Source organism: Podarcis melisellensis, assembly GCF_964234715.1.
Source record: "Podarcis melisellensis genome assembly, chromosome: 14".
Taxonomy (NCBI): domain Eukaryota; kingdom Metazoa; phylum Chordata; class Lepidosauria; order Squamata; family Lacertidae; genus Podarcis; species Podarcis melisellensis.
In genome coordinates this window covers 4889380-5135979 of record NC_138546.1, presented here as the reverse complement: position 1 = coordinate 5135979, position 246600 = coordinate 4889380, and the positions used below count along the sequence as shown (strand labels likewise).

The 246600-nt window shown below is 42.8% G+C and overlaps 5 protein-coding genes and 2 long non-coding RNA genes across 15 annotated transcripts; 3 read left to right on the top strand and 4 right to left on the bottom strand.

Annotated features, from left to right (window-relative positions):
- Nucleotides 1-9606: 9606 nt before the first annotated feature.
- Nucleotides 9607-26843, bottom strand: LOC309357189 (cytochrome P450 2W1-like). Its single transcript, XM_081889239.1, has 9 exons — nt 26558-26843; nt 21962-22124; nt 19448-19597; nt 19185-19342; nt 17365-17541; nt 14758-14899; nt 13800-13984; nt 12684-12825; nt 9607-10752 (listed from the first exon to the last, which is right to left on the bottom strand). The coding sequence occupies exons 1-9, from the start codon at nt 26756-26758 to the stop codon at nt 10571-10573; spliced, it is 1500 nt and encodes a 499-aa protein (XP_081745365.1). The 5' UTR covers nt 26759-26843; the 3' UTR covers nt 9607-10570.
- Nucleotides 26844-32749: 5906 nt separating this feature from the next.
- Nucleotides 32750-46526, top strand: LOC309357307. The gene is made up of 2 exons (XR_014163071.1): nt 32750-32880; nt 45524-46526. It is a non-coding gene; the product is annotated as an uncharacterized lncRNA (long non-coding RNA).
- LOC309357300 lies at nt 39051-45517 on the bottom strand. Its single transcript, XR_014163064.1, has 3 exons — nt 44898-45517; nt 40297-40625; nt 39051-40171 (listed from the first exon to the last, which is right to left on the bottom strand). It is a non-coding gene; the product is annotated as an uncharacterized lncRNA (long non-coding RNA).
- On the bottom strand, nt 45676-187324 carry CHLSN (cholesin). Of its 3 annotated transcripts, none has more exons than XM_081889403.1 (6): nt 187173-187324; nt 183365-183488; nt 147987-148034; nt 75622-75809; nt 48061-48142; nt 45676-46840 (listed from the first exon to the last, which is right to left on the bottom strand). In XM_081889403.1, the coding sequence occupies exons 2-6, from the start codon at nt 183485-183487 to the stop codon at nt 46658-46660; spliced, it is 624 nt and encodes a 207-aa protein (XP_081745529.1). In that variant the 5' UTR covers nt 183488; nt 187173-187324; the 3' UTR covers nt 45676-46657. The 3 variants fall into 3 exon arrangements, with proteins under 3 accessions (XP_081745529.1, XP_081745530.1, XP_081745531.1); XM_081889404.1 differs by lacking the exon at nt 187173-187324 and adding an exon at nt 186926-187135; XM_081889405.1 differs by lacking the exon at nt 147987-148034 and having other exon boundaries at nt 187173-187321.
- On the top strand, nt 90089-156070 carry GPR146 (G protein-coupled receptor 146). Of its 4 annotated transcripts, none has more exons than XR_014163052.1 (3): nt 90089-90853; nt 118982-119105; nt 153445-156070. XR_014163052.1 is itself a non-coding variant. In XM_081889332.1 (3 exons), the coding sequence occupies exon 3, from the start codon at nt 133709-133711 to the stop codon at nt 134708-134710; it is 1002 nt and encodes a 333-aa protein (XP_081745458.1). In that variant the 5' UTR covers nt 90122-90853; nt 118982-119105; nt 133665-133708; the 3' UTR covers nt 134711-135109. The 4 variants fall into 4 exon arrangements, 3 of the variants coding, with proteins under 3 accessions (XP_081745458.1, XP_081745460.1, XP_081745459.1); XM_081889332.1 differs by lacking the exon at nt 153445-156070 and adding an exon at nt 133665-135109 and having other exon boundaries at nt 90122-90853; XM_081889334.1 differs by lacking the exons at nt 90089-90853; nt 118982-119105; nt 153445-156070 and adding exons at nt 129099-129522; nt 133665-135109.
- GPER1 (G protein-coupled estrogen receptor 1) lies at nt 162492-168704 on the top strand. The gene is made up of 2 exons (XM_081889321.1): nt 162492-162939; nt 165607-168704. Exon 2 carries the CDS (start codon nt 165940-165942, stop codon nt 167008-167010), a length of 1071 nt encoding a protein of 356 aa, XP_081745447.1. The 5' UTR covers nt 162492-162939; nt 165607-165939; the 3' UTR covers nt 167011-168704.
- Nucleotides 187325-189756: 2432 nt separating the features above from the next.
- On the bottom strand, nt 189757-198592 carry ZFAND2A (zinc finger AN1-type containing 2A). 4 transcript variants are annotated; one of them, XM_081889417.1, is made up of 7 exons: nt 198435-198592; nt 196413-196509; nt 195229-195323; nt 194858-194989; nt 192714-192865; nt 191715-191783; nt 189757-189911 (listed from the first exon to the last, which is right to left on the bottom strand). In XM_081889417.1, exons 2-7 carry the CDS (start codon nt 196465-196467, stop codon nt 189893-189895), a joined length of 522 nt encoding a protein of 173 aa, XP_081745543.1. In that variant the 5' UTR covers nt 196468-196509; nt 198435-198592; the 3' UTR covers nt 189757-189892. The 4 variants fall into 4 exon arrangements, with proteins under 4 accessions (XP_081745543.1, XP_081745544.1, XP_081745546.1 ...); XM_081889418.1 differs by having other exon boundaries at nt 196413-196559; nt 198435-198553; XM_081889420.1 differs by lacking the exon at nt 194858-194989.
- Between the last annotated feature and the right edge of the window lie 48008 nt (nt 198593-246600).

Here is a 246600-nt window from a genome sequence, read left to right as displayed (position 1 = left end):
GGGACATCGACTCACTGATCTGCCGTGAGTATTTGCACCAGCAGCTGTCTGTGGCAAAGGTCAGGCAGCATGGAGGTGATGTGGCATTGGGTGAGTTTGACGTTTATCGAGCAGCTCTTCATTCATTCATTCATTCATTCATTCATTCATTCATGGGTGTTGCTAGGTGATCCCAACTCCCATCAGCTTCAGCCAGCCTGATTCATGATCAGGCAGGATGGGAGTTTGAGTCCAACAGCAACCAGTGTGTTGTGTCACAGTTAGAGTGTCGTCAGACTGGGACCTTTGAGACCAGGGTTCAAACGCCCCCCCCCAAAGCCATGAAGCTCACAGGGTGACTTTGGGGGCCAGTCTCTGCCTCTCAGGGTAACCTACCTCACAGGGTTGTTGTGAGGATCAAACAGAAGAGAAGGAGGGCCTGAGCTGTTTTGGGGGGAGCGTTGTATATAAAATGTAATAAACGAACATACATACATCGGAATAGCTCCAGTTTTGTCTTGTTTATTAAATTTGTACACTGCCCTTCATCCAAAGATCTCGGGCTGTTTGTGGCATAAAAATACAAAGTACATATATACATTTGTAAAGAAACCAGAGACCTTTCTTCTAGGAATTACGGGGAATGAAATTAGAAGAAAAGACTGTAAACTTTTCCAATATGCAGCCACAGCAGCAAGAATTCTACTGGCCCAGAAATGGAAACAAGAGGAGATACCGACAATAGAAGACTGGAGATTGAAGCTGACTGACTATGCAGAATTGGACAGATTAACCGGAAAAATTAGATATCTTCAAGACCAAAAGTTCATCGAGGACTGGGGGAAATTTGTTGAATATCTGAAAAGAACATGTGATGTGCAAACAACACTGGTGGGATTTCAAGAAGCACTGTGAAAACAGAGATATATTGTTAAAAAAAACAAACAGGAGTGGGAGGCAAGTTTAATGGCAATATAAACAGAGAAATGCGTAAACTGAGAAGTAATTATGGATGATTGTCAGAGAAGCCGAAGGAAGTCTAAAAAGTATCAAATTTGTGAAAATTTGTGAAAATTTGACATAATTGTATTTTTGTATTGGAAAATAATAAAAATTATTTAAAAAAAAATACAAAGTACATAATAAGAGCAATTACGAAACAAGACAATAGTTCCCTTCCACTGTCTTAACGGCAGCGTCTTTAAAGCAGTGCCTGCTTGATGAAGGATTGGATCCTATTGGAGAACACCGATGTCCTTGACCTGGAGGGATTTGATAATGCTTTTGGGTGGCATGCATATTTGTGGTATGACAAGGTTAAAGTTCATAAATTGTTCAAAAACCATATTGTCAGAAGGGCAATTTTCATGGTCTGGTCAAAATATAAAGACTTATTGGAGAGTAAAACTCCGAGGTGGCTCTCACCGATGGAGGCCAAAGCACGTAAAAGACTCAATATGGAGGCCCACTGGCCTAAATATTGGGAAATAATTGAAAAAATTGGAGATAAATGGAGGTTACAGAGTATGGAAAAGTTAAAAAACAAGGTGCGAGATTGGTTGCATTATGCTCAAATCCAGGAAGTTTTTAAAGCAGACAAAAAAGTGGGTTTTCAGGAGGAAAAATCGAAACTAGAAACAGAGTTGCTTGAGCCAAAATCCAAGCTAATTTCGAGAATGAATAACTTGCTGCTTAAATGGAACACACAGGATGAGATTGTCAAATCCTCTATGATAAAGTGGGCACAGGATTTGGGGCATAACATTATGTTTGAAGACTGGGAAAGGTTATGGAACACCGGAATGAAATTCACGGCATGTACTGCCTTGAAGGAAAACATTATGAAAATGATATACCGGTGGTACATGACCCCAGTCAAGCTTGCAAAGATATATCACCTGTCTGATAATAAATGCTGGAAATGCAAGGAAGAGGAAGGGACATTTTTACACCTCTGGTGGACCTGCCCGAAAGTGAAGGCCTTCTGGGAAATGATACATAATGAACTAAAAAAGGTGCTGAGATTCACCTTACCTAAGAAACCGGAGGCCTTCCTTCTGGGCATGGTAGACCAGAGGATGGTCAAGAAAGATAGAACTTTCTTTATGTACGCTACTACAGCAGCGAGGATTCTGTTGGCAAAGCACTGGAAGACACAAAATCTACCCACATTGGAAGAATGGCAGACGCAGCTGATGGACTATATGGAGTTGGCTGAAATGACTGGCAGAATTCGAGACTCGGGAGAAGAAGAAACGGAGGAAGTTTGGAAAAATTTTAAGGACTATTTGAAAAAGCATTATAAGTTGTATGAATGTTAAAAAATGCTCCTTTCTAGGAAGGTATAGCTTCAGTATCGGCAAATTTCTGAATTGATAAATAAGACACTATAAGACAGAAGTGAGGTAACGAAATATTTTTATTGTGTGGAAATTAAAAATTAATGCAATTGTATCGAAATGTTTACATCAGATAACACGATAAAATGGAAGATATATTGTTATGTACAAAACAAGTCAACAAATTGCTGAGGTTTTGGTTACACAGGGAATGCAGTGCTCGGGAGATGGGGGAAGTCCATTGGATTCATGGAAGTATGTATTTGAAAGTGGAAATTTGTTTATTAAAAACCTAATAAAATATTTATAAAAAAAAAAAAAAAAATAAAGCAGTGCCTGCTTGAGAATATACACATACAAACATCTCTGCCCTTCTTTGCCAGCAATTGTGGCCCCGATCTGGTGGAACGCTCCGTCACAAGAGACTAGGGCCCTGCGGGACTTGACATCTTGCCGCAGGGCCTGCAAGACAGAGCTGTTCCACCAGGCCTTTGGCCAGGGCATAGCCTGACCCCCTCCTTTGGTAATCCTCATAGAACTCTAGCCCAATGGTTGCCATTAATTTGACTTTGAATTGATTTTAGAATGAATTGATTTTAGAATGTATTTCAATTAATTGATTGTGACTTTTACTGTTGTTAGCCGCTCTGAGCCCGGCTTTGCCTGGGGAGGGTGGGATATAAATAAAATTATTATTATTATTATTATTATTATTATTATTATTATTATTATTATTATTATTATTACATTGGTACCTCAGGTTAGGTACTTAATTTGTTCCGGAGGTCCATACTTAACCTGAAACTGTTCTTAACTTGAAGCACCACTTTAGCTAATGGGCCCTTCCGTGGCTGCCGCGCCACCGGAGCACGATTTCTGTTCTCATCCTGAAGCAAAGTTCTTAACCTGAAGCACTATTTCTGGGTTAGCAGAGTCTGTAACCTGAAGCGTATGTAACCTGAAGCATATGTAACTCGAGGTACCACTGTATTATTATTATTATTACCACTCATAGAACTGTAGAATTGGAAGGGACCCTAGGGGTCTTCTAGTCCAACCCTCTGCAAATGCAGACATCGTAGCTAAAGTATCCCTGACATGATAGTTATATACAAACAAGTTCTTCTTCACATGCATATTCCACCATTCCTCCAAGAAGCTTTGGGAGGCCGGAATGCACTCATTCAAAGCTCAGACTAATTGTCGTACAGGCAGGAAATGGACTTTGACTGTGTTCGGTTATCATTAACCCCCTGCTGTTTGGAAATGGGGCATCTCTGATGCCAGTAGCCACGGGCAGCAGTTTCTCGAGAAATCATGATATCACTGAATTTGCAGCTACCGTCTAACTTACGTCAAACACAGGGTGGGAAAGGTTATCTATTTTTTCTTGCTGTTGCGTGTCACAAGAAGCAGGAGGGGTTACAGAGACCCATATGCAAAGAAGGAAAGGGAGAGGCCTTTGTGACATTTTCCTGTTCTGGAAACCTCTGGTCGCCCAGCCAGGCTGTCGTGAAAAATATGAAAGCCAATGTGGTGGAGTGGTTAGAGCAGTGTTTCTCAAACTTGGGTTTCTGGCTGTTGTTGGACTACAAATCCCATCAGTGGTCAGGGATTATGGGAGTTGTAGTCCAACAACAACTGGAGACTTAAGTTTGAGAAACACTGCATTAGATAGAGCATCGGGCTGGGACCTGGGAGAGACCAGAGTTCAAATCCCCACCCAGTTGTAAAGCTCTCTGTGTGAACATAGGCCAGTCACTGCCTCTCAGCCTAACCTACCTCAAAGGGCTGTTGTGGAGATTAAATGAGGGAGGGGAGAATCACGTACGCCACCTTGAGGTCCTTGGAGGAAAAGGTGGAATGTGCTTGCAATAAGCAAACAAACCATCAAGTAATTGGATTCTGTTACAAGCGGAAGACTGGCATATGTAAAGAGAAATCAACAGGGGTTTTCCCCACCTACAGGAGGGGTGGGGGACATTTCTCAGCTTGAGGGCCACCTTCCCTTCTGTGACGCCTTCCGGGGGCCACAGGCAAAAGTGAGCAGAGCAACAAATGTATATAGTATGCTGTTTTCCACAGACACCTTTCTCACTCTTCCAAGCAAGAGGCACGATTGGCGTTTAAGGACCAATTCCAGGCAAAATCACTCCAGAAGAGGGAAAATCGGGGTTGGTGTGGAGCATGGTTGAGAAAAGACGATGTGGCTGAGCAGGGGCTGAACCCAGGGGGCAGTCCTGAGGGCCAGAGAGATGCCTGGAGGGCCACACTTCACCCCCAAACCTGAGGTTTTCCCCTAAAGCAGGAGCACTACTTTGTCCCAGCTTTGCAGTTTACACAACAGACATACTGCCCATCACGTCAAATCCCAGGTCAGTTATCGGTGTTGCGTCCTCTTACCCCTACACTTCAGGTGAACTTTCTGACTACCTTTTTTAAAGAACAAAGACCGGGTGCCACATGGGCATTAATGCACAGGGTCCAGAGGAAGGCGCATTTGTTCTGAAGGCACCCCTAAACCAACACAGATGTTGCAGCGTCTCTTTATACAAAATTTTTATTATCAGATGAGATGCTCGCTGGCAGGGATATAATTCAGCCAATGCAGTTCCAGGTGTCTAATGTCATTTTAAAAAAACTCTGCCCAGCACTTTTTTGCCCTAGTGGATTACAGGAGTGCCCAGGGCTATGGGTGCCATGCAGCGTGCATGGCCCTGGCACCAAAATTTGTGGGTGCCTGGCCCCTTCATGGGGAAATGTGTGTGTGCGAAAGCACCCAGGTCCACAGTGAGTTTGCATCTAAGGTGGATAATATTGGGAGCAACCTGAAGCTGGAACAGGTAAAATATGTTTTGAGAAAATGTAAGAACAGGCATGCAAAATTTTCATAGACTGTCTCCAATTTTTTTTGGGGGGGGGTAGGGGTTCTTTGTGGAGGAGAGAACATTTGAAGGCTGCAGAATAAGCACATGCAATTAAAGAAAATGCAAAACAGCTGCATCCCTCAGGTGAATGGTGCTTTGCAACCACTTGAGCACTGGGGAAAAGGTGGCAGAGCCACCCTAGGGCACAGAAGCTACTCCCAATGAACTCACCGGGCCATGAATCATTCCCATTTAAGCATCACATGCCCGAGCGATGCTAAAAGCTGCTGAGCTAAGACTTGGCCTCTGCAGCCAGACTTTTGCTATAGGGCTGCTGCCACCGCCAGCCGTATTAAAACACACCCTTCTGTGCACAATGGCTGATGGCGAAAGGACACATTGCAGGTGCCTTGTAGCAACCTGAGAGAAGGGAACGAAATCGCTGCAGAAAGCAGCAGGACCAGCCTGTTCTGCATCTTGCAGAGTTGTGCATTTGCATGTGAGGTTCCAGCAAGTCTCGCATCTTTGTGACAAAAGACGATTCCTCTGTTTGGGCTAACGAGACGAGAGACTGGGGACCCGAGCCTGAGAGCCTGAGTTCAATGCTGGTCTTTGAGATTCACGAAGCAGGACCAATCAGAAGGTAGACTGGGATATACTGGGAGATGTCTCAGTGGCTTGCAGCAGGTCAGTGGTGGGGAGCCTCTCCCACCCGTGGACCTAATTAAGTCTGGCAGGGTCCTCAATAGGACTGTGAGGCTGTTTTATCCAAAGCACGTCCACTTGCCCCACATCTGAGGTCAGAGTAGGGGCCCCTACTCAGTTCCTGCCTCCTAAACCCCAGATCCAGCCTGATCCAAGGTCTAGTGCAATGGCAGGGCCTCCAAGTAATCCTCAGCTGAGACGTGCGTGGCTTGCAGGCCCTGTTCTAGGCAGATGTTTACATGGACATCCTTTTCCTCCCAGTAAACCCATATGATGGGTAGCCTCATGGGGCAAGCTGAGTCCTTTGCCTGTGGATCTGAAGCTGTCATCTTTCCCTGGGAGTGATGGGAGCCGGGTTGGGGGAATCCAGTTAGGAGCGTAGACACCCAATGTGGAGGCCTCTGAGGATCATCTAATCCAACCCCCTGGAATACAGGAATATGCAGCTTTTTCATATGAGGATCGAACCTTTCTGCAGGAAGGGAGCCTCTGATCTGGTGACGCACTCATGCATGATAACTTGCATTTTGCAGAGGTATGTTCCTGCTTGCTGGCTTGCTTGCTTCTATCCATGATCTCCCCTTTTTTACAGCAAACCGTTTGGGAGAAATGATAATAATAATAATAATAATAATAATAATAATAATAATAATAATAATAATATCATCTTTATTGTCATTGCCCCCTCTCAGGGACAACGAAATTACTTGGCTGCTCCATCCACCCAGATAGGGCACTCCACTCAAAATCAGAAGAGTGGAGTGCTCCTGTTGAATGAATAAGTCAATAGGTGGAAGCTCCTGTTGAAATGAGCTCCTGTTGAATGAATAAGTCAATAGGTGGAAGCAGAGAGTAGACAAGGAACTGGATGGCTGTAACCTAAGGTGGGCACAAGGTGGCAGCAGAGTGAAACAGGCAAGGAATGACCAGCTATACAAAGAAGATTGTGGCAGGAACATTTATAATCAGTGGTAGGGTTGGAAAGGACCAGCAAGGACTGTCTATTTCTCCCCCACCCCCAATGTTATGATGTTACAGATTATGGTCATGCAATAAATGACACACAATCATCACGGTGCATGCACAAACATAAAGGGTATACAGTGCTTTGCACAGAAAAATTTAAATGTGTACTTAAAATGCAACTGTTGCTCCACTTAATATCGTGAGTGTGTCTTGAATTATTAAAACCATTGCATAAAACAATATTATAAAACCCTCCAGCAGATGTCTATAATCTCCTCTTGGAAACTTTGGATCTTATTTAGTTATGAAAATATTTGTACAGTGGACACTCGGGTTGCGAACGTTATCTTTGCGGGATGCATGTTCACAACCCGCAGCATTCGCAACCCGAAGCGGCGTGTCTGCGCACGCACGGGTTGTGATTCGGCGCTTCTGCGCATGAGCCACTGCCGAAACCCGGACGTAACCCGTTCCAGTGCTTCCGGGTTTTGGCGGTCCGTAACCCGAAAAAGCACAACCTGCAGCTGCTGTAACCTGAGGTATGACTGTATTCCACTATTCATTTAAGAAAATATGGAGCAGTTTACAACAATTATACATGAAACCATACAATAAAAACTGGATTAAAAGCCACATTTACAAATCAGCTAACTGTTATGGAAAGATGTATTAAAAGTTGGCACAGAAGGTGCCCGCTGAATCTCTATTGGCAAGGAGTTCCACCAAACTGGAGCGATGACACAAAAGGTTCAGTTTTTCTTTGTGGTCAATTGAGCCTCACCAACTTGGGGAAGAAAAGGAGATGCTCCTGCAGATGACCTCAGTGATCGAGCTGAGATATAAGGGTTCAAGTGATCACTAAGGTAGCCTGGACTTAAGCTGTTCAGAGCTTTGTAAATGAATAAAGGACTCTGAATCTGGTTCAATAGCAGATGCACAACCAGTGTAGATGCTTCAGATTTTCTGACGAGGCCCCACTCCTAATCCAAACTGATATCTGTGGACCCTTAAGGCCGTGAACACACTATATATTTAAAGCACATTCAGCGCACTTTCCACTTTCAAAAGGATTCTGGGAACTGCAGTTCATTGAGGATTGCTGGGTATTGTAACTCTGAGCATGGTAAAATATAGGGCCTGGGATTCTTGGAGGAGAAGAATGTCCCAGGTATGTGGTAAAACAATCCATAAAACAATAACAATCAATACAATTAATTTTCATTAGAAAAAACCCCAGAATTCTTTCTCCTAGGTATCATGTCAGAGGAAATAAAAAGAACGGTCAGACCAATATTTATGTATGCGACTACGCCGGCAAGGTTATTAATTGCCAAAAATTGGAAAAGCAGCAGCGTCCCAACTAAAACAGACTGGCTATCATACTTTCATATTGCCGAATTAACAGGGAGAATAAGAGAAGATATGGTACAAAAAGTGAATAAGGAGTGGGCTATCTTTAAGGAATACATCAAAATCTATGTGGAAAAAGTAGAACCTTTGACAGATATTGAGTGAATCCAGAAAATGATTACAGTGAAAGGAAAGTAAAATTAAGATAGAAGAGATTAAAGAAATTAATGAAATGCGTTTAAACTAATTGGAAAAATAAAGTAGAGTAACAAGAATGGCTGGAAGTCAAGTCACTTGGTGGGTGTCCATGTGGGGTAGGTGTGTAGATATGTTGATATGTCTAGTATAGGTAGGTATTATATAGATATGTTTTATGCTATGAAAATAAGATAGTGTATTGTGTATATGTATTGTGTAAATGTGTTTTATATGTTAATTTTTTAAAAAGGAATGTGGTTTCCATGTACAGTCATACCTTGGGTTACAGACACTTTGAGTTGCGTGTTTTTGGTTTGTGCACTGTGCCGAACCCGGAAGTACCAGAACAGGTTACTTCTGGGTTTCGGCGCTCGCGCAGAAGCACTAAATTGCATTTTGTGCATGCACAGAAGAGCCGAATCGCAACCCGCACGTGCGCAGACGCGACACTGCGGGTTGCGAATGCTGCAGGTTGTGAATGTGCCTCCCACACGGATCACATTCGCAACCCGAGCATCCACTGTATAGTGTGCACACACAGCCCTTTTCTCACTTTCCCCAGGCAAGGCGGAAGGTCCATGGCATTCCGGTCTCAGGTCGAGCCCTGAGGACCACCAGTCACAAAGAGTGATGTAGCAGCCTGAAGAGGTGGAGCGCAGGTGCAGTTTTAGCATCAATGGGAAATAACCCTCAGAGGTTAGGTTGAAGGCTGCACAGAAAAGGAGGCTTAGAGCAGGAGTTTGAAGAGAACAGGAGGTGGGCAGGAAGGCTCTGGGCATGAGGAACAAAGAATGGATGTCCCCTCTGTGGTTGGAGTTCATCACTCCATAAAGGAAAAGAAAGCTGTGACCTGTAATCCAAGAGAGCCGGTATGTTTCTGAAGCACCAATTCCAAGAATCCCCTCTCTGTACAGACAAGGGTTATTGTCTCAGGATAATGACTTCTGTGTCAGGAAGGAAATTTATTAATCCCTGTGGACCCACTGTGTGGGTGAACAACTAAAGAATCAGCTATGTGCCTGGATTCGAAACAAAAGGCCTGCACACAAGAGAGCCCCCAGTAGGAAGAATATTAAACTCACAAAAGTTAAGGAGCACTGTGAAGCATTAGGAATATAGTTTGTTTGACCCTTCTTATCCCGTTTACAATGCTCTCTTCTTTCTATCCCTTTTTCAAGGAACAAACCACACACTACTAAGCGAGTTTAGAATGCTTTACTTACATATTCATATGCCTGATACATGCGTTGTTTCATGCAGCGGCAAGGAAAAGCACAAGCAGAACACTCTTGGATATAAAGTACAGAATATAATTCCAAGCAGAAGGTAACTAAAACTATTAACAGAACTGTACGAAACAACCTTACATTTACAGAGCAAAATATCCCCTTGAATGATATACCTAGCACATGGAACCTTACAAAAGGACAATATGAGTGGTCTCTCTGTGCCCTTACCACAACAAAAAGACTGATCCTGATGAACTGGAAAAATGAAAATGCAGCTCCCTTCTACAATTGGATTGAAGACTTATACAAACTCTCAACATATGAACAACTTGCATATAAATGCAGACTTGCTATGGAGAAATTCAATGATATTTAGAATCCATTCTTACAAATATTATAATAGGTTAAGAGCTGACAAAGTACATTAACAACCTTATAAAGTACACAGTTTTGGGTTTCCCCCTCCCCCCTTCATTTCCCCTTCTACACGGGTTCTGTTTCTCTTTCTCTCTCTTTTATTTACGTCTCAGCGTGTTTAGTGCACATATAATACTTTCAATAAAGATTTTTTTTAAAAAAGCAAGTGTAGAATGTTTTACTTACATATTCATAGGCCTGATACATGTGTTGTTCCATGCAGCTGCGGGGGGAAGCATAAGCAGAACACTCTTGGACAGAAAGTACAGAATATAATTCTAAGCATGTGCTGTAAGCTTGGGAGCAAGCTCACACCTGTCTGTCTCGTTACATGGTACACACACATACACAGAGAAAGGAAGTAGAAAGGCTTCACTTCCTCCCTCTCTATCTAGCAATATAACTCTGTAGTCCTTAGCATCGTCATGCACTAACTAGCAGATGTGCATATTGTAATCTGAACATTCACCTGGGCAAATGAGACAAAAGAACACTTCCACTGGGACAAGCTGTTCTCCTTTTAGTGCACAGCGCAGGTAGAGTAAGCTTGGGGCCTCAGTGTGAAGGTGACTTCGGGGGCGAGGTCCAAATCTGAAACGGTCTTTCCAGGAGGAGGACAAAACGTAAACCTTTGGAGCAACCCAACAAAGAACAAGAAGATCTCCATCAAGGCCAGGCTTTCTCCGGGACAATTCCTACGGCCTGCAACAAACCAGTGGTTTGGACTTTCAATGAAAACAGCAAATAGAAGCAAGAGTCCAACAGTTTGCAAGATTATTTTTGTAAGTTCTTTTGCGGGGCGGGGCAGTGGTAGTCCGGATGATACCCATGGGTCAGTTCCAAACCTGTGAAGCAACCTGGTCAATCAGTCAACCTGGTTGCTTTGTTACTGTAGTGGTCTTAGTCCGCCAGTTAAGTGCCACCATTCACATGCCCATTCACAAGAGGTTGTCATAGAGACAAATGAGTGGAGCTTTTCCCACATCACCTGGCTGGATGGCACTCTCATCCAAGGATGGAGAACGACAAGGCCAAGGCAGGGGAGGTGCTGTGTATGGGAGAGTTGTGAGTGTGTGTGACTTGGGCTGATGCTGGAAGCCAAAGAAACAGAGGCACATCTTGCTCTGTGCTGAATCCAAACCTGAGTTGGGGGAATCCCCTGGACCGCCTGGTGTGTTAATGCTGCAAGACCCTTCATCCATTGCTCAGGTTACATATATGTGTAAATAAAACCATCAATTCTTCGGCTGATCGCCGAAGAATTGATGCTTTTGAATTATGGTGCTGGAGGAGACTCTTGAGAGTCCCATGGACTGCAAGAAGATCAAACCTATTCCTTCTGAAGGAAATCAGCCCTGAGTGCTCACTGGAAGGACAGATCCTGAAGTTGAGGCTCCAATACTCTGGCCACCTCATGAGAAGAGAAGACTCCCTGGAAAAGACCCTGATGTTGGGAAAGATGGAAGGCACAAGGAGAAGGGAACGACAGAGGACGAGATGGCTGGACAGTGTTCTCGAAGCTACAAACATGAGCCTGACCAAACTGCGGGAGGCAGTGGAAGACAGGAGTGCCTGGCGTGCTCTGGTCCATGGGGTCATGAAGAGTCGGACACGACTAAATGACTAAACAACAACAAAACCATACGTCCTAAAGACACCACAGTCTTCATGGACTTTAGTTTCCAGGAAACTGAACCCTAGGAGACTAGGGTTGTGCACAACATTATCAATTATTTGGTGAGTGCATGCCCTGTCTTAACACTCCAAGGGAGTGTTGCTGGGACCCTGGGCTATTCGCAGTGACTGGAGCACTGATAATAAGAAGGTGCCCTAAGTCCTGGGGAGCCAAGAGGGGCTGTGATGTGGGAAGTGGCACAGACTCTGACACTGAGGCAGGACCTAGCAGCCTCCAGCTCCAAGCCAGTCACCCCTGGCAGGGAAGCTTCAGAGGAACCACTGAGAGACTCTCGTTCTCCATCCCTGTCTGGCAACGCACACAGGTACCCTTAGCAGAGTGGCGATGTGGCCCAAAGCTGCAGGTGTGCAGACTGCCCCTTTAAAGACCTTGACAAGAGGGGACAGAGCTCTGGGTGGATAGTCAGGCCCAGGGGAGGATATGAGTGCAGGTCAACTCCACTGCCATCCTTGGAGCTTTCTGAGGTTCAGCCACTCAGACCAAATCAGCCACTTGCTCTCCTAGCTAGCTGTGGTCCTGTTGGTCCTCAAGGGCTGTATCTGGGGCTACAAGAAGCTGATCTCTCCCTATGGCCTCATCTCATGCGCATAATAAAGTCAGGTCACATACACGGCACTCCCAGGTGGTCTCCACATCTCACGCCTAGAACTTCCAAGAACTGACTCAGTGGAGGGGAATCTGCCTGTTGTGTAAGAACACCAAGCCATGGCCCATCTGGTCCAGCAACCTGTTCTTGCAGCAGCCAACCAGATGCCCCAGGTGGAAGCCTGAGATCTGGATAGGAGCACAACAGCGCTCTGCCCACTTGCGATTCCCAGCAATGGGTAGTCAGAGACACAAGGCCTCTGACAGTGGAGGCAGAACATAGCTATACCCTTGGAAGATAGGGTGGTCGTCATCAAGCACCTTCTTTGCCTGCAGGAAGAATTTGTGTTACCTATAGTGAAGGGCAGGAAGGCATCCTTCTTCACAAAGTTCCCCTCGGCATCCAGAAAGTGGTTGGGGTTAAACTGGGTGGGGGTTTCCCACTGGGTCTTGTCATACAGCACGGAGGTGAGAGAGGGGATCACGGGTGTGCCCTGGGAGGCAAGCAGAGTTTACATTGTTAATTGGGGGGGGGTATCGGAGGGAAGGCATTCCATTGCCCACAGATGATGATGATGATGATGATGATGATGATGATGATGATCGGAGGGAAGGCATTCCATTGCCCGCAGCTGCTGCTGCTGCTGCTTCTTCTTCTTCCTCTTCCTCTTCTTCTTCTTCTTCTTCTTCTCATCATCATCATCATTTATTCCATTTATAATCCCACCATTCCGCCAAATAGTTCAAGGTGGCATACCTGGTTGTCTCCGTTTTATCCTCACAACAACCCTGTGAGGGAGCTTCAGCTGAGAAATAATGACTGCCTCAAAGCCTCTTATTGATCTTCAAGGCCAAGTGAGGATTTGAAGTCTGGTCTCCCAGGTCTTATCCTGACACTCTAACCACACTGCCTCTCAAGTTCTCAAGGAAGGAAAAGTCACAGCAGGAACGCAGGGAAGGCCTTAGACAACTTCCTTTTTCAGCCTGCATTCAGACATGCAGTTTATTGCACTACTTCTCCGAGTTATAATGCTAGCGCTTCTGTAGTAAGTTCCAACATCCCTTTTACTCTGCAGTTCCTGCTGCATTACGGAACTGGGCCTTTTTGACTGATATACTACCATGCTGCACTAAAGCTTAAATGTTGGGAAATTCCAGTTACGTGAGATTCCAACACAAACAAGCACACCTCAGGATTTTCTGAGCTAATGGGTTGCAACTGGATTTTTCCCCTGGACACCATTATTGTGGTAATTAGTGCTAAGCTTCTGCTAGACCCCACTTTACATTGTGTGAATAATCACATGAAACATGGAAATTGACAGGTCAGGGAAGATCAGGAAAGAGGAACATGCTGTGTGAATGCAGCCTCAGAGGTCAGCTTTGACGCCAGACGTCCTCTTTCAGACACGGCGCACTCCCAGCCTACCTTGCCCACTTGGCTGTGCCAGCAGGGCAAGCTTCCTACCTTGGGAATAAAGTAGCCGCGGAAGCAAGTGTCCACTGCGGTGCAGCGGGGAAACTGCTGGAGGATACTGGCAAACCTCTGCACCTCGTGGACTATGGCGTTGTTGAAGGGCAGCTGCTTCCTGTCTTCATAAGTGGGCAGGCGTTCCAGCCCAATGACCCTTTCGATTTCCTCTCGTGCCTGCCCTGAAACGGGAGTTCTCTGACAGTTATTATAAAAAAAGAGGTGGAACCAAGGTATGAACACAACAACTTAACACAGGCTTTTATACTTGCATTGGCTGCTTTATCACTCATTCACATAGTTTGGAGAGGCCCCCTTGGAGCTCTTTGCAATTTCATTTTGGTTTAATGACCCTCAACAATTTAGTATCGTCAGCAAACTTGGCCACTTCACAGATCCCCCCTAACTCTAGATCAGGGGTCAGCAAAGTTTTTGTGGCTTGGGCCGGTTCATTGTCCCACAGACGCCGCGGTGGGCCGGAGACTCTGTGTGTGTGTGTGTGTGTGTGTGTGTGTGTGAGAGAGAGAGAGAGAGAGAGACTGCACACATGAGCGAACGCTATTTCCGGTGCTCCTTCTGGCTTCCCATTGGCTGCAGGAGTGGGCAGCAGGGGTCCATGGGCCGGTTAAACGACCCCCATGGGCCGCTTGTGGCCCATGGGCCTTAGGTTGCTGACCCCTGCTCTAGATAGTTCATGAACAAGTTAAAAACCACAGGTCCCAATACTGATCCTTCGGGGACTCGACTTTCCACATCTTCCCATTTGGAGATGTTTCCATTTATTCCTACTCTTTTCTTCCTGCGATCTACTCAAACCGTGATCCATAAGAGGAACTCTCCTTTTATTCATCCCTCCCAGTGCATCTTTGTCACCACGACGAGAGTTTGGCTGGTTCATAGTAAAAATCAGAATGCAACGCGCTGTCCAACTTTGAAACACAAAAGAATGGCTTACGTTGAATATCGGGGTATTTCATCATCAGCAAGATAGCCCACTGCAGTGTGGTGCCTGTGGTCTCTGTCCCAGCCAGGACCAGGTCAAAGACTGCTGCCACAATGTTGGTATCATGGAACAAGTTCCTGTCTTTGCTCATTTCCTTAGAGTAAGAAGAGCAAGGTGCAAATGTTGTGGTTTATTTATATTTAAACAAAACAAAACAACAACAGCAAGAAATTTGTATACTGACCTTCACCCAAAGATCCCTGGGCGGTTTCCAGCAGAAAAATACAAAATGAGAACATAATAAAACAAAAACAAACAAGTAACACGCACACATACACACCGACACATTTAAAAAGCCACCGAATGTTAATCAGTCAAATTCCTGGTTGAAGAGAAATGTTTTTGCCTGGCACCTAAAGATAAATAACAAAGGTGCGGGCCTTCTCCTTCATTACGTTACAGACAAGCAATCAGTTCCTGGGGAGGGTCTCAGCAGTGCAGTCTCTCAGTGCTCTGCTGTGTTCCTTCCTCCATCTCCCTGGCTGCGCTGCCCCTGAGTCACATGCCGGCTTTGGTGCCAGCTGCTGCTGCGCTGAAGTTGTGCCTGCCCCATTCCCATAGAACAGGAGGCATGGTTCTTTGTTGGATCAAGCTTGCTTAGCCTTTTCGGTAGTGGCGCCCTCCCTGTGGAATGCCCTCCTTTCAGATGTCAAGGAGATAAAGAATTGCACAACTTTTAGAAGACACCTGAAGGCAGCCCGCTATTGGGAGGTTTTTAATGCTTGGTGTTTTATGTTTTTAGAAATGCTGTAAACCGCCCAGATAGGCGGTGTATAAATTAAATTATTATTATTATTATTATTATTATTATTATTAGCCATGCACAGCACTTAAATTTGAATCTTACTCTGCCTACGTATCATGCTGAAAAGCATTAAATATTATGGAACAAACCATGCTCCAAGCTTGAGTTTTTCATCCAGGGTGAGACCCAGGACACAAAGCTCAAAGTGGCTAACAGGAAAATACTGTTATGAGTTTGTGGGTGTTAGACACCCTAAATTTCTGGGTCTAGCAGGAGTTAGAATTTCATCAGGGCTTGGTGTTAAGACTAAGTGCCAGACCCGTATAGATTAAGCCAGGGTGCATTAAGCTGTGTGCTAGACACTTCTAATGCTTTAATTAAGCCAAGTGTTAAGAGCTAATTAAGCCAGGTTAACTTCCTCATGAGGTGATACCCTGGCTAATGAGCCATTAGGAAGAACAAAGGATCCAGGGACTCTATCTGAGATGGCAAACAGAAGGGGCCCCTCTCTCCCTCAACATATACAGCCAGAGTTTAGAGAGAATTAGGGTTGCTATGATGTGAATGAGACAGAAAAAGATGCCTCACTGCCAGAAGGAAACACGAACCCTGGGTAAGTGTGCCTGGAACCCCTGGAAACTTGCAATGTTCAGAGATTGGGGTGATGTGCAACAATATCACAACACGGTAAAACAGCAGAACCGATGAACCACAGAATGGCAAAATCTGCTTCCCAAGGCAAGGAATGGAAAATAAGCCAAAAGGTTATCTTATAATAATAATAATAATAATTTTTATTTATACCCCGCCCTCCCCAGCCAAGGCCGGGCTCAGGGCAGCTAACAAGCAATAATAAAAACAAGTTGAATGAATACAACTTAAAAACAAGATTAAAATACAACATAAAAATATTGAAACATTAAAATGTTAAAATGCAGCCTCATCACAGGAGGAGAAAGGGAAAAGGAAAAAGAAAGGGGGGGAGGGAATCAAATTGGTTCCAAGCCAAAGGCCAGGCGGAACAACTCTGTCTTACAGGCCCTGCGGAAAGAAATCAGATCCTGCAGGGCCCTGGTCTCATGAGACCGCGCTTTCCACCAGGCTGGAGCCAGTGTTGAAAAGGCCCTGGCTGAAGCTAATCTAACTTCCTTAGGGCCCGGGACCACTAGGGTGGTCATCTTAGCTGATGAATTTGCTGCTAATATATGTCCTTGACCAACAACTGCCCTGGGAAAATGAATACTGAATCTTCTCAACAAGCAAATAAACAATTTCTCATTTGTCACTCTAGCCATTCTCTCATTGGCCCACTGACTAACCTTGGCAGGCTGTTCTGAGACTTACTCAGCATCATGGTTGGGATTGCCCACTTCTGTCCCTTTCCCTGAATTTTGTACCACTTTCAAACTCAGCTCATGCACTGTTTAGGGACACGCTTTATCCTCTGAACATAACTTACTGGGGAACAGACATGCAGATACACACAAACACCCCACCAAGCACCAAATAAGCACTGGAAAAGTTGGCTTTATATCTAGATAGATGATATAAATAGATAGATAGATGGTAGATAGAGATGATAGATAGATAGATAGATAGATAGATAGATAGATGATAGATAGATAGATAGATAGATAGATAGATGGATGATAGATGGATATAGATGATAGATAGATGATAGATAGATAGATAGATGATAGATAGATAGATGATAGATAGATGATAGATGATGATAGATAGATAGATAGATAGATAGATAGATGATAGATAGATAGATAGATAGATAGATAGATAGATAGATAGATGATAGATACCTCTGACTGTTGCTTGGTTAGCATATAGTCATAGTAGTTTTGTAAGAGGTTCTCATTGATACTCTTCTTGCCTGCTGCAAGGTATTCCCTCAGAATGACACGGGTCTTTTCCATTGTGTCCAAGATCATCTTGTGGGGTTTTAAAAAGAATCCAAGGAACGGGTAGACATTATATACCTAGAGCAGAACCCAAAAAGAGAAGTAAATGAAAAGTCAAGTAAAGATTGAATGCAAGAAAGATGTCACAGTAATTCTGTGCCAGACAGTGTGCTCTTGCACAACTTCCATTTCTTCCCGCTGGGTTTGTGCAAGGGGCCTTTGAGTCATCTTGGTGGTGTTCCTGAAAGTGGCATGCTATGCGATAGAGACTGAATTAGGGGAATCGTTTGAAAGGCTATGGGAATGCCTCATTGGAATCTGACATTTTGGAGAGATAGCGTGAGCTTGGCACCACAGATTTGCCTTCTGTCCTCCATCCCTTTCCCAGTGACCCAAAGCGTTTTAGTGCCCCTTGAAGGGAGGGATAGGGCAGGGCAAGTGGGGGGGGGGGAATGGTGAGGAGAACCCACACAAAGACTTTCAGATTTGGGGCTTGAAAGGTTATTGATGGGTGGAGCAACAGTGGCTTAATCCCAGCCTAAAAAGGCTTCGCTCCGTTTACATGTGGTTTTAATTTAAACACCAGCTACGCACTGTGCAACAGGATCTGCGTGGGAGAGCTGTGAAGACGTCCAGGACAAACTGGTGTTTGTAGATGAGTTGGCGGGACCCTACAGGCTAGGCCCCCGCTCAGTAAGGAGAGCGGGGAGAGAGAGATGACAGGAGCCCAAACTCATTTTGGCTTCAAATAAAAACATTTCTTTCCAGCCTGACTCAAGGACAGTTCCAGTTTTCCACTTGGAGAGTAAAGCCAGCTTCGTACAGCTGCTCTGCAGGGGGCACTGTGGTCTAAACCACCAAGCGTTTTGGGCTTGCCGATCGTAAGGTTGGCAGTTCGAATCCCCGTGACAGTGTGAGCTCCGTTGCTCTGTTGCAGCTCCTGCCAACCTAGCAGTTCGAAAGCACGCCAGCGCAAGTAGATAAATAGGTATCACTGCGGCAGGAAGGTAAACAGCATTTGCACGCACACTGGCACTCATCACATTGTTCCATGCGCCAGAAGCAGTTCATTCATGCTTGTTTTAATGCTATTTGAATTTCATTACTTTTTAATGGTTGTCTTTTAAATGTCATTAGCTTTTTGTATTTTATCAGTGATCTTTTAATTTGGTTGTGAGCCACCTTGAGTCCCAGTCTGGGGGAAAGGCAGGAAGTCAACATATATAATAATAAAAGTTGTTGGTATCTAAGTGCCCATCACATTGTTGCTTTGCCTGTGGTGTGTTTACAAAGCACAATTGGTTGTGGTTTTACTGCTACAAAATGATTAGTGTACACAGTGGTACCTCGGGTTACATATGCTTCAGGTTACATACGCTACAGACTCCGCTAACCCAGAAATATTACCTCAGGTTAAGAACTTTGCTTCAGGATGAGAACAGAAATCGTGCTCCGGCGGCGCGGCGACAGCAGGAGGTCCCATTAGCTAAAGTGGTGCTTCAGGTTAAGAACAGCTTCAGGTTAAGTACAGACCTCTGGAACGAATTAAGTGCTTAACCTGAGGTACCACTGTACCTGACAAATCTCCGGGATTCTAGACTGCATCAAACCAGTTTCTAAGGCACGGCACCCATTTCCACTGGCCAGCATGTGGAGTTTCTAAAACCACCAGCCAAGTCTGGATTATTTTTGAAATGGAAGATGCAGGAAGGATCGCCTACCTGCAGCTGTGGTTCTCCCAGGTGGACCACCACTTCATCAATGTGTTTTAACAGAGTGAGAAAAGTCTCGTCGGCATAGTCAAACCTGTCTCCAAACACCATGCCATAGGCGATGTTTGTTGTAGCTAAAGTTAATGTCTTCAGCGGAAAGGGTTCACCTTTAAAACATAAAAGAAGAAGAAAAGAAGGGAGAATAAACACAGTGGCACTTGCCAGATGGCAGGCATAGAAAAGGAGCAATAAAAGTGAAAAAAATGCATCACCTTTAAAAGACTCGATCAGCTCAACCAGGAACTGCAGCTCTTCTTGAATCTTTCCTTCTATCCGTTTTTTGCCCATCCCGAGATCCCGCAAGCTCGCCAAGGTGTATCGACGTGTGGCTTTCCAAAGTTCCCCATCAGAGAAAATTACACCTGAGGAACACAACCCAGAAAACACAAGGATGACGTTTTCTTCCACAAGAAGCTGTGTGGACTGGGATCCTAACCCACCTGTCTGGAAACTTTCTTACCTCTGGCTCTAGCACATATGGGGAGGGGGACGTTGAATGTATGGCATATCCTGCAGGACCCCTGGAAGCTCCCACTTTGGAAAAGACCTTTCTCAGCCAGGCTGCAGGTGCCACTGCCTAGTTGCCACGGCCTAGTTGACCTTCCACACTCATCCCTCAGCAGCAGGCGCAGTACCAAGCCTAAGCTGAACCGCAGAGCTGCAGCAGCCCCGACACACACCTAGCAGAAGTGCTGGATGGTGCCTAATGCGACTAGTAGGGTGGAGGACAGCAGAGGTAGTTTTAGGGTAGAGTGACTGGTGCAGCCACACTGGGCACCACAACAATGCTGTAGAACAGAGTGCAAGAGGCAGGGGTCACTGAATTTTAGTGTCGCACAGGGAGCCGCTGAAATGTGAGAGCCCAAAGTCTGACCCTGAAGGCAGGGAGGCTAACATCACCAGAGCTGATGACTGGCAGAGTCAACTAATTCAAATTTTGTCCCCATCTTCCTCCCTGCTGAGTTCTGTAAGGGCAACACCGAGACTGAAGAGGAGGAGGAGAAAGATGACCGGCAGTGACACCTCCTGGGCTGGATGCAAGTGGAGGCTGGCTGAGGTTGGTAGGGCAGTGCCCCATCTTTCCAAATGGACCAGCCTCCACTGCCCAGCAGCACAAAGCCTTTTGTCGGTGAAAAAATACTCAGGAGCAGGGAGCAATAACTGAGGCATGCTCTTCATCAAGTCCTACCAAGGCACCAGGAAGGGCCACAGAAGCCGTAAGACTGATGAATTGTCTCTTTCTACCCAGCTCCTTCTGCTCTGCTGCAGCCTTTGCCAATATGGCGCTCTTTTAGAGGTTTTGGACTACATCTCCCATCAGCCCGAGCCAATACACCCACAAGCAAGCCAGGGAGGTGTGCTGCTGGGTAAGCAGGAAAATGAGATCTCCGTATGCAAGGTTGAACCAGAAACATCCTTTTTGATAGGTTAGAGGGGAGTTGTTGATTTTAAGGGGGGAAATGTATTGTTTTAGGGTATTAATAAACGAAAGACACAAAGCAGAATTTTCGAGGGAGTTATCCAATCCAAGTAATATATAAATTAGTTCTGTGGGGGCTTACGTGATCAGAACATGAAGACCTAAGAGAGTCTTGCTGGATGAGATTGAAGGATCCATCTAGTCCGGCAAGCGGCTTTCTAGAGGATCCCATCAGATGCCCCTGGGAACAAGCATACAAGTGTGTGTGTGTGTGTGTAAATATACACACATGCACACAGACCCACAGCTCTTTCTCACATAAACACATGCAAGGCACCTCCCTTGCTCTCTCACACACACTTATGTGCACATCTGCGAAAGCAAGTGAGTTAATCGGGAAGGGATAAGAGCCTCTTGCTCCCCACTCTCCGCCCCTCTCTTCACTTGGCTTCTTCTTCCTTCACCCCACCCCCGCAAATGCTAGCAAAGTAGAACATGTCTGGAGAGAAAATTCCACAAGAGGCGTGCCTGCAGAGAAGACCTTCTCCCAAGTAGCCAGCTACCTCACACTGGAGCGCACAGACGCATGGAGAAGGGCTTTGGCAAAGGATCTGAAAAATTAGGCAGGTTTCGGTACTCCTTCAGATATGGGACATGAGCTGCATATACGCCATACATTCAAAGCACATTTCCACCACCCCTAAAGAATCCTGGGAAATGTAGCTCTTTAAGGGTGCTGGGAATTGCAGCTCTGTGGGGGCCAACTCTGTGGTGTTGTTGTTTAGTCGTTTAGTTGTGTCCGACTCTTCGTGACCCCATGGACCAGAGCACGCCAGGCACTCCTGTCTTCCACTGCCTCCCGCAGCTTGGCCAGGCTCATGTTTGTAGCTTCGAGAACACTGTCCCGCCATCTCGTCCTCTGTCGTCCCCTTCTCCTTGTGCCCTCCATCTTTCCCAACATCAGAGTCTTTTCCAGGGAGTCTTCTCTTCTCATGAGGTGGACAAAGGATTGGAGCCTCAGCTTCACAATCTGTCCTTCCAGTGAGCACTCAGGGCTGATTTCCCTCAGAATGGAGAGGTTTGATCTTCTTGTAGTCCATGGGACTCTCAAGAGTCTCCTCCAGCACCATAATTCAAAAGCATAATTCAAACTCTGTGATACAACTAGTTAAAAGGAACAGACTCGAGTTCTCAGTTTTAACAGCACCCAAATTCTAGTGCTTCTCCCTGTCTTCCTTCAGCTGCCCTTGCAGCCCCGTTTCGGAACAATATGCATCAGAAAATATTATTCCCATGTTGCTCTTACCGTGTCCATTCTGCATCTGTTGGAATATTGGGAGTGGAGGCCTGTTTATGAATTCATTGCCTTTGCTCGTAAGCGCCTCTTTCACAGCCTCGTAGCCAGTCAGCACCAAAAACCTCTGGAAACCTAAATAGACCGTGAAGACTGGGCCATATTTTTCTGAAAGCTGGAAGAGAAGATGAGCTTGCTGTTACGTTTTTCCTGATTATAATTTAAGTAATGATTTATTGCAATTGTTGAGAGTGAATTTCTGTTTGTCGATGTTTCAAGAGTTAATTCTATAGCATGCTATTACACTCTAACAGATCGTTGCATATTCCTTTCTTTTATATAAGTTGTTTATTTTAAGTCATCAGGAATAATTTTCTTATAGTAAGAGCTGTTCAACAGTGGGACAGACTCCTTTGGGAGGGAGCTGCAAGTACTTGGCAATCGTTTTTAATTATTTCTATGCAATCTCACACACATTTTACTTACTAAGGGAAACTAAAGTATTTTAATTTAACCAAAATATCTTTTGAATTCCCAAGTCACGTTACAACTTTTCAGCACTCCTCAATTTTGGAATTTGAAAGCTGAAAAATTCAACATGCAGTGCTGCAGGCTGCCAGAGGAGGATGCAAGAGCTAAGCTCTTCAACCTTTCCAAGTGGTGAAAAGCATTCTGTTGTGCAACAGTTCTGCAGTTGTGTGGCTCTTGGGGAATGGCAGCGGTGGAGTTGCAATAGTCCATTCTTGCCCACCCCCCTCCGCCATTCCAGTGTGGGGGAAGAGGATCCACTGCCTTGTCAGAGGATGAGAAAATCAATACGACAAGATGAATGACTTGGAGAAGCAGGAAGCTTCCTGTGAAGATGAAATAAAGTTTATCTCCTTTCATAATCATTCTTTGGTGCCACTTTGGTGGGGTGGGGGAGAAAGAAGCCCAAGCAAATATAAAACACCATACTTTAATGCCACTGTTGTAACAACTTAAGGTCTCAAATATATAAATTAAATGTTCATGAATTTACAAGGGAAGCATATACATAAGTATGTAAACCACATGTCTGAAATAGTACAGGAGAGCAATCCTGAAACCGTTTTGACTCTCCCAAATTGACCTCAAATGTTTCTCTGCAAGGAGGAAGGAAATGGAAAAGCCTCTCTATTGTCATTTGCTTACCTGTCTTTAGGGCATCTTTGTGTATGAATAGGGTGAGCCTGGTGACCTCGATTCAGGAATTGAAGTATTTACCATCACAAAAGAATGGCCAGGCTGGCCAAGTAAGCAATCACTGGCCATTGTCAGGTATCCTGGCAGACAGGATTTCTGTTATAGACCGCCTCCTTCTGTGATGTATGTATGATGTTTCGGGGGGGGGGTGTTCTTGAGCTACAGGGTGGGCAATTTCAAAAGTCAATATAAGGGCTTGCGCACCATTGTTCTGGGTCCCTCCTCCCTCCTGTGTGTGGTGAGTGAGGACCCTGTTGCAATAGATCAATAAAGATCAGGCTTACTAGCTGCTTGGCTTCTCAATATTCTCTGGCTGGCCTCTGTTATTTTCTCCTACTGAGCCTCCTGTACAGGCTCTTGGATACCCCATAAGCCAAAAGGAGCAGATTTTGTTTACATCACCACACAACTGTTCTTTGCCTTTGTGTTGAACTTTACAACGAGGCAGGGCATCTTGATGGTTTGCTTTCCATCTTTCATCTCTTTTTTAGTCTAGCCAAAGCACAGCAATGCTACAAGAGTGGTGGTGGTGGTGGAAATTCAGAGAAGGGGAGAGCTCTGGGAATTGTAGTTCTGTGAGGGGAACATGGGTGTGAAGGAGCAATGGTCACAGGCAGGGCTCAATTGGAAAAGTAGGATCAAAAGCAGCTACATTTGCACCGTACATTTAAAGCACTTTGATACCACTTTAAACAGTCATGGCTCCCCCTCCCCCAAAGAATTATGGGGGCTGTAGTTTGTTAAGGGTCCTGAGAGTTGCTAGGAGACCCCCTATTCCCCTCACAGGACTACAGTTTCCAGTGTTCCCTGGGAAGGTGGATTGATTGTTAAACCACTCTGGGAAGTTTGATCCTTCAAATTTCAGCAGCACCCTGTGCAAGGCCAAAATTTTGGGACCCCTTTGCCTCTTGCCCTCCATTCTGCTAAATTCACTACATCATGGTTGCAACACCCTGCGGCGCCCGCTAGGCTCAGTGCCCGTTCCAGCGGAACTGGTCATGCAGTCCTAAATCTGCTTCTGGCTTTGTACATGCTAGACCTTTAAAAACACATTCAAAGCACATCTTTTCCTTCAAAGAAATCTGGGCACTGTAGTTTGTTAAGAGTCGCTGGGAATTGGAACTCTGAGAGGGGTAAACTAAAGTGCCCCAAATTTTTTGGGGGGGAGAAAGAATCTGCTTCCAATCTGCTTTAAGATGTTCCCACTGCAAACAGTGGTGCGGCCCAAACTGAAACGGATCCTACGGATCCTAAAAAAGAACAAATTTCAGTTTGTGCTGGAGACTCCAATACTTTTTAAGTAGTTCCACTGAATCATTTAGGTGAAATAAGAGGGCTGTTTATGTCTACAACAGATCTTCTTTTCTTTCTTTTTTACAAACAATACCTTATGTGCTAAAGTGCTCATTCTCCGATATTCAGAACCTCTTGAAATTTCAAAGCAATAAGAGAAAATAGTTCGCCAGGTTAAAAGAGGCAGGAGAGTTCCTTCAACTCTTAAAAAAGACAAAAACACAGCTGTGCTGATTGCCAGTTTGTTTCCAGGAAATTTTAGGAGCTGAGAATGCACCTTATTTATCTTCTGGATAATAAGTAATTGATAAACAATGTGAATTTCTGTGTGCATAATGTGATTTATTGTGTGTGTGCAACCTTCAGTGGGTCAGTGATTTCTCCTCCCCTGCCCCCCATGAACAGCAAGTGATCAGAGATAGCCTGACTGCTGCTGGAAACCTTGAGGCTGGATTACTGCAATACACCCTATGTGTGGGTGCCCTTGGAGCTTGTTCAGAAGCTCCAATGGGTGTAGAATCGTTGTTTTGAATAACTTTTTAATGGGTTTCATGAACAAAGCTCATAGGAATAATAAATGACAGAAATATGTATACCAAACCATGTCATTTCTGCATCAGAAAAACAGCATAATAAATTTGCAGTAATATCTACATCATATGGTTCATTATTAGTGGCCATGTGACTCCATGATTAAAGCATCTGTCACCTGCTACTGAGCCAGGTTCAAGTCCTTGCATTAAAGCCCTGGGCAACTTGGGTCTAAGGTACCTCTGGGTCTGCCTGGACCTTTATATTCCAGCTTGATCACAGAAATCATCTGCAAGAGCGTCTCTTTTCATTCCCCGAGTTTGTGAGGCTCACTTGACAACAACATGAAACCGAGCCACTGTCATCAGCCCAGCCCTGTGCAACTCTCTGCCAATAGAGATTCAGAAGGCACCTTCTGTTTCAACCTTTTAAACGCCTGCTGAAAACAAATGCGGGCAATGAAGAAGATATCTTTCCGCCATAGTCAGCTGATATCTAATTTTAAGTTTTTAAATATGGCTTCTATTGTATGATTTTATTGTTCCAATTGTGAATTGCCCTGGTATCTTTTTTTGTTTTTTATGAATAGCGGTGTATGAATATTTTCAGTCAAATAAACCAGTGAAAAAGAGGGGACTTTATCTCACCTGCCCCACAGCTGGAAAAAAAGGCCTTGTTGGTGGCAGCAGAGAAACAAGTACAGTACGCATCTTCCCTGGCCACTTTAGATCCTTGTGACCTGTCACCTCTCCAAAAACTGCACTCTCAGCTGTCAAGAGGGCCAAGGTGTCGGCGAGGGGAGGGGGGACAACCTCACTGGACAACTCATCAGATGCTGATCACAGCACTGGGTCAGGATGGATGAAGCTGCAAAATACCCCAGAAAACTTGCGTAACTGATTTGCTTCTGCTCTGCAAATCAGGTGCTGCTGCAGGCAGTCATGCCCCAGGGTTAGGGTTAGGTTCTCTTCATGCCACTGCCAAAATTAGTAGGTGGTCTCTGAGGTGGGGGTAAAACCTCAGCGCCTAGGACTTGCCGATCGCATGGTCAGCAGTTCGAATCCCCGCGGCGGGGTGAGCTCCCGTCGTTCGGTCCCAGCTCCTGCCCACCTAGCAGTTCGAAAGCACCCTTAAGTGCAAGTAGATAAATAGGTACCACTTTATAGCGGGAAGGTAAACAGCGTTCCGTGTGCTGCTCTGGTTCCGGTTCGCCAGAGCAGCTTCATCACGCTGGCCACGTGACCCGGAAGTGTCTGCGGACAGCGCTGGCTCCTGGCCTCTTAAGTGAGATGAGCGCACAACCCTAGAGTCTGTCAAGACTGGCCCATACGGGCAGGGGTACCTTTACATTTACCTATGTAGGACTACAGCCTTGGACCTCGAATATTATTTAAGGAGTTTAACATTTTCACCATCAAAATCGCAAGTGATCTGCTCTGAAAATCACGCTGTGAAACGATACTCAGGGATTTACGTTGGTTGCACTGAAATGGGAAGGTTTAAAAACAGAACCAACGTCTCCCTCCCTCCCTCCCACCACAAGCCATCACCACATCTCACCTTCATATATGATAAATCTTGTCTTCTGATATCTATCAAATGCAAATTGCCAATGACTGGGAGTGGACGAGGACCTGGAGGCAGGGGCAGAGGTGGTTTCCCATGGCTGCTGCTCAGAAACCAGAATGTCGTTAGGAAGATCAGCGCAAGCAGCAAGAAAACTGAGACTGGGTCAAGGAGGACTAACGTCCACAGAGCCATGTTGAGGCTGACTTGGAAGGAAGAGAGTGAGAGCAAGAATTGATGGAGCAACTCTCAAATACTGCTTATCTGCTCAGCGTTTTGTTTTGCATGGGGGTGGGGGCACGTTACATAACATCTAAGATCTGCACTCCACTTTACTGGTCCACTTGGCTGCCCTGGGCAAAGTCTTCCCATCTGCTGAAAGCCAAACATTATGAGGCAATATTGAAAGAGGCCTATGTCATCCATGAGGATTTCACCAATTGCCATTTAGAGCTTCCAAGATATGGACTGTTCCAGTGCATTCTTCCACCTTATTATCCTTGGCACATCAACGTTCTTAGCATCTGGGTAGGTGTGCCTAAACAATAATGTTTTGGGTTTTCTTTAGGAGCTGACAAAAAGAATACAGTAAAGATGCCTGCTTGCTATCAACAGGGAGGGCGTTCCAAAGCGTAGGTGATGCCACACAAAATGAGTTCTTACAAATGTCAATTCTACCAGTCTTAGTAGATGAGTGGGCACATGAGGGGAAAGGAAATCTCACAGGTAAACTGGTCCCAAGTTGTTAAGGGCTTTATATACCAAGAGTAGCTCCTTGAACCTGGCCTGGTAGCAACCAGCAACCAGTGTAGACCTCTAGAGCAAAGGTTTTATATGGTGATGAGGCCTGTTAGCAATCGTGCTGCAGCATTCTACACTCACTGCAGCATCCAGATCAAGCGCAAGGGAAGCCCCACAAAAAGCGCATTGCAGTAATTCAGTCTCAAAGTAACCAGGACATATAGCAGGGTCTCCCAAACTTGAATCTCCAGCTGTTTTTGGACTACAATTCCCATCATCCCTGACTACAGGTCTTGCTAGCTAGCTAGGGATGATGGGAGTTGTAAGCCCAAAACAGCTGGAGACCTAAGTTTTGGAAACCCTGGCATAAAGTACTGTGGCAAGGCTTTCGTGGTCCAGGAATGTTGGCCTTTGACCAGATGTGAGGCAGTCTGGGCATGTATCTTGATTAACCAGATGGGCTGGGGAAAATAATAATAAAATTATTATGATGATGGTCATAACTGTACATGTCAATTTGGTGTGGGCATTGCACACATCAAATTATAGGAAATGAGTTGGCTGGCAGATATATAGTAGGTTTGAAATGCCTGTGTAAAGGGAAAGGGAAAGGGAAAGGGACCATTAGGTCCAGTCGTGACCGACTCTGGGGTTGCAGTGCTCATCTCGCTTTATTGGCTGAGGGAGCCGGCGTACAGCTTCCGGGCCATGTGGCCAGCATGACTAAGCCGCTTCTGGTGAACCACAGCAGCGCATAAAAATGCCATTTACCTTCCCGCCGGAAAATGTCATTTACCTATTTCTCACACACGAAAACAAAGATCACCACAGCCAATCACAAGCAAACAATCACACCCTAGGCCAACCCCAACCTCTCTCACCACCAAAGGAACACAAGTGAACAACACAAGCAACGCTGACACCAAACTCTACATACATTAAACATAATAGAAACACCGCCACCCGACCCCACCCCCATCCATCTTCCCTCTCTCCACCCCCTTTCTTTTTTCTTCTCCCCCTAATGCCTCAACAAATGAAACGGATTTGTAAAAACGTTACATGGAAGAAGGAAAAAAAAAATACGAGGCACTACACTTCTGTAAAACAAGAAAATCCTTAATAAAAAATATTTTTTAAAAAATGCCATTTACCTATTTCTCTACTTGCATTTTGATGTGCTTTTGAACTGCTAGGTTGGCAGGAACAGGGGCCGATCAACGGGAGCTCACCCCATCGGGGGGATTCAAACCGCCGACCTTCTGATTGGCAAGTCCTAGGCTCTGTGGTTTAACCCACAGTGCCACCCACGTCCCGAAGTGCCTGTAAAGGTTGGTTAAATCAATAAATCAAGTCTAAAACTCCATGTCTGCTGTCCAGAGCACCTCAGAGGAAGAGCAAAGTTGTATTGTTCTTTTTTGTGTGTAATAAATTAGTAATAAATTCACCATGACATGCATATGAGTATATCTCTCTGTCTCTCTATCTATATCTGAAGCAACTAAATACTGACTAAAGGTCCACCTACAAGCCAGAACTGTGTGTTTGGACTGGCAGTTGTTCTTCATGGTCTACATCTCAGGTCTTTCTTAGTCCTGCTACTGAAAACCCATACCTTCCAAGATTTCTCCAATGATTAGGGATGTTCTATTTTTCATATTATTATTATTATTATTATTATTATTATTATTATTACTTATGCCCCACAGATCTGACTGGGTTGCCCCAGTCACTCTAGGTGGCTTCCAACACATATAAAAACATAATATTTTTTTTAAAAAACTTCCCTATACAGAGCTGCCTTCAGATGTCTTCTAAAGGTTGTATAGATACTTATCTCTGGTGGTCACGTAACTCCATACCACCCCCATAAATTAGGGACGTCCTACCATACCCTCCAACATTTCTCCCTTGAAAATAGGGGCATCCTAAGGAAAAGCAGGACTATTCTGGGATCAAGTCAGAAACTGGGATGGCTTCTGTAAATCCAGAACTGTCTCTGGAAAATAGGGACATTTGAGGGGTCTGGAAACCCTTTTCAGACGGTTAAAACCTAAAGAATGAATCTTGGGCCTTGTGTAAAAAAAACGGACTAGTGGACTTATGGCTCTCCTACTGTTGCGAAACCTCACTCTAATCACTCCAAACCATGTTCCACGCTGTCTGGGGCTGATGCCCAGAAATATTGGGGGGGCCACAAGTTCACCCCCCCCCCCGATATGAAGCAAGTTCACAACCACAGAGCCAGAGGTCCTCCCCACTTACAACAACAGCAAACTGGCCTATAGATATGTAATATTATGGGATGCAGAACTGGATGATGTAAGCGAGGTCTGTCCAAAGAACTTCACCAAACCAATCACTTATGTTCACTTCTGGAACAGATGGGAACTGTCAATAGAAAGTGAATTTCTAACTAGCACACATGGCCTTGAGGCAGTTCCAACAGGGGCACTGCTGACTCTTCAATAATTTGGCTGACCTACATAAAATAAACCAAAGTGGATGCCCCTGGTTAAATATTAAAACAGAGAGAAGTAACCTTGAAGCCAATAGCCCTTGCAAAAAAAATTAACTGCTGCAACAGCAGTGAACTTGGCATTGACATGATGGACTTGGCGCTGTGTAGTGGGGAATGTTCTCAGTGCCCATAATGCACCTGTAAAAGGAGGGGCGTCCAAATGGACTACCTCACACGCTTGTTGTGAGGACCGCTAAAATAAAGTGCCACAAGTACGAAGGTAGAGGGATTCTGTAAAATAAAATTTAGACAGAAGTTTATTCCAGCTGGAAAGTATGTAACTTCACAAGAACAGTCATATGGCCAATGAGACATAGAAATGCAATCAATAACGTGTAGCTTCACATCAATAAAATACAACGAATGTATATAATCACACAAAGTACAGTGGTACCTTGGTTTACAACCATAATTTGTTCCGGAGGTCCGTTTGTAAACCAAAACAGGTTGTAACCCAAGGCTTGCGTTTGCCAATGGGGCCTCCAAAAAAATTGGGTTGTAATCCAAAAAAAGGTTGCAAACCGGGACACACACTTCTGGGTTTGACGTGTTTGTAATCCAAAATGTATGCAAACCAAGGTACCACTGTAATGTGTTCTGTGCAAACATATGTGTTTATTTTATATGAAGCTGTAAACGATTGTTTGCATTTGTACATCTCATTGGCCAATTGCTATATGACTGTTTGTATAAAGTTATTTTTATCCCTATATATGGCATAGGAATATACTGTGTCCATGGAGTACCCTGACTTCATTTTTTTGCATTTGCCAAGTGGTCTGGGAATATATTTGCCAAGTTTGTTTTCTTAGTCCAGCTGGGCCCAAGAGGACTGATATGGAAGCTTGCCAGTTCCCTTCCACCCTCCATCTCACCACTGCAAAAATGCATATTGGAGAGGATTCTCCAGAGGAACTCAATACTCACCAAAGGCCATGACGCAGGGAAGGAGAGTTGGAGCGAAGCTTGCTCGAGTTGAGATGCAAATGGAGTGTGAAAAATAATGCCTCAAAAGGGGAATGAATTCCCAGGCCAAGAGACTGTGGGTGGTCCTCTAGAAGCTCTCGTCTTGACAGCATCACAGTGCTTGATGGTTAGGCCAACTGCCTAACCACAGAAACCACAGCATCTGAAAAGTTTCCAAATTAAATGCGTGAGGCGATTTGCAGGTTTTCTCTTTCTCCCTCACCCACACATATTCCAGGAAAAACATTGTTCAAAGCACCAAAATCACCAGATTTTCAACCTCGCACTAGTCTGGAAAATAAGCAGTTAAAATTGGGATTAAAGCAAATTCCACAGTGAAATTCAAACTGCAGTTTTTTTCTTAACAAAGGGGGATGGACAATGCAGGACATTTTCTTACTACAAGCAGTGCATGCATTCCAATCCTTACCTTTTGAAAGGCTGCAGTTTCTGGGCCACAGACAGATGCTTTTTCTCTTGAGATGGCTTGGTAGTCAGGTTTCGGTGCATGCAAAAACTAAAACCACATGCACCAAAACTTTGGTCTTCATTTTACATAATGTATTTATTTTAGTGTCTTGGGATTGTAAACTGCCTTAGTGCCTAGGCAGAAAGGCAGTATATACATATTACCAATAAAAAAAAGAATAATATATTTTCAAAGTTGAGTCAAAGCAAATTATCATCATATCATAATGTAAGCTATTCAGCTGTAATAGCAATCCAGCAACTGGGGTGGGGGGACTTGTAGAGGTTCTTGGAATGCAGTTGTGGACAGTTAAATGTTAAATGAAAAATGGTGATGACTTTTACCAAAGAACTCTAAGAAGAACAGAGGTTGGTATAATTAATATACTTTGCAACTAAGGGGGAAAGGACTAGAAAAACAAACTTCAAAAATACCGTATTTTTCGCTCTATAAGATGCACCAGACCACAAGACGCACCTAGTTTTTGGAGGAGGAAAACAATAAAAATATATATTCTGAATCTCAGAAGCCAGAACAGCAAGAGGGATTGCTGCACAATGAAAGCAGCAATCCCTCTTGCTGTTCTGGCTTCTGGGATAGCTGCGCAGCCTGCATTCGCTCCATAAGACGCACACACATTTCCCCTTACTTTTTAGGAGGGAAAAAGTGAGTCTTATAGAGCAAAAAATACGGTACTTAGTTCTAACTTCTTTGTTAGAGTCTTAGTGCCACCAGATGTCACTGCCACATCACGACAAGCAGTCAAGAGATGTACCCAGGGACACAAACTGTTCAGCCGCAGGAGTTTCTGTATTCCTTTCGCTCACTCAAGCAATGAGCAAGTGACTGAACAGGCCTCCCTTTCTTCCCAGAGGCAATAGATCCCCAGTCCCATCATGTTTTACAGATTTTAACATGCTCTGGAAAGCTGTCCTATTTTGTCAGTCGAAAGCGTTATTTAACTACTAATAAACAACAGTAAAATGAAGATCATATACAGGTTTCGATTTGTTTAGTCGTTTAGTCGTGTCCGACTCTTCGTGACCCCATGGACCAGAGCACGCCAGGCACTTCTGTCTTCCACTGCCTCCCGCAGTTTGGTCAGACTCATGTTCGTAGCTTCGAAGACACTATCCAACCATCTCGTCCTCTGTCGTCCCCTTCTCCTTGTGCCCTCCATCTTTCCCAACATCAGGGTCTTTTCCAGGGAGTCTTCTCTTCTCATGAGGTGGCCAAAGTATTGGAGTCTCAGCTTCAGGATCTGTCCTTCCAGTGAGCACTCAGGGCTGATTTCCTTCAGAATGGATAGGTTTGATCTTCTTGCAGTCCATGGGACTCTCAAGAGTCTCCTCCAGCACCATAATTCAAAAGCATCAATTCTTCGACGGTCAGCCTTCTTTATGGTCCAGCTCTCACTTCCATACATCACTACTGGGAAAACCATAGCTTTTACTATACGGACTTTTGTTGGCAAGGTGATGTCTCAAATAACTAAAAGGCTGTCAGATGGGAAATGGAACAAACGTGTGGTTTTTTCCTGCTTCGGAGGGTAGGACTCAGACCAATGGCTTCAAGTTACAAGAAAGGAGATTCCGACTCAACATCAATAATTTTCTGATGGTAAGAGCTGTTTGGCAGTAGAATGAACTCTCCTTCCATGGAGGTTTTTAAGCAGAGGTTGGGAGGTCATCTGTCATGGATGCTTTAGTTGAGATTTCTGCAGTGCAAGGGGGCTGGACTAGATGACCCTCAGAGTTCCTCTCAACTCTACAATTCTATAAGTCTTAAGCAATTAATTTTCTGAAGCAGGAAATGTTAATTTCTTCCTGCATCTAGTAAGCTAGCAGATATGGAGAGCTAGTGCTTCAGCAAATGCTGTAGCTACTACATGCAAGGAGTTTGCTAAAACGTGCTGCCTCTGTATTGCAGTTTGAACTGGGAAAGGCCTGATTTCTACCATCTCAGCCTACCAACTACCAAAATTTGCTTTAAATTGGATTAAGAGGGGGTTAGACAAATGCAGAGGTAAGGGGTCTAGCAATGGCTATTAGCCACGATGGTGACATGGAACCACCAGGATGCTGCTGAAAACTATTTGCTGGAGAGCAAGAATGGGAGAAGGCTGTTCCCTTTGTGATTGAGGGTTTCCCACTGAGATATCTGTTTGGTCAGCACAGGAAGCAGAATGCTGGACTACAAGGACCTTTGGTCTGAGCCAGCAAGACTCTTCTGATGTTCTTATGAGACTGAATCTACCAGTTGCTACTAGCCATATAATAGCTAAATGGAGCCATAGCAGTTTCATGTCGCAAGGAAGCACACCTCCGAATGGCAGCTCCTTAGTGAAAAGACCATCATCTCCAGGTAAAGCCTGCCCATTCATGAGGCAAGTTGAGGTGACCGCCTCAAGCAGCAGGATTCACAGGGGCGGCAGATCTGGCCTCCAGGGAATATATCGCTCAATGCTGCTGCTGTGGTAGCAGTGACAGGTTTGGTGCGCTCATTGGGAGCTGGATCTTCTGCCTCCTTAGCAGCAGCCCCAGTGCTGCCTCTGCAGTTGTCTTTTGGTGAATAGGAGGCATTGCGGGTCTCCCACCCTTGTTCTTAATGTAGATATTTATTTCTTTTTCCTGATGCAGATCTTCACTCACCCCTTGGAGGCACCAATGTGTGGTTTGCCTCAGGTGCCAAAATGCCTTGGGCTGGTCCCAACTGCCAGAAGCAAGATGGACTAGATGAGCTTTGGTTGGATCTATCAGGGTTCCTCCAACACAGAGGGATCCCATGGCAGATTGAGCAATCTGGAAAGGGCTTCCTGTAGGTAACAAGTTTGAAAAGCACTGATCTAGAGCAGGCACATCCAACTCCCAAGAGACTGTGATCTACTCCCAGTATAAAAATATCGGCTGTGATCTACCCATTGTCATTGCCAGGAGTTGTTGAGCTGCTTTTTTTAGGGGAGGGTTGACCAAAGTTGTTGAGTTTTTATTAGGGGGGGAATATGGAACACTACAGGAATCCAAAGTCAGTCAGTATTTTAGGCATGCACTTCCCTTTACCACAAGGTATTCTTTGGAGCTATCAAAACTTTTAATTATGTTGGATGTGAAACAATCTCTCCGAACTGTGGATAATCCAGATTGAATAGAATCTAGTAAAATCACCCATGAATTCCTACTTTGACAGCAATGGGAATTTAAGGGAAAGGGCTTGCTCTAGAATGCTCCAGCCATGCAAAACTACTGTTATAAAAAAATTGCCATGATGTTGGAGGATGTAATATTTGTGAATACCAGTTGCTGGAAACCACAGGAGGGGCGAGTGCATTTTCACCTGGGTTCTGTTCATGGGTTTCCCAAAAGAGGCATCTGGTTGGCCACTGTGAGAACAGGGTGCTGGACTAGATGGGCCACTGGCTTGATCCAGCAAGTTCTTCTTGCCTTCTGCTTAATATTTTGGCATTTCAAAGATAGTAATCACAAAGCAGATTTTGAAAAACAGCCCAGAACTGCTAGATGCACTTCAGCATTGATGGAGAAGCAGCTCACTCTCCCACTCACCCCATGTTCCTCTGGCCTTTATTCTTTCTCCTCTAGTATTGTGTCAGTGCAATCACCACTACATTCCAAGTTGTTGTTTTTTTAAAAAAAAATATTTGCACAGAGAGAGAGAGAGAGAGAGAGAGAGAGAAAGCACAGATGGAAAGTTTATCTCCTTGTAGACCATTCTGCTACTAGTGCTAGGTGACCATTTTATGCTAAAGGGTTGTCCCAGGTCTCAGAACATCAGACCCCATAGCACATAACCTACTTCCCAACACTGCTGTTTTTTTGCATTGTCATGGAACACACATTTGACTCTGCTACTTATGGGATACATTCTCCCTTAATGCTTTTATATATGGAATTCTGCCCTTAAGAGTCTCTGTGCAGCCACCCCTCTCTTCAAATTCTTGCTCAGAAACCACAATTTCTGCAAAACTTACAGTGCAAAGGTTTTAGCTGTACCTGTGAATACTCATGCCCACCTAAGAATGTACGATTGTATTTGCATGCCGCCATCCTCAGAAATCCATTGGCCTCCAGGGGAAGGCCATCTTAATGGGTCCACCACTCATGTCCATAAATGGGGGATGGGGGGATGGGGACAACAACAATAACATCTGTGGCCTTCCAGAGGTTGTTGGGACTCCAACTGTTATCACCCCGACCACTGACTATATTGGCTAGGGCTGATGGGAGTCGGAATTATTATTACAATTTTAAGGTACACACACAGTATGCCACACTCCACATAAAACCAACCAGTCACCCTTCAAAATTAGGAAATATTCCCTGAAAAATAAATACACTTTATCTGAGTACACAGAGCAATCCTGAAGCCATCTTGACTCTCTTAAATGACTCCGAATATTTTCTCTGCAGTAGAAGTATCTTGGAAAAACTTTTCCCAATAGTTTTTTTCACTTACGCCCTCAATAATAATAATAATAATAATAATAATAATAATAATAATAATAAATTTTATTTATATCCCGCCCTCCCCAGCCGAAGCCGGGCTCAGGGCGGCTAACAACAATAAAACAGTACAAAAGTACAGCACAAACAACATTCTAAAATCATTCATTATAAAAGTAATTCAATTCAAGCCACTGGCCACCATTGGGCCAGAGCTCCGTGAAGATTGCCGAGGGAGGGAGTCAGGCTGTGCCCTGGCCAAAGGCCTGGCGGAAAAGCTTTGTCTTGCAGGCCCTGCGGAAAGATGTCAAGTCCCGCAGGGCCCTAGTCTCTTGTGACAGAGTGTTCCACCAGGTCGGAGCCACAGCTGAAAAAGCCCTGGCTCTAGTTGAGGCCAGCCTGTAAATGGATTAACTTCCAACTTCTTTCATTCTGGTTTCTTCCCCACCCTTGGTATTCTTTGGCTCCTATATGTTAACGTGGAAAAGCCAATAAAACTTTGTATTTTCTCATGTACTTTGTACTCTTGATCTTTGCATTTGTAGGTTTTTTGGTTTGCTTTGTTCAGAGACAGCTGAAATAATATTCAAATGGATTTAGAAAACAAAGACAGGGATGCCTTTGGAAAAGAAAAATCTGCCAGGCTGAGAATTTTATATAGTTTAGCCAGTTTCTGGAAACAATAGCAAAAATTACTGTACTTTTCATGTCATATATATGGTTTGCAACCACAACTTTTAAAAAAACACACTGAGCCACTATAATATAATGTAGAATACAACTTTGTTTCAAATTATTGCACAGATGGTCACTTTTAGCCTCAGTTATTTAAATACCACGAAGACTTGAAATCTAAACAGCACTCCAGGCTGTTTTGAAGCCAAAGCCAACTTCTGCCTTTAATGCCTAAGGATTATTCCATAACCTTGATAAAAAATTTCTTTCTGGTCTCACATGCAAATTTGCTTAGATACATTTTTTCACCTATTAATTAGGCTTAGCTTTAATTTGTTCAGGAAATTCTGGTACAGGAAGAAAGGAAAGGAGACTGGATACATTTTCGGTGCAGTCATCCGCTTGTCAAAGATTTATCCATTGTTATAAAACAAAAAACACATTGCATGTGATAAAACCTTGAGATAGGAACACACACGTTTTTCCTCCTTTTGTGTATTGCCCACAACCATTAACAGGCACCAAAACCAGCAAGGGAGGTGTTCCTTCCGGTTACTGGAAAAGCAACAACTGGCATTTGTACAGAGCTTATGCAGATTCAAAGCTCTCAATTCCTTTAGGAAGGGATCAGGAGAGGGCAACAGGACTATGTTGTCCTCTCCTGTGTGTATGAATTCCTAGCAACCCTCCGCATCATCAGGAAACCTAATGAACTGGCTGTGACTGACTCATTGCAAACTAGTCAGGACCAAAAAAATCTTAAAATTCATATACAGTTGTACCTTGGAAATCAAGCTGAATCCATTCTGGAAGTTCAACTTCCAAAACATTCAGAAACCAAAGAACAGCTTCCGATTGGCTGCAGGAAGCTCCTGCAGCCAATCGGAAGCCACACCAGATGTTCAGGTTCCAAATAACGTTCACAAACCAGATTACTCACTTCCAGGTTTGCAGCATTCAGGCTTCCAAGGTACAACTGGAAGGTAAACTCATGGGATCTGAACTGGCAGTGGCTGACTAGGAATGAGACCTTGAGGTCAAAATACATATCTCAATGATGATATTGATATTATTGGGGGGGGGAGTTCGCCAAAAAACCGACATTCCTGACATGTATTGCCAAATGCCTGGATTTTCCCAGACATTTTAAGCAATTTTTGAAAATTCCGCCCAGACGCTGTTTCCAATAGACAAATCCCAGATATGTCCGGGAAACTCCAGATGTATGGCAGTCCTACATTATACAAATCTATGGTGTGGCCGCATGTGGAATACTGTGTATGGTTCTGATTGCCTCACTTCAAAAGGGGTATTGTAGAATTGGAAAATGTTCAGAAAAAGGTAACCAAAATGATCAAGAGGGGTGGAGGAAGCTCTCCCATAAGGAAAGGGTACCATATTTGCAGGTTTTTGGCTTACAGGAAAGGCGATTATGAAGTGCATGATAAGAGGTAAAATTATGTGTGGCATGGAGAAAGTAAATAGAGATTTTGTTTTTCTTACTTTCTCATAACACTAGAACTTGTGGACACCCGAGGAAGCTCAGTGTGGGAAGATTCAGGATAGACAGAAAAGAAAGTACTTCTTCACACAGTGCATAAACTTTGGAACTTGTTCCAACAAGAAGCAGTGGTGGCCACCAATGAAAGATTAGACACATTCATGAAGGATAAGACTCCCAATGGCTACTAGCCATGATGGCTATGAGCTGCCTCCACAGTTGAAGGCACCAATGCTTCTGAATAGCAGTTGCAGGAAAAAGCAGGTGGGAAGGGTACTGTTGTGCTGATGTCCTGCTTGCTGGCTTCCCAAAGGCATCTGGTCAGCTACTGTGAGAAGAGGGTGCTGCAGAAGACTGGTCACTGGCTTGATCCAGCATGACTCTTATTTTGTCCTTAAAGCCAATCATGATTTGAAGCTGGTTTCAACTGGCACTGCGTTTGTGTCAACCAGGCAACCACTGTTAACTGTGGTGCTAATGTAAGACTTAACCACTGTTAAGTCAGGTTGTGAGAAGTCACATGCAAGGGAGGAAGGACTGGGGAGAAAGGGAAGGGACAGGAGGTAGTAAAGGACCACCTTCTCTTACCTGAGCCTGCCTATCAATTAAGCTCTTCTCTAGAGACCCTTCTCCAAGTATCCTCACCCTCTGTAGCCAGGTGGGAGGCTAGCAGAGAGAGGCTAGCAGAGAGGCCTCTTCTGTGGTGGAGCCCTAATAATGGATGTCAGCTCTGGTATTCTTTAGGCCAAAATTAAGTATATAATGTTATTATGGGCTTTTAACTGTATCTGGAAAGGGACATGGGTGGCGCTGTGGGTTAAACCACAGAGCCTAGGACTTGCCAATCAGAAGGTCAGCAGTTCGAATCCCTGCGACAGGGCGAGCTTGTGTTGCTCGGTCCCTGCTTCTGCCAACCTAGCAGTTCGAAAGCACACCAAAAAGTGCAAGTAGATAAATAGGTACCGCTCCGGCGGGAAGGTAAACGGCGTTTCCGTGCGCTGCTCTGGTTTGCCAGAAGTGGCTTAGTCGTGCTGGCCACATGACCTGGAAGCTGTACGCCGGCTCCTTCGGCCAATAAAGCGAGATGAGCGCCGCAACCCCAGAGTCGGCCATGACTGGACCTAATGGTCAGGGGTCCCTTTACCTTTACCTAACTGTATCTGAGCTGATCTGCAGTCAGCTGTCAGAGTAGAGCTAGGAGCTCTACCGGGGGTTCAGAGTTGGGAAGCAAAGCCAGGAGACAGAAAATCTAAAGACAGCAGAGCGAGGAAGACAGCAGTTATTCTGGCAAGGTTCCAGACAAATTGATTTACAATTATTTCTGCCTAGGAAGTCCCAAAGAGTAGCCCGTAACCTGAGGTTACTTCACTTAAGGTGGCCACAGGCAAAACAGCAGGTTTCTAGCACTATTTTAGCACTGATAGCTTGTAACAGAAAGCCTTTTCTTGCTGGTTTGCCTTTTTATTTTGTTTAATTAATCAGTTATTGCATTGTACTGTGCTTTATTATCGTAAGCCACCTTGAAGCATTACAATTTTTGCCATTAAATGCATACTTCCATAAAAGCTCTCTTCCAGCCATGGGTCAGGTTGGGGAGTGTTATGCCTGCATAGGCTTTATGATAGCAAGGACTGCAGGTGGATAATTTGTTGTTGTTGGCATCTGTCTGTCATGAGAGACAATGGAGTGCGCCTCTGGGGTGAGGTCAAACTGCTGTGTGAGCAAAACTGAAATGACCTCACTGGGGAGGTGGCTAATTAGCTGCAAGTGAAATGATAGCATTTCAAGACAGGGTTCATCTTCACTTCCATTTGTGCCGCAATTTTCTTACAGAAATGCACAGCTATGTATACAAATGTTACATTCATACAACTGACTAATAAATATAGGCCAAGAGCAATTGCTTTTCCTTCTGAAATACCTTCACTCTCAGCCTCCTGGCTCTCTCTCACCCAGAGCTCCACCCATCCATTCTGGCTCTCATCCAGCACCTAAACAAGCTCATAGCTCACCCACAAAATCTCACTAAGAAGAGGGGTCCTGTAAACTGCTGACCTCGCCCTGGTCTCTCACTCTAGGCTTGTCTTTTATGGGCAGGCACCAGTACCAAGATAAAGCAGATTTGGCAAGCTTCCTGGGGGGAGGGGGGGAATGACGGCAAATAAGACACCCTTCCACTCACCCTTGTTTCTCTGCCCTCTGCACACTTCTCCTCTTCCAGCTGCTTCTCATATTGCCATTGTGGGTTAAAATGTATTTGCCTCTCTTCAACACTGTACTGTGATAGAATGAAGAGGGAGAGAAATCAGTGATGGGACCTGAGTATTACACCTTCCTTTCCAAAAATTGACGAAACATTTTAAAATAGCATCCTGCCCAACACAGAACTGGGTAGAAGCTTACATGTGACTTTTGGAGAAGAGGATTGAAGAAACTGGTGAAGCAATGTTTAACGATCCTCTTCCTATCAGGAATCATCTCTGCTCTTGTAGCAAGAAGGCCATTATTCCTAATTTTGGAACCTGTGGTAGCCAAGGGTCTTGCCTGTGGCACTGTGTGGGGTCACGCTCCTTGCAGCCTTTCCAACCCTCAGGCTCATCATGGCATCTTGGCTGCCTCTAGCAAGCATAATACTCTTCACTGGAAGAGAGTTGCATCTTGAAAAACAAGATTTTTCTTTTCTTTACAAATAAAAGCGACCAACAATCAGCAACATGTAAAAGCCGCCTTTTCTACAGTGTGAGAGAGACAGGAGAAGCCATTTCCATAGCTATTTTCTTGACAGTGGGCTTTAGCTTCCAATATACCTACAGAAATAAATAAGACTGTAACAATTGGAGGCTTATATTTGCAGCCTCAGGTGGCAAGTGGGCAGCTGCAAACTTACTCACCTCGGCCGAGGGGGATGTGATGTAAGTGCACCAGCCCCATGCTGCTTTTGCGGGTAGTGCTGGGCCTGCAGGGTGCACAAGCTGCCACATCCCTCCTGGGTGCCTTCCACTTGGAGGATGGTTGAGCAGGGACGCAGTGGGTGTGCATTGCCGCTCCAAGCCTCCATGCCCCTCCTGGGTGCTCTCCAGTGCGTACCTTTTGCACCCTTCGTGGCCGCCAGAGGGAGGCTGGGAGGAGGGGGGGAGCAGCAGCTTGGGCAAGCTGCAAGCCGAGCCCCGCACTGGGATTTCGGGAAGCCCGGGCTTGCGTGCCACCTTCCACTCTGTGCCCGATGTGCTGCCCCAAAGGATAAGTGCCCCCTGAGGTGACCCACCTCCCTCTCTGCCCCTCTAGCTACGCCACTGGCATCATGTAAGGGCTGCCCATGCCTGTAACTGTTGTTGTCGTCAGGTTCTCAGGTTCTTTGAGTCTGGCCTGTGGTTGACACCTGGGTGGACTGTGTGAACCCCAGCCTCGGAGCCCTTTACAGGCAGAGAAGGGAACTTCAATAGGCAGCACTCAAACCTGTGCAGGCACCACAAATCCTCTGTATTGGTCTTGTCACATCATCATCAACCTTTTTATTCGACCGTCAGTCAGAAAAAAATACATTTGTCAATACACAGTTAAAACATCCAGGAAGATTTTAGAACTTAGCCAACACTAAAATGGGCTAAACACACAGCCCCATATCAATACAGTCAATTATAGTCTTGCGACGCTTAAAAGCTAAAAAAAGAAATTTGGCCACCAAGGAAGGTATAGCTCTAGTGACATTATTCAGCAAGTGTAAAACCTGGTTTTCTTCGGGTAGGAAGCTAAATTGACATAGGAGTGGGTCTATAAAATTTTGTCTAAGCTCTGCATAAGAAGGGCAAGTCAAGAGAATGTGTTCGGTGGACTCAGCCACACCCATGGCACAATGACAGGTTCTCTGGGCATATGGTACTCCCCTGTACCTTCCCGACAATATCGCAGAGTCAAGGACATTTAATCTAGCCACTGTAAGAAGTCCGCGGTATTCCACATAGTGGATTTCTGCAAGGTAGGGGGCTGGTGTGGTCCGATAAATCTGGTCCCCTAGGAACATCCCTGGTTTTACCTGGGCTATGTCCTCTTGTCTGGCAATGTCACTCAGTCTCCGGGAGATCACAGCTCTAGCTTGATTGTACGTCATAGACTCAAAGTAAAGGTGAGACAATCCGCAGGATTGAACCTCGTTAATGACCTCCCTTTCCCACGATGATTGGAAATCGTCCCTCAATATCAAGGGGGCAATACCCACTGGTTTAAAACAAAGCTTGAGCCATAGCCAGAGCTTTGTCTTGTCACATCAAAACCAGGCATTCTGCCATTGCCAGGTCAAAAGCTCAGGACTTGCTGCTCTTTCAAGACCCGCCTTACAGCCCCAGACTCAAAACGACTGACCTCAGGGACATTGTGCTGGAGAATATGCATTTTTAGATTTGTATTGAGTACAGCTGTGCATAGCTCTAGCCTGGTCCTGGCAGTGATCTATAATATCTTTCACATATGGGTGGCCAACTGGATGAGATAAACATTAGAATGACTGATTTATGCATATTATTTCACTCTAACAATTAACCATATGATTCTTCAACATCAACTTTGTTGGACTGGTCATGTTGTGCGGATGCCTGATTATCGTCTTCCAAAGCAATTACTCTATTCTGAACTTAAAAATGGAAAGCGTAATGCTGGTGGTCAACAAAGGAGGTTTAGAGACTCTCTCAAGGCAAATCTAAAAACTGAAGTATAAACACCATCAACTGGGAAACACTGGTCTGTGAGCGCTCCAATTGGAGGACAGCCTTTACCAAAGGTGTCATGGGCTTTGAAGATGCTCCAACTCAGGATGAAAGGGAGAAACATGCTAAGAGGAAAGTACATTTGGCAAACCGTCCACAGTCATTTACAGACCTACTGTTAAAACAATGTTCATGGAAGACAATCTTACTTGGTTATGAGTGATCGCCAAAGAAGATATCATCAACCTTGTAAAAAAATGAGCAGCTCCATAGCATACACTTTACACAAGTCCTAAGAAAATTCAATAGTGGGGTGCTTTGTTTTGTTTTTAAAATGCTTCAAAAATCAGAACTGGCGTTCAAACAATATCTCAGCTTTGTACGTTAGGAGAATGTGGGAGGTCTGTGTTCTTGCAACAACTATGGCAATAAGGAGATTTTGTTTAATTTTCTTGCTCATTTTCGATTATTATGCTAAGTTTATAAAACACTGAAGTATGACTGACAAAGTGTGAGGTCAATCTACTTTCACCTTTCTCTACAGTTCAACTAATGGCAATGGGCCAGACTTCTGAAGTGCTGGTTAAATAATACATACGCAATACATCTTTCCCAATTTAAGATGATGGATCTATTTCCCTAGTACAATTTTATTTATAAAGCAATGGTTTCAAATTAAAAATGAGAACAGACATCATAGATCTCTGAAATTTACAATGTGTGGCAAAGACCAGTCAAATTAAAGGGAAGACCACTACATTGACACTGCTTTTAGCAATTAGCACCATAATCAGAGGCAGATCTACTGGGTTCAGCAGTCCTCAGGAATGATTTGGTTTTATACTGCATCAATCCCTGACTTCAGCATTCTCTTACTACCACATATGAATTCTCCCAGACACACATACACAATGATTAACTCATCTGAGAGCCAATTAGAGTTGGCAAACGACCATTCAATTTTGTGCTCTGTGCATATACTCTTTGTCTTGGATTTTAGGTTTATTATTAACACAACAGGGTGATTTGACTCACATAATTTTGCTGAACCCTGCCCCCAGTTCTCGCTAGACCATGTTAAAAGAAATAACTGGAAGATATAAATGTGCAGGCAAACAGGCCAGATAACCCAAAGAGTTCCTGGATCTCCGCATGACTGAGCCTAAGGCTTCGGACATAGTGAAATCATGCTATTAAGGAATTGATGCCATCCACATTCCAACCATAAAGTGATACAGTGGTACAGAAAGATGGCTCAATTAATGACAATTAAAAGTCTTCTCACAGCAGAACATTATAATCACTTGGGTCATCCTGGGTGGTCTATACAGGTACATTTCCAATTCCAAAGGAAGACTCTGAATGTTGTAATATTTGCAGCTTTACCAACAAATAAACTCCAAACCTCAGTTTTGTTTTTAATAAAGATCTGCATTGCACATAGGAGACAAATCACCTGTTATTTTTGTGTTCTTTGATTTTTCTGCTTTAAGTGATCAACAGTACTTGGAATTATTTAGTTCAGTTGAACAAAGTTCACTTAACCAGTTCAAAAATCTGTGAATGCCATCCGAAAACCATTCCCATAACTTCTGCCTAAACTAAAGGTGAATTAAGTTCATTCTGGGGCAGAGGTTTCTGCTAGTTCACATTCACTTCCCCCATCCAACCACAGCTGGTCTGAACCATTAGTTTTCATTTTTTAAAAAGTCAGTTGCATATCTATAAAGGAAGTTAGAAAGCAAAACTCTGGGCAACATTCTAAAGCTAATTAGGCAGATATGGAGTAACCGCTGTTGCTACGGTCTTTTAAGTCACTTAATCACTGTAGCTAAGCAATCAGAAGGAAGCAATGTGAGGTGTTTCAGCATCTTCACTGCTGAAAGGATTCTCTGGCTTCTAACAAGAGTAGCTTGCAGGGACCAGTACAGGTTCAGGAACAAAGCAGATGACGCCTTGTGCCTTTAACAGCTGTGTAGAGGCAGGGTAATCTTTTTTCTAGTATGTAAGTACAATTATGAGAAAAGCAGTCTGTCATACATTTGATTACTTGTGTGTGGCCCTGATTTGCTTTTGAATCCTATACTTCAGCACAGCAACTGAATTCTTTTTCTGATTTTCTTTTTCTGCCAAGAATGAACTTTTTATGAACTAATGTTTGGATGACCTTGAACCAGTTCTTTTTGTGAAAGGATGAGCTTGATCCAGAACTAGTTCCTTTTTGGAGAGAATGAACTTGACTTAGAACTAGTTCCTTTTTAAAAATGAACTTTTGAAGAACTGGCAATCAATATACAGTAGTACCTTCGGTTACATAACCCTCTGGTTATGTAAACTTCAGGATGCGAAAACGGCAAAACCAGAAGTATGTGACCGGGTTTCACCGCACACGCATCCGCAGAAGCGGCTCTCAGGTTGCGGAAACCTCGGGATCCGACCAGATCTCCAGAACGGATCCCGTCCGCAACTGTACTGAGGAATATAAGACACCAGGAAATGAGAGAGAACAATAGAAAAGTTAGTCAGGTAGTCCAGAAAATGTATGCGATGGGTTTTGCTGCCTCCCACTGCTTTGTTTTCTGTCTCTCTCTTTTTCTCTGATTCATACATACCTTGGCTTGTTCCAGTATATTAAATTCCATTATAGTTACTGTATTAGCATAGCACATATTGATTCACTTAAGTATTTGGCTCTCAGATGAAGTTGTCTTAAAGGGAATGCAATATGTTAGCAACTTTCAGAATTCCTAATATCTTCCATGCTTTTTCCAAGAACTCTAGCAAGTCAAGCTGGTGATGGGTTGTCAAAAACCTAGACAAATGCTACAATTGAAAACAGTAAAAGGTTTCGAAAATCTGGTAACCAAAGTTAGACAACAGTTCAATTAGCACCTGTGACATTTTAGTAATAGATATGTTTGTCATTCCAGCTCCCTGAATTCACTATTCCTGCATGACTATTTGCAGAAGTCTTCTCTCTTATGATAAGGATGGACTGCCAGACAAAACAACTGAATGCAAGGTTTACTCATCAGGAAAACAATCACACAAGGACAGTATGAAGGCCCGGTATGCACCAAAATGGCAACAATGTATCCTTTTATTGATGATAACACATGAAAGAGTCCATAATTTTGTTATCTCACATGAACATGTAGGTAATTAAAATAAAAATCTGCCAGAATTTTGGACCCTTGAAGTGGTATTATCCTTTGGGAATCGAGTAACTTCTTGGAGAAAAAACATTCCTCAGGTCCTCCCAGTTGAAAACTGCAATCAGGGCCTTGAAATGTTTTTGAGGTGATTATCTATCATCTTCAAAACAGGACCTTATCTGGAAGCCTGTCTGCTGTCAGCTTAAAATAATGCTTGGAGCATTCTTCAATACAGTACAATTACTTTTGTGCTTTATGGTTCTTTGTAAGCCTTGCTGAAATGTACTTTGCAAGTGTGATGATATTTTGTCTACTTTACTGTAAACTTCTCATAATTGTTGTTCTTACAGTTGTGTGCATTTCAGAACTATTTTGTGGTTGCTGATTAAAAGAAACAAAAATAAAGGAAGACCAACATAAGCCAACAGCTTCCAGACCTTCAACTTTGACTACAAGTTGAGTAATGAAACCTGCAGTTAACAGACTAAAGACGCCTCAAGCAATTAAAGATTTCAGCTGCTTCAATGGAAGTTAATCATTTCAGTTGGGTTTAAAACCATTATTATGGAGGGAATTGCCACTAACAGATGCAAAACCCTTAATAATAATTATGTAGGAAAAAGCTAAAGGAAATAGTTCCCAAAAGAAGAGCAGAAAAATACTGGTAGCAATCAAAGTCTTGTTGCTGCTGCTGTTTTAATATGGATCAATTATTTTTCATCACCTTTGCAATACTGGAAGAAATTTGCTTAAAAAGAGGGAGGACAAAGATGGGGGGGGGGGAATACTGCTTTTGAAAGAGAGTTTGAATTTCACAGGGCTGCTTAAAGGCTAGGAACTATATTCAGCTCTGGTCCTGTAATAAAATGCAGATATATGGGTGTGGGAAGGCTTGATAGGATGGTGTTTTCATGATAACAACTGTAGAACTTTTCGGATCCGCTCACATTTCTCCAGTTGGCTTGAATCTTCTCTTTCAGAATTGTCATATTCCTTCATGATGGCTTCTGCTTTCTGCACAGTTACGTCTCGCGCACTACCTTGGAGTCCTTCAAGGTACCGCAGCAAAATGGAAAAATATTCATCAGGAACCTTCACGATGAAAAGGAAGAGAAAGTGAAGGATCCGTTATTCAATGACTTTGGGTTGAGACACCAGCAACACAGATAGAATGGTGTTTAAGTTAAACCATGCCTCCCACTGGGGGAAAAAATCTTTTTTACTGAAGACTTTTCATGGTGACTGCAGGCAACAGGACTGATTCTAAGATTTTCAATATTATCACCTTCATGAGGAGCAACCACCACCCCAAGAAAACATTTTTCAGAACCTTCCACATGGTCATACTGATGTGAGCTAAGTATTTAAAGGGGTATTAAAAGTTCACTCTATACTTAGCTGGATAATTTATTTATTTTTAATTTGCTCTTGTCTACACACAAAAAAAAACCTTATACAAGTATACAGCCATAAAATGTACTGCATGACTGAGGTCAGTCCAAATCTCTCAGCATACCCTGCCTCACATCTTGTTTTTAAAATGGAACAATGGCTTAAACTCCTTGGAGGAAGGGTGGGATAAAAATACAAAGTACACAATGGCGATTTCCTTAAAAACACCACTGCTGCCACACTGGACCAACAGTCTTCCAAGGAACTGAATACAGAGGGCTAGGAGAGTTCACATTAAGCCAACCCCCTCCTTCTTCTCCTGTTGATGAAATTCTTGGAAGTTGGATATAAAGGCACAGGACAGATCCCAGGCTTTTAATTTCCAACTATACCCATGCGGTGCCTTCTAAGAAACCGGTAGCCAGCTCGCCCCATGCCCAAACTGGAAACAGGGAGGGGTTAGGGGAAAGACGACATAGAACCACACACACAAAAAGGAGTGGAAACGTGACAACACAGACTGTGGGAAAAGTTCAAAATGAAGTGTCAGAATGAAGGGTAGATTGCAGATAAAACAGAGGGTGGGAGGCTTCACAAAAGGAAAGCCTCTAAAGAGAACTTTTTAGATCCAACTTCCTTTGACCGTAGGCTCACTCTGGAGCGCAGGATGCCTCCTCCCCTTGGAGAGGAGGTAAAAGGCTGTAAGTGACTCTGCTCAATCTGCACAGGAGGAGACGCCTTGCCATGGGTTAGGAATATACAGCATAATCTAACAAATTAATGATTAACTATGTGCTGGTAGTTTGTTTTATCATTTAACATGCAACAAGACTTTTGCTCAGCCCCGTGACTATATAAAGATGGACATTTTGCTACTGTTTAAAGGGCGGGGGGGGGGGGAAGAGGGCACCAGAACATACCTTGTCTTTTTCATACATGTGTAAAAGAAGCCAAGTTTGCCTTGTCTTCTGAAACTTCCACTCTTTGGGACTTTCAGACCAGCTGAAAGAAGAGAAATAAATTGAAGTAATTCAACATTATAATATAAAAAAAGAAAATGAACTTCTGTTTCTCATGCAACCTTAAATGAGAGCCTCAAACCTTCCAAAACCATACCTTGGTTCAAACACAGATTGCACGGGGGGGGGGGGGGACCACTGGAGAACACAGAGATTGGGAGGATAGAAGTATGTGAAAAGTACCTTTCCTTCAAGTAACCACAGATTCAGCAACAGCCTTGGGAGGAAAACTCCTCTGGTGCTGCCGGTGAGTGCAGAAACAGTTCAGAAGTTTCAGTCCCTTTCCAGCTGTGTGAAATTCAAGGAGTTCAATTGCCAACACAGTTTGATTGGCGCTTTGTGTTTCCAGGTGTATGTGTTTATTTCTTGCCCCAAAGAGATGTGGACCTTTTAGCTGTTTTATTTTACACACTGTACATATTAAACTATTTGCAATATCTGCAAATGCTTTCCCAAATATCTCACTGGCAAACTTTAAATATACAGAAATAGTTCAAGGTGTGAACATGAAGCTGCTTTCTGTGCAATTGTTACAGAGTAAACATGGCCTAAAAGCTAATGCATGTTGCTGGAAATTGAGGCTGTATCCATGCTAAGGCGTTAGCATTTAAGAAGAGCCTGCTGGAATTAGGCAATGGTCCATCAAGTCCAGAATCCTGCTCTCACAATAGCCAACCAGGTGCCTGTAGGAAACCCGCAAGCAGGATTTCAGCACAAGAGCACTGCCTCTTCCTGTGGTTTCCAACAACTGCTCTTGAGAAGCATTGCTGCAGTTGCAGAGGCAGAGCACAGCCATCATGGAGCCTTCTCCTCCACTGATTTGTCTGATCTTATTTTAAAGCCATCTCTGCCTCCTGTGTGAGTTTCACAGTTTAACCATGTGCTATGTACACGGATTGAACAGAACTGATTTTCCTGTATGCACTTTTGTTTAACTTTGCCCACATATGAGCACCTTCAGCCTTAAGCTTCCCAAATCTATCTTGACATTTCCCATTCACACTAGTGGGCAGTGCTTGATGGGCTATATTAGGATGGTAGACCCTTGTCCTCCCCCTCAATTACTGCTTTCTCTGTTAGAGAAACCTGAGGTCCTTTGAGGGCATGTGCACAGGTGGAAGGAGGTACCTTCACTCTCTAGACCAGGAGTCAGCAAACTTTTTCAGCAGGGGGCCGGTTCACTGTCCCTCAGACCTTGTGGGGGCCGGACTATATTCTGGGGGAAAAAATAATGCCCCACAAATAACCCAGAGATGCATTTTAAATAAAAGGACGCATTCTACTCATGTAAAAACGCTTTAATTCCCAGACCATCTGTGGGCCAGATTTAGAAGGTGATTGGGCCGGATCCGGCCCCTGGGCCTTAGTTTGCCTACCCATGCTCGAGACCCTTTCCTCCCCACACACAGAAAGCAGAGGGGATGGCTTAGAGGAGGTTGCCTTCAACAGCCATTGTAAATCTGCACAAAACCTACGGTATTACAAATAAAATAAGAAGCATGACACTCTCTCTCTCTCTCTCTCTCTCTCTCTCTCTCTCTCTCACACACACACACACACACACAGAGCCAAAACAGGATGGGATGACAAATAGATTTTTGTTTATGACCTGAAAGGCCAGTTTTGTGCAAAACAGCAGGATTAAAAATGAATATATGTGTGCATTTACTGAGAAAGTGGCTTCACCAACAGTAAGTGGAAGTAGGCACCCTGTTTCCTTTCCTTTTGGTTGACAAAATGAAAATGTCTAGGATGTACTCAGGTGAGAAGCAAATGGAAGCAGAGGGTGTGGTGATAGAGACCACCCAAAATGTGGTCTTATAATGTGCTTCAGCACATCTACATCCAGGTAACACGTTTTGGTTCCCTCTCTCCCCACATCGGACCATCTGTTGATTGGCAAAATCTGAATTGGGGAAAAGGTGCAGGCTGCCACTTGCATGAGGGGGGAATATTATGTTGGCACCAGAGGGAAAAGGCTGAGGCACATTAAACTCCCATGTGGACAAGCTCATAGAGAGAAGAAAAGAACTGAAGTTGAACTCTCATTACAAAATATTCTAGTATAGATTTTTTTTGTCTATATTATCGGTGTGTGAGAGAGGATGGTGAAATGTAAAACTTAAAGATGCGAAACTTTAAAACTGAATGTTCCTACAGCCTCAACCACTATTTTGTAGAGGTATGGGTGCAAGGAAGATCTAATGTATGATTCTTCACTTGACATAGTAATATTAAACTCAAAAATAAATTGGAAAGGGAATTCTGCAAGAGTGCTAATATAGTTCAAATGCTGTCAAGTCTGATACACTGAAACAGACCACAAATTAAATTTGTTCTACCCTAGTGAATAAATTGCTCAGTGAACTCAGTATAATCGCAAGATTTGGCCAGGAGGGCTTTGTGAGAACTAAATATAAAAATATCCGCTTCCTTTTCTAGACTCAAAAGTCCCTAAAATTATCAGAAAATGGGTTGATTGGGCTGCATTTTCAGCCAGAGCACTTACACAATACAATCAATGTATATCTATCTTAAATAACAATGGGAACAATGAGGAAAGAAATATATAATATAGCACAAAAAGTAGCTTCAGAACACTAACTGAATTCAAAGTTTGAAAAGTCTTTGGCATAGCCCCTTAGACACTATATCCTAATTAAGCCAAAGTATGTGTATCTGAAATAAATGCATATACTTCCCCAGCTTCCACCTTTCTGTCTTTTGCCTTGTGTACAGTGTGTACAGTGTACAGTGGTACCTTGGGTTACATATGCTTCAGGTTACAGACTCCACTAGCCCAGAAATAGTGCTTCAGGTTAAGAACTTTGCTTCAGGATAAGAACACAAATCGTGCTCCAGCGGTGCAGCGGCAGCGGGAGGCCCTATTAGCTAAAGTAGTGCTTCAGGTTAAGAACAGTTTCAGGTTAAGAACGGACCTCCAGAACGAATTAAGTTCCTAACCCAAGGTACCACTGTAGTTTCTACCTGACCATACCAGCTCACTACTGACTGGAACGAATTAAGTACTTAACCCGTGGTACCAGTGTACTGTAAGCTTATCGGGGTCTGTAAGGTGTCATACGCAACAAACTCTCTCTCTCCAACAGCAGCTCCAACAACAGCTCTACTACTGAATCAATAAGTTGCAAAAGCCACAATTTATTGGACATATGTAAGCCTCCAGTTGTGTCCAAAATAAATTTTCAAGCAGAGCAGTCTTGCAAATGTCAATCACTGCAACCCTTCATTTCAATATTGAGCTTGGAATTCAAAGCAAAGATTAACAGGGAACCTTTTTGGGCCCATGGGCGCATTTGAAATTTTGAAAAAGGGCCATCAGCGTTGGTCACAAAATGGCTGTTGCGGAACTGTGGCATAACACAAAATGGCAGTGACTTCTAAAAGAGCAGAATAAGAGACAGAACTACAAGGTGGTGCAGGTGGGCCCCCCTCCATCAGGAAAAGAGGCACGTACATCTCTGCACTTGCTCACAAAGTGAAAAGATTTGCTCCTACCCTCTGTTTAGAACAGAAGAAAAAGTGAGCATCCAATCTTGTTATGTTATGCCACCTTTCAGCCAAGAAGGCTGCCAAGAATAAACAGATCCATGAAAATACATACAAACGATACAATACAAATCTTGACATCCAACCAACGATGGACGTGTCTAAGCAAAGTGCCTCACACTGCAAATAGATTCTGGAGGCTTTCTGTTTCCTTCTGACCCCCCTGCAAATATAGCTCCTGGTAAGGTGGGAATGGGGATTCAGACTCTTGTTGTTACTGCAAAAAGAAGGGCATAAAGGGCATAAAAAAGGAAGAATGCTGAATATAAACCTTCTACCTTCTGTGATTAGTAACTGCAGCAGTAGCTACCGTACTAGGTCCAATCTTAAGAGAAAGACTCGGACACAGTAAACCAAGGAAATTTAACAGAGAAATGATTACATTACCATGTCAGCATGACTCCTAACACCCACCTCCTTCAACTGGAAGTCATTTAGCTTATAGGCTGCCCATGTGTGTGGCATTATTGTGCAAACACTGTGTAAACCCTACATGTGGGTTTGGGAGAAAGCCAGCTGCTCCATCAGACACCTATGCACTGAGCATCATGTCCAAACAGGGGCATGCAAAGGACTGATAAGGTTGCCATATGAGAGGTGTGCCCCAATCTCATTGCATGGATCAGTCCTGTGTTAATTTGTGTCCCCACTACATATGATACGATATGATAATCTTTCTTGTCATTGTCCCATACAGAACAACGAAATTGAAAAAAATCTACATCAGACATTCAAAAACCAACAAACCTGCTATCCCAGCCTGGCTGTGCAGAATTAGCCAAGCCATTATCTGCATAGCATTAAAATACTTATCAGACTACTTATTTTTATTCTGTGCTGACTATGAGACAATGCAGATGTGCTAATAGTTCTGTCCAGATGTCCATGTTATCTTACACCTAATTCTGGTCAGCTTCAGGGTTGAGGTCAGCACTGATTAGGCAACACTGCAACATGAAAGAGGAAAAGCAACTTATTTTCATTTCCCTCCCACAACGAACATCTTGGGGGGTAGCTGTGGAGGGGAAAGTGGGCCCCAACTGCTGGCACGAGTATCGCTCAAGCATGCGGGATCATTTACAAACAGGGTGGCTAATCCCTCTCATTTATACACATTTTTTAAAAACAACCACCAGGCGATGGATATGTTACCAGCCTCAGGGGAATGTAAAAAAGAGAGAGAGAGAGAGAGGCATAATACTGTCTCATTTTCTTCTTCCCCCGCAATACCACAATGTCACAAACTGTCTGATACATGCATTAAAAATATTCTTGGTGGGGAGCAGATCTGAGCTTGGCTAAGCCTGACAGCTTATTTTGGATGTTTCCAACGGATTAGAGGGTTTTCTGGTTGGTTTCATTTTTTATTTATTTTTCATTTGGAGAGGATTCCACCCTCCCCCCTTCTTCCTGGCCTCATTTGAGTTTTAAGAGGAAAAACAACATGGAAGAATATGGGAGGGGAAAGTGCTCTCATTAAAACACCCAAAACCAAACTATTTGCTCATGTCACATATTATGTATCTGAACAGCTTCTAAGGTCCCAAGTGCTGTAGTGTCCCCTCATTCGGCTTCACCATTTTCTCTTTGAAATCTCAAAAGATGACTTTTTAAACAAGCAAGTTAGTTTTTGCTTTTTTCATTTTACAATAATTTGCAGTGTCTAAGCAGTATGTAGGATATAATATGCAGCTGGATAATGATGATGACAGAAAAAGGCACAGGGAATACTTTGCACATCACAAAATCCTCACACAAAAGCTTCTTTTATGAAGGTGTTAATGTGCAATCTACACATAGCTCACCCCATGTAATGGTGTCACACACGAAAATGCCTCCCTCCCAGGTTAGAAGTTGCTTGTAACATGTGAACCAGCCCATTTCTGTAGTCTGTCCCATGACAGGCATCCCAAGGCAAGTCACTTCTTCTGCCTTGGCTCTTCCTGCCCCTACCCAACTGCAATATGGGATAATAGTGACCTAGCTTACAAGGTTGTTGTAAAGGACAACATAATATATGAAAAGTGCTTTGAACACTCACCCCAAAGCATTATATAAATGCTATTACAGATTGTTCCCTAAAATGCAGTGTCACAGGAGAAATTTGGCTTATATGTACAGTGGAAACTCGTGTTATGTACTGTCCTCCTTGCGAACACTGCGGGTTACGAGCTCCGCTAACCTGGAAGTAGATGCCCCTTGTTGCGAACTTTGCCCCAGGATGCGAGCGGAAGTCACACGCCGGCAGTGCAGCAGGCGGCATTAGTGAAAGCGCGCCTCATGTTATGAGTAGTTTTGGGTTACAAATGGACCTCCGGAATGGATTAAGTTCGTAACCAGAGGTACCACTGTACAGTATGTACTGGCTAAACATTCCCCCATTGGCTAGCAAGAGTAAACTTACACCTTAATAACTTTTAACATATTTTATTGTTGTACTGTGTATTTTGGGTCTATGGACTGCAATGAAGCGCTCTGTGTGTGTGTGTGTGTGTGTGTGTGTGTGTGTATTAGGTGCTCAAAATCACACCTTCAATCCATTGTCACAATGGTGAGACACAACAGCACCCTGTGCAATGTAAGCGCAGGAACACCTCCCAGAATCTTTCAGAACAAGGAGTTTGGCTGAAGAGCTTCTGAACTACTCCTTTCCAGCCATGCAGGAGGATGAGGAGAATGTGTGTTAGCCTGGAAGGTGGTTAGGCTTGTTCATGTCTTGCTAAACCTTTACATACAAATACAGCCAACAAATCCTAAGATAGATTTTGATACTAACCCAGGTAGTATCAAACTTGTCTACACACAATCTCTAGCAAAGATATTCTATCCAACAGAAACCTGCGGAAGAACGTTAATAATCTGTCTGATGTTGTCATTACAAGATCTAATGTAGCATTATAATATGAGCATCTTGCCATCAGTATGACATTACAGCAAAATTATTAAGATAACTTTCTGAAGTGTTTCTGCTGTATCATAAAAAACACCACTCAAGTTAAAACTGAGTACAAAGAACAGAGGAACTATAAAACAACTGGAGATCTGAAACTCTTCAGATGACTTTGGGCGTTGCTAGGATGCCAAAGACCAGATTACAACCAGGCACATTTCGTAAGGAACTTGTGCTGTTTACTCTCATGCTTGGTCTATTTTAAGAGATTTGAAACTGGGTAGCTGTTAGAAGGTGCATCAGCCTGATTAAGACTTACTGGTAATCAGGCATGGCCTAATATGAATGAACAGATGTTTCTAATAAAATTTTAGGCTGTGTATTCTTCTATTAGTCAGTCCTTCCTCCACCATAATGGACAAAGGGAAAACTAGGGATTATAATGGTAAAAAGAGAAAGCAGCCAGTTCTTGCATCTTCATGAAGGCAAATTTTGCAGAAATGCATTCAAGTGAAATACTTTAACAATGTCATTATCAACTCTAGTTCATATGGAAGATGGTAAATTTGCTGCAGGACCCTTATTTATAGCAAAACCCCAAGTATATTTACTCAGACTCCACAAAACTTACCCTATACAAGTGTAAACAAAAAAATTCCTTCCAGTAGCACCTTAAAGACCAACTAAGTTAGTTCTTGGTATGAGCTTTCGTGTGCATGCACACAGCCGATTCTTACAAATAAAACTGAGCCATATATAAAACAAAGAAATTAAAAACTAAGAGTGCAGGAAAACTTGGGTATACATAAAAGTTTTAAAGTATCATTTAATGGTCATTACTGTCTCTGCCTCACAAATTACCTGAAAGAGGGTGTTCTAGAGCAGTGTTCCCCAACCTTGGGCCTCCAGCTGTTTTTGGACTACAACTCCCATCAGCCCTCGCTAGCAAGACCAGTGGTCAAGGATGATGGGAATTGTAGTCCAAAAACAGCTGGATGCCCAAGGTTGGGGAACACTGTTCTAGAGGATTGAATGTATCAACACGAAGGCCTGCTTCTGTGTTGTCACCAAGTGATAATTTGTTGGTTGTGGTACAGCAGGGACGTCCAACTCCCAAGAGACTGCAATCTACTCCTGGAATTAAAAACCGGCAGTGATTGATCTACCCATGGGGTGGGGGGCAAAACTGTTGAGCTTCTTTTCGGGGGCCAGGCTACAATTGTTGAGCTTTTTTTGGGGGGGGGGGCGGGCCAAAATTGTTGGGCTTTTTTGGTGTGGGCACCACAGTTCTTCTGCTTTTAGTACACCATGGATCACTTCGGGTTACAGACGCTTCAGGTTACATATGCTTCAGGTTACAAACCCCACTAACCCAGAAACAGTACCTCGGGTTAAGAACTTTGCTCCAGGATGAGAACAGAAATCGTGCTCTGGCGGTGCAGCGGCAGCAGGAAGCCCCATTAGCTAAAGTGGTGCTTCAGGTTAAGAACAGTTTCAGGTTAAGAACGGACCTCTGGAACCAATTAAGTACATAACCAGAGGTACCACTGTACACTCCGCCGCTCTCATCTCACCTCTGATACAGCACTTAGGCATGCCTTTGGTAGGGCCATTGCCGGGAAGAGGAGGACGGGCACCAGGAACAGTCTACCAACGCCCGATCACATGGGTAGACCAGCATGCCCAGGGATCCGTGAAGCCTCCTGCTGGAGTGAAGCTGACGCAGCCTGCTGCCAGGGGCTTCATACACACCAGCATAGCAGGGCGCCAGCGCCGGTGGCTGAGCAATGAGAGGTCAAGATAGCGTGCACACAGATGCTCTTTCCCCCTGCATAGGAAAATGAGCCCGCAATCTACCACTATCACCTGAGGATCGACCTGTCGATCGAGGTTGACCGGTTGGACATCCCCGTGGTACAGCAGGGTCTCCTGAAACGATCTTAAAGGTGCAAACAACCTGGGACCAGGATAACTAGCAGGCCACCTTCCATGGTACAGATCAGACCAACCTTGAATTTTCAGCAACCCTGAATTTGGCTTGTTAGCTTTTGAGGCAACTTTTAAAACAGCTTTTAGCCACGGCAACTGATGGAAAGTTCTGAGTCGCTCAAAACTTGGTGCACTCCAGCATCAACAAAACATTGTTCAAAAACACAATGGCTCACCTATTTTGCATTTCTCTTTCACTTCCCAAGCAAAATGGGACAAACAAGGAACTTAGGCATGAATTCCAGAGAGCTTATGCTACATACGGATCTGGTCCTGCAATTATTTATTTAATGGAATTATGCACTGCCTTTCTGCCAAGGCACCCAATGTGATTTAGAATTCTGAAACACACACAAACACAAATTTAGAGTGACAGAGCTCTCTCAGGCCAACTGGGACCCTTTAGTATGTGTGCTCCCTGGTCTGTTGCAGCCCCAGGGATGGTGGAAGAGGAACTGCCTCAACATCTCTTTCAGGTCCTTGATGGTTCTTTCAGGAGCTGATGGTATGTGTGCTCCCTGGCCTAGGCTCCTTCACTTCTCAAATTCCAAAATGTTGAGGTACAAAGAAAGTAATGCAGCAGACATTCATAAGAAATTTTCAAGCCGCCTGAAAGTTTATCGAAGAATTTAAAGACAAAGATATTCCCGAACTGAAAAGAGAAATCTCATTTTTTCCCCATCTTTGTTCCTGTGGCAGTGGCAGATGAACTCAGAAGAAAAAGAAGGAACACTTTGTGCTAAGATATCTACATTTCTAAAACTAACTACACCTTTTCTGGCACCACCCCTTTAATGAAAAATGGAAGAAGTAATAATTGTATGAAAATTCTTCATGTATTTATAGATGTAATCTATTATTTGTACTCAGAAGTTGGGAAATTTTAATGACTCCCTAGAGCTGAATGATTAATAATCATGTTCAGCTGTTTTAAATTTTAATTTTATCTTTGGTTGACAAGCTTAAATGCTTCACTGGAACAAGGGTGGACTAGTGTATTTCACAGGGCTGGGCCATAAACGAGGAGCTTCCATGTTTCCCAGGAGTAAGTCAGAGCTATTAATTCTTTACAAGACGTAGTATAAAACTGTTCAACAAGGAAAATGTTAGTAAATCACACTAAGTCAACAAATATTTTTTCAGATAAATTTTTATTTCACCCAGTTGATTTGCCAACATAGTTTTAAAGTGTTTTACACCACTCCACACACTGAGCCTGTGTGCCACTTCCTGCAGAAAGTCGGCATGAGGAAAGGGTCGATGACTGGGGCAGCTCAGAGAAATATGTAAGCACCAGTGGCAAGACAGAGATCCCTCATTATTTAATAATTCACAATACATAACAATATGTACTGGAATGCAGAGAAAATACAGCTGGAACCAGTATCTGCAAAGGAACACTTGGACAAGGATCCAGAAAGAGAGATGCACTGGTTTTTTTGGGATCTCGGCAGTGGGCTTGTTGTTTTTGTTTATGAGCTCTCTATAAACTGGACAAATTACTCTTTTAAATACTTGACCAACATTTGATTTATTAAATGGACAGCTCTCTCTCTCTTCCTCACACGTGCACACACTCACACATAGACCCCATATGTCAGAGTGGTGCCTGTTCTTTAAAGACTATAAATTTTTAAAGTTTTTTAAAAATCCCACTGGGCAATCTAAACCAGCCCCTTGGATTCTTGCCCAAGTTAGGGTCAAAGCGCATGTGATGTGGGTGTTCTATAACTGGAACTCCCAGTATCTTTTTCTATTACAAAAATCTGCCAAGGGCAGTTGATGTGGGACACACCAGTTTGGATAAGGGCTACGTCTTTCCAGCTACTATTTGTAAATTAAAAAGCTGTTAAGAATCATAGCTATAGTATTCCCACATGAAGTGTGGTTTGACCCTCGAAAGAAAGAAAGAAAGAAAGAAAGAAAGAAAGAAAGAAAGAAAGAAAAGGAAAGAAAGAAATCACAGACTTGTAGAGTTGGAAGGGACCACAAGGATCATTCTAATTCAGGGGTAGGCAACCTAAGGCCTGGGGCCCGGATGCCGCCCAATCGCCGGATGGTCCGGGAATCAGCGTGTTTTTACATGAGTAGAATGTGTCCTTTTATTCAAAATGCATCTCTGGGTTATTTGTGGGGCCTCCCTAGTGTTTTTACATATCGTATTTTTTGCTCTATAAGACTCACTTTTTCCCTCCTAAAAAGTAAGGGGAAATGTGTGTGCGTCTTATGGAGCGAATGCAGGCTCCGCAGCTATCCCAGAAGCCAGAACAGCAAGAGGGGTTGCTGCTTTCACTGCACAGCGATCCCTCTTGCTGTTCTGGCTTCTGAGATTCAGAATATTTTTTTTCTTGTTTTCCTCCTCCAAAAACTAGGTGCGTCTTGTGGTCTGGTGCGTCTTATAGAGCGAAAAATACGGTAAATAGAATGTGTGCTTTTTATTTAAAATGCATCTCTGGGTTATTTGTGGGGCATAGGAATTCGTTCATATTTCCCCCCAAAATATAGTCTGGCCCACCACATGGTCTGAGGGACGGTGGAGCGGCCCACAGCTGAAAAAGACTGCTGACCCCTGTTCTAGTCCAACCCCCTGCAATGCAGGAGTCTTTAACCCAATGTGGGGCTCAAACCCACAACCCTGAGATTAAGAGTCTCATGCTCTACCAACTGAGCTATCCCTCCAGTAATCAAAGTTCAGTATTTCATGTGGTTATGCTATAGCACAGGACAGTGAGATTCTGCTCTATTTCTCACTAATAACAGATGAGATAAACTAATGTCAAGACTGCAGTATGACCCTCATAGATGGAATGCACCTCCATATAAAAAGAAAATTTGCATACAGATAAGTATGATAAGTATGATGCATACAGATAATGTGATGGAGCTGTTTGTATGAAGGGGAAGAGGAGTCTGATGCAAATACGAAATGGCCATTTGTTAAGTGTCCCTGATTATGTTAAGCGTGTGAACACTCAAACTGAAGGTCAGTTTCTAGATTTAGCCAGATGCTGATTCATTTCCCTTTTGCGACATTTTCAAGTTTAGTAAAGAACTGTTCAGAGACACAGAAAATTCACATCAAATATGCTTAGCAGTTTCAGAGCTTCTTGCATTGTGCATAGTGCAAATGTCAATTAAACTAACATAATTACTACATATCCTGAAGTTTAATGAATTGCTAAGAAAATTCACTTACACAACATTTTTTTTTTTTTTGCTGGAAATGAGAATCATTAAGAAGGAAAGTATTTTGTTGGAATTAAATTTGCAAATTAAACTGCTATTTTGCAGGAAGGATTCAGGCAGAGAAATATGAGCTTTGTACTCAGATATTTAACACCTGTTACGTACTTTTATGTGCTGGAGGAAGTGCTCACAGCAGGATGGCTAGCTTCAATATTAATTCAGTTTTACAGCTGTTATATTTTATCTGAGAATGTTTATGATTAGATAAACTCATGGACCAGACTGAAGCGGGGGGAGGAAATACCAGATTATTGTATTTTTTTTAAAAAATGAAGTCCTAATAAAGTAAGTTAATTTTGAAATGTCTAATAAAGAAACATGTAGTCACTTTTCAGACATCCTCAGAACCTCTTCTACTACAATTCATTTTCAATATAAGTTTATTCTTCTAGCCAAAGGCAATGACAAACCTGCAGCAAAAGTACCAATAAAGCAATACAGATCATACATCCATAATATGAACCAACAGCCATGAGGTAAGAGGGAGGTTACCAGAAACACCAACAAATTCAAATCCAGATTGATTTCAAATTAAACCTCCAAATCACTACTACTATTTATAGCAATTTTATTTCAATATTTTTTCCTGATTCCCCCCCCCCCCAGCTAGTTAATAGAGGGCCACTCTGTGTGCTATACAGCCATTACTGTCATTCAAATGAAACCAGACCACTTAAAAGTAAATGTAAAACTAAACATATATTATTATTTATTAAATTTATATATAGCCCTTCATCAAGAGACCCCAGGGCAGTTCACAGAATAAAATACAAGATAAAACACAAGTAAATAATTAAACCAAAACAACAGATCCACCTTGCCAGCATGTTGCAACTGACCTTAGAACTATTCAAAATAAAAACAAATTAAAACAGATCCCAGAGCTCAAGGACAAGCAACATTACACATCACCATCTTCACTCAGAATTCCTCTTTTACTACAGGAGAGCAAATGTAGCAAGATTGTGCCTTCTCCCTAACAGCCACAGGTGCCTTCAAGGAGGAAGAGCATTTGAGGAGTAGGGCTAGGAACAAGCTCTGAGTAAGACCTGCTTTTTTTAATCATGCAAAATTGTCTCATAACATGCTAAGGTTCTAATATAGTTTTGCTTGAAAGTCCCAACCCTGTGGAAGCATTTTTTTAATGGACATACAGAACTAGCACCTGCTATTAATCTGTTCTTATTTGCTTCTCTCTCCTGCTCATTTCTAATATGGCCTGCAGCATATTTATATCCTAAGGAAGGTCGCAAGATGATCTACAAATAAAGTCATCAGTTCTCTGGGAAAGAAGGTGCACTAGGGAGATGTGCCGTTTGTTCCTCACCAACAGGCCGTTAATTACACCCTTGTGCAATAAAGCCTTCAGTCCCTTCCCCCACCCCAGATGATCTCCGGTAAAGAACATGCTGTGCATGAATTGCTAGTTCTGTAGCTAGAAGGCTGTTGCTCCACTCTCAGGTTTAGGGGTCAAGGGGTTGTTCAACAGTGGGTCTGCAGGGTGGGGCAGCTTAGCCTCTCCCCTTGAGAGGAGGCAAAAGGCTTCAGGGGACTCTGCCTGGTCCTTCCTGTAGGTGGCATCATCCCTATCAAGAATATCCTTCAGCAGCATCTTCAAAGAGAAATTCACAGTGCAAATGGTAAAACTATTTTTTTTAACCAAAGGTAAGATTACCAAGCTCAAAATTTAATGCACTCTCTAATGACAAACCTAGACAGCATCTTAAAAAGTAGAGACATCACCTTGCCAACAAAGGTCCGTATAGTAAAAGCTATGGTTTTCCCAGTAGTGATGTATGGAACTGAGAGCTGGACCATCAAGAAGGCTGATCGCCAAAGAATTGATGCTTTTGAATTCTGGTGCTGGAGGAGACTCTCGAGAGTCCCATGGACTGCAAGAAGATCAAACCTCTCCATTCTGAAGGAAATCAGCCCTGAGTGCTCACTGGAAGGACAGATCCTGAAGCTGAGGCTCCAATACTTTGGCCACCTCATGAGAAGAGAAGACTCCCTGGAACAGACCCTGATGTTGGGAAAGATGGAGGGCCCAAGGAGAAGGGGATGACAGAGGATGAGATGGTGGGACAGTGTTCTCGAAGCTACAAACATGAGTCTGACCAAACTGCAGGAGGCAGTGGAAGACAGAAGTGCCTGGCGTGCTCTGGTCCACGGGGTCACGAAGAGTTGGACACGACTAAACGACTAAACAACTAAACAACAAAAAAATGGTCTTAGTGGCTCCAGTGTTCCTACTACTAATCATATCTGGGCAACTGCGGCACATAGGGTTGCCATATTCCCAAAAATGAGTTTCCGGACAAAAAATAAGTCCAGGTTTTCCCGGGTGGTGAGCTTCAGCATCTCTTTTTCTAGAAAATAGCACTGGGAATATGGAAATGGAAATGAAATGTAGGACACTGTCCTCAACTCTGGCATTACTAGCCTTACTGACTTAACCTGAGTAAATGATTTTTTGAGATCCAAGTCTTGATGGTGTTTTGCAAAACACATACTCTCTTGTACTTTGGCCCTCCTATTAGCAACAGAAACAACACCAGCTGACTCTGCAAGCAGCAGGTATTTTTCACGCAGAGACCTAAGGCGTTATTATTATTATTATTCATACCATTCACTATTGTATGCTGCAACCCCAAAGAGTGTGTTTGAACCGAAAAAACTGCATAAATATTGTGACAGCTTTGCTGTATGCAGACACGATGGTAGGAGAACAAGGTTGCAGACAATAAATAACTCAGCATCTCCAACAGTTAAACATGCATTCAGTTTGGTAATTTAATTTCCTGTGGCCCCATATTAATTGGATATCAGAAAATGGGAAACAAATCTGGTAACAAGTATAAAGAAAGATTAGTTTCTTATTTTTCTGGTTATTTTAAAAATGAGATACTACTTAAGCACAAAGAGCTATTTTAGGAGCACATAGTGGAATTTTTGAAGATAGCTTCTACAAGTACCATTGAAATGAATGGGGTGTGTGCAAGAACACTACTCTGCAGGAGAACTTTCAAGTGGACTACACCCTTTGATTATTTTTCTTTCAAAAGCAACCCACCACTCTATGCACATGAGGTGAGTCGCCAGCTTCTCAGATACAATAATAATAATAATAATAATAATAATAATAATTTTATTTATACCCCGCCCATTTGGCTGGATTTCCCCAGCCACTCTGGGCGGCCTCCAACAAAATATTAAAAATACATTAAAGCATCAGACATTAAAAACTTCCCTAAACAGGGTTGCCTTCAGATGTCTTCTAAAAGTCAGATAGTTGTTATTTCCTTGACATCTGATGGGAGGGCGTTCCACAGGGCGGGTGCCACTACCGAGAAGGCCCTCTGCCTGGTTCCCTGTAACTTTGTTTCTCGCAGTGAGGGAACAGCCAGAAGGCCCTTGGTGCTAGACCTCAGTGTGAATCTGCCCACTTAGGCTGGTCAATGGTTCTCCCTCATCAGAAAGGTTCAGGCTCAGTAAATAATCTGTGTAAGGAGAATCCATCCAGCTATTGGTAATCAGGACCCTTAGCTTTGTTTTGTTTCTTTACAAAAATGATTTATTTCAATAATCCAGTGGTGATACCAAATGAAAGGAAGTGTGTCCAAAATTACTGACTAGATTTTATAAAGTGTGTCTACTTCTCCAGTCCCTCCCTTCAAAGGAGTGTTAGGGTTGATTCAGATACAGCTTTACTGTTCATTGTATTGTACTACTTACATGAGGATTGCTAATCTGTTTGTAAAAGAAAAGCACCAGTACACAAAATTATTTTGCAGTGAACTTGAGACAAAATATACAGAAATTGGATACTAGGATTTACAGCAGATTACTAACTTCTTAGTTAAGAAAACACTAGTTTATCCTAACTTCTTAGACTAGAACGTAAGTTTTCTTGAAACAAATATTAAAGAAAATGTTGATAGATTCAAGTGTAATAAACTGACATCTTTTACAAGAAGCTCCTCACTGACGAACTTGAGTTGAAAAAGGTCAGTAGAACCAAAAAAATTATGTTCTCAGAGGCAGAGAAAGCAGTCCCACAGGGGCCCAAAATTTTGATAGAAGTATATTGTTAGACACACCTGCTGAGACTGAGTTAGCTTTACATAATTAAGTCCAGATTTTTCTCAGCATGGGCCTCTTGTCCGGTCATATAAACTGTTGACATGTTTTAAAATATGATGCATTATATAAATGTAACCACACAACATTAGATAAATTTCCATGACTCAAGCAGGCAAACAACAATAATTCAAGGCAGCATGATAGCTGTGATGGATCTAGGACAGGGAAAATTTAAAAAAGCTCAATCCAGATTTTACAAAGCATTCAATAAAATATGAAACAACACACTATTTAAAAGAACTATAATACACACACAAATATGTATTCATATTTCCTGCTAGTAAGGGGCAGAGGAAGGAAAGAGTGTTGTTTCTATGCCACAAAGTAAATTTTTCTGGGATCTGAGAAACCAGGTCACCTGTGGCAACTTCCCCAACCCCACTCTGAAAAAATCATTTGTTACTAGGGCTGTCACTCAAATAAGGAAATCTTAATAAATCATATTAGTTCTAGATGATTAATTAATGAAAACTGCATATATTTGTGTGAGAAAAAAGTTTCCCTTCTCATTTGGGGGAATGACTCTCTCCTAAAACAATGCAGGGCATTTGTAGTTAGGTAGTTCTGTGTGTGGTATTTATAATCTTAAATCTGTAGACTGGTCTGCTGTTTTTAATAATTTATCGGATTAATCCACAAACATTTAGGACTTCCGGGTTAGCGCGATCTGGAAATGGCGGATTCCCTCCGAGCTGCGGAGGGAATCGGCTCCACGGAGGACGGGTCTTGCCGCGCCGGCGACGCGGGGACCCTTAGAAACCGCAGGCGCTGAAGCCTGCGGACGGGAAGACTCGGTGGGCACCTTAAGCACCCCCCCGACCCTTGAAAAAGGGTACGGAGGGCAGTGTGGCGCTGAGAGTCGATCGACACCTCGGTGGAGCGGAGCCGTGAGCCACGACCGGAGAGCGCTGACTTTCTCCCTGGAAATTCGGACTGAAAGATTTAACCCGTGAGTAAACGGAATTTGGCTATAAGAAATTTTTCCCTTGAATTCGAGACGACCGGAGGGTGTGCTAAAAGGGAGTCCGCACCCCCCCTAATTACAGACAATTTTCAAGCAAAGATTTGAGAACTAAGGCGGAAAAGACATACTTATACGGTATAAAAGAAACTTCTTCTACGATTTAACAAAAGAAGTGTTGATTAAACATAAGAAGTGCTGTGCTGGAGAGGGAGGCGAAATTCTTTGTGAACCCCCCCCCCCCCGGGACCAGGGAGAGTCCCATGTTTGAGTCTGGTGAAGAAGAAGAAGTTGTTAAAAGAGCTGTCAAATGGACAGATTGAAAACTTGTTAACTGATATCTCTCTGAACTAAAAGTTAAATTGAAACAAAGTGGTTGGAGACCTGATAGAAAGAAACAAAAAAGGCTTTGGACTGTTGGAAAAGTTTACAAAGTAACCAGAATCCCTCTAGGGGGATTCCAAAGCTACTACAATGGCTGCAGAAGGAAAATTACAGGCAGAGATAAACAGGATGTTCTATCTTGTGGGAATATTGCAGGAGCAGAGTTTGAGTATGAACAAACAATTAATGACCTTGACTTCAGGAACAAGCAACTCTGCTGAATGCATGAAGGATTTGACAGAAAAGGAATCTGCAGCTGAAACAGAAACAACATCTCAAGAATTGGAAGAAAGAGAGCGAGGAGAGGAGAAAGAACAATCGGAAAACACTAACAAAAAGCCTACGATGGTGGAATGTAAGGAAAAAGACCTTTGGATTATTTGGATTACAACTCTGCAAAAGATGTTAAGGATGAAGGAGGAGGCCCCTGAAGTATCTGGAATTCAGGAATTTAAAGGACACAAGAAATATGATTGGGGCTTTCCTTTAGATCATGAAAGGCTGGTTGTCTTTGGACAGCAGTTGTTACCAAACATTCTGGTGGGAAGAAAAATTGGAGTGATGGAGAATGGATCACTTTGGGATTTGATGACTGATATAAGAGATTTCCAACAAAACCGTTGGAGAGGAACTGAAAGTGACTTAAAGGCCTCGGACGTGAGGAATCCGGGCTAAAAACTACGGATGACTTTTATTTGAAAAGGGACCAGAACCTGGGAAGGGGGGAGGGGGAAACAGAAGGGTAAGAACGATGATGAATTTCGGGTTGGGTGAAAAGGGTCTTTTTAAAAACAAAACAAAAAAAACGGGGAATCTGTGGAAGGGAACCTAGGCCGACCTTAGGAAAGAAATCTAAATGTTTATAAGATTTAGGAAAAGAGAAATGGGATTAATCATGAAGAGATACATTAAAAATATCAATTATAGGTTAAGAAGATGAAACTAAAATTTGTTGAGTAAATCATGAGAATAGGGATGTATGAAGAGGGGGTGGGGGGAAGTCTGGGGAATTAGGTTAAGAAAATAAGATGTTGAGACTATATTTGTTTTGTTTTTGTTGTGTGTCTGTCTTTTTAAAATGTGAAAACCCAATAAAAATTATTATAAAAAAAATCCACAAACATTTAAGCTTCCGTTGTGGCATTTTTATGCTTAGATTTGGATTCAGATAATCAAACTAGTTAAGCTTCTGTTTGTCCTTCACTGTGCTACAGCCAAGACCTGAAGTAGTGCTAATTTCAACAGATACAGTAAAGATTTTGTATTGGTATCTGCCTGATATAAACTTAACTGGTCACTGCAAAGTTACAATACAGGCGGCAACCATTTCAGGCCAATTGAAGAAGGCAGAACAGGGGTGGAATGGGGGACAAAACTTATATGCACTCCACCAACTTGTATCGGGGCTGGGAACCCTCGCAAAATGGTTGCTGCCTCTATGTTGGAGACTGCAAATTCTCCACCTACTTGGCAGGGAATACAAGGTAATCTTACTGAATTTTGCTATCTGACTGGGACAATTTGATCAAATACCTGTTTAAAAGACATGGCATTCCTAGACATTATTATAGGATAACTGAAGCTGCTGCCATATAAGCACCTCTTTCAAATTACAGCCAAACATCATCTTCTGACAGTGTTGGTATGCCAACCAACCAACACACTTAGGTCCTAAGAAGGTTTGAGTTTCACATGCAAGAGGCAGGAAACAAAGAAAAATAAATAATAAGCACTGGCAAACCAGATTTGGTTTCACTGCTCTCCTGCCTGATCCGGGGGTGGGAAGACTTTAGACATCTGGAATCTACTTTGTTTTTTAATAGAGCCCCAAAGTAGACTAACCAGTCAGGGGCAACACAGTGGTGTGGTGGACATGAGGGCTGTGATAGGAATTTTATGGTCTTAGATATATGGCAACGTTCATAACCACACGTACATAGATCAGCACAGGAAAGCCAACCTGGAACCATTTTGATTCCTAAACTGAGCAAATGTTTCTCTGCATGGTCAAAATGGAAAAGTCTCCCCATTGTCTCTTTCCTCACAAATCCTGTCTTAAGGACACATTTAAGATACAAGGTGTGAGCCTGTGACCTGGCCCAGGAAATAAGTATTTTACCACTACAAAAGAATGGCCAGGCTCCCCAGGAAATCCAATCAAGTAACCTGCCAGACAGGAGATAAACAAGGACAAGAGAAAAACAACATTTAAATTTCTGTGATGTAGGTGGGATGTATCTGAGGGGTGGTCTTAGGTTACACCCCTTCTGTGATGTATGCATAATGTTTCTGGGGGTGGTCTTGATCTACAGGGTGGCAATTTCAATAGTCTTTATAAGGCCTTGCAGGCCATTGTTCTGGGTCCTCTTCCTCTCCTGCGTGTGAGGGGAGCACCCTGTTGCAACAGATCAATAAAGATCAAGCTTACTAGCTGCTTTGCTTCTCAATATTCTCTGGTTGGCCTCTTGTTATTTTCTCCTACCAATAGGGAACCTATGTAAGGACTCTATATGGGCTCTTGGATACCCCATAAGGGAAAAGGGCATATTTTTATTTACAACAGGGCCCACAGGGAGAGAGTACACTTTACTAGGGCCTGGAGATCATAGGTGGCTTGTCCAGACTGCAACCCCATTCCCATGGAGGAGTCCAAAATATGACAGTAATATTTACTGTTTATATAGTGCTGTGGAACATCCAAAGCATTTGAGATAATACAAGCTCAATGAAGCTAACAACCACCCTACAAGGTACAATTATCCACATATTGCTTATCAGCAGTGGAGGCTGAGTGAGCAGGTTGCCTAAGTCTGCCTACTGACCTGATGTCTACAGGGAGATTTGAAATGGGGACTTCCTAGTGATTTATAGTGCTGTGATGATTTACACCAGGAAATCCATTTAGGACAGGGCGGGCCAACTTTCTTACCAAGTGGCTTGCAGGAGTCCTTCAACATTAACCCATGGGCTGCACAATGCCTTGCTATGTGGTGGAGGGGATAGCGAAGCCAAAATTTGATGTTGACTAGGCTTTGGCAAGGAGGCACGAGTCTCTGGTAGGGTCCTAGAACCCTGCTACCTCCTTCCCAAAGCTGGGAAAGCATTAACTAGGCTTTGGGAAGGAGGAAGGTGGACTCTAGAACCCTATCAGAGCCTTGTGACTCCTGCCCAAAGCCCAAGACCATTCTTACCCAGCTTTGGGAAGGAAGTGCAATGGCTGTTGTGGGGCATCAAATGTTGCTGAAGGCCGCCTCAAAAGGCCTCGAAGGCCACATGCGGCCCTTGGGCCATGTGTTGGACCACCCTGATTTAGGAGACAGAGCAAACTATTGCTGATCTACAGTGTGAATGCTTAAATCAGCAACGTGGCCATCTCACCCACCTACCCGCCCCCCATATTATGCCTCATTTGATCACTACAAGTATGGCATCACACCCAGAGAAAACAGTGGATATATAAATCTCCAGGAAACAAGGTAAAGGGTAAAGGTAACAGGACCCCTGACCATTAGCTCCTGTCACAGACGACTCTGGGGTTGCGGCGCTCATCTCGCTTTACTGGCCAAGGGAGCCGGTGTACAGCTTCTGGGTCATGTGGCCAACATGACTAAGCCGCTTCTGGCGAACCAGAGTAGTGCACAGAAACACCATTTACTTTCCTGCCAGAGCAGTACCTATTTATCTACTTGCACTTCGTGCTTTCGAACTGCTGACCTCCTGATCGGCAAGCCCTAGGCCAGGGGTCCCCAAACTAAGGCCCACGGGCTGGATAAGGCCCGAGGGACTCATTTATCCAGCCTGCGGTGACCCCCACCGCCTGCTCCCACCGCCTGCTCTTACCAGCGCTGCGCTGAGCGGCTGCCCACTTCCGGGTCAGAGGTGCACCGGAAATAGCTTGTGCACATGCGAAAGCGTTATTTCCGGTGCACAACCAGGTCGGAGGAGGCCTGTGCACAAGCTATTTCCGGTGCTCCTCCAACCTGGAGGTGAGCCCGAAATAGTGTGTGCTCATGCATATGGGCACACGCTCCCCCGCCCTCCGGCCCACTGCGCGATAGGCGCTGGAGACACCAGCCCGAGGCATGCTAAGTTTGCTGACCCCTGCCCTAGGCTCAGTGGTTTAACCCACAGTGCCACCCAGTCCCCCAGGAAACAAGAGAACATGCTAAATGTGACAGACAGGAACCTCTCTAGAACACACAGAGCTGCGAAGGAGGTCATTTAGGTACATGTTTGCTGCAATTCACACTTCCACACCTTTCACCATCTTTACCTAAAGTGAGTTCTATTCAGACATCTGTAGGAATTTTTCACTAACACTGGAAGCATGTAACAATTATTTTGAAAATGTGATTTTCTTTTTTTAAAAAAGGTTTAAAATTAGTAGCAGGGCATGGTGAAAACCTAAGGAGGCATCCAATACTATTTTTAGACTCCAGATTAAAACTTTTAAAAAAAGCAAATTTAACTCAGGATTTTCAAATGCTGTTGCTTGCTCTTTTTTCTATGGTGTGTTGTATAGGCAATTCATGGTACAGTATATTTTTTCAGTTCAGTTGTATACCACCCAGGAATCACTTTCTGAAGAGGAATAATAAGAAATATTTAAATAAAATGCACCAGAAGCTTTTGAGAGTATTTTCCTGTTATGAGCATTTTGGCCAAAGCATACTAAGGGACAAACATATTCTCATTTCATTAGGGAGCCGGAGAAAACTTAATTATGCCCTCTGCTGGTTCTTTCAGATACTGGAGAGTTGTTTACATGGCCCAGGTCAGAAGTGACCATTTTTAGATAAGGTACCATGTGCTGACTAACATTTGCAATTCCCACCCACTCACTTTTATCTTTGCGGCTGATGCAAAAACATCTAAACATGCTTGTCATAGGGATCTATCCAAAACAATCAGCCCAAATAAAACAGTAAACAGAACATTTGGGAAATTGTGGGCGAACCCTTCTTTTTTTACTTCCTTGTTAAGAATGTTATCTCAGTATTTCCTGTTTTCTTCTACATCAAAAGCAGAATTATCAGTCTTCTCATTCCTGAAAATACCCCCCCCCCAAATAAGGAAGTCTTAGCTGGATCAGTTCTTAGAAGTCTTCCATCTTCTCCTCTTGGGGGAAAAACAAGATAAATGTAGATAACCAAATAACTTGAGAAGCTTTTCAAAATTTTGAGGTTGATTTTTTTCTTCAACTTCAGCCCTTCCAAAGGCTCAACTGACTTAGTGTAGCTCAACAACACAAAGATTATGATGCCAATAGAAAGCAATGCCAGATATTTCTGCTTAATAACTAAACACAAGTAATCGTGAACAATACCTGGAATGAACAAACACCACACTACGCAACTTAATTCATCATATTATTTTATTTTATTTATTGTTTATTATTAAAATTATACACCACCCTTTTAGCATTAGTTATACCAAAACACAGGTTCCAGTTGGCTTTCTTTGTGGAAAGCTGCTGCTTGACATGGCTTCTGAAAAGCTAGGTGGATTCTCATCTAAATAATCATGCATGACTAAGTTCTTTCATTAATCTGCTCTTTATACTGCAGGTATTCACACTCCTTCAATTACAAGGTGCTATTAGCATCGGAAGTCACTTTAAGGTGTTTCCTTCAACCATGGAAATTTGTAATGACTATCCCATTATGTTATGAGTGATTTCCTGTTTAAAGTCTGCACTGAGAAAGGCAAGGAGTGAGGCCCAGAGGATTGCCAGACGGTATGCCAATGATTATTGGCTAAAGCTGTGTCAGAGCATTCAACTCGCAAAATGTATGAAGGCATGAAGAAAGCCTTTGGACCAATAGTCAGGAAAACCGTACCACTGAAAACCTTGTCTGGAGAGATCATCACAGACTGCAGCAAGCAGATGAGCACTATCAAGAACAGCACTTGCAGAAAAACATGATTGCTGACACAGCAGTTGACAGCATCCAGACTCTGGCTTAACTATCAGGCATGTGATAAAGCCCCAGGACAGGAAGGAATCTCAAGTGAAGTGCTGAAAGCCAGCTTCAACTCCTCCCTCATGATGCACCTCCACGGCCTTCCCTTGCAATGTTGGGAAACAGGATCTGTGCCACAAGACAAGTGCGACTCCAGCATTCCGGCCCTCTACAAGAACAAAGGTGACCACTATGACTGCAACAGCTACCGAAAAATCTCCCTGCTGACTACTGTGGGGAAAGTCTTCGCCCATGTAGTTCTCAACAAATTACAGTTACTCACTGACAGGGTTTATCCTGAGTCACAAAGCAGGTTTAAAGCTCAGAGGTCAACAGTCAACTTGATATTCACACTGCGTCAGCTGCAGGAGAAATGCTGAGAGCAGAGTCGCCCCTCGTACATCACCTCCAAAGACTTGACAAAGGACTTTGACATCGTCAACTGAAAAGGACGCTTCATTACTCAGTATGATAGTATGCCCACCTAAGCGCCATAAGACGGTTGTCCTTCCACAAGAACATGTGTAGCACCTTCCACTATGACAGCTCATCCTTGGATGCCTTCCCTTTAAAGAGCAGTGTGGAACAGGGCTGTGTTTTCTCCAGAACAGCATGGGAGAAGGTTAGGCTAACGACCAATACCAAGATGAAGGTCTACCAGCCTTGAATGTTGAGCGCACTGCTTCATTGTAGTGAGACATGAGCAACTTACTCCCGCCAGGAGCAATGCTTTAATGCCCTCCATGTGTGCCGCGTCAGAAAGATTTTGGGCATCACATGGCAGGACAGAACCTCAAACAATGATGTGCTCTCCCAAGCCCACATTCCCAACATGTTCAAACTCCTGCCTCAGCTACGTCTACGTTGGCTTTGTCATGTCCACAGGATGGAAGATGGCAGGATCCCCAAGGAAGTGCTCCACGGGGAACTGGCTTCAGGCACCTGGTTCTTTGGCAGACTAATTCTGTGTTACAAAGATGTCTGCAAAAGTGACATGAAGATTGGCAACATTAACCCCACCATGGGGAAATCCCTTACAGACTACTACAGCACCTGGAGACAGTCAAGTTGTGTATTCACAGCAGTGAGGAAGAATGACCGCCGGGAGGAGCGCAGAAAGAATAAATGCCATGGTCTTCTTCTTCTTTGGTGATCACTCGTAGCCAAGTAAGATTGTCTTCCATAAACACGGTTTTAACAATGAGTTCGTAAGTGACTGTGGAGGCCAATTATGGACCCACACGTCCTTCCACAGTGGGGACATTGGTTCCGGGGTAGGAGTTGATCACAGTGTAGATTTGCCAAGCATGCCTTCCTCTTAGCACATTTCTCCCTTGCGTTCTGAGTTCGAGTGTCTTCAAAGTCCATGACACCTTTGGTAAAGGCTGTTCTCCAACTGGAGTGCTCGCAGGCCAGTGTTTCCCAGTTGTCAGTGTTCATACTACATTTTTTTAGATTTGCCTTGAGAGAGTCTTTAAACCTCTTTTGTTGAGATATAGGTTTTTTGTTGCAGCTGTGGCATATAAAGGCGTTTGGTTGTGTTGATGCAGGTGTACCATGGCATTTTTTTAAAATTGTGAAAATGCCATGGTACACCTGCATCAGCACAACCAAATGCCTTTATATGCCACAGCTGCAACAAAACCTATCTCTCCCGTATCGGTTTCTATAGCGACAGCAGGCATGGAACTATCCCATAGTTTGACTTCACCCCAAAGGTACACTCTTCCATTGTCTCCCAAGATGTAACAATGCCAGCCAATCCTAATATGTTATGAGCAGTGTTAGAAATTGAGATATGAAATCTAGGAGCTTTCTTAAACCTAGGTTATTAGCACATCAGCGGAATGTCTAGGCGCACTTTTTTATAACAAAAATACAAAGCTGAAAATGAATGAACTGCAGTTAAAATATTATGTTCATTTTTCATATGGTCTAGTCCTTCCCTGCGCACTCCCCTAATATTCTTAAGAGCGTCTCTTCTCCAGTCTTTAGAGAGAAGCCGGATGTGGAGAGGCAGAAAAAGGTTCTCCCTTTCCTTCCACTCTGCAGTTTTAATCTGAAATCTTAGGTGCAGTACTGAGTCCAGAACTCAGAAACTGCTCATGCTAATGAAATTCCCTGTCGCAAAATGCGCCTAAAACAATGGGAGTTTCGAACACTGGTTATGAGTGATTTCCTGTTTAATGTCAGTTGAAAATTATACTCAAAATAGTCCTCAAAATAGGACTATATTCAAAATAGATAAAACGTTGACTAAAAGAGGCCACAGTTTCATCCTTTATTCGTCAAACCTGACTGCTAATACTGCAGTAATCACTTACCGGTACATTCCAGAGTACTTTTTGAGCAGATGGCATATAACTTGCCCATCCAATTGCCATTTCAAACAATAGTGAAGAATCCCAGCTATGCTCCATATTGAGAATATTGCTGTCATTTTGCTATCACTCCATTATGAGGGTTATGTCACAAAAAACACACGTTCCCCCAGCTTGGAAGGCAATTAATTTCCTCCCTCCACACTAAAAAGTTATAAGCAACCATTTAGCCTGCCTGTGTGTTTTAGTCCTAAGTACTGCTGGAGATCTGATACTGGAGCTATTTCAAGTGGTAACCTATATTTTGTAACATGCTAGTTTTCTGGATTTTAGAGTGGAAACTGGGTTGCTGTTGGGAAAAAATAAACACCACCTTTGTGTTTATCTGGGTCCTGTAATTGGCTGTAGCCTGTTATGGAAGCTTTTTACTTTTAACCACCCCCTCTCCCTTTTATCCCCTACTGGAATTTTAAGTTGTCCCCCCCCCCCGGCCCAATATCTAATTACAGTAAATCATTATTTGAAGTCTGGAACCACTCACTTACCCTGGCATATAATTATAAAACCCTGGTATTCAAATATAAGGCTTTGTTCTTCACCAAACTTTCTAAAATGTACAACCCTTTTAGCTCTTTTCTATCAACCAAATGTCATGTAATACTTTGCCTCGAATCATTAAAGCTGCATGACTTTAAGACACTTCATGCAATTTAAGTGCATATGGAAAAACAATGACTTCTCTCCATTTAATCATCTTATTAAATACAAAATAACTAACTGCACAAAGGTTGTGTGAATGTTCAAAGTGTGTGCTGCAACCTTTTTGGTTTATTGCTGCTTTGATATGTGTTTCTAAAGGTCTGGTTTAGGGTTTCTGATCTCTCTCTTTTTCTTCACTTGCAAACCTCTTCTGGGATTCAAGGCACAAATAGTGTTGCCCACTTTTGCAGGAGGACGTCTGGCCTGAATATAATTGGTTTCGCCTGCTTTATGTCACCTTGTTATGGAATCAGTGCAGACATGACGTTGCCTCCCTCCTAAGTACTATTCAGAAACTGAGAGCCAGCATCCAGATTTACACCCTACCCCTTCCCATTCTCATTCCCTCTTGCGAGTGAATTGCCTCTTCTGCATTAACTGTGGTTAAGGGAAATGTCAGCACTCAACTTCCCTGCAGTTACTTGCTGAACAAGGGTTCCCACTTAATTTCAGACCATGTATGTGCTACAACAACCATGTTGAAACTAAGCAGATCTGTGGTTGGTCACTACCTGGATGGGAGGCTATCTGTGTATCCTACAAATGCCAGCTTGAGAGTGGGAGACAACTATACAAAATAAACCAGGAATTTGGGAGGAGAAAATAGGCCGGGATCCATACACAGAACCAGTTCCATGAGCCCATGAGGGATTTAAATTTGCTTTTCTACAACACAAGTCCCACTCCTCATACTGCCACATGGGACGCTGCTTTTGAAATTGCAAGGAGTTTGTGATATTGTGATCACAAGTGGTTTGTGATCACAAGTGGTTTGTGATATTGTGCATATGCATATGGGGCCACCAAGTTAAGAAAGAAAGAAAGCCATTTAGGAGAGCATAAGGAGACAATTTGTAACCCAATCATTCATTTTGTATCACTCTATGCATAGATTTTATATGCTCTTGTTGAAAGGATTGTCAGAAAGTCTGGCTTGCATCAGTCCTACACCAACTGAAGTAGGTCTCCCAATATTAACCTTAACTCTAAGAACTTGTACTTTAACCAACCTGTTGAAGTTATCACCATTTAAACCTAATCCTAAACTTCCTGGAAACAAGTTTCATTGAAATAACTGGAATTTGCCTCTACTTGGTGCTTCAGGAATAAAATTTGGTAGCAAGTTCAAAACAGATGACATATTCTGAACATTCACCCCAAAGGCACACTCCATTGTCTTCTGAGACAGATGGAAGCCAACAACTCTTGAGGAATCTTCAAAGCTATTGAACTTACCTAGTTAAATAGTTTAGTGCCAACTCTGACGGTGATGGTTTCTTAGGTTCTACTTTCTTAACTACGATCCCTTTTTCTCGCATTAATCTCTTTTCTTCCTTCTTGCGCTCTTTCTTCAGCTTTCTTTCCAATGTCCTCTTTTCCTCTGGAGAAAGTTCTTCATCTGAATCCTCCTCCGGTTTATTTTCCTGAATAACAAAAGTACAATACTCAATCTACTGTTTATTAGAAAATGTCCCAGTTTCTATGTTGATAGACAGGGTGCATGTGAGGGGAGGGCCGAAATGCTGGAAAAACGTCAGGGTAGGCTGTATGGTATCTCTTTATGAACAGCACACAGATACATACTTGTTCCCACCTTGTCAATGGAGGCAGAACCACCCACTGTCAGGAGACATCTTTACCTCATACAGCAATGCTCCCGTGTGCAGAATGAAAAGCAGCCATTCACTTATATGGGAGAAAAGAAAAGGGCTGCATATAGAGACACCACTGAGGTGAGTAAAACAAACAAGCTTCCTGCTCCTGGAGTAAGGGGTGAGTTTTTCTCACTCCACAGTCCATCTACTTCATTCCATCAAACTGAATTTTAATTATTTATTAAAAACTTATTTATATGGTCAAACCTCGGTTCCAAACGCTTCCATTTTGGAATGTTTTGGCTCCTGAACACTCAAAAGTGCAAGAAGCTCCTGCAGCCAATCAGAACGGGCTTCCGGAACGAATTACATTCAACAAATGAGGTTTGACTGTACTGCCTTCCACATTAAAATTATAACACAAATAAAAGAGAGACAATAGTCCAAGGCAGAGTTAAAGCATAATCAGCACACTGTTGACAGCCACTGAAAACTGAACAAGCTTTCATTTGCAAAACCCCACCTATTCACCTACATTATCTTCACTGTGGCTTCCATTCCTTCCCATGATGCTACAGTGTGACAGCATTTTGCTTTCATGAAAGTGAGAGAGAACTTATGCCATAATAAACCTTTTAGTCTTTAACGCAATACTCTTTGTGGCTTTTGCCGCAACTAGCACCTCTGCAAAATGAATGTTGAAAGCTCCCTAGCTGAGGTACGTTTAATATCCAACAGGTTGCAATCCACCATCCAATATGAAAAAATGGCAGTGATCTACCACACTCTCCCATGGTCATTTGTCAACTTAAACATATTATATTTAGCTGGAGAAACCCAGCCAGATTATGATTATACAGTGGTACCTCGGGTTAAGTACTTAATTCGTTCCGAAGGTCCGTTCTTAACTTGAAACTGTGCTTAAACTGAAGTACCACTTTAGCTAATGGGGCCTCCCACGGCTGCCGCGCCGCCAGAGCACGATTTCTGTTCTTATCCTGAAGCAAAGTTCTTAACCCAAGGTACTATTCCTGGGTTAGCGGAGTCTGTAACCTGAAGCGTATGTAACCTGAAGCGTATGTAACCTGAAGCGTATGTAACCCGAGGTACAACTGTACAATAATCATATTATACAATAATCATATTATACAAATTATGATTATACAATAATAACAAATTATTACCCCCACACCAGCCCCTTCACAGGGCCGTTGGTGCACACGGGAAGCCAACACGCCCCAGAATGTCCACTTTCCCCTTTACCAGATGAAAGAGCAATGTGGGAAGGGGCGGCAGCGTCTTACTTTTGAATAAATGCAGCTAGGCTGGAGCTGGAAAGGTGGGGAAAGTTCAGCATCCATGCAGAACTAGGAAGGGGAGGGTTTTCTTTCCATGGGAAATGGCGGGAGGGGGGAGGAAGAGAAACGTCATGGTCTCTCTCGCGTGCTGCCCTTCCCTCAGCTCCATTTCGTGGCTGGCCAGCTGACCAGACACCTCCGCAGCTGCAGCCCATGCAGAGCCCACACACCTCATCTTTGCCTCCCTGCCCGGGGCTGCAGCTTGCAGGAGACGGAGGCAGGAGCCTTGCACCTGTCTGGGCCGGCCAGCTGACTGGGTGTCGGGCAAAGCCGGTGGCCGAGCGGGGTGCTTGAAGCAGCCATGATGGACCAAAATTCTCAAGTGATCCCCAAGTCAATTGTGGTTAACGCATTGGACATACATGCCCTAGATAAATAAAATTAAATATTCATTTACAAATTAAAAACATTTTTACTTGGGTTACCCACATCAGTTTAGTGGTGCCAAGGAAGATTTCATCTCATACATACATATATCTCACATAGATTAGAAATAAAATTAGAAATAAAATAAAAACAGACAGATAGGCTTGCTTTGGTCATAACAGCAGAAAGCTAGCAGCATGTTTTCTCAGAATTAAATCCTACTGTGATTTAAGTGATATTTGCTTCTTATCAATTTTGTTTCTCTATTTAGAATAATTATATCGCAAGCAAAAACAATAACATTCAGCAATGCAAAGAGCAAATACACATACAAAAAACATTAAAAGCATGGAACCACCTGTCAACACCTCCATGCTGTTAAGATTCAACCTTCATTCAGCTCATTATCAGTTCTAAGCACCTGGACCACCTCACCTGACTCAGCTGACAATGAAAAACAGGGACAAGTGCCACCAGCACATTCATTGCACATCACTATAAATCTTCTAATGACCCCACCCTGAGGTTTCACAGAGATGTTAAAAGGCATGGGAGGAGAACTGAAAGCTTACAGGACCCTGGAGCACAAATGTTGAGCAGACGTCTTTGAATGCTGCTTTCTGAAATCAACCTTTAGGTACGAGTGGAACCACCATAATGCTGTGCCTCCAACTCCCACCTCATCTCACTGTACATGCTGCACTGCATTTATCAATTTAGGATTAATTTCGTTGTTACTTTCTTGCAATAACCGTATGTGTCGCTTGTGTGTCCAATGATACTTTGGTGTGACAAATTTTCAGAGAAGCATGTGACTGTCTCACACAAAAGGCCTCACCTCTCTAGGAAGCATGTTTTAGGGTTCATGTGTGGACACACCTGCACAAATGTAACACAATGTCCATGATTTAACTTCACAGCGTGAATTGAACAAGGCATCCAGGCTTGATAGTATTCCTCCATCTGTACTAAAAGAGAATCTGAGTCGACAGGTGCCCCTTTTAGCATCATTTTACACGTTGTGTGTTAAGATGAGCTGTGCTCCCCATATATCATAAGGCAATTGTAGTGTTTATGGGGTGGGGGGAGAGATATGGAAGTAAGAAGTTGAAAGTCTTGGAGATGAATAAATTGGCTCCAGACCAAGCCATACAGTTGTAGATCACTGTTTCTTTTTGTCCCATCATGCAGCAGAGTACTCCAATCAAAGTGGGGGAGGCGTTAACTTTTCTATGCTTTTGATTTAGTTCCAAGGAATTTGTTATGTGTAAAGCTGGAGGCCCTGTCTATTCACAAGAGGCCTTTGTTTTGAATTTGTAAAATGTCTAGTCAAACTGAAATGTAGGTTCACTGTGGAGAAGTGAGAACCTCTCTGATGCAATTTCAACTACAAGAAGAGTATATCAAGGATGTGTGTTTTCTCCACTTCTGTTCACTCTTTTAAAAGTGATATTTTACTTTAGCAATTGTCCACTTTTGTTACACTAACAGTGGTTTCCACAAACACTGAGCTCTAGATTTTTTTAAAGGCTAACTCTGTTATCCGGTTGCTGATTGGAGCTGCAATCTGGATTAAAGATGCTGGGCCATATGTGGATGCCGTGCAGGCACTCATCCTCTGGTCTATTCTTGGCGTTCTTAAATGAGTTGGGGCTTCAGCTTTTTATTTGTAAGTTGGATTTCAACCAGTGAGCTCTAGCACTTATTACCCTGAACCTTTCGATTTGATTATACTGTAATGCAGTTGTACATTCTTTTGGTCAACTATGCTTTGCATCAACGAAAGCTGCTTTGGAACAAGATATAGGCATTGGGCTTTTCACCTGAGGCTTTGATAATAATGGTTGCTAATCAGGCTAAAATTAGGGATTTAGACTTCCAAAATATTTTATATCCAGCAAATACGCCTGCTCCCTGTTAATAATTTAATCCAATTGTGGGATTAAATTGACAAAATACTAAATAGAATCATAGAGTTGGAAGGATCATCTAGTCCGACCACTGCAATGCAGGAATCTCAGCTACAGCATCCATGACAAATGGCCATCCAGCCTGTGATGAAAAACCTCCAAGAAAGGAGAGTTCAGAACCTCCCAAGGGAAACCGTTCCACTGTCAAACAGCCCCTACTAGTTTATCCTGATGCTTGGTCAGAATCACCTTTCTTGTAACTTGAAGCCATTGGTTTGAATCCTAGCCTACAGAGCAAGAGAAAACAATCTTGCTCCATCTTCCATGTGACAGCCCTTTAGATATTTGAAGGTGGCTATCCTATCTCCTCTCAGTTTCCTCTTTTCCAGGCTAAACATACCCAGCCCCTTCAACCTTTCCTCATAAGACTTAGTTTCCAGACCCTTGATCAGCTTGGTTGTCCTCCTCTGCACACGTTCCAGCTTGTCAACATTCTTCTTAAACTGTGGTGCCAAGAATGGATACAGTATTCCAGGTGTGGTCTGACCAAGGCAGAATAGAGTGGTAATGTTACTTCCTTTGATCTGGACACTACTGTTGATGTCACTTAGAATAACATTTCCTTTTTTGCTGTTGAATCACACTGTTGTCTCACATTAAGCATGTGGTCCACCAAGACCCCTAGAACCTTTTCACATGTACTACTGACAAGCTGGGTGTGCCCAGTCTTATTTTTGTGCAGCTGATTATTCCTGCCTAAGTGTAGAACCTTACATTTGTCCCTACTGAAATTCATTTTGTTAGCTCAGGCCCAGTTCTCCAATCTGTTAAGGTTATTTTGAATTCTGAACAACAATGGACACAGGACAGAACCCTGTGGCACCCCACTTGTCAAGCCAGAAATTAGGATCTAAGGGGGAGGCTCTTCTTTGCTTTCTGATAGTGGTGGTGGAGTGAATGGCTAGGATGGCAAGAGGTCCTTCTTTGTGGCTGTGCCCAAACAGCGGCATCCCCTTCTCTAAGATGTTCAGTTGGCCCCTACTCTTAATCATCTCTTATTTGGTCAAAATGTTGGTTCTGACATGTCAGGTTGCGTGTTTTTAATAGACTAGCATCATTTTTTTTAAAGGGTTTTGATCTGCTGCCTTGTGTGTTTTTTAAAGCTTTTGTGGCTATATTGATTTTTTGTTTGTTGTTTCTTGTGGATAGTTGCAAGCTGCCCTGAGCGCTGCAACTGCAAAAAAGCCAGAGGACACCTTTTCTAAATAACTCAGTTTCCCACATTCCATTTCTAAGGGTACACATAAAAAACCACACTTCAGCCTCCTCATTGGAGGTTATGACTAATGCCCTACACACACCCTACTTGTAGCTACTGTAACAACCCTCGCTGTAAATCTTTAGTACAAGCAGGAAAAACAAGACGATGCCCATTCCTTTTAGAATTGATTGATTTAGAATTGAGCCTGGCTGGATGTTAACCCAGCTTCTTAGTGCTAAATGTTCACTCTGCCTTCACCCGTGTCTCAGCTCCTCAGTCTGTTACAGCGCAACTTTCAAAGAGATGGGGGAAAGAGACATTTTTAAATAAATAACTGAACAGAGGTCAAAAGCGTGACACAAAGATTCACCTGTCACATGTTGCACAGGGAGATGATAAAACATCTGAGGTCAAAGCCACATTGAGATCAAAGTCCACAGGAGTTTCACCTCTGGTTTACCTGATACTAGGATTGATTGTAAGCATCAAAAGCAGGGGCTGCAATTGTTGGCAAAATATTTAATAACTGAAGATGGGGGGGAAACAAGATCTCAAATAAAAGGAAATAATTGTATCACAGGATGCAGAATGTTCATACAATAAGCCATTGTTTAGGGAATGCTATTTAACGAAACGAGAACCAAGTGGGTGTGGGGAGGGAACAGCAAGAAGTTTGCTTATTGCCAAACTGTTTCTTAAAGATTATTTTAACAGCTAGACACACTTGACTTAGTCTTCTTTGTGGAACAATCTAATTGTTTGTATTTGCCTCAGCTGCAAAGCGTTTGAATTAAAATGAGACTAATTCCTTCATGAGAATGTATCTGATAACATAGGCCTTCCTTCTCTCCACTACAGTATATGCTTATCACTTCTCTCCCTCCCCCACATTCCTCACATTATCAAAAATCTCTTTATTTGCAGTCCTCCTCTGTTTCCCTCCTCCCCCAGTGGGAAACAACCAAAACTATACAAGCAACTGTTGTTCTGTAGCAAGGCCCCAGGAGAAAACACCAACCCTTGTAAACACCTCTGTTTGGAAGATAATCACATTCATATATCTATACAAGCTATGTGCTGTTCTCCCTTGTCATGGGGTTTACCCAAGTGAGTAAAGGATTCCTTCATCCAGGTAACCTACAAGGGAACAGTCAGTATTTCAACTACATTAAAGCAGGACGTACAAAACTTTCAGATTCAAGCCTCCTAGCATAAGTATTTAAGAGAATGTGAAATATTTTTATAACTTTTCAAGCACCACTAATTGCTCTGTGCCTTCTGCTCTTAATGATACCCTCATCCACTTTTCTGCATATTGTGGCATATTATTATTGTATTTAATTCAGTAATATACAGTTCTAGGTTGGCCTGGTGGACTGTTTCCCCACAATTTAAGGTTTTGGTAGAGAGTGACGACAAGGGGGTCTCTTTCCACAAAAGTGAAGATTGTAGCTGAATTCAGGGCTGAGCCAGCCTTTTTTCTGAGATGCATTTATCCAAAACCCTGGGAGAGTATTTGCAACAGTGGTTCAGAAAAGATGGGCTTTTTTTCACAGGTACACATAGCAGCAGTTATACTGTAACCAAATAAAGCAAATAACAAAATGTAAGATAGAATAACAATAAAATAAAAATACAAAGGTAGAAAAGAATGACCAGAGTTTTGGCAGTCAATGCCAAAACATTGCACTAGCTCCAGAAAGTTCCAAGACAAGGCTCTGCACAGGTGTCCACACAGAGGCCACAGAGAAGCTTAAAGCAAAAAAACCCCAAAACAACAAGGGAGAGGGCAAAAAAACCCCCAGCAAGTGGCAACTTTTGGATTATTGGAGCAAGTACTAATTCCTTCCTATCAGACATCTAGCACTACTGCACAAATGAAGCTGTTGGATTTGGAAAAGGGTGGCTTGCTAGAGGCCATAATAAATAATGGCATAAGCTTTAGCTCAGTAATTCTTACAATAACTCTGTAAAGTAGGTATTATCATCCTAGATGGAGGAAGTAGAGATTGAGAGAAAGCGGCTACTCAAGAGAGTTCTTGGCTGAGGCAAGATGCAAACTGTGGATTTCCTGAACAGTACAGTGGTACCTTGGGTTAAGTACTTAATTCGTTCTGGAGGTCCGTTCTTAACCTGAAATTGTTCTTAACCTGAAGCACCACTTTAGTTAATGGGGCCTCCTGCTGCTGCCGTGCCACTGGAGCACAATTTCTGTTCTCCTCCTGAAGCAAGGTTCTTGACCCAAGGTAATATTTCTGGGTTAGCAGAGTCTGTAACCTGAAGCGTATGTAACCCAAGGTACCATGGGATATCAGAATCTTGGTCTAGTACATAAGCCAGCTTTTAGGTTATGCTACTGCAATACTTTCTCCCACTTTTATTGGGCTCACATAAAACATCCTATTAAGGCTGCATCAATCAGTAACTAATTATAAGAGGAACTTGATGTGGAATTTTCCAGGAAAGATGCCTGCAGTTTACCTGAGCAAGAAGAACAATCTTTACTGCTATGAAAGCTCGCAAAGGGCCTACGTGGGCTTTCAAACTGAGAAGTATGCCTATGAAGAAGTGGCAAGAAAGTCATTATGGAGTGCACACTAGGAGAGCATAAGTGTGAGGGGAGGAAGAGTATTTCTGATAATAGATGGACGATATGGGTAGCTATTGGACAGGACTCTTAGAAGCATCAAAACAGTGGGATATGTTTGTCTCTCAGGCCTAGGGCCAGTCCTACAAATATTGCTTACTCCTTATTTTGGAATACAGCCTCTTCAGAGAATAACAGAACAGATTGTGCTGCATTATTTCTATGATCTGCCTTTGCGAATTAGCCACACACTTTGCACCACCATTCCAAATTAGACTTTGACTAGGTAATAACCCCGTAGACTCACAGCAACTACAAATATGCAAAACACACACACCAAATAGCAACTCTGAGTCACATATGCAAGGATTTTTTAACTGCTATGCCAAGTACTGTGTCAGTTTGCAAACTGCTTGGGATTCACCAGTTACAATGAAGGGCCCTAACCATAGCAGGCCTTTAAGGAGTCTAAGCTGAGAAAACAGTGAATTTAGAAAGCTGGATTTTATGGATACAGAACAGGTAAGGCTCGAGGAACAGAATTAGCATACTGCTAAAAGGTGCAAAGAAACTTATGAAGCTAGGTCAGCTTATTTGTCTGCATACCTTAGTGTTGTCTACTTAGAACGTCAGAGAGAAGTATTCTCCAATCATATGTTACCTGATACTTTTAAACTAGAGATTCCAGGCATTGAAGCTGGGCCCTTCTACATTCAAAGCATGTGCTCTATTACTTGAAATACCTCAAAAAGGGAAGGTAGCAACAAACTGCAGCACTGCTTTGTTTTCGATGGCTAGTAAAAGCATGGGGACGCGGGTGGCGCTGTGGGTAAAACCTCAGTGCCTAGGACTTGCTGATCGTAAGTTAGGCGGTTCGAATCCCCGCGACGGGGCCACGTGACCCGGAAGTGTCTTCGGACAGCGCCGGCTCCCGGCCTCTTGAGCGAGATGAATGCGCAACCCTAGAGTCAGTCATGACTGGCCCTGACGGGCAGGGGTACTTTACCTTTAGCTTAAAAGCATGGCTATTTAAAAAGGCCTTTGGCTGATTATTTTTATGCTTTATCTTTTGATGTTTTCTTACTTTGCTTCCCCCCGCCCATGTTAATATTTTAATGGGGACTGTTATTTATTTCAATATTGTTGTCATATATGGATTTGTTATCCATCTTGAGTCTCATACTGTACATAAGTAAAATAAAACTATTCTTCAGAAGAGGAGCACAGAATGAATAAGAAACTCAAAACTGTGAAATATCTAAGAAAGAATACACTGCAAACACCCTTAAGGACTACTATTGGCTACTGTGAAATTTTTTATGGTAAATGACAATTTGATGAGATTGTGAAAGAAAATAAATAAATGAAAGATTCATTGCCCTGTACTTAGTTCAAAGAATACTGATGTTCATTCTATACAGTGCATGAATATAGATTACCAGGTGCTAGCTCATCAAAATGTGCTAAGATGATGTTCACCTGGTAAGCCTTTTTCATATCTGTCCATAAGCAGTCTCCATCCACTTATTAAAGATAAGACAAGAAAACATTTGAGCTATTCCCTTCCTTCCCCTGAGTCCCATAAATGGATGGGAATGCAATACTCCAGCTAAAATACAGAACAGCTGAAAAGAAGTCCAAACAGTTTTGCCAAATTATGCAGATCTCAAGGTGGTATATTAATGATGAAAGGCTCACTGATAATTAACTAACTGAGGCTCTGCCAAAGAACTGCCCCACCGCCATACAAATCAAATCAAGACAATTAAAACTAGAGACAGTGCAAAAAGCCATGTGTATGTGGAGTTCAGAATACAAACCCCTCAAATGGCCCCATTTCAACTTAGGACCAGGCTCCTTTGGGCTATGCTGATTCAAAATGGGATCTCCACTTCTTCATCCTTGCAGCTATAAAACTGTCCCGACAGCAAAGCCCACCAAAGGGGAGAGAGCCGTGATTTGGGGGAAAGAGAAAACAAATGGTGGGGTGAGCTCACCACCTGAGAGAGAACCCTCATCACCATCTGTTACCACCACCCCTTGGGTGGGACTTATGGGGAATAGGAGGCAACATTCCACCCACTTGTGCTCTTCAGAAATACTCAAAAACCCCTCAAAAAATGTTGTGTATTTTACCGAAATATTTGACAATCTCAAATATTTTTCGGCTGACCTGGGGTGTGTGCACTGATATGTTACTGATTGTAACCATGTTAAGTCATCATGTTCCATATATTTATTGCACTGTTGTTAATTCATAGAGAGTTTCAGGTGATACTTAATGTTACATCATACTCAGAGCAGATCCACTGATTTAAGTGGTCTTTCCATGATCTACTCTTGAGTATGATGAACGTATCTCAGACCTCATATTTCACTAAGATAGAAACAGACTGGCGCTCCAAATAGTAATACTTTCCCAATAAAATGGTCATTTCCCCCAAAGGATGGCTCTCCTCATGTTTCTTTTTTCTTTTTTTCATCAATCTACTGTACTGTTGGGGAAATTAAACTTAACTGGTTCAAAAATCTACTGTTGGGGAAATTAAACATAACTGGTTCAAAAATCTACTGTTGGGGAAATTAAACATAACTGGTTCAAAAAACAACCATTTTCCATATTTCTTAAGTTCAGAGATTAGTGCTTCTCCTTACATATGCAAGTTCAGAGGGCTGAACTTGATTGCTGCTGGATTCAAAAGTCGTGCTGCTGGTATCTGTACACTTGCAGGAAACCCCAAGGTTTAGAGAAGTACAAAAAAACTTAGAGGAGATTCCTAAGGGAGAACTAACCCCCAAATCTCCAATGTGGACTGAGAGTGTTCAGTGGTCACAGGAGGGTAACAGACTATTGGCAGACGGGGATGCAAAACCAGGTGGGAGGGGAAAATGGAGTAGCCTGGAGGAAAATGTGGCTGATTGGTTAGAATAATAAACCAGAACACTACACACTGCACCGTGGTTGCAAGCAATCATAAATGAGCCTACTGTCTACAAGGAGCAGGTTTTCTGGGTGGCATCCTGGGTTCTCTGGGATTCCTTCACAAGAGGATGGTTGGCTCACTGCCAGTTTTTCCATGTTTAGTGAAGACTTTCTGCTTCAGAATGCCTTTGGATGATTTGTGGGTTCCTAGGTATATGCTGGTTCTTGATTTTATTACTCATCACTGTGGTTTTAAAACTGATTTTATAACTATTCCTGAGTGTGGCAATTTTTAAAAAATTGTATGGAATATGGGTTTTTTGGGGGGGCGGGGTGGAGTTAATAGTAGCCTTGTAGGCCTAGATACAGTCTAATATGAAACAATCATCTTTATTCTCAGGCGGCTAGTCCTAGTCTTTATAACCCTGTACCTTCTTCCAGAAGGCAGAAGCTGATAGAGATCATTTCCAGGGTGCGCACTATCCTGCACTATCTCTGCAGCTTTCTTATGGCACCTGGAAGCATAGATTTGATCCAAGGTGGGGAGAGCACACACAATTATTCTCTCTGCAGTCTTTACAACCTTGGACAACATTGTTTTTTCCCTGACCGCGCAGCTCCCAAACCATAAGTTAATGCACTCTCAACAGTACAATGGTAAAATGCCATCAACAGGCCCTTTGAGAGATTATTTTTCCGCAGGATTCTCAGAAAATATAATCTCTGCTGTGCTCTCTTCATCAGGTCTTTGCTGTTTTCTCCCCAGGTCCAAATGGCTAGATATAAATTAACAAATAAGGAACAATGAATAAGCTATTCAAACTAATGAAGGAAAATATTTCAAGTGTCATCCTTTGCAAAATACTTTAAATAGCCTTCCTCAAAAATATCTCACAGAATGCTTGGCAGGGGAAAAAACACTGGAAAGAAATTACATTAGCTAGAGAGTTAGAAAGGTTGCTTTATATGCAACTCGAGCAGTAAACCCCCAAACATGTTCTCCAGGAAGCTAAATTTAAATGAAAGCCTTTGTACCTTTCTGAGCTAGGAAAACTTTCAACTAGTGGAAAGAAAAAGGAGAATGGTGCATCTACACACACATGTGTTTGTTACTCCTACGATGCACACTGAAGCAGCCAGCATGTACTCAATTAAAATTGATGCCACTTCATACTGAACTAAACATTTTTCTGAACAACACATAATCATCCATAATAACTAGTGTATATTAAAAAAAAAAGGAAAACAGCAGAGTATGGCACCTTCAAGACTAACAAATTGATTATGGCACGTGTTATTCTAAGATATATACATACACACAAACACATATATCCAGAGTTTCAGGGTGGAGGGGGCTGCGCGTAGAGAGGTCAGAAGAAAATGAAATGCATGGAAAAAATAATAATGATTGCAATCAATTAAATTTTACAGGTCTCTTCCCCTCATCCCCAGTCCTTTCATACCAGTAAATGAGCATAGTTTTATCATCACAAAGGTCCCGTGAAGGTGTTTAGATTGAGAAAGTGACTTTCTCATGCCCACCTAGGTGAATAGGATTCTTTGTTGTTTTCGGTGCCAAAGACTAACACGGCCATTATTCGTCTGGAAATTCAAAAGATGTGAAAATTGTTCAGGCCACAATATAAACATCTGCTTGTTTTCAGCCAATGTTGTCTGGAAAATGGGTAGAATGTCAGTATCACCTCCTCTTTTGAAACGAATGGCTTCAGTATGGAGAACAAGAAGCGTCTGTATATGAGTAATTTGTGCGTGTATTTATTTATATAAGCCACATTTTTTCTTATTAAAAAGTGGCATCCAGCAAAAACTTAAAAATACAATTAAACATAATCAATCAAATAAAACATATTGCCAGAGGCAGCAGGATCTTAAACAGTACAAAAGAAGCGGCAGCCAGGAGTTACCAATCAGTCTCATTAATAAGAAGCAGAGATTATACTGAATTATAAACACCAGAATTTTAATTAATAAACAAAGCCTAACTAGTGGTGTATGGAGCTACCCAATCTGGGAACTGACAACATATCCAGGGTACAGAAAAGTGAAAAAAGACTGCTAAAGAAATTGCAATATGTATCTTTCCAAGGAATGATAGAAATATAAAGCTTCCTCTGAAGGGGTGTTTGAAGGCAACAGTTTCACCCCTAAATATGACATCTGTACATGGATGCAAGTTCTCCAAACTGTGACTGTAAAACAACTTCCATTTGTTACAATAGGTCACAGGCGAGCCCCAAGCAAACTAGACTGAAACAGGAATATGTTACCCATCAGGAGTGCTTGGCAGACCATGCCCTATCTCTCATATTGCTTCTCATCACCTAGTTTGCTAAGGTGGACCTTATCATGATACAGAGTGGGAGCATCTGCACACTTCAAATGTGTTTTCTCAGGAATATTGTTTAGGGAGTGGCCTAGTGGGCCTGGGTCTTTTGCCATGGGACCTATATTTCATGCCTCTCTACACGCCCTTTAGTTTTATAAAAACTTTGTTTACAGGATGGCTGGGCATGGTGCAAAGCACTGTGCTGGGAGGACTCCAGACACCTTAACTTTTGTAGATGCAAAACTCTGTCATGGCCTGTGCCCCAAGTTTAAAGTAAAGGTAAAGGGACCCCTGACCATTAGGTTCAGTCGTGGCCGACTCTGGGGTTGCGGCGCTCATCTCGCTTTATTGGCCGAGGGAGCTGGCGTACAGCTTCTGGGTCATGTGGCCAGCATGACTAAGCCACTTCTGGTGAACCAGAGCAGTGCATGGAAACGCCATTTACCTTCCTGCCGAAGCGGTACCTATTTATCTACTTGCACTTTGACGTGCTTTCGAACTGCCAAGGTGGAAGGAGCTGGGACCGAACAATGAGAATTCAAACCACCGACCTCCTGATCGGCAAGTCCTAGGCTCTGTGGTTTAACCCACAGCGCCACCCGCGTCCCGTGCCCCAAGTTTACCGTAGCTATTATTGCTTGTGTTTGCTGCAGACAAAGTTTTTACACCTGTGTTTTCTTAAGCAGCCATAACAAAATGTGAACAGACATTCAACTTTAAAACACCAATGTTATGTGCCCTTGAGAGCCCCAACCCCTTCCCACTCTTTTCACCCTACCCCAGCAACTTCAGGAGCACAGTGCTTCTGAATAAGGGAAAAGAAAAGGTACAGCTTTATTCTCCCCAGATGCATTGGCTGATCCTGAATTTCTAAGCCTGGTATAGAGGCCACTCTGTGCTCCCACTCAAAGCCCAGATAGGCAACTGGCTGCTTCTAAGTCAGCTTGTTGCTTCCCAGCATTGCTAGATAAATGCCAAAGAATTGTAGTACAGAGAGGAGGGAAGGCTTTTAAAATTGTTCCCCAGGATTGCTAGATAAATGCCAAATTATGTTAATACAGAGAGGGGGAAAAGCTTTTAAAACTGCTCCCCACCCAGCCCCCTAACTTATACAGTTACATCCAGGCTTTTCTGACACTGCTCAAAAATCTGGGCACTAACTTCCAAATGTGAAAGAGACCAAAAAAACACTGAATATGTGTGTTTTTGTTAAACTGGTGCAAGTTCTGCAGCCATGTTAGCTCCAGCAAAATCATTTCTTTTTTTAGGCTGTGGGTAAACCAGCCAAGGCTCAGAAGGACTGGAGTATTGGGCAGGGGGGGGGCGGGGGAGAAGAAGTGGCAGAGAGAATATGATGTTTTTGAGGTCCTTCGCTGGAGAAGGAAACAAGAACGTAGTCTCCGCCAATGAAAGGAGAAGAAGTACCACAGAGTGTAGGCAGGTTGCCAAGTGAGCTCGGCAGCGTGACGGAGCTGCATTGAGTTTCTTTAATGAAAGCCAGGAAAGAACACATTACACAGTGTTTCTTCAGAGAGCTAAGCTAGCCTCCAGTGATTGAAATCAATAAAAACAGTCGGCAAGGGGCCCAAGTGGGGGGAGAACCAAATCTACACTCCAGGACTCAGTTTGCTTTCCACTTTCCCCTCTTCCTTCAGAAGTTAAACTTTGAAAAACTATATGCTACTCCTTGCAGGACTCTAAAGGTTTTTTAAAAATTATTTTTGGTCCAGGGGCCTGGTGAGTGGACAGCCGCTTTAAGCTTCCTTCCAACTCACCCCCTCCATTCTCTTTTACAGCGTGGGCAGCAATGAAAGGATTGTTTTGAACGTGAAACCTGCTGAGAAGGACACCTCCGGACAAGTGCCTGATCTTACGACTTGGGGAGGGGGTGGGGGGCAGAGAGGATGAAGCCTGTAGCAGAAAAACGTGTGGAGAAATGAAAGAGGAAGTAAAACATGGAATTTTGTTCAGAAGAAAGCTCTCTGTCTGGATAGCATGTCAGCTGCTGTTGTGGCGAATTCTGAGGCTGCTGAAGAGACAGCCTTGAAGGGGGGTGATTCCATAGTAAAGCAGAAAAACCTGAGAATTCATGCTCAGTTAAGAGTTCAGGATCAATCTCAGGTAAGTCTCTGAGCAGTTTTTAGCCTTTTCGTTGAAAATCTGAAATTAAAAAGACACTTATCTTCATGGTGACTTAAAAATGTTTTCAATGTGCCTTCCTGTTAACTCTTTAAAGGATATTTGAATGCAACGTATTTTAGCAATCTGAAATGAGACATTTTGAAAATTCTGCCAGGACACCAATCATTGCAAAGAATGGCCAAATATGCACAAAGACTGTGGAATTTCCTTTTTTATTCTTGTCATTGTGTTTTTGTGTAATCTGATTTATTGACCAGAGCCCGGCCATTACGTAACTCTACCCGCTCCCCAAAGGACTCTGTGTTCCATGTGTTTGGGAACCTGTTTGTTGTTTTCATTGTGAAACATCGGGGAGCCCATAGACTGAAAGAAAGAAAGCTGCATTTCTGAAGGTTTCTGTAATGATTTTCAAATGAAGTATGTATCCACTTGATCGGTTTTATAGAGAGCTACATGGACCATGTAAGCAGTCGGCCTGCTTCTTAAAACTAGAAAAATTAAAGTATCTGTTGTTCCCTAATCAATTATGACAGAATGCAACTGAACAATTTTATTTTCATGTGGAGAAATTAAAAGGTGTGTGTGTAAGTGTGTGTGTGTGTGTGAGAGAGAGAGAGAGAGAGAGAGAGGGAGGGAGGGAGAGAGAGAAACTGTTGCTAAGGAATGTACAGGAGACTAGGGCAGCAAGTTCTGCTGCCAACACTCATGATTTTAATATGATGAGAAACTTGAAATCATGAAAACTTTATCTTGCTCCCCATAATGGTTGCAGAGAGAAGGGAAAACACTTGATACAAGTTAATAGCATCTTAGGCTGAAAACAAAGAAAGCAAGTGCATATCCTCCAACAATTCCCATATGAAAATAGGGACATGCTTCCAACACTCCTATTTCCATAGTAAGGATCATTAGCTAAGACCCCCCCCCTTCCACTGTTACACATTCCTGAAGGTTCTACTCTGCCTCATTTATTATTTTAAACAGCCTAACTGCCATTCATTTTAAAAGCCAAGGTCCTTGTTCTTTGGGCTAAAGATATGCTAGAAAAACATTATTGCCCTACATGATGTTATCAGTAGTTTAAAATACATCTCAGCAGCTGCAGTCTGTGAAATGATTGGCTGAGCACTACATGGTGTCATCCATGCAAGAGATTTAAGTTCTAGCCGCCCCAGAGAGGGAACTAAGGCCAGAATGATGACAACTCTAGAATCTCACACTATTGAAAAGACGTATCAAGAACCTAAAAATAGAGGGAGTGATTTATCATCCCAGAAAACAGAACAGTCAGAGAGTATGTAAAAGCTAATGTAAAAGAAAGAGCATTGTTTTTAAAGGAAATGGTATGAAAAATGAGTAAAATCAGGCTTTTACATCAACTTTTCTCCCAATTTCTTTATGATCAGATATACAAAATCCAGAACCATTCGTTACTTCAAAAAATGTAAAACTGGTTGTCTGCAGGGACACAGTGAATTTCCCCTTCATCCTCTGAATGTTTACTTCACCTCAGATTTTTTCAAGTTGATAAGGGATTAACTTGTAATGTTTTAGTACTAATAAGTAAACTGACTTGATTAAAAACAAATATCTGATTGAGTCTAAGAAGATATGGCAAGACTCGTGAAACTGACTACACCATATGGATACTGCACATTGTCTTGTATATTAAACGCCATGTCATACATGGTCTATAGAGAAACTGACTTGCAACAGATCAGAAATTGACAACTCCTTGGCCAGGTATGGGCCACTTACAGATGCCATCTGCTCCTCCCATTGCCCACAACAAAGGCAAAAAGTAGTGGATGGGCAGAATCTATAGTAAGGGGATTCAACAGCAAACCACCATGGATAGTAGAACCTTTGAGATTCCATAGCTGATGTTTTATTTTGAGGGGACAGACAAGCCAAAATGACAGAGTCCATGCTTTGTATTCAGATTCCCCAGGTTCCATCATCTCCAGGTAGGGCTGGAACTTGTCAGAAATCCCAAAGAGCTGTTGTCAGTCAGTGCAGTCAACAGTGAGTTAGATGGACCAGAATATCAGCATATTCTGATTCAGCAAACAACAATTTTTTATGTTTCAGTGAGGGTGGGAGAAGGGACAAACAATTCAGGAAGACTTTATGAGCAGAAAAGCTGCAATTAATCTGGTGCCAAATATAACCACAGTTAAAGCTGACCATGATACCCACAGGACTCCTATCTAATCGAGAGAACCTTGATGAGTCTTAACCCAGCACACACCGTACCAACATAATTCTTATCTGTAGTTAAGAATGGTGGATAGGGTACCAACTTTTGATTTCAAAAATTATGGATCCAGGGGAAGGTCAGAAGGTGGAGTCTCTTGGACGCCAGAGAGAGTAGAGCTAGTAGTAAAAGCTTTCCATTTGCTCCTGCCAAATACAGTGGACTGAGCCCATGTCTGCATTCTAGGGTGGGGTGAAAAAGCTGCATAGGGAAGCAGGTGTAAGAACAATCCCGACTCCCCAGCTGCCACTGAGAACTTGCCAAGTTGCTCTGCCACCACCCACCCTATCTGCCTCAGCTTAAAAATCTTATTTGGGGGAAGTGGAAAGAGAGCTATGGAATAAACAGACACATGTACTTTACAGGCTCACAGGCTGGGGTATGTTAAATGCTGAGCTGGTGCTGAGCTTGGACTGAGCTCAACAACATGGCACATACATTAGATACACATTTTAGGCCTGGGCATTGTGAAAATGATGCTGCTTTTACTTGAAAAAGCAACTGACCAGAAGTAAAAAGAAAAACAGCTGTATTGCTCCTGCCCTCCCTACCCTGGCCACTTTGGCAACCCTCTGATGGGTCCACTTATTATTTATCCTGCGATCTGCACCAGCCTCAAGCATATTATATCTGGTTCAAAAGAAATGCTCATAAATATGGTAGTTTGGCTAATAAGAACAAAACAAAGCATTTTTTAAACAGTGATTCAAAAGGCAGCTGGTAAAATGAAAGTCTAGTATAGTGAAAAATGAATGCAACAAGTGTACAATGGCAAAACTTTGCATGTACCTTTCTTCTACTAGCTTTTTGTTTGCCTTTTGCCTGTTGCTGAAGGCTAAACTTATTTTGTCTAGTCATCCATCTTGACATACTGCCAGAAACTCAATGTTTTCTGGCTGCACAAAGTCCCTCTTGGGGTATGCATTGGCACCAGACTTTCAAGGTTCAGGTGATACGCCTCTTGCCTTCACCACAAGAACAGTGGAATATTTTCCAGTCACTGTCAAATTACATTAGCTAATCCACATTTTGCTTTATCTGAGAATGAAATTCACTCTAGGGCCAACCCCAAGGTTTATGAATCATCTATTTGAACAACCAGGCTAATTTAAGAATAAGTCTGAAGATAGTAAGCCATTCAATATCCTTCAGTTGAGCACAATTTCCACAGATCCCTTGATACTATGTATTCACTCATATCAATCCCAAAATAGTACAGATACTTTGAATAAACAAACAAAAAACATTCTGTCAGACCATCTTTTTGGCTATAAATTTATCCAAGCCTACAGCCTCAAGCATTCTCCATTAGAAACACACGATTGAAATCCTTGGAATTTATTTGCAAGTAAACATGTTTAGATTCGGCTGCAAACCAGAAAAAAATCAACCCATTATGACACTACTGGCAAGTGGCTCATTCATCATAGTTCTTAGGCACCATACAGAAATAATGACAGACACGTTCAAGTTTGGAACAAAGTTTCATTGATAAGCAAGACTACTATACAGTGGTACCTCGGGTTAAGTACTTAACTCGTTCTGGAGGTCCGTTCTTAACCTGAAACTGTTCTTAACCTGAAGCACCACTTTAGCTAATGGGGCCTCCTGCTGCTGCTGCACCGCTGGAGCATGATTTCTGTTCTTATCCTGAAGCAAGGTTCTTAAACTGAAGCACTATTTCTGGGTTAGCGGAATCTGTAACCTGAAGCGTCTGTAACTCAAGGTACCACTGTATTCCATTTTCCAGTCATACAACTAGTACCATACACATGCCAACCTGCCACAATGTGAAGTTGCTAACCTGTATGCACCCTCTCTCTTTCTGCCAGTAGTGAGCAGGTATGGTCAGGTAGAAACTATAGTGGTACCTTGGGTTAGGAACTTAATTCATTCTGGAGGTCCGTTCTTAACCTGAAACTGTTCTTAACCTGAGGTACCACTTTAGCTAATGGTGCCTCCCGCTACCACCACACGATTTCTGTTCTCATCCTGAAGCAATGTTCTTAACCCAAGGTACTATTTCTGGGTTAGCGGAGTCTGTAACCTGAAGCGTCTATAACCTGAGGTACCACTGTATCAGCTTTAGTAGTGGCCCAGGAGCAGCACAGCAAGCTAAAATCCTGAAATATAACTCTTATCTGTTGGAGCTAGGGGATCTTATTATTCAAGCAATGAAAAGATTTAGCCTACATAACAGATTGCATCGGTAATCAAGCTCCAGTCTTCACAAATCACACTAGTGACCCTAAAAGGCTGTACAAAATGCAAAACGTAGCATAACCTCTGCACAAATGGAGTTCTCACTGGCCAAGCATATAAAGTTTTGTAGTTCTAATTCCCCCCCCCCCCCATGAAAGACAAACACATGAGCAGACACGCACTGGAAATCAAGAAGCAATACACAGAAAACTACTAACTCCAAGAACACAAAAGATGGTGCCTTAAGCTAGCTTGTTGAGTGGCTTTGTGCACACTCACATGCAGACACACTTTCTTCCTCAGCTTTCCATATTATTGAAGCTGCACAATTATATGTCATCCAATTGCTAGCAATGAAAAGTATTCCATTCCAACAACCTTTTCTTGCATTGAGAGAAGTCTGATATCAAATGTCAGGCGATAAAATGAGTTCAACCAGGGGGCATATGTTAAGCAGCTGTGACTTAGCTGCTTAACAGTTCAGATTCAATGCCAGTGCAGAAGCTCTGCTTTTCACATCTCCCTTCCTACACCTACACACTTGACCACATATGAATGTGCATATAAAAAGAATCAGGCCAGTTTAGTTTTCATTTCTGGAACCACAGGGAATTATATGTTGAGGCTACACTGGCCCCATTTATCCTATTTGTTCACTTCAGATATATTTCAGTGACACACTAAATAATTAAGTTTGTTGTCAAAATGTAGTGTTTTCTCCTTTAAATATTTTCTAATAAGGCAAACATAGGGAGCAGATAAGAATCTGCAAACTTCATTGAAAAAGAGATGAATTGTAACTATGGAAAAGAGTTATCCAAGTAAGTAAAGGCGACAAGTGAAAAAAACAAGTCACTAGGAGGTGCGGGGCAGTGTTTTTATCTGCGGGGTACGCAGGGGTATGCACACCCCTAAACATTTTGTGAGTCTAAGTTTGCCCTCATTAAGGGGCAGTATTTCAATATGAGTAGGAAAATGAGAGTACTCCTAGACATTTTTTTTAGAAAAAGAGCACTGGTGAGGGGAGAATAATAGAGAGTGAGTAAAGATGCTTGCCCAATGTGTCTAAGCAGGAATTAAGCTGACAAAAACACATTCAGCATACTTTCCTCTGAGAAGAATTGAGCAACCTATACCTATATCTGTGAACATTAAGCCTGAGACTTAAACCTGAATTAAATCTCTCCCTCTGTCTACATGTTGCCTCAGCCAGAGAAGGTAGCATCTCCCAATCTATAAAATATGGGAAGAATGGTGTGTTTTTTGTGTGTTTTGTTTTGATAAGGTCCCTCACCAAGCTTCTGTGGAGTTATATGTCCTGTTTACCATACATCCATTACTATCCTGGCTCATGACCAGGTTGTTTTTGCAAGATTTTACAACTCTAGGCAGGCAATGAATTTATAATCCTCAAATACGTAGTCCTAATTTACCTTTGCAGTAACCAAGAGTAGCCTGAAAGTGCATGGCCAATGCCTGATGTAATCTCAAAAGGAAATTTTCTAGTCTCCAGTTAATTTTCTAGTCCTCAGGCTGGCAATGCACCATAAAACCCATGGTTTGGCTCCTCCAGATATGAGCTGTAAAAGTTTATCTGACAAGCCATGTGCCTGGGTTTGGACATGCTAAGCTAAGCTGTCAGGGAACTGCCACTGAAAGGGGGGAGGGGGGCACAAAAATACAGGGAGCCTCCAACGTTGCCCAGAAGTAGCTCTTCATCAGGAAGTGGAGAGAGCCACGCCTCCAGTGAAGCAGAGGGGGAAAGGAGGGGCGAGGTGAGGGAAAGGCTCACAGATGCTACTGTGAGCCCAAGCGCTTCGCTTAGCCATGCTGGTCAGGAAACAAGCATGCTGCTTCCGTTGCCCAGTTTTCACAAACGGATGAAACGGAAGGAGGGTAGGCGGAGATTTGGGGTGTCTAAGTTCTTATGTTGGGGGAGAAACCGGAAGGGGCCACTCCCGGAATCTGCAAGTGACTAAGACAGACATGAACTTTGGGTTTCTGCACTGTACATAGTTTGCACTAAATAAAACCTGTAAAAGACAGGTCGAAGTCCTGGCTGTTTAGTTGTGAGCAACCACCTGCAAACCAATCCATAAGCCAATCCATGGCTTAGCCCTGGGTAGTGCAGCAGGGGGAGGAGCTATGCCATGGTTTGCACAAAGCCAATGTTTGTCTTAGTATTATGTGCAAACCAGGTCATCGTATAAATTATACACAATATATATAAGTAATAACATTCAGTTTTTCTTAATGCAAGAAAATGCATGAATAATCCTTGGTCAAATCTGAGGCTCTTGACTATTTCATTCAATGCTATTATGTGAAAATGTGAAAAGCAGCTTTGGTATTATCATTGGTTTGCTGTGGTAGGCTCAGTGTTGCGTTCCATGAACACACTCTAAAAAGCAAGTGATGAGGCTAAAATCAACTTAGAAACTGGATCTGCAACTTGTAATCAATTAAATAATAATAATTTAAAAACCACTTCCATTGCCCAGTTGGTCAGGCATTTTAATTTTTAATGTAAGTTCCACAAGCTGCAGGTGATAGGCACCATATTAACAAAGGGATTCTACCTTCATTCTCAAATAGGAGGGGATGCTTCTTCCAAGAAGGTCTATATATGTCACAGCAGCATGCAAAACATCTGCAAACATGTGCCTCTTGTACTCTGGTTACATGTTTCATGTACATTTATTCACTAGTTAACATATTTATACTCCACCTTTCCATTAAAAATGATCACAGCAATAATTAAAAATAAATTGTTTATTTATATGCAACCACATGCAAAACATAAGACTTTAAAACAATGTGCTAAGTGCTCACACCACAACCAACCCTGGGAATCCTTCTTTACATAATTTACTTGGGCTGAAGGAGCTATTCTTTCTCAGATCACAGTGTTTTTAGCATTCTTTAATTGTACAGACTTCCTGTTCAAAAAGACAAAACAAAATCAGGAAACAGAAGTGCCACCAGCCAAAAGATCATAAGGGGGCCTAACCTTGCTGGATGCAAATAAGGTATTTTTTGTGGTGTGAGATACTAGTTAATATCCTGTATGTTATAATGTGCCTATAAATCAAAACCTTCATCAACTCCCTGCCTTTTGCTCTTAATACTCACAAGATAAGAAAGAGGAAAGGAAGCTTTTGCTTTTGATTAGTTTGGAAACACAATGCTTAGTGTTTCCCTTCTAAATTTGTGAATAAACTATTGCAAAATTTTGAGCCATGCACTGATTCCCTGCCTCCAGTCGTGTTTTGAAGCAAAATGTATGTAATTTGCCATTTTGTCCTAGGTTTGACAGTGCCCTGCAAATCAGGATTGGAAACAAGGGTCACACTAGGCAGGGAATAGATGTATGCAAGGCCTTAACTCCTTGTTCACAACCACCAGGCCATGGTTTGGAATTACATCTGAACCACTATGCTGTGTTGGAACAATTGCATCATCACTCAAATTGATATATTACTTAAATAGCATAGTCCATCTTATTCTCCCCTTCAACTTCAATCACATATGACATTATGAATATCTGATGTATTAGGAATAATTAGATATTAAAGCTTTCCAATTCTATGAACAAGTTTCAATATTTATTTTTAAAATTACATGAAGAAATTAAATATGTTCTCTCTTTTATTTAACATTCTTTCTTTCTGTTCTGTACCCAGGAAGCAGATTGTGCTAGAGGGCAAATTTGAGTGATTTGCTACAGCATAGAACTCTAGGAATACTCAGCCCCATCCCACCCAAATCTCTCAAAACCATCTAAGCTAGAAGGCAGCAATTGGTATTAATAGGAAGCTGGGGGGGTGAGGGGACTTCGCTTAAGTGCCTGTGCAGCCCATTTGCACTAATTAATTTATGTACTGGGCTGCCAATCATATCTTCCCAGAAACTCAACATTTCTGAATATCACCTGGACTGTTTTGCTTTCACAGTCAAAAAAACCAAAAAAACAATCAGTTTTGTAAGAAGCATGGAATTCTACATTTTAAGTAATCTATTTGATTCAAGTATTCGGATGATGAGGGAGAAACCCCAATGAATCAGAATATTTACAGTTCAACACCTTAACCCCATACATTTGTATCTTAAAGAGAGCGTAGATAAAGGAAAAATATCAAAATGGAGCAAAAGTCTTTGAGATGTTATTAGACAATTCATGCAAAAAAATTGCAATACATTCAACACAAAACAAGCAACTTTGTTAAAAATATTCTTTGCCCTAAAATAGCTCTGAAATCACAGCAATTGTAATGCATTTTACATGTAAATCTAACATTAGACATATGAAACTTATTTCATCTAGGATTCGCAAATGAACGGAAACTAATTGTAACCATCCTTGCACATTTCCAAGGCATTTAAAACAATTACCACTCTTTTTGTAGTAAACTGATATTGCAATTTCATTAAACTCTTTTTGCATGAACTAGTAAACACTAAAATCATACAGAGCATGGCATAACATCTGGAAATGCCATTGTGGGGATTTGCTATTGACGTCAAAACTTTGTGGGCTCCATTTTTGTTATGGAGGCAGTACACCAAAGTCCTGTATTACCACATATACCTCCTCTCTTGCTACCACATACAAGCACAAAGAGCCAAGTCCTAGCAAATCCAATGCAAACAAAGGAATCTGTGGCCATAGATAGATTTACTGCTGGTGCTTCCCCATTCAGAGCTGAAGATTTTGTGGTTGGTCGAAGAAGCACTTGCAAAATCCACAACGAGAAATGGGGAGGATTTACCATTAGGGCTATGGCTGCTGACATAGGCTCCCAAGTTTACACAGGTTCTACTGTCGCACTGGTAAAGAAGAAGGGAGGCTTGCACCCGCATGATTTTTATAAAAATAAATATGTGTGGGTAAGACCAGGGCCTATATGGATAAAATTAAATGGGTATACTTGTTGTAGTCAACGAAGTACTGTAACTGTGCACGAGGAATGAATTCTGCTTGCGCAATGGCAAGTCTACTCCCGCTCCTTCCCCAATATGCTCTAGGCCAGGGTTCTCCCAACTCTCTAGAGTAGATTTGGGTGAGTGCAGGGGACACACAGGAAGGAGGGGGAGAGAACATTCTATTGCACAACTACAATATCCTTCTTGGATTCAACCCAGGACCTTCTGAGCAAATATTTTTTGACAGGATTTGCACTAGGCAATATACTTTAATGATTCTACTCAAACATTTTTACCAACAAATATGCACATAGGCAATGGTTAAACAAGAAACCAGAAATCCAGTTGCAATTGTTATAGGGACATGACTTCAATTGCATGGATTATGCTAAACCAAAAGTAAAAGCTTTCAAAAACATCCTTCTCCAGGTTTGGGGAAAAGAAAACAGGAAGAGGGGAGCATGCAAGCCAAAGGTTCATTGTAGTTCATGTGCATCTTGCTAAACCATGGTTTATTATAATATGCAAACTCAGAATCTTAATGTGCATTTGTATATTCACCTGATTATATGTAAAAGAATGTCCATGAAATTGCAGATTATTAAACCTCAGTCTAAAAATATCCAATAGGTTCCCCCCCCCAAAAAAAAAGATTCTGCGAAACATGTTATATTTATTGGTTGTCTGTGGACATCTGCTGCCTGTTGGATGATCTGCTGGTGTCCAATTTTTCTGGTCAGCCCTAGGTTTTGCTAGATGGCTTCAGGCAAGTCAAGATTTTTCATTATCACCTATCTAGTCAAAGTGCTAATGCAAAGATGGATGTTAACATAATTTGCAAATGCCCTTTGCATACCAAAAATAAAAGATATGAAAATGCTAAGTAATAGTTGCAGCATAAAATAATGACATCTGCAGATTAAAAAAATCACTGGGAAAAGCTCCTCAATAAAAGCTTTTGTTCCATTAAAAGCTGTATCTAGTACGTCCCAACAACTTCCACATTTTTCATGGTTTCCAATTACAAAATTGCTTCACATGATTAGAGTGTATATAAACAACTGAAAACAAACCTTTTAGGCCATCTGTGTGTTCAATAATGGAAGTAATAATGCAGCTAGTAATCTAGTTGCAAATGTGGTTAAAGTACATTTTTTTCTAGAAAAGTTATGTCAATTGAAATATGAACAATTTGACATCTTACAAAGACTGGGGCCCAGTCTCAACCCGCTCCCCCACCCCATACCCAGATATATGTTTATCAAAAGTAATTCAATCTGACAGTAAAACGGAAAACAGTAGTGAATTTCTACTGTAAGAATTTGAAGGAGCAGAGACTGAATGCTTCTCTGTTCTCAACAAAGGACTCATTATATCATCTCTTCTCTAAATCTACTGGCCCTTGATCATTTAAGTATTGGGTCTTTTCAGGCATTTTAATGGGGTATGAAAAGCAACACGTGAGTGATTACTGGCACTATCATCCAGGCTAGAAGGGGAAATCAATTTTACTTCAAAGTAAATTCAAATTATACAGCTTGAAATGCATGAAATGTTATTTTGTAAGTTTTCAATTACTGTACAAGTTTTCAGAAACCAGTTCCAGAATTTATTTTAGGCTGTGATGTTTTGATCTGCACCCATGAATTTATAAAACGCATTTTTCACATAAAACATAAGGAGCAACTTTGAAACTCACTCCTGTTATTTGAGCAAATAACTGAATGCTTTTAAGGTAAGGTAAAGCATGCGTACATTGTACCCCATGAGCTGAGCTGGCTTCATGTTTGCATAGCCCAATTCCCCAATATATCCAGGCAGGGCAATGGAAAGACCCATGTCTGAAAACCTGAAGACCTATCAATGTCAGTCAAGATACTGAGCCAGATGGATCAATGGTCCAACTTCATATAAGGCAGTTTGCTAGATTCTTAATGTTTTGCTCTAAAGTAGAATTCTCTGTAGTTCACTGATCTATGATAAATTTATAAAGCAAAGGTGTATATTCATGACTGGTTAACAGTCACAGAATAGCAAACTTTGATAAAGTAAAACAGCAGCACATATACTTTGATTTTTAAAAGGAACCTTCTTTAAATGGTCCAGAATATGCACTCTTGCTTAAGAATGTGAGAAACGCCTTCCTGGAACAAACCTAGGCCCTTATCATCCAGCATTCTTGGCAAGAATCACAAAACCAGTAAGTGCTAGAAGATCATCACCCACCAGAAATTGGCCAGTGAACCACTGATGGACTGCTATCTACCTCCTGTTGACTCTTGTTCTAGCAAACGGAGAGATTAAATAAAAAATGCCAAGGTCCCTTTAACTGCAATATTTACTCTTCATTCCAAGTGGTTTGTCCTGGTTTCTGTCTGTCTTTGGAACAATTCTGGATGATCCAGGCATGCCTTATTTAAAATGTATGATCAAATTATTGCTCTGTCCAAGCTGCAGTGCAGAGTCCTGGGAAAGTTTTCTGCTTAACGTATTGCTACCAGTATCACCGTTTAACTAGCAAAGGACACTATTCAGTCCAGAATTGTTTTGGCACTTCTTTCTTTTTTGGTGGAGCAGAGAGATAGGGGAAAATACAGGTGAAACTCAAAAAATTAGAATATCGTGGAAAACTTCATTTATTTCAATAATTCAACTTAAAAGGTGAAACTAATATAGAGAGAGACTCATGACATGCAAAGCGAGGTATGTCAAGCCTTTATTTGTTATAATTGTGATGATCATGGTGTACAGCTGATGAAAAGCCCAAATTAACAATCTCAGAAAATTAGAATATTGTGAAAAGGTGCAGTAGCTATTTAGTCCATAACACCTGCAATGGGTTCCTGAGCTTTTAAATGGTCTCTCAATCTGGTTCAGCAGGAAGCACAATCATGGGGAAGGCTGCTGACCTGACAGTTGTGCAGAAAGCCATCATTGAGACCCTCCATAAGGAGGGAAAGCCTCAAAAGGTAATTGCAGAAGAAGTTGGATGTTCCCAAAGTGCTGTATCAAAGCACATTAATGGAAAGTTATGCGGAAGGGGAAAGTGTGGAAGGAAAAGGTGCACAAGCAGCAGGGATGACCACAGCCTGGAGAGGATTGTCAGGAAAAGAGCATTCAAATGTGTTGGGGACTTTCACAAGGAGCAGACTGAGGCTGGAGTTAGTGCATCAAGCTACCACACAAAGACGGATCCTGGAGATGGGCTTCAAATGTTGTATTCCTCTTGTCAAGCCACTCCTGAACAAGAAACAACATCAGAAGCGTCTTAACTGGGCTAAGGGAAAAAAAGAACTGGTCTGTTGCTCAGTGGTCCCAAGTCCTCTTTTCTGATGAGAGCAACTTTTGCATCTCATTTGGAAACCAAGGACCCAGAGTCTGCAGGAAGAATGGGGAGGCACACAATGCCAGATGCTTGAAGTTCAGTGTGAAGTTTCCACAGTCGGTGTTGATTTGGGGAGCCATGTCATCAGCTGGTGTTTCATTGTGCTTCATTAAGTCCAGGGTCAACGCAACCATCTACCAGGAGATTTTGGAGCACTTCATGCTTCCACAGACAAGCTTTATGGAGGTGCTGACTTCATTTTCCAGCAGGACTTGGCACCTGCCCACACTGCCCAAAGTACCAAAACCTGGTTCAATGCCCATGGGATTACTGTGCTTGATTAGCCAGCAAACTCACCTGACCTGAACTCCATAGAGAATCTGTGGGGCATTGCCAAGAGAAAGATGAGAGACATGAGACTGAGCAATGCAGAAGAGCTGAAGGCTGCTATTGAAGCATCCTGGTCTTCCATAACATCTCAGCAGTGCCACAGGCTGATAGCATCCATGTCACACCACATTGAGGCAGTAATTGATGCAAAAGGGGACCAAACCCAAGTACTGAGTACATATGCATGCTTCTACTTCTCAAAGGTCCAATATTGCTCTATTTGCAATCCTTGTTTTGCTGATTTCATTTAATATTCTAATTTTCTGGGATTGTTAATTTGGGGTTTTCATCAGCTGTATGCCATAATCATCACAATTATAAATAAAGGCTTGACATATCTTGCTTTCAATGTCATGAGTCTCTCTCATATATTAGTTTCACCTTTTAAGTTGAATTACTGAAATAAATGAACTTTTCCACAATATTCTAATTTTTTGAGTTTCACCTGTACATCTCCTCTTCAGGATGGGTGTGTGAAATCTCAGGAGATGGGAAAGTTAGTATGAGAATAGATCTGACACCAACTGACCACTCTCTACAAGCAATGGCTGCTATTCCAACAGTCAAGGGTTTGCTCCTCCAACAGAAAGCTACCATGTCATATCAATTTCTAAAGTGACATGCCATGCAAACGATGGGCTAACCAATAATTCACATCTAGTGATATGGAATATAGAAAATAAAGAGACAGCCAAAGTAACCCAGGTGCATTCTAAAATCATAATAGGATTATTCTGAGCCAAGAAATGCCTGACTACCTTTTGAAAGAAAAGCAAAGGTAAGCTTCTTTATTACACCATGAAAAGGAATAGGATTTTTTTAAAACAATTATATAATTTGTTTGGTGGCATGAGGAGAAGAGGGAGAATGAAAGCAAAATCAGTGTGACTAATTTTAGGGCTGCGGATTTAGAAGTATGTTTCTGTGATAAATGAACAAGCAGGCATTATTAACAGAGAGAACAAATAATACTAATGGCATTATCTGTGAGAGATAATGGGGTCACAGCAAAGCCAATTTTTAATATCAAAAAACTGCTGCCTTACTGTGACTTATTGTAGCTTATTGTAACTGTTCTGGTAGGTTTCCTAGGAATTTATCTCCTACTTGTGGCTATGAAACATTGCTGGAGACAATAGTTCTTGCAGTCTGTATTCTTGTCTTCCCATGAGGTTTAATTTTTCTATCAAAGATTTACAGAGAACTAAGTACAGTAAGCAGTAATGAGGTCACATCTTGATATAGAAAACCTCTTAGATGAATTTAATTTGAAAAGGCATACTGTATTAAGGAAGACCAGCAAGTTATAGTATGAATCAAACTGTGTTCTTAGAAACCCTGGCATTTCATGGAGAGGTTTCTTGCTGAGAAGATCAGTCATTTTGGAGAAGTTTCTTGAAATACAACTTGTCCATGATTACTGATCTACCCCTGCAGAGCAGAGCCACAGCAAAAGTGCTGGACACATCTTAAGAGTCCACTCAATCACTCAGTACAAGAGGCCAGTCTGGACAGCACCTTATTAACTAATAGAAGGACTGCTCTGGTCTATGGGTATTTGCCAAAACAATTTATTTCCTTTAATAATACCTGGAGACTTCTGTAATACACAAGTTTCCTGTTTAAAAAAGCGATGAGTTCCTTGGCAGGCAAATCAATATGGAAAGAGTTCCCTGGGGATAGGAAAGTTGAAAACTTCTGTTTTTACTAATGTAAAAATAAGCTGCCTTTAATTCAGTTTCAGAGATAAACTATCAAGTGATTTGGAATCAAGGTATTTGAGGTCAAACCCTACAAGCTAGGTATTTTGTATACTATCAAAGATCCTAAAAGGAAAATGTGGCAGTTGCTATTTCTAGGCCCAAGCAATAACCTGGATCAGAAGGCAAAGTTCAAGAGCACAGTAATGCACTTGTGCATTAACAGAAGGACTGCTCTGGACTGTGGATATCTGCCAAAACCATTTCCTTCCCTTAAAATTAAAATTCTGATCAGCCTTCGTGTCATTGGCAAAAATGTATGACTTCAACTACATCCTGAATGCACCTTTTCTTTGGTCCGACAAATGGAATACGAAACAGTTTACTGGTATACACTGTAAAATATTTCAGACGGAAGTAAATGCTCTATTCATACAAGCAGAAACTACTTGCAAATATATAGATTTTAAAAATCCTTAAAGAGAATTTAAACAGTCATAATTGTTTTGGTTCTTTTAAACTTTAATGAACAAACTGTTTTAGGGGTGGTATAAAGATAATGTTGGCTCTCTCTTCACTGTGATTAAGAGATCAGAACCAAGATGGAGGATTATATGCTCTCTGCCAACAGACCCTCCCACCCCAAACACAATTTTGTCACTCTCACCTTAACTGGGAGAAGTGCTGTAGCTCCATGGTAGAGCGTTTGCCTTGCATGGAGAACGTCCTAGGTTCCAGCCCAAAACCCTCAAGAGCTGCTGCCAGTCAGGGCAGACAATACTGAGCATCTGTATCTGAAGAAGTGTGCATGCACAAGAAAGCTCATACCAATAACTAACTTAGTTGGTCTCTAAGGTGCTACTGGAAGGATTTTTTTTATTTTGTTTTGTTTTGACTACGGCAGACCAACACAGACTATGCAACACAACTGTGAATAGCCACTGGTTGCAGCAATTCCTTTTATAAGCAGGATACCATGGGGATTAAGTGTACTACTCAGGCAACGGTCCTGGGAATCACTTCCTCTTCTTTCCTTCGCTTGCCATACTTTACAAGGGTTAAATAAGTAGTGGTTGGTGGGGCAACACAACACAGATAGGCAGCAGTGCTTACCTGGGTTCCCAGTGCCAACCACTAGTTACCAAGAGGGAGGGCGAGGCAGCAGGGAGCTAGGTGCGATACAAGCATGGCAGCACTGCCAATCCATCTCTCCCCACTGCCTCAACCCACTTGGTAACCAAGTGTGGAATTGGAAAGCCAGGTGAGCAACACAGCCCTCCCAGTGCTGCTCTGCTACTGGTAAAATGTGCTGTTCAAACAACTGTCATTCCTGGTCTCCACTAAGCACCTTCCACTGAACTGCCACTTGGTAAAGTTAAAGGTAAAGGGACTCCTGACCATTAGGTCCAGTCATGGCCGACTTTGGGGTTGCGGCACTCATTTCACTTTATTGGCCAGGGAGTCGGTGTACAGCTTCCGGGTCATGTAGCCAGCATGACTAAGCCACTTCTGGCAAATTAGAGCAGCGCACGGAAACGCTGCTTACCTTCCCGCCGGAGCGGTACCTATTTATTTACTTGCATTTTGACGTGCTTTTGAACTGCTAGGTTGGCAGGAGCAGGGACCGAGCAACAGGAGCTCACCCCATTGCGGGGAATCGAACCGCCGACCTTCTGATTGGCAAGTCCTAGGCTCTGTGGTTTAACCCACAGCGCCACCCACGTCTCCACTTAGCACCTTCTAGTGAACTGCCACTTGGTAGCAAGGGTTAAATATGCATCTTCTCTAACTCTGAAAGAGGTAAGAACTCTCTCTGATAAGAGCCAGTCTTAAGCACAGCAAACAAAACAAAAGCTTCTCCCATCAGAGGACATCAGGAGACAGCAAAGTTTTTCAAAGCTGCTCTGCCAAAACTGAACTTATTCCCCTTAAAAAGATTCCACCAAAGTTTTCCTTAAAGTGAAGGGTCCCACTACTGCCTCCCCCCAAAAGTGAACCACTGGACTAGCCTATCTGGCGACCGTGATTAAAAATACAGAACATGCTGCGTTTTAAGAGAACAGTTACTTTCTCAGCAGCTGCACAGATATGAGACATTAGGTAAACTGCAGAAACTGGCATGTAAACTTGGTTTTGGTGTATGCTCATTTATGTTTTGAAAAGATAACCGAAGAGTTGTTTTGATAAATTTTATCATGTGGTATGTTGTTTTAAAAATGTTAGTGCCTCCTTTTTATTACTGCTACTTCAGCTTAGTTTTACCTAGCAGAGGAAAAAAACGTAGAAAACTACTATGCATGAGGGGTCTTGCAAAATACTGATAAGTTGATATAGTGTCTCTTGAGTTCAAAGTGTTTTACAGATGTCTTTTCTTCAGAAATCCTTACAAACGCCCTATAAAACAGGTCAGTATTAATATTCCCATAATGCATAAGGGTTAGGGTTGAGAGAGAGGCTGTATACACAGCATACATTTAACATGCTTGAATTCCCCAAAGAATCCTGGGAACTGCAGTTAACCCACCACAGAGCTACAATTTCCAGCACCCTTAAACTATAGTTCCAATCATTCTTTGGGGTAAGCAATGTGTTTTAAATGGATGGTGTGCATGTAGCCAGAGAGAGGGAGGGAGGGCTATTCTTGCCTAAGGGCAAATAGTGAATTGATAGCTGAGGTGAGATTTGAACCAGGATTTCTGGATTCATAGCTCAATACCACATGACGTTAGCTCTTGAAGGGGTAAAATAAAAGTGAACAATGAGTTTCTGTATCTGCTGTTCTCTTGAAATAACTTTGCTGAAGTGGCAGTCTAGAGTTTTTAAATTCACACAGGGTGCAAATTATAGTTGCCTTTGTCTAGTCCTTTTCTCTTTGCAGAATTTACCAAGTACGGTATAACATATTTTAACTGGTTGCCTAGAAGAACTGAGGAAAATAACTTACTTCTCCTTTGGTAGCAAATAATTTATAAGAAGCTGATTACAAAAAAGGGGGGGGGGAGAGGAAATACCAAGATTGAGTGAAACTGTGTATGGTGCAATCAAAATGAACTTCATTTGCAGTTTCTTAAATCCAAGACAGGTTTCCTCTCTGTCTGCTTCAAGGGATTGCAACAGTAAAACAGATTAGAAGGTTAAGAAATTTTCTGCCTATTACTATGCTGGGTGTGTCCTCTCCCTTAGATTTTCTGCTGTTGGTTTTATATATATTTCACCTTGACAAGTAAACTATTAGGACAGGTTTGTGTATAGCATTGCCTAGAGAGGAAAAGACAGTAGATCTGCTTGAACTCTGCACTCTTCTGGTTCTAGAATCACTACACTCACAGTCTAGTGAACCACCAAATCCAGAGCTTTCCAAACTGTGTGTCGCGACAATTAGTGTGTCGGCTGCAGTGTCTAGGTCTATCACGTGAATGTTCCCCACACACCTCCTGGGGTGGAAAGAGGTTAGTTTAACCTCCAGTTTGCTAGTAAAACTGAATTACTGCTAGTAAAACTGAATTACTGTGTCACAAAACGTTGCATGTCTAAAAACAGTGTGACACCAACAAGCAAAGTTTTGAAAGCTCTGACCTAATCCAAACTTCACGTCCAAGCTTTATGGCCAGCTTGTTTTCCACATAGAAAAGGTTGGAAGCCTTCCACTGCCCCTATACCAGAGTTCCCACTTACTTTTCAAGGTTTCCCCATTGCTCACATGTGTCTTGCAAGACAAAATAATTTTGCAGAGGACATAATCCAAACACAGTTCTGTTGCCTGAAACTCCTCTTATCTCCTTCCCACAACCCATGTTCTGGAAGATGAAACCACTTCCTCTAAATTGCCTCTACAGTACTTAAACCTTGACGTTTAATGAGAAAGATTGCCACAGCAGCTACATATTCATATTCATTCTCATTTCTCTCTTTCTCTCTCAGATTTAAAGGGCTACCATCCCTTTTTAAAGACAGAAGGGAGAGAAAAAGAGCAGGTGGGGCAGTCATTCTGAGAGCACGCTCTCTGTTTCTCTTAACAGAAAGACTGGCAAGAGTGGCATCACCTACACAGGTGAAAGAGAGAACAGGCAGCAGTTCAAGGCCCACAATAACCAACCAATAGTAATAAAATATCAAGAGGCAAAAGAATGTACAAAAACCACTTACTAGGACATTAAAAAGCAGGCAAAACAGAACAGATCCCACCTACTACTCTTATCTCAGTCTCCAAGGTGTCTACAAACAAAAGACCATGCATTTGCCCCCTTTTTAAACAAAAGGTTGATGGGTAACCACAGCAATAGACTTATTTCAGACAACTTTGCCCAAGCCTTGAGACTATCAGAAAAGCCCTTTACTTTCCAGCACTGGTGTTACCCTCTCCCAAAGACTGTATCTGGAGCAGAACTCTTACTGATGACACATAGTGGAAGAGGAGAAATCAGATGTGTTTCTGAGATATCCAAGGCAGCCCAGCCCCTGAGATACTATGAAAGACCAAGCTATGAAAGACTTTAAAGATAATAAAATATCACCTTGGCTTAAGTCTGGAAATTCACTGGCCCAGTCCGCACATTATGGCAAACCACAGTTAACTGTTTACCTTGGAATGGGGAGATTGATCCTCCTTGTGCTAAGTGAAAAACAAGGTAGAATAAATCAGTTGTGATTCCTGGGTTAGCTTATGTCTGAATTGTCATGGTTTGTTTTGCTCAAACCATGGCTGGTAAGCCAAAAACAAACTTTGCTTGGCTTTATATTGTGTTTTGCATGGAGCAAAGTAAACCATCAGCCCTGGTTCTGACATAATGCTGAGTCAGGGGTTGTGGTGTGCTGCTTCCACCCGCACTGGGGAGGAGTAAAAAGAGAGCTAACTCTATTCACCATGGCTTACCATGGCAGGCAAACAGGGATGGGTGACTCTTTCAATTTTGGTTTCACAGTTTCTAGTATTTCAAATCTTCAGTTCTCCATATGCTTGTGTCATTTTTTTAAAAAGTTATCATGAAAATCCACTGGCACTGTAGTGCAAATTCTCCTAATATACACTTTTTGTATGCAATTTTGACTAATATACAGAAATTCTGCAAAGCAAATTTCAGTAATATAATGCAATTTGTCTGTTACTTTCACCAACATATGCATTTTTATGCACAGTTTACCTTAGTGTGTGCATTTTTTTATTGATCTGTGTGGAGAACTGTATTGCAAAATTCAGACGAGTGTGACTTTCAAAGGATTGCTGTGTTTTGGTTTGCATAGCATTTTAGAAAGTGTGAATTACACATATTCTCCTTTAAATGTGAACTGAAGTGAATTCCTCTCTCATTCATAAATGCAAATGCTGTCACTGGGCAAGAAGCTATGGCATCACGCAACAGCTGTTGTTTCCAGACTGTTTTTAAGGGCAGCCCCATATAAAAGTGCATTGTAGTAGCAAGAGATAAAGGTGCAGCTAGGCAAGTGACCCTCTATATAAAGCAGCACAGAGGTGCACAAGGAATGCAGAAATGCAGCTGCACACTGAGCAGCCACCGCTGCCTCTGAACACATCTGCCATAGCACCACTGACCTATAAGTGAACTTTCATAGGTCTGCTACTCAAGATTAGAAATGCAAATATGTCCTTAAGTACAAGAGATAGAGGCACTCAGATCTCCAACTATTTAGCACACTTCCAAGTCAATGGAATGTACCAAAAAAGATAAAAGTATCTTATCAGCCTTTACTCTAATAAAACCAGAGATTGCTTTACATTCTTAAGACTATAAAAAAGGTTAAGGAAAGGAAAATCCTATGTTTTAAGACCTGTGAAGAAACATGGCATTGCTCAATTGCTGAGCAATACTCATATCTAAACTCCAGGAAGAATGATGTGTTTTTCTTTTGATATGCACTTGCAGTTGCTACTGAAATGGACTCAAATTGTGCACATGCACTATGTTATAATGCAGATCACTAATGAATTTTAAACCATTACAAGAGCGATTTATAAGATCATCCAAGCTGCTCAGATAGCTTTCAGCTCAGCTGATTTGTGCTGTTATGGTTTTGTAAAATTCTAGTGTGGAATGTATTCCTGCAGACATTTACTCAGATGTAACTGAATTTACATTACACTTATACTATTGAATAGTACGTGTAAAAGCCACATCAAGAGGAAATTTTACATATCTGGGAGCATTATCTATGCTATATCAAGGAAAATGGCAATGCTCCACTGTAAAAATCAGAGAAGCAAATGCTACCACTTTTGCATGTTCTTGGCTCATAAAAATAGCAAAGATAAGCTTTTGCAAGACCAATGCAATTTATAGTGTAGCTGAAAAGGCATAGGAGATAAAAAAAATTGCCTTGAGCTGCATTTGAAAGCTATGTAGGTAAAGAAATGTGAGGGCTCACTTAGATAAGCACAAACAAAACAGAGTTTTATAACAGCTTAAAGACTAGTAAATACACTGGTAATTTAAAGCCTAGGAGACATACACACAGGTACAGAGGAAAGAAACTGTAATTAGTGGGGCCAAAAGACCATGAAATGGGGTAACTGTGGTTGTCCACATCAGGATGGCTTCGCCCTCTGGAACACCTAGGCAGGATCATTTCCCATTGCTCCCCTGACTTCTAATCTAAACTGGAAGAGCAAGCAACCTCTTAACCCCAAACTGGAAAGGGGGTGGCGGAATCAAAACACACAACTGGTATGTGAGTTACCTCAAAGCAAATCCCATATACAACTATTGATGATGAATATAATGTATGAAAAGAGGAGTGAGAAAGGGAATTGAACCCAGAAGTCCGTAGAGGCCCCTCTCACATGTATGGCACTTGCAGAATCCATGCTTTTAATTCTTAGTGGAAAGTTATATGCTGGCCCCAGAAAGAAGGGTGGGTGGAATGTCGTCTGGGAGACTCAGAGAACAGAAATTCATGGCAAAAACATTTCCATTTTCTTCAGAGGCTCCCTGAGTGCATGAATAATTCTGATTTCACAGAGCAGTAATACTCCTAGGCTTCCTGAGGACCAATCATACTGTCCCAACAACTGCTGCAGAACTCAGTGGCCAAGTGTTCCATCTGCAGAGCAAGAAACTCTATTAGTAATGTTTAGTAAACATGTGAACAGATGCCAAAGATGCAACAATATATATCTAAGCTGAAACTTGGTGTATTACTTAAAACTGAAGTAATCTAAAAGCTTTCTCTTAATGTACACAAACAAAGCAGAGCAGACATACAATCCTATGGTCCTGTATTTGAGAATTGTGTATAACATGCCCCTTCTCAAAGGCACCAAATATCTCCTAGGTGGAGGCAACCCTGTTAACAGGAGCAGAAAGTTCTTGCTTTCTTATTGGTTTGTTTTTGTTCTTGTTTTTATTATGTGTTTTGTGTTTTGTTCTTGTATTTTTATGTTGTGAACCACAATGAGATCTATGGATGAAGGGTGATATAAAAATAAAATAAAATAAAATAAAATAAGATTCTATACTGGGAAACAAACTCAGTAAGGCCAAATCAATATCTAGCAAAGCTGTAGTTTTTAGATCTCCAGAACAGAGAAACCTATAAACAATGCTGTAACTGTTTCAGCTGTAATATCATTTTATGTAATGATATGTTAAGATTCATGATTTGATTAGATTATTAGATTTGTACAGCGGTTTGTATATGAAAATTCAAACAAACCACAAAAGGCTGCTTATCTAAGGGAATTAATTTTCGCACCCATTAGACATGTTTACTCAGCTTCATTTCAACTTATGCCCACAGAATACTGGACTGGTAAATTCTTTAACAGGCCAACCAATGACCATCTTTGTGTGTGTATATCAGGCCAGAACAAAGACACTGCACAGCATATCCTGTATAGCCTTTTGTATAATTCACATAGGGATGTATTTTTCTATTCACTACAGAATTTTCTGGAAGGTTAATCAGATTATTTCAAAATTAGATAGTTACTGGTTGATGCAGACAGGTTTGTTTCCTATAACGCCTCTTTATATGTGCTAGCAGCAAGAAAAATCACAGGATATGTTTTTGACCTAAAACAGTATACAGTAAGTTCCAAAGAGGAGTTCTTTTTTCATCTAAATGATTTGAGGAACCTTGTGATTATAAGCTTTAATAATTTGCAATTCTGAAAATGTATTGTTGCATGCCACCCCAGTCTCTGAGTGGTGTGAGACTCCAGGGGTTCTAGACACATACCCAGGGTTTGTGTTTCCTTTTGGAATGAGTCCTAGTGGAGACTGTGGTGTATTTAGGATGCAGTGGAACCTCAGTTGTTGACTTCTCTGTTGACACGTTTTGGCTTTCGAACGTCGAAAACCCAGAAGTACCTGCTTTGGTTTTCGAACAATTTTTGGAAGCCAAACGTGCCTCACAGCTTCCGTTTTGAGTTTCCCTATTATATTGAGGCTTCCGCTTTCAGTTCTCGGTTTTTGAATGTTTTGGAAGTCGAACAGTCTTCCGGAATGGAATACATTCGAAAACCGAGTTTCTATTTTATATGGTCTATTTACACACTTATGCAACTTGAGCCTGTGATGGAGGTGTTCACAGCAATAACACCCCCCAAAGGGTCTTGTTTATCCCACAGCCGCAGCCTTGGATTCAAACAGAAATCAAACCTTGCTTTCAAAAATTGCTCTGACTCTCTCCCCAGCTTTTCTTCTAGGTCACATCACTGCCAAACTCTGTTCTCCATTCTGGCTTTTTCTGTAGGGAGAGGGCCCTCCACCAATTTGCAATCTTGCACCAAGTCCCTTAATTCTTCATTGCCTCACCAGGAAGTTACCTTGCCTATTTCAGGAATTAGAAGGCTTGATTAGCTTTTAACACTTGCTGGATCAAGGGATTAGAGGGGTCTGACACCCCCCCCAAAAAAGCCTCACAACAGTATGTTCTAACTTTCTCTTCCGATTATTTGTTTTAATGATTTATATTGTAATAGCCATTGGCTACTAAGTATAAGACACTGGCTTACTGACTGAGAATAGGGATATCACCCTCAAAGGCCGCTGAAGCTGCTGCCTGCAAGAAAGAGTGGGCAGCAATAACCCTATTAATAGGTCTTTCACTAACACTTTATAGGCTAAGAGTATGTGTTCTTTAAGCCATATGGATTTGGAAATCTTACTTTCTCTAGCCTCTGACCTTTGTACCCTTCCATGCAATCTAAATAGAAGCGCAGTGCACGCCCACACCCACAGTGCACCACATACTTCTAGCTTGTGCCAGCTCTATTCCCTGGGATCACAGAATCATAGAATCCTAGAGCTGGAGGAGACCAAGGGTGATCTAGTCCAACCCCTGCAATGCAGGAATCTCAGCTAAAGCATCCATGACAGATGGCCATCTAACCTCTGCTTAGAAACCCCTAAGGAAGGAGAGTCCACCACCTCTTGTGGGAGTCTGTTCCACTGTTGAACAGGCTTGGTGCAGAAGGACAGCAGAGAAATCTAGAATCTATGGAGCAGGGAAAATATGGCTGCAGGCCTATCACGCTGAAGACACATGGCTTTTGGTCCACTAACAACACTCTCAGCCCCGAGTCTTCGTGGGCTGGTGTTATGGCCCCTAAAAAAACCATCTAAATGTGAGCAAAATAGGAAAAATGTGACCACTTGTTCAAAGGGCTTGGAGCTACAGAGTTTGGCTCCTAGAATCACCAATATGGTCCAACATTATGGCTAACTAGGTAGAGTCGGTTTATGAGTCAAGGTCACCCTACCCCTTGGTGAAGTAATTGTGAATGGTTCTGCCTACATGCCCCAGAAGGGGGCATCATCCTGAGGATTAGGAATGCCCTCTGTGAACCTTTGGAGAAGGTAGTATTAGCAAAGTGTTGTGAATGTGTTCTTGCATGGATTTGATCTATACATAAATGTTACAGACCCACCACTATCCAATACATTTCCTGGCTTTGAGGATTTATTGTTGACTTTCTGCCCCCTTTGTGCACATATGTGGATATATATTTGCCAACTGAGGATACACTTCATGCTTCTCATAAAAGCTTGACGCTAAATCTGCTTATCTTCTAGGTAGCCACAAGACTCTAGCTATTACTTTCCCCCCAGCACATATGCCATCTTGGGGTTAGCACCGATCCTTATGTAGCCAAAACAGCGCCACCTACTCACAAAAGAAAATTATCAGCAGGCTCAGGTGAATGCTGAACTTTGCAGTACAAAAAAAGGGAGGGAATACCACCCCACCTCCCAAATAGAGAAAACAAGAGGATGGAAAGAAGGAGTGCAGAATCAAAGTCCAACAAAGCCATGACCTGAGTCTCAGCCAGAGCTCATTACATGGCCATAGACTCTACTGACAGCCAACATGACCTTGGTCTTCAAGGGTTCCTTAGTTGGGACAGTTTTTTCCACTCTGGATACCTTCAAGGGTCCCAGCCATCCTTCCAGTGGTGGAGAAGCCAGAAAACAGAAACACAACCTCACCACAGCAATATTTTGTTGCACGGCCTCACTTATACTTTTAGAAAGTGACTGCTTCAAGAGGTGAGGTAACTATGGGACTATTAAAACAAATGATGGAACTATTAAAACAAAAACAAAAAGTCAACAAATATCATCTAGTTTGTTGTTAGAAGAAGAAGAAGCAGCAGTAGTTTCAAATCCAATAGTTAAGTTGTCAAGGGAGTATGACTCCTGTTCTCACCCCTCATTACAGCCACCTCATCTACATTGTGCAGAATACCACAAACGATGGCATCCTTCACATCAATATGCCTCTTTCAAAACATGGAGCAACAACATAGTTGGGCAATTTTTAAACCCCACCTGTAATATTGAAGTAGCTCGCTCACTCATACACGCTCGCTCTCTCCATATATAAATTACTACAATTCCTAAAAGTCTACATGGTATAATTAATGTTTGCATCAATTAAAAAAAAACCCCAGAGAATATTATATTACACAACTGATTGTTCACAAATCATTGTTAATGATACAAAATTGACACCAACACCTAAACTCTCCCAACACAAATCAAATAATGCCAAAGAACAGGAAGCCAATGTTACTACATTGACTAATGTCATCTAGTCCAAATCCCTGCAATGCAGAAATGACAGCTAAAGAATCCCAGACAGAAGGCCATCCAACCTCTGTTTAAAAACCTCAAATGAAGGAGCCTAGCACCTTCCAATGCTGACAATTCCCATAGTCAGAAAATTCATTCTAATGTTTAGACAAAATCTCTCTCCTTTTTTTATTCAGATTTGAATTAATTAATTCTGGTCCTATCCACTGGAGGAGCAGGAAAAAAAAGCTTGCTCCATCTTCCATATGACAGCTCTTCAGATAACTGAAGACTAGTACATACTCAACTCCCTCAACCATTCCTCACAAGGCTTGATTTCCAGACCCTTTATCATCTTGTCTCCCTTCTCTGCACACATTCCAGCTCGTGTATATGAGTGAGTAACCAATAAGATTCTGCTACTCAGCTGCTAGCAAAAACATAGCTTGGTAATTTTCATATTGTGAAGACATGGCTTAAGAGTAAGTAAAACTGTCAGAATGGTAGAATAAGCTGCACACAACTTAATTCTCATTTTAAACAACTGAAAAACCAACATGTGAAGAGCATATAAACCATTAGTTCATCCTACTCTGTACCGTCTACTCTGACTGACAATGGCTCTCCAGGGTGTCACATAGCAGGGCCGGAAAGTCTATCTTTCAGAAATCCTTCTTCTAAAAATTGTGTATGCTGGGAATTAAATGTGGGGCCTTCTGCGTGCAATGCCGCTCCATTTAAAAATCTGACTGAAAAATCTCGAGTCTGGGAATAAGGAATCCAATAAAAAAAGGAATGAGTTTATTCTAAAGCCCTGGCTGGCAACTAATTTTTAAACTGGGACCATATTTTCAATGCAGCAAAGACTCCAGCATGAACCACACAGCTTCTGACAATGCCTACTCCTTATACACTTCAATTTATTGCTTCCCTATTTGAGCCGAGATGCAGGCAAAAGGGAGCTAGTCTTCTGCTGGTGTTCAGGCAAGATAAAAGGCAGTAAAAGAGCCGGTGCATCAGAGCTTTTGAGGAAGAAGCCACTGACAGGGCCTGTTGCAATGTATGTGTCTGAACCCACATGCCTGTCTCCAGACAGTGCCAAGGGTTGGTATTTTCTAAGGCACCAAGACCTGCCAAATGCCAACCATTGCAACAGCACAGTCATTTTCATTTTGCATGGAGCACCTGAGGTCAGAGGGAAAACTCTGTTTCCACTCCTCATATACAATACATGAAGTGGATCTACTGAGGATGCTTTGTCCAACATTCAACGTATGGCAATGCCAAGTGATGTGCTATTTTTCTAGAAAAGGAGGTGCCAGAACTCACCATGAACACCTCCCTCATACTCTTTAATGGCAATGGCACTGACCTGAGAGATGCCAGAACTGAGTTCCAGTGAGTTCTGGCAGCGGGGGGGGGGGGGGACCCTGAAGGTGCATAAGAAGAGGCAGCATATTTCTGACAGCAGTGACTGTTATTGAGGGCCAAACAGGAAACCTCCAGAGGCTTAACTGAGCTTCTAGGCAACATACAGTAAAATTAAAACCCACAAAAAGGCAATTTTAATAAGCAGAAATAATATACAGTAGTATAGTCTTGGTTTAAATAATCCTGCTGTTGTACTGCATTGTACTTTGAAATCCTCGTTACACTGTAAAATTGTAAGTTCCTTTTTAGAATACTGTTCTTCCTAAGGCTATGTTTCTATTAATAAGGTAATGCTGCTATGTTTGACTTAAAAAAAAAAAGAACCTTCCTGGAATAATCTGCAAAGGAAATGTACATGCCCCAGTATTCCTATTTTTTAACAAGACTACTCAGTTAAGACAGCTTCAATGCTTATTCCCTATTGTGGTCCCGTGGCCTGTGTGCACTTGATAATGGTTTTATTATGAAACTGTCTTAGAGGTTTAACAGTTCTCTAACTAGAAAAATGCCTTTTAAATGTGATGCCGTTTCAAAAAATACAGAGAGCGTTCAGGACTCTCTCTACACTGCTGCAAAGGCAAATCAGCCTCAGGGCAGTAATCAGACCTCATGATTAATGCCCCTTCACCCTCCTGACTTAATCACTTAGAGATATCACTGTGGAGGGCTTGATTTTGTAACAGAGCTCTCTGCCAATCGGAGAGTACAGCTGAAGCTTAAAGGATTATGCTGTGTGTGTATGTGTTGGGGGAGGTCACGTGAATACATGGAGTTCATTGCCACTAACAACAGTGATGTGGTGGAGTCAGCGTTCTTCTCCTAAGCTCAGCTATTGTTTACCCTTTACAGAAATGAGACACTGGAGCTTTTGCTGAACTTACTCTGAGAAAGTTCCAATTTGAGGAGCAAAATGTTTCTGCCTGCTGTCAAGAAGCCTACATACTTCACTCTGAGGCAGGGTAGTGCATACCAGGTGAGTGTTCAGCTACGTTGCTTTGTAGCTTGCTTTTTAAAACAAAGGGAATTAAAGGGTGTTGTTTTTGCTATAATACAGGGAAACAGTTAATGAGCAAAAGCATAGAACTTCTGCATCAGAAGGCAGTAAGCACCTGTGAGACGATTCATAATTTTTTTAAAAAGGTAATCTGTTAGGAAATTGTGTATGTAGATATCTTTGGTTCAATATTATGGATCTTATATCTAATTAAACTTCATCTAACCTTAGATCAACTTTCTTTACTGCATTTTTTCTAGAAATATGTATTGTATACATTAAAATGGATCAGTAACTTTAATACTTTCTATTTTGTCATTCATAAAATACAAGGTTATACCAACAGATTTAAGGAAGAAATATAATGGTACACAAAATATTACAAAGCTGTGATTTTACATTTTATGTTGCAATAAGTTAAAGTCAGCAATCCAGCTGCATTTTTATTAAGTCATTAGAAGAGATGGTTAGCAAAAGATGAAACTTCATTAGATTGTAACAGACTTGCCTTGGTATTTTAATGCTAACAGATTCAAAAGAACTTTTAATCCTGTTTCACAATATATATGAACGATAGACAGAGATACGAAGTATTCATTTAAGTCTGGTATCTGCATGTCTACTGTAGTATTAAGCAAGACTCAAAAGAAGTTTTGGCTGAAACAGCTAAATATTGTAGCACCTTAAAGATTAATTTTTAAGTCAACTAATAAATTAATCCTGCATTGCAGGGGGGTGGACTAGATCAGTGTTTCCCAACCGGTGTTCCGCGGCACACTAGTGTGCCGCGAGACGTTGCCTGGTGTGCCGTGGGAGGGAGGCGGGCGAGTCGGGCGGCGGGAGCGCAAGGCTTGCAGGCGGCAGCCGGCAGCACGGAGCACGGGGCGCCCTTCGGAGGCCGCCCCGTGCTCCGCGCTGGTGTTGGCCAGCCTTGCGCACCCGGGGGATCTCCCGCCAGGAGCGCAAGGCTTGCGGGCAGCAGCTGGCAGTGCGGAGCACGGGGCAACCTTCGGAGGACGCCCCGTGCTCCGCGCTGGTGTCGGCAAGCCTTGCGCACCCGGGGGATCTCCCCCCGAGAGCGCAAGGCTTGCGGGCGGAAGCAGGCAGCACGGAGCACGGGGCGCCCTTTGGAGGACGCCCCGTGCTCCGCGCTGGTGTTGGCCAGCCTTGCGCACCCGGGGGATCTCCCCCCGAGAGCGCAAGGCTTGCGGGCGGCAGCTGGCAGCGCGGAGCACGGGGCGCCCTTCGGAGGACGCCCCGTGCTCCGCGCTGGTGTCGGCAAGCCTTGCGCACCCGGGGGATCTCCCCCCAGGAGCGCAAGGCTTGCGGGCGGCAGCTGGCAGCACGGGGCGCCCTGAAGCAGAGCGCCCCTCACGCCAGGCAGACATGGGCCAGCCCCACAAGCTCGAGGACAGCAGGGAGGCGCAGCACCGCCATCCCACTGTTCCCCGACCTGGTTTTGGGGGGGGGGGGAAATAAAGGGAAAAAAATTTCCTTTATTTCCCCCCCCCAAAAAAGTAGGTGCGTCCTATTTCATAATAAAGTAATTATAAAATACTTTCTTTGTGTTTATTTGATGCCTATTAAAGAGAGTTATTTTATATATAGTCAATATAGGCACACAGTTAATTTTTTAAACATTTTCTAATGGTGGTGTGCCTCGAGATTTTTTTCATGAAACAAGTGTGCCTTTGCCCAAAAAAGGTTGGGAAACACTGGACTAGATGACCCTCATCTAGTCCAACTCTACAGTTCTATGATTCTATGACTCTAGTCCACAAAACGTTGTACCATAATCATTTTTTTTTGTCTTTAAGGTGCTACAAAGCCAGCTTTGTTATTTTTGGTACAGCAGACTCCCCCCAGAAGTGGTCTGAGCTAAGCAATTAATAACAGAACCTTAGATATTCTATATACTGTAAATCCTAAAAAAGCTAAAGAGACAAAATTACAAAAATGTTCTGAATACCTGCTCCTTAGTTTCCAATTGAAATATACAGAAATATTATCTAACTGACTTCAGGAGTCAAAGATGAACTGAAATATCTGTGTATGTTTAAATGCAGATATGAATAGTCTTGCTGGTAAACATTATATGATTGTTGATTCAAATAATGATCGGTAGCAGAAAATCAATTGTGTCTGAACAAACAGCTCTTTTCTAAAAGAAAAATGTGCCTGACAGGAGCCATGCACTCCTGCAGAACTAGTTTATAAATGAAGCCCTTTTGTAAAGGAAAATTTGGAACTTAGCAACTACTGCAGACCAACAATACCATACCTCTTTAGCAGGTAAAATTCCACATACCTCTCAATGGAGAAATATAGGTTTGTGTAAGTCTGACAGCCTAAGCATCAATATCAATCTGATTTATATATCTATCATAGTATACATCCTTATTACACCACAACCATCCTGTGAGGACCAACAGCTATAACAAATTTATTTATTATATTAATTCAAAGCTTGAAAGTGACTGGAATTTGGGAGTTAACCCATTGAGTACTATTTAATCTCAGGTGAATGGAAAACAATACTTAAATATCTAAGTTTCTGCACACTGCCCAGTAGCTGCATAGATATTCCCCCATTACATTAAAATTATATATAAAAATACTAAGATTATGCTTAGTATCAGGGGAATATTCCACATCAGGGGGAAAGGTGGGGTATAATAATAATGATAATGATAATAGTGCTCATGGACAAAGAACATTTATGCAACTAGTGAAATAACATTTTGGCATAAATTACAAAGGACTTCAGTTAAACCGACAGTAGAAAAGAAGATGCACAAGAAATTTCAAGTAATAATAATACATACATGAATAACATTAACAAGTGACTTGTTGAAAAAGAAAATGGTTAATACTGGTTGATTAACTTCACCAACTGTCCCTGCTTCAAGGATCTAACATTTAGAAACATTTCATCTAACATTTAGAAACATTTCAATCAGATTCCCGGTAAGGTTGCAACCCATCCCTAGAAAAATGTGATTTGTCCTTTTTCTGGACAAATTGGACCCCTTTTTCGTGTATTCCAGCTCATCCTCCTCCTCATCCTCAAAACTGCTCGGGTAGAGAGTGGGTCCAGTGAGAGGAGAGGAGTGAGAGCCTGAGCAGGAGTTTGTGTGGGCAGAGGATGAGTCCAGGAGGAGGAGAGCCAAGAGTGAGAGTGAGAGTTGTCGCAGGACATGGGCAGAGAGTGGGGTCAGGAGGAGGCATTTGAGTTTTTGCATGGGTAGAGATGGGTCACGGATCATGAGAGATGGGGTCTGCTGTGCACAGGCCTGCTATGGTGGAGTCTCAGATTTTGTGTGGACGGGTTGCAGGGCCCTGGTCCAGTGTGGGAGAGAAGGTTTTTGCATGGACAGAGGGGATGGGATGGGTCAGACTCAGAGAGCGAGAGAGGGGTTTGCACGGTCCTGATGGAGAATGGGGGGAAAGAGTTTTTGCATGGGCAGAGGCAGGTGCATCAAAGATGGAGATTCAGAGACTCAGTGTCAGAGAGTGAAGAGGGGTTGCATGGGCCTGGTCTGTCCATTCAGTGGAGAGCAGAGGGACTGGGTACGAGTGTTTTTGCATGGGCAGAGGTGGGTGGGATGGAGAGTGATAGGTTTGTTTTTTTTAATTGAATAAACCACTGTAACCCCTGTGTGCCATTGTAATGGATTGCTTTGAAGTCATTTCTGCACCAGGTAATTTGTAACCCCCAAATTCCCTGCCCCAACATGTCCCATATTTTGTCTGACCTGTCCTTTATTTTGCCTGACCAAAGGTGACAACATTACTTCCTAATTATGTTGCTACTGTCTGCACCATTAGAAATAATGTAGAACAAAAAATAGTTGGTAGGAAAATTGCACTCTAATTCACTGTCAAAAGTTACTAAAGGTGTAGCCTAGTAAATATAATAGGAAGAAATGTTCAGTAAAATCAATGAAACTAACTTCCATTTACACACTTTAATAAAGTAAGAACACTTAAGGCTACCAACTCTGCTAGGGATTAAGTAAAGAGAGAATGGTTTGATTGGGAATTAGCACGCTTCCTAGTAATTTCAGCCACAAAGTAGCTACCCTGAACATTCAAGACCAGAAATGCAAACCAAAGCAACCATCCTTATTATGAACACCAACGGGAGAAAATATCCTGTTTCAATGCATTTCCTGGAAATATTTATGCATTACAAGTCCTGGCATTCTGGGGCCACAGAATATGAGCCCGTTTCTCAACAGGAAACTCCACTGCAGCCAGCATAATGCACTGCTGATAAGTCACTAGGTCGACTTTCACTTGTTTTATTGACAGGAAGTAGCACAGCATAATGGTTTCCAGGAGAAGCACCATCTGTGCCGCCTGTGAATCTTTTCCAACTGGCAAAAGAATATCTATGGAAAATATTCCCATGATGCCAAGTTTCACTTCTTTCCCCACTCACAAAGTCTAAACTCACAAAGTTTCAACAAATGGAGTTTGGGTTAGTAAATGAACTGTTGCTTCTGTAGTGCCAAATTCATTGAGGCAGATTCAGTTCTGAAACAGCCAAGCTGCAATAAATCAACAGTACCGTCATTTCTCACACTGAAACTAATGCGGCCAACAATTTGGGAGATTTGAATTGCCTTGGAACGATGATTTGTGTCAGCACACATCTCAAGTGAACCATGTCAGATCTCACCAGATTTCATGTATACATCTATTTTTAATATAGATTAATGAAACTGAAAGCTGAAAGGAGATTCGGAGAAAAGAAGAAAAATCCTACAATATACAGATTATTTGTTGCTTACAGCATCTCTTTCAGAGATCAATCTGGCTCGTTCTTATCCATTTGTACTTCAGGTTGCTAGGCTGCCTCAGTCACCTGTTATTTTGCTAAAGCAGTTGACCGTTTTGCTTCTGTGAAGTTTTTGCAATAAAGTTAAATTTATGAGGGCAGAACAGTATTGTTACTAAAGTTCTGTGCCACCCCCCAATTTCTGCTAAGTGGTAACAAAATTCCAGGGGGTTCAGGTGCTCACCTGGGGTCGTGTTTCTTTTGGGAGCTCAAGGCAGTATCTTTAAGAAATATGGCTTATTGTACACATATTTACATCTGGATCTACTTTGGAGAGAGTTCAGAGTAGTACATCTCAAGCAGGGCTTGTTCCCCATAGCCATGCAGCATTGGAGTCCAAAACATCCTGCACACCATCTCTGTGTCTCTTTCCTAGCCTGTCAATCTGGTTCTACCCCACAGGGTCTCTACCTGGAGTTTTGGCTTTGCCCTTCTTCCCAAGAACCCTTGGTCCAAGCAACTCCTCCCCATGTGTCTGCTCGCCCCACCCTTATCCAGAACTCTTTTCAAAAGGACCACATTCTTCCTGTTTGATACCACACCTCCTGTAACCTCCCCCTCCTAACTCTGGTATTTCTTCTGCTAAATAACACACAGATGGGAGGGGGACAAACAGCAGCTGCATGGTCAATGTTTCTTTAATGGCCCAGTACTTAGTTCTCCTTGTGTTCTTAATGGCATCGCTATCAGTGATGTCCTGAACAGGAGAACTGGTTCAGCCTGTATTCTTCACTGGTCTGGCATGTTCCTTTCATTACTCCAAACATGATCTATTTATTTATTTCTAACATTCACTAACTCTAGCAGTTATAGGTCGTCGTCCCCCCCAAAAAAACACACACACCCCCGTTACTCCAGATCTGTAACAGTATATTTTCTGAATGGTTTTCTAATCTGAAGAAAGATAAAGGCATTCTTTGCATCGATCTTCCACTACCTTTGTAATAACAAAAAAAATTCCTTCCAGTAGCACCTTAAAGTTGGTCTTTAAGGTGCTACTGGAAGGAATTTTTTTTGTTTTGACTATGGCAGACCAAAACGGCTACCTATCTGTAACTACCTTAGTAATGTATATGACGGATCATAGAAGTAGGCCAACCTCATTAAGGAGCAGTGGAAGATGCACAAAGAGATTAAAGAGATCAACAACCAGGAAAAGGTGATTTCAAATGTTAACAGCAAATTACACCAAATTTACCTGCCAAGATTGGACTAGGAGATAATGAGAACTACTAAAGTGTAATCACACATTTACACAAACATGTAGCTGAGTACAAACACTGGTTAAAAATGAAAATCTGCTTTGGGAGGGAGAACTTTAGAGCACAGAACTGGTGCTTAACTCTTCTCACTTGCCGTTACTCCAATCCATATCCCCTCTAAGTTATTTTTGTTTGTTTGTTTAAAGCATTTCTTACCCGCTCTTCACCACACAACAATTTCAGGCTGGGTTCCATTAACCTCATTAAGTTCTAAGTGTATTGGGTTCCATGCTCCTGGACGCTCCCCAAGGATGAAAAACAAACAAAATTAAAAATGGGAAGAGACGCAGATGGCGCTGTGGGTTAAACGACAGAGCCTAGGGCTTGCCGATCAGAAGGTCGGTGGCTCGAATCCCCGCGACGGGGTGAGCTCCTGTTGCTCGGCCCTGCTCCTGCCAACCTAGCAGTTCGAAAGCATGTCAAAGTGCAAGTAGATAAATAGGTACCGCTCCGGCGGGAAGGTAAATGGCATTTCCATGTGCTGCTCTGGTTCGCCAGAAGCGGCTTAGTCATGCTGGCCACATGACCCGGAAGCTGTACGCCAGCTCCCTCGGCGAGTAAAGCGATATGAGCACCACAACCCCAGAGTCGTCCGCGACTGGACCGAATGGTCAGGGGTCCCTTTACCTTTAACAAAAGGAGGAGGCATAATTTGGCAATTTTTTAAAAAAAAAACAACAACCATGGAATACTACACTGGAAAATAGCTTGTTTGCTTTCACCCACACTGCACAATCTCCATTATATGATACTGATGGTTGCAACCTCCCACCAGTCAAACTGGTCACAGGCGCCACCATGCAATAATAAATGACAGGCTTGGGAAAAAGTTTTGTAGGTTATTCATGCCAACACCCTTGACCAAGCAGGATTTTCTACTGCACTTATTAAAATAAAAAAAAAACTCATCTATTAAATACCTGTGTTATAAGTAATTGTGACTCATCCATCTGCAAGTGAAAGATTATCCTATTGCCCAATCTGCCCTCCCTATTACACGACACAGAACACGTGCTGTACCACAGAGCCCTATAGCAACTGAAATTGACTAGGTTCTGTACAATAAATGCAGGAAAAGAAAATTCACTATTTATGTAAAACAGGGTAGCCAATGTGGTGCCTTCCAGATGTTGCTGGAGTATAGCTCCCATGAGCCCCAGCTAGTAAGGGCAAAGCTAGGGACAATGGGAATTGCAGTCCAACAATTGGAGGGTGCCACATTGGTTGTCTCTGATGTAAAACAATGGGTACAAAGAAAGTGAACTGGAAGGAAACAAGAACACATGACATACTTGAGCACAGCTACAAGTTTGCCATTTAATGTTTTTAATTCTCTAGTGAGTACTACATGTAAAATATATGTTTGTTAAGTGAGGGTTAAATAAAAGTCAAAAGAATCTAAAGATCATGCAGCTAAAAATCCCAAGAGTTCGCTTTTGTTAAACAACTATCCTGAAAATTATCCATGATGTATATTGGAGGTTGAATAGTAAGTCTGCTTAGTATGCTACAGAGCACACACATACACACAAAGCAACAAGCAAATTCTCTCATATCCTTGTGTCATTGCCTAATAAAGAGTGCAGTGTTTGTGCTTGTGTTTTAATGATTATTAGCTTCATTTTTAATGGTAAACCTTTCAGCTGCATTACAGTAAGTGTTTTAATTAGCCCGAACAATTATAAGGCGCTATCAGGCAACCAGTTTCTAACCTTTTTGTCATGCATGTTTCTGCTGAAAACCCTTTCATGCCATTTCTGAAACACCAGCATATCAGTGACTTTTGTGCCATTACTCTTGTCTAACCCTTGGCAAATCCTATCTTTTGCAATCTTAAGATTAGGCTGCTTTGTGGGTGACATGAAAGCACAGCAACAGTTTTGTATGAGCCAGGTTTAACGACATTAGCTGGACATTGGTCAGGCTACGAAGAATCATGAAACTAGTTCCATGACTTTAAACAAACTTTAGATTACTTTTTTCAAACAGCAGAACATACAACACTCAATCTGCTCAGTTTGAAAGTGTCAGTAGTTTCAGAAATGGTTTATGATGTGGCATAAAGGTAAAGGTAAAGGTACCCCTGCCCATACAGGCCAGTCTTGACAGACTCTGGGGTTGTGCGCCCATCTCACTTAAGAGGCCAGGGGCCAGCGCTGTCCGGAGACACTTCCGGGTCACGTGGCCAGCGTGACATCCCTGCTCTGGCGAGCCAGAGCCGCACACGGAAACGCCGTTTACCTTCCCGCTGGTAAGCGGTCCCTATTTATCTATTTATCTACTTGCACCCGGAGGTGCTTTTGAACTGCTAGGTTGGCAGGCGCTGGGACCGAGCAGCGGGAGCGCACCCCGCCGCAGGGATTCGAACCGCCGACCTTTCGATCGGCAAGTCCTAGGCGCTGAGGCTTTAACCCACAGCGCCACCTGCTTGTCAGCTATTCAAAGCCCAAAATTCCATTTTGACTAGTGCAAGATCTAATCAAGCGGGTGTACATCAAGCGAGGGACTACTGTTAATTCCACTGCAGACTGAAACAGCCAGTGACGTCAGCAAGGAAAAAGGGCAACTTCATCAACTGTCCTCAAATCAGTTGTCTGTGAGAAGATCTGTAAGTCTGGAACAATCTTGACTTCCTGACCTAGACACTGCTGCTGCCTCTCAGATTTGGTGTGGGGCAAGGGGATAATAGCTCTTTCTACCAGGGTTTGCTCTTTGCCCCATTACCAAGGCCAAGACATCCTGAATCTGAGTAAACATCTGGCATATGGTGAGGGAGTCTGCTTCTTTGTTCTAGGGTGGAGGATCTACATGTGGAAGCCTGCCCATGCTGAGACTGTAAACAACCTCATTGAAACATTTTTTAATGCCACCTTGTACCATGTAAACCACTTTGAGAACTTTTTTAAAAAAATAGAAAAGTGCTATATAAATATTCTAAACAAATAAACAGAGACCCTTAAGGGAGTCAGTGCAACTCTTTCATTCCTAGTAATTCTCTGTATATACACTTGGATATACAGTACTCTTGATAATATAAAAAAATTACTAAAATAAGAAATTGAGATGAGCCCTGGTGGATCTGACCAAAGCCATATCATATATTGCTGAGCATTTTGCCCTCACAATGGCCAACTAGTTGATTCTGATAAGCCTATAAGCATGTTATGAACAACATACAAAAATGCATTATATTATCCTTGTAAATTGCACACAAAAGGGTTATATAAGGAGAAATGCACAGTAAAATGCTGATGAATTTTCATAATGATTCTGCACCTTCCCCCTGTTAAACTGCAAACTGATTTTGAAATGGGGGGCGGGGAGGGGGTGGAGAGAGAGACAGAGAGACGGAGTAAAACCATCATAGAAAGATTTGCCCTGTTTATAATTCCCAGCACCTTTTATCCAGAGGCACCTACTGCGTCCAACAGAAGAGTTAATATAGCCATCTTGGCTAGTAGCTATTAGTTGTTGTCATTGTCATCATCATTATTTATACCTCAGCCAATTTGGGCGGCTTATAGCATATCTAAAAACTTTTAGAATTGTTCATTGTCAAGATCTATATACACAATGCTAAGATATGTTTTAATTATAAAAAAAATCAGTGGAATTAAGCCCTGCTGCCCAGAATATCTTAACCTCAAAAAAATCAAAAGAGAAAACTGATTTTCCCAATAACAGTTTCCCGTAAGACATTTCATACCTTCAATGGAATCTGCCAGCTAAGGGCAAAACTGCTTTCTACTGAGAATGCAGTAAACTAACCCAGCGGAATTGGAAAAAGGCAGGCAGCTAGTGGGGGGGGGGGGGAGGGAGAGAGAGAGAGAGAGATAGAGCAACTGTAACTGAACACCAAACTGGAGTCTTCCAGGAACATCTCCCTTTCTACCAATCAATCAGAAGCAGCCAACACTCAGCAGAGTGTAATGTCAGGAAACACTCCCCTCTGAGATCAGCCTCCTGTTTCTTGAAACTGGCTGTAAACAGAGAAAGGGAGGAGCTAGCCTTGGCTTGCCAAGAGAAGCAGAAACTTTGTGAGTAATTTACTAGAGGAAAAACAAGTGCAGCACACATGCAGAAAAACTACCAAGCTGTGTAAGGCTCCTGGTGATCGCAGAAGATCACTATGTGTTCCAAGAGGGAAAATGCAACACCCTTCGGCATGCTTTCTTCTCCTGAGATGTTATTTATCAGCCATATCTGGACTCCGAAGTACAAAGGAAAATGCTACATGAATTGAAGGTAGGAGTTTAAGAGGTTTCGTAGCAGCAGGGAAAGGGAGTTTGAGGTAAGGCAGTGGGCATGACAGCTGTAAGAATTGAGAATCAAAACAGAGTGAATGCTATGCAAAAAGTTTTAGTAGTACAATATTTTAAAGAAGCAAAAATTTATTTAAAACTTAATACAGTATAAGCCTTTGGAGAAACACACACGTTCACACAAAGGTTTTTATTGTACTAAGCAACACATGGTACTTTACCTTACCAGGAATAACTGCTCTCTAGGTACTATAAAATTGCATTTTTTATCTGAAAAATAAACAAAATCGAATCAAATGACATGTTATCTAGCAAAATACAATTTTTTTCAGACTGAAACCCCGATTTCATTGGGATAGGGGTAGGGATGTCTCACTACCACCTAGATAAATTTTTATTGTGGGCTTTCAAATGATGTACTTTTTTTATTACTCAAATGATGTAACAGAAAGAATAACCATGATAATTTCACCAAAAATCAGTTACTATCATGGCTATTACCCATGGTGGCTATGCTCTACCTCCACGGTATCCCAGTTGCTGGGGATCGTAAGTGGGAAGAGCACTGCTGCACTCAGGTCCTGCTTCCAGGCTTCTCATAAGTATCTGACTGGTCACTGTGAGAACAGGAAGGTGGACGAGATGGGTCTTTGGCCTCATCTAGAAGTGTTCGTCTTATGTTCTTCAAAAAAATCCCCAGTTAATCTTGGGGATTATGGAGGGTTTATCTTGGCATTATATAGGAAACACTGGGACCACTTTCACTGCATAAGAAATATGATGAGAGATAATATTGTTTAAATAATGGCTGTGTGGGACTAAGTCTAAAGGTATGAATTGATAACCTGCCCGTCTTGGAAAAGACAAAAGAGAGGTAGTGAAGATTGCAGGTTTACACGTAAGTCTATGGTACTGATGCAATCCACCAGTGACTGCTGCCTAATCACTTTATTTCCTTAGAACTAACTTCTTCCACTGAATTGAGAGGAAGTTGCATAGTAGCAGTGTTTGGTAAATTGGATCAAAGAAAGTCATATTCAAATTTCCTGGGTTTCTGCTTGGTCTCAGTTGTGGCGGGTCCACAACTCAGGGGTATGGCATATGCTTTGCAACCTGAAGGTTGCAGGGTTTAATTCCTGACATCTTTAGTTTAAAAAAAGGAGACTGAGAACTGACATGGTATTGCTGTCTCTGCCTGAAACCTTGTTGAGCTAGATGGAGCAATATCCTGACTCAGTGAAATCAGTTTCATGTACACATGATGTTAAAATATTGAATATTATCTTAATATTTTTTCAGTTGAATTATGTGCAGTGCTTTAGATTTTCAAGATAAACATATGTTATTTAAGTGTCATAAGGTATGCTATGCTAATCCTTCAGTTTAATAAAATAGGAAATCATTATATGCAGAAATAACACACCTTTAAATTAAGCTATGATCAAAGCAATTGCAAAAGCATTTGCTTGCTGCTCCAGAAGGGAAAACTGTCTTATGAGAGGGAGGTCAGTTCTTATAAATTATCCAGCCACTTCTGTGCCTGATAAAACTTTTGGAGCTCTCTTGATTCCTGAGATAGATTAGGGGTGCATAATTGAAAACACAAACAAAACACATGTGCTTAAAAACAACAGCAGTGGAACTAAGTTGATTTGGGGCCAGGTTCTCCAGCTGCACACCCACGCAATTCCTTTTCACACCTCAGCCAAGCTATTCCTGTGTAGCTAAGAGGCAACCATGTCAATCAGTATTACAAACTTTTCCAAAGAATTCTGGACACAGTAACCCTCACAAAGTTACAATTCCCAGCAACCCTTAACAAACTACACTGCCTAGAATTCTTTGATGGGGAAATGTGCTCTGAATGCACTTTAAGGGTATAGCCTGATTTTGCTTTTTTGAAATAAAGAAAGAAAGAAAGAGCGGGAAGAGGGAGGGAGGGGGAGAGGAGGTGCCATGACCATGAATTAAGAATCCCCTTATTTATTTGTTTAATATATTTTATACTACATTTCTCTCCCAAGTTGGGATTCAAGGTGGCTTACACTGTTAAAAATTATAAAATACAAAGCATTCCACCCCCAGCAATTCTTCCGGGAATGAAGTCGGTATCTCCAAACCAGAAGATGAAGGGAAAATAGTGCCAGCCACAGATGCACTTCCACAAGATGAGTCTGTAGTTAGTGCCCTTCCAAATGTGGAGCTGGAACTGTCCTCAAAGTTGTGGCACTGCTGTCCTTAGAGGACTCTGTTGCAGAAGCCCCAGTGAGACTAGAGGCTTTTCTGTTCTGCTGGCAGCAGCACTCTATTAGAGTAGGTTGTGCACCTTTTAACTGAAGAAGCATCTTCCTGTGGAGATGTGGCTAAGAACTGGGATACAGCTACTGCCACTATATAGGTCTCAACCTCAGTTTGCTTGTTGGTAAATTCATATCAGAGTTCTTTGGATGCACAGATTAAATGTTATATCCCTGGCCCAAGGAGTTTAAGATTTATGCTTTGACAGCAGGGGAAAGAGGCAAGGATCACAGGGGCAAAATATGTACAAGTACTGTTATACTGCTTAGATTTCCTTTCAACTGGGCATGAGAACTTGTATGGTTAAGCCAAAGGCTTCATAGAAGAGGAGAGTTTTGAGGCAGCGTTTAAAAGAAGGGAGAAAGGTAATGCCATTTAGGTCTCATCGAATGTCATTCCAAACACATAGAGAAGAAAAACAGAATGACCAGATCAGTTAAAAGGAGCAAGAGCACAATATAGGAGGGGTTCAACATAAAAACAAGGCTAGCTGTGGTTCCAAGAGAAAAACACCTTAAATTGAGGAAGGAAATGTTTAGGTTAAACAGCAGCAATTATTATCCAGTCAGTATCACAGCCATGCTAAGCAGAAAATAGCTGTCATGAAGCATGCCATCCTAGTTACAGATAGGTAGCCGTGTTGGTCTGCCATAGTCAAAACAAAAAAAATTCCTTCCAGTAGCACCTTAAAGACCAACTAAGTCAGTTCTTGGTATGAGCTTTCGTGTGCATGCACACTTCTTCAGATACTCTTCTTCAGATACTCGTATCTGAAGAAGCTGTGCATGCACACGAAAGCTCATACCAAGAACTGACTTAGTTGGTCTTTAAGGTGCTACTGGAAGGAATTTTTTTTGTCATGCCATCCTAGACAGGCACAAGGAAATTGATGACTTTATATTCCAGCCTTGGTGACTTTATATTCCAGTCTTCAAATTATAAAATTATACAGTGGTACGGGTGGCGCTGTGGGTAAATCCTCAGCACCTAGGGCTTGTTGATCGCATGGTTGGCGGTTCGAATCCCTGCGACGGGGTAAGCTCCCATCTACGGTCCCTGCTCCTGCCCACCTAGCAGTTTGAAAGCACCCCTAAAGTGCAAGCAGATAAATAGGTACCGCTTTCTAGCGGGAAGGTAAACGGCGTTTCCGTGTGCTGCGCTGGTGCAGGCTCGCCAGAGCAGCTTCGTCACGCTGGCCATGTGACCCGGAAGTGTCTCCGGACAGCGCTGGCCCCTGGCCTCTAGAGTGAGATGGGCGCACAACCCTAGAGTCTGTCAAGACTGGCCCGTATGGGCAGGGGTACCTTTACCTTTACCTTTTTTTCCTCGGGTTAAGTACTTAATTCGTTCCGGAGGTCTGTTCTTAACCTGAAACTGTTCTTAACCTGAAGCACCACTTTAGCTAATGGGGCCTTAAGTACTTAATTCGTTCCGGAGGTCTGTTCTTAACCTGAAACTGTTCTTAACCTGAAGCACCACTTTAGCTAATGGGGCCTCCTGCTGCCTCCGTGCCACCGGAGCACAATTTCTGTTCTCATCCTGAAGCAAAGTTCTTAACCCGGGGTACTATTTCTGGGTTAGCGGAGTCTGTACCCTGAAGTGTATGTAACCTGAAGCGAAGTAACCCGAGGTACCACTGTACTCTAAATGATATTTTAAACTTCAATAATGTGTAGGGCTTTTTTTCATCCAGAACTCAGTTGCAGCACCTCTCAGGTAGGCACCATTGCGATTATAACAGAACCAGTGAGATGTTCATGGTGAGTTCCGTACCTCTTTTCTAGAAAAATAGCACTATATCTACATGAAAGAAAATGATGAATTGTTTTCATTTTTTTTTTAAATGATATATACTGTCTTTTCCCCCGTTTAGGAAAGCTGGTGACCAGCCGAGAAGACATACACGTTAAGGTCACTATGTGGAACTGCGAATCTTTCAATGGTACCAAAAGCATAGAGGACCAGCATCTTTGCCATGATTTCCATCTTGTACTTTCCATTTTTTCATTGCTCTACCTCATCATCTGTTTCCCCATTGGCCTGTGTTATAATGCCCTACTGGTGCTAGTCAACCTATACAACAAAGCAACTATGACCATGCCAGATGTTTACTTTGTCAATATTGCAATTGCTGGCCTCATCATCAATGCTATTGCACCAATGTACCTCCTAGGACCTGCCAGTACAAAATGGGCCATCTGGAGTTTCAACAATGAAGTCTACATTACCTTGCTTATCTTGTTCAATGTATCGTCTCTGGTTATCATGTATTCTACCACACTGCTCAGCCTGGACTACTACATTGAACGTGCTTTGCCAAGAACTTACATGTCTAGTGTATACAACACAAAACATGTATGTGGATTTATTTGGGGAGGAGCTATGCTTACCAGCTTTTCATCGCTTCTGTTTTATGTCTGCAACCATGTCTCCACTAAAATAATAGAATGTTCCAAAATGCAGAACAAAGAAGCAGCAGATGCCATCATGGTTTTTATTGGATACGTCGTACCAGCCATTGCTGTGCTGTATGCGCTTGTGTTAATTCTGCGAATACGCAAAGAGGCAACACCGCTGGACCAAGACACTGGAAGACTAGATCCATCAGTACACAGGCTTTTGATTGCTACTGTTTGTACACAGTTCACATTATGGACACCTTATTATGTAACTCTTCTAGTAAACACATTAACTAGTATGCAAGGAAAAGTCACGGATGAAAATTACACTAGAGTATTACATTTTACCAAGGGACTGTCAAAATTCTTGGCTTTTTCAAGCAGTTTTGTCATGCCTCTACTTTACCGATACATCAACAAAAACTTTCCAATCAAATTGCGAAGGCTGCTCAAAAAACTGCACTGTGGAAATCAAGGGTGCTCTCATGAACGCACGGTTGTTCAGCAAGTTATAACGTAGGTATGAATGAATGAATGCCAGTGGGCCAGAACCTAGTTTGGAAAGCTTATTCTCTTATTCTCCAAGTTTCTCTTTTGTGCAGGTCACCTAGCAAGGATGACAGGAAAGGGGGTTTAACACTGTAAATCAGGAGCTCTCAGTTTTAAACTATACAGGTAATGAAGATGGTTAGAAAATTGTTCAGATTCCATCTGCAGGTTACCCTTTGATTTCTGAGATTTCAATGCACTGATTCAGTTACACTATATGAGCTTTGTTCTGAGAATTCTGCCAGGAGAAAATCACTAGAGGGCCAAAAAGCTTTGACTGAACACCTAGCACTTTGTAATCTTCTAGAGCTAAACAAATATGGTATTTTTTATGTTCCATATAAAATAACATGATTTTTAATTCTACAAAGTGGTTTTATTTCAAGATGAGGAGAGTACCTTTTCATTGAGATACTCTCCACTAATGATCATACTGGTCCAACTGTGTAGCACTCTAAACAATGAAGTATCAAGGATAAAATTACTTTAGTATTTAATTATATTTTCTTGCTTATTTTGCAAAATTGTATTGTAAAAGGAGGGTCTATTTGCAATTCTAAAACAGATTATTTGCAAATTAATATTTGTTTTAATGTATCTTTAATTATTCATGTTTTCCTACATTTAGCAATGCATCAAAAGAAGCATTTATATGTTTTTTCTTACTTTGTATCACAAAAACATTTCAATCAGTCAGAAGTAGCCACTTTTAGAAAAAGTAAGAAAAACAAAAATATTGCTTTACCTAATAAAATGAAGGACAAATTTAATATGAAAAAATTAAAAAGCACATGGGTTAAACAGTGTGTATCTAATTGTTATGGTCCCCAAATATTCATGTGAATTAACTACATTATTTTAGGGGCTAAATAATTGTGGTTTTAAAAGTATTACTTCTGTAATGGAAAGGAGTAACTTTAAAGGTTTACAAGTGTTTGTTATCGTTTCGTTATTAAATGAAAGACAGAAGAGAGGGAACTCTAATTCACTTGTGCCACAGAACAGCAACTTGTGTGGATATGCAGCCTATGAAATGCATCAGGAGCAGGATTCTGATCATTCTAGCCCAGGGGTCTGCAACCCGCGGCTCCGGAGCCGCATGTGGCTCTTTTACACCTTTGCCGCGGCTCCGGGGCAGATACTAGTGAGGGGAGGAGGCGCATTGTGCGCCCCGACACTCCCCACTGTGGCGGGCGCTGTACTGGCTGTGACGTCGCATAGGGGCGGTGCGTGCGTTAGTCACGCACCGTCCCGCCGTCACCTTCCCGCTACATTGTAAGGGGCATGTATGCTGGTCACTGTTTTGAAGGGGAGTGAAGAACACACACACACGAAAAGGTAACTTGTTAATTTAATGTTTATTTCTATGAGGAGGAGTAATTCTGAGGGGTCAAACAAAGAAATAATAAAAAGTGACAAAAAAGTTATTTTTATAATGACGAATTTTGCGGCTCCCAGTTTTTTTTCCTTCGGAAACGGGTCCAAGTGGCTCTTTTTGTCTTAAAGGTTGCAGACCCCTGTTCTAGCCCTAGTTTTTTAGCTGATTTGGCCCACTTCCTCCTTAGATGGTGCTGCTTTTCTTCCATTCTTGTCACATATTGCAAGTCAGTGAAAAGAGCAGGCAAAGGTTAGGCTCTGAAGGGCCACGTAAGAAATCCTGTGCACACATGCACTGCTGCTCAGGGCCACCCATGAGGTGAGGTGGCAGTCTCAGGCAGTGGGTTTTATTTTACCTCAAGCGTCAATACATCCCAGGCCGCCCCTTCTATAGTTCCAGTTGTCTCCAGACATAGCATCTGAGAAGGTCAAAGACCATCCAGAACACCATTCAGTGCAGTATGGGGCATTGCAGGTGGAAGGATGAAACTGGAAATCTTAGTGGGTTTGTAGAAGCACCTCAGATATATGCAAATGGCTGCTCATTTTTGCCTAAGAAAAAAACTTGTTTTGCTTCATGAACACACAGAGTGCACTATACATGGAGAAATCAGGCTGTAGAGATGGATAATGATGCACATAAATATTTTTGCTCGTATCCACACTTTAATACAGCTACATTCTGTTCTTCACAGCCTGATTCTGATTCTATTAGTAAGACATATTTTTTTAATGAAACATCCTAAGTTACTTTTAAAATATAGTTACATTCATTTATTGAATGCATATTTCCGTTACGTGTATTTTCTTCAAACTCTCTTTAATATAACTTCACTCTGTTGCAGTTTGTCCACATAAAGGACTATCCAGCAGGATCACATAAATGTAAGTTAATGGCACACTACGTTTTCACACTATTTATACCATCACAGTATATTCCCCCCAATGCTCTCCAAATCCCCTTGACAGAGTGCATGATTCTGAATTTTTCACATGTTTAGCCTCATAAGTGACTTGTCCTTCAGTATTTCATATTCAGAGTCTTAATTTCACTGCAGGTCCAAGGTCCAAGTATGTTTAACACCAAAATATTATTATCAGTACCAGAGATGCAAGGTTTCCCCTGGTATCTTCTCCACTAATACAAAACTCTATTTACTTCCTACTGCAGCTCCAGTTAAACCCCATAGGTTCAGTAATTGAAAGCATACCAATTCTACATCAGAATTGGACATTTAGCCCCATTTGGTCCTGATATGCACTAATAAGATAGTTTTGGCAAGAACTTAACATAGCATCTTATTTCCACTGCATAAATGAGTGAGCAAGACATCTGGGGTGATTGCTCTCTTCTCTTGCTGCCACACAACATCATTTGTCAAGGTAGTACTGGAAGGGATCTCTAAGACAGTGGTTCTTGGAACTGAGTGGACTAAAATACAGGATATTTCACAATTCTTAGTTTAGGTCTGTAGACTCGACTATCAAAAAATCAGATTCACTTAGGTTAAATTCAGCTTTTTTGTGCTACACAAGTTGTAAAAAGAGCTAAACAAAACAAAGCTGAAATTGCATGACTTAAGGACCTGATGTTCTGATTTACAGTATCTACTTGGTGTTTCAGTTCTGCGTAGGCATTATAAAATCACAATGGCCTTTTATTATTTTAAGCACTGAAACTGCCCAGAAGGCTATAACCCTTATATTGTCAAATCTGTTCCTATCAAAGTAGAGACTCCTTCTCAGTAGAGAAATATTTAACCAAATACATCTGGTCTATTAATATTGCCAGGTGTGTTCTAAAAACGAATCTAAGCATAGTGAACTGGTACTGGAATAATCTCCTTTGTAAATTCCACAAACATTCTTAAATTGCAGAAGACAGAATATCAGTAATTTCTTTTGCCACTCACAAAATTCTCTGCTTCAGAAAATGTAAATTTATCCACAAAACGAGGCGTGTGTACAGTGGTACCTTGGTTCTCAAACTTCATCCGTTCCAGAAGTCTGTTTCAAAACCAAGGTGCGCTTTCCTATAGAAAGTCCTGCAAAACAGATTAAACCGTCCCAGACTTTTAAAAACAACCCCTAAAACATCAATTTAACATGAATTTTACTATCTAATGAGACCATTGATCCATAAAATGAAAGCAATAATCAATTTACTGTACTAAAAAATAAATAAGACAGTATTGTATATGATAAAAATTAAAATTAATTTTTTTTCTTACCTGCACTGATAATAGTCATTGTTTGGATGGGGGGCTTTTATCCATTTCCGTAGTTTCACTATCAATCAATGAGTAGCTGAACTGGGTTCCACACAGTCATAAAAACAAATTAACTGAAAAAGCCTCAAAAACAAAAACGCAAAACAGCAAAAACAAAAGCGCCAAACTTAATCTGTTCTGGAAGTCTATATGACTTCCAAATGTTTGAAAACCAAGGTGCAGCTTCTGATTGGTGCAGGCACCCTGGAAACAATAGCCGACAACCGCATCAGACGTTTGGCTTCTGAAAAACGTTCAAAAACCGAACACTTACTGCCGGATTTCTGGCGTTTGGGAACCAAGGCGTTTGAGAACCAAGGTACCACTGTAATGCATTAGGAAGTTTTGTTTACTTTTTCTTTTTCTTTTTGTTGGTCTGCTCTGTAACACTTAAAACATCACAATGGATTTGAAATAATGCTTTTTCAGAAGTTAGTTTCATGAGCTTTATTCAACAATATGTCTGGGACTTTCATTTCAGCTCTTTGGATATTTCGTTTTAGATATAAGCTTGAACCCCAGCATCAGTCCCTGTGATTGGCAGACACCATGAAGCCCCTGGATTGATCAGGCCCAATATAAGTATCAAGGGCCTGACTATCTGCCTTTGCGTAGTCAACAGAATCTCCTGCCTCCTGCACTTCAGGCATGCTTTTTACTTGGAAGTAAGCTCAAATTCAATTGAGTTACGATACAGTGCAATGTTCTAGAAAAGCAACAGTACTTTGAAAATCGAAAAGGGCAGCATGTTAGATATATGGAAAGGTTACTTTTTATGCAATCAACTCTGTAAGTCATTAATATGAAGATTGTTCTACATTTTGAGCCACTTTTTCATTTGTGGTTATTTCCCAGTTCTGTGTTTTCTCTCTTAAACTGGTTAAAGATTGTGTGTGTGTGTGTGTGTGTGTGTGTGTGTGTGTGTGTAACACGTGTAAATCACCTGATCTTTTAGCTGCTTTCCAGATAATGTTCCACAAAACCACCCTGTGCTATTTTTACCTCTACAATGCCGAACAGGAATTGCAAACACACTTCCATAAACTTTGCATCACATGTGATTTTCAGATAAGCTTTCACATAAATAACTAAGAAGACAACAGGTCTGCCACCTTTATGCCAATAAAAAGCTATGAGTTTAAGGGGAAATATAAAGCAGTGAAGATAAAGAATTTTAAAGAATTAAAATTGAATTATGTTCTTTCTTAAAGCATATTAACTTTCTACTTATAAAATGTGGGGCCTTTCCATTTCAATGCCTGAAGGTTTCCAGTTACTTTGTATATATGAGCCAAGCTGACATTACAATGAATATTACTGTATATATGCAGAGAGAAGCAATCTACTGATGTAAAAAGAACATTTTAAAGAATTTATTAAATTATTTCCTAAGATACAAATTTATCATCATTTAAAAATAAACTTCTCTAGATCATTAAAGAGTACTGTATATGATTTATATGTGTTCTGAAAGTCAGCACAACAGTGCCATTATTAACAGTATTACTTTTCTCAGAGTAAAGATTAGTATTTTTGAAAATGGTTTATGATTTGTAGATCTCCTCTAAATGGGGAGAGATTTATGTCAAATCAATAAACTAATAAAAATCCATCCCCGCCTCAACTTGTGTCATCTTTTCCCAAAGTTTTTATATCTTCAGTTGGTAAAGCAGCAGACACTTAATCTCAAGGTCATGGGTTCGAGCCCCAGACTGGGCAAAAAGGTTCCTGCATTGCAGTGGATTGGCCCTGATGACCCTCATGATCCCTTCCAATTCTACAATTCTCTGTTTCAATTCTTCATCTATCTTATATCATCTTCATCTGTCCCAACTGCAACAAAACATGTCTCTCCTGTATCAGTCTGTACAACAGCTTGACTTCACCCTCAAAGAAGCACTCCTCCATTGTATCCTGAGACATACCTGGATTTAAATTCTTACACCAAACCAGTCACTCTACAATATACTGAAGGTAGACAAGAGGAGAGGTATTTTCACTAGATTAAGTTTGCAGTCATTCAACTTCTAATAAAAGCTAGGACTGTATAATTACTGTAATGTGCTTTATAAGGGGCTATCTTTTAAAAATGTCAAGAAGCTTCAGCTGCTGAAGAACCCAGCAATCAGATTGTTAACTCATCATCACCACATCATCCCAATCAGGCCTGGCACCAAAACACAATACCCTCAAGGTAATGCCAACGACACAAGGGGCTTGGAGGACCCATAACAGCTGCTACTGTTATTCCTTTATTTACTGATTTATTTAAAGGGGTCCAAAGTTAAGAGAAGGAAAACTGTGCTAATTTCTCCTAAAATACCTATGGGCCCCAACAATAAAACATTAACTACCAACATTCTTGCATAAAAGTCTTCCTGTTACACAGTATTAGAAATTATTTTGGGCAAGTAAATATATGAGCACTTCGTCTTCAACATTTTGTTCATCATTCTAAAATAAAGTATTTCATAATCCCCCAAATAACAATAATTCGGTTTTTCAATTTTTTGAAGGGGAAACAAACAAACAAACAAAAAGGCTTCGGGAAAAGGAGGTGTCCCCCTTTTCTGGGCTCTCGCATCTCTTAACTTAACATGCCTCCTCTTCTTATGCCCAGCTTTTTATGGCTATTTGAGGGGGATTTCTTCTTCTTGTGGGGGTACAAGGGCCTGCTGTTTGTGAGGACTCTTACCGCTTTCACTTCCCTGACCACCAGCCGCACTTGAGAAACTTGAAGAATTCCTCCCCACCCTGCTCCCATAGTAGAAAGTGCTAAGTGGCCTGCTTTTAGGCTCTACCAAAAATGAGTGCTGGAAATGGGAAGATTGTTTGCACTCTTCCCAGTGGCTCTGCTTGGAGGGCACTGTAGCGTTTCTGCTGGTCATCATGTGGTGAGAAGGTCCTGGCTGACCCAAAGGCAGGTGTGGGAAGGGATTGGATAGCAAGTTACAGCCTCCTTTACTCAGTACCAAGCATTACTCCCCCTCTGCATATGAGTGGGAGGAAAATACAATCCACTGTGACTACTGTGGGCTGTCTCTAAGCACAGATGGCCTCTCCTTGTATGGAGACCACTAAAAAAGACCATGGCTCCCTCGCTGCGTTGCTGGTTCTGCAGCCTTCTTGTTCGCCATGCGCTGGGTGCTCTGCCCTATCCTAGGAAATGGGGGAGAGGAAGGGGAGGGAGGAAAGGCTGAAGATCAATAGAGTGAATAAAAGATCCATGAAGGAGAAAGAGAGATCAGAAAGAGGGAAAGCAGCCGTGGACCCAACCACTCACAGTTTAAGGCAGGGACCAGTTTGGAGGGTGTGAAATGGTTCCTCTCCAAGACAAGGTGGTCAAAACTTTGTGCACTGCTTGCTAAAGTCAGAGGGAGGAGTCACCCCAAATAGCTGAATGCCGTCCCAGAATCACTGCGGAACCGCAGTTCTACAAGTTGGAATGTGTTGGAAGAATGGAAGTGGGGTTATTCACTCTTCTCCCCTTGCACAAAAAGGACAAGAAGGGAGCATGTGAGACCAAGTATCACTGCCGCCTGTTCATGATAATATAAATATAATATAAACCATGGTTGCCTGAACCAAGTAAGTGACATAAGCACACACAGGATCTCCCCACTCATTTCAGGCTGCAGCCTCAGGTGCCATGGAGGGAAATAACCTCACAAACAATACTTCTTTTCCTTGCTGATGGCTGCAATCACAATTTTCATGTCTTGGTGCTCATGTCAAGGATACTGACAAGCTGTTCAGGGAACTGGGTATGTTTAGTATAGTAAAGAGGAGACTGGGAGGAGATATGATAGCCATCTTCAAATATTTAAGGGCTGTCACATGGAGGATGGAGCAATCCTGCTTTCTCCTGCTTCACAGGCTAGGACTCGAACCAGTGGTTTCAAGTTATGAGAAAGCTTTCTGACAGTAAAAGCTATTTGATAGTGGGACAGACTCCTAGAAGAGGCAGTGGACGCTCTTCCCTTGGAGGTTTTTAAGCAGAGGTTGGATGGCCATCTGTCATGTATGAGATTCCTGCATTGCAGGAGGTTGGAGCTGATGACCCTCGAGGTCCCTTCTATCTCTACAATTGAGTCTATGAGCAGCTCACCCTTAGAAATACCAGGCTATTGTTGTTCCTTCAGAAACGCCACCCTGTGGTTAACTCTAGAATGCAATACAACATTCTCTCATCAATTACATTCATTCTGGAATGAATAATGAACACTCTGAGGAGCACTAATTTAAGGGAGAAACTATATATACACCTATATACACTGCTTAAGTTTAAGATCGTGCCATTCTACTTGAGATTTACTATTTTTAATACCCTTCTTGCCAGCTGACAAACTTGTTTCCTCTGTGTATTTTATTTTTTGTTACATTTTTAAATTTTTTTAAAAAATTGTTTTTGAGGTTTTCAGTTAAGTAGTAACAAAACAGATAACGTAAGCAAACAATAACATAAACATGCACAGAAACTGAAACATAAATTAACATACAGTACAGACTTATTTTGCAAGTGATAACAGAATATTTTGTACACTGTATACATATATTTTTATGTGAGCTTGCTGTATAGAAATTAATGAAACAGTAGTCCTGCTGTAAATAATAATTTAAATAGTAAGAAAATAATAATGCCTATTAATACTGTAGTAGATCTACATTTCTGCTCCAGTCCTGCAGCGCCACAGACCACTTCCCTGTTGGTGCCTCAGGTTGGTTATCTATAATTTAGCTAAATAAATGGCATCCATATACAGTGGTACCTCGGGTTAAAAACTTAATTCGTTCTGGAGGTCTGTTCTTAACCTGAAACTGTTCTTAACCTGAAGCACCACTTTAGCTAATGGGGCCTCCCGCTGCAGCACTGTTCTCATCCTGAAGCGAAGTTCTTAACCTGAGGTACTATTTCTGGGTTAGCAGAGTCTGTAATCTGAAGCGTCTGTAACCCGAGGTACCACTGTACTCTACATATGCAGCAGGAACACATATAATGACTTGCATAAGTCTTATCAGTTACAATTAGGCCCAAGGGTTCAACCAAGTTATACCATAGTTGTGCCTTTAGCAGACGCCACACCCTGTCCCCTTTACTCAAGAGGTCTTAAGTTCACATTATGCTCCTAATCCTTGCTGAAACCTCAGAGGAAATCGAGGTACAGAACCCACTAAACAAGTCTGTTCCACACTACACTGCCTGCTTCAAAGACACCTTTAATTACAATAGCAGAAACCATTCTGCTGGGCCATTATTTTTGATATAAGCACATTAACACAGGCTTTAACAACAAAATGCAGAGCTATCTATTGAGCCATAGTACCAGCCTTCCTTACTTGGGAGCACCTAGGTTACCACTTTAACACTGCTAAGCTTGAGGTCTAGCACAGGCATAGGCAACCTTGGCCCTCCAGATGTTCTGGGACTACAATTCCCATCATCCCTGACCACTGGTCCTGTTAGCTAGGGATCATGGGGGTTGTAGTCCCAAAACATCTGGAGGGCCAAGGTTGCCTATGCCTGGTCTAGCACTTCCCTACTTGACCTTATCTGAAAGTCGGGGTGGGGGGTGGAGGAGCAGAGCAAAATGCACTAGTGAGACCAGGATCCCTTTTCTCATTGGCATGCTCAGATCTCCATTTCTCTCTGCTTCTAGCCTGGCTCCCAGAAAATTCACTGGCTCCTAGGGTTTTGCAAAACTTTTTTGCATCACTTAAAGTCTTGCACAAAGCTCCAGCAACTTGCTCAGCTTGAACGAGGCACATGGCAGCCACCAGTTATAGCATTATTATAGCATACCTTGACCAGTGTGATCAGTGGAGTATGTGCAGCTCCAGAGGAATAGTCCAGAGAGTATCAGAGCAGGGGAAGGGGAGAGGCACTTGTCTGTGCATCATCACTCACAAGCAGTGGTGGAGGAAGGGCTGTGGTGGGTGCAGGCTGCCCCAGGTGTCATCACTGAGGGGGGTTACAAAAATATGAGTGGGGTTTTTTATTTTAAAAAATGGGCTCACTAAACTTTTTAGTTCAGTCAAGAAACGTAACAAAACACGGCTGGCAATGGGCACCACACCGCGGGGCCTGTAGTTTGCCCGAGCCACGTGTCTTTCCTGGGAGTGACGTGATGGCTTGGGCGCCTGCAGGCTCCACGCTGCCTGAAAGGGTAGCGTGGGGCTTCCACCTGCCTACCGCCTCTCCCTCAGCCGCCCTACAGCTGAGGGGGAGGTGGCCAGAGGCTCCACGCAGTTCGCCCTGCTCCCGGCTGCAGGACGCACGCACCGCACCGGGCACACGAGTGGCTAGCTACACCACTGCTCACAAGGAGAAAAACCTTGGAAATTATTCTACAATTTTCACGTTTCTGATCCTGAAAGCTGACACTCTTATTGACAAGCATCTTTATTTGCTTAGGCAACCAGACCCAGTAACATTTTGATTTGGTTTGATCTGAAGGCAGCCCTATTAAGGAAGTTTTTAATGTTTGATGTTTTATCACTTATTATTATTATTATTCTGTTAGGAGCTGCCCAGAGTAGCTGGGGAAACCCAGCCAGATGGGCAGGGTGGTGGTGATTATTATTATTATTATTATTATCATCATTATCATTTATTATTATTATTTGTTGTCATAACTGAGGAAAACACCCTGTTTTCCCCTGGGACTCATCTTGGTGTACATTTCAGCCAAGATGTGCACCCATGCTGTGCAACCAAACACTCTCAAATGATCCAGGTTAGGTTCATGGGTGTAGCCTGGGGGGGGCGGTGGCGGGGGGGCAGCTGCCCACCCCCATATCAAGTAAAACAATAGAAATACTCACTGACAAATCACATTGGTTCTGCTCCCCTAACAAAAGTCCTATCCCCCCTAACAAAATTCCTGGCTACACCCATGCTTAGGTTTCATACCATGAAAAACCCAAATGGTGTCGTTTGAGTTGCAACTGTGACCAGCTAGTACTGAGTGTAATCAACCATTGTTAAGGCTTTCTCCAATAATGCATCAGACAACTGTGTGTCTGTAATTGAGCACACATCATTACTTTGAGAGTGTGATTTTTGTTTTCAGCTACCTCACTGTCAGAAGGGGTGTAAGGGCTGTCAGCTGATGCATAAGCTCCTTCTTAACTAGGAAGTCTTTATATTGCAAACACTTGTCTGTTTGCTACAGGCTTCTCATAATGATTATGCACCCAAGTCGCAAATGATTTAAACTCTTAAATTTGCTGAATGCTCGCTTTAATAAAGACTGCAACCTCCTAGAACTGCAGAAAGTTAGCCCTAAATCAGTTGACCAACCACTAAAAAAGAAAAGAAAACTCACACTAAAACAGCCCCTTGTGTGCTATCCGAATAAAGTTTACTTTCTTACTGAGCTCATATGACTGTATCCTATGATTGCTCAACTGAATCAAATTGAGACTATAAAAATAAGTGTTCAAGAGAAACCACATTTGAAAAGAATGCCCACTTTTTCTTCCTCATTCAATTTCGAATAGCAACAGTAACTGTCAGAGGGAAATGTGCATGAAAATTACAGCACTGTGTCAATTAAAATGTTGAGAATTGTCATTAATTACAATTGTATTCAGCCATCTTGCACACTATGGGTTAGTAGTGAGCAGATTAAATAGACTATCTCTTCAACCAAGGTTTCTCAAACTTGGGTTTCCAGCTGTAGTCCAAAAATAGCTTGGGAGACCCAAGTTTGGGAAACCCTGTCTTAAATATAACCTCTTAATGCATAGGGTATTTTGGACAAGCTATTTCAGGGACACGCCACAATTATGCCTCCAAACCCAGCAAGAAGGTAGGAATCTTTATTTCCAAACTTTTGATTCTAGGCAAAGTATTCAGCATCAGCTTCTGGAAGGAGGGGAGGTAAGGGTGTGAGTGTTTTAATCATTACCATTTATACTTCTAGCGATCTCACTTCTTCTAGTCCATATGTAGCCTAATAAACACTGCTTATGCGTAAGAGGGAACTATCAGCAGGCCAGAGAACTCTGAGGTTTCAAGGAGCATAAAAATATGTTTAAAAAAAAGGGAAATGAACTTTCACAACAGCCAAATCACTGAGCACGTTCAGTGGGCATGGAAAGCTGACTGACTGTTAGTGGGAGGGAGATCAGGGGAGAGGAGCGGTGAATGGAATGGACTGGCTGGAATCCTGGACAGGAAGCCTCCATAAGATAATATTTTGTTGCAGGTCCTACTTGTATAAAATACTTTTATTTTATATTTACTTGTGCAGCATTTTGAAAATGCTAAACATCTGGCCATGTGAAAACATACTTCCAGTATTAGTGAATAGGGGTAGAATGGCTTCATGATTTAAAATAACTGAGAAGCCACTGGATGGCCTCAAAGACTCAGAAATATATGACTAAACACTACTTTTCTGTTCTGGAGTACCCAAACATCACTCTGTGTAGGTCAACTCAAACTTTAAAGTCACATGATGGAGCCATACGCGGGCTAAAATCGCAACGTGTATGGTTTGAATTACATGAAACCAAGTTCCTGTTTCCTACAGAAGAACTGTGCTTTTTTGTTGTCTGAGTTTTCGAACTGAGCACGTCACCACACACAGGAAGCCAAGTATGCATTAAAACTTATTTTCCTCATCAATCTGATCATAAAGACAGAATCAGCCTGTTGCATCTGCATTTTGTTTCACGGGTAAGTGACCTACTTTGTTTTAAATATGAAATGTTTTCATCATCACTAAGGACCAAAAACAGTGTGAAAAGAACTCTGTTCTTTCAACCTCTTTGCTTCAGTAATATGCTTAAAGCTGCACAAAATGCAGCAAAATACCACATCTAAAAAAAAATGTTATGAAAACAAAAGAGACCAGGATTTTTCTGTTCTTCTAGTATCCTTTTATAAATAATTAAAGTGTCACAGAATTCTTAAATGTGCAAGAAGCCAGATGCTTCAACTATTTAAACAAAAGGAAGTGGGGAGGAGGAATCAAAACTTTCTACTGAGCCGGAATGTTGCCTTCTACTGTTTTAGAATAAGACTAAAGCAAGAGTTGCACACATAACAGATTTTAAACACAACACTGTTGACATTCTTCCTCTGTGTAGAAGAAAAAAAATCTCTTCTCAATTTGTTTGTTTCTGTAGAAACTGTATTCCTTCAGTTAAATTCTTACTGTAATCAACTGTATAAGTAACTCCATTTTTTATTTCTCTGCCTCTACAAATCCTGTCTCTTAATTTAACTTATGTCAGAATCCCTAGAACCATCTTTTGCAAAGAATTATAAACACATTTACACTAAACAGCTAAAATAGCAATAACACTCCAGTTGCGCACAAGGCTTGCTTGTATAAAAGAAACTTCTTTCTCCTGTTGGGAAAAGAAACCAGGGAAGGGCTGTCATATGCTAAGCATCTATACAAAAATAGATCTGGTTTCTAAAACAACGATTCCTAAACATAGTAATGCGGCTTGGAAGCTTTCAAATAAGTCGTCAGTTTAATTCATTAAACTGAAATGCCCAGACTTGAGTGTTTTAAGCAAACGCATGCAAGGGGGAAATAATTTCAAGTTCTGCCTTTCTCAAGAGATTTCCCTCACAGTACTTGCCCTCCTGTAGTTCTCTCCTGTGTGTTGTGGGGAATGGTTCGGCTCCATCTATTGGACGCAAGGATAATTTATTAGCTGTGTGTCTGAGCCTGAGAACAGGATTTCAGAACATTTTTGTATTCACTGCCAAAACAAATAAAGCCTAACATACTAGCAGCACAATGCCTGAGAAGGGCTTTCTTTAAAATGGAGGAGTAAGAAAAAGTCAGAAAGAAATAAGGGGAAGAATCATCAGTGAAAGAAAAGATCAGAAAGAAGTTGAGAAACAGAAGTGAACAGTATACAGATTATTATTTTTTTCAAAAAAGAAACCAAATGCATATCCTAAAAAAGAACTGCATTCATTTCTTTTTAAAAATACTTTTAAAAAAATGTGTTTATTCATTTGTCTTATATCCTGCCCGGGGCAGCTAACAACCACCATTAAAATAGAAATACAGTACAACAATAACTAAAACATAAACAAAATCCAACTATTAAAACATAACATAGTGAACAATAAACCTTTAACTATTAGGCTCCAATCTAGTTATATTCTAAAAGCCAGGACGATTTGTGTGTGTGTGTGTGTGTGTGTGTGCGTGTGCGCGTGCGTGCTAGGAATAAATGCTATTTCCTTGTTCAAATTATGTTCCAAATAAACCCTGGGGGTTCCTTGGAAGCAAAAGAGAGGTTCTGCACTGAGAAAAATCTGTAATATGGGAAACTCCCCTAAAAGCTTGCCTACTACAACATGCCTTCCCTTGCATGCAACAAGCATCCAAAGAAGAATGTTGGGTTTGTTATAGGACAGACATTCCCTTCACGTGTGGTAAGTATGAGGCCCAATGTCTAGGTTAGTGCTTTGGATAAACTGACTGCGCACCTCAGAATACTTCCCAGAATGCTCTGCAACACCCATTAATGGAAGATATGCAGAAGATCCTCAGCAGAAAAGGTAATATGAGAAGGACTGCGTTAAAGCAAAAAGTATGAAATCCATGGCTTTAAACCTAATGCGTTCTGACTGTAATTTCAGCTGTTGTCATGAAATGATGATATTCTAAGACACTTCATTCTGCAGAAGCCACTAAACAACGTGAAGGGATGCACAAGTCATGCAGCTTGCTAGAATTGCTGCAGTAAATTTGCTGTTATGCTAGGTAATCAGAGAAAGGTGGTGGTAAAAATTATTTTCCCAGAGTAATGGAAATTAAAGAACCTCACAATCTATATACCTCCATGTAATTTTTTCTTCACTAACAGAAAAGGTACCCTTTCCAGTTATAAATGTTTTTCATTTTATTTTACAAAATGGAATTCTCAATGCCATTATAAGGTTTTTACTAAGAATGTACTATGTGGTGATGTACATTTGATGCATTTGCCGCCTGCTGAGTGTTTTTCAGGCAACACAAAATGCAATGAATCTAAGAGTTCCCTAGAATTCAAATCCAAAAGATGCATTCAAGATTAGCTGAGATTCCTGCATTGCAGAGCGGGACTAGATTACCCTCAGGATCTCTTCCAACTCTACAATTCTATTATTCTAGTTGAATGCACTCTGCCAGTGCACAAATGGAAAGCATTTCTTCAACACTCAAGCTGTAGACTACTCTTATATTATTCTATCAGAACTTAGATCCATTGTATCACAAGCAGGGCTACCCCACGTCTGGATTTTCCAGGACATTACTGGGATTTCAAAGGCGGAATTGATGTCTGGGGGGGATTTCTGAAAGGCGGCGCTTTGTCCTGGATCTTCATAGGCAAGTCAACTGGAAAACTCTGGGGTTTGTAAAAAAAATAAATATTGAGGTCTTCCTTAAAAAAGCTCAACAATCACAACTCTGATTGCCACTTACAAATATGCTTATTAAATGCCACTTTGCCTGACAGCTTGCTTGTGAGTCAGGAAGCAGAAAGGTAGACAATGGCAGTACTAATACTAAGCTCAACACAAACATTTGCAGATACTAATACTGGCCTACATCATAAAGTTGCTTTTTAAGAGTCACTGATATAATATGTCATGTGCTTTGAACACTCTTTCAGTGTCTTATAAATGGTATAATTATTGTAATAACCTAGTGGCTCAGGCTTTTGCGGATGTGCTGCTCTCACTAAATGCTTTTCTTCTGTTAGCAAACAATCTGTTTCTTCTTCTTCTAACCCACAAGTGAGTTTCATTTCAACTTACATTAATGAAACAGAGTTCATTCTGGTAGCAAAATGGAAAGGAACTAATCACTGAGTGCTAGGTAGCTATTGCCAGTGGAGCAGATAAATCCCTCCCTCCCACTTAACAATTTAGTCTAATGTCCTTTGTGTGCAGCCCACCTTCCCTTTCTTGCATCTGATGCTCTGGGTGCTCCAAATCCCAATTTCAAAGCTACCTCATTTTAGCCAACTCCACCTTTCTACTGTAAGCTGTGGGTTCTTGCTGCAAAGATACCTAATTGAAAAAGCTGCCCCCAAAACTTATTGCTGAAGCCTCAGTACAGGAAAGTGTTTTGTTGATTTCATCTAGCATAATTCAGCCAATGATGCAACCATGCTGCCTGTGATGCTCTAGAACAGCTTCCTCAAACTCGGCCCTCCAGATGTTTTGAGACTACGGTTCCCATAATCCCTTACCACTGGTCCTGCTAGCTAGGGATCATAACTGTTCAGGACCAAATTACATGACAAAAATCTGGCCTGCAGTTCATGAAGAGGGATTTGTGGCACAGCAGGCGTTCGATCCTGTGTCTTCTTGGTCAAAGTCCAAGCATCAAAGGCCAGTACCTTAACCATTATATCCCATGGCTCTCTCAATCTTGAACACCTTGGACTGGAGAAACTGGGGATCAAAATTCCTTCTTGGCTATAAAACCAAGGCAGTCACTGTCTCAGCCTAATTCTACCTCACAAGGTATTTGTAGGAAGGAAACGGAAAACAAATATTCTGCTTAAAGTTCTTTGGGTGAAAGGCAGGAGACATATATAGCTTTTTCTGTGGTAGCTTTGCTTTTATTGCAGGGCTTCTTCCTCCCCACCCCTTAACTAACAGCCAGTGGTGGGGTGGGGGCTGAATCAGGACTATGGGAGGGAGTATTCACCCCCACCATGGTCCTTATTTGAATCAGATAGTCTATCCATCTTGCTGTTCACAGTGAAAGGAAAGCAACACAAGACCTACTTACTTCACGTCTAGCATGGCCTTACTGAAGGACCTAAATCACAATTCCTTAGCCTAATGTACAGCAGAAGGCTATTGCGAGAACAAGGGGAGAGGGGGGAATGGCAGGATAGAAGTCTAATAAATAAATTAAAAGCCCATGTTATTACACCACTCTGCACATACATACCCGTATCCCAACAACTGGAAATATTTGTTATTGATACTGTATTTTTATAGTAGATCTCAACTGTTTGAAAGTCAACATGGGTGCCATTTTTGGCTGGATGTCAGGGTGTGTGTGTGTGTGTGTGTGAATAAGCTAATATTTCAGCTGTGTCTAACATACTCACAGACTAATTCTGTGCATGTTTATTGAGAAGAAAGTCCAACTGAGTTCAAAAGACATTAGTTCCAAGCTGAAGTCCATGTTTGGAGGCATGATCTGGGGAAGGACTATTGTTTTCATGTCCTGTTTCTAAGTCTCTAAGGGACGTAAGATGCAAAGATGGTAAACTAGATGAATACAGTGGTACCTGGGGTTACATACGCTTCAGGTTACAGACTCCGCTAACCCAGAAATAGTACCTCAGGTTAAGAACTTTGCTTCAGGATGAGAACAGAAATTGCACGGCGGCAGCAGGAGGCCCCATTAGCTAAAGTGGTCCTTCAGGTTAAGAACAGTTTCAGGTTAAGAACGGACCTCTGGAACAAATTAAGTTCTTAACCCGAGGTACCACTGTGTTTGGCGTAATGTAGCAGGGCTCTTCTTAGTCTTCTTAAATGAGGCATACAACCAAAGCCTTAAACTTTCACTGTAGCTTAAAGCACAGCATTCTAACATTGACAGAACTGTACTAACAACATATAAGCTATGGAAGAAAGTCTTAGGGAGAAACATTATTCCATTATTAGATGAGGCTCTATGGAAACTTCTGATAGGAGACCCAAGGCATTGCAGTGTCCCTGCAATTCACTGTACATATACACTCTGCCTGAATGGATCAGCTTTGCATATTATTGAATGATTTGAAGAAACCACAGTATTAAATCTGGGGATTAATGTGAAAACTGAAATGCTTATGTTACAAAGGAAACAGAAGACGAAATAGCAAACATAGCCTGCTATATTTTTTAATTGCAGATATGCTAAAACATCTTTTAATATGAGCACAAAGCTTGGGAAATAGAAGCTATATTTTAAAATGTACTAATAATTACACTCCAAAAGCTCCATATAGTTTTCTACATAATTTAAAATATGAAATGTTTATCCTATTGCAGCACAATCCTTTTTTAAAAAACCTCCGAATAATATTAGCAACAGATTTCTTTCAACAAAGTATATGGAAATCACCTTTTTGATAACGTACAAATCGTGCTTTTAGGTAGCCTATAAAATTACACATTCCATATTTATGGCAGTCATTTTCTGCAGAGCAAACAACTATTGTATCTTTTTACACAGTCTATTATTTGTTTAAAAGAGAAAGTGATGTCTTTTCATGGTAACAGAATCATGATGGCATCACATGATTGAGCTATTACAGTTAATTCCCTGTCAGCTTCACCTTAAAAAACCCTATCTTTAGGAATTTATAACTGCTATAAACACATACACACAGTTCTAAGCTAACAAAAGAGTATAATCAGATAAAGGTGTTTAAAAAAGTTTTTTAAAAACAATTATTTTCCCCAATCTCCAATAGTTCCATCATGAGACTGGGGATATTTAAAATTAAAGGGTCGTAATATTACTGCTCAAATTCTATTGCTGCAGTCTTGTAGTCTTCACAACTATTCTGAAACAATCACTGTGAACATAGTAACCCAATAGCCACAATGTGCACTAAGAGGGTAGAACTGCTACTGAATCTACTTGTGATAGTGGAATTCAAAGATATAACAGTGTAATGACCAGATGACAATAGAGCGCCCTGTCCTTTTACTGGGGCTATGGTTGTGTCTCTAGTTATTATAATAACTAAGCCCTCCCCCATAGAGGCTATAAACATCATTTTCTATTGTTTGTGAAGCTGTCTCAAGACCACCTCCCACTACTACTACTAATTTCATTATTTATACCCCACCCATCTGGCTAGGTTGCCCTAGTTACTCTTAAGTAAGTAACATTGTACTCAGGCTCAACAGCAACTCTACATTCCTTTCTGACAAAGCACAGAGCTCTACGGTTTGCAGCTGGGGTGCACTGTAAGCACATTTTGACATTTTAAAAATCCAAAGATATGCGGTGGTACTTTCTCACTTTTCTTCTGCTTTGACTATACATTTAAAGTCCTTTGATTGTTTGTTTTCCAGTTTGCAGAAACACCAAGCAACCAAAGTTCTTCACAAGAATGGTCTCTCATAATATGACCTGGATGAAGTACCCAAGCCAGAGCCGAGATTCATTCACAAGTTTTGAAGACATCATATTCTCACAACATGTAATATCAAGATTTATGCACTGCTATATTACGCTCTTTGTACCAACTGGTCTACTAGCTGGGATTGTTATTTTAGGCATCCTCATCAAGAACCATATGCAGCGCACCAATGAGAAATTAGATATAATGCTTTTTGCTCACACCATCAGCAACATGTTAATGATTCTTTTATCGCTCACCATCATCACAAGGCCTGCCTATCTCAAAGTATCCTATTTTGAGTGTGGAACGCTGTCGTTTTTTTTCAATTTGAATTACTTCAGCTCTCAGTACCTTCTTGTCCTCATGGTGCTTAGCTTTTTTCTTTATAGGCACCCACCCCAAAATGCTTTAATTAGTAAGGCACATCAAAACCCTATGGTATCTGTTGCATTTGCACTGATATGTGCCTTTTGTGCTGCACTAATAGTGGTGGCACTGCTGGGAATGGAGAATTACCACGAAGAAACAGACTGCCAATTAGATCCTTTATTTGCATGGCCTGAATACGAGATTATTAAATTTACCTTTGGCTTCTGCATTCCATCTTTGGCCAAGCTTCTCTGCTTTATTCTAACGTTTGTTAAAAAAGTTCAGCCGGAAATCCATCCCTCTAGAGACAATATTCACCCATATTTGACTGTTTTGGTTATTACAATAACAATGTTTGTGTGTCGTCTATTTTACAACAGTATGATTCTCTCTAGGACCAGCTTGAAGATACAGAGGATAATAGGGACACCCCAAAATGAGCTGACAATGAATATTGCAGAGATCCTGCTGTTCAGCGAAAGCTGTGTTAGTTTAGTTATCATTCTTTGCCTTCATAAACCATGCAGAATCGGTTTACTGAATGTTATAACTAATCTCACAAAAGTTTGCAGGAGGAGACATGCTAGTAACAGTCCTCTTGAAATACCAGAGACTCGTGCTGAAGTCTCATCTGGGCCCTCTGAAAATGGATCACACTGACCTTTGCCTTCCAAAATATTAGCATTGAAGAAAAAAGCTACAAATCTGCCAACATACAGAACCTGAAGGAATAAAAGATTTGCAAGCTTATTTATTCTTACAACCTGAGGAACAAATATTCTCCAGCTGGGGCTGAAAGCTACAATCATGGTTACTTAATGTTCCTCCTGTGTTGCTATTGCACGTCGTTGTTGTGTGCTGATGTATGGATAGCAGAGTGAACAACAGGACATCAACATGGTCAAGAGCTTTTATAAAAAGAAACTTTTCCAGGATCAACAAAGGGGTAATGAATATGGAAGACTGCATGGGAGAGTGAAGGGAGATCTTGATAAAGAAGTGCATCACCTAGAAGTTAATGTATTATTCTACAAGTGACTCTTACAGCAACAAAATTAACTAAGTTATCATACACCATAATCCTTCAGTCCGTACATTTTTATCCCCCTCCCAACATACATTCATAAGGGATACAAGTCACTTGCAGAGGGGGCCCTTTTTCTCTGTTCACCAATCCTGGACCAATAAACACCACCCATGGAATTATCTAGCCTAAGAAGTCCAGCTTTCAGAATCCAGCCTGCTTGAATGTGGGCGCTTCTAAAAGGCTTTCCAGTGAACAGAAGGGAATAGCACTGCACGGAACAACAGGCAAACTAGTTATACTGAATTATAGACATTGAGGCTCTGAGATTAGAAGTTGTACCCATCTTCAAAAGGGGGGGGGGGAGAGAGAAGATTGAGGTAACTACCAATCCATCAGCTTTTTGATACCAGGAAGGATCCTAGAACATATAATTAAATGGTCAGTCTGTGAGTACTTAGAAAAGGATGCTGTGATTGTGAAGACCCAGTATGGGTGTCTCAAAAACAAGTCATGCCAGACTCATTTCTTTTTTTGATAAAGTTACAAGCTTGGTGGATTGGTGAATGCTGTGGATGTGGTGTATCTTGATTTCAATAAGGCTTTTGACAAAGTCCCCTGTGATATTCTTGAAGAAGCTGGTAAAATGTTGGTTGGACGAGGTTACTGTTAGATGGATTTGTAGCTGGTTGACCGACAAAACCCAAAGAGTGCTCATTAATGGTTCCTCATCATCCTGGAACAAAGGGACAAAGTGGGGTGCCACATGGGATGGTTCTGTCTTGCGTCTGTTGTTCAACATTTTTATAAATGACTTGGATAAAGGAAATGAGGGGATGCTCATCAAATTTGCAGATGACACCAAACTGGGAGGGGTAGCTAATGCCACAGAAAACAGAATCAGAATTCAAAAGAACCTTAATAGATTGGAGAACGGGGCCCAAGCTAACAAAATTAATTTCAGTAGGGACAAATGTAATGTTCTACACTTAGGCAGGAATAATCAGCTGCAAGAATATAAGATGGGATATGCCTGAAAGATCTAGGGGTCTTGTTGGACCACAAGCTTAATGTGAGACAACAGTGTGATGCAGCAGCAGAAAAAGCTAATGCTATTCTAGGCTGCATCAACACAAGTACAGTGTCCAGATCAAGAGAAAATCACCACTATATTCTGCCTTAGTCAGACCAACTTGGACTACTATGTCCAAATCTTAGCACCACAAGGAGGATGTTGACAGGCTGCAATGTGCGCACAGGAGGGCAACCAAGATGATCAAGGGACTGGAAACTAAGCCTTACGAGGAAAGGTTGAAGGAGCTGGGTATGTTTAGCCCAGAAAAGAGGAGACTAGAGGATTTTCAAATATCTAAAGGGTTGCCACATGGGGCTTGTTTTCTCCTGCTCCGAGGGTGGGACCCAAACTAATGGATTCAAGTTACAAGACAGGAAATTCCGACTAAACATTAGGAAAAACTTTCTGATGGTAATAGACTTCGTCAGAAGGTGGCAGACACGCCTTCATTGGAGGCTGGATGGCCATATGTCATGGTCACTTTAGTTAAGATTCCTGCATTGTAGGGGGCTGGACTAGAATCGGGCCCATTCCAATTATACAATTATATCATTCTGTAAGTTCCCTTAAACAACAAGGGGTTGCAAAAGGGCATTGTATTTGCTGGAAGTGTGCAGTATATTCAAGACAGCCTAACTGCTGTGCAGTGGAAATGGAAAAGTCATATTTCAGGGTGGGATGGGACATGAATACAGGTTCTATAAACCAGAACAGCTGTTCTGGGCTTAAGGTAAATTAATTATTTCGGGTGCAGGAAGTGTTAAATACATTTGGGCACCCCTTTGCCAAAAGATCTAATTGATGTAACAATGACCAACAACATGAAAGATTTAAAATGAGAATGGTGCTATTGGGGATAATGTGGTATAGTAAGATGAAATGTGTCCATGTGATCATGGTGAATCATGCCTCTTTAAATGTTTTGGAGAAAAATAAAATCATGTCAAAAGACATAGCAAGAAAAAAATGCAAGGAAGACAGTAGTTCTTTCATTAAGATGGGTAATAAATAACAGTCTAGGAGTTTCTTAACAGTAAATGAAATGAATGTAAGGCAAGGAAGGCATGAAAGATCTAACAGGGTGTTGGAGCCTTTTTCTTTTCATGCAGAGAGAGCGTTATCTGCTGGTTCAAGGCTTACCTTGAAGCAGGGGTAGGCAACATGCTGCCCATCAATGCTGTGAATTCCAGCTCCCATAAACCCCAACCACCCTGGCTGATGGTCAGGAATTATGTGTCTTAGGGCAGGAACCTTTCTCTCCCATATGCTACTCTGTAAAGTGTCGTCTATGGTTATGGCACCATGTACAACATAATAATCATTATTAATAATGATAGTTTTATTTCTCATCAAGAAGACTGGCTTATTCAAAATACAGTACTTCTGGAATGAAAAGAGAAATGTATATCCAAGGCAAACTATTGCTTTGGACTGTTTTTTGGTAATGACAAAGGGTATCTTTGTTTCACCAACTTCCTACAACAAAATCACACATCAACTACTGCCACAGGCTGGACTTTGGGATGTAGTAAACATATGTGCCAGGAAAGAACTCAGGGGATTCTATGTCTGAGATAGCTCGCAAGAAAATATTGTAACATTGTGAGCTTATACATTGCAATAGTTGTTGGGAAAATGTTAGAAGGGATTTTGTAGTGAAGACACATCAGAGCCTTTCAACATCTATGCCAGTCAATATTAGACCAACTAATATTAGGGGGCTGAGGCTAAGGTCTGCCCTGACTACAACAGGACCTCCAAGTGTAACACTTTCCCTGAATTGGGAAACAATGAAGGATGTACTCAGGGTTGTTATTATGGGAGGTATTAAGCATGATCCCCACCCCTAGTGATCCCAGCCATTGATTTAAAAAACTTTCCCCAATCCTTCATCTGCATAGCCCTGCCCTGTGTTCCATTTCTTGATCTCACTAGAGTGTGACAGAATGCTAGAAGCTATTATATATATATATATATATAGATAGATTATGTTTATGATGATATGATCAACAAGAATCAACAACTGTTTTTCAGCTATCAAAATGTGAACCAAATTCAAGTTTTCTCAATGCATATGGTTAATAAATGTTTCTAAAAATATTTCAGCAGTCTAAATGATCTTCCAATTATTATATAATTCATTTTTATAGCAAGCACAAGTAGGATATTAGAAGCATTTTAGTGTATGGATGTTTGTTCCAGTCATGGGGAAGAGCTGTCTACTTCTATTCAGATACAGTAGTGTTTTTTTTCCTGCAGCAATTAAGGAAATGTTATTATAGTAAACCATAAGCCAAATGGAAAAGAACATCACCCATATCCGAACAAAGATGAGTGAGAATTATTAGAGTATACTGAAAGTATTCTAAGCCTGCATTAGCTTTTTACCCGGAGCCTGTGGAGATCTGATGTGCTTTTAATATCCCATTTTTCTGTAGTCTCTGCATTTTAAAAATATAAATGGAAAGCTATGGTTTAAATTTCAGTAGGCTTGAAGAGGAACTATGACTGATACTTGTGGCAGAATCAAGTACATTGTTGTGTTTTACACAAGATATGAAAGCTAGGGCTGCAATGTTTAGTCAATTCATTCAGATTAATTCATTTAAAAATTTAATCAGGAAATAGATTTCTAAAATTATCTTTTATATAACACCACAGAGACTGCAAGTTCCATCAGAAGTAGCATTTCTCCTTCCACCGCATACAGGAGGGAATTAATAGGCTAAGGTGCTGTGACCTGGGGGATGCATTTCCAATGTCTACAACCAAAGAAAGCATGCTTTTTTATTCCAAGTAATTATTCTTATTCATATGCAAATGCAATTTTAATCTACTGGAATGCATTTGATTAATCCAACAATATTAATCGTTTGATTAGCACTGCCCATAAAAGCATAAGAGCTCTAGTGCAGGCACAGGCAAACCCAGCTTGATGGGCGGGGTATAAGTCAGGCATAGGCAAACTCAGCCCTCCAGATGTTTGGGACTACAATTCCCATCATCCCTAGCAAACAGGACAAGTGGTCAGGGATTATGGGAATTGTAGTCCCAAACATCTGCAGGGCCAGAGTTTGCCTATGCCTGCTCTAGTGGATCAAATATAAAATACCATCTACTCCAGCATCTTGCTTGCCAGAGCAACCAACTAGCTGCCTCTAGGACAGGGGTGAGAACCTCAGGCCCAGGGACCAAAAGCCCCGTCAAGCCTCTTTGCTGGGATGTTTGAACATGCAGTGGTGCCTCGCAAGACGAAATTAATCCGTTCCGTGAGGCTCTTCGTATAGCGGTTTTTTCGTCTTGCGAAGCAAGCCCATTGACAGCTTAGCGGATTAGCGCTACAGCTGTCAAGCGGCTTCCAGCGATCAGCTGTTAAGCGGCTTATCAGCGGAACAGCTGATAAGCGGCTTAAGAAAAGGGCGAAAAAAAGCGAAAAAAACCCGCGGGGGGATGCAAGATTTTTTTCGTCTTGCGAAGCAACCCCATAGGGGAATTCGTTTTACGAAGCGCCTCCAAAACGGAAAACCCTTTCGTCTAGCGGGTTTTTCGTCTTGCGAGGCGTTCGTCTTGCGGGGCACCACTGTACCTAGGCCATGGTCCTGCTTTGCGCCCTCCGCAAGTGCCTTTGTCTGCATAAAACAGGAGTCACCAACTATTTTGGATACATGGGCAGATTTCCAATTTTTAGAGAATGCTGTGGGCACCAGTCACAACATGGCTGCCATGGGGCCACAGTATACACAAAACTAGAGGTAGCACAGTCATGGTGAAGTTTTTTCTGTAATTGTGCTTCCATTCTATAAAAGGCTTAACCTGTTGAATGTCTGCCTGTCATACAACTGTTAAAGGCACAAGAACCCCGATTTAGCCAATTGCCAACTCTAAACTGAAGCCTATGCTACCATCCTGTACCTAGTTATCTAGGAATAAGCCCCATTAAACACAAAGAGACTTACTTCTGAGTGGACACATATACCATTACACTGTAAACTAATAATTCATTGTGTAGTTAACCTGATCCTTAGCTTCTATTAAGCTGGAGACATTTCCAAGCCTCTTCAAACAGTTTTCAAATTTTTCCTTTGGGGATTAGAGGGGATTTTTTAACATCTACCCACACTTAAGCAAGTAGTATTTTTTTGGGGGGGGGTCTAAGCATTATCTGATCTCAAATGAATCCACCAAAGGAAAGATGCATCCTGATTTGGGGGTGGGGGGGAGGAAGAAGGGCAAACTACAGAGAATCCAAGGGATCTCATGGGACTGGAAAAGGTATGGGAAGGGGACTGGGGATCAGAGACCTGGGTATCAAAAGTGCTTGAAGAAGCCAGCAAGGAAGGAAGGCATGGTCAACATCAGGGCCTGCTCCAGTAAATTAAACCCTTCCCCTATGGATCCAAAGGATGCCATCCACCCTGTGGGAAGGCAGAAGAGAGTGAGGCAGGCAGGCAAACAGACAAAGGAAACATCAGGACTTGCTCCAGTCAGACTGACCCCTCAACTCACAAGGCCAACTTTACATTTTTTATTATTTGTTTTAGTAGTTTGAAATTTTAAGTCTTTTCTTGGGTGTCTTGGAATAAAACAACTTATGAATACAATAACAAAATAACTATTGCACACTCCAGCAACTAGTATTTAGCAGTTTACTACCTCTGAACATGGAGGTTCCATATAGACGTCATGACTAATAGCCATTTATCTTACTGTGTGAAAGGAATAGCCCAAAGAACCCAATAAAGGTATATACCGAGAAAATAAAATGAGCATTAGAACAGTGATATGTACAATACAAGCTAGAACTAAACTGCTCTGTGATGTGAGGTTTACCATTGACTGCTCCTGCTTCCATGGAGCTGTTCTCCCCACTCCAGCATCTGTTACATTCAGATGGAGGGAAATGTAAGTTTGCCGTTGCATGCACTTGTGACAGAAATCTGTAGATAGACCCAGCACACCTGTTAAACGCTCAGAAAGTATGAGCACTAAAGCTTGGGTATTCGAAAACAAGGGTCATTCTTTGAAAATGTGAGGAAACATATGCCAAATTGAACAGCGATAACTGTTACCTAGTCACAAATGGAACTCTGATAAATTGCTGCCGCTGACCTAATTTCACTCCATCTTACTACGTGGAGATACCAAATGCCAGCAAGTGGAATCTCAGCAACAGCAGAGATTCTAAGGTATGACAGGGGAGCCACCGATGCCCACAGCAGTATGATTACTTAGTGTCTGTCTTGCTAGCTTCAACTATAAAATATTGACATGCAGTAAAATATAGAGCACAATACCACTGGATAATAATTGGATTCTTAACCTGAAAAGCATGCATACAGGTAGTTTTTAAAAACTGAGTTTAGAAAAGGTCACTCTTAGCATCAAGCATGAAAAAGGAATAATAAAGAGGTGACATGTAGAGCAGGGGTAGCCAATGTTTGAAATTATAGCTCCCTTGATACTTGAGCCCTAGCCATACTGGCTGAGGTTACTGGAAGTTGGAGCTCACATATGGAGGGCACCATATTGGCTGTCCCTGATGCACTGGAATGTGTTACAAAATACAGAATAATTTAGTGAATGTTAAATCTCACGTTTGGTTTCTGAGCAAAAACCGGATTGTACATACATACATAGTTTAGAATAAAGGCTATCAACAGCCAGAAATAATGACCAAAATTGTGATTTCTGGGTTCTGCAGCAATGATTTTCAAACTGCATCAAGCTCCTCTGAAATTCACCCCCCCCCCAAGATGGTGCAGCGAACACGCCCCATAACATTCCTCAGAATCTTCTACAATGCACCAAGATTCCACTGCAGGCACACAGGGCTTATCTGGCAGAGAAGTGAACAAGGGAAAGGTTTGCTGAACAACCATGGTTCCAGAGCAGCCTACCCCAACCTGGTGTCCTTCAGAAACTGGACCCTAATTCCCATCACCCCCAGCCAGCATGAATAATGCTCAGGGATAATGGGATTATATTCCACAATGTATGGTGGGTACCAGGCTAGGTAAGGCACTTCTGGGGCAGTGGAGAAATGCATTCAAGGTGAACTCCAGAAGTTTATTCACCACAGGATCAGATAATGGAAACTGTATTAAAATCATGCTGTACCCAGATGTACAATGGTATTACTGAAGTACACTTAGGGTAGGTGTTGGTATGGCAACTTCATGCAGCAGAACTTTCAAGCATAGTTTCACAACCGTAAGAACTAGACAGATTTTTTGTTTTCTAAAATGAAAAAATTATCAGAAAGCTGAACTTCTTATGAGTATACTGCGCTTTTTAAGCACTATTTTAATATAATATAGGTAATTTATGATCCGCAGAAATCCCAATTTCCCCCTCTATCTTAAGTTTTCTAATTCAGCATACCCAGCTGTGGCCAGGATCCAATAAGCTGCCATGGGCCTGGGAGGCCTGCCAAGTGGAATTTTGAGCTTTCCCCCTTTAAACAGCATTTACCCACTCCAACCTGGTGTAATATCCCTAACTGCTTCAAAACATTCAAAAGCAGTTTGAATGAGGCATTGGGTGCTGCTGCTTAAGAAAGGAATGGGTATTTTATTCTTCCCCTCTCTCTCACACACACACAAACACACACGGAGTAAAAAGTCTGCTGAGGACATGCACTATAGTCTTGTCCCTTCCACTGAGAAAACAGGATTTAACGTAGCTGTTCAAGACTTCTTTTCCCACAGTCAGCAGAGCAATTCTGGCAGCCGCCAGGTGGTGTTTGTGCAGTTATCAACAAGCTTCCTTCAGCAGCAGATGAAGCCCAAGCCTCCACCTGCTGCATCACGATTTAGAAGCAGCACCGATACATTGAATGTATGATACAGCTAAGTTTGTTGCAGGAAAATGATAGCAATGATGAACACCACAATGCAATACATCACGATGGGAATACCTCTTGAGCTGACCGAAACATGCAAGCGATTAAGAAGGGAAAACAGGACTCACGAAAGAGGGTAGGAATATCTCACTCTTGTTATTAATGCATGTGTTAAAGAATCAGTCTTCACTTTGAGTTTTAATGTTTTTCTTTTAATTGCATTCGCTATAAGCTTGCACAGCCAAGGGATATCTCACTCTAGTTATTAAAGCATATGTTAAAGAATCATTCTTCACTTTTGAGTTCTGTTTTTCTTTTAATTGCATTTGCTATACGCCTGTACAGCCAAGCAGTGGTATATGCTGAAGGTGCTTCTTCTAGCTGAATCTGTGAAATGGTGCTCAGTGTACTGGCATCTGAGTTTATTTTTGTATTTGAAGTAGGATCCCAAAAGCAAAAGAGGGATGAAAATAGGCAAACATCCCACATCTCTCAAAATGTTGTTGCTTTTTTTTAATTTACAGATTGAACTGGCAAAGAGAAATAAACCAGCAGAAACAGAGTTAATTTTAGCCTTTAAAATGATGTCAGCTCAACAAAAATTGTAGAAACTACAAGAATCTATAAAGCTTTGTTATAGTGGTAAGACTTGCAGGAAGACTTGGATTTGTTGCTATAAACCATTTAAGTATCTTAAACAATCTTTTTAAAATGCGGATGTTTATTCAGTTCTAAATTAACTGTACCAATACACTACTGCCTTCAATTCAACCTAGAATAATCTGAATAGCACTAATTTTTATAATTGGTGGTGGTGATAGTGATGTGATTAAACATAAATTAGCCAACCAGTGGTTAGGAAGAAACCAGCTCAAGACCAGTTAAAACCTACGAATACACATTAGTGTAAGGTAAAATGAATCCTAAAAACACATGATGGTAAGAACAATTTAAAATAATGAACGCTGTTGAAATCGTTTAGATTTCTTGCAGAACCCAGAGCATTATCAGAATGCCACTGATGCACTACTATTTAAAATATAGTTTTCCCTTCAATATTTACATTGGCCTGCTTTTTAGTGATGTATAAAAGTGATTTATTCTACCTTGCAGAAACAATAATTATAAAGATTGGCAAGTTTAAAAATAGCTGAGTTATTCTTAAACCCTCTACTACTAAAATCAGTTTTTTTACAAGATTATGCTTTTTTTTTTAAAAAGGAAATAATCTAAAAAGATGTTGTTACAAGCCTCATGGTAATTCAACAACAAAGTATTTTATTTTGGACAAGTGAAAATAAATTTTCTTTCTGGAAATAAACATGACAAACCCCTTGAAACGACTTTATGCATGCCTTCATATAATATAGTAAAAATTAAGACTAAGACCAGGCTAAGGCTGCAAACCAATGAACATTTACTTGGGAGTAAGTTCCACTGAATTCAACTCACTTCTGGGTAGGCATGTATTTGGTCTCCAACAGCAACCGGCTACTTCTGGATATTCAAAAGCCGAGCAAGAGGGAAATAAGTATCTCTCTGAAGCATGTTCCCAGGATCTGGTACTCATGAGGTATACAACCTCAAAACTTGGGCTTTTTATTTTAAACTATTATGGCTAATCACTATTAATAAATGTATCCTTCCAATTATTTTCTATAGACATCTAAGATGGTGACCATCACCACAGCTTGTGGTAACAAATTTTGTAAAAAGAAACACATATTAATGTCAATCCATTTAACTGGATGGAGAGAACTATTTGGAAAGGTATTCTGATTACACTTTTCATGTTATAAAACTGTATCATGTTGCCACTGCCACCTTGATCCTCCACCTTCTATACTAAAAATAGCTTATCTTTAGTCTATTTTCATAGAGATTCTAAACCAGTTATTGTCTTCACCATCCCCTCAATAGCTTTTTTCAGATGAGGCAACCAGAGCTGCACACAGCATTCTACTACCAACTGCGCTGGAAGAGGTTAGGCTGATAGGTCTCAATAATCAAATGTATGTAATATTTCAATCTGGCTCAAAAATTAGGTCAGAGATATTTAGGCCAAACAGAGTTTACATCTTATTTACATGTGCTTCCACTTCCATATACTTAAAATGCTGTAAGAATCTTAGCTGCTCATTGCTTTTTCGCAACAAGGTTTACATAATCCAGTTCAAGTTTTTAATCATCTGTGGTAATCTGCTTTATTTTTATTTCCTTATAATTTCACAAATCATCTAACAACACAGATAGAAAAGGTAACTGCTTAAGAGATAAATATTCTTTCCCCAAAGACTTCTGTTATACAATTGAAAAGCAATTAAAATGTGCAGACCTATAAGAGCCTCTCTTTTTTTAAGCCTCTGTGAGAAAAATAGAGTAAGAATCAGAAGGGTCCCATACTTTTCCTCTAGCTATCAGTTTTGCAGCCAAAGCATGTGCTGTAGGGGTTATATGTTAGGATTTCTATAATTATCTATGAAAACAAAGAACATGATACAACAGAAAGTTGATCCTTTATTTCTTCCAAAACTGGCTTTAGTCCTGATTTTTATCCTTTTCTCATAAGAGCAATGCCAAAAAGATGTTTTGCTCATTGCCACCATATAGATCCTAAAATGATCCCAAAAACATTTACACTGAACATATACATTCATATATTTGTGGTTCATCTAACTAAATTCACAAAGACAGCATCATGGATATACATGAACAGATGTTAAGGCCATTCATGTTAATAAACAATGAACTCTTTCATTTTTACAGGAAGGAGATTAATTATTTTCCTTTTTATTAATTGCAGGTCAAACAAGATTCATTAGTTGCTAAACTGAAGTAAACAGAACTATTATGATTCAGCATCTTTCAAATTCTAAGCAAGATTACAATAGAAGAAATATGTATACACCTGAAATCATCATTACCATACAAAAGTTCCTGTGTTATAGAACATATCAATTGATTCTTGCTTACCATTTTCTTAAGGTACTGTAGAAATTCTGCAAGTCTTGACCTAAACTGATTCTGCCTTTGCAGAATACGAAATATGACTTCTACAGATCTCTTTGGATTCACCAACAATTTAAGCACTTTGGTACTGAAGTTCTAAGCGATATACCCAAGAGAGGCACATACCATGGAAATTTTCACAGCGTCCACATCTCAAGTACTTTGTAACAGCACATATTTTGAACGAAATGGATCATATCTATGCAATGAAAACAAAACTGTCAGCCTCGCGGATAAATCAGAACACCAGCAATACATTATAGGTCTTTTCTTATCATGCCTTTACACAATATTCCTTTTTCCTATTGGTTTCGTGGGAAACATTCTTATTTTAGTGGTGAACATAAGTTTTCGTGAAAAGATGACTATTCCAGACTTATATTTCATAAACCTTGCAGTAGCAGATCTCATTTTGGTGGCTGACTCTCTCATCGAAGTTTTTAATCTCGACGAAAAGTATTACGATATCACAATAATTTGTACTTTTATGTCATTGTTCCTTCAAATCAACATGTATAGCAGCATATTCTTCCTAACATGGATGAGTTTTGACAGATACATAGCACTAGCAAAAGTAATGAAGTCCAACTTATTTCGCACCATGGAACATGCCAGATTAAGCTGTGGCCTCATCTGGTTGGCATCTATCTCGGCAGCACTAGTGCCCTTCACAGCTGTACATTTGCAACATGCTGGGGAGGTTTCCTTTTGTTTTGCAGATGTAGAAGAAATACAGTGGCTAGAAATAACCTTAGGGTTTATCATCCCTTTTGCTATTATAGGCCTTTGTTATTCGTTAATTGTAAGAGTCTTGATAAGAGCCCACAAGCACAGAAGTTTGCGGATACGCAGACAGAAAGCTCTTCGTATGATTTTTGTTGTTGTCCTTGTCTTCTTCATCTGCTGGCTTCCTGAAAATGTCTTCATAAGTGTGCAACTTCTTCAAAAGACAGAGCAAACCTCATCAAGGGACCAGTCTTTCAGACATAACTATCCCTTAACCGGACACATTGTGAACCTTGCAGCCTTCTCAAACAGCTGTTTGAATCCTCTTATCTACAGCTTCCTAGGTGAAACTTTCAGAGAGAAACTGAAATTGTATATTGAACAGAAAACCAAAGTCTCTGTTTTAAACCGGTTTTGTCATGCTACCCTGAAATCTGTTATTCCTGATAGCAACGAGCAATCAGAAGTTTAATTTAGCCTGTATTTAAAGGTACCATAATGGAACTTGATCACAATGCTAATAGCAAAATCATATACTTTGTCCTATGCACAAAGATTTGTACTATTTTTATGATGATATGTCAAAGATTACACATTACTCAAATCTGCATTTCATTAAGGTTAGAAACTAATAAAAGGCTCATGGGGGGCCAGCTGTATTTGCATACTTGTGAACAATAAGGTAGCAGAAAACTGTCTTAAGGAAGAACTTAACTATAATATACTTATCAAATAATGTTATTTTTCTGCCATATGTTAGATACACTGAACAAAATAGTAAAACTGCAGTAAGAATAGGGAAATTCAATAGAACATATTGATACAGAGATGCTGTCACAGATATAGAGAATTGTTGATTTTCCTTCCAAGAATATCAGCTTGCAAACCTGGTGAAGAAAACAGCTACAGCATAGAAAGCATGGTACTGTATATTAATAGACACATACTGTTGCACAAACTATTAAGAAAATAGAAATTCAATCTAGATTTACAATGGACCTCTCTTTCTGGGTTGTTGTTTTTTAATTATTACAGTTAGCTATTAGGCTTTTATTACTTCCCCTGAATCACCAAGAATGTTCCCCTTTAATAGTGGACTCAGGCAGTTGAGTGCTTATCAGCTTGTAAGTGAAACAGGGCCACCCAGAACTAAGGTAATGGTACATACTCAAGTGACTTCTCTGGTTATACAGAACTATATAAGTTTGCAGCAGGAACGAACGGTATTTTTTTAACAAAATGAAAATGGCTCAAAGGTTTGTGAACTTCCTTAACTCATGGAATGTGTGCCTACAGAAATAAGAAATATTCTATTACTCATCCTGTTACCTGAAGATGACATTTCCATGACCACATTTAACATGAAAGATAGTAGTTCCTGTGCATTCACTATGCTTTAGTTGTTGGGGCAAATGATGCATAACCCCCACTGTGCTAAATCCTATGGCTTTTTCCCTATGGGTAGATTTCACTTCCACCTCAGGAGACAAAGGAAAAGTTCTAAAAGAACCAGGACAGACTGTGAGTGAGCTGAGACACAAAATGTTAGTGTGCCAGGTGAGGGTGGGGGAAGGAAAATGGACTCCGGGAGAAAAGTGGGAAATTACTAGCTCAATGTAGCCTTTAGTAAGTATTCTGGAAGGGTATGTGTGCCATCAGTTTAAAGCAGAAAATATTTCCCTTCCTGCACTATATAGGAATGCTTCCAAGAAAAGGAAAAGGAACACATTTTCCAGTTCCACTCTTCAGAACACCTCTTGCACTATACAGCAATTAAATGCTTAAGATCACCCTGAGCTGTCTAGTGCTTTATAGGGTAGCAAAGAAAGGCCATGTGGGAAGGTGTTTTGTTTCACTTTTCTTCTCCTGAAACTCTCCCAGGTGTCAAATACCACTGCACATCTTTTGGTCCAAGCAACCTGGAGCCCTGAATGCGGACATTCTTCTTAGAGGGTAGGGAAGTACACTGCTAGTGGGTATTGCAATATCCACTAACTCGAATCAACTTTTTCCCCAGAATACTTGGATCCTGGGCATGTTCAAGCAATATTCACTCTCAATACCTGTATTCACACTGCAATCAGGAGATACAATGGGTAACTGGCCCCCCTCTCACTTCCCTTTCCATTCATAAAATAGAATTTGCTTTTATTTCACTTTCACCTTCCTTTAATTTTATTTACTGTACAATACTTTGAAAATAACAAATATTATTTGTTATATATAGAATATAACTCATGAATTGCAATTTACTGCAGGTTCTCCCAAATTCTCTTATCTAAAATCTTTCATCATGGTATCATGGAAAGATGGCACTGCCAATAAATAAGGCACTGCCAAATTTAGAAACTGCACTCTATATGAAAGGAGGGGAGGAGGTACACATGAACAAGGAGGGCTATCATCTAAACTGGCTCAGAGACTGGACAGTCAGAATCAGAGAGACCTTTTCCTATATGGATATTAACATCTATTTGTAAAGACAATTTGCATACTATATATACTATATACTATTTCCTGCCAGGATGGAGAAAAGTTTGCTTCTTACTGGACTTGAATCACTCCCTTTTGACCACTCTACGGGAAAAGAAATTTGAGTTTAAGGGAAAAGTGGACCTTGGCTGACCCTTGACTGCCTCCTTTGGGCTTAGCTCCCTAGACTTCAACCTCTTCATGCTTGTCACTAACAGGCTGCAAGGTCTTGAGAGCTTTGGAAAGCAACATGGAGAGCTACTTTGGAGTGTAGAAAAACAACATTCTTGTACATCCAGGTTTAGCATGCACTAGTTCCTTTTCAAGCAATGTTAAGATAATCACAGAGATGCTGCACTAAACCAGGTAATGTTCCTATTATTGGATGGGGTCTGTCTGTTCTGCTGATCATACCCTTGATTACAGGCTAGGCATGGAACTAAATTCTGATTGCATTTCAGAGCTTCAAAAGATTATCTTTCCCATGTGACTGACTTTCAATCCCTTCTAGGATATATACTCTATGAAGTGCTCTGTACCCTCCAGAACTGTGCTATATTATGACCTCCACACAGATCTCACAGAAGACATGCTCTGCCTGCTGCAGGACTGGAAGACTTAGATCTTGACTAGGGCTGTGGCACATAGCTAACAAAAAAGCAAAAAGTTTCACTACAAATTTCCAAGATGTAGTTTCATTTTTTTAAAAAAATCTAAATTTATAAAGCTTCCCATGGAGCCAGTAATTCAAGGAGACTAACATGTTGAGGTCCAGGAACTGCATATCAGCAGCAGGTGTGGTCACCCCACAGTCTCACATGCAAACTGTATGTAAACTGGATGACTACTATGGGGTGTAGGGAGTGTTAGGAGAGGGTAATACCTCTGGTACGGAACACATTGTGCTCCTTCTGAAGTAGTTTCTCCACCTTTGGTCCCCATCCTGCAATCAGCTCTCACCTGTGGCTGCTAGAAGCTGTCAGCATGCAACAGCAGTGACAACCCGGCAATGGCTTCGAATGGCCAGCTAAACCAGGTGAGGGTAGCTGATGGGTCTCAAACACTCCAGGACTTCCCCTGTGTGTGAAGACAGGCTCTGGCAGATTGAGCAGATGAGACCAATACTGGGTCTAACGGCAAAGAAGGCGATTTCTACACATGCTGTAGAGGCAAGTGAGGGGCAGATGGGGCTTGTCAATCTCCCATCTGAGAGAAGGAAAACTCTGATCCTAAACCTCTGCTGCCTTGCAGGATATCTTTGAGAGGAGAAAAGGCTAAGGAGTAGACTCTACACAAATCCAAAGTGGAATCCCTAAGACGGCTGGATGGCACATTGTACGCCACCTTCCGGCAACTCCCAGCAGCCCGGCTGGTGTCAAATGTATTGCTTTCCTTTCCTTTGCAGCACATCAGCAAGGCTGAGAGTGGGGTCTTGTTTTCTGGGCAGCCCTAAGAGCTCCATACACACAGCACAGGCTTATTCTACGGTGACATCACTTTCAGTGCTGCTAATGCAGCAGTTAGTCTTCACCCCCAGAGGCACACTCCATTGTCCCTGAATGAGGATCTGAATGAGGATCCCAAGTAAGATCACAGCAAACAATACTTTTTAAAAAAGTTTATGAAGCTTTTCGTTGTTCCCAATAAGACTTTAAACTAAGGGTGCACTAAACTCTAAAAGCTTAGTAAGAATTTAAAATCAATCAATCAATCAATCAATCAATCAATCAATATTTGTTGCCTAATTTAGAGACCCTTTGTTATATTTTTGTGGGTACAAATGAATTTCTAAGTAGAAGATACATGTGTAAAAGATGCAAAGGCATAGGCTCAATCCCTCCCAGATCACCATTTCTGATATGTTTTTACATGTACATATATGCATTATCTAATTTGCAGGTTCATACAATCAGTTCTGCAGCAGGGCTAGTAGACTAACTTGAACAAAGAAGACTCCCACCCAAATGTCTCTAGGAATTTACTAGGAGTAAACCTGTAACATGCCACGAAATTTCCAGGTGGGCTCAGGTGAGCCACAATCCTTTAAGTCAATCCTTTGAGTTTCAGCACCCTAAAACTGCAATACATATGAGTAATAATGTTGCCTTACCTTGCAGGCATATTGAAAAGGTGTGAAGCATTAGAACGGTCTAAAATGATATATTATTATTATTACTGTTATTTATTTTAGTTATAAATTGCTTCCTATGAAGCATCTCATAGTAATTTTACTTTACTACAATAAATAAGAAGACAGGAGTGCCTGGTGTGCTCTGGTCCATGGAGTCACGAAGAGTCGGACACGACTAAACAACAATAAATAAAAAGTTAAAAGAATTTCAAATGAATTCAGAAATGAACTGGGATGTCGGGGGCGGGGGCAGGTCCACTTAGTAGGCTTATGGAAAGAAGAAAGTATTCAACAGGCACAGAAAATACATTAAAGACAGTGTCTGTCTGATATGAAACATGAAGGAGTTCCAAAAAGTAAGTGCTGTCACACTTAAAGACTTGGTTGCAATATGGTTCAGAAAGGACCTCCAAATAATATGGTACCTGTAGGTTACCCTCTTCTAAATAATGCAGTGATATGGTGTATATATAAGCAATGAAACAGTATCCTTGTCATGTCTCAAGCAAACTCTGAACACCAAAGCCAGCACCTTGAACTTGGCTTGGGACCTAAGTGGCAACCAGTGCAATTATTTCAGCAAGGGCATAATATGATGCAGATCTGCAGAGAGCCACTGAGCTGTTGCATTTTGCCCTAGCTGCAGCTTCTGGGTCAATCTCCAGGACAGCTCCACAGGGAGTGTGTTGCAGTCTTTGAGGCCTGCTGAAGACATTCTTATTTAGACAAGCCTACCCAAATGCTTAGAAATTTTGTAGAAGTTTCAATGCATTTTAGTCTATTTTATTGCAATTTTAACCTCCTGTATGTTTTAAATTACAGTTGTAAATTTTTTTAGTTACAACTTTTTAAATGAAAAATATAATAATCTGGAAGTTACCAATGCATGGACAACAGTGACCAGGCTATCCTGATCCAGAAATGGCAATAATAGCTGTCTTACCAGCTGAAGCTGCTATAAGGCACTTATAGCCACCGAGGTTACCTGGAGAGATGGATCCAAAAGCACTCTGAGACGATTGTACCTGCTCCTTCAGAGAGAATACAATCCCATCCAAAGTAGGAAATTGACCAATTATCTGGACCCAGGAAGCGCTCACCAACGGTGCTGATTCAGATGTTACAGAGAAAAAAAATTAGGGATTACCTACTCAAATCTCTTAATGACTACTCCCAGTGGCTTCATGTAGATGTTAAATAGCACTGGAGGCAAAATGCCACCTTCTTGTGTGGTGCCCCACAGCATAACTGCCAGAGGGTCAAGAGATCATTACGTAATTCTATTCTCTGAACTCAACTATGACAATAGGACCAAAATAGTGCGCCAGACAGTTCAGAAGAATACAAAGGTCAATGGTATCAAAAGATGGTGACAGATCAAGAAAGTATAACAAGGTTGCAATTGTTTGTCCATCTTCCGACAGAAATGTAATTTATCAGGGCAACCAAGGCTTATTCAGTCCAATAATTAGACCTGACCCCAGCTGGATTAGAACAGGTCAAGATATGAAAGCTAAGTGTTGCTGCTTCTTTTCTTATAAAGTATAAGACAACCTTTGATTTTTTTGTGGGAAAGTCATAAGCATCTGTACAGTTGATGAAAAAATGATGTATTTAGCTGATTTTGCCTGGAATCTTTCCAGTATTATGAGGAGTAAAAGTTAAAACAACAGCATGCTCTCTTCTCCCACCCACAGTTATAGCTGTTTGTGGAACACTTGAAAGTCGTCAGAAGAGAGCGTGTTGGTCAACAGAGGGTAACAAGAACACAATAATTTTATAGTGAAACCGAATTAAGTTCCAACAATATTAAAAACTCACTTATACACAACACAACTGCTATTACTAATGCAAAGATACTACATGGTTGTGAATGAGGTAGCAAAGCTACGTCTGCAACTTGGAAGGACAGCAAAGGAAGTGGCCCATGAGAAAATCTCTGTGCAAAAAGATGCCTGAAGTTGTGGAAAGTCTGGTATGTGGGATGTCATTCAAAGTCAGCCTTTTGGCACTCAAGCAACAAAACAAGCATGCAATGACATTTGATGCCACTTGAAAGCAACACAGAAGTAGAAACATTCAGAATGTATATCAAGAGACCAGCTAAATGAAGCTGCTAGTTTTTGAACACTTATCCATGAGGATAATATATGGTTTTCACTCTGAAGCAGAACTAATTAAGGAAATTTCCCCATCTATAATAAAATCAAAGGGCACTATTTGTGGAGCCAATAAGCAGTCAACAATAGATGCCAGAGGCAATGTTCTATATAGCATCTAAGGTGACCTCTCAGAGTGTTAAAAGCCTGCAAACAAATCAATGAAATCTGTGTAAAAGGGTAATGGCCTCTGCTAATGTGGATAAACAACATCCTTTTACTGGAAGGTAAAAAGTATGCATTAATTTTGCAGTTAGGCTGACATGTTCTCCAATGCATCCACTGGCTGAATATCAGCTGGTAACTTCTGTTGCCTGCTATAGTGAGAGTATTTGTGAGAGTAATAATAGGTCTAGCTTTGTCCTCAGTGTAGCAAGTATAAACTATGAAGCAACATTTTCTCCATTTCACAGTTACAGGTAGGTAGCCGTGTTGGTCTGCCGTAGTCGAAACAAAATAATTTTTTTAAAAAATTGTTTCCATTTCACAAGTATGCTAAATGGGTGCAAGAATGAGCTCTCAAGTTACAATGCCAGCAGGGTTTCAATCATATCATTTATGACCTCAGATGCATTTCAACATGGAAGATACTGGCCCTGGGATTAAGAACATATAACAATTGGCCCAGCTATCCAGTATGGTTTAATACCTGGGAATCTTCAACTAGAGATGTAAAGAATTGAACATAAGATGATGTCCATGCAAAGCAGATGCTCTGTCCCTGAACTATATATACTCTCCACTCATCTAAATTTAGACTGATTCTAAATGTGTTCCCATTTAAACAGTAATACAAGGATCAAACATATATGATAAACAGTTCAATCCTTTATTTCACACTTCACTATAGTTTCTCCTTTCCTCACCTAGGGATACAGCAATGCTAGAGGCTAAGAATAAACATCAGTCTGCTGAGCCAGCTATCCTAGGTGGCAACAGAGGAAGCTGCCAGCTCTGTTTTGTTCAGAAGAACTGAGACAGCACAGTTTCATCTTATTAGCTCTTGGGGGCTGTTCTGACTTACTACAAGCAATTCTGGTGAATTCTATAGTATTTGGGATGATAATATGAACCGTAGTTCAGGAGTGCCAATACAATGCTTCTTCTCAAAATCCTAGATTTTTAAACTACTGTCACATTTATTTTTGATGCTATCATATTTCACAGTAGTTTTCATTATCAAGACTGTAAAAAATAGCTTTTTCCTTTCCAGATCCCTTATACATTCATCTCTCTCCCCCTCTTAAAATGGATCTCCCCTTGTAAGAAATGTAGGAATAGATTTAAAAGCAACTAGGGTTGGCATGCTTATCAACTGACCAATCAAATATTGTCACTGATCAAAAATTGACTGATATTCCAGGAATGTGAGAGTGGGCCTTGTGGAACTTCTGCTACTATGATCATAGAGTTGTATATTTGGAAGAGAGACGAGCGTCATCTAGTCCAAACCCCTGCAATGCAGGAATCTCAACTAAAGCATCCATGATTGATGGCCATCCAACCTCTGCTTAAAAATCTCTAAGGAAGGAGAGTCCACCACCTTCTGAAGAAGTCAATTCCACTGCTAAACATCTCTTACTGTCAGAAAGTTCTTCCTGATGTTAAGTTGGAATCTTATTTCTTGTAATTTGAATCCACTGGTTCAGGTCTACCCTCCCTAGCAGAAGAAAAAAAGCTTGCTGCATCCTCCATGTGACAGCCCATTAGATATGCAAAAGGTAAAGGTAAAGGTACCCCTGCCCGTACGGGCCAGTCTTGACAGACTCTGGGGTTGTGCGCCCATCTCACTTAAGAGGCCAGGGGCCAGCGCTGTCCGGAGACACTTCCGGGTCACGTGGCCAGCGTGACATCGCTGCTCTGGCAAGCCAGAGCTGCACACGGAAACGCCGTTTACCTTCCCGCTGGTAAGCGGTCCCTATTTATCTACTTGCACCCGGAGGTGCTTTCAAACTGCTAGGTTGGCAGGCGCTGGGACCGAGCAGCGGGAGCGCACCCCGCCGCAGGGATTCGAACCGCCGACCTTTCGATCGGCAAGTCCTAGGCGCTGAGGCTTTAACCCACAGCGCCACCTGCGTCCCCTGCAAAGATTAAAAAGGTTAAAAAGGCTTTAACCCACAGCGCCACCTGCAAAGATGGCTATTATATCTCATTTCAGTCTTCTTTTTACCAGGCTGAACATACCCAGTTCTTTCAACTGTTCCTCACAAGGCTTGATTTCCAGACTTTTGATCATTTTACACCGATCCTGGCCCAACTGCACTGGCTGCCAATTAGCTTCCAGACCCAATTCAAAGTGCTGGTTTTGACCGATAAAGTCTTAAAAGGCTCAGGACCACAGTACCTCAAGGACAGCCTCTCCCCATATAAACTGTCCTGGACTCTGTTCATCCTCTGAGGCCCTTCTTCGTATGCCTCCTCCAAGTGAGGTCTGGAGGCCAGCAACACGGGAACAGGCCTTTTTCTGCAGTGGCTCCCCATTTATGGAATGCTCTCCCCAGGAAGGTTTGCCTGGCGCCTTCATTATATATTTTTAGGCGCCAGGCAAAAACATTCTTCTCCCAGGCTTTGGCTGATTATTCTACAACCTTTTAAATGCATATGTGGGAAGGGCAGTATATAAATTTAATAAACAAATAATAATAAATAAATCTTGGTTGCCATTCTCTGAGTTGGAAGGGACCCCAAGGGTCATGAAGTCCAATCTCATGAGCTGGAATATAAAAAAGATATTTTTACCCCCTCAGTACTTTGTATGTGTATGCAACTGAGAGAAATAAATAACCTGCTAATTTCTATACTTCATCCTTGAGCCTCTTTAATTTCCTTACTGAATTCAGTATCTGTGCAAGACACTCCTGTGGCAGGAGAAAAGCTGACTGCCTGGCTTCCCAATCTTTGATGTTGTTTAAGCTCTTCCTGCCATGAACCCTCATATGCACAGGACATGGAAACTTTGCCCTAAAACGAAATGTCAGGACTGGCTCTCCAGTCTTGTGTCACTGTGTCACAAAGTAGTGAATGACCAACATGGCAGGAGGCAGAGAGCCGTCAATTTCTCTGTCTTGTAATAAGCAGTGATGCAATAGAGCACGGATGATAACGTCATCTCCTGGGACTTTATTTGCCAATCTTCTACAAACCAAATAAATAGGCTTTTTTTTCAGAGAGAAACGCACCAAATAAGCCAAGTATGTGTAAGGGTTAAGTTGCCACTTTTATTTTTTAGAAAACCAAAATTCTTTTATTCTGGCCAACCTACCTGAGGCAAAATAGTGGTCATGCTAGATGTTAAGCAAGGGGATGAGGGGCTAAGCAAGAAAGTCTGCACTGGATAAAATATTGCTTTTGTTGTAGTCTTGTGGAGGGCATGGCTATAGGGACTGTCATGAACACAGCCTGCACTTAAGGATTTACCACTACACCATACAGTGGCACCTCTGGATGCGAACGGGATCCATTCTGGAGCCCCATACGCATCCTGAGTAGAAGGTAATACGCGACTGCGCGTGTTGCCGCTTCCACGCATGCGCATGGTGTCATTTTGAGCGTCTGCGGCAAAACCCGGAAGTAACACACTCCATTACTTCCGGGTCACCGTGGAGCGTAACCCAAAAATACTTAACATGAAGCTACTTCAACCGAGGTATGACTGTACAGTGATTTCCTGCATAAGGCAGAGCCAGAGCTACTTCTTGGTCTGAGGCTAACTTTGGGTGTGCCTATCAAGACTGACTGCTATTTGCTCCTCCTTTGTCCATTAATGTTTCTATGGGCTTTTGGCTCTGAAGAGTCCAGCATGCTTCCTGGCTCCTAAAAGCAGGAATCTTGATTTTCAGCCTCCTGACTACTAAAATCTGTTAAGAAAAGTAAGCACTCTGTCCTGCTCTAAAAATGAACTTCTGTTCAACTGAAGGAACAGTTTTATATCCTTATGCAACTTTTATGCCAATTCTAGGTTGCTTTTTCTTTCCTAAAATAAATCTTTTGGTTAAATGTCACATGTCTTATATTTAGACATTCAAAAGATTTCACATACCTTCCTATATGAGACTATTTGTTCAAACTGTAAACTAAACTCTATGATCATTTAAGGTAGATGAGAGCCACAGACCCTGAAGAGAAATGGAAAGAACCTTGACAAGTTTTGCTCATAGCTGTTTCTTGGATATCCTGAACCCCCAACATATCAATACTCGATGGCTGCTGCTAAGGGTTTAGATAGTAATGGTAAATAAAGTGTAAGATAATTCACAAGAGTAACCACTGAATGTCTGAAAGGCAGCATTCAATCACCAGTTACAATAAAATGTATTTGAAAACTTGGCAGCAAAAAGCCTTTTTCTCTCAATGTCGACAATACAATGGGCTGTTTTTTGGATGCAAACCTCACTTAAGCTGGAATATATGAATAAATATAGCTACAGCCTTTGAATTTAAGTAATTCAATTCTGACTGACTGCATCATTGTAATTTTATCTTTATTGTAGCCATCTTGAACCTTCCCCTCCCTAGAGAAACGTGGGCTATAGTAGTTTTAAATAAATAAAAACATGTATATAAAGTGACAATGTTTAACTGACTGATTTCCAGGGATTTAAAAAATGAACGCACTATCATGTCTAGCACAAAAAGGGAACTACATTTCTCAACCCATCTCCCTATACTTTGATCTTAGCTTGAAGAAAGAAACCAAAACTACAGCACAACATTTATATAGATGCTACTGCATTCTGTTGGTTAATGCCCAATGAAGAATTCTTAACCTTTTGAAACCCTGCTAAATAGTACACAAAATATTGTGTTTATACCAGAAACAGTTGGAGATGCAAGCTTTTTGCCTGGGAAAACCATTTTCAAAGTAGGAGCTGTTTTCCCAGCTGTGAATATGCTTTCCTGGGAAATTTGTTCAGCCCATTACAAAAATATTCAAAGGAATGCAAAATTATTCATTCTTATCTATGCATACAAATATTTCAAACACATTTTTGTACATTTTCTTCAATTTGCTGTCATGACAGAATACTTCATTAATAGCAAAGCAAAGCAACAACAAATAAACGTGTTGCCAATTTATGTACCAAATTAATCCAGATTCCCCCATGAGTAACTTAAGTTTTGTTCACAGAAAGCAGGTTCCTCATATAGGGTGTTCAAATGGTTCCAGGGTCTTAAGAAAGTTGAATTTACTCCTACAAACAGCCATTTAACATGGGATAAATAGCAGGTTACTATGGTGGTTTGCAACCCAAATATTCACTCAGTTCCTTTAAAGATTACCAATAAAGCAACCCCACATATTCCCATTCTTTCCCCCATCTGCTTCTTCCATTTATTTGAACAAACAGGTGAGGATTCAATCCACGGAAGATGTGGGTGGACAAAAAGAAATGTTTGATCTTAGTGAAGAATGTAAGAATACTTCAGGTATTGAATAGAATGAGTGCAATATATAAATTATGTCTACTGGAAGTATTTGCCTTTTGTTTTCCTTTTCATAAAGACTAAAGGAGGATAACATAGTTACAACAAGAACAAAACCATATAAAACTTTTCTGCCACTGCTAACAGGATGCTCTCAAATGATTTTAATGGTTTTAAGAAGACACAGAGATATACAACACCCAAGCCACTTAGGGTTCTTAGATCACAAGCTATACAAACAACCCTATAGAGCAATATCTGGGCAATATCTGATTTTCATGATATATCTCTACAGTGATATATCACCAGCAAAATATCTTGCTATCTCGATATATCACAATATATATCTGCAGTGGTGGAGGGCCTTACTAGGCCTCTCTCTGGCAGCAAAGGGTGCGCCATGCTTCCCTGCAGCAGCCGAGGGCCTTGACGAGGCTTCCTGCGGCGGTGGAGGGCCTTAAAATGTAAAGAAGTAGTAGATTTTTTAAAAACATACTAAATAAACTTTTATGTACAGTGGTACCTTGGTTCTTGAACTTAATCCATTCTGGGAGTCCATTCGACTTCCGAAACCATTAAAAAAACAAGGCGTGGCTTCTGATTGGCTGCACTCAAACGGAAGCCATGTCAGACATTCCGCTTCCGAAAAACGTTCACAAACCGGAAAACTTCCAGGTTTGAGGCATTCTAGAGCCAATTTGTTCAGGAGCTAAGCCGTTCCGAGGACCATGGTACAACTGTAATATATTTACAGTAATATATTTTCAATTAATTTAAGAGTAGTTTAAGTGATTTACTAGTCAAGCTGCATCTGCTTCCCCACTCAGAGGTCTAAGTGGAATCTGTGCATGAGTAAGCCCCACTGAGTTAAACTAAACCTACTTTGCTGGGAGTAAGCCCCATTGAATTCAGTAGGGCTTGCTTGTGAGTAGACACACCTTTGCTTTCACTGCTTACCTGAAAAACACCATCATTCTCACGTAAGACCCAACCTCCTATTTCAGCATAATGCATCCAGCTAAATCTTCTCACCTTCATTCCCCGCCCCACAGAAGCCCCCCAAGTCCTCATTCCACCAATCTCTCCCTTTTTATGAAAGGGAGGGAGGGCATGCAAGAAAAAAGGTAGTCCCCTTTAAATAAGAAAAATAACCCTTCCTTTTTTACATGGAGGAAAGCTATCTAGAGGGAACAGCAAAGATAAACACCACCAGAAAATAAAAATAAAAACTCTTCCCCCTCTTTTTTTCACCAGAGTGGGGTGAGGAAAGAAGAGCTTTCCAGTTCTTTGTTTTGTTTTTGTTTTTGTTTTCAAGTGACACAAAAGGGGGAAGAAGCCCCACCCTTCCATATTCTTTATTGAAATTTCATTTTCGGAAGCTGTCTTTTTTATATTAAAAAGGGGGGGAAAGCTTCACGTCAAAGACTGGAATAAAGACAGATGTAGCTGATCTCACCACATGAGCAGCACGCCCATGCCCAGATCTCCCATTATGTAGGCCTCTCCTAAACAGTGTCGTAGCAATTCAAACATTTTAAAAAATGAATAGTGAATACTTTCTACAAAAATATCCTTTGCTCCCACTTTCATGGGGTTCTTTGTTCTTTCTTTACTTTGCCACTGGATCTCTGATTGTCCAGCTGTAGGGGGGGGGGGTTCCTGATGGATTATTAGCAGGCTCTGCATAATTAGCTGAGCTCTAAGTGGAAAGATACTGGTGAAGATGAAATAGTTTGCTGATTTGTGGGAAGGCTTATCATCATTTCTTCTCTGTTAGGAGAGAGAGAACAAACAAAGCTGGGGACACCCTGCCTGCAAATTATCTGCAAAGTATCTGTAAACTATCTGTTCAGCTGAGCTACCCCCTGGGAAGCTGTTGAGTGTCCACCTTTTGTTCAATGGCATATTGCCTTGTTAAAACACTCATTAGAATGTTATTTCAAAACTGGTATTCAAAGGTATGGTAATTTAATGCACAGCCCTACAACCCTACCATGAAGTAGGCAACAACTGGATTCTGTACCAAATGCAGTTAGAGATGCCTCAAGCACAATCCAGCATAGAGTAGTTCAGCAGTTCTAAAGAAACAAACAAGTGTTGCTTGATCTCAGAGAGGGGGACAAAAACGGAGCCTTGTGACACTCCTCTGGGGAAGTCTTACAGAGGTGATGAGCTATTAGCCATCAACGCCCCTCAACCCTGCCAAGCAGTAGTAGTTACACAAATATGGCCAAATCCCACAAACATTTATCATAATCAATGGCATCAGGGTGTGTGTAAAGGTCAAACCATATGAACATAACACAAATTCTCCAGGTTATGGTTGTACTGCAGCCAAAGCCTCCAGCTGCTTGTATCTGACAAGGCTCCCATTAGAATTCATGTTTAGAGATAAAAGAATTATAACTCCACAAATGGACAACTTTTTATGAAAGCAACTGCCATGCTGGTGCTGCAAATCAAGACACATCTTTATGCAATGCAATTATATTTGGTAGATCAACTTCTGTTGATGAAAAATAATGCAAACCTTTTAATAACAAGCTGCAGTCAACCATCTATTTTTTTTCTGTAATTGATTCAATAAGGGATGAGACTGGCAGCAATTATAACTCCTACCACAACACTTAAGTGCCTCTTACTATGCTTTTTAAAAGTGAGACATGGCTGATATTTCTCTACAACTGCATGAAATATTAGTTTTGTGTGAAGGTATACAAGCACCCCCTCTCCAGCTACCTATAACAGACATATTTTAACGCTGTTATCAGCAATTAAGGTTCCCTTTTTAGTCAGAATTTGCAACTGATTAGCAAACTTTGGTTAACTTGCTTTCAACTAGTCAGTGGCAGTGCTGATGTTAACACTTAATCACAGTTCAGGCTAGCAAGGAAAAGGCAGGAGAAATTGTGCTCAAGGCGGAAGGGAACACATGGCCCCACAACCAACTCCTTATCTCTTAAGCATTGTTACAAGATCGGGATCATTATTTACCTCAGCCCAATGTGGCCTCTAAAGCCATTCATACTAATGCTTAGCAAAGTACTTAAGTTGCTTGTTGCTATTTAATGTAAAAGGAAGGAAATGAATAGATGAAAAATCAATAAAGAAAGATTGCTCTGAAAGGTCAACATGTCTTACAGGCAAATGTACTAGTCTTATTTGAGCAAAAATTTTGTTGGAACAAATTTCATTAAAAGTATGGTCAACATAATATTGAACTTCTTCACTTACGAAATATTTCAGCTTGCTTTTAAACTGCTCTGCGCCAAAATCAATTAGAAATTTGCATTTTACACTTTGGAGATTGGAAATGTGAGGACAGAAAGGCTGTGTAAATCACAGCTATATGCAGCAACCTAATGAATCAGTGAAACATCTTTCCCCATCAAAAATGAACCATATAGCAATGCATTTCCCAACTTTAAAATTAAATAGTAATGTTGACTTTTTGCCAATCAATCAAAAACATCATTTATAGAAACCAAAGAGCAAACCTCGTTTCCTCAATGACAACCAAGAATTTCGGCTATATAACCACCATTCTCTCTAACTAATCTTATACTCTAGTTGTAATATACTGGCAGTTTTCAAAACTGCTACCACTACACAGCATATAACCTTGCTGTAAACAACATGCCAATATCAAGCACCTCTTGGCCTCTTCTGTTTAGCAAATGACACAGCCTACAGAGCTGGGATGTAGGGGGCATATGAAGAATTTCCTCTTGTCTCAGCAGGAACATTGGGATGGGTAGTCAGGTCCTGATAACAAGGGACAGATTGTGGAACAAAGGGCAGCATCTTACATTTTTAATGCATACACATTTTATTTTAGGTAAGCAAATGTGCACTATACCATCTGATGTGTGGTAAGAATATTCCTTCCACTTTTCCTTTCTGAGACATCACCAAATTACTCAGTGAACAAAAACAGCAAAATTTGTAGCTGAAAAGGTGAATATAAATAACTTTATTATAGACGGTGCAGAAAACACTTGAGGAGAGTCAACCATCTTCCACCCATTTTCTTCAAGTGTGAGCTGTTCCAATAGTGTCTGGACAGCAAATGGCAACAGACTCCCAACTTCCCTCAGATTTCAAGCATTTCACATGTAACGTTTTATTTACTTATGAGAAATGTGTACATTCACACTGTAGAACTTAAGTAACATTGCCTACATGTATATTTTACTATATGCACCCTCACTCAGAATCTGTGTGTTGATGCAAATCCTGCACATGTGCATTTTTACACAACAGTGTCTATATATTTTTGCCCCTACACATATTTGCATCTTTGAGGATGAAGTATCACAATATATTTAGAAATTTGGCTTGATAGTAGTTACTACCTAACTACAGAACTGTGTGCACACATTTTGTAGGCTCCTAGGTACATGCCTGAGGTCAAGATATAAGATTTTTAAAGCTAGTTGGTTTTCTTTCCTTGCCTACTTTTATTCATTCAGTGCATCACAACAAGAAAACATTTATTTCCAGAACTGATAACATGCTTTGCATGGCACTTATCCCAATAAAGTTATCATTTTGCAAATATTTTCCAGTGTCAAGATGTGCATCTTCTCCTGCAAATACGAAAATATGCAAGTTCAACAAACTCATACTTGTTCACTCACCTCCAGATTCTGTTTTTTCAACTTAGGTTCATCGACCTGTTGCTCCTTTTCTGATATGAGATGCTTCATTTCTTCCTTTTTCTTTTCTGTCTTCATGCCGGCAGCTTTTCTTTTCTTTGCCATTCTAAAAAAAAATGAAATGTGCATTTTTTGTTAAAGAATCTATGTGTCATTTCATTGTAAATAAGAACCACCATCAATGCTTTATTTCTTGAAAATTTAGCAAGACATACAAATGTTTTTCACAAAGCTCCTGTCCTGAAAGCAAGTAGTTTTAAAGTGTCCTGTGTTTCCCCTGATGTCGTTGGACTATAACTCCCATCATCCCTGAGCTCTGGCCCTTGCTAGTTAGGAGTGATGGGAGTTGTAGTTCAATAACATCTGGGGACCCACAGATTGAGAAAGGCTGGTTTAGGGGAACTCTTTCTCCATTGTCTCACCTGATGTGGAACCCTTGAGGCTGCATCATGGAAGCCCTGTGTGTTGAGCTGGGTTCTTCTACTTCTAGGGCAGGCATAGGCAACCTCGGCCCACCAGATGTTTTCGGACTACAATTCTCATCATCCCTGGCCACTAGTCCTGTTAGCTAGGGATCTTGGGAGTTGTAGTCCCAAAACATCTGGCGGCCCAAGGTTGCCTATGCCTGTTCTAGGGCCTAGGCCAAGTACTCAGCTCAGACTGGTCATTAGCATTATCCGAGCATCAAGCGAGTATCATAGAACTAACACTCCCCTGCAACCTGGTAGTGGTGGGCAAGTCATCTTTTAGTATAAAAACTACTGTTAAGTAAATAAATGTACAACTTTTTGTTTTGACTTTTATACATAATCTCAACTATTAATAAATGCACTACATAGTTAAGTACATGGATTACCAAATTACAACCTGAACTGCATTCTTATATCTGCATGAGCTAAATATACTATCACGTTGTATGAATATTATATTTAACTCCAGAAAAAATATATACTGGTTCTCTCAGCCTGTATCACTCAATTTATGGCCACGCTGCATCCATAGTTGCAATGATCAACATACAGTACAAGTATGTTCACTTTTTCACAGTCCTACAGAACTACAAGAAAAAAGGGAAGAGTTGGTTCCTAGCTAAAAATACAACAGGGTGCCAAACTCCGTTTTCTAGGCTCCACCCATCCCCACCACCCCCCTTAATGTAACTACGAAAGCCTAGTTCTGTAATTAATCTGGCAACTCTAATGGGGGCGGAGAGCTATTAAAAATTCTCTTGGAAAGATTTGGTGGACAGACTTTACTTCCATACAACTGATTAATCGCCGCATTTGAAAACAGGAATTAATTGTCCTCCAGGCAAATTGAGAGTGAGCTGGGGATTAATTTCCCCTATAATGTGGTATACAGCGCAATTGCTAGAGGCATCTAGATTAGTTTGTTGTTCCTTTGCTCCACAAGAACAGATGGCAGAGAGTAGTACTCTGAAGACAGCACACTACACTAGATAATGTGGACAAATATATAGGCATTTGGGTTTTAGACAAAATATCCTCTGCCTGAATTAATTTCAAGCCTCTTGCAAAAGTATACTGTACATAAATCCTAGAAACCTATATGCGGCCTAGCAGTAACAGGTGTTTTAAATCAAAAGGTATCCTACTTGATTCTAGAAACAACCTAGAACATTTCAAGGAAATGCCCTATCTGCTTTTGACTATAACGGATACTGTGATCAGTCACTTTTGCAGACAATAGGCTCCAACCTTCATTGGAAATATAATCCACCTCATGAAAAGTCATATATCTTGTCAGGATTCAGCATTAATTAAAAAGCAAATAATTTCTGACAAAGAGAGGCAGAATAGAACATGTAATCTTTGAGACACAAGACTGTCCCATTGTTTTTGTTGTGGCCATTTTAACATAGCTGCTCCTCGAGGTGTTTCTATTTTCTTCTGTGAAATGTTACATAGCACCCCCTCCTTTTAAAGTAGGCATGTGCATACATTAGATCTTCCAGATTAGCTGTCTCAATCTGCAACATTTGATGGACTCTAGTCTGTGAAAGCTTATAGCAGTCTTTCAAGGTGACATAATACTCTTTTGTTTCTGATGCATCAAGTACAGGCTACATCTGGAAAACATTATTTTGGACACCTAAAAACAGGTTCAGCCAACCTGATCTCTAGATATTCTGGACAACTCACATCATCCCTGACTACTGACTATGATGGCTGGGACTGATGAGAGTTGCAGTTCACATCTGGAGGGTACCACATAGACTACTCCACAAGGACTAACAGATTTATTGTAGTTTTAAGCTTTCATGGATTAGGATCTACGGTATGTCACCATATGCACCTACGGCTACCCTGAGTTGGCAGGTGTTATGTGTACCATGGTTAATGTACCAAACTAAGAGAACATGGGGTACCACTTTTGTTTTTCACGTTCAGCAAGTATTTAAACAGGCACTTAAAAGTACTGGATTTTAAACACCAGCTTAAAACACGTTTGTTCTCTCAGGCGTTCACTGTTCAATCCAGTAAAGTTGATTGCATATTAATTTGATGATTGACTTATAAACTTTGCTGCTAGTGATGTAATTTAAGTGATTATTTTGTTTGCCACCCTTATTCTTTTTTTCTTTTGGCGGTCGTACAGAAATGTTTACAATTAAATATGTCTTAACCTCTGCAAGACCTCGGTACTCCTCAGGTGGCCCGAGTAACCACCTCAAGAGGAGCATCTACATTACCCTGTGGTAAGAAAAAGTGAGAGTTTACAATAAATTTATTACAATATAAGCTTTCACGGGTGAAAAACAGCTTTGTCAGATGTTGGCAAGGACAATAGGTAAAGGTAAAGGGACCCCTGACCGTTAGGTCCAGTCGTGACCGACTCTGGGGTTGCGGCGCTCATCTCGCTTTACTGGCTGAGGGAGCCGGCGTACAGCTTCCGGGTCATGTGGCGAGCATGACTAAGCCACTTCTGGCGAACCAGAGCAGTGCACGGAAATGCTGTTTACCTTCCCGCCGGAGTGGTACCTATTTATCTACTTGCACTTTGACGTGCTTTCGAACTGCTAGGTTGGCAGGAGCAGGGACCGAGCAACGGGAGCTCACCCCGTCGCGGGGATTCGAACCGCCGACCTTCTGATCAGCAAGTCCTAGGCTCTGTGGTTTAACCCACAGCGCCACCCATCCGGGCAAGGGCAATAGCTAAACGTAATTCACGCAAAACCGTACAGAAAACGTTTTTAATGCTTAAGCTTATAGTTGCCATCAATTTGATTTTAATTAATTTTTATAATGAAATGTTTTTAGAATGTTGCACTATTTTATTGTTGTTAGCCGCCCTGAGCCCGGCTTCGGCTGGGGAGGGCAGGATATAAATCAAATTTATTATTATTATTCCTCAGTCTGGCCTACCTATGGCGCTTCTGTGGTGAGGCTAAAATTGGAGCGAGGAGACCAGACCCCCTTCCCCCTCAGCCTGGCCTACCTCACAAGTCTGTTGTGAGGCTAAACTGGGGGGGGGGGGTTTGAGAGTCGGCGGCCAGCCACTCTCTTTCTCGGCCTGGCCTACCTCACAGGTCTGTTGTGAGTCCGGTTGGGGGAGGGAAATGAAGGAGCTCGTGAGGGAAAAAAGTGAGCAGGGCAGCGAGGGGGGAGAGTCTTTCCCTCACACAGGCACGTGTTGCGCGCCACCCCCTCGCCGGCGCCCTTCTGGTCGGGGTAGGGACCTTCCTCTTCCCCACAGGAACCCTAAACCGCGACACCCACACCCGCCCCGGCCCCCTCCGAGGCGGCCGCCTCCCTCTCACGCCACCCACCTCACTCTCAAGCCCGCCTCCTCAGCTGCGGCCGCTCACGCGCTTCCTCGCGCACGTTTCAACCCAGCGCCTCAGACCGCCCCGGCGCTCCCATTGGGTGCCCGGAGGCCACGCGCTCGCTCGCATTGGACTGCCCGCGTTTCAATCAAGCAGCGGAGCTAATCAAAATCTAATGCTACGGAACCCAGGCCCTCCCCCTGCTCTCCGTCTCCCTCGCGCCCTGGGGGGGAAGGCGGGGCGGGGCTTGGGGCAAGCACGTGAAGAGGGCGCGAGCCCTGGGTTTCTCCCTTCCTATTGGGCACAAAGGCCGTCGCTCTTTTCCTCCCGCCCCACCCGTTACCCCGCCGCCTCGTCCAGTGCGCGTGACGTCTGCGTCCGCCGTCGTACTCACGCGGCTTCCTCTCTGGCTGGTTCAGCGCACTACCACGCCGCAGGGAGATGCGCAAAACTGGGGCAGGCTCCAATTGAGACCACACCCAGGGAGAAGTAGATTATGATTGTGACTGTTTATTCAGTTTAGTAGCCGCTTTAAAAAATAAATAAATTGGGAGCCAGTGCAATTGTTTTCAGTGAAAGCATTAACTTTGTGGTATTCTGCCACAGTGATCAGTCAAGCACAGCGGTCAGCAAACTTTTTCAGCAAGGGGCCGGTCCACTGTCCCTCAGACCTTGTGGGGGGCCAGACTATATTTTGAAAATATGAACGAATTCCTATGCCTCACAAATAACCCAGAGATGCATTTTAAATAAAAGCACACATTCTACTCATGTAAAAACAGGCTGATTCCCGGACTGTCCGCAGGCCGGGTTTAAGGCGATTGGGCCAGATCTGGCCCCCGGGCCTTAGTTTGCCTACCCATGAACTAGAACTATCAAGGTGGCTTGCAATAGATTTAAAAATACAGTAAAACAATAGTGGGGAGTGAGGTGTTGTCAGTCTGTTCTTAATACTAACTAGTATTATAGAGCAGCAGGGAAAATAAGCATTTTCTGCCCTAAATGTGATTCTTCAGGTCAGGGACTAATGTGTTTTCCCTACTACATTTGAGTGAAATTGAGTGATTCTTATTTATAGGGGATGGGTACATCCCCTCTGGTACATCATGCTCCTTCAGGGTTAGTTTATCCACCTTTGGTTTCTATCCTGCACTCGGCTCTCACCTGTGGCTCCCAAAAGCTGTCATCCCTGTGAGGTAGGCTAGGCTAGGCTAAGAGGCAGTGAGTCGCTTTCCAAGGCCACCCAGTGACTTTCATGGCTGAGTGGGAATTTGAACCCTGGTCTCCCAGGTCCTAGTCTGACACTCTAACCACTACACTACACTACACTGTCTCTCAATGATTAAGAAATCATTGAGGTATTATTAGTAGGACAAGAATATGGTGACCAATACAGAGGAAGAGCCATGACTCCCTTTGGTCAACTGTCAGAGGGATCATTTCCACATTTTGCTCTCGAAAGAAATGCATCTGCTGGAATATTTACAAGACGCACAAAATTACATTCCTTCCTTTTAAAGGCAGGAATAAGACTTGACAGAGTACACAACAAACCTCTCAGCTGTGACACCCTGTGGCTGGATCTGATATTGCATTCAAGACTTCCGCAGACACCAGGTTTCGCAGGGACGCTGCCCAACTTTAAAGCCATAATCTCACATTTGAAAAATGTAGGCCTCCATGCTCTTGATAACACTATTGAACTCGGGCAGCTGCTTTCACTGTACCCCTTTTGGCACGTGCTAAAAATATTGTTTAGACAAGCCAGAGCTAATGTTTAGAGAAAGCCGGTGCAAGTTTTGACGTTTTTAGTCGATTGTTATTTTTACTTTTTGAAAGTTCTAAATTGCTCATTTTTCTTATTGGTGATTTATTGTTTTATCTTTTTTGCAACCTGCTTTGAGGTTCATTTGTTCTTACAATCAAACGGGGTATAAATTTTATGAAATAAATAAAATTTCCCTCTAACAAAGAGGGGGGAAATGAAGCATTTTATGGGTAGGATTGTTTTAGTATTTCGTTTTTGGAAAGGTCTTCCTCCTCTCTAGTGAGGAGGGATCTGGGGTGGGGCATGGCAGGGAAGAAGAGAAGAGAAGGATGAACACAGGACATGGCTTCATTTATCAAAGCAGCTTTTGCCAAACTGGTAAAGGTAAAGGTACCCCCGCCAGTACGGGCCAGACTCTAGGGTTGTACGCTCATCTCACTCCATAGGCCGGGAGCCAGCGCTGTCCGCAGACACTTCCAGGTCACGTGGCCAGCGTGACAAGCTGCATCTGGCGAGCCAACGCAGCACACGGAACGCCGTTTACCTTCCCGCTGGTAAGCGGTCCCTATTTATTTGGACTCCAACTTCCATCATTGTTAACTGTTGGCCGTGCTGGCTGGAGCTGATAGGAACTGGACGCCAAAACATATGAAGGCCACCAGATTGGCAAAAGCTGGATGGCTTAAGGCATCGTACTTGCAAGCCATTAAACTTGGGGCAACGCAACAAATCTCCTCCTTGCTTCTTGGGAGACTTATCCAACAATTATAGGACTTGGTTTCAGGTTTTCTAGTGACTGAACTACCAGAGAAGCACCGCTATTTGTAAAGACATCGATTTTTATTGAAGAAATAGACATATAAAAGTAATATAGAAAATACGCAGAAGTTTTAAGAGCTAAATCTGTACAGCAGTCAACAGGACAAGGCAGTTTGGGACCCAGGCTGTGAAAACTTCAGCTTTTTGCTTTGCAGCTGAAAAAAACAACAACAAGCAATTAGTTAGCAATAAGCTGCAGCTAACGAAGAACCACCCATTTCTCAGAAGACATGTCTCTACCTTTGTAGTACGCCCACATCTTACGTACAGGTGAAACTCGAAAAATTAGAATATCATGGAAAAGTTCATTTATTTCAGTAATTCAACTTAACAGGTGAAACTAATATGTGAGATTGACTCATGACATGCCAAGCGAGATATGTCAAGCCTTTCTTTGTTATAATTGTGATGATCATGACGTACAGCTGATGAAAACCCCAAATTAACAATCTCAGAAAATTAGAATATTCAATGAAATCAGCAAAACAAGGATTGCAAATCGAGCAAGAGTGGACCTCTGAGAAGTAGAAGCACATCTCGCTTTGCATGTCATGAGTCGATATCATATATTAGTTTCACCTTTTAAGTTGAATTACTGAAAGGCAGTGGAGGACAGAGGTGCCTGGCGTTCTCTGGTCCATGGGGTCACGAAGAGTCGGACACGACTAAACGACTAAACAACAACAAACTGAAATAAATGAACTTTTCCATGATATTCAATTTTTTTGAGTTTCACCTGTACTTCTAATTTGCAGTATTTCTTTATATATGGGCAAGGTTGGGAAGCTCTCAACAAGATCTTGCGGGAAGTTGGATTGTCTCGCGAAAGCATTCTGTACACTCCCAAAGCCAGTGTACTGAGTGGGCCTTGCCAAGAAGCAAGGCTGAGTGCTTAAAAGCTATTTTTTTGCACTGGGTAGCCCCAAGCAGACCTGGTGAGAAAAGAGCTTTTAAGCTCTCGACCTTGCTTCCCAGGCAAGATCCACTCAGCACACCAGCTCTGGGACTAGTAGGCATACGTTCTCCCACTAAGATACACTCTTTCAGGTAGCCTCGGCCCAAGCCATATAGCTAAAAAGGTAAAGGTACCCCTGCCCGTACGGGCCAGTCTTGACAGACTCTGGGGTTGTGCGCCCATCTCACTTAAGAGGCCAGGGGCCAGCGCTGTCCAGAGACACTTCCGGGTCACATGGCCAGTGTGACATCGCTGCTAGGTTGGCAGGCGCTGGGACCGAGCAGCGGGAGCGCACCCCACCGCAGGGATTCGAACCGCCGACCTTTCGATCAGCAAGTCCTAGGCGCTGAGGCTTTAACCCACAGCGCCACCTGTGTCCCTAGCCATATAGCCTCGGCCCAAGCCATATAGCTAGTGGCCCTCAAAAGTCCAAGTGCAAAATGAAGTGGATGGTACAAGTCTGGGTCTGCCCACTTCTGTGGTACATGACAGGTGAGATTCTGCTCCAGTTATTAGGTTCAACAGACATGGGAGAAGCACGCCAGCCCCATTTAATCCAGAATGTGGCTGCCAGACTGGTGAATGGGAGTGGCTGCCAGGGCTGTATAACACCGGTCCTAAAAGATCTACACTGGCTCCCAGTACATTTCCAAGCACAATTCAGAGTGTTGGTGCTGACACCTTCAGCCCAGTATACCTGAAGAAGCATCTCCACCCCCATCATTCAGCCCCGACACTGAGGTCCAGCTCCGAGAGTCTTCTGGCGATTCCCTCACTGTGAGAAGTGAGCTTACAGGGAACCAGGCAGAGGGCCTTCTCAGTAGTGGCGCCCGCCCTGTGGAACGCCCTCCCACCAGATGTCAAGGAAATAAACATGACTTTGGGAAGACACCTGAAGGTAGTCCTGTTCAGGGAGGTTTTTAATGTTTGAGGTTTTCTTCTCTGTGTCTGTTTGATGGAAGCCACCCAGAGTGGCTGGGGCTACTCTGTGGCTGTTATTTACCTGTTCTGCAGAACCCGGTGGTTGAGAGACATCTTGTTCGATTCCAGCGATCTCATCAGAGCAGCACATCTGCAAGGAAACAGCCACACTCAGCATTCTGCATGCACCGGCCAGCTGTGCCACTTCTGGGTTTGTGCAGGATTACCCCTTCCGTCATTCAGGAAGCCTCACTGCACAAGGCAAAGGTCTCTTTGCCTGGGGGGGGGGGGGAACGTTTTGCCACAGAAGAAGAAGAAAAAAAAAGCTGACATTATTCAGAAAGACCAATACAGTGGACCTTCAGGTTACATTGCCTTCGGGTAACGTAACTTTCAGGTTGCAAACACAGCAAATCCAGAAGTGTATTCTGTTGGGTTTCGCTGCACGCGCATGTGCAGAAGTGCTCTATCACTCCGCGCATGTGCGCAGAAGCGGTGCCTCTACTTGCAGATTTTTTGGGGTATGTACGGACCCCTGAAATGAGCTACATTCATATCCAGAGGGTCCACTGTACAGGTTTTAAGGTCTAAGTCCACACTACTGTCTATTGATCACATTAGACTTATGCCAGCCTTTGGCAAGACAGTATACAAACAAAATGATGCATGTGAGCTGGCTTGCAGAAGGCCTCAGAAATTCACAAGGCCACACTGGCTTTAAAACCCTCAAGAGGATTTAAAACATTTAATATTTTCTGCAGGCAGCTTCTTGAGCCAGCAGAGGAGTTCTAGCCAGCAGCGGAGGAAGCCTCTCAGGCACCTAGGGTGGCGCGCCCATAGGAGTGGGGTGAACCACCCATAGGGATGGCACAGGGCTCATGCCACCCATAGGGACGGGGCGCGCCGTGGGGCCTCAGCCGACCTACAGCTGGGAGAGAGGCAGCGGGTGGACAGCGCGGAGCCTGCGGGTGCCCGAGACGGGTGGCTCAGGCGCGCTGTAGGCCCCGCGGTGAGTGCCACCCACTATTTTTTTGCCCCTGTCAGGGTGACACCCCCCAAAAGCCCCTGGTTCTAGCCTTACCCAGCTTTGGAAATGGCCCGGGCTTGCCCTTTGCAGGCATGGTCCAGAGGATGTCGGTGTTTCAGACAGAAGTTCCCCTGACACTGGTCGCAAACTAGCTTCATCATCTCCCTCTTTTTGCAACCTGGCTGGAAGCACTTGTTTGTGAAGATCTAGATTAAGAAGGAAGTCAAGTTACAACTCGACCAGGAAAGTTGACCGTCTTGCAAAGATTCCACAACTGCCTACCATTTTAATGGTTGCAATCCCTAGGCTTGATCTCCTAGGAGCAAACTCCATTTAACTAAGAAGGACTTGGGTGAACTGGTCTAGGACAGTGTTGCTAAGACTAAATCCAGTAAGAGAATCTGGCTTCCCTGTAGTGCAATGGAAGGGAACCTTCTTCAGCTCCAGGGCCACATTCCCTTGAGGGCAGGCTTCCAGGAGCCATACACACAGTGGTGGGCAGGTCAAGTGATGCAACCTTTACCTTTACATAAACTATATTCCAGCCACACAAAACAGAGGCTCACCAAAAGGCTCAGGACCACAATACCTTAAGGACTGTCTCTCCTCATACAAATCACAGCTGATGTAGAATTTGGGGGTTAGGTTGCTCACCAGAACAAGACAGCTTAAAAACATTACACCGTTCCTAGCCTGACTGCACTGGCTGCCAATTAAGTTTCCAGACCCAATTCAAAGTGCTGATTTTGAGCCATAGATATTTAAATGGTTCAGGACCACAATACCTCAAGGACCGACTCTCCCTATATGAACCTATCTGGTCCCGAAGATCATCCATGTGCCTCCTCCATGAGAGGGCTGGAGGATGACCACACTAAAACAGGCCTTTTCTGCAGTGCTTCTCTATTTGTGGAATGCTCTCCTCAGGGAGGTTCGTGTGACGTCTTCATTATACAGTCAAACCTCGGCTCCGTTTTGGAACATTTCGGCTCGCTAACGCCAAAAACCCGGAAGTAAATGCTCCGGTTTTCAAACGTTTTTCGGAAGCCGAACGTCCAATGTGGCTTCTGCTTGAATAATAATAATAATAATTTTTTATTTATACCCCACCCTCCCCAGCCAAGACCGGGCTCAGGGCGGCTAACACCAAATATAAATACAGTAAAAACATTAAAAACACAACCAAACAAACAGTTGATTAAAATACAAGTTAGAATACAGTGCAAGAAGCTCTTGCAACCAATCAGAAGCCGTGCTTCGGTTGTCAAACATCTCAGAAGCTGAAAGGGCTTATGGAACAGATTACGTTCAGCAACCAAGGTTTGAATGCACACCCTTAGGTGTCAGGCATTTCCCTTCAATAAGGACTTTGGCTGATTAAATAACCTATGGCCTTTAAAATGTGTTTCTGGGAGAGGGATTATTTTTTGCTGTTGCTGTTGTTTTTATTATAGGTATTTTGTGTTTTTTTATATTTATAATTTTATGTATTGAATTACCCTGAGATCTACGGATGAAGGGTAGTATACAAAATTAATAAATAATAGTCAGGGTGGCGCTGTGGGTTAAACCACAGAGCCTTGGGCTTGCCGATCAGAAGGTTGGCGGTTCGAATCCCCACGACGGGGTGAGCTCCTGTTGCTTGGTCCCTGCTCCTGCCAACCTAGCAGTCTGAAAGCACATCAAAGTACAAGTAGATAAATAAGTACCGCTCCAGCGGGAAGGTAAACGGTGTTTCCGTGCGCTGCTCTTGTTTGCCAGAAGCGGCTTAGTCGTGCTGGCCACATGACCCGGAAGCTGTACGCCGGCTCCCTCAGCCAGTAAAGCGAGATGAGCGCCGCAACCCCAGAGTCGGTCACGACTGGACCTAATGGTCAGGGGGTCCCTTTACCTTTACTAGTCAGGCAAACGAGAGGTATCACAGTTAAGAATACTTCCCAGTCAGCCAAAAGCACTCATGATCCACTGAAGAGCTCACAGTATAAACTTAAATATAGCTGTTTTCTTCAAAATTCTTAGGGGCCTGCAAAGAGGAACTTTGGAAATCTGTGTCCTCCCCAAAGTTGGGCCGCCAGCTAGGAAAGTGTTTGAGCATCTCCTGATTAAAGATAAACTTGATACAGAGCAAGGACCTCACAATAATGCTTCATCTTGTACTGCTGTGTACATCCGGTATAGCTCTGGGGAAAGGTCCTAACCTTTTGCTTATGCTGAGCAGAATCACGTTTGCAGTCTCTGTCCATATGGGCACTAACAGCAGCATCTGGCACCTCTCCCTTCTTTACTGGGATGGGAGTGTTACAGAGAGGACAGACTGGAACTTGCACATCCTGAAAAAGCAACTGGATATTAGCGAGGAAATACGGCTGCAGAACTCAGGTGTGTTAAGGTGCAAAGTCTGCACTCCATCATGCACAACCCCCCATCCCTGCTTTGGTCCTATGAACAGCACGTGTGTCGTTATCGATAGCTACTTCTTTTCAAAAAATGCCAGCTATTCAGTTTTGCAGCGCTGTTCTTCATGTCACACACACCAGTCAAGTTTCACCCTTTCTGCAGTTTACATTACCTTCTTGTATGCAGAGGAACACTTGTGCCGGTTATACGCAAAGTGGTCTTTGCAGAAGACCTCACCACATGCATCGCATTTCAGAGGCAGAAAGTCTACAAGGAAAAAAAGAGAAAACACACATAGTTCAAGGGAAATGTGGGATGAGCAGTTGCATATAACTAACATTCTCAAGTCTAATTAATGCATGAAGGGGTTAAGAGCATAGAGTAAGCTGTTCTGCCAGGCTTAGCTAGGTCACTCCCCCTCCCCCTGGGAGGAAGGGTTATCAAGCCTTTGTTCTTCCCATTCCACCATGTGAGGAGCTCTAAACTGGATTATCCAAGCCCTGAAGCACCTGTAGTGGCCAGTTTTATTGTAAACTGCCCAGAAAGGCATTGGTTATTGGCAGTAGAAGAAGGTTGAAAGCTGAAGTAGAAGAAGAAAGAAGGCTGATCGCCGAATAATTGATGCTTTTGAATTATGGTGCTGGAGGAGACTCTTGATAGTCCCATGGACTGCAAGAAGATCAAACGTATCCATTCTTAAGGAAATCAGCCCTGAGTGCTCACTGGAAGGACAGATTGTGAAGTTGAGGCTCCAATACTTTGGCCACCTCATGAGAAGAGAAGACTCCCTGGAAAAGACCCTGATGTTGGGAAAGATGGAGGGCACAAGGAGAAGGGGAACACAGAGGACGAGAGGGTTGGACAGTGTTCTCGAAGCTACCAGCATGAGTTTGACCAAATTGCGGGAGGCAGTGGAAGATAGGAGTGCCTGGCGTGCTCTGGTCCATGGGGTCACGAAGAGTCGGACACGACTAAATGACTAAACAACAACATTGGCAGTATAGAAACGCTGTAAGCAAGCAATATAGTTATATTTGCTTTTTTGCAATGCAAGCCACCTTGGCAAGTTGGAAAAGTGGGGGAGAAATAAGTGAAGGCTGGAGACTATGCTGCCCTCCAAATGTTCTTGGGCTCCCACCTCCTCTCACCATAGACAATGGCAAGGAACAATGGGAGCTTTACTCCAGGAAGGCCACAGCTTCCCCATCGCTGATACAGACTCCTCATTTATTACATGCTCTTTATATCTCTGTAGCTGCTCCTTCCTGCTCTGGTTGTCTGCCTGATACCATGGCACTCTACCCTTAAGGAAAGGTCCAAACACAGCACCAACACCCCCCCTGAGCAGTTTCTCACCTAGCTGCTTGCAGGTCTTCTCACAGCAGTGTTTCCCCAAATCTGGAAATTCCATTTCTAGGAAGCCGCCTGCTTTTCTTAAAGAGTTCTTTGTTACCTGTAAGAGGAGGTTCTACTGGTTTAAATGCATCAGGTTTTCCAAGAAGCCTGAAAATAGGCAATATAAAGTCAGGTGTTTATCTTCCGAGCCACTAATGACCAGGGTCTTCTATTCAGACAAATCACTATGGACATGCTTGCAAGGCTAAATGATATCTAAGTAAACAAGGTACACAGTAGCACTGTTAGAAGTGCCTGTTAATTCCATAGGAATAAGGAGCTAGAGGTGTGAGCAAGCGTCCAATCAGCCCCGGCCTGGATGCATTTCAAGTAAGCTGAAGGTTTTACCCTTGAGAACTGCCTAATTGACATTTGGGACACTTTCATCAGAGAAAACCAGTTCCTCACCCAGCTGAACAAAGACACCAAAATCTAAAGGGTTGAATTACAGGTGCCGAGGGAGGCAGAAGAAACACAGAAGAAAAAGCGGAATATGGACTACAAAAGAAAACAATTTAGGCTGTACAATGGAAGTGGATTCTGTTCTCTTGCATGACAAAACTGTTTCTAAAAATAAATAAATTGCTTTTTGGTATAAGGGAAGTGACAGGAAAACATGTTTAGAACCATGGGGGTACTGATTGCTACATTATATAATATAGCCTTCCTACTAACAAATGATTATATATTTTGTGGTTTTATATTTTGATTATGTTCTGGGAACTGCCCTGAGATCTCTGGGTATAGGGCAGTATATAAATTCAATAAATAATACAATTATACAATTTATTTATATACGGCTATTAGCCCATAAAATATGTACAAACATAAAAACACAGAAGCATAAAAACCGGTACATCTAACAACAGAAGGGGAACACCACGATGCAAGGGTGGTCATTGAACAGTGACAGTAACGGCTTGGGGCCCGGAAAGATCCAAGGGACGGTTCACAGAAAAAGGAGAACTGGAGACGAGATCCGTCATGCACTCTCATCATGACTGTCTGATTAGTTTTTGTTGTTGTTGTAATTTTTTGGTGGTTTTTGTGTGTGAGATAACCGCATTCAGGAATCTCGCCACCTGCAGAGTTACAGAAGGATCTGTATCCTGCAAGAGCAGTGCGGCATGTGACTCAACAATAAATAATAAAAAAATCAACAGGTCATGTGGAAGCAAATACAGGAACAACAGTAGAAAAGGGGTGGAAACTAAGTCAAAGAAAAATATTAGCTATGGACTGATGCCAAGTACAGTGGTACCTCGGGTTACAGACGCTTCAGGTTACAGACTCCTCTAACCCAGAAATATTACATCGGGTTAAGAAGTTTGCTTCAGGATGAGAACAGAAATCGGGCAGCGGCGGCACGGAGGTTCCATTAGCTAAAGTGGTGCTTCAGGTTAAGAACAGTTTCAGGTTAAGAATGGACCTCCGGAACGAATTAAGTTCTTAACCCGAAGTACCACTGTATTGACTCAAAAAGTCACGTACAGCTGTATGTTACATTTCCTTATTGGCAATTGTGACAGCTTATTCTCCCCCTAAATAAAAATAAAAATATTTTCTCTGTAATCTGTTTTATAGTTATTAAAATGTATCTGAAGAGGAGGCAAGGGTGGAGATCATCGTAAGCAAAGAGGGAGCAGTTCCTAAACCTAAGGAGTTTCAGAGGGTTGGAGAAGGAACTTAGACAAACCACTTAACAGCAAGACAGCATTAACAAGGATTTGTATATTTATTTTTCTGAGTGAAATAAAGGACTGGTACAATCCAAAGCAAAGCACCTTTTCACCCCAGCTGTTTTAAGATCCTGCATGGAAATGGGAATATTTTTTTTCACCTACCGATAAAAAAATCCCTCCTTCCCGCCTCGTATAATTTAAGGCACAGAATGACAGCAGTACAGAAGAATGAAGAAACGAACAGATTCTTTAAAAATAAAGGGTAAATCAGCTGACAGACCAGCGGCAGCACTTTACTTACCGCTTCCCTGATGCCCCAAACTCTATATTCCTCTGGTTTCTAGTGAAGTTCCAAAAGAGTTGTTAAGTTTCGTCTTCTACAGAGCTTTATGTAGGTGGATTCTATATGCTGAATCATGCTTCGCTTCTTCCGCTCCCCGGCTCCCCAATCCGAAGTAGCCGGCTTTGACGTCACTGCACCACCCGACCAATCGAGACGTCGCTCGTCCCGCCGGGTTTCTGCTGAATCACGAAAGTGTTGATTGTCCGCGGGCGGCGTGGCAGTGATGGGGGAATTGCGCTGAGTCAGCCTTGCTTTCTCAAGCCCTCCACGCGAGTTAGGGAATCCGCGTGACGTGGTTGGGCATCCTATCCAGGGCCGGATTGAGGTTTGATGAGGCCCTAAGCTGCTGAAGGTCATGGGGCTCTTTATATGTCCATCTGTCCTTTGTCAACAACAAATTGTCGCTGTTTTTTGTGTTGAATATATGCTGTATGGTAATTTATAGACCTAATAGGTATCCAAAGCCATTTGCACATAACGAAATATGTATTTTATCAAAGTAATCGTTGAGCTGGAATACAATTAAGAAGAAATATATTAATAGTGAAATAATTATTAAGCTCTAACTTAAAATGATTGGGGGCCCATTGCTTACATCATAGGAGCCTACACAACACAAAACACTGTTGCTGTATTTAGGTTTTATGTTATTTGTTTTTTATCTTATATTTTGGAAATGTGCATCCGGGGTTTTTTTTTTCTTTTAATTTTTTTTGGGGGGGCCAAGAGAGAGTGGCCCTTAGCTATAGCTTGTTTAGCTATATTGGAAAGTATTGGAAAGACCCTGATGTTGGGAAAGATGGAGGGCAGAAGGAGAAGGGGACGACAGAGGACGAGATGGTTGGACAGTGTTCTCAAAGCGGCCAACATGAGTTTGACCAAACTGCGGGAGGCAGTGGAAGACAGGAGTGCCTGGCGTGCTCTGGTCCATGGGGTCACGAAGAGTCGGACACGACTAAACTACTAAACAACAACAGTTTCGTAAATCCGGCACTGATCCCATCCATGCCTTTTGCACACATGCGCACCTACTTGGAAGTAAATCCTATTGATCTCAGGGTGCAAGGGCCACATTCTGCATAAAGTGTGCAACTATACAAAGTTTCCCCATGGTGTTTTGGTGGAGAAGCTGGTAAAATGTAGGTTGGATGAGGTAACTTTTGGATCTGTAGCTGGTTGAGTGACCAAACCGAGTAACGATTCCTCATCATCCTGGAAAAAGGGACAACTGGAATGCCACACCATAGAGTTGTCATGGGCCTGTTTTGTTCAATGTCTTCTTTATAAACAACTTAAGATGAAGGAGAAATATATTTTTAAAAATCATAATAATTGTCCAGTAGCACCTTAGAGACCAACTAAATTTGTTCTTGGTATGAGCTTTCGCTAGTTTGTCTCTAAGGTGCTACTGGACAATTTATTATTATTTTTTTAATTGGAATTTTATTTACAACATAACATAACCCCCCCACCCCACATACACAAATCCACCCTGATTAAACGTGAACATAACATACAGTGAGCATAACATACAACCATACAAACCACCAAATAAAAGACTTCCTTTATCCTGTATCTGGCTTCATTATTTACTTCTTATAAACTGTTTCCTTTATGAATAATTATTAAGGTTTTTCTAATTATAACTTAAATATCCACAAAGTCTCCTGCATACATTAATCAAAACAAGTCCAGGTATGTATTTTAGGGCAGACCAACACAGCTACCTACCTGAATTAAGATGAAGGAATTGGGGGGCGGGGATCTTCCAGTTTGCAGATGACACCAAGCTGGGAAGTGTAGCTAATGCTGGTGAAAAGAGAATTGGGGATCAATATGACCTTTACGGATTGGAGATCCCAAACTAACAAAATGAATCGCAATAGGGACAAATAAAAGGTTTTACACTTAGGCAGGAATAACAAGCTGCACAGATATAAGATGGGGCACACCTGGTTTGTCAGTAGTATATGTGAAAAGGATCTAGGGGTGTTAGTGGACCACAAACTTTGCATGAGCCAACTGTGTGATGCAGCAGCAAAAAAAGCTAATGCTATTCTGGGCTGCATCAACACAAGTATAGTGTCCTGATCCAGGGAAGTAATAGTACTACTCTATTCTACCTTGATGAAACCATACCTGGAATAGTGTGTTCAGTTCTGGGCAATACAATTTAAGAAGGTTATTGACAAGCTGGAACGAGGGCGACCTGGGGGGGGGGAGTTGGGTATGTTTAGCCTGGAAAAAAATGGAGACAAAGAGCTGATATAAAAGCCATCTACAAATATTTAAAGGGCTCTCAGATAGAAGATGGAGCAAGTTTGTTTTCTCCTGCTCTGGAGGGTAAGATCCGAACCAATGGATTCAAGTTACAGGAAATGAGATTCTGACTAAACTTCAGGAAGAACTTTCTGACAGTAAAAGCTGCTGAACACTGGAACAGACTCCCTCTGGAGGTGATGGACTTTCCTTCCATGGAGGTTTTTAAGGCAGAGGTTAAAGGTATGAGAAGCTCAAGAGCAGACTAGGATGTCATTTTCTGGGCAGTTAGCAAGCTTCACTTGAAAGCACAGTCTTCTATTAATTGTTAAACTAGTTGGTGTCAGAAAGTCATCATGACCAGGACAGGGTGTTCATTGACGGTGACCAAGCTGGATGCTGTGTAAAATCAGGGTGTGGGGGTCATGTGATCTCACGGGGGTCATGTGATCTCCCTATGGCCTTACATCATGCTCACAAGACACTGACTCATGCCTCCACATTGAGCAAACAGATAACAGGCATGAGCTTATTTTTCTAGTTGTTGCTTTTTAAATAGTGCTTTATAGATATGTCGCAGGAAACCCCCCCCCATCATTCAGTTTGTACAAACTTCACACACACTCACATTCACGCACTACATACGCTACGCTTCTGTTATAAATTCATAGAAAATCAACCATACATCGGATTTGCACTGTTCCACTTTTATTTTACTCCATGAAGGAAGGACTACAAAATGGGGACGGTTTGATACAGGGCAGCCATAATCCCTTGAGCATACTAGCACATACACAGGAGCCCTGCCCAGTTGGCATGCCAACCCTGATGGTCCTAGACAGAAGACCATCAAGATCACAAAGAACTTGCATATGGGAGTGGATTCAGCACGGACTGGAACAAAGGACAATAATCAGCTCTTCCCTCTGGGGGCAGGAAACTGCAAACTCCCCTTTGTCACCCGGAAAGTACTCATGGGGAGGGGGAAAGGGGGAACCAGCCAGGTGACAGGACACTCAGGTTACCACCACAACTCCTCCCTTAACCCCTCCTTTCTGTGATGTAGGTGTGATGTATCTGAGGGGTGGTCTTGGGTTACACCCCTTCTGTGATATATGTATGATGCTTCTGGGGGTGGTCTTGATCTACAGGGTGGCGATTTCAAAAGTCTTTATAAGGCCTTGCACACCATTTTTCTGGGTCCCTCCTCTCTCCTGCAAGTGAGGGGAGCACCCTGTTGCAACAGTTCAATAAAGGCCAAGCCTACAGGCTGCTGTTTTGCTCCAAGTAATCCTGGTTGGTGTCTTTTTGTCCAAGGGAGCCCTCAGATTTTTCCGTTAACAGATAGTGATTGTTTCGCAGGTGATTTGTTAATTATTCTATATTATTTATGCTGTATTGGTGATGTTCTATCATGTCATTGTTATTTATTGTTTGTAAGCCACTTTGAGATTCATTTGAATGAAAAGCAGCATGGGGATATAATGAACATAAACATAATAATGATAATTTATTTATACCAGGCATAGGCAAACTCGGCCCTCCAGATATTTTGAGACTACAATTCCCATCATCCTTGACCACTGGTCCTGTTAGCTAGGGATGATAGGAGTTGTAGTCTCAAAACATCTGGAGGGCTGAGTTTGCCTATGCCTGATTTATACCCTGCTCATCTGGCTGGGTTTCCCCAGCCACTCGGGGCGGCTTCCAGCAAAATATTAAAATACAGTAATTCATCAAATACTAAAAGCTTCCCTAAACAGGGCTGCCTTCAGATGTCTTCTGAAAGCCAGATAGTTGTTTATTTCCTTGACATCTGGTGGGAAGGCATTCCACAGGGTGGGTGCCACCACCGAGAAGAACCTTTGCCTGGTTCCCTGTAACTTGGCTTCTCGCAGGGAGGGAACCGCCAGAAGGCTCTCGGTGCTGAACCTCAGTGTCTGGGCAGAACAATGGGTGTGGAGACGCTCCTTCAGGTATACTGGGCTGAGGCCATTTAGGGCTTTAAAGGTCAGCACCAATCTTTGAATTGTGCTCAGAAACATGCTGGGAGCCATTGAAGGTCTTTCAGGACTGGTGTCATATGGTCTTGGCAGCCGCTCCCAGTCACCAGCCTAGTTGCCGCATTCTGGATTAGTTGTAGTTTCCGGGTCACCTTCAAAGGTAGCCTCACATAGAGCGCATTGCAGTAATCCAAGCGGGAGATAACCAGAGCTAAATACAAAACCGAACAAATGAGCAAATGTATCACTGATTGGAAATTAAGATAGAAACCTTAGCTAAAGGGGGGTTGTTCCCTTTCTTCTTGTGAATAGTAGTGTGAACGATGCACCTGCTGGTCAATTCTGGATGCGTTTAATTCCCTCCTGACCTCACTATCTGCACCCCCCTCACCAGTGCTTATAATATTATACAATTTCATGGAATCATACCCGTTAAGTTGCCAAAGGACATTTTTGCTTGTTCAGAAAACCGTCCCCCAAAGAAAACACCTTAAAGAGTTCCCAGGAACACATACTATTAATATTGATATACAAGATCACCAATATACACATCTGCCTGCCTTGCATATTAAGCAATGTGGCAGAAGCAGGGAGTGGGAACGCCATCACTAAGTAGATTACCCTTCCCAGTCTCTGCTTTCAACAGAAACACACGCACACACTCTCTTTATTCTCCAAGCTCTGTGTACAGTATCCCCCTGCTGGACCAGGGTGAGAACTTCAGTACATAACACTACTGAAGGTAATGGGGCCCTTTATATGTCCAGCTGTCCTTTGTCAACAACAAATGGTCAATGTTTTTTGTGTTGAATATATGCTATATGGTAATTTATGGACCTGATAGGTATCTAAAGCCATTTGCCCATGTTGCCATGCAACCAGTCCATGCAGAACGTAGGCACTGTATATATAGAAAGGAGCAAACCAGTGATATTTTAGGGAGCAGGCTAGCAAGCGGGGCCCATGACTCACACCATAGGAACCTACACAACACAAAACACTGTTGCTGGATGTAGGTTTTATTTTATTTGTTTTTTATCTTATATTTTGGAAATGTACATCCAGTTTTTTTCCTTTAATTTTTTTTTGGGGGGGCACCAAGAGAATGGGGCCCTAAGCTATTGATAGTTTAGCTTATACATAAATCCGGCGCTGCAAATTCCTACACCTATTTCTTTTTTAAAAAAAATAATAATTATTGAAGTTTCAAAAAAGTTACAAAAAGAAAAAAGAAAAAAGAAAAAAAGAAAACAAAAAATACAAAATACAGAAAAATAAAAGCAGTTAAAAAACAAATCAGTCTTTCCATATCTTGTCTTTCATTTACTTGTTTCCCTGACCTCCCCACACCTCCCTTTTTTGTATTCTAGTTCAATTGGTTATTTCAGCAAATCCTTTCCGTTTTTGCTTTTATCTTAATAATTCATCTTAATATATTGCAGCTTTACATTCTCACCTGTTAACAATCCATTTTTACATACCCCTTTGTAACATTACTGCTAAAACCAACATAACTTCATTCCAGCATCCTTCTAGCATTCCTTAATTTTACAGTGTTTCTGTAAATAGTCTTTAAATTTCTTCCAATCTTCTTCTACCGACTCTTCTCCCTGGTCTCGGATTCTGCCAGTCCTACACCTATTTCTAAGGTTCCCAATCAGATTATTGGGGAGGAGGACTGCCCTGGAGGCAGAAGGGGGAAAATGCTACAATGCGATTGAGAGGGCAGCTACTCCCCCAACCCATGTCTGTGCTATAATTTGCAGCCAACTTTTGCCTCATGTGCCCCACAACAAGAGGTACATGAGTATCGACCTCTTCTGCAGTATCTCCCCGTTTGTGGAATGCTCTCCCGAGGGAGTTCACTTGCCAGGTTCATTACATATCTTTAGGCGCCAAGCAAAAACGTTGCTCTGTTCAGCCTTTGGCTGATGAAACAATTTATAGCCTTTTAAACTGGGTGGGACATTGGTTTTTGTTTATTATTGTGCTATGTATTTCCATGTTTTCCTTTTGTAAATGACCCTGTGGCCCTCACTGCTACTGAGAAAAGGTGCTCATCTGAGTATCCTGACACCTGGGCAGGAAGATATGGTAACCTTATCATATAGGGCAGGCACCCCCAAACTCGGCCCTCCAGATGTTTTGGGACTACAATTCCCATCACCCCTGACCACTGGTCCTGTTAGCTAGGGATGATGGGAGTTGTAGTCCCAAAACAGCTGGAGGGCCGAGTTTGGGGGGGCCTGTTATAGGGAGATACAATATTTCGGGCAGCCTTGAGCCCAAGCCCTGTTTAAAAGCCAGCTTACCCAATTCACATTTTCTAAAACAATATGCAAATTTAAGCTTGACTGTCCTTCTAAATTCACATTTGATTAATTTTGCCAGCCATGTCTCCAGCCAAAAAGCACATAACCTGGAGGTAAAAGAGTCTGTACATTAGTGAAAATACATTAGTATTTTCAATACGCAAAATATGCAAAATAGTATTTTCAATATGCAAAAAGTACCGTATTTTTTGCTCTATAAGACTCACTTTTTCCCTCCTAAAAAGTAAGGGGAAATGTGTGTGCGTCTTATGGAGTGAATGCAGGCTGCGCAGCTATCCCAGAAGCCAAAACAGCAAGAGGGATTGCTGCTTTCGCTGCGCAGCGATCCCTCTTGCTGTTCTGGCTTCTGAGATTCAGAATATTTTTTTTCTTGTTTTCCTCCTCCAAAAACTAGGTGCGTCTTGTGGTCTGGTGCGTCTTATAGAACAAAAAATATGGTATTTTCAATATGCAAACAATATGCAGAAATGCATTCCGCTGGGGGAAATTGCTTCGCGGAAGTGTGCATATTAGGCAGAAATGCATGTGGTAGGATAAAAATTGCACTTATGCGCCGATGAATTTCTATGAGGACGTCCATGCGATCTAGCAATGTGTAGAACTGAATGCAAGACTGGGGAAATGACAAACGCAGAGGAACCAAATTTGACACAGTCGCCCATCCCTGGGCTAAGGGACTCACACACCCAGCTGATGGGGGAATTGCTTGAATCCAGCCTAAATTCGTCCCCCTAGAGCGGGAAGAGAAAGGAGGTGGAGCGGCTGCGAAAGTTATTTGGCTTATGTTGTTACCCAGGCTAAGACCTGGATCACGGTCTGTGGGGTTTGATAGAGGAGGAGCCCCTATGCAGATAACAAAGGGGACGGTTGTGCGGCGGATTTGCGATTCTTAAGGAAGACTGCAAATCCAAGCGGGGAAGGAGCCCATCTGGCAGAGGCAGGCATCTTAAACAGAAAAAGGAGGATTTAGAAATTAGCTGAGGTCTTAAGTGGTATTTTTAGATGCTTTCCCCTCTCCTGACAGGTTGGGCTCCTGAGATCCAGAGGAAAAGCTCCAGACCCGGCTTCATTCAGGAAAGGATCACACAGCGAGGTGAAGGATTACAGGCTGGCTAGCTTAGCGGCCGAGGAATGAGAAAGAGTTAGAAATGATTTGCAGGGATTTAAGCAAGGGGGAAAGTGCCTGAAAAGCAGAATTTAATTAGCGGCAGGCAGCCTGAATTTAGAAGGGGGAACGTTGCACCTAACAAGTATTGGAGGGGTATTTACGTAGCTAGGTAGAACGTGCTTTAGGGAGGTTGAATTTATGTCTCCATGTATTGTCTCTTCTTCGATGCAGCCTTTATCCACTGGGTCCAGGTGGCAGCTTCATAAAATCTATTTTTTTTAAAATTATACTTAATTGATTAAAATTTTGCATGTCTATACAAACACTGTGTATTATCTCTTCACAGGTAAAGAAAAAGTAAAATTATATAGAAAATAGAAGATTATAAAGGATTAAAAAAAGAAGAAATAAAAGTGAGAATAAAGAAAAAAGATAAAAAGTAGAGAAGTCAAAAAAAGGAAAAAAGACAAGGCAAAATTATTTACGTAGTAAAAGTGTTCATCGACACAATCCTTCCCATCGTTCTCATTATACTGCTATATAAACATTCTTTTTTACATATTTATATTTGTAATATTGTTTCTTTCTACTTTGTATACACTCCTTTAATCTTTCTCTTTACAAATACCACTCAGTTTCTGCTAATATGGAATTATTTGTACAATAAAGCTTTACATAATTCTTGAATACTATCCATTCTCTAGTTGTTTTTTGTTTTGATATTCCTCTAAATTTTAAAACATATCAGATCTGTTCAGCAAAGTTGAGCCAGGAACAGCGAGTGTTGTTTCTAGCATCTAACTGAGGCTGGGCCACAGAGAGGTTAGGCTGGCCTCAACCAGAGCCAGGGCTTTTTCGGCTGAGGCTCCGACCTGGTGGAACGCTCTGTCACAAGAGACTTGGGCCCTGTGGGACTTGACATCTTTCCGCAGGGCCTGCAAGACGGAGCTGTTCCACCAGGCCTTTGGCCAGGGCACAGCCTGACTCCCTCTCTCCTGTAAACCTCATAGAATTCTAGCCCAATGGTTGCCATTAATTTGACTCTGAATTGATTTTAGAATGTATTTCAATTAACTGATTGTGATTTTATGTAAACTGTGTTGTTTTTACTGTTGTTAGCTGCTCTGAGCCCAGCTTCGGCTAGGGAGGGCGGGATATAAAGAAATTATTATTATTATTATTATTATTATTATTATTATTATTATTATTATTAAGGCTGAAGCCAGCTGGTTCTCATCAGTGCCTTCTCCTCTGAGTCCTTGAAGGCTGGTCAGCTGCAAGTGGAGTCACTTGGCTTTCTCCCTCCTTCAGGCGGCTGTTCAGCAGGCGAAGCTGACTTCTGGCCCATGACACTTAGAAATTGCTGTGTTTTACACGACCTGGGACACGGCTGGCGCTGTGGGTTAAACCACAGAGCCTAGGACTTGCTGATTAGAAGATCAGTGGTTCGAATCCCCACGACGGGGTGAGCTCCCATTGTTTGGTCCCTGCTCCTGCCAACCTAGCAGTTCGAAAGCACCTCAAAGTGCAAGTAGATAAATAGGTACCACTCTGGCAGGAAGGTAAACGGCGTTTCCGTGCGCTGCTCTGGTTTGCCAGAAGCAGCTTAGTCATGCTGGCCATATGACCTGGAAGCTGTACGCCGGCTCCCTCGGCCAGTAAAGTGAGATGAGCACTGCAACCCCAGAGTCAGCCACAACTGGAACTAATGGTCAGGGGTCCCCTTTACACGACCTGAGTATTTGAAGCGCTCAGAGGGAGGGCGAGGTGAGGAGGAAAGGTGGAAAAATGTTGCATGCCTTTGTGCTGTGGTGTGAAAAGCACAGGGTGCTACTGCTGTGTTTGCTCTCGCCCACGACAGCAGTGTCACGTTGCCACACACAAATAGGTAATACCCTCCATAGTCTGATATGGTGATTTTTTGGACCCAAGCCTGTGCTCTTGGCAGGGGCCAGTTTCAGCAACTCCTAGTTTCAGCCTCTGCCTTTCCTCTTAGATAAGTCACTGCAACTCCTGGATCATGCAGTAATTTGTTACAGTGGGGGTTAAGTCAAATGCGTTACCTCTACAGGTGAGCTTTATGGGGTTCCAGACTCAAGGGGAGAAAGGGAAAGTCATTTGGGTGGGCTTTATTTGTCCCCCCCCAATCCCTTGTAAATTTAGGCATGGTCTCCATGTTGCCTGATCAGCAGTAACTGGAAAATAGGATCAGACCTAGACTTAGGGGAGGAGTGACGAGACATTCCTTTCTCTTGCTGCACATTTTGCTTAGCATAATTTAAAATACAACACAAACTAATAAAATTAAGGGCAGTATATAACTCCAGGAACACCATAAAAAGAATGCTAACCTGCAGGATAAATATATAACACTTTAGCCCGGGGGGAAGATTGCAAATAAAAGAGAAATATGAGAAGAGCAATTCTGGGTTAATAAATAACCTTAAAGAGAAGTAATGAAGAGGAGTTCTACAACTTTAATGGCCTTCTTAAGATTCATTATTTTGAAAATAGCTTTTCTCCTCTCTCTCTCTCTCTCTCTCTCTCTCTCTCTCTCTCTCTCTCTCTTTCTCCCCCCTCCTAGATACACACAAATCCACAAATTTGCAGACAGAAGCTCTTGGACAGCATCTGGACAAGGGAATGTAATTTATCACCTAACAGCGGCGGCAACAGAAAGGGAACTTGACTTCTCAGGGACAGCTGAAACAAGCAGGGACATCTTAGAGACCAACTAAGAACAAACTTAGATGGTCTCTGAGGCGCTACTGGAGAGTTTTTAAAATTTATTTTGACTGCGTCAGACCAACACGGCTACCTACCTGAATCTAGAAGCAGGGACACTGTTTGATTAACCCAGGGGTTGGGGAACCTGTCACCTTCCTGAGGCTGTTGGACTCCAGCTCCCATCAGCCCCAGCCAGCATGACCCATTGCCAGGAATGATGGGAGTTGGAGTCTAGCGACACCTGGAGGACCACCAGTTCCTCATCCCTGGAGCAAGTGCTTGACGACTTGACTTTCAGCAAAGCATGTGAGCCGATGCTTCAGGAAAAAAGGTACCATATTTTTTGCTCTATAAGACTCACTTTTTCCCTCCTAAAAAGTAAGGGGAAGTGTATGTGCGTCTTATGGAGTGAATGCAGGCTGCACAGCTATCCCAGAAGCCAGAACAGCAAGAGGGATCATTGCTTTCGCTGCGCAGCGATCCCTCTTGCTGTTCTGGCTTCTGGGATTCAGAATACTTTTTTTTCTTGTTTTCCTCCTCCAAAAACTAGGTGCGTCTTGTGGTCTGGTGCGTCTTATAGAGCGAAAAATATGGTACCTTGGAGAGGAGATTAGCTGTGGAATCCTAAGCATGGGACTTAAAAGTAACTCCTGTTGTAAACAAAATCTGCCATTTTTCCTTTATGGGGTATCCAAGAGACCGTATAGAGTCCTTACATGGGTTCCCTATTGGTAGGAGAAAAGAACAGAGGCCAACCAGAGAATATTGAGAAGCAAAGCAGCTTGTAAGCCTGATCTTTATTGATCTGTTGCAACAGGGTGCTCCCCTCACACGCAGGAAAGGAGGAGGACCCAGAACCCAGGTGTGTCCGCCCTTATATATACATTTTAAATTCCCTGCCCTGGAGCTCAAGACCACCCCTCCATACACCATACGTACCTCACAGAAGGGGTGTAGCTCAAGACCACCCCCCACAAACATCATACCTGCATCACAGAAAAGGCGGTCTACAACAGAAATGTGAATGTTGTGGTTTTTCCTGTCTGCCAGGTTATCTGATAATGCCTTATCTGACTGCCTTTCCTGGTAGTCTGGCCATTCCTTTGAGATGGTGATCACCCAATTCCTGGGACAATGGGAAGGTTTTTTTCACCTCCTCCCTCCTTGCAGAGAAAACATTTGGTCAGCTTGGGAGTCAAAATGGTTTCAGGACTGTCTTCCTGTGCTGATCTATGTACGTGCTTGGTTGGTACATTTATGAACATTTATTATGACCTTAAATGTTATTATTACACTCCCATTGAAATCATAGAGTTGGAAGGGACCCTGAGGATCATCTAGTCCAACCCTCTCCAATCAGGAATATGCAGCTGTTCCTTACGGGGATCAAACCTGCAACCTTGGCACTATCACCATGACACTCTAGCCAACTGAGTGGTGTAGGGCTATAGCCTAAAGGTCTGTTTGACCAGCAGGGTTGCAAAGGTCAGGAGCCTCCCTGAACCTGAGATCTTGGGGACCAAACATGAGACCAAGGGGAAGGCCCTGGTGATTTTTGCTCTGTGCTCCCTTTCACCACTTCGCCTTGGAGACGGAGGTTAATTGGGGAGAAGGCCGCAGAGGAGAGTAGGCCTTCTGCACGTGAGAGTCTATGAAATAATTTGCAACTGGCTTTTGACAGGGTTGAAGCTTGCAAGTGGGGAGTATGGTTGTTCACGCAGAAATCTGAGGGCTCCCTTGGACAAAAAACAAGGACACCAGCCAGGAATACCGGAGCAAAACAGCAGCCAGTAGGCTTGGTCTTTATTGAAGACTGTCACAACAGGACTCCCACCTGCCACAAGGTGGAACAAGATGGAAGCCCCAAACAAAAGAGCCCCCAATTTTTTATTAGCTACTAATCCCCATGTTACACCCCCCAAACTACATCACTAATACATCATGGTTACCTCATGAAAGGGGATGTCTGGTGGCAGTAATCTGAGCATCCTGGACCCTGCCCCATGGTTCTCCTTGCCCTCCACCAAACACCCATCAAGTGAAACAAAAGAGACGTTTACATTTCCCTGTTTCCCAGCCAAGTTCATCCCACCCTTTTGTCTTCATCTGGGTTTGTTATTTCTGGAATGGCTACCTGTCTGGCACTCAGGTATCAGGATGCCAGGGATTATCACTCAGGCAGAGGGGCTGCTGAGTAGCTGAGCTCACATGTCTATATGAATTTCTGAAGTTTTCCCAGTGAGCCAGTACATAGATATATTTATCACTGAATTCTTACATTTGGTATCATTCCTCAAAGGCCCTTTGAATAGATAGGAAGAAACTGTGATGAAGTGTTTTGTGGGGACAAGTCACAAAAGTGATTGTGCTGATTTTGGTAGTGGGCTGCATGTGCATGATATCTGCTGGAGGGGCAAACACCCCCCCATACACAAATTCCTGCAACATGGTCCTCTTAATTTTTTAAAAAAGTTGAAATTTCAAGCTAGAGATTCAAGTCCTCCCCTTGCCACCCGGAGACTTCGGGTCAGCCCTAGAGATCCGGCAACCCTGCTGACTGGCAATGCGGCTACAATCTGAATTTTCCTCGGCAACCTCAAGGTAAGGTAAAGGTACCCCTGCCCGTACGGGCCAGTCGTGTCCGACTCTAGGGTTGCGCGCCCATCTCGCTTAAGAGGCCGGGAGCCGGCACCGTCCAAAGACACTTCCAGGTCACGTGGCCAGTGTGACGAAGCTGCTCTGGTGAGCCAGCACCAGGAAACGCCACGGAAACGCCGTTTACCTTCCCGCTATAAAGCGGTACCTATTTATCTACTTGCACTTAGGGGTGCTTTCAAACTGCTAGGTGGGCAGAAGCTGGGACCGAACAGCGGGAGCTCACCCCGCCGCGGGGATTCGAACCGCCGACCTTACGATCAGCAAGTCCTAGGCACTGAGGTTTTACCCACAGCGCCACCCGCGTCCCCTCCGCAACCTCAGCGTTGCTTTAAATGGGCTCCTGTTTACTCGAACATCCAGACACTGAGCAAATTAAGATGTGCTTCACTTGAACAACGTCACAAAATCGTGTGCTCTTGTATAAAAACTTTCTGCTAGGGACAGCACTGCTCTGCCCTTTTTCATCCAGTTAATATTCGATCCTGGAGGCCACTGAATGATTATTACAGGATAGACGCCTCAAAGCAGAGGAACCACGCATGAGTGTGTACATTGCATTTGCACCTATCACCCACTAGGTGTCGCCAGTTCATTGTGGATGGGTTCTCTAAAGTCTTGACTCTGTTTAATAGGAACATATTGGTATGCATGCAATCTGAAGTGGTTTGGCTGACAGTGGTTTATTTTTAATTATCCGTCATTGGTTATCATAAAGTATTGGCATTACCTTTGCAGTTATCATCCCCGCATCATCTTAACTGCTTCAGTTTTTAAATGATCATATTGACAATAATCTGTTTTCATGTATTGTTTATGGTATTTTTCAAATCTATTCCCAGGACAGTTTACAAAAAGATTAAAACAATAAAAATATTTTCCCGTCTATAAGACGCCCCCATGTATAAGACACCCCCTATTTTGGGGAACTTGGATTTAAGAAAATAGGGGGAGATGGCCTCTGTGTATAAGACACCCCCACATTTTTGACATTATTTTTAAGGGGGGGGGAACCTAGTCTTATACACGGAAAAATTCTCTCTCTCTCTCTCTCTCTCTCTCTCTCTCTCTCTCTCTCTCTCACACACACACACACACACACACACACAGAGGCCAGAGGCCATGAACTCAGAAAAACAACCTAAAACAATAAACAGCATTAAAGTCTGAACCCCAAAGCTTAGGGAAATAAAAGGGGCTTGTTTGATGCCAAAAGAACAATAACTGGGGTGCCATCACTGAGAAGGCCACGCTCTTCACCCCAGATGATGGGGACACCCATAGGAGGGCTACCGTTGAACACCTGATGGGCACCAGGTTGACGAAGGCTACTGTAGTGTAGAAGATTCTATTCCGTGAATTGTAGAACTGTAGAATTGGAAGGGACGCCAAGGGTCATCTAGTCCAAACCTTTCCAGTGCAGGAATCACAGCTCAAGAACCCCTGAAAACCTCCATAGAATGAGAGTCCAGGACCTTCCAAGGAAGTCCATTCTGCTCTTACCATCAGAAAGGTATTCCAAATATTTATTTGGAATCTCCTTTCTGGTCCTTTGCTCCCTCTTCCATGTGACAGCCCTTCAGATATTTGAAGATGGTTATTCTGTCCCCTCTCGGTCTTCTCTTCTCTGGGCTAAACAAACCCAACTCCCTCAACCATTCCTCATAAGTCCAGGCCCTTGATTATCTTGTTGCCCTCCTCTGCACACCTTCCAGAATGGAAAGGCTATTCTCCATGAGAGAAAGGGTCCATCTTTGGAAACGTTTGGTCCAAAGATGGATCGTGAACAATTTTAACAAACACACTTCCTTGGCGATCACTCGTAGCCGAGTAAGATTGTCTTCCATAAACACGGTTTTAACAATGAGTCCGTAAGTGACTGCAGAGGCCGATTCTGGATCTACACGTCCTTCCACACTAGCACGTTTCTCCCTTGCATCCTGAGTTCGAGTGTCTTCAAAGCCCATGACGCCTTTGGTGAAGGCTGTTCTTCAACTGGAGCGTTTGCAGGCCAGTGTTTCCCAGTTGTCGGTGTTTATACTACCTTTTTAAAGCTTTGCCTTGAGACAGTCTTTAAACCTCTTTTGTTGACCACCAGCATTACGCTTTCCATTTTTAAGTTCGGAATTGAGTAGTTGCTTTGGAAGACGATCATCAGGCATCCAAACAACATGACTGGTCCAACGAAGTTGATGTTGAAGAATCATTGCTTCAACACTGAGAACCCCCCCCCAAAAAAAACAAAAAAAACTGAGAAACCCAAAGCACAATGTGTGTTGCTGCTTTCCAATGGGTAGCAAAGGGACCCTTGACCATTAGGTCCAGTCGTGGCCGACTCTGGGGTTGCAGTGCTCATCTCACTTTATTGGCCGAGGGAGCCGGCGTACAGCTTCTGGGTCATGTGGCCAGCATGACTAAGCCGCTTCTGGCAAACCAGAGCAGCGCACGGAAACGCTGTTTACCTTCCCGCCGGAGCGGTACCTGTCAGGGAACTGACATTGGAGCCAGAGGTGGAGGCAAGGCTCCCAAGCGATGCCGGAGAAGGGCCCAGCAGGGAGAGAGGGAGCTCATCGGCTGGGGAGGAAATCAGCGTAACACCAGGGATAAAGGGGGGCAGATGGGGGAATCGGCGAGCGGGCTCCAGGACTCTTCGCAGGAGACCAGCGGGGAGAGCACGGGTCCTCCGCTACCCACACTCACCCTGCGCAGAAGACTTCCGCGCAGGGAAAGTAGGCGTAGACTTGTCGTCAAAGAACTTCTTTGCTGGAAGAAGTTCAAGAAACGCCCACTGACGGATTCTGCTAGCGACTGAAACATCCACGAAGTGAAGGGCTGTCCAGCCAGAAAAGGTTTAACCAGGCAACCTAGCCAGGAGTGGTGGCAACTTACGCACGAGCAACCCCATATAACCATTACAGTATCTATTTATCTACTTGCACTCTGATGTCCTTTTGAACTGCTAGGTTGGCAGGAGCAGGGACTGAGCAATGGGAGCTCACCCCGTCGCGGGGATTCAAACCGCTGACCTTCTGATTGGTAAGTCCTAGGCTCTGTGGTTTAACCCACATTAGCTGCTTTCCAATGGGCAGAAACTGATCCACTGGAAAGAGGAGAGAGATTTGGCCAAAAGGTGGCAGCAGCGCCTTCCCTTTAGCCTGAGATGCCTTTCCAGTTAATGCTGCCCGTCTCCCTCTAATCATAAAATGTAAGTTTGTAAATCACAGAGCTGGATTGGAAGTATATTGCGGGCCTCCTTGCCAAATTGATATTTTAGCAACAACAGTAAACTTTTGCTGATGGCCGATAATTTGAGGCGCTTGCGCCAGATGAAAAATTCATAATAGCTTGGGCCGACTGGAATATGGACAAATTATATTTAATGCTCAGAGTTGTAAAGCAATTTGCTCCAGGGCACCGATATAATAATAAATATAAGGACATGGTAAATGGAATCAGGCTAGCCAGGTGCCCTGGGCCTATAGAGATAGCTAGATAATGCATGCAGCGCTTAGGAGATAACAATAGCTTGGATTGCTGGAACTTTGCAGTCGTTTCTCCAGGAAATCCCAGGGAACATGAACCAGAATCCATACCTGATTGTATATGAAAGTACAGTAGCCTTCGTCAACCTGGTGCCCGTCAGATGTTCAATGGTAGTCCTCCTATGGGTGTCCCCATCATCTAGGGTGAAGAGCATGGCCTTCTCAGTGGTGGCACCCCTGTTATTGTTCTTTTGGCACCAAACAAGCCCCTTTTATTTCCCTAAGCTTTGGGGATCTGACTTTAATGCTGTTTATTGTTTTAGGTTGTTTTTATGAGTTCGTGGCTTTTTTAGCCTGTGTGTGAGAGATCGTAGGAGATAACAGTATCTTGGATTTCTGGAAGTTTGTAGTTGTTTCCCTAGGAAAGTCCAAGGAATACGATCCAGAATCCATACCAGGGTGCATATGAAAGTACACCTTCAACCTGGCGCCTTTCTGATGCTTTTGACGACAACTCCCAGGAGCCCTAGCCAGCAGGGACCTCAAGGGTGACTAACTGGACCCAGTTGCAAAATTCAGAGGGGTGGGTAAGAATGTAGAACCGAGGACCAGAGTGTCTCAATGCATGCTGGGCCCACAAATTTATTTTCATCCCTAGAGCTCTTGTGCTTAGAGTCCTTCCGCATAGAAATCCACTCCTGGTTTTCCCTTCAAGCTTCCTTCATTTCAGCAGCCTAACTTAAAAGTTAAACAGTTGGAAATCAAAAGCCCATGTACAGGAAGTCACTGAAAGGTCTGCAAGAGGAGTCTGATCTAACTTCTGCACAATCCCCAGTTTAAAGTAGCTTTTCCCAAACTGTGTGATGTGAGGGAACCATCTGGTATACCCTCCAACCAGGGCTGGATTGAGGTTTGATGAGGCCCTAAGCTACTGAAGGTAATGGGCCCCTTTCTATGTCCAGCTGTCCTTTGGCAACAACAAATGGTCACTGTTTTTATGTTGAATTTATGCTTTATGGTAACTTATGGACCTGATAGGTATCTAAAGACATTTGCACATAACATTATATGTATTTTATCAACGTAATTGTTGAACTGAAACCTATGATATTTTAGGGAGCAGGCGAGCAGGCGGAGCCCATTACTTACATCATAGGAGCCTACACAACACAAAACACTGTTGCTGTATGTAGGTTTAATTTATTTGTTTTTTATCTTATATTTTGGAAATGTACATCCAGGTTTTTTCCCCCCTTTATAATTTTTTTGGGGGCCCCTAAGAGAGTGGGGCCCTAAACTATAGCTTGTTTAGCTTATACGTAAATCCGGCACTGCCACCAACATTCCCCTGATGAAAATTGGGACATAAGTCTTTAGCTGCTGCGCTGTTGCACAAGTCAGCTGGCTCACACAGAAGCGCAGCAGCAGCTCATCCCCGGGACATTCTGGGATCAAATCAGAAGCCAGGGTGCCTTATGCATTTCCGGGAATGTCCTGGGAGAATAGGGGTGGTTGGAGGGTATGAACTGGTATTCAGAAGCATTGGTGCCTCCAACTGTGGTGGAAGAGCGTAGCCACCATGGATAGCAGCCACTGATATCTCTCTCCTCTGTGAATTTGTTCAACCCTCTTTTGAAACCATTCAAGTTGGTGGCCATCATCACCTCTGGAAGAAGCGACTTCCATAGCTTTAACTAAGCGCTGCAAAGTTATTTTACCCAGCCTGAATCTTTCTTTCTTTCTTTCTTTCTTTCTTTCTTTCTTTCTTTCTTTCTTTCTTTCTTTCTTTCTTTCTTTTAATTAAATCTTTATTCATTTGAATTAAAAAATATCAAAATGCAACAACATTTAATACAGGCAGAAAGCGAAAAAAGAAAGAAGAAAATGAAAAGAGAGAAAAAGAGAAAGAAAAAAAGAAAAAACATAATACTAGAATCATAGAATCCTAGAGTTGGAAGAGACCACAAGGGCCATCGAGTCCAACCCCCTGCCAAGCAGGAAACACCATCAGAGCATTCACGACATATGGTTGTCAAGCCTCTGCTTAAAGACCTCCAAAGAAGGAGACTCCACCATGCTCCTTGGCAGCAAATTCCACTGTCGAACAGCTCTTACTGTCAGGAAATTCTTCCTAATGTTTAGGTGGAATCTTCTTTCTTGTAGTTTGGATCCATTGCTCCGTGTCCGCTTCTCTGGAGCAGCAGAAAACAACCTTTCTCCCTCCTCTATGTGACATCCTTTTATATATTTGAACATGGCTATCATATCACCCCTTAACCTCCTCTTCTCCAGGCTAAACATGCCCAGCTCCCTTAGCCGTTCCTCATAAGGCATCGTTTCCAGGCCTTTGACCATTTTGGTTGCCCTCCTCTGGACACGTTCCAGTTTGTCAGTGTCCTTCTTGAACTGTGGTGCCCAGAACTGGACACAGCACTCCAGGTGAGGTCTGACCAGAGCAGAATACAGTGGCACTATTACTTCCATTGATCTAGATGCTATACTCCTATTGATGCAGCCCATAATTGCATTGGCTTTTTTAGCTACTATACCTTTCATATATGTAAATGCCATTATTTACAAACTCACAGAAAAGAACAAAAACATTACTGTGAATCAGCTAAAAAAGACTTCCAAATATTTTCATTTACTGTATCTATTCTTTCCTTTATAATGCACAGTCTCAAATTAACTTAATTATTTTCGACGTCCAGACCTAATATCATTTCCATCTTTTGTTTACAAGAATCACTCTAGTTCTGCCAGGAGATTCTTATTCTTACAATTTTAAAAAAGATATTCTTTAAATATTCTCACCCCCTGAATCTTTCAACCTGCAGCTTCACTGGATCTCCATGAGTTCTAGTGTTCTGAGAGACGGAGAAACCCTTTTTTGTATCCGCTGCCCCAAGGCCGTGCATTGGTCCCCCCTCTTGAACCAAACTGGTGCCCAGTGTCCCAGCTCAATCCTATACAATTCTACTTGGCTCCAGTATCATACATTGGGTATGTTACTGCAGCCCTGGAGTGTTCAAAGCGCTGCGTATAAATACATTATCTCAGAAATCCCTATGGAAACTCAGTATCATTAGCCCCATATCATGGATGGGAAAACTGAGTCTGAGAGGCAGTGAGGGCACTTCTTGAGACAATAGGAGGGGCAAAATGTCACACTGATTCCATCACTTTCGCTGCCAGGCTTAGACCGACTTGCATGGGAGTAAGCGCCATTAAACTCAATGGGATTTGCAGTAGACATGTTTAGGATTCTGCTGCTAATAGCTATGCTCCAGAAAATTTATGTCCTCGCCTTCCTCTCTCCAAACCCCTTTGGGAAATCCAAGATCCCAGGTGTTCCCTGGGATGTAGACTTCACTCGTCTTGCAGGGAATCAATATCTTCCCTGCGCCAAAACTCCTATACATTGTCACTTCAGGTAGGGGGAAACTGCATTCCTAAGCTATTTCTTCTTTGGCTATCTGCAAGAAGCAAAGATCACCAGTGCCAAAGCAATGATTCTTCAACATCAGCTTCTTTGGACTAGTCATGTTGTGTGGATGCCCTATTATCGTCTTCCAAAGCAACTACTCTGTTCCCAATTTAAGAATGGTAAGCGTAATTCCTAAGCTAGCTTGTTAATTGCTATCGCAAGTGCTGTATGAGATCATTAGCATCATGGGGACCTATTGGATAGTGCCCATGATATCACCAATTAGACAAATGACACAACTCTGCACCACTTGCCTATACCATTTCGTGCCTTTCTTCAGAAACTTTTTTCAGTCGTCACCGGGAGGTTGAATTTTCCCTCTTTGTGCTCTTCAAGTGAAGGCTTCTACTGGGGCCATCCCTGCTCCCCTTAGCACTTAAAGAAAGTACCCAACCCCAGCGTGCCTTTTGGGAGGAAAAAACAAACACACGTAACTCGCTGCTTAGGAATTCAGCAGCAATTATGCAATTAAGTATTAAAAAATGCACGCAGTTCCGCGGGCAGATAACAAAACGCGGCTGCCGCGACGCCGTTTGCTTTAAGCAGTCTGCAGACCCCAGAAACTCTCAGTGGGGTGTTTGAAAAGGGGAGGCCTATGTGTTGACAACTTTAATCGATCCATGGCTCCGGGAGAAGAACTGAAACAGCGCGTCTCCTCCACGTCGGTGATGATAACGGGGAGGAAACTTTCTTAGCACAGGAATATTCTTTGAGGCCTCAGACTCAGCAAGGCCAATCGAGAGAGAAGTGGTGTTTTGGCTTCCTCCATTCCTCTTTTCCTTCCTCCCCCTTCCCAACCCTCTCCCTTCCTTCCCTTCCTCCTTCCTCCCTTCCTCCCTTCCTCCCTTCCTCCCTTCCTTCCTTCCTATTCCATAATGATAATTTTACTGTTTATACCCCACACATCTGACTGGGTTGCCCAGCTACCCCGGGCAGTTTCCAACATATATAAAAACATAAAAAGTAGAGGTAAAGGGACCCCTGACCATTAGGTCCAGTCATGGCCGATTCAGGGGTTGTGGCGCTCATTTTGCTTTACTGGTCGAGGGAGCCGGTGTACAGCTTCCGGGTCATGTGGCCAGCATGACTAAGCCGCTTCTGGTGAACCAGAGCAGCGCACGGAAACGCCGTTTACCTTCCCGCCGGAGCGGTACCTATTTATCTACTTGCACTTTGACATGCCGTCAAACTGCTAGGTGGGCAGGAGCAGGGACCGAGCAATGGGAGCTCACCCCATTGCGAGGATTCGAACCGCCGACCTTCTGATCGGCAAGCCCTAAGCTCTGTGGTTTAACCCACAGCGCCACCCGCGTCCCAGTACATCATTACTAAATGATAATAAATAAAAATAACAGTAAAACTACAATGCATAAAATACCGCAATACTGTTTTTTAAACGCCCTGCATTTCAACTCTAGGTCTCCGAAGCAGCATGTGGAAAGGGGATGCCACTGGACCAACACTTTCTGGCCATTGCTTGGTTAATGGGCGCTTGCTTGGGGTAGGGAGAGAGGTGTCAGACCACACCTGGAATATTGTGTCCAGTTCTGGGCACCACAGTTTAAGAAGGATGTTGACAAGCTGGAATGTGTACAGAGCACGGCAACCAAGATGATCGTGGGTCTGGAAACCAAGCCTGATGAGGAACGGTTGAAGGAGCTGGGTCTGTTTAGCATGGAAAAGAGGAGACTGAGAGGGCTGTCACATGGAGGAGGGAGCATGCTTGTTTTCTCCTGCTCTTGGGAGTAGGACTCGAACCCATGGCTTCAAGTTAGAGGAAAGTAGATTCTGACTAAACATATAACAGTAAGAGCTGTTTGTCAGTGGAATGGACTTCCTAGGGAGGTGGTGGACTCTCCTTCCTTGGAGGTTTTTAAGCAGAGGTTGGATGGCCATCTGTCAGGGATGCTTGAGTTGAGATTTCTGCATTGCAGGGGGTTGGACTAGATGATCTTTGAGGTCCCTTCCAACTCTACAATTCTATGATTCTATGAAATGCTGAGTAGCGCGAAGTCAGGGCTTCAGGACAGGCAGAAGGAAGCCCTTCTTCACACAGGGGAATTATGGAACCTGCTTCCGCAAGAGATAGCACCAACTTGTATGGCTTCGAAACGTATTCGGACAAATTCACGAGGCGCACCAGTGGTAGGAGGTACCTGAGGCATAATAACAACAACAACAACAACAACAACAACAACAACAACAACAACAACAACAATATACCCCGCCCATCTGGCTGGGTTTCCCTAGCCACGCTGGGCAGCTCCCAACAGAATATTAAAAACATGATAAAATATCTAACATTAAAAACTTCCCTAAACAGGGCTGCCTTCAGATGTCTTCTAAAAGTCAGATACAGTGGTACCTCGGGTTACATGCGCTTCAGGTTACAGACTCTGCTATCCCAGAAATAGTACCTCGGGTTAAGAACTTTGCTTCAGGATGAGAACAGAAATCGTGCAGCAGCGGCGCAGCAGCAGCAGCAGGAGGAGGCCCCATTAGCTAAAGTGGTGCTTCAGGTTAAGAACAGTTTCAGGTTAAGAACGGACCTCCAGAACGAACTAAGTTCTTAACCCAAGGTACCACTGTAGTTGTTTATTTCCTTGACATCTGATGGGAGGGGGCACCACCAAGAAGGCCCTCTGCCTGGTTCCCTGTAACTTGGCTTCTCGCAGGGAGGGAACCGCCAGAAGGCCCTCGGAGCAGTGTCCAGGCTGAGTGATGGGGGTAGAGACGCCAGTGGCGTAGCATGGGGGGTGCAGGGGGGCCCGGCCGCACCGGGCGCAACATCTGGGGGTTAGGGTTAGGGGGCGCAAATCCACAGGTTAGGGGATGCAAATTACTTGCCTTGCCCCGGGTGCTGACAACCCATGCTACGCCACTGAGAGACGCTCCTTCAGGCATACAGGCTGAGGTGGAGCAACAGATGCAGCTTTCAGGAGGGTTCCTTCTCGCTGCACAAGAGTGAGGTGTTTCTACACCAACCAACCACCTCTCTCCATGCTTCATCCAGCTAAGCAGAGGGCCTTATCCTGGTTTCTGCTCAGCTTGAGGAGTGGGCAGGACTGGTGAGGGGGTGTGGCCCTTGCAGAGAGGGTGTGGCCTAGGGGGAGAGGGTGTGGCCAGGAGAGAGAGTCTCAAGGGCCAGATAGAGGAGTCATATTTGGCCCCCAGGGCCTGAGATTCTCCATTGCTTGGTCCCTAATGGTCCCTGGTTGTCCGGACCCCCGGACCACCCTCTATTTGAGCCCAGCAGCCGCTTGCATCTCCCGTGCAGCAGGTTAGTCAGTTTCCTCCAGGCCTGACCCTCCTTTCCCTCCAGACTTTAATTACCGCAGAACGATTTTTATCAATAAAAACGTGAGGTTCGGGTGGAAGGCCAGCTTCCCACGCACCTGAACCGAGCTCATTGACTACTCCGGCACGCAAAGATGTTGGGTTCAGAAACAATAATAACACTTTGGCCTCTTGTAGTATTTCAAAGCGCTACACAAATATGAATGAATTAAGCCGCCCTGCGCAGGGGCCCCGCACCCCCCAGGGAAGGAGTTTAAAGGGGAAAAGGTCAGAGGAGGGCAAGGAAAACTTCCTGGCTTTAATTCACCAGGCTCTTCCCCGATAACCGCATTTAATATCCAGGAATTACGAGCTGGAGGAACCCAGGTGAGCGGGAGCCAAAGGTGTGATCTGCCGGGCCAATTAAGATGAGGCCACGGCGCTGCACGGAGGAAGCCCCCAGGGGCAGCTGGGGGCAGCGGGAAGAAGGATGTTTAACAGCAGCCCTGGCTGGGGAGAGAGGTTTCTCCCGTCCCGCTGACGGTGCCCCCTTCTCGCCTCGGAAAATTAAATATAAATAATTAATGCTTGCCCACCAAAGCAAAAAAAGAAACAACAGTCCCGGCTAATGAAAATCGAACTGTTGTCTAGGAAGACCTGGAGATCCAGGCAGCTGAGCTTGGCTGGTCTTTCTTGTTTTATTTTAAACACACAAACACCAAGGTTCAAGTTTTGCTTTGCACGAGTCACACTTTCTATATTTGCAGCCCTGTAGCAGACCCTCCAAGTGTCCCTATTTTCCAGGGACAGTCCCGGATTTACAGAAGCCGTCCCGGTTTCTTATTTGATCCTGGAATGTCCTGCTTTTCCTTAAGGTAAAGGTAAAGGGACCCCTGACCGTTAGGTCCAGTCGTGGCCAACTCTGGGGTTGCGGTGCTCATCTCGCTTTACTGGCCGAGGGAGCCGGCGTACAGCTTCCGGATCATGTGGCCAGCATGACTAAGCTATTTATCTATTTGCACTTTGACGTGCTTTCGAATTGCTAGGTGGGCAGGAGCAGGGACCGAGCAATGGGAGCTCACCCCGTCGCGGGGATTCGAACCGCCGACCTTCTGATCAGCAAGTCCTAGGCTCTGTGGTTTAACCCACAGCGCCACCCGCGCCCCTGCTTTTCCTTAGGATGTCCCTATTTTCATCAGAGAAATGTTGGAGAGCATGTAATTATGTGACCCCCGAGCCAAGGAGATAAGTAACTATGCAACCCTACGCATAGAGAAAGCTTTGTCTCCCTTACTAGAACTCATGGACATTCAATGAAGCTAAATATTGGGAAAGACCACATAACACCAGTCCTGAAAGACCTACATTGGCTCCCAGTACGTTTCCAAGCACAATTCAAAGTGTTGGTGCTGACCTTTAAAGCCCTAAACGCCCTCGGCTCAGTATACCTGAAGGAGCATCTCCACCCTCATTGTTCAGCCCGGACACTGAGGTCCAGCTCCGAGGGTCTTCTGGTGGTTCCCTCCCTGTGAGAAGTGAAGCTACAGGGAACCAGGCAGAGGGCCTTCTCGGTGGTGGCGCCCACCCTGTGGAACGTCCTCCCACCAGATGTCAAAGAAATAGTAAACAACCACCTGACTTTTAGAAGACATCTGAACGCAGCCCCATATAGGGAAGTTTTAAAACATTTTATTATGTTTTTATATGTTGGTATGTTGGAAGCCACCCAGAGTGGCCGGGGCAAGCCAGTAAGATGGATGGGTTATAAATAAAATGATAATGATAATAATGATAGAATAGGATGTCCCTATTTACATTGGAGAAATGTTGGAGGGTGTACAACTCTGAATGGGATTTGGAGGTAACCCAGAGAGTCCTTTTCTTCCTCTCCTTCTCTGATAGCGCCACCACTCTCCTCAACAGGAAGGACCGTAGAGCAGAATGGGGGACCCTATGATTCTGCGGGTGGACTAATACTCCCAGCAGTTCTGACTGTTGGCTATGCCGATGGGATTTGGAGTCCCCAAAAAAGAGGTGGATTGTCACCTCAACTAGAGACGCTTCCTGGGCCGTCACACGAAGGTTGGTGCAAACTTGTCCTCTGCTCCAGAAGATAGGACCAGAACCAATGGCTGCGTTACGAGAAAGGAAATTCTGACTCAACGTCAGGAAGGACTTTCTGACAGTAAGAGCTGTTCAACAGTGGAACGGACTCCATGGGAAGGTGATGGACTCTCCTTCCTTGGAGGTTTTTAAGCAGAGCTTGGGTGGCCATCTGTCTGGGATCCTTGAGCTGTGATTCTTCCATTGCAGGGTGCAGGGGCGGAATTTGGTCTTTCAGATTTCAGTGGTGCTCTGTGCGTGGCCAAAATTTGGCACGTGCACCCCCAGCTTCTCCCCTTCCATTCTCCCCAATCCACCAAATCATAGTTGTGATGCCCTGTGGCGCCCCCTAGGCTTGGCGCCCGGTATGGGGAACCAGCTGAGCTGCTCTAAATTATGGTTACCAGATTTTTTCAATGAATCCAGAGATACTTTATTATTATTTTTTTTATATAAATATTTATTGGAGTTTTTAATACAAAATAATAAACAGCATTGCTTTGTTTTTACAAAATTTCATAACATCTTTAGACTTCCTCACGTCTCCCGCTCCCACTTACATCATTAATAAGTTTTTTCAAGCAAATTATCATCTTATTTGCAATTTTATAACCACTCATTTAAATACAATATAATAGTTCTCCTACAGATTTTGTTTCTCTTAATCTCACTTATCATCAAATTCTGATCCAGTTTAGTGATGGCCAATTATTTATAACCAAGCATCCTTCTTAACATTCCACTAAATCACAATATTTCTGTAGGTAAATCTTAAATTTCTTCCAATCTTCTTCGATCCTTTCTTCTCCCAGGTCTCGAATTCTGCCAGTCATCTCCGCCAGTTGCATATAGTCCATCAGTTGCATCTGCCATTCTTCCAGTGTGGGTAGATCTTGAGTTTTCCAGTTCTTAGCGAGAAGTATCCTTGCTGCTGTTGTTGCATACATAAAGAATGTTCTATCCTTCTTTAACACCTTCTGGTCGACAATACCCAGAAGAAAGGTCTCTGGTTTCTTAGTGAAGGTATACTTAAATACCTTTTTCAACTCATTATATATCATTTCCCAGAAGGTCTTCACTTTAGGGCAGGTCCACCAGAGGTGAAAGAATGTTCCTTCATTTTCTTTACATTTCCATCATTTGTTATCAGACAAATGGTATATTTTGGCAAGTTTTACTGGGGTCATGTACCATCTGTATATCATTTTCATTACATTTTCCTTCAAAGCATTACATGCAGTAAAGTTCAGCCCAGTGGTCCACAACCTTTCCCAGTCTTCAAACATAATGTTATGCCCAATATCCTGTGCCCATTTTATCATAGCCGACTTAACCATTTCGTCTTGTGTATTCCATTTCAACAGCAAGTTATACATTCTTGAAAGTACCTTAGTCTTAGGTTCTAACAATTCTGTTTCCAACTTCGATTTCTCCACCTGGAACCCTAACTTTTTGTCACTTTTGAATATTTCTTTAATCTGAGCATAGTGTAACCAGTCTCGCACTTTATCCTTCATTTTCTCCATACTCTGCAATTTCCAATTATTTCCATCTTTTTCTAGCAGTTCCCAATATTTTGGCCAGTAGGCTTCCATACTGGGTCTTTTTCGGGCCTTAGCTTCCAAAGGTGAAAGCCACCTTGGAGTTTTATTTTCCAGTAAGTCTTTATATTTTGTCCAGACATTGAACACTGCTTTTCTGACAGAGATACTTTATTATTATTATTATTATTATTATTATTATTATTATTATTAATTTTGAAACTGAGTGGCAACAGGGAGTCAGTAGTGGGGATGGTGAGGCAAAAGACCCTGGGCCCAAGCACACATGCATATTGTATAACGGTACAAAGCCCTTCTTTCGTACCCTGTAAAGCATAAATGCACAGAGTTTTTAAAAAAACTGGGCAATGGCTGGCTGCCTGCGACTCCCAAGCCTCCCCTGATCAGTCAAAACAAAGGGGGAAGGGGGCAGGAGATTGCACAAGACATATCATATGTGCACAAGACATATCATATGAGGACTTCCGGCGAGGAAAAATGGCGGGTGCCACTGCAGCGAGCAGCTCCTGAAGCCAGCCAGAGCCAACTGTGCTACCAGGCTGGCTCCGGGCTGCTGAGGCTGCCACTGCCATATTTCCTGGGGACAGATTTGCAAATCTGGGAATTTGTCCGGGGCAGTGGCGTAGCGTGGGGGGTGAGGGGGGGGGCCGGCCGCACCGGGCGCAACACCTGGGCGCTAGGGTTAGGGGGCGCAGATCCACGGGTTAGGGGGCACAAATTACTTGCCTTGCCCCGGGTGCTGACAACCCACGCTACGGCACTGGTCCGGGGACAGATTTGCAAATCCGGGGACTGTCCCTGGGAACCGGGGATATCTGGTAATCCTACCCTAAATCCACCTCTGTATTGGACTTGATAATAATAATAATAATTTATTATTTGTACCCCGCCCATCTGGCTGGGTTTCCCCAGCCACTCTGGGCGGCTTCCAACAAAGATGAAAGATACACTAAAATGTCACATATTAAAAACTTCCCTGAACAGGGCTGCCTTCAGATGTCTTCTGAATGTCAGGTAGATGTTTATCGCTTTGACATCTGATGGGAGGGCGTTCCACAGGGCAGGTGCCACCACCGAGAAGGCCCTCTGCCTGGTTCCCTGTAACTTGGCTTCTCACAGTGAGGGAACCGCCAGAAGGCCCCGGGCGCTGGACCTCAGTGTCTGGGCAGAACGATGTGGGTGGAGACGCTCCTTCAGGTATACTGGACTGAGGCCGTTTAGGGCTTTCAAGGTCAGCACCAACACTTTGAATTGTGCTCGGAAACGTACTGGGAGCCAATGTAGGTCTTTCAAGACCAGTGTTATATGGTCTCGGCAGCCACTCCCAGTCACCAGTCTAGCTGCCGCATTCTGGATTAGTTGTAGTTTCCGGGTCACCTTCAAAGGTAGCCCCACGTAGAGTGCATTGCAGTAGTCCAAGTGGGAGATAACCAGAGCATGCACCACGCTGGCGAGACAGTCTGCAGGCAGGTAGGGTCTCATCCTGCATACCAGATGGAGCTGGTAAACAGCTGCCCTGGACACAGATTTGACCTGTGCCTCCATGGACAGCTGTGATGATGCTCAGAATCCCTTCCAACTCTATGATTCTGTTATTCTACCTGGAGGTGCCAGGGACTAAACCAGAGACCTCCTCTGCACATGGACAGCATGAGGTCTACTACCGAGCTATGGCCCCGAGCATGTTTGATCATGCACAGTAGAGGCTGGTTCCACCAGGGCAAGTGGGGCACTGCCCAACCCCCATTTGCCTGCTTGACTTTTACAACCAGCTCAGGAGGTAGCCCTGGCTGTTCACTCCTCCCTCCATAGTCTCAGTGCTGCCCTTGTAGAACTCAGCAGGGAGGAGAGGGGGGGTCAAGTCTAGACTTGCTTGGCTCTGCCTTTCACTGCCTCTCTGGCTCCACTTACTGTTGGTCTCCCTCCCTTCCACCCTATCGGTCCCAGTGGCCACCAACCACCACTGTTCATGTAGGACTGGAGTAACAGCAGAGCCTTTTCAGTGGTGGTCCCTGTCTTATGGAACTCCCTTCCCAGGAAGCCTACTGGGCCTCAACGTTACATGCCAATCCTAAATCTTGCTTTTTTTTTCAAAATACAGTGGTACCTTGGTTCTCAAACACCTTGCTACTCAAAGAACGTGGAACCCAAACACTGCAAACCCGGAAGTAAGTGTTCTGGTTCTCGGAAGCCGAATATGCTCCATTTTGAATGTTAATGCTTCCGATTTGAGTGCCACACTTCCGTTTTGAGTGTTACACTGAATTCTATCTGTTTTTGCTATTTATTTTGCATTTTTGTTTCTGTGGCTATTTTTGTTCTGTTTTTATGACTGTGTGGAACCCAATTCAGCTACTGACTGACTGACTGTGTGACGGCAGTACATTGTTTCTTGCTTTCATTTTATGGATCAATGGTCTCGTTAGATAGTAAAATTCATGTTAAATTGCTGTTTAAGGGGTTGTTTTTAAAAGTCTGGAATGGATTAATCCATTTTGCATTACTTTATATGGGAAGGTGCGCCTTGGTTTTGGAATGTTTTGGTTTTGGAACAGACTTCCAGAACAGATTACCGGTAAGTTTGAGAAGCAAGGTACCACTGTAAGGTCTTTCAGTCTGCTTTTTTATAGCTCTTGGTGTTGACTCTTCTGCTCTGCATTTCGGGAGTTCCTGCAGAGATGGTGAGTGTTTTCTTTTCCTTTTTTTCAATTGCTGCATTAATTTCCTTACAGTTTCGCCCTTTGCTGACGTTGGGTCCTTCCTTCCATTTTATTGGCTGTAAAGCCACTTCAGAGTTCGTGGTTGGGTTTGTTTGTTTGGGAAAGGGCTGTAGCTCAGTGGCAAATAGGGCTAGGAGTAGACCCTGCATGTGATCCTGAAGAGCTGCTGCCAGCCAGTGTAAGCCATACTGAGCTAGATGGACCAAGAGAAAGCTAAGTGAACTCAGTGAAAGGCAGCATTCTCAAAACAAACCCTAAAACTGGAATGAATCCAGTGGCGTAGCGTGGGGGGTGCAGGGGGGCCCGGCCGCACCAGGCGCAACATCTGGGGGTTAGGGTTAGGGGGCGCAAATCCACGGGTTAGGGGGCGCAAATCCATGGGTTAGGGGGTGCAAAACCATGGGTTAGGGGGTGCAAATTACTTGCCTTGCCCCGGGTGCTGACAACCCACGCTACGCCACTGAATGAATCAGTTGCAAAAAAACCCCCACCCCCAGAGTGGCAGGCCTCTGCCCTGAGGAGCTTACACACCCTCGACTGGAACCAACGGTGCTGTGAGAGGAAAGGAACGGAGATGGAAGGAAGGATGAAGTGGTACTAATGTTGCCGAGTGGTTTACTGTTCTGTGTCCTTGAGGAAAGCAAAGCCTCTTCCGCAAGAGGCCTGCAGAATACAGTTCTTGAGAAGAAAGGGGTCTTCTCCCAGCCCCAGCCCCCTCCTCCTGCCTCATCTTTCTTTTGACTTTGTTACCTGATGCCTTACAAACGCATCCCGCCTCCGCCCCCCCCCCCAATTCAATGTTTTATCCATGTTGCCACTTCCATCTTAGCAGTTAGCATCTTTAATGGGAGAATATTACCATATTAATTGCTATTGTGAACCAGAAGATACTTATATCATCCAAGCTTTCATTACTGTCAGGGAAAGATTTTTCCCACTGAGTCAAAAGTGACCACTTTCCCTAATCCCTTCTTTAAAAGCTGTGTGATTTCTCCTTGACGGGGCTTTGGAGCCATGCTTGGCTTGCCTCCCCCCACCTCTCTCCCTGCCGCCACCCCCCCACCGCAAAAAAAAACCCTTTCTTCTTTTTGCCTGGACCCAAATTTGGAATTCAAGAGATGCTCCCCAGTTGCGATAAGCAGAATTAAACCTCTTTCTTTTTCTCTTCTTATTTATTCTTAGATCCAGGGACGTAATTTTAGATTTCAGTAGAGGGGGTGGTCCGGGAAGAGGGGGGTGGGGTGGGTCAAGATATTTTGATACAGAGAGGGCCGTTTTCAGCAAGACCCTCTGACCCGCTCATGGGTACACTGATTGCAGGAAAGAAAGAGGAGCGTATTCCAAGAACATTGGACACGATTGTTCTCTTTTGTTTCTACCTCATCATATGCCCTTAGCGCAAGACAAACCTTTCTAACCTATTAAATACAAAGGGAAAGGGATATTGGTGATGAAGGCCTTCCTCGCCATCTTTGAATTTTGAATCAGCAGAGTGGACTGTGTCAGGCGAAGGGTGCGCATGCCATTTTCCGATGCTCCCTAGTTTTGTTTTGTTTTTAAAAAACCAGGCCCTCGATGCAAGCGAGAAGACAAGCTCTCTTGAAGCCCTTCTGTCAAAGTCTCCTCCCTGTTCGGCTGGTGGTCTGCTTCCTGGAAGGAATTAATTTTGCCGTCTCCCCCATTCCAAATTGTGATTCTCACAGCTGCAGTCTGGAACCATGACCCAAACTTTTGTTGTTGATGCTGCTGTTGTCGAATTTACACATCCCACCTTTTCTTCCAAGGAGCTCAGGGCAGGTATACGTGCTTCTCTCTCCTGCCATCCCAATTTCTCATTTACACCCCACAACAAGGCCAGTGAGGTACCGTATTTTTCGCTCTATAAGATGCACCAGACCATAAGACGCACCTAGTTTTTGGAGGAGGAAAACAAGAAAAATAATATTCTGAATCTCAGAAGCCAGAACAGCAAGAGGGATCGCTGCGCAGTGCAAGCAGCAATCCCTCTTGCTGTTCTGGCTTCTGGGATAGCTGCGCAGCCTGCATTCGCTCCATAAGACGCACACACATTTCCCCTTACTTTTTAGGAGGGAAAAAGTGAGTCTTATAGAGCAAAAAATATGGTAAGTTAGGCCAAGGGAGGTGGTAACCGACTTCCAAGGTCACCCAGTGACCTTCATGCCTCATTGGGGATTTGAACCCAGGTCCTAGTCTAACCAGCGCACCACCCGGGAATCTGCCAGCCCATTCAGCTGCTTTTCTGTGCCCACACTATTCCTTTAAAGCACATTTTGAAGCATGTTTCCCTTCCCACTCCAAGAATTCTGGGCTCTGAAGTTTATTAAGGGTTGCTTGGAATTCTAACTGTGTGAGGGATAAACTACTGTGCCCAGAATTGTTTGAAAGGGGAAAATGTTCTTCCAAGGTCATTTAAATGCATAGAACAGTGATGGCCAAACTTGGCCCTCCAGCTGTTTTGGGACTATAGTTCCCATCATCCCTGACCACTGGTCCTGTTAGCTAGGGATGATGGAAGTTATAGTTCCAAAACAGCTGGAGGGCCAAGTTTGGACATCACTGGCATAGAATCATAGAATTGTGTGTTTGTAGCTTTACATATAGAAGCTACAAATTGCAAGTTCCTTAGGTACAAACCTATCATCTCCCTGTTATACAATTCTGTACAGTATCTTTTTCTGTATGGATATTTCCGCTGAATGGATACTTTTTATTTTTATTTTTTTTAAATAACATCTTTATTGAAAATTCAAAAAAGCACATAATTATATGTGCACCAAACATGGTGAGACATAAATAAAAGAGAGAAACAGAAAGAGAAACAGAACCCGTGTAATAAAGGGGGGGGGGTATAAAACTATGTATTTTACAAAGTTGTTACTGTACTTCACCAGATCTTTACCTGTTACAGTATTTGTAAGAATGGATTCCAAATATCATTGAGTTTGTCCATGGCAAGTCTGCGTTTATATGCAAGTTGTTCATATGTTGCGAGTTTGTATAAGTCTTCAGTTGAATCCAGTGGTTACTTGGGGGCAAGCTTTGAACACCAGCCAGACTTTTATTGCTCCTATTTGTCAATTTTAACACTTTGAAAGTGTTGCATGCAGTATCAGAAGTAAACACAGCCCCCCCTTTGCAGGCTCATCTTTCGAGAGACGCAGCACAAAAGGAAAAGGGAAAGAGGAATGGGGAGGGAAGAGAAAATCAAGCGTTGCAGCAGAGGCTCAGAGATAAATCAGGGGTGGGATCCAAAATGCCACCTAATCCTTCCTGGGAATATTATGGGTTCAGCCTCCCAAATGGCTGAAGGTCAGCCTTCAGCAACTTGGCTGAGGCTCATGGGAGATGTAGTTCAAAACAGTTGGAGGGCATTAGGTTGTCTAAAATTGCCCTGTTTCCTCTGGCTGGTGGCAGAAGAGGCCAGAATTTGCATTGTAATTTCAGAGCAACTGGCTAGATTCAAAGTCAATTCTGAATAGGTGGTACCTTGGTTCTCAAACCCCTTGGTTCTCAAACAACTTGGAACCCAAACACTGCAAACCCAGAAGTAAGTGTTCCGGTTTGCGAACTTTTTTCAGAAGTCAAACATGTTCCATTTTGAGTGCTGCACTTCCATTTTGAATGTTATGCTGAGATCTGTCTGTTATTGCTATTTATTTTGTGTTTTGGCGGCTCTTTTGTTTTTGTGAATATATGGAACCCAGTTCCGCTACCGATTGATTGATTGATTGATTGTGTGAGTGCAGTACATTGTTTACTGCTTTCATTTTATGGATCAACGGTCTCGTTAGATAGTAACATTCATGTTAAATTGCCTTTCTAGGGGTTGTTTTTAAAAGTCTAGAACGGATTAATCCGTTTTGCATTACCTTCTATGGGAAAGTGTGCCTTGGTTTTGGAACGCTTTGGTTTTGGAACGGACTTCCGGACCGGATTAAGTTTGAGAACCAAGGTACCACTGTACATGTCCCTAAGATTGTGGACAGGGCTTGGTGGCTTCCCAGTGAGTAAAGCCCCACTGAACATCATGGACCTTCCATCTCCTAGTAAATGCGTCCAAGTTAGGACTAGAAGGCTGCAATCCTCTTCTTTGCAACACCTTACTTACAAGTAAGTGCCTTGGTAAAATACGAAGAGAAGAGAAGAGAAGAGAAGAGAAGAGAAGAGAAGAGAAGAGAAGAGAAGAGAAAAGAGATTTGTAGTCCATTCATGCCAACTAAAAGTAAAAAATCCTACTCATTTCAGTAAGATTGATTCCCAAGCAAATGTGCCCAGGATCACAGCTGTAAAGCCTGATCCTATTAGTGTTTAATTCAGAGGGAAGTCCTATGGAGTTTAACGGTACTTCCTCCCAAGTAAGCATGCACAGGAGTGTGGCAGTGCAGTGTAATCCTATGGCTGTCTACTCAGAAGCAAGCCCCACTGAACTTTGCTTCCGGGCCAGCCCTCAAAGCTAAGGCTGGGGTGGCAGCCCTCTGGAGTCCTCAAAATGTCCCACAATTGTTTTTTCTTCCACAACCATTTTTTCTTGTTCTCAGCCTTATAACTTTGGAAGGCAGGTCAGTATTATTAGCACCTTCAAATCGCAGAAGAATGAGGCAGAGACTGAGGCTGAGACAATGGGGCTTGTTTAAGGACACCCCCTAGATTCATGGCACTTGTGCACACGAAAGATATCGACACCGGATCCCCAAATCAAAATGAAAACATATGAGAATCTGCACACAGAAATCTAGCATGTTGGGGAGGATCAGGCTGCAATCCTATACCCACTTAAAATTGGAAGGGGGAGCCTGTTGTGGCAGTGTGGTGCAGTGGTTAGAGTACCAGAATGGGACCTGGGAGAGACTGAGGCTCAAATCCTCATACTCAGCCATGAAACTCACTGGGTGACCTTGGAAACAGGGAGACTAGAGTAGGCCACTTTGAGCTCCTTGGCAAAGAAGGTGAGGTCTTAAATGCAATAAAAATAAATAAGCAAACACCGTCCTCAGCAGGACCTGCTTCAGAAGAAACACACCCTACAGGTGTGTGTGGGGGGGAGGGTCGTGGTGGGAACTCTAGACGGGGCTTTCCTGAGGAGCCCCATTCACTTCAATGGGACCTACTTCAGAGTAAACACACCCTAGAGGTGGGGCAAACTCTGAGATTGCCGGAAGAAATATCAACAACCTCAGATATGCAGATGACACAACCCTGATGGCAGAAAGTGAGGAGGAATTAAAGAACCTTTTCATGAGGGTGAAAGAGGAGAGCGCAAAATATGGTCTGAAGCTCAACATCAAAAAAACTAAGATCAGGGCCACTGGGCCCATCACCTCCTGGCAAATAGAAGGGGAAGAAATGGAGGCAGTTTTCCCAGTAGTGATGTATGGAAGTGAGAGCTGGACCATAAAGAAGGCTGATCGCTGAAGAATGGATGCTTTTGAATTCTGGTGCTGGAGGAGACTCTTGAGAGTCCCATGGACTGCAAGAAGATCAAACCTCTCCATTCTGAAGGAAATCAGCCCTGAGTGCTCACTGGAAGGACAGATCCTGAAGCTGAGGCTCCAATACTTTGGCCACCTCATGAGAAGAGAAGACTTCCTGGAAAAGACCCTGATGTTGGGAAAGATGGAGGTCACAAGGAGAAGGGGACGACAGAGGACGAGATGGTGGGACAGTGTTCTCAAAGCTACCAGCGTAAGTTTGACGAAACTGCGGGAGGCAGTGGAAGACAGGGGTGCCTGGCATCCTCTGGTCCAGGGGGTCACAAAGAGTCGGACAGTCTAAACGACTAAACAACAGAGGTGGGGTGAACTCTAGATGGGGCTTTCCTGAGAAGAAGCCCCATTCACTTCAATGGGACCTACTTCAGAGTAAACACACCCTAGAGGTGCGGGGGGGACGGACTCTAGACGCTTTCCTAAGAAGGAGCCCCATTCACTTCAATGAGACCTACTTCAGAGTAATCACACCCTAGGGGGGGGAACTCTAGGGGCTTTCCTGAGAAGGAGCCCCATTCACTTCAATGGGACCTGCTTCGGAGTAAACGAGGCGGGGGTGATGTTCTCCACCCCCCCCATTAAAACAAAACCTATAATGCGACTTTTTAATAAATAAACAAATCCTCTATTCCCCTTTCCCGACGAGCGATGGAGGGATGCGAGCTCTCGGCTCGCGGGTCTTTTGTGGCCGGCGGCTCGTGCCGATGGGTTAATGGAGAGGAGGGGGGGGCCGGGCCGGCGACAGCCGCGGGCCGGGCGCGGTGGACGTGTCCCTGGAGAGATCGGAGGACAAAGAGGCAGCGGAGGCAGAGAGAGAGAGACAGATGGGAGTGAAAGGAGACCACGGGGGGGGGGGAGAAGGGGGCTATAGAGAAAAACAATTAGGAGAGGAGGCTTTATCATTTATCAGTTAATCAGGCCGGGGGCGGACAGGTTTCCCCCCTCCCTTTTATTACCGAACATGTTCCCCGGAATAAAAGAAAACAAAAGGAGGTGGCGGGGGGAGGGACAAGGAGTCGCAGCCCGCCCCCACCCCCAGCCCGCCTCGTCAATTTCATTGGCCTCTGCTGTATGTAACTCAGAGGCCACTCAGCCTGGGAGAGAGAGAGAGAGAGAGACTCTGGGGAGGGTCCCTTTTCATAACCCCCCACCCCCACTGCCCCGAGGTCCCCCCAGGTTGCAGGGACCCTATGGAAAGCGAACCTTCGCCTAGAGCAGAGAGGCGTCACTTATTTCCTCTTCAAATAATAGCCCCCCCCCCCAAGCTCGATGGGGATGGCAGTCGGCCTGTTCGATTCTTTAAGATGCATGTGGGTGAGCCTTTCCTGGCCAGGAAAAAGTCTCCTGTAGGAAGAGAGATTATTCATGCAAGGATCAGAGCCGTGCCAGATTACGTATAAGCTAAACAAGCTATAGCTTAGGGCCCGTCACACTCTTGGGGCCACCAAAATAATTAATGGGGAAAAAACCTGGATGTACATTTCCAAAATATAAGATAAAAAACTAATACAGTGGTACCTCGGGTTAAGAACTTAATGCGTTCTGGAGGTCCATTCTTAACCTGAAACTGTTCTTAACCTGAGGTATCACTTTAGCTAATGGGGCCTCCCGCTGCTGCCACACCACCACCGTGCAATTTCTGTTCTTATCCTGAAGAAAAGTTCTTAACCCGAGGTACTATTTCTGGGTTAGCGGAGTCTGTAACCTGAAGCATCTGTAACCTGAAGCGTCTGTAACCTGAATCATCTGTAACCCGAGGTAACACTGTAAAATAAAACCTACATACAGCAGCTGTGTTTTGTGTTGTGAAGGTTCCTATGATGTAAGTCATGGGCTCCGCCTGCTAGCCTGCTCCCTCAAATATCACTGGTTTGCTCCTTTCTATATATAGGTGCCTACGCTGGCTGCATGGGAACATGTGCAAATGGCTTTAGATACCTATCAGGTCCATAAATTACCATACAGCATATATTCAACACAAAAAAGCGACCATTTGTTGTTGACAAAGGACAGCTGGACACAGAAAGGGGCCCATTACCTTCAGTAGCTTAGGGCCTCATCAAACCTAAATCCAGCCCTGTGTGGGTCAGCATTTCCTGGCCAGGAAAAAGTCTTCTGTGGGAAGAGAGCTTATTCATGCAAGGTTCGGAGACATGCAGAGCCCTCCCTTCCAAATCTGGAGGTCAGGGTGCCCTGCAGCCATTGGATCAGTTATCCCCAACCTTCGGCCCTCCAGATGTTTTTGGACTACAGTTCCCATCATCCCTGACCACTGGTCCTGTTAGCTAGGGATCATGGGAGTTGTAGGCCAAAACATCTGGAGGGCCGAGGACAGAACACACTTGCAGGTTTCTAAGCCTCTGAGCCTCTAAGCCACGATCACATCTTGCATCCATGCACTTAGAGCAGAAATGATCATGGAAACTATAGTTTCCCCCCTTGTTGTTGTTGTTTAGTCGTTTAGTCGTGTCCGCCTCTTTGTGACCCCCTGGACCAGAGCACGCCAGGCACTCCTGTCTTCCACTGCCTCCCGCAGTTTGGTCAAACTGATGTTGGTAGCTTCGAGAACACTGTCCAACCATCTCGTCCTCTGTCGTCCCCTTCTCCTTGTGCCCTCCATCTTTCCCAACATCAGGGTCTTTTCCAGGGAGTCTTCTCTTCTCATGAGGTGGCCAAAGTACTGGAGCCTCAGCTTCACAATCTGTCCTTCCAGTGAGCACTCAGGGCTGATTTCCTTCAGTATGGAGAGGTTTGATCTTCTTGCAGTCCATGGGACTCTCAAGAGTCTCCTCCAGCACCCCGTTTTCCCCCTTGCAGAACTATTATTCCCAGCACCCTCAACAAACTACAGTTCTCAGGATTCGTTAGGAGAAGCCAAAGCTTTAAATGGATGTATTTATTTTATTTCATAAAATTTATATACCGCTTGCTTGCAGGGAAAAAAAAAATCCTCAAAGTGGTTTGGTGTGGATGTGACCTTCTTCTAGAGAGAAATGTGAAAGCTACCTAGTTAGGAAAGTTTCTTTGAAACAAAGAGACACCACCGTGTTTGTAAAGAGGGCAGGAGATCTAGGGCTGGCTACAACATATTAGGGGCTTGGGGGATACCTGGGCTAGCCCCTAACAATGTCCTTCAAGACAGGTTGTGGGGGAAAACCCCCAATAATTTTCATCATACTATTCACAGTCATCTAAAATGTACTTGTGCAAAGTGAACATCATCACGCTAGCATGTGATGTGCCATCACAGCTCATAAGCATTAATAAACTAGCACTAACAACCAACAAATGACCTTTCATCCCCGAACCAAAACCTAAATATGGCCAAATCAACAAGGCAATTGCAAGGCGGCCATTCAAGGAGAAGGCAGTGAGAAACTGGCAGGGCTTTTCTGCAAAATATCCTTGCGGGCAAGTGAGTGAGTGAGATTCTCCAACACTTTCTCTCCCCCCACCACCCCCGGAAAACTATTCTGAGGAATTTCAGCTTATTTAAACTGTTTGGAAAGCAGTTGTTATAGTTCAAATGGAGGGGAGAGGGCCAAACCCTTTGCAATATCAAATTTTGCACCCCAAAATTCAAAGATAGCACAAGGGGGAGACCCTTTTCTAGGAATGGTGTGAAATTATCAGATGGTTCAGGGTAATTGTTGAAAAAGAAAGCTTCTCTGCCCCCCCCCAAAAGTCCAGGAAATCAATTTGGGCTCCATCCTGTGCCTTAAATACCATCAGAGTATCAGAGTCCCCCTTTGTTTTGTGAGCTTAGCTGCCTGCTTCCCAGCCTTTGTGGGGGGGGGGGGCTGAGGCCTTCCTTCAGCACCTGAGGTCCAGTCGTTTTCACTGAGGGCTGAAGCTGGAGCCTTCTGCAGGCAAGGCAGGGAGCCTAAGCCTCTGGGCGCTCTGGACCCATGTGCAGCCCAGACAGAGCAAGCTGCCTTCTAGCAGGTCCGGCTCTTTGTCCTCGTAGCCCAACGTTGCCTCTTCAGACTGGCAGCAGCTCTCCAGAGTTTCCTCAGGCAGAGAAAAGCCTTTGCCATCTCCTGCTATCCTTCTAACTGCAGATCACGGAGGTTACTTTGCAGAAAAAGCACCACAGCTTGGAAGCTGGACTGTATGCAGAATGCTTCCTGTATGAGCAGGGCCTTCTACATGCTCTGCCATTGCATTGCATTGAATTAAATTAATTAAATAGGAATAGGGGTCTCTTAACACCTCTTGGCACCCCCAATGAACTACAGGTCCCAGGATTCTTTTCGGGGGGCAGGGGAGAGGGGAGACACTGTGGGTTAAACCACAGAGCCTAGGACTTGCTGATCAGAAGGTCGGCGGTTCGAATCCCCGCGACGGGGTGAGCTCCCGTTGCTCGGTCCCTGCTCCTGCCCACCTAGCAGTTCGAAAGCATGTCAAGTGCAAGTAGATAAATAGGTACCACTCTGGCGGAAAGGTAAACGGTGTTTCCGTGCGCTGCTCTGGTTCGCCAGAAGCGGCTTAGTCATGCTGGCCACATGACCCGGAAACTGTATGCCGGCTCCCTCGGCCAATAAAGCGAGATGAGCGCTGCAACCCCAGAGTCGGTCACGACTGGACCTAATGGTCAGGGGTCCCTTTACCTTTACCTAGGGGTTTCTTAACGCATCTTGGCACCCCCAATGAACTACAGATCCCAGGATTCTTTTGGTGGGGCTGGGGGGAGGGGAGACATGATTGTTCAAAGTGATCTGATACTTCTCCGAATGTAAAGTGCTGATGAGGCCATCATTACACACACACCTCTTGATGCTTGCTAACACACACACACCGAGGCCTCTGCATCTTGCTTCAGAACGGCTGCTTTTTCTGAGGACGCATCTGCACCATACATTTAAAACGGCATCGTAGCATTTTAAACAGCTGCGGCGTCCGCCTGGGAACTGCAGTCTGTTACAGACGCTTGAGAGTTGCTAAGAGAAGCCCTCTTTCTCTCACAGAGCTACCATTCCCAGAGGGAGGGATTTTTAAACTGCTCTGGGAATCATAGCGCTGCGAGGGAAACGAGAGTTGCCTGACAACTCCCAGCAAACTACAGTTCCCAGACTCTTGGGCAGAAGGAAGCATAAAGGAGCACAGCAGTTCTTTCAATGTGTGGACTGTATGTCTCCATCAAGACTTAAAATGGGGCCCTTCCCCAAGTTATTCAGCATACAGCCAGCGTCCAAGCTAAGTGCTAACTCTGCAAAGTAATCAACAGGTTATGGGCCCCCGATTCTCTGGGTTGCTAATCTCCCTTCCTGCTTCCTGCAATTCTCTTCTTCTCTGACATCTGAAGCAGAGCAGAGAGGAGCCATCTTCCTTTGGTCTCTCTCTAGCAGATGACAAAGAGCAAGCATCTCCAACTTCGTTAGCAAGAGCGGGGAACTCTTTGCTATCCAGTATGTGTTTCTTAAAATAAGCTCGGCTTTCTTATTTTCCACACTTGGAGTCTCTGTGGGGTTGCCTTGAGGTTAAGTATTCATACAACCAAGTGCGCAGAATGAAGCCAGCTCCCAAGCTGTCTGCTAATTTGCAAAGGGGAGTCAACAGATGGAGCCTGGGACCTTCTGCACGCGAAGGAAGGACATGCCCTGCCAGCCATCTTGGGTGCCTCCCTTTCTTATGGAGGTGGGGGCTGGGCTGGACCCGTTCAGAAAGCGACTGGACCTAATGCTTCTCCATTCCAAACAATAAAATAACAGAAATGGCTGCACACAGAAAACAAGCATGTCAGGGAGAGCACAAAGCTAGAACCCTTTTCCTCATCATGTGAGCTTTTTTAAAAAAAGTTTGTTGCAACATTCAGTTATATTACACTTCCTCTTCGCAGCGGGACAGCCCAGACCCAGGCTGACATCCTCTGGGCATAGAAAAATTAAGCACATAGGACAAGCTTGGTGGTTCAGTCCAATGGCCCATCTAGGCCAGCATCCTGTTCAGTGGCGTAGCGTGGGTTGTCAGCACCCGGGGCAAGGCAAGTAATTTGTGCCCCCTAACCCGTGGATTTGCGCCCCCTAACCCTAACCCCCAGATGTTGCGCCCGGTGCGGCCAGCCCCCCCTGCACCCCCACGCTACGCCACTGATCCTGTTCTCACAGTGGTCAACCTGATGCCCCAATGAAAAGCCTACAAGTAGTAGTAGTAGTAGTAGTAGTAGTAGTAGTAGTAACAACAACAACAACAACAACAACAACAACAACCTCTCCATTCTGAAGGAAATCAGCCCTGAGTGCTCACTGGAAGGACAGATCCTGAAGCTGAGGCTCCAATACTTTGGCCACCTTATGAGAAGAGAAGACTCCCTGAGAAAGACCCTGATTTTGGGAAAGATGGAGGGCACAAGGATAAGGGGATGACAGAGGACGAGATGGTGGGACAGTGTTCTCGAAGCTACAAACATGAGTTTGATCAAACTGCGGGAGGCAGTGGAAGACAGGAGTGCCTGGCGTGCTCTGGTCCATGGGGTCACGAAGAGTCGGACATGACTAAACAACAAATAATAATAATAATTTATTTCTACCCTGCCCATCTGGCTGGGTTTCCCCAGCCACTCTGGGGAGCTTCCAACAAAAGATTAAAAATACATTAAAACACCAGTCACTAAAAACTTCCCTAAACAGGGCTGCCTTCAGATGTCTTCTAAAAGTCAGAGAGTTATTTATTTCCTTGTCATCTGATGGGAGGGCATTCCACAGGGTGGGTGCCACCACTGAGAAGGCCCTCTGCCTGGTTCCCTGTAACCTCATTTTTCGCAGTGAGGGAACTGCCAGAAGGCCCTCAGAGCAGGACCTCAGTGTCCGGGCTGAATGATGGGGGTGGAGATGCTCCTTCAGGTATACTGGGCCAAGGCCATTTAGGGCTTTAACCAACACTATGGAAACGTAGTTATTGCCCAGTGTTTTCAGGGAGTGTTACAAAAATATAAGAATTAATATCCAATGCACCATAATCGAAATGTTGGCTGGCTTGATGCTGAACTAGATGGACTTTTTGGTCAGATCCAGGAGGTGCTGCCATAGTTCTAACTAGGTCAGTGACAAACTGGAATTTCATTTAGTAGGCATGTTCAGAGTACCACTCTACACCTCGAATTTGATTACGGCTGGGTGCTCTCTCCTGATTCCAAAGGGGTGTGTGCCTGTGTGTTTTCAAGACAGATAGTTATTCAGTGCCTGAAGCGTGGAACATTGTGCTTCCCTGGTTTTCACTTTGCTTCTTGCAGGCTCTATTCTGCTCCAGGAAGTCAGCTGCTTGCAACTGCAGGTACTCTGCAAAAGAAATCTAATGAAAAATGCCGACATTTATATTTCAAAGGCAAAGAACATAGGCTGTGTACATTTAGTCCTGGGATCAACACACAGCACCTCTAGATAATGGGGGAGCTGTGCCCCCCCCCAGATGTGACTGAACTACAGTTCCCATTATTCCTGACTATTGGCTATGCTAATGGGAGATGATGGGAATCACAGAATCTCCTTAGGGAGACCATGGAATCACTTGGAGAGCCACATGTTCCGCAATCCCAGAATTAAAGGATAGGTTTTCTTGCAAATACCTCTCTGTACCTGAGATCTTGGACATCCAGAACTGGACTAGACTGAGCAAAGGTTTAATCCAGCACATTGATGACATGACATTAGACCATGGGTAGGCAAACTAAGGCCTGGGGGCCGGATCCTGCCCAATTGCCTTCTAAATCTGGCCTATGGACGGTCCAGGAATCAGCATGTCTTTACATGAGTAGAATGTGTGCTTTTATTTAAAATGCATCTCTGGGTGATTGTGGGGCATAGGAATTCATTCATCCCCCCCAAAAAAAATATAGTCTGGCCCCCCATAAGGTCTGAAGGACAGTGGACTGGCCCCCTGCTGAAAATGTTTGCTGACCCCTGCATTAGACTGAGCCAGACCAGCAGTTTGTCATAGGTCTGAATTTACTTTGTCAAATGCATTTAGTATTCATCTAAGTGGGTAGATATGTGTAGCCTCAGTCAAGGAAGCAGCAAGAAATATCTTTGCTTCACCCCCCCCAAGTGAGGCCAAACGAATATATCTATGACTTTAAATTTTTTTGTGCCAACTTGAAACAAGTTACCCTGCAGTCCTAGCTAAGCTTGCTCAGAAATAAGTCCTACTGAGCCAATGTGGTGTAGTGATTAGAGTGTTGGACTAGGACCTGGGAGATCAGGGTTCGAATCCACACTCAGCCATGAAGCTCACTGGGTGACCTTGGGCCAGTCGTTGTCTCCTGGCCTAACCTACCTCACAGGGTTGTTGTGAGGTTAAAATGCAGCAGGGGGAGAACTACAGAAACCACATAGCGCTCGTTGGAGGAATACAGTACAAATAAATGTAAGTAATTTTTTAAAAATACTAAATTCAGCAGAACTTACTCCGAAGTACTCCAAGTACTTTCAGTGTTGAACCTTCTGGGGTTTAGAAAGTCTTGGGGGGGGGCGGTGGGCAGTGGCGTAGCGTGGGTTGTCAGCACTCAGGGCAAGACAAGTAATTTGCACCCCCTAACCCGTGGATTTGTGCCCCCTAACCCTAACCCTCAGATGTTGCGCCCGGTGCGCTCGGTGCGCCCGGCCCCCCCTGCACCCCCACGCTACGCCACTGGCGGTGGGGGTGGAAGGGAAAAAAGCAGGGAGGTCATTTAGGCCAATCTCTATTCTCCTCCTAATCCTGTGCTTGAGACCATATTCTTTATTATTATTATTATTATTATTATTATTATTATTATTATTATTGCTCATCTCCACGTTTTCTTCCTATGAGGTGTTTAAGATGTATTGCCTACTATTAAAATACACTCATTTTTTCGCAGTTTAATTTCAAATCTACTGAAGAGCAGACTTTCAGACTCTGTATACTTCTCGCTTCCGCTCATCTAGGGGACAAAATAAATAAATTAAATGAAATCCGCGTTGTGCGCGTGAGAGCAAAGTTTGGAAATTGTGGATGCTGGAGCCGCAGGACGCGCGCTCAGCCTCTAGGGGGCGCTGCACCCCTTCAAAGCATCGCCGCTCCCGCGCGCTCCTTTTCTCTATTCCAACCCAGTGATGTTTAATTAACGTGCAAATTGAGTAGATTAAATGACTCTAAATAATTAGCCACAGATCCTATAAACAGGATAACATATTTAATTAAGCAGCGATATAGATTTTGGAAACTGTTAATATCTTTCCAGAACGGTTCCTTTAGATCTCTCCTTTTTGCTGCTAACTTCAAAACAAGATGATTTTTTTTAAATTATTTTTTTTAAAAAAAGAAAGTACAGCTTTTAGAAAACCAGGATAAATATGTTTTAAAAGATGTAAGAGAGAAATAAATATATATATGCGCGCACGAACTCCCACGCATTGATAGAAATGTTGGCTTTATTGCAACAAAAACTTAAGTTGGCAACTTTTTGTGCTGGGCTAAGATATAAAAAGAGGTTTGGTGCGGGGAGAGAAATGCTGTTTTCCTGGGCGAGGGAGGCACGGGTGCGCGTGTGTGCAACTGGGGGAGGGGGCGATGGCGTGGGGGGTGAGAACAGCAAGACAGTGTGAGGGATAAGGTAAGTGAAAATAAAATCCAATTTCATTATATCAATCAAATTTAATTGGCAATTTGTATAAGCAATGACCAGCCTGGCTTTAGGTAAAAACTATTAGAGGAGAAAAAGTCGGGTTGCTACTAAAATCTTGGTTACTTAATTAGTGTCTGAACTGCAGAGGAAAAAGATCCTCAGATTTACTCTCTACAAAGAGGGAACTGCGCAGACAATTCATTAGGCAGGCGGCTTGTAAATTAGAGCTAAGTTAACCTGATTTCCCTTAATTAAAACATCTTTTCTCGTTTACGATGTGGATATAAGTAGATCTCCAGGGTTTTGAATTTTCTACAACAGCAGATGGTCAAGCTAGAAGCAGATAATAGTTAACGCTTTCTCTCTAGCAGATCCGAACAACGTGAGCTGGCGACCCAGGCGCGGATTAAAATTAAGGCGAACAAAGAGCTGTTAACCCTTTAGAGTGCAGGTTACAGACACCAAACAAGGCGGGGAGAGGGAGGGGGGACGGCCGGGCGCGCGTGCAAACCGGGAACATGTCCGAGAGAGGGTTTATTTTTTTTATTCCCCCTCCCTCCTTCCCTCTCTCTCCTTTCTGGGCAAAGAGAAAGAGGTGTCAGAAGGAAACAGAAGGTCGGCCAGAGAAGAAGGCACGCTGTTAGAGGGAGTTTTCCCTCTTTTTCCTAATAAATTCTTAGCAGTCTTCTTATTCCTTAATCATTACCATTCCTCGCTGCATTCACCACGCTCATAAAATAGGGCGCTTTTGCAGAGCGGCGCGAGTATAAATAACTTGATTTAAAAGCAAAATCAGAATCGGGTCTCTGCCCCGAGAGGGCTTACAATCGAAAATTCGACGGTGGGAGGAGCAAATGGGGTGGGCGGGGCGAAGTGAAGGTGGGGAGAAACTTCCGACTCAAAGGGCCAGTCGAGGGTTCCCCTAGATCTGCATTCTCTGATCAAACGGAACCTTATTATACTGGCCTACCTTTTGGGGTTGTTGTAAGCCAGACAACAAGGGTCAGCGCCTGAATAGTTTGGACCACGAAAGACCTGTATAAAGGCTGGTTAAAACACACGCACACACCGAAAATAAAATAACGGATAAAGGGAACTTTGTTGATTGGCTGTTTTCATGGAAGTAAGGCTACATGATTTTCTTCTGGCGGGGGAGAAAGTTGAGTCTTTACAGATACGAATTGAAGCGGTACTGAGAGGAATTCGCTTTTGATTTACCATGGGTAAATCTTTTTTTAAGCCCAATCCCAAGCAAATCAGATTCTCCAGATAAATAGGCTTTCTCCCTTTTGGAACACACACACACACACACACACACACACACACACTCATTATATATGACAAAAACCCAAAGGCTATTGGAAGTCTTTCTGGCGAACGACAAGGGAAGGTATAAACTCGAGCAAAAAGCGTCCCTCGCTAAAAGACGTTTTCACACGTTATGGGGGTTCCTCTCGCGTCTTTTCTGAACCGGGCCAATGCTGGAAAGAGCCGTTTCTCAACCTCAAAGCCGGTCCTGGGTTTATTCGAGGCGAATGACAAAACGAGGAATTCAGTGAATGACTGAATGCATTCCCATTTAAACGTCACTTGTGAAAACTGGCCTGCAGCTGTTTTGCAAACTAAAACACATCCGAGCTATTTTGCGACCGCCTTGGAAAGCCCTCAGACGATTCACACACACGAGTCGCGCAGTAAGGAAGCATCCAGTGTTTGCTCTCGGAGCCTAGCGGACCCCTGAGCGGGATGACACGCATCTTTCCTAACACCCGCTTGCGCATTCACATTTTACATTTCATTCGGTGCAGCAATTCGCCTGGAAAGTGTGTTTCAGTGAAAATGAGCCATTTTCAGTTTGACTTTCCCGAGTTAGGCGTCAGAGGCTACGAAAAGCTCAGGGCCGCGCTTGTGAAAAATAAGTCTGTTCTGCCGGTTATGTGAAAGAAGGTTGCGCCTGTCGGCGAACAGCCTGAATAGAGAGGCGTCTTTTGGGGGGAGAGAAGAGAGTTCGAATCCTGGTGCAGCGAGAAAGCAAATTGGTTCGCCTTAAGCACTATAAACACATTATCTCACCCTGCCTCAGGGTTAGAATAAATTCCTGGCCCGGAGGATTCCAAATCTAAAACTGTTTATAAACTGAAAGAAGGGGGGTGGGGTGGAATCCTGTAGGAATTATTCAGTCATATGCACTTTCACACGTGAAGCTGCCCTAAATGCCTTTCCTCCCATTGTCCGTGTGCACGTGTGACTGTCCTTAATGAAAGTCGGAAACGGCCACGCAGCCCTTATTCTATCCAGCGCGTCCTCTTACGCACGACAGGCGTTTTCTGGATTTGCCACTGAGGAATCCACATACGTGAAGATTCTGACCAGCGTTAGGCCTTTGGAGAAGCGATATTATCTTGACTTTACTCGGAAGGAAATCTCATGGAAATGAATGGCGCTTACACCTCCAAATAAATGGCCTTTGTGCTGTATGTGCTTGTGACCAGACCAGACCCTTGGGTGAATCAGAGATGGATGGGAGATTAGAATCCATTAAGGCGCATGTTTCCTAGCGGCAAAGCCGTCTGAACGCGGCTAGGTTTACCGCCGGCTAAACCGATTCCCAATTCTACTCTAAACGCGCTTCCAGAAACCCCATTAAAGCCTCTGGTGTTTTAACGACGTGGGGAACAAAGATCAGGACTTCCCTTTAGAGAAAGGCGAACCCAGGTCTTTTTATTCCTGAGCTAGGCGTTGGGCTCGCTACAATGGGAAAGAGAGATTTCGAGGGAACTACGCCGGAGCGGAGGAAGCAGATCCTTGTCTCCGGAGTGAAACCCTTGGAGTTGCAGGAAATTGCTCCGGAGTAGGAAAATTAACCCGCCACCTTGAGAGGTCTCACCCCGGAGTGAATCCGGAAATGAGCTCCGGGGGCCGCGCATCCAGAACTGGTGGCTTTTGTCTGTCCGTCTGCGCGCGTTCGGGGGAGCGCGCGTGCGCGTGCGCTTGCATCCGAGGACCCACCTCCGCTCCGCGCAGCTGCTTAACTCCGCTTTCGCCTTCCCCTTGTCCAGTTTCCCTGCCTCCCCTTATTGGCTATCTGTCATGATTATTTTGACTCTCCCGGGCTAAAAGGGCAGCGATTTGGTTTCTGTAATAACTAAAGCCTCGTTCTGCGGTGCGCGCCTTTGATCCAGGAGACAAAAAGCGGGCTGGAGGGTAAGGGAGGAGAGGGACTCCCCTTCCGGTGTTTTGTCTGGTCTTAACTAAAAAGCAAAGGGAGATTCGGATCAGGAAGGAAAACACACCCACCCACCCCTCCTTCCTCTCTTAT

What these genes read in the sequence shown, in the direction of transcription:
- LOC309357189 (XM_081889239.1), bottom strand. Translation starts at nt 26,758, where the DNA reads ATGGCTCTGTGGACGTTAGTCCTCCTTGACCCAGTCTCAGTTTTCTTG. An exon ending in GCTGATCGAGTCTTTTAAAG is followed by an intron (nt 19,343 to 19,447) that starts GTGATGCATTTT and finishes TATGTTTTAAAG; the next exon opens with GTGAACCCTTTCCGCTGAAG. An exon ending in TAACCAAGCAACAGTCAGAG is followed by an intron (nt 14,900 to 17,364) that starts GTATCTATCATC and finishes TCTTACTCTAAG; the next exon opens with GAAATGAGCAAAGACAGGAA.
- GPR146 (XM_081889332.1), top strand. Translation starts at nt 133,709, where the DNA reads ATGTGGAACTGCGAATCTTTCAATGGTACCAAAAGCATAGAGGACCAG.
- GPER1 (XM_081889321.1), top strand. Translation starts at nt 165,940, where the DNA reads ATGGAAATTTTCACAGCGTCCACATCTCAAGTACTTTGTAACAGCACA.
- CHLSN (XM_081889403.1), bottom strand. Translation starts at nt 183,487, where the DNA reads ATGGCAAAGAAAAGAAAAGCTGCCGGCATGAAGACAGAAAAGAAAAAG. An exon ending in TGAAAAAACAGAATCTGGAG is followed by an intron (nt 148,035 to 183,364) that starts GTGAGTGAACAA and finishes TGCGTCCAATAG; the next exon opens with ATGGAGCCGAACCATTCCCC. An exon ending in CAGGAGAGAACTACAGGAGG is followed by an intron (nt 75,810 to 147,986) that starts GCAAGTACTGTG and finishes TTTGTTATTCAG; the next exon opens with GAAAATAAACCGGAGGAGGA.
- ZFAND2A (XM_081889417.1), bottom strand. Translation starts at nt 196,467, where the DNA reads ATGGAATTTCCAGATTTGGGGAAACACTGCTGTGAGAAGACCTGCAAG. An exon ending in GAAGACCTGCAAGCAGCTAG is followed by an intron (nt 195,324 to 196,412) that starts GTGAGAAACTGC and finishes TTTTCCTTGTAG; the next exon opens with ACTTTCTGCCTCTGAAATGC. An exon ending in GTTCCTCTGCATACAAGAAG is followed by an intron (nt 194,990 to 195,228) that starts GTAATGTAAACT and finishes TTGCTTTTTCAG; the next exon opens with GATGTGCAAGTTCCAGTCTG.